The sequence below is a fragment of the Mytilus trossulus genome, chromosome 2 (assembly GCF_036588685.1).
Source record: "Mytilus trossulus isolate FHL-02 chromosome 2, PNRI_Mtr1.1.1.hap1, whole genome shotgun sequence".
NCBI classification, from domain to species: Eukaryota; Metazoa; Mollusca; class Bivalvia; order Mytilida; family Mytilidae; genus Mytilus; species Mytilus trossulus.
This window is the reverse complement of record NC_086374.1, coordinates 27,539,363-27,799,778: the sequence shown is the minus strand read 5'-3', so window position 1 is coordinate 27,799,778 and position 260,416 is coordinate 27,539,363. Positions and strand designations below refer to the sequence as shown.

Here is a 260,416-nt window from a genome sequence, read left to right as displayed (position 1 = left end):
GTGGAGCACTTGGAAGACCCAGCAATATACCGTTGTTTGTAAGGACACTTATGTAGTTTAGGTATCCAATACAGTGATGGAAGATCCAGTTCTTCATCTTTGGTTGAAATACCAAAGGAACAAAGAACAGACCTATGGTTATCCAGGATTTCCTCTTTAGTAAGTGTCGTGAGGGTATATGTTGGGTTTCCAAGTGAATTGTCTATACCTAATTCGATTATCAAGCAATTAATGTAATGACTTTTACAGATAAAAACGATGTTATTTGGGGCTTTGTCTGCGGGGACAACAACATATTCATCATGGAGGTCAGATAGGTGTTTAGCAACATTTGGATCTTTGAAGATTGACGTAGCATGGGCATTGATGGACCCATTCAGTTTCTTAATTCTGATTTGTATTAACGACCTCACTTACAAAAGATGAAATCTCAAAAATACTGAACTCCGAGGAAAATTCATAACGGTAAGTCCCAAACGAAATCGCAAAATCAAATGTTAAAACACTTCAAAAAGGAATGTATCTCCCTCATGCAAAGCTCTGATTCCTTTCACGGATTTGGCTATACTTTTTGGACCTTTTTGGATTATAGCTCTTCATCTTTTATATAAGCTTTGGATTTCAAACATTTTGGCCACGAGCATCACTGAAGAGACATGTATTGTCGAAATGCGCATCTGGTGCAAGAAAATTGGTACCGTTAATTTTATTATCATATTCCTGACTTGTTACAGGCATTTTTAAAGTGTAAAAAAATTATGGAGTAAATCTGGTTAAAAGAGCTGAACCTCTCACTTGTATGACAGTCTTATCAAATTCAAAAATATTGATAAGGATGCGTGAACATTGACAACAATAGTTATCAAAGGTACCAGGATAAGAATTAGTATGCCAGACGCGCGTTTCTTCTACATAAGACTCATCAGTGACGCTCATATCAAAATATGTATCACTTTGAGCCAAACAAGTACCAAGTTGGAAAGCATTGAGGATCCGAAATTCCCAAAAGTTGTGCCAAATACGGCTAAGGTAACTTAAGAAAATCCTTAGTTTTTTCGAAAAATTAAAAGTTTTGTAAACAGGAAATTTCTAAAAAATGACCACATAATTGACATTCATGTCAACACTGAAGTGCTGACAACTGGGCTGGTGGTACCAAAACTGACACAATAGGCAAAAATGTCAGAAGTAGGTGTATAACAGCAACACAAAACCTGATAAAAAGTGGGGATGAATTCAGATTATCCGGAAGGGTAAGCAGATCCTGCTCCATGTGTGGCGCCCACCGTGTTGGTAAATAGTCCAATTTGTTAGGTCACATTCGTCAAAAAAGAATGGGACTGCAAACTTCGCAATAATACACGATAGTATTGGAGTAAAGATTCTAGGTAGTGACGTTGTTTATCGAGTTATAGTATACTTTTATTTGTCTTTATGGATATTTCTTTTACTGTTAAAATCTAGTTTTATGGTTTCCATTTGACGTGGCTCTGTACTTATTCATTCCATCATGGTGATATTTTTCTATAAAAAAAAAGTGTCTTAAACTTTTGCTTATATGCTTTGTCTATTTGCCTTTTTGTGATTCTCTTTCACATATTTCGTGGCTCTGTACTTATACACCCCGTCATTGTGTTATTGTTCTATGATAATATTTGTAATCTTGTCGTTAATTTTATATCTGATTAATTGTTAGCAAAATCGGACAAGTTATTCGACAAAGCTTTCATTGCAAGTGGGTTGTAAGAAGCTTACGATATATCATCGATTGCAGATTAGAGGAAACAACATTTTAAGAGTACAAAAATCGCAGAATGTATATTCCGACCAAAAATGGCATATTAAGTCGATTATGTCGAAATGAATTTAGCAACGTGATGCTAAGCACCATAAACGCATATCTGAGGATGATACTTCACCGTTCAAATACTTTGAAATGATTTTAATGATTATGCTATAATTAACTGTAATTTTACATTTGAATTAAGTTTGTCTACAATTTTTTTTATGAGAAGCAAGTAGTTTCCCACATAAGATCAGATAGCTATTTTAAACATCATCAACTGTTAAAACTAAGGAACTTTTCATATTCATCTCTGTTTTTACTTATGTATAAACAAACAAAGCCTCAGACGGACATCCTCTTTGTAATATACGAAAAATTATATGAAAACCTTGTTCAACCTGTATTGTTGTACGGATCAAGTATCTGCGATCCTACTAAAATGCGCCCGGGAGCGCACGGGTGAAGAAAAGGCGCCCGGAGAAGAAAATATAGCGCCCGGGGAACAGAAAAAGCGCCCGGGAGGAGAAAATGATAATACTTCATAACAATATTTTTTTCCTGAAAAAATAACTTATCATTGCTTGTTTTGTCCTTAATAAAAATGGGGATATGTACGATGCTACATCTAAAGTGTTGTTGTACTTTTACATTTTAGATTTCAAAATTGTATATAAGTAAGTAAATAAATATAAATAAGAGTATGTAGGGATAGAAGAATCATGAAAGTCATTGTCCTCAATCAAAATGTATATTTTGCCGGTTACAAAAAACAATCGGTGCCTGAGGTCTTATATTTTCGAAACTGCATGGTGAAACATGTCTTTTGATGTCCTACATGTAATAAATCTTCCGCATAAACTGTGATCCATTAATATTATTATCAGTCTTTCTAAATAGTATTCATATATTATTGTTAAAATTGAAGTTTTCATACTTGTTTTTGTGCTTTGTTACAAATGTCTACTATCTGAATTTGCAAATTACTTGTCTAAATTTTTTTTAAAATCAATGTCCATAACGTAACAAAGTTGTCTCATGCCAAAAAAATAACTAAATATTTTCCCCAGGCGCTTTTTCTGTTCCCCGGGCGCTATATATTCTTCTCCGGGCGCTTTTTATTTTCCCCGGGCGCTTTTTCTTCACCCGGGCGCTCCCGAGCGCAATTTAGTAGGACCCAGTATCTGGGGTATATCGGAACATAAACAACTAGAAACTGTGCAAAATAGGGCATGTAGATACTTTTTAGGGGCCTTTAAAAACTCCACCAATCTAGCCGTTCGTGGAGATATGGGATGGACCACAGTTAAAACAAAACAGAACATTGAAGTTATGAGATTGTTTTTCAAACTTTCTAATTTAGAAGATGATAGAATAGTTCGGACTATCCATGAAACTAGTAAGACTAAACAACGATCTTGGCATTCACGTGTATTAGCTTTACTGAGAAAATCAGAATTGAACTTTTTAATCAATTTCAGCATAACGACCAAACAAAAGCTACGAATGGCTCAAGACAAATTAACTGCTATAGATCAAGAAAAATGGTTAGCTGATGTTTTTGACGATACAAATTCTATAAATGGAAACAAGCTTAGAACATTCAGAAGGTTCAAAAACAATTGTAAAACTAGTTTATTTGTTAAAACAGTCAAATTTCGTGACCATCGACGCATTTTATCAAACTTTCGATGTGGATCGCTGCCACTTGCGGTTGAGACCGGACGTTACACCAAGCCGACCACTCCATTATGTGATAGACTTTGTCTTTTCTGTAATGACAATTTTATAGAGACAGAACAACATTTTTTAATAGACTGTAATTTTTATTCAGATATAAGAGAAGAACTTTTTAATTTTATTAATGTTTTGAATAACACTTTTAATGCTTTTAACTCTGATGAGAAATTTGATTTTATTATGAACTGTGATCATGCTCAGGTTTTATTAGCCAAGACATTACATCTTATGTTTAAACGTAGGAAGATTAATTTGTAAATTTTTAATCACTATTGATTGTATAAATGGACTTAAAAGAGTTTTTTTAAGAATTTTTAGTATCATGAAAAGTTTTAGTATTTAAATATTTCTTTTATATTATAGTACATATTTTTTAATTTTGAAAAGAATGAAAGTGTCTCATATGTCTTAAAGGCAGGGATCTAATATTGTTTTAAAGATTTTTTTATATTGTATATGATGATGTATATTGAATCGTGACACTATAATAAACTATTTACTTACTTACTTACTGTAATTCTTTCAAATACATTTCAAGTTGTCTTATCTCAAGTGAATGTTACCCGAAATCTTACAAACTGAAACAGGGGAACTATTGTACACTTGCGATATCTCAATATGAGAGCATATTTCAAATATATTTTAGGAGCATAGTGTATGTTATTGTTCAGAAAGTGGAAGTTAACAACTGCAAAGTTGACATCATCACGTTTGTCAAAGGTTTTTATAGGTTGAATTCGTCGGTCTGAGTCCACATGGAGGAAACTGTCAATATATAAAGATGACTTCTACTGTTGGTGGTATCCATAATCTCAAGCTCGCTTGGATATACCAGATGTAAGCATTCATTAAAATGCTGTTTTTGGTCTTTGATAAGGTTATGTGTGAATTCTGCTGTATGATAACAAAAATCAGGTAGGCAATAGTGGTGCATAATTTGCACCAATTGGAATAGACTTTCTACTGAAATATCAATCCACTAAACTCACTATACATGTTGTCTATCAAAATATCTAGCATTTTAATGATAATGATAACTGAGGGACAGTCAATCTCATAGATAAAAAATAAATTGACGAAAAAGACAAACAGACAAATATTAGTACAGAAGACACAGCATATAAATCTCAAGACTAAGCAACATGAACCCTACCAAAAACTGAGAGTAATCTCAGGTGCTCCAGAAGGGTAAGTAGATCTTCAATAGTTGCAAAACCACATCAACTTTGGTTATTTAACACATGATACAAATAGAGCAAAATTTCAAAATGTGCAAAATTTGATTAGAATTAAAAAGTGTTAGGGCTAAAGTTTATTTTACATACCTGCCCAAAGACATGAATTTCATCAGAGGATTTTTTCAATTATATTCTAATGCTTTTGTATTTAAGTTATTTGATATTGATGGCTTTAATTAGTAAGCCTTGTTAAATTAATTCACAATTATTATTTACCTAGGCAATTTAGAGTTTGACACATTGTATAAGCCCTGAACTTTTGTTGAGGCTGAATATTGACTCATGTATCATATGTCTCCTTTACTCATATAATAAGTATCAATAATATATTCCATTAATACTAAAAGGATATTAAACTCAATGTTATTATCTTGAAAACTATGATTAGTTAGTTAAAAGCTTTAGCAATGGAACACATTTCAAATCAAAATGTTAAAATCTATACTGCAAACACAACCAGTATAAATCTCCCCTAACAACCTTTCAAACTTCTTATGATATGATAAAAGGTAGATCAACTTACTTAGTATTGAATTAAAAGGTAAAACAAATGTCATGCAATTTGTAATTCATTTATTTATTTTCTTAAATTTTGCAATAAAAAATCCTATAGTGTCATTATCAACAGATAGCTGTGAGGAAAAGGCACCGGGATCATAAAACTGAAGCTTTTGTCTTTGGTCATCAGTCAGACCTTCACATACTTGTCCTATCTGTCCTAAATGTGGTACCTGTAGATAAAATGTTAAATGTTAAATATTTATCTTCTGATGTCTTTCAGAACAATAATAACTTGAGAAAGCTCCAATACACCAAAGATTTTTCAAAATTATAACCTCAATCATAAAAAAGATTTATTAATCTTAAAGGATGTGATTCAAATTAAGTCAAACTTATGGAAAATGTACCTTAAAAAAATAGTTAAAACAAAACTAACAATTTGATTAAGAAACAGCTAAATTTCAAAGAATGTGATACTTATTGAAGTACATTTCCTAAAAGACTACATAAATTCTTTCCTTGTTTGGGAGTTTCTCAGTATAATATACATGTAGATACATGTATGTAAAAGTATGAATTTTGAACAATTTTATGGTATAAATGTTGAAATGGCGCAATCAAACTTCAACAGGATTGGTTTCAAATAGTATCTATTGCCAATAAAATTTGTTAAATGTTCCTAGACTCTCAAAGTTTAATTACAGTTTTTAATTATTTCAACTATCAGTGAATGAAGACAACAGTTATTCACCAATGTTCAAGTCTTGGTAATCCATAAGGCAGAGACAAATCAAGGTATAGATAAACAGAAATGAATAACATTTACACCAAAAGGAGAGGAACAGGCCTGAGGGTAAGAAATCTCCTGTTATGCATAATACTGAGTAAAACTGTCAACATCAGCTCCCTTTGCCCCTCCAAATACCACATTCAGAGATAAATACTAGAACCTTATTATTCAAATTTTTAAAAGGACTTTTTTTTTTACATAACAACATAGATAAAGGATATTACCAATTGATTTATATAACAAATATTCAGTAAAAAATTATTTTCTAGGGATTGAAGAGGTGAGATCATCTAAAAACAAGACACTTTATGCAGAAGCGCTGTATTTTCGATAGCCACTTACAAACAACAACATATATAAAGATTCGAAGTATACAGGAATGTGCACCACGATTGAGAAAAGATCAAGAGAAATAGCAGTCCCTAATGCAATTCTATGAACAGTATATTGTACAGGGGGTATATCTTGACCCATTATGTACATTCTCTAGGTTACAATTCCAGGCTTGAACAGACTTTTAACATGAGTGCTGAATTTTAATGGACATGTTTTTTATATTGTTTTATATTGTGCTGTCTTGAGTCTATTAAACATTTTTTAATTTATTGTATATTATTTATTTACTAAAAAGGGTTAATATTACTCCGCTAAAATGGGCTTTGACAAATTTAATTTCGCTAAAATGGGTTAAAATTGTGGCGCTTAAATTTGTTCTACTTTGGCCCTCAAATGTCCTATCAATGCCCTCAAAAAATTTTTTCTGCCGGAAAAAACTGGTAATGTCAAAATTTTTGCTATATGAACACAAACCAATTGTAACGATGAATGATTATTACATCTGATAGTTCAGTGTAGAAGTCCCATTGGTTTGAAGAAGAATTTTTAGATACTTTTGAGAAAAAAACAGTTCTAAAATGTATACTGTGGATTCATTATTATTCATTGGATACCAATTTTCGTGGCTTTCGTGGGTATAGTCTAACCACGAAATTAAATGTTCAACGAATAACAATTTTTCTATAGGCTTGTATGTAGACTTCACCAAAACCACAAAAATAAATATTCATGAACATGTAAGTTTCCTTTAATCCACGAAAATTGGTACCCACGAAAATAAATGAATCCACCTCATCCCCAAAAAGTCATATATCATAATTTGATTTCTAATGCAAATCTTCAGAAAAATTAATCATGGACACAAGCAGCATGTTTGTCCATTTTCACATTCAAAAAGTGTAGAATTTCACTTATTGGAAACCCATAATAAATCTTATATAGCTGAAAAGTGTTATATTCAATTTGCAAAATAGAAACAGAACCACTTAAAGTTTGTGTCAAAAATTCAATATTCTTATAAAATATACTAACTTTATAACAGTTTCAATAATTCCATTTCCAATTAAGTCAAAACATTTGATAGAAGAACTATTATTTCTATAATATGTGACAACATACCTGTGGTTCTAGAGATAACTCAGGAAATGTCTTCAATGCCCAAACAACTTGTTTTTCATTTTCTTCTTGGTTAAATGTACATGTACTGTACACCAATGTTCCACCAGGTTTTAAAAGCTGATCTGCCTAAAATTGATAAATCTTATAAAAAAAAAATTCAACCTTTTTACTGTATTTTAACTTTCAATCACAACACTGTTATTTACAAAAAAGGCATTTGAAAGTAAAATATATTTTTAGATATTTAACTGCATCTAATTCATTAGTTCTATTATCTGTTTTTTTTTTTATTTTGTTATTATAGTTGTGCATGCTTTTGTTCTTTTGTTGCTTGTAAATTTTCATAAAGGGATATCAGTCATTTACATACATGTAACCTAAGGAGAATTACAGTGAATACAACTGATATAATATCTGAATATCAAATTCTTAAAAGGCAAAAGCTTTTTTTAACAGCATAAAAATATATCGATTAAAGGTTTTAGTATAAACAGATTGTCTTTTTTAGTCATTAGACCAATCAATGGAATCACACAAGGCTGACAAATTATTTCTCAAAACAAGGAAAATCATCTAACATAAATATTCTTATTTCATACTATAAACACTTAGTCTGTTCTCCTTTAGTTAGATGAAATATTTTTTTACATGATTTTAAATATTTACTTACAGCTTTTAGTAATTTTCTCTGATAGGTAGAATAAGATTTTAAGCTATTTAATGACATTTTATTTCTTATAGATGGTCTCTGTCCTAATGCACTACATGGTCCATCTAATAAAATCCTATCAAAAGTTTCTTTTGGAAAAGGAGGTCCACCAAAAGTATCTGAAATGGAATTACAATATATACTCATTCTTCGTGATATTCAATTGCAACAAACCCACTGTTAACAAAATAAAACATGGTTAAACTGTATCATATGACTACAGAATACTGTATGGTTATTCCATATCCTAGTAACAGTATACAAACTACATATTGCTTATCATCTTTATAGCTTAAATGCATATTTTTGCAACAGTAATCAAAGGCTTCTGAAAAATATATATAAAAAAATGCAAACTGATTAATATCAATAGGAGTCATTATATTTCTATTTGTTACCTGCCCCATTAATAAGAGTGACTGTAATTTTGTTTGTTACCTGCCTCCTTGTCCACCATCTTTGTGGAATCATATGGATATATCTCAATCATATCTATATCCCATTCTTTAGCATGTGTCTGTATCTTTTCAATTTTCTGTACAGTTTTATCTATTGCCACTAGTCTCCCCTTAAATAAATAAGTGTGGTATTTTTTAAGGAAAATAGAATCTTTTTTGTCATATGTTTTCATTCCATTTTCCATTGAAGTCAGTATTAAGAATAATTCATTCACCTTCCCATTATAGAGAAAGAACCTCTGTTGTAATGAATAATGTTGTTGACGATTTTTAAGTTCAAACTATTTAGTATAAACTTGAATAATTTTGAAGGTAAAAAACATGTAATAGTTATATATCTCAAATTTTCATTTCAGTAAGAAATTTTAAAAAATCTATATCAGACATATTTTCTAATTAAACCTGCAAATGTTTAGACTTCCCTTCCAACTACATCTTAGAAACAGAAATTAAAATATCAGTGTTAGATACCTTATTTTTCATTAACACAGCTAAATGAGTTGTTTTTCCACCTGAAAATATAAATGATGTACTCATTTGAATAAACAACAGAATTTTGGGATAGTTTTTTTGTTGTTTTTTTTTATTCAAATAACCTGCTGTGTAAATGTCACTTAAATCCATTACACCTTGTGAACTTTTTACATCTTCTATAATACTTTGATATTATAGCTTAGCTTTACTTAAATAATAGACGATTATTTTTCCATTTCTGATAAAGGGCTTAATGAGAAATTATTTTCAGAAATAATGTTTATGACTTATGAGTTTTGCTGCCATGAGTTTATATTAGAATAAGGCATGTGCACACTTTCTGTGGTTGTATTTTCATTGAGTTGCTGAATGGCAAAACTAATATATAAAATGTTCATCCATGAATTGTGTCTTAAGTGTTTAGAGTTTTCAAATTATATTTAACTCTCATGGGTTTCTTCTTTAAAATTCAAAGTAATCATTTATTTATAATGCCTCCAATAACATATTAACAATGATATTTGGATTACCTTCGTGCACGTCAAGAGAGAATTATTGCCATATAAGTTTTTATGTTTAATGCCTACAATAACCTTTTTACAATCAAGTTTGGTGTAACCTTATCAATGCCCTCTTAAACATGTACATAAATTTCAAGTGCCACAAATAACCTATTTACAAGGGTGTTTGGAGTAGCCTTATGAAGAGAAATTATACCCATTCAAACATTTATGTCTTGTGCCTCAAATAACCCATTTACCACCACATTATTCAATCAAGTTTGATGTAGCCATTATCAAGAAAGATTTGCATACTTGCATACTAAACATTTACAATATCATATGCTTGATATAGAAAGTCCCAAATAAAAAGGAATCTTCTAAATGTTTTTTTTCACCATACATTTACCTGGAGCAGCACACATGTCAAGAATTGTCTCCCCTGGTTGTGGATCAAGTATATGACTGCATACAATTGAAGGTAAATTTTGAGGAAATATCATATTGACACATGTTCCACTTAAACTAGGGGCTTCATACAGTGGTTCTGTCATTAACACACCTATACCACTGAAATAAAGAAAATATACATGTACAAAATATCTATTGAAACATATTATAAATATGTTCTTCTACTGAGAAATATTTAGTCTCTAACTTCATATCATCATTTTAAAGAATAGCTTATCACTGGAGTACATTATATTTGTGTACATATAATGATAAAAACAGAATAAAGAATATACCTAAGTGGTTGTTCATTGCAGTAAACTTCTTCTCTTGAATATTTCACAATTCCATTACCAACAAATAATTTCTGTCCTTCATATGGTTTAGTTAGTCCTCGTAAACATTTACCATCTAAATCAGCAAACACTGATACTCTGTCTTCTGCTCTGGTACCTGGAAAATATCATCAACATGATTCTTCATATCCTGAGGAAAAAACATAAACATAAACTTAACATTGACCACTGAACCATGAAAATGAAGTCAAGGTATAATTTACCCTGCCAGACTAAGATGAACACCTTCCTATTATTTCACCGACCATAGAAAGCTTACCACTTGTTTATTGTATGTGAGGGAATGACCTAACCATAAAAACTAAACACTAACCTATAAACCTGCCAGACCTACATGAACACCTTCTTAGCATTTCACCAACCATAGAAAGCTTACCTTTTGTTTAGTGTATGTGAGGAAATGACCTAACCATAAAAACTAAACACTAACCTTTAAACCATGAAAATAAGGTTAAGGTTGAATGAAGCCTAAAAGATGAATATGGTCACTGTGAATAATTCCATATAACTAATCTGAGAAAAAGACACCCACTAAAACTTAATATTTACCAATAAAATATGAAAATATAAGCTCAATGTCATATAAAAACTGCCAGACAGATATGTACACTGTACAACCATGCCATTTATCAAATATAGGTGAACTTTGCTTATATCATCAGTGCATGACATGCAGTAACAATGAGTACTTTTGATAAGTACTTGGGGTCTTTTGTTTGTTGTATTTGTGCCTCATGAATATTTGATGAGTAAAGCCATTTCCAACTGATTTTTTCAGTTTGCACGTATGTTTTGTTGTTACATCACTGTCACTTCTATTAGCAATCACTGTCAATGATTAAACTATCTCCATTGCAAATTGTTTCTACAAATCAACAATACTTTTGTGAAGGGTACACCAGTGGTTCCTTATATAAAGTTGTCCCTGCCATTTAAGTTTAAACCATGAAATCATAAAAATGTGTTGCCCTCTAGTGATTTTGTTATTTGTGCTGTTGGGTAACTGTCTCTTGACAAATACCCCATATCTTTTTTCATTTATTTGATAAAAGAGTGTAAATAAACTATTGTTCCCCTGTCTATTGTCCCAATATCTTAGAGATTTTTCCTAATTGGTATGACATGTAAACAGCATATGTGATACATACAATAGTTTATATATATATTTGATCTTTCACGCTTGCTAGGAGGCAGAAATTTTACCAACACATATAAACCTTATACCTGAGGGGCATCCTAATATACCCTGTACAAACACATCAGCTCCTCTCAGCACAGCCATACCACATAGTAAATCTACAATCACTTCTTTCTTAACCTATAAATAGAATGGCACTTATAATAAAACATGTACTGTAGCAAAGTTAATTCTTCTTTTAAAAATTAAATCTGATACAGTCAAGGTATTGTACATGTCTAGTCTTCAATTAGATAGTTAGAGGCTTATCTTTTCTTAGGATTCAGTGATTTTACCAACATGTAGTTGGTATTTTGACAATTGTAGTAAAAATTCAAATCTTTCAGGTCAAATTATGTGAGACTATTTACTCTTTCAGATGACAAGGAATACATTATAATGATCTTTTGACTGTTTTGGGCTGTCTTTCCAGGTCAAATATGTTATATAAAGTTAGATCTTTGACTACTTGTATGTAACCATCTAGATTTACATTTATATATATCATAAGTAAAATGTTTTTGCAGAAAAGTCAAAGTATAGACAGACAAGCTATGTCAAGTCATTGTACTTCTTCTATTTGTTAGAATCAAGTTGAGAAATTGAATTAGTGTATGATGCCTGATATAGGCTTTTCCAAAAAACTTGTATAAATATAGATTCTTACATTGATACCAGTGGATTATCGGATTTATCCAATCGAGATAGTTAAATTATCAATTTTAAAGTCCGAGCCGCCTCGGCGAGGACTTTATAATTTATAATTTAACTATCAAGATTGGATAAATCCGATAATCCACGAGTAACTATGTAAGAATCTGTTTCTCTAATGATTAAAAAGACATTTTCTTTTTTTGTTAACCGAAAATCCCCTTCGAGTGCCTTTCACATTGCACGAAGTTGTCAATTTCATTAACACCTGTTATCAAATTTTGATTCATCCAGTTAACTAAAAAATCATCCAATGATCTTTTGAGATCACCAGCAACCACACGTTGATTAAATTTTTTTATACAATGGGTTCGGAAAGGGATAAATTTCCATAGAATTAGAGAAACATAAATACATAATTTAGATTACTTCAGTCAGCTTCCTTTTGTTATCAAATATCTTTTTATGCACATGTTGAACAAAAATTGCCTGTGTTTATATCTCTCAAATAAGGTTAAACACAATTATAACATGTTGCTTAATAACATCCTAGGGGGGTATCTTTTTCCCCTCTTTTACACATTTATACCTTACCTTTTCTCTGTGCACTGGTCCATTGTTTTTTATAACTATTATATCATGAAGAACAGGATGGAGGGATATATCTGGCATGTCTAATCCTCGTAATCTGTAATTCTGAAATTCAAATTCAAAAACTGAAATTGATCTCTCTTTTATTCATGATAAACAATAACAATATTGGATAATGACTAAACAATAACAATATTGGACAATGACTAAACAATAAATTTTGGATTAAGTTTGAAATAAAAAAAAAACACAGAAATTTTAAATCCACTATAAGTCAATGACACTATTGGATTCATATTGATTGAAGTCAGCAATGTATGAAATTCTTTATCCATTTATTGATCAGAAATAGGATGAAGACAGTTGTCTTTCTTTGATCTAGTAAGAAAATGAAAACTCAATCTGGTGAACCAATGTCTTTGTGTTTACTCTTGATAGAATCTCCCTAAATGGATACCTTGGTATATAGGGTTGTCAATAATTTTATCAAATAAAGTACCCACAAACACTTCATGAGACTGCAATTTTATTTAAAAGCAGGTCCACATGTTTCACCTGCCAGTCAACATCAGGACATTAGATACTGAAATAAGGCCCTGAAGTACGAAGCTTGGTTAGTTAATTATGATGTCACAATGTGTGTTGCTCTAGGTGAGAAGAAGAGCAAAAGTTTCCAAAGATATAAATAGGGCAAATATATTTGTAATATACAGTTTGCTTAAAGTTAACTTGAGAACGCTTTTTGTTTTATTTGATGCAAGACATTGTTCTGAAGGCTTCGTATCTAATGGATGAATATCACATGGTCTTTACCAGATCGCAAGGTTCACTTTTAAATTCCTGGGCATCAGTAACATTGGGAAAATTTTGATCATCACTAATTAAGAAAATTTATTCCATATCACTGGTAAAAAGGCAATGCATAAAAAACAGTTATTACAAAAGTTCCTGGTTTTAGCATGTTGAGTGTTTTGAGCTACATCTACATTTTTTATTATGTACCCATACTCCTGAAAAAAACAAAACAAAAGTTCAAACAGAAATTGAAAAAAAATTTACGTGCCTAACATATCACAAGAATATGACACTTCTTTATATATAAAAATGACAAAAGGAGCTTTTTATGCTGTTCTGATATTTTGCATAAAATGGATACCATGGATACAAAGAAATAAAAAAAAAATGAGTATTTTCAGGAAAAAATGCAAAATAAACATGGGTAAAAATCACCCTTTACGGACAATAACTTCTTTAAAGAGTGGACCATGATTTCTGTCAAGTTGACTTTTCAGCTGATCATTCTTGCTGTTATTAACTCTAAGGCTCTTTATTCTAAAATGTCTATAGTTTGACACAAAACACAAAAAAAACATACATTTAAGTCATAAGGAGTTGAGTGATATTTTCGGCTGATCCTGCTGGTCAGTTATTTTTCTTTAGCATGTTTAGATCTACTAAAGCTAAAAAATCACATAGCCTTCTGACCAGATGAGTTCAGAATGCATATAATGCCATAATTAGCATATACTATCATGACTATAAACCAGATCTTTAGCCAACTTTAGTTGAATAATCCAGAATGATGTTCGTGTATTTGATTACCTTTTCTATTTCCTTTCTAAGGGAAGTAATGACTGTGCTTGTCTCATGAATAAGTGTATTGATACGTAATGTTGTAAACAGAGGTGGACAGCCTAGTCTTAATAATAAATGTTCAAATCTGTCATCACCACGATCACCCTCAGCAGAAATCTAAAAGAAAAAGATCATACATATATGTATATGTAAGATATCACAATACTTAAAAGTGAACAGAAACCAATAATGATCAAAATAAGAAGACAGTAGGTAGTATTTACCTTCATGCATTTGTTTTTCGGTTTTATATAACTGATTCACAACTTTACACAAAATAATTTTCTTTCTCGCCACCCCTTCAGCAAAAACAATATTTTTAGGCTACATGTACTTTCAATTATTTTTTTCGCCACCACTAATATAAATTGCAGTTTGTAGGGGTTTTTTTCTAATCTTTTATAATTCTACATACATGTATGGTTAAAGAAAACAAGGACAAACAACAATAAAAAATGCATTTTTTACACAAATTGTCCAAAGACCAAAGTGAAAACTCAATTATTACTTGCAACATACATGTTCATGTTCATGTACATGTAAAATAATCATTTCAATTAGAATGTTGATCAATTTTTTAACTTATAATAATTTGACCCAAACTTGGGTACAACTGCAAAAAATCAAATTAGGAGATTTTTTATAACGCAACAGTAACAGTACAATTTTTTTTGTTATAAATGATATTATTTTAGACATCAATAAAAAACATATGGTGTCTAAATTTTTTCTAATGGTGGAGAAGGCTGGATTGCACAGAGAAAGCAATTACCTTTCACATTTAGTAAACTAACAATCAATTAATTGCTTTCTCTGTGCAATCCAGCCTCCTCCTCTGATAAAAAAAATTAGTGGCATAAAAAATCAAACAGTCAGTGAACTTAAATTCATGAGTATTTTTTGTAAAACTTTATTTTGATAACATGTACAGTTGGATATTTACAAAGTATGGGTTGAAAGGTCTGAAGTATTTTTGTTTATTTGGTCATATTTTTTTCTTCAGCTATTTTTGTTTTCTACTGATACAAATAGGTGTTATTTTACTGATTAAAAAAACATACTAGATTTATGATGCTTATATGAAATAAATAGAAACAAATTGTAGGTGACAAATCCTTATGGCCATGTACTGTATATTTCACATCTTCTTTCAATCATGGAAACAATATGTTTTCCTCACATTTTTCTTTGCTTAACAGGTATACCCCTGTCTTCTTTAATTCAAAGTAAATAAAAATGTGTTTATAGAGTAAGACTATACTGAAAGACAATATTACAACACTTCCCTAGAACATGACTTTGACATTTACATACAATGTTCCCAAAAGTGACACCATAACTGTGTGTAACATCAAACATTTTTTCCATATGGTACAATATGGTAAAGGTATTTAGGTATGAAATGGCAATGGTACAAAATGGTTATAGATGCTAGGTAAGAAGGTAGGTAGGCCTGATCTGGATAACAGAGATGTGTGTCATTGTGTGTGAGTGATGTACTTCAAGCACCCTGAGTGAGAATCAAACTAGGTTCCTTCAGCACTGTAGTCATGGTAGTCATTGGTAGTAACCACTAGACCAAGATCCACTCATGACATGTCAAGGTACGAAAAAGTCGAAATGACTTAATACCTCTGCAACGGGAGTGGATTTTTTTTGTATATCGAAGACCCCTGTAAATATAGTCCTGTTTATATATATTGTGAACTTTTAAACTGATTCTGAAAAGAAGTGCTCCTTTGAATTTCTTATACATGTTATACAGATACAGAGAAACATGGCCTGTCTCGATAGAATGAGTACTACAAGTAATACTAAAATTAACTGATTTCCCCATATAAATAGAATATACAAGCATGGAAGTATTATATTGACAGGAACTACAACCATTAATTAGCATTTATTTATAACCCGGTAGCCCTGTAGAAAAGATATGGAAACTGTCTAATTAGTACGCTGTCGTTAATTTCTTTTGTGACTATCTGCGATGCCGCAGTCATAATTGACCAGTGATACTTCTTATCAATCACATGGTTTTAATCGAGACTGCCTAACAATATTACCTGTCCTAAAACGCCTTTACTTATTTCAATTGTGTCGGTAGACCTTTATTCGTGAACAACTTATTTAAACAAATCAACTGATGCATAAAAAATGAAAATCGGCCCAGAATTAATTATTCCACAACGATTTGAAATAGTGAGTGACATTATTTTATTAGTTTGTGGGTGAAGTTTAAATCGCGATTAAGGTGTGTTCCGGTTAGCGCCGGTTAACAATAAATATATTTGATAAATGTTAAAACTGTGAAGTTTAGAATAATATATACGGTTAAGTTACTGGATAATCCTGGAAAGTAGAAATTTCAATTTTACAATACAAAAATTAATCGAGCAAGTACCAATCAACAAAATATAGCAGTAGAAAACAGAGATCTAACTAAGTTATAAAGCTAATTATGTAATACATTTCTGTCCCTTAAAATATATGTTATCACTATCTGACCAAATGATACTGGCAAATAGTATTGAACAGTAGCACAATAATTTGAATAATGTCACTATACAAATCCTTGAGTCGCAGTACTTAAAAAATTTCAACACATCGGGGTTCAGCTGAACATTCGTATATGACCAACCAATGATCATACCCTGGATTTAGAGCGAAGCTTAATAATTCCTACATTTATCTAAAATCTCTTTGATCTTTTGATTTTATCAGAACGATCATTTACAATCGTCTTAAATATGCAGGAAATATGTGCCACTCAGTGGAGTAAACAGTAGTTATTATATAATCACAACTTGCAATATATATATTACATATAGTACAATTTCTACCGAAAAAAATAAATCAATAAAAATGGGACATTTCCATGTATTCAATAAATTTGGAACAAATTTCCATCCTCAATGTGTTTTTCTATAGAATTAATGATGACTTGAATTAATCACTCAATCGGCACACATATGCTGCTGTAAGGAAACGGAATCTGCCGAGGTTTGCCGATTGCTGTTTCCTAAAAACAATTATCACAACTTTCGATTTCTTCATTTATTTCCGTAATCCCGAAAGCAACCGAGAATGACAATATTGTAGGGCACCACACGCTGGTATGTAAATAACGTGCCATATTTAAAGCTAATTAACATGTCATTAAATTGTGCGCGGCATCGCAGATGAAACGTTTGAAGTCGGGTCGTAGTAGTTCCTGTCAATATAATACTTCCATGATACAAGTAAACAAAGTGCCCATCGTAATTACACCGTTCTGGTATCCTATTATAGGTCTACAAGCAGTCAAATGTATTTATGACGTGGACGTCTTTCAAGGCTATTTTTTCTGGGACTAGTCTACAAGTAGAACAAAATAACGTTGATAGTTATAAGATATGAGAAACATTGAGAGTAGTTTACCATATTTGAAGTTAAATAATTGTCTCTTAAATAGGAATTAACATCTTCGTTTAACAATACAAGCAACTGAGGTTGCATATTTTCTTTTTCCATGATCGTGATTTTCAAATTTTACAGGGGAGCGAAACGCGTTTGTACGTATCTGTATCTGTATCTGTAATATATATTCTGCCAATGTAGGCACACCTCTTCCGAGTATTGGTTTTTCACATCATGAATAAAAATATCTTCCACCAATATCACTATACACTATTTACATTGTTCATCATATTCTTGACGATAAAATTGGACTTAATGTCAATATCATCAAATCATTAAATATTTTAAAATCTAAAAATATTTATCTAAAGATATCACTGTTTAAGAGTAGACAACCAATTGACACTTAGGATTCATAAAATGTTACTTTCTTTTCTTTTTCTTTATATCATCTAATTGCAACAGTCTATATCTTTCACAATGGAGATTGTAACATAATCGCCTACATTTTGGATCTATAATGTTCTGTATCACTTTAAAAACTTTTTCATTTCTTAACATTGTCATGTAATTAAAGGGATCTATGATCAGTTGTAAAATGTCAAAATGTTCACCTTTCATATTAAAAGCAGCTAGTTCTTCACTACAGGAATTAATTAAATCTTCCAAAATTGGTTTTCTGATATCTTCTAAACTTTTACACGTTAATAAGAAATGTGGTAAAGTTTCTTCTGTTTCATTACACAGTTTGCATATAGACAGTTCTGTATTACTTTTAAACTTGGCTCTAACTGTTTGCAGAATGTAACTCCCAGTAGCTATTTTCAATTTTGTAGGAATTCTAATAATTTCCCTTGAATTCATAGTATTTGTATTTGCAATAGGATGACATTGTCCTGGTTTATATATCAACGATAAGTATCTTAAACTGGTATAAAGTTTTGCTTGATTCAGTATCTTCTCAATCCAGAATTTTTGAACTTTGGAAGTTATTTCCCTTTTCCATTGGTATTTACTAATTGGATTAACTAAGTATTGTGCAGGATCATTAAGTTCATATTTCAAAAATATTTTCCTCAGTAAACTAAACCAACTATTACTATTAATAGATTTAACATTTAATTGCCTTTCCGCTAGTTGCCATTCAATAGAATTTTTTCCTTGTCTAGTAATATTTCCATAAAAAGTTAAAATTTTTACATCTATTTGAGCTTCTACAGGTAACATCCCAGAAATCATATATATAGCAGGATCTGCTACTGTTTTTGGTAAAGATAACAATTGTTTCAAGAACTTCTTAAATTGGATATTTAAAGTTTCTAAACATCTTCCTCTAGGGATTACTATTTCCAATCCATAAAACATTATCGGTATAATATAAGTATTCATTATTGACATTGAAGTTTGTGGATCTAGTCCATTTTCGCCATAAAGTCCAACCCCCATTAAACTATATAGTGTCCTTCTTGCTTTCTTTAAATTCTCATCTATTGTTGCTTTACATGAATCATCGTCTGTACGACATATTCCTATATGTGTTGCTTTATTAGAAGTTGGAAGAACAGAATTGCCTAAATTCCAAAAATTTTCATTTACTTTCTCATGGTGACGTGATTTAGACTGTATAACACAACTTTTTGCTGGTTGTAGTAAGTATGCCTCACGTTTACTAAAATCAAAGGCCATATCAATTAAAATTTGCGTTTCATACGGACAGTTACTAAGAATGGCTAAATCATCTGCGCAAGTAGGAGCACAACAAGAAATAGATCCAATTTTGCCTCCATATCCTGAATCAGCTAAAATGTCTAAAAGTGTATTTATATAGATTTTGTACAAGTCTGCACTAAGAGTCCCTCCTTGTCTTACGCCTTGTTCTATTCTAAAAGTGTCCGATATTTGATTATTCCATTTAACACAAGAAACAGCATTTTTATATAGATTATCAATAATTAAAATTGATTGTTCCGGAATTTTCATTTGATATAATCTTCTGATAAGCCCAGCATGTTTAACAGCATCGAATGCAGATTTTGCATCAAGCATAGTTATTATTATTTGATCATTTAACTCGATACATTCCTTGTGATATTCTTCTATAATAAAAGAGCAGTTTAATGGTGCTGTTCTTTTAGTAAAGCCACGTTGTAATGGATTTTGATATTTTATAATGTCAGGATTAATTCTGATCTTTAAAACAGCCTCAATGAGTTTGGATAATGTTGGAGTAATTGTTATTCCACGATAATTTTTACTGTCTTTACAACTTCCTTTATTCTTAAAGAGCGGAATTACTATCCCTAATTTCTGTTCGTCTGGTATATAACAAAGTCTAAAAGTACTATCCAAGAGTTCTTTAAGGTGATAAATAAGAGATTGTCCTCCATATAATAAGTTTTCAGTTGAAACTCCAAATATATCTGGTGATTTATTTAAATTTAATAACTTCAAAGCTTCTACTATTTCATTTTCAGTAATACTTTGGTGCTGAAACATAGCTCTACAAATGTCAATTATATCAATATATTCTTGTTCGATCTTTTGTTGATATTTGTTATCAAAATGTTCATGAATAGAATTTTTTGTTAAATTTTCAAAATGATGTTTCCATCCACTTAAAATGTTGTTTTCTGTACTATACACTGTGTCTCCTACAGATAGTTCATCTATATGATTACTTAATCTTCCCCTCTGTTTTTTAATAAGTCTATAAAATGAATTTTTGTTTTTGATATTTGCTTCCATTATTTTTTCTCTTTCATCGATTCTATTCATCGCAACTGCCTTGCGACAGTGTTTACGTAAATTATAAGTTGTCTCTTTTTTCTGAATATAAAGTTCATTCCTTGGATCTTCCGACCGCCCATTAATCTTCCATTGATAAAAAGCCTTTTTTTTCATTGCAATTGCGCCAGAAATATCTTCATTCATTACTTTTAATTTTGGTTTTCTATATCTTTTTCGAGGAGTTGGACAACAACTTTTTGCTGAATTGAAGAGTAAACTGTTCATATTTTGAAAAGCAATATCCACTTCATATTTATTTTCTAAAGATGATGAAAAATTATCTAATCCATTTTCAACTAAAGTTTTATATGCGTCTTTATCTATTTTTTTCCATGGAGTTTTTCCAGAGGGTAGAATATTTGAATTTGAACATTTCAGTTTTTCTTTAGCATTGATGATATATTTCAATTTTGCTTTAACAGGAAAATGATCAGACACGTTAGTAGCTACATTGTCCATTGTTTCCATACTGATCACATTCTCTTTAAAATCTTGTTTAAAAAGTAAAAAGTCAATAGTTGAAGTTCCTTTACCACTACAATTTACAAAAGTAATACCATTTTCTTCAGTATATAAACTATTTTCATTCAAAAAGTCTACTAAATATTTGTTTCTTCTCGTATCTATTTTACTTAAAATATTTTCGTTAAAATCGCCACCAATTATAATAGAGTGAGAGTCGCTATAACTTTGAACGATTTCATGTAGTTGGTCTATACAGTTATAAAATTCTAATGAGTCAGATGGTGTTCCTTTACATGGTAAATAAACAGATACTAGGAGTAGCTTTGAAGATCCTAAAAGTTCAACACAGCAAATTCTATCGTTTCCAATATCTAACGGATTAATAAAATTGTCAAGGTCTTTTCTCCATAAAATTCCTGTTCCCCCATAACCACGAGGTAAATTGGTTGGATTTATTGGATCTTTATCATCGACCGCTTTTCCAATTCCACAAATATTTTGATGAAGTTCATTAAGTAAATTCAGTTGAAAATTAAACAGCCAATGTTCTTGAATTAAAAATATATCTGTTGATTTAAAAAGTTTATCAAAAAACATACCGCATGTTTGTATATTTTTACAATTAAAAGTTAAAATATTAAGTTCTTTCTTTTTATCATCCTCTCTACTTTCATGATTTAATTGTTCCATTATGTCGGTTGGACACTGAGGCTTGTTTTCCATAAAAAATTATTTCCATGTAAAGTTTTGGCAATGTTATTACTTTGGAAATATAAATTTTGTCCCAAATAGTCCCTAGGTTGATTACTTTGTGAATCACAATTTGTCCTTACTTGGTTGTCTGACGCTAATACATCAATAAGATTCGAATGAGTAACAGTTTGAGTATTGTCCGGAGACGTATCTTGAAACCATTGATTTTCATAATCACATCTACTTTCTGAATCACTATGACTCTCATTTACAGTTCCATAATTATTTATATAATATGAGTTGTGATGATCATAATAATATGGATATTGATGATAATAATTTTGGTAATCCCAATTATGTTGAGAATATTGATTTTCTGAGTTATCTTTCACATGTATAAATCCTTTTGCTGAAAACTTTTCCTCCCAGTGTGGGAGAACCTCATAATATGACATTGAGATCCGTACACATGTAACATAAAGGAACCCATAGGCCGGATTACGTTTCAATAACTTGTGTGTGTCATCCTTATGTATTAGGCTACAGTGGTAATATAGTCTATTAAGTTCTCAAGCCGTACTCATTTGTATCTAGTCTATAAGAACTATTTTCAATATGTGCAAATTTCATTTTAGTCTGTCAGATGGTTGTCTGAAACTAAAAGCAAATATTAATTTGATGAGAGAACTTTTTAAAAATTTGCAAACATTCCGTTTTTGTTAACAAATAATATTACTTTACCTTACTTACTTATTCCAGGTTACCTTAGAAGGGGGTGGTAAAGGGTTATTTTCGTGCAACGTTTTCGGCCTTTTTAGTTCACGTGTTTTCGTGTTTTGAAGTTTTATTTCTCGTTTTCTCGTGTTTGGTTCGACGTGCGTGCCTCGTGTTCTCCTTTATTTATTTTCCGTGTTTCGTGTCGGAACTGTTAATTTCTCGTGTTTGTCCCGCATTTGATTAAAAAGTAAACCGGAACTAATTCAAAGTCAGTCCGGAGATTGTTTTAAGTTATGGTTCCAAGAATATTTAATTGATATCAAATTACATTTATGAATAATATTTTTCTTTCAAATCAGTTGCAAGTAGCGTACGCTAAAAGGTGACTGTAGGGTCATCATGTCCATTTTATATTGACAAGATGGTATCAAAGAACGGCTGCATCATTACTAAATTATTTTAATTTTTTCCGTTAATATGTACGATTTTATTTCTCGTGCTTCGTTTTTTCCGATTTTTATTTTCCGTGCAACGTTTTTACGATTTTTATTTCACGTGTTTCCGTGTTCAGGGCCCCCCTTTACCACCCTCTTAGAAATGTGGTGTCTGGACGAAAACATTACAGATTTGTCAGCATGTGGACGGCTAGTAGTTCTTATCATTAGCCGCTGCTTTCATATTTGTATAAAGTTAAAGGTTAAAAAGATATACAGTTTATACACCTATAAGTTACGGCTAAGCAGTAGCAGAGACATATAATACAATGTATTATATGCATGTCTCTGGCAGTAGTATCGAGTGGTAGTATCTCAAAAAATCCTTATACTTCAATTATACATCTAAATTATAGAATGATGCATGATTATGGAAACTGTTAACACCCTTACGTCTAACCGATGATGTCACGGTCTTCTTTTGTATTATATGTCTCTGTCTATAAGTATTATCAGAGACACATAAGTATATGTCTCTGGTATTATCAGAGACATTATATACTATTAAAACTGGCCCATATTATCAAGATATCATGACAATTTTTAGAATTCTATTTTTTCAATTATAATTTTTAGTAATCGTGTTAATCATTTCAGTGCCTTTAAACTATCATCATGTCTAGAGCTCTATCTGTTTGTCATTTTAATTCATAGTATCAGTCAAATTCATGCCTTTTAGCTTGGATATTAGATATATATGATATACAAACGCCTAAAAAGTGTGCAAAACAATTATGAACTAAGGATTTCTTATACCAGGTATAGATAACATTAGCCGTATTTAGCAAAACTTTTTGAATTTTTGGATCCTCAATGCTCTTCAACTTTGTACTTGTTTGGCTTTATAAATATTTTGATTTGAGCGTCACTGATGGTTCTTATATAGAAACGCGCATCTGACGTACTTAATGCTAATCGAGGTACCTTTGATAACTATTTGAAAAGGAAACATTAAATGTTAATAACAGATATCCTTCATCAGCATAATTATGCTGTAAAAGAATCACATCAATCTATTCTGATTTAAGTATAACAATCTAGAACTTTATACATTTAAAAAAGCCGTACACAAACAATTCTACAATTCTTATATTTCAAAATGACGTAGGTTATAAAAAAATGCTGAAAACGCCTGGCTCATGCGTTAACGATATCTAGCTCAGTACGGGTTAAGTTGATGGTTACATCTGAGACTACTATATGTGTTATAGTAGTCTCAGGTTACATGAATACAGATTCATTGAGGTTACGTTATTCACTTGTTAGTCAATAATAAACATCAGCGATGTTTATAGATATAAGGAGATGTGATATGAGTGTCAATAAGACAACTCTTCAATCAAGTCACCATTTGGAATAGTAAATCTTTATAGATCAAAGCACGGTCTTCAACATGGAGCCTTGACTCGTACCGAACAGCAAGCTATAAAGGGTCCCAAACATGACAAGTGTGAACTCATTCAAACAGGAAAACCAAAGGTCAAATCTATTTATAAAAAATGAGAAATATTAATGTAACATCACAAAGCAAAAAGACCAGCTTACTTTTTGAAAAATTTTGGCCAAAGTTATGGACTGCCTATAACGAATTATTATTTTATAATTCCCTTTTTATCAATACTTGAAACAAAAAGAATCGTATGTCAATTCTTTATATAAATCTTAGCTGGTGTCCCTTAAATGCCAAGAAAAGGACATTTTTTAACAACCTTATTCAGATCATATATCGTTGAATATGCTATCATTAAATCGTTGCTAATACAAAAATCATTCAAAAATGTTTCTGATGTTTTTTCTCAGGGTTGACAACATTTTTTTAACGCAATCGTATTTGGACGAATCCTTATGGTATTTAGGTCTGAGGTCAAATCATTTTGTTCCAGAAATAAAGATGAAGACAAACATAACTCTTTATCTCAAAATGTTGTAAACTCTTTTAGAGTTTACCCATTTAAAAAAAAAAAGGTTATAAATTAGTAGCATTTCCTGCTAAAACTATTTGAATATACGTTAAATATCAGAACATTACAAAGGTGACCATTTACAGTTCGTTTTATTTTTGTTCTCTTATCTTTAAGGTCATTTACGTGCACATGTGCCTACTACTACATGTACCACTAACAATAATATCCCTCAACCAATGAACATTCTATCTATAAAGGAAGAAACACTGACAAGAAGATCTTATGGAAATATAAAATGTGTGTAATTAGGATTAGAGATACGTCACATTGCTGATGTGCTGGAAAGTATCCACAATACAGATAGCAGTTAAACATTAAAAATAAAGTTTTGTCATAGTAACACAATTATTTATCATCTTTCACGAATAAATAAATGTGGGTGTGTTAAGTCGGTGAAAAGGGAATCAAATGACAAAACAGACAAACCGTCATATGTCCGTAAAACACTTTAAATTTTCCAACTTAAACTTAAACTTACCCTAGGATCCTCCGGAGTCTCCATGTTTGCACATGATGAAATTTGTCAGTTCATATTATTTTTAATTCTCTAAGTAGCTCATCGAACTATGGTCTTCAGTGTTTGACATATTTCAGACTAAATTAGGATGTCATTGATTATAATCCGGACTAATACCAAATCGGTATATCATAATAAAGTTTACACATATCTAAACAAAAAATCTTGAATAAGTAAAGTTTGCTGTAACAAGTAAACAGCAGACTTAACTAGTTTAATAACTAGTTGAAAGAAAATGTATCATGATCTGAGCCATTATTTGGCCCATATTGAAAACAATTGTAAATTTTTAAGGTCAGGAATTTACTTGAAAGTTCATCCCTTTTGTTTGGCTTTATAAATATTTTTTGGATATGAGCGTGACTGATGAGTCTTATATGTATCTACGAAACGCGCGTCTGGCGTACTAAATTATAATCCTGGTACCTTTGATAACTATTTACACCACTGGATCGATGCAACTGCTGATGGACGATTCGTCCCCGAGGGTATCACCAGCCCAGTAGTCAATACTTTGGTGTTGACATGAATATCAATAATGTGGTAATTTTTATAAATTTCCGGTTTTCTAAACTTTAAATTTATTGAAAAACTAACAATTTTCTTATCCCAGGCATAGATTACCGTAGCCATATTTGACACAATTTGGGGGAATTTTGAATCCTCAAAGCTCTCTATTTTTGTACTTGTTTGGCTTTATAAATATTTTGATATGAGCATCACTGATGAGTCTTATGTAGACGAAACGTGCGTCTGGCGTACTAAATTATAATCCTGGTACCTTTGATAACTACCAATCAAAATGATTCACGAAATGCAGAATACAGTGGTAAAATTAAAGGTCACATCTGAGATTACGTATAGTAGTCTCAGGTCACATGAATACAAGTTCAATGAGGTAGAATTGTTTACTGACAAAATGAATAATTCATCAACGATGTTCTTATCCTATTTTGACGAATTTGAACCAAACTTGCTGCTAAAAGCGAATTATTGTACAAGTAATTAAGTGTCATTAATATTACAATGTGACCCAATCTAAACATCGCCCCGAGTCGTGACAAATTGCCACTAATATAACATTCCCATTTCTCAAAAACAGTGATAAATGATTGACACTAATTTTGCTGTATGAATAATTATAGGAACATTCATTGCGATCTATCCAGCATAATAAGTGTCAAACAATTTATCCCTTCCCAGCTCCTATATGGCCATCTATTCAGTGCAGTACCACACTAAGTCTTCTTCCTCTTTATTGTCACAATGGCTGTTTTTGTGTGGTGTTGTGGTCTGCATAGTCTAAAACATTTGAGGTTTAGCGCTATAAAACCAGGTTCAATTCCCATTTTCTATATTTGAGAATGCCTGTATTTAGTCAGGAATATGACAGTTGTTGTCCATTCGTTTGATGTGTTTTATCCTTTGATTTTGCCATTTGATTCGGGACTTTCCATTTTGAATTTTCCTCGAGTTTTAATATTTTGTTATTTTACTAACCTAGTCAGGAACATGACAGTTGTTGTCCATTCGTTTTTTTTAATTTTCCTCGAATTTTTGTAAGGCTTATAGATATCACCTACAATAACTGACAAAAAGGATTCGCATTGATAACTAGTATATTGGATGGGATGAATAATTGAGACAGGGGAATTGAGAACTAGTATATTGGATGAGATGAATAATAATTGGGGGCTGGATATTGACTATTTTGGTTGGGATGAATTATTTAGGCAGAGGCATTGACTATATTGGATGGGATGAATAATAGGGGTTGGAGGAGGCCAATCAGTGAAAATACTGGATATATCTCACTGCGGGAAACCAAAGCCAAAGTATTGGCACTTGATTGTATTAGATGATAATTCTGGGTGGTGACCAGTGCAATTAATCATACTGAATGGATTGTCGCGGGAACAATCAGAGCATTAGTCTAACTACTAACTTTACTGAATGGTATACTGACCAATAAGTTCAAATCAGTTTCATACAAAGCACTAATTTGACTGGTTAGATGAGTATTGGATATTAGTCGGGCAAAGAACCTTATGATAGAACAATGCAGGTACGCCACAATGTTAGTATGCACTCGAACAATTAGTCTAAAGTTGTGGTTTTCTACAATAAAGATTAACTTAAATTTTGTAACTGTTGAATATGGTATAGTTAAGGTAGACTCTGTTAGGAATTGTTGATTTCATAATTTAACATTGACGAATCCTTCAAAGTTTACTTCAGAACCTAATGCCCCCACATTATCTTTTAGTTACGAGACAGACAATCCCTGAACTTTGCAAGGAACTGTCTGCACAGGTAGTAATCTATTACATAATACGTGTCAATATTGAGACATTTGCACTTACTTTCCACGAGAAGAATGAGTCTATTGTTACCAATATTGTTTGTTTCTTGTCACGGATTGCTGTTAGATCCACCAGCATCAGCAGGTTTTTAATCTTATTTTCATGTTTACGAAATATGTGTTGATGTCATGTTGATATGATTCCTTTATAAAACCGGTTTTATTTCAGTGTGAGATGCTTTACGCAAATATGTATGTTTTTTGAAAGAATACATTTTCCACTGTTTGATTATCATTTCTTTTAACTTGAATGCATATTATCTTTGAAAAAATTAACGAAAAAAATGTTGAAAATTAATTCAAATGCCATAATCCATAAACTTAGGTATTTTACATAAAACGTTTTAAAATATTTTCTCATAAACTGAATATATTAGCAAGTTTACGACAAACAGCAGAATACAAAATAGAAAACTAATGACGGAACAACAACTCAGCCAAAAAGTATTAGGTACGCTGGAAGGGTAGGAAGACAGTGCTCCATATCTGGCACATAACTGACGTGTTACTTATGTACACAGGCAAACTTTGTTCACGTAAATATCACGTGAAATTCACGTGAATTTCACGTTAAATTTTTCACGTGAGATTCACCTCAAACGAGCTTATACATGAAACTCACGTGACAAATTTCACGTGAATTTCACGTGAATCTGATGTGAAATTCACGTGAGCAAAATTTGCCTGTTTAAGTACAAACCCGGTGATAATGCTCATTTGAAAGGTCACATTCAAGATTCTTTTACATACAATTTGTTACTTTCCTATAGAACAGAAATGATAAGTATTTAACATAAGATAATGCATGTTTTGTAATTTCAACTTTTTCGTTTTCGTTTTTAGGCAGTGGGTTTTGTTCTTATCCCTGCAAACTACAAGATAACCTCTTTTATAATGAAGCTGCAAACGACACGGTTATTACTCCAAACCCGTATACACTGGAATTATCAACACAGCAAAATAATAAGATAATTTGCTTTGAGAGATCTGGATCTTTCATTGTAAACAGGTAAAATAATGTACTTGAGGGAAATTAGAAACGATTGTTCTGTTTTGTTGAACTGTTAATTCGATCCCTTAACATGAACATTGTATCCCTTTAATAGTCAATTCAGAACACGATTTCGTAAGGCTACAAAGAGGCGTGCAAGTTTTTCCCTCATCGCAACTTGTCATGACTTTTGTTATATTAAGCAGTGGTTTTGCTAATCTACAAAATTTGTTGTTTTACATGTATATAAGGTTATATCAGTCCCTCTGACAAGGTTGAACTCAAATGGGTTTTGTTTTTTATTTCCTGTTCATTTGGTCATTAACTTTAGCTCTATAACTGTTTCGTGTTTTTTTTCTCTTACAAAATTTCCTTTCAAATATTCGGTCTTGAGCTTTCCAGATACTGGTAAACCCAGAAAAGTGCTTCAGACGAATGAAATTCATAAAGTGTTGTTTTCATTATTTTTATTTAAATCTATATTCTGAACTAAATCCCCCTATCACAATGAACTAATTAGATTTCTTATTACCACGAAAGCATCCGCTTTTGGGTTACGGTTATTTTTAAGTACTTCATGTCAATTTTGTATCGTATGGGATTCCCCCTTATCCTTCTTCCCTAATCCTATACTTATTTTGGGACACTTTCAAAAATTATAAACCTCAGGGTTTACTGAGGTGTGGAAATATTGCAATCCCTATAATTATTCTGTCCGGCAGTAATACCCTTTATAAAGCAGATCGACCGCCTGGCTGTGCGGGATGTGTAAATCGCAGTCACGTCTGGTCGGTACGAAGATATACATTTACCTCGTGTAGGTTTATGGTTTGTAGATTAGCAAAACCACTGCTTAATATAACAAAAGTCATGACAAGGGACTTTCCGTTTTCAAATTTCCCGTAGTTCAGCATTTTGGAGATTTTTAGACTAAAAATGTATGCTTTTTCTATCTTTTAATAATGTGACGTTTATTTCTCGTTTCAGACGAGGGGCCAATAATGACACATATAGATGTATAAAGATCATTGATGTATGCGACGATGCAATAGTAGTGATACAGACAAAACTTTGTAAGATGAATTAATTTTTGTACAACATAGACTAAAACAAACGTTGTCTCATTTTCTATATTACCTACTGTTTATAGAGATCTTTTCTAAAAAACAAACTATCATAATTAATTAATTATGCAAACCATTTGCTTTGGTTGATCCGCATTCTATGAAACCCCAATGATAATTTTCTATTTTGACACCAGTAAAAATCTCTTAGTTTGTCGATACGCTAAACTACTATAAGAAGTAAATGTTAATCCTACATATTCCTTGTTAATAATTTACATGGAATAATTGATTTGCATATAAACTAAAAAAAAATTATTTAAATATTTATTTCTTTATAAGTTACAATGACGACTCCGCCAAAACTTTGTGAGATCTGTACACCCGACAAGCTGACATCACAACCTGAACTATGGGTTTGTAAGTAAACTATTTCAAATACCTTATAGTCTGCATTTTTTTTTAATTAGTTTGACATTTTATAGAATATTTTATTTTGAAAAAAATATGTTTGTTCATATCAACGGAATTATGTATGCAACTACGTGTAAAATTCTAGTTAAAAAGATACACTTGATATACGAATTTTTCATTAAAGTTGAAAACGCGAAAACGAGAAGTGAAATTATTTCGCATTATCGACTTAGCTTTTTCGTCTTTTTTGCTATTTCGAATCCGCGTTTTACGTTTTTGGCTTTGCGTTTTCACCTTAATTAGGTAAGGCGAAAACTCGAAAACTCGAATTGGCAATAACAGTTCACTATACGTTTGTTATATACCTAACTTAAAAATCTGAAACCCACTTAACATACTTATACATGAAGTCAGGAGTTTATGTTTTTTTTCTTGTGATTTTAATGTTGCTATAATTAAATGCAGTTGCCTCCAATAAAAATTTGGAAAAAAACACATTTCAAAGGTTTTCATTGAATCTAGTCAAATGATTTTAAATTGTTCCCTTCAGCTGCTGATTTTGCTGCCAATTTTAAATGAAAAATGTTTTCCATCGCTGATATATCTAAGATTGCCCCATTTAAAAAAAATGTAAAACCTCCGTATTTTAAAGTGATGAACTAATTTTCATTGGTTATGAAATAATATTCTTTCTCAAATTTGTGAGTGTTCTGATCGACATCTTACATTTGAGTGTACGTTGAATCCATTCAGGTTTTAAATATTTTCGATCTCGTCCGATCTTCTTGAAGACTGCAAAAAAGTGCTTTTAAAAGTTGTAAGAACATGCATATTTTCAACTTCTTGTGCAAATTGTCAGCATAATTTTTTACCATTTCAGCGATGAGTAAAACATGTAAGTGTTACATATATTATTATTATTAACAAACCTTTGACAAATCACCTAGTCACCATTCAAAACACTCTTTCGCGCTCGTACTAACGTTACAAGTTCTGTCGAATATTAGGGTCTTTACTTAATCGCCATTCCATATACAGTTGATACAGGGATCTTTACAACCTAAATAAATTCAAAAGCGTTTGGCCATATAACTTGCTTTCGAACTGAAGTTCGTATAACAGTTTTACTTGCTAAAATATTCACTTCGACGTTGCTATCGATTCTATTGGAAACACGTAACAAAAAACCTCTGTCGCCAAGAACAGAAATATGAGAAAAATTGGGAAAGTAACATTTATAGATTTTCAGTACTCATATATATATATATATATATATGAGTTCATTGGCTAGACTTTGATCAACATATAAGCACATTTTGAAATGAGGTCACTGGCTAACTGCATTTGCATGATAATGATGATAAATAAAGTGAGAGTACTCATTTCAAGAATTCGGGTATTAGGTAATCATATCTTCTTATACGGTATAAGTGTTTCTAAATAGGTATTGTCCCTCCAAAAGTTATAATGAATTTTTAGAAACAAGCAATCTGGGTTGTGTTTCTGTGGCCAATGTTGTAAATCAAGGTAAATGCACTAAATTATTTTTGAATAACTAAGACTTTTCTACCTCAGACATAGATTACCTTAGCTGTATTTGGCAAAACTTTTATGAATATTGGTCCTCAATGCTCATTAACTTCGTTCTTCATTTGGCCTTTTTAACATTTAGTGGATTCGAGCGTCACTGATAAGTCTTTTGTAGACGAAACTCGCCTCTGGTGTATATCCAAAATTACGTCCGGGTTTCTATGATGAGTTTATTATTATATATATGTAAAATGCTTATTTTTCTATATGTACATGCTGCATGATCAAACCAGTAATATCTTATCTGGTTCTAGTACTAAAATGCAACGTGCCATCTACATGTTCTAAAACTAGTGGCACTGACTGGAGATGCACTGGGTCAGAGAGTAATACTCCAGATAACGGTCAAAGTTGTAAAACACATGGCTAGCAATGACACAGAAATGGTATACTCACGAAGGATGGTCGACAGAGTATGGAATGACACTATAGTGACAAAATAGAGTTTGATATTATGAAAACAATTACATTAAAATTAGTTCATAATACTGTCGTCTGCATTTAAATACGGATGAATATCTTGACAACACGACTACTTTATAGTAGTAGGCTGAAGTAAGATTATCTCATCAGCAATCCCTTTATTTTCTTGACCCCACACATATTTTTTTAATTGATCACCTGTCCGTCCGTCTGTTCATCCCCCATAAGAGATCTTCTCTTACGTCTTGTGTTTTGGTCAGATTGATTTTCTGCTTTATATAATGATATATAGCAAGTTATGGTTCTTTTTATAACTGTATTTAAAATTGGCAATCAAATCTTACAATTTTACGTTGGAATAAACCAAACTTGACGGAATTACTTCATACAACATCTCCATGGTATGTGTACATTCATATTGGTATGCTCTACCATTTAATATAAATTGTTTCTTATCTAGCTTTTTCATAGAAAAAAATGACTTAACAATTTCTTAATGGGATGAGCTTTTCCACACTATGAGTCATAATAATCACAAATTGGCCTCATTCGATTTTCTATGTACATATATCGTTTTGAGATATAGATATATTTTAAAAGACAGTCCGAATCTTGAGCTTCAGACAGAGGAATAAAGTTTCTGTAACAGTTGTAGACATGTTTCATTAAATTAAGGACAAATGTTACCCTTTAAAAATAATCCAATCCCCCTCCTACGGTTTACGTTGGAAACAAACTAATACCAAAAGGATTAAATGAAGTCGCTTTGCAACAATGATGATTCTTTTCTTGAAAAATTGTTTCTTTTTTTACATCAGCCAAACTTCATACAGGGATTTCTCAAGATAAAGGATGAAAATGATGTAATGTAACCATCATACTTTGAACATTATTTAGTTCCACTACAGCAAACATCAGAGCGCAATCAAATCTTTACGGTCATTATCACAAAATACGGACCCAGATTATGGGTCAATAAAACACTGGGTTTTTTTTCAATAATGATACATTGTTGGATCTACCAGTGAGCAACTCTATACAAGCACGAGACACAAATGACGCAAACAAAAAAACCGAACATATAATATACAATTAAACATTGTTAAACATGGACCTGTTAAAACTGATACGGATGCAACAAAAACTGATAAATGACCCCAATTGAAAGGAATACATTGTTTACCTGATTCTCTTAATTCTATAAGATTTACATGTCACAATACGAAAGAATTGTTCATTAAGCTTTTTAAATATACAGACATGTAAGAGTACAGTCATTTTCTGTAACATTTATACAGCCTTTCTAATAACTATTGTTGATTGTTGGATAACACAAACTATTTATGGATTAAGATTGTCATGTCATCCTCTGTGCATTGAGTAGATAAGAACCGATTCACACCCTTCTCATATCTAAAAGGAAGTATATGAAGCTCTTCATTGGTCTTCCGGGATCTCTGATACACATATATATACATGTTGAAAAGAAAGCAGTACTCAATATAAAGGTATCCGGTAGAAAATCATGTTTGGAAGTATAACTGTGACAGTTTTTGCAACACTGGTTGCGTGTAATGGGTTTTTGGTTGATGATTCGACTTCAACAAGAAATGGACTGACAGTAGGTGGTCAAACAAATGTGTCTGTAACACCATTTAACAAACCGATTTATCTTCCGACGACATCGATCACGACTGAGAAAATAGATTCAACGTATGTATCAACAATTGAGAACAACACGCATTTCGAAAATCTTACGAAATTCATACATGAAGAGTTCGAAAAATTATTCTCACAAAAAATGCTAGCTTTCGAACAAATTTTGAACAATACATACCGTTCATTTGAATCAGATTTGAAAAAACTTAGTAACAAATTTGATAACGAAACAATGATATTAAAAGATCAATTTACTAATATGACAGAGACTTGCAAAGCGGCTAAGGCAGAATTAGCAGATGTTAAAAAAGACATAGAAAATCAAAATAAGGAATATTTGGTATACAGTCTTGCATTTAAGAATGAAGTTGACGAGCTGAGAAAAGACGTAAACGCTTCCTTTGATTTAATATCGGCAGAAAATAAGACAACTGTGAATATTTATAGCAAACAAGAACTGATGACAACTGAGCTAGATGTTCTAAGACAACAATTCGATGTGTTGAATAACTCTAGCCTATATTTGATTCAAGAAAAAATTAATAAATTAGCAAACAATTCCATAGCTTTAAACGAGAGTCATATAATCTTACATAAAGATCTTAGTGACCTGAAACAGAAGTACAAGAACTACAGTGAAGAAATTGCAGAGAACAATAGATTAGTTGAAAACAAGTTTAATGTTCTTAGGCCACACCAATTTGATTCCTTGTTCGACGGACCCGCCCGCACCTATTTTTTTCAAAACAGAATTTTTTTATTTTTTTTATTTTCCCGCTTTCCGCATCCGGAAATGTCATCATGTCCATTTCCCGCACCGTTGTTTTTGTAAATATTATAAAAGATATCAACATTTGTTTTACAATCACAGTCTAACCTGTATATAACGACTTTAAACATAAAATCACCCCATCACAAGGTGTAAATATCTGTGAGAATATTTTTTTCAGCATGAAACCTATTTATCCAAAGAGGGAGTGCTCCGAAATAAATTTATAACAGAGTGGAAATACCTGCAAAGTACAAACAATTGGTTTCTTTCCCCTTACTTATATTCCCTATCAAAACATGTTCGCTGTAAGAATAAAGTACGAAGAAGTTCAAGAACTTCTGAAGGATTTGCCTTCAACTGCAATTATATTGTATGCTGGCGAAACAAAACTATCTACAGCCACTGCATGTTTATGCACCTGTCCTGAATGATTCAGGGGCCTGTCGTTCAGCAGTTATCGTTTGTTGATGTTGTTCATAATTTGGTGTTTTCCTGTTTGGATATATGATATATAAATTAGACCGTTGGTTTTCCTGTTCGAATGGTGTACGCTAATAATTTTGGGGTCCTTTATAGGTTGCTGTTTTGTCTGTATCAAAGCCGTGTGTAAAAGACCGTACTTTGACCTGTGTTTGTCATAATCAGGTTCAGAACAACCCTCCCTCAGATAAGGGGTAATTTTATTGATGTAGAAAAGAAAATAGAAATCCAAGGATTTGTATAGTTCTTCTATACAAAACCTTTGAAAACTTAAAATTTTGTACTCAAAAAGAGAAGAGTTGCATCCTATTTTAAACAACTTTTTCTAAAAGAGGGGTCCACTTATTTTGAATAATATTAAACTGTTAAAGTAAATGTGTTAACATGGTTAAAGTCCAGGAATATTACAAAATTATTGGACATGTTTTGACCATTTAATACAAGATAGATATATAGTTCTCTGAGAAAATATGAGCTCTTTTATACAAACAAATATATTATAACTTATATTGATCCCTCACAAAACATGTAAAAGGGATTTAAGGGATATTTATAACAATAAGGGCTTGCCCCAAAACTGATTATGACTTGAACGGAGAATTGTCTCATTGTCAGTCACACACACATAGACCAGATTTAACTATTTCTTGGTGAACAGGGCAAAAAATACATCAGAAATTAAAGAAATGTCAACGCACAAGTGATAAATCAAGTTTTAAATTGTCAAAATTTACTTTTTGATGTTTACAAAAAAAAATTATAATCGCTCGCCTTTACTTTTCAGGCTTCGCCTCAAAAATTTGCAAATTAAATATTTTTTTATTAAAATTTTCAAATCGCTCGCTCGCCCCATATTTTGGAGTCCAAAAATCCGTAGAACAAGAAATTAAATTGGTGTGGCCTTAACACTAACATTCATAGTTTAAATATGAGTTTTGAATCATTTCAAACTGAGTTGTATGAACACGTCGAAATATTAAAAAACGAATCAACAAAACAAAAACATGATGCTGGAATTCTTCTCAGCGAAATATGGAAGCTTAAAAGTGAACTTGTTAATCTAAGTAATAATACCACCTCATTGAACAAGTATATGATTGCGGCAGAACAAAACAAAGCAGTAATAGATGCTAAACGAAGTCAAATGGAAAAAGATATAGTGGTCTTACAGAAATGGCTGAACAGTGTACCAAAACTATCAAATGACACCAAACATTTGGAGAAAGTAATACAGGACAATAATTACATGCTTGCTTCTATGAAGAACGAAATAAACGCAAGGAGTCAAGATTTTCTGGCACTTTTGGACATGATTCAGAAAACAGGTAAAAGCACAAGATTATTTCAAAAATTATTATTTAAGATCATTTAAATGCACAGACACAAATGTTTGCTATACACCTTTACCTTCAGAGAGTTATGTAATCAGTCATGAAAAAATAGTATAGTCACTGATAAAAAATTCTTTTATAAACAGAGAAAAAAAAAACAATTGTACCCGTTTATTCTTAAGTCTTATAAAGACTTTTTCTAATCGTATTGTCTAGTATTGCCTCATGTGACCGAAAAGGAAATTTTAGCTTTTGCATTTTTGAAACTACTGAGATACATATACCAAACTTTACCTAAGTATTTTACCTCATGCGACCAAATAGGAAATATTAGCTATTGCATTTTTGAAACTACTGAGATACATATACCAAACTTTACCTAAATATTCCTTACGGAATATATTTAAAAATAAAATGTATCCAGGGATTTGAAACAAAGTCACACACATAACCATTGTTGCTCAAATTGAGTATATTGATACTCAGCAGTTTTTGAAATGTTTATCAACCCAAAAGCAATTTGTTTGAGCAAAATTGACAATTATTAGCAGGTCAAGTTCTATTATTATATTACCTAAAATAAAATATAAAAAAACAAGACAACCAAGTTTGTTGTAGTTGTCCTTGAAATTATTATTTTGTAATAAATTTTCAAAGTTTTTAATTAATCTCTTGACAACTATGTTAGTTCAAGTTTTTTGTGAGGAAAACATACATGTCGGCTCTGTGATATTATATACGATTGGAATTGATTGAAGTGTTTCTATTTGACCAATGCTTGGGGTTAAGAAGATTATGGCAGTTTTAAAACTGATTTCTATCTATTGCTGGTTTAAAAATTTCTTTGACATACCACCTTCTTATTTCAGACAGAAAACTGAAAAACACAACGTTACGTCTCACAGAGCAACAGAATTTAACATATTCTAATCTAGAACAAAATATCAGCCAATGTTTTGAACAAGGTATACATAATGTTTAACATGCAAGGCATATTGCTATATCTTTTTTTGTATAAAAATCCGAACTAAAACAAGATTTTGACTATTATTTTTTTTTTTCATTTCAAATTCAATATTACATATTCATTCAAACTTCACATCTATACATTATGAACTTTAAACTGTCTGAACAATGTCCACGCAATAAACGAACATCGGGCATTAAAAAGAATAAATTTAAATATATACGTAAATGCTTAAATTCTTCTACGGATTGTCTTACTTTTTCAAATAGTAATGCATTATTAAATATATGTGCGGTTCTTCTTTAACGATCACTGTTGGTATAACTGATGAAAAGATTTCAATGTTTCAAGTTATTTTTTTATTATTTATTCTTATTTCCTACGTCGACAACAAAAATAGTAACGTTAGTATCAAAAATGAATAAAGACCAGTGATATAGTTCATATAAAGGTACACATTTCAATAATGTCCTTTCAGTCAATAAAATGGATCAACATATAGAATACAAAATAAAGACTATAGAAAAAGCTCAGAATGTTGCTGCTTACAACGCATTACTGGAAGAAGTCCACAATATATCAGAGAAAGGTAAAATTTATTAGATATAGGTTTTCAAAATGACATTGATTAATGAAAAAATACCGAAAAGAGAACAGTAAAATTATTAGTCATAGATAAAAAAAAAAAAAGGGAAGACGTGATATCAGGCAGGTGCGTTAAAATGATAGACAGTTCAAGTACATTATAGTGTACTGTGTCCTATAGTGACACCCTTTTATAATGATCAAGCAAATGGCTGATGATATATCATATTCAGTAACTGTGGTGGACAAAACTGCTTGCTACAATATAAGGGTCACATTCGAGATCATCTGTGACACAAGTTTCATGGGTGAATAATAATCACGCATTCTTGACCTTTGTGGCATACATGCTTGTAAAAATAATTCGTCAAAACCGCTAAATCAAATAGTTAAGAATTTCACGATTTACAAAAGGTGGTACCCACGATAGAAACATATACAATTTTGTTCATAATTGTGCTTAAATACAATGTATGCATATTACCGGTGTATTGATGATACAGTAACTTTGTATTATTTAATGAGCAATAAGATTTATATGATGTTAAATTTGGTTTATAAGAGGTCCAATTTGGGTCCAAAATCTAAACTGATTTCATAAAGCTTTTGCAGTGCAGGGAAAATGCAATTGTTTAAAAGAACAGATATTTCAAGTTTGATTTTATAAATGTAATACTTCTTGTTCTAAAAAGTAAAAAAGCAAAATTACTGATATCCGAGGAAAATTCAAAACCGAGTCAATAATCAAATGGCAATATAAAAAAAACCAAGCACATCATACGAATGGATAACAACTGTCATCTTCCTGACTTGGTACATTCATTTTCTTACGTAGGTAATGGTGGATTAAACCTGGTTGTATAGCCCTAAACCTCTCACTTTTACGACAGTCGTTTTCAAATTCCCTTATTTTGACAATGATGCGTGAACAAAACAAACATACGCTATATATATAGGGGTACTGCACTGAAATATTCGCCTTTAGTAAAATTGAAACTGAGCACAATTACCAATGTTCGTATGCCATTTCTTTTTAGTAAAGGAAACAGACAGCGATGTTGATAAAAGAATACTCAGTTTACAGTCGAACCAAAGTAACATAACACGTAAATTGGAACAAGCAGCACAAAAAGGTATCGAAATTATGTAAATGTAGAAATATTGAAGAAAAAAAACATTATTTTGTCCCTGACATTACCAAAAAAATATAGAAATTCTTCTTTTCATTAAAAAGCATGTACATTTTATTGATGAATTGTCACTTTTAATATAACAGAAATGTCACATGTAATGTCATTTACTTGTCATATGAGGTATATGATTTAAAATAGCCGATTGTTCCACATATGAACAGTGTCGAGTAGAATTCGACGACATGCAAATAAATATCAATACATATGTCATCTAATTTCCGGCTGATTTGTTTTTTATGCAAAGCCTGTAACTGTCTTAGCTGATATAAAAACCCTACAAAACCGTGTAATATTTAAATTTTATTTCGTATTTGAATGTTCCAAAATCAATCAAAGTCTTATATATGCACGTGCATAAGGTAGATTTCTATCTGACGCAGCTCTATACTAAAGTTTTGAAAAATGAAAAAAAGTATATTTAGTGAATATGCAAGGCGGTTTATGAATGAACGTATTCCTAAGCCAGTGAATGCTTACTGATCTTTGGTCAAAACAACAAAATATGGAGTTAATATTCTCTGATAATTGTTACTATAGTTTATCTTCGTCCGAGACAGTTAAAATCTCGTAATATGGCAAAGTTTTAGGACTCTATGTTGAACTTGGATGTCTTTTCTGGTTAAATGTGTCGTCCGCTTTTCATCCGTCATTGACGTTATACCTCCACATCATCTTTTTCACACATACCATATATTTTAAATTTAAAACCATGTCAATAAGTCATTATTTTCTTTTTATTTCAGCCGTTGTTACTGCATGTTCAATAAACGCAAATGTGTCTCATGGACAAGCAATACCGTTCAAAAAAATTAGAACTGCACATGGTATTAACAACACAAAATCACTGGAAAAGAGTGGAATATTTACCGCAGAAAAAGCTGGTTTGTATCTGATCACTGTATTCGTTCAAACCAACACCACCAGATATTCTTTCGATATCCTAAAGAACAACTACACAATAGCGGATGCGTTCTCATCTATGTCGGGCTATTACCAAACCACTTCGACGTCAATTATTGAACGATTGGAGGTGAATGACACAATATCATTATCACCAAGACACTTTCACATGTATGTATTTGGTGGTGAAGAATCTTGTCTCTCTATTCTTCAAGTTTAGTAGCATATGTTCTTAATCCCAGAGAACAGAACAAATGCGAGATTCAAAGATCAATGTATTAGATAGCAGCAGCGGACCTTGAAAAATATTTCCATTCTCATTTTTATTCAATATTTGTAATTTTAATTATTGATAATAAAAATTATATAAATAAAACTTCGGTTTCTTCCGTTCTGAATAGAATGTAACATTAAACGTCAAGCTTTGAACATTGACGACAGTTATTTGACATCTACCAACGATGTGGAGTGGTAGGGATGATTAGCTGGCATAGGGCACCTTTTTCAGAATCAGAATAAATAATCAGGTTTGAAAATTTAAATGCAGATTGTGATAAGATTGTTGATTACTGTTAGTTGATCATCTGATTATAAGTATCTACGATACCAAAATATTTACAGTTAGAAATGAAATAAATAGAGGAAGATGTAGTATGAGTGTCAATGAGACAACTCCCCATCTAAGTAACATTTTTTTTTTTAAAGTAAACCATTATAGGTCAAGGTACGGTCTTCAACACGGAGCCTTGGCTCACACCGAACAGCAAGCTATAAAGGGCCCCAAAAATTACTAGTGTAAAACCATTTAAACGGGAAAACCAATCTAATTTATATAAAAACGAGAAACACGTATGAACTTCATAAACAAGCTACTGTACATAAGATTCCTGACTTAGGACAGGTGCAAACATTAGACAATTTTATTGTTTTACATTCTATAAGTCAGGAGCCAATAATTCGGGAAGTCGTTGACTGCTTTTTGTTATATAACCTTTTCGTTTATTGATTTATCAGTATATATGTTAGGTCGTTGGCACTCAACAATCATCGGCAGGATCCGATATTCTCCTTCTATAACGGTACGGAATCGGCCCAGTTGTGACGGATGAGGTCGTTGGTTTACTTGTTGGTTGAATACCCAAATTTTGTTATTAAAACGGAAATATAAATAACTGTAAAAAAAAGTGTGAGGTTAAGCTAAGTAGAACCATCATTTTCCGAGAAATGCGTGTAACAAGTCATGAATATGACAATGATTTTCGATTCATTACGTTTGTTTTGATACAGTCCAGTGATAAGACACTGATTTCAATGTGTACGACATATGTATCTGGATCATTAGTAATGTGATACACTCCAAAAAAAAACCAAAGCCATTTTAAAAAACATTTTTTTAGTATTTAAATTCAAATTTTATTGTAAACAGTAAAATTGATAATGAAAATTTCGGAAACCCCACCGTCGTTAGATTAGATCAAACACCCGTCGTTAAAGTATGTATAGGCATTTATTGCTTTAAGTTATACATGTTATATGAAAGGTGTTACCTTTTTTCATCTTAGTCTCTTTTACTCATTATTGTACAACTAAAATAATGGGATTCGATTTCTACCTCATAGTGACATGTAATCGACCATTACACGGCATTGTGGAGGAGATAAGGTGACATAGGTTACACACATCATCATCCAGGTTTGTAGCTTTTGTATTTTACAAAAATACCAGACAGCCTAAAACAAAAGTAAAACCACAACAAACTTTTAGCTGAACATTAGTACCACGAGAACACCCTACAAATGGTGGGCCTGTCTGATTTTGGACTGTCAGTTTTCATGAACACTTATGTAGTTACTTCGAACATATATAGTCTTCAAAATAATTATGAATATTCAAGAGACATAACATTGATTGAAAAAGATGTCAGACAATTTCATAAGTTAGCGCCCTATTGGTGCATTATTACCAAAGGAAAAAAACGTCAAACATCATTTAACTCGCGCAAAAATTGACGAATCAAAATGCGATGAATTCCAGTCAACTACATGAACACATAAAAATATTTTCACTATGGATAAAAACTTTTGAAATATAGACACAGGAGTATCTGACGTCATTATAAGACTTGCTTAACAAATACTTTGTTTAGGGCACAACAGGTTAACATCCCATAACTGAAACCAACCATCAAATCAAAATCGCAGTACAAATGGTCATTAGCACAATTCAATGCAATCTTTATCTACCAGAAAAAAGTAAAATCACAAAAATACTGAACTCAGAGGAAAATCAATTTGGAAAGTCCATAATCACATGGCAAAATCAAAAAACAAAACGCATCAAAAACGAATGGACAAGAACTGTCATATTCCTGACTTGGTACAGGCATTTTCAAATGTAGAAAATGGTGGATTAAACCTGGTTCTATAGCGCTAACCCTCTCACTTTAATAACAGTCTCATCAAATTCCGCTACATTTACATGATGCGTTAAATAAACAGTCACAATTAATAAAATAGTCAAAATATGGGTACATCATGTTGATAACATGCGTGTACATGAATACTTACTACATGTATTACATAAATAAAAGGTATAAACAATCAAAAGTAGTAAATACAAATGAAGTTAAACATATCAATACGATTCCAACCAAATAGCAAAGATATTTTTAAAACAAATAAAATGCATCTGATGGAACACAAATCAACTCAAAGTAAGGTCAGTTATAAATAAACAATACCAATACTGGGTGTACACGCAATATTTTAAGGATAAATATGTACATTAGCATAACGGATTAAGATGATGCCCTAAACGTTGAATTGGGCATTAATACGGTACTTCCATTCAGGCATTGGTGTAATGTTAAGGGATTACACATGAATGTTTCCTTGTACAATGAGTGTAATAACATTTGGACAAAAAAAAGAATTTGCAGCTGCAAATTTATAATTGATTAAACGCTAAACAAAATATAAACACATTATCTGTTATAGAAGCCAAGCAAACTGTGAAGAAAGTTTTCTACCCGAAATCTTTGGCACGGATGGACGGTTTTCGAGCGGTTACTAGACCTGCTTTCATCGTTGTTAAGAATTAACCCTCATTACTACATAGACTTTTTTGTAAATTTTGTAAATTGGTTTATATAAATATGCACAGTATAAACAAAGATTTGTACAATAAACATGTAATACAAAATTCTTTCTTAACACTTTTATACCGTATCTGCTGCTTGACATACTCACACACAATCCTATCATGAACGAAAAGGTTGGAGTAAAAAAATTGCTCATAGAGGATAAATATTGTCCTTATTCTTTGATCACTTAAATGGCTTAATTTCAAGGTTGTATAAAGTTAACAACATATAATGGTAAAATAGTATGATTAAATACATAAGGGAGAAACCTTGAGTATGTTCATATGGTCTCAGAGTAATAGCTTTCATAAGGTGTTATAATGTTAAAATAGCATATAGCTTTAAACTTTATTCACGAATATACCATTACTACAATTATGATAAACAAAAAACAAAATGTGAAGTCAAAAAGCTAATAAAAAGTAAAATCACAAAAATACCGAACTTTGAGGAAAATTCAAATTGGAAAGTCCCTAATCAAATAGCAAAATGAAAATCTCAAACACATCAAACGAATGGACAACAACTGTAATTTTTGATTTGGCACAAGCATTCTCCTATGTAGAAAATGGTGGATCAAACCTGGTTTTGCAGCTAGCCAAACCTCTAACTGAGATTTTTTTTTACGAATTATCAAAATATTTTCAGTTTTGCACACAATTATATCCTGCATTTTTTATTACAGACTATTCATTTTCATACTGTCATACTTCCAGTTCTTACAAGGCCAGCCTTCTTTTTTTTTAAATCCATTCATATAATTCCTTCCGAAATATCTAAAAGTCTAACCCTTTATACTAATTCTAGTTATCTGTAGTTTTTATCATTACTTAGCATGTTGTTCAAGCTCAACGTTCTCAATTGCAAAAAAAAGTAAATTTTGGCAATCGTCGTTACAATTTGATGAAATTGTAATGAGCATTCGCCTTTATAATACAAAATTTTTAATTATAAGTGGGCACCATCTTGATATGGCGTTTGAACATTTCCAACATAATTATCTTTAACAAAACTGCACTGTGGAAACCATTTGGCATGTTCACTCATGGGATCGTCCCCTGACTTCCAATCTTTTAAAGCACCACCACAGTGGAAACAACGAACAAAATTGTCTCTTCCTGTAAGAAAAAAAGCTCACTTTTCTTTGACAATAATACACATATATATATGTTTGAGATTAATCAGGAAAATCTTAAAATGTTCAATTTATTTTTTAGGAAAAAAACATGAATTTGCAAAGTTCTATGACTACCATGATGGTTGTCTTTCTCTAATCCTAGTACTACAACTTTTATACATCTCTATGATAATAAAACCAATTATTTGTATTGGTTGGAAAATTTAAGAAATAATTTTCATAGAATTTGATGAGATATACTCAACTGCATTGAAGCGAAGTGGCAACAAATCCAGAATCTTTGAAAACGGTCTTGTTATTTGTCTTACTTTTAAAGATGGTCAACCTTTTCATTTTTGATTGAAGAGGAGACGTACAAAAAAGATACTACAAAGGTATCCGTAGGACTTTTATGGATTAAACTTGATCCCAAAAATTTGAAAGCCACGGGGTAGTAACACATGACAGGTAATCGACTGCAAAAATTGTCACTAAAGGGCAATCAGTCCAATCAGTAGTCGACTGACGATTTATCCCACATTGACTGAATTTTAAATCTTGTTTTGATTATAATGGTCGCTTCCTTAAGTTTTCAGCTATTTACTATCTTATTCGTGATAATAGGTGAAAATTCAAAAAAAACAAAAAAAAAACTAGTCACTAAAGCGCAATAAATCCAATAAGGAGTCTATTGCTCGAGTTAAAGCCATTTAAATTGATATTTTATAGTTTGTCGTTCTATGTTGTGATGTTACACTATTGTTTCAGATTAGGGTGAAGGTTTTCGTTGTTGATGTGGATCATGATTAAGTAAGTGTTTCTCGTTTCTCGTTTCTTATCTCGATTAGACCGTTGTTTTTCCCGTTTCAATGGTATAACATTAGTCATTACTGTGGCCTTTATATCTTGTTGTTCCATGTGAGCCAAGGCTCCGTGTTGAAGACTAATAGAGAGTTGTCTCATTGGCTCTCATACCAACTATGCTTATATCTATCGACTGACGACTTCATCTATGTTGACTTGTTTTGTTTTGACGATTTTCTTTTTTATCTTTTCAAAGGTTTACTGGCTACGATTTGTAAAAACAATATGATTTTATTTTTTCAATCAATAATGAAAGTAAAATAGTTAAATAACAATTTAAAAGCCAGTTTGTTTTGATTTGGTTAAAATAAGCTATGAAACAACGGTAAGGATTTATTCTCTGGCAATTCATGTGAAATTTTCAGTTAAATCCCTTAGCAGGAAATGGTAACGCATGAATTATGTATGTTCAGTTAATAAATAGAAAAAAGTGTCAACATCGAAATGGAATCAAGTGTAAACCATTTTATTGACTGATTCAATCCACAAAAACTCCTTCCTTTAAATGTAAAAACGATGATTAACAAATACATTTTACCTATTATATGAAATCAAATAGACCTAAAAAAATCCAATTCCACGAGTTCATTATCTATTTAAATATGTATTAGTATATAAAAAAAAAGAAGATGTGGTATGATTGCCAATGAGACAAAAATCCACAAAAGACCAAAATGACACAAACAATAACAATTATTTATTTCGGGTTATATGATCGTCGGCAGTCTTCGTCGGACACTACAATGGTTAATTAGATGGCGTCAAGACTAAAAAATACACACAAAAGGTTGATACATAGTATCGGGCCTATGTATTATAACTTATTTATTTTAGACTTTCTATAATCTGGATATATATACGTTCAAGTTTTATATGCATCAAATATGAGAATTTGAGTCAAATAAGTAAATATAAATTTGAAGCGCTCTTTTAATGCTTTTATCTATCTATTATAATATGTTTCTTTGTACTTGACAAGTAAAGTTACGGAAAAACATTTAGTTTATAATTAATAACCCATCATCTTGGTATTCGCTGTTAGAGAAATAGAAGAGAAGCGGTAAAATATATGTGAAACTACGAAGAAGCAGGTGCATTTTTATCACCCTTATGTTTATTTTCTATACTGCTTTAATACAATTGCAAAAACAAAGGTAATATTTACCATAAGAAAAGAATCCAGCTTTCGCCAATATTGTGGGCGATAATTCATGGCTAATACCGGTGAAACTCTTTCTTCTTAATTCTTCAGAACTAAAGGTGGGATATTTAGGCTTTGGTTTTCTGGGAGCATCAGTTTGTTCAGCGAGGACTTCTGTATAATCTTCATTCTTTGAATCTCTCATTATTTCATTTAACTCACTGTCATTTTTTAAATCGCCTTCAGTTAAATCATTTATCCTTCCTTTAATAATATCATTAGCCTCAATGCATGAAAATGGAAATATAACAAGACAAGACAGACATGCAATAACATTCGTTTAAACTTTACCTCATCAGTCCTCTGTTCATTATACAAAAAAATTATGTTTTCGAAAATATAGAAATTTCAAAAGAATAAATACAGTTTAAGATAACGTTTAACAAAAACAAAAATGAGTGTGGTGCAATATAAATTTCTTGATAACACGACACTTTTAAAGGATGAGATATCACAAATTATTTCATATTTTCATCGATTAGAGGAATTACTCAAATATGTATTTTTGAATCCCATATGTGTAATATTTTGTCAAAAATTGTTGCAAGCATTAGTTATCTTCATTATATTTTTTTCAAAATTTCACTCAGACAAATAATATTACTTAAGAACTACAAAATGTAATCATTTTTGCAGTGTTTAATATTTTTCTATCAGATTCTTTTTCTAGGGACAGTTCTCAATATTTCCTTTTTTCTCATTTAAGCGCTTTTCGATGTTGTTCGTCTTGTCTTTCTTTTTTCTACAGTGTCGTATATGTCTTTAAGAGTACTATGGTTTTTTTTCGCGAATACGGTCAATTTAATTTAATCACACTACATCTTCCTATAACTACATGTATTTACACTTTTTACTGATCGTGTCTTAATAGACGCTCAGTATATTAAACTTGTATCTGTACATTTCAATGAAACTTATAGTTTAAAAGGAAAAACTAAGTTAATTAGAACTTGAAGTACACAATGTATATGCCTAAAATTGAACACCTCGCATTGCTTTCGTCGTATAATAGATTGAAATTGGTAGTCTGGTATATTAACATATTGTGTATACACTCACCTTTTTCCTGTAAATTGTTTTCACTTGATTGTTTGGCCTTTTGCTTATCTTCTGAGGTCAAATTTTCGAGTTCTAGCGCGTTCTCAACATCTGCAAATAATCGAGAAATTTATACTGGATAGTGATTGACAAAACCTTCTTTGTTCTTTTTTTAAAATAATTATCCTGGAGAAATTAAAGCTTGAATTCAAAGCAATTGCAATACAACCCTCGACTAAAAACTAATATTTACAAGAGGCATAACTCTGGCAAGAATTGAGTTAAGAATTGTACACATGAGATCAGCACATATCTCAGACAAACTTGAAAATGCTTCCATAGCTGTATATATTATGTTTAACCTGTATATATTATGTTTAACCTGTATATATTGTGTTTAACCTGTATATATGTTTATTGTTTATTTCAATTTTGTTCTGTTATTATACCACTTCTGTTATTAATCCCAAACACAGTATATACGATGAAATAACAAATTTTATTTATCCATGAAACCAATTTGACGAGAAAAAAACCATTTCCAAAATGTTAACGGATTCTCTCAGCAATACTTTCGACGTTCTTTCTCATCGGAATGAAAAACAAATTTATAGGAAATATCAGGACGGGTTAAGGGAACGACAATTTAACTTTCCAGGGGGGATATCTTTTTTTTCTTTTTTTTCTTTTAATATTCTGATCCCCAATATGATGAAAAAAAATATTCTGGTCAAGCAGATGACAAAAAAATCATATTCTGAATGCTAATTCACCCAATACCTCACAGTGGTAGATTTTGAAAGGGAAAAAATCTGACTAATCGTGTCGAAAAACTAAATAAATATGTTCGCTTTGCGCGAAAAATATATTCAGTAAACCATGAAATTGAGGTCAAACTGTAATTTGGCAATAAAATTAAAAAGATCATAGGGAAAATGTGTACTTCATCAAAAACTGCTTCCAATGAACTCTCTACAATGTTTACACTAAAGTAAACTTTCAAAAGGTGCAATAATGATATCACAAAAATGTTGTAAAGTCTGTAGACCCATTTAGCAAAAGATATAATACCATTATCCGCTTGTCTCTTCTTTCTTCTCTGTTTACATAAAAACAGTAATGTATTCAACTTGGCATGTTTCCAGGCTACGATTATACTTATGCAAACAGCTAGAATTAAGACGACAACACATGGCCTGAAAGCATAGTTAAATAATTTGAACATTTGAAAATAATATTAAAATTAGAATATGTGGTATATTTGCAAATTAGACACATATGATAAAGACAACATATGCCAAAGAAGTTTTATCAACTATGGTTCATCGTACGGCCTTCAATGAGCAAAACCAATACCCATACATGTCTGCTTTTGAAGGTATCAATTGGTGCCCATAGGAATACATACAACCTATCAATAAACTTAATTGCCGAAACAAACATGAAAAGAATCAAGGAGAAAAGTAACAGCTTTGGTTATCTTAGCACACCTCCAGTAAGTATATCTAGCATATTTAGCTTTTTCATAAGAAAAGAAGGCTTTAAATGAGTTGCAACAAATATATTTGCTATTAAGATTTACCAAACGACAGTTTAATTGGAAAAAGTTTTGATAAGATTATGTGGAAGTGTAGTGTAAAGTGTTGAAAAATCAAAACTGTCAACATAATTAAAAAGACCATCAAAACCACATAATTTATCTAAAACATTCAAAGTATCTCCAAAAATACATAATTCCACTATTTGCATGTGTTTTATTATAAATGTTAATGACGAGTTATTTGATAAAAGTTAAGGAACTTCATTTTTGTAATTAAAAGCACTAAAATATCAGTTGGTTATTAACACTTACTAGAGGCCCGGGATGAAAGGATACTTTGCTGGGTTCTTTGAGTAGTTAATGAAACCAATACTAAGTAGGGATCTTCAAACGGTCAAAACATATTGATGTATATAGGTTTTTGCACTCTTCGAAATGTTTAGAGTATAAACGTTTGACTTGGTATTGTCCTCCTTCCTTTAATTGTCTGTCACGAATTTAAAAGCATTTCAAGGGATAGGGTTTTTTTTGTCGTGTAAGGAGAAAATGCAATCAATGTGCGTGCCGGAACGTACAACAAAACTTATTCGTTATCATGAAGATATTTTGATATCCTTTCAATGACTGAATATTCTGCAATGCAGTAAGAATTGTCACATTTATATTTTCTTCAGCATATAAAAGACAAATCTTTTAAATTTATACATACACAATAACATGGATATAGCTAGAACTTTTTTCTACGGGATTTTGTCCATTAGTATTTTTCTCGCTATCCTCCTGTTCATCTACAAGCCAAAAATAAAATGTTCAAACTTGCATATCTGACAAAAATATCATTTTTTCATGAAATACATTTACAATAATGATTCCTAAAATTCGACTGCCTAAATATTTTTAAATAGGTTCGACATGAAATCGACATAAATGATTCCAATTTATAAAAATCGTTTTGTGCTGGTCATTGAAACGGAAATCTCTTTTGATATAAAATAGAAAGAGACCCAATGGCATAGAAGTTAATAACCGTAAGCCATCGTACAGCCTTCTTCAATGAGCAAAATATATACCACATAGTAAGCTATGAGAGGTCCTGACATAATATTTGTTTGTGTGTTTGTCGTTTTTTACCACTAGTTTAGTTTCATTGGCTATATCATGTCATACAGATTTTTGTGCGGAGAAAATCGGACGACCCGGTGTGTAAGGAAAGTATATAAATGCTTCGTTCGTTCTAATATTTGTATAAATGATGACTTGCTACAATTCCCTTTCTTTTATTTCTTTCTTACTAATTTATATGTTTACTGAAAACTGCCAGTCTACTGATTGTCCTTGGAGAATGTCAGTATAATGGTATTCCCATAGTTATACCAGTAAAATTGTTAAAGGGGCAAAATTGAAAAGAAAAAAAACAAGGTAGCCTATATAAACAAATTTATTCGTCAGTATAGTATTGAATACATACCACTGAAAGCGTCTGAAGAATATAACATTTCACTATCCTCATCAAAACTGTAGGAACATTTGTAAGTGACATTCATATCTTCAACAGTTACATTTTTAATAACAAGTCCAAAGCCATTCTTCTCTATTGTGAAAATATATTTCGGGTTTTCAGAATTCTCGGCGGAATCTTTGTTTGACGATAACCATAAAGGCTTCTGTTCAGGCCCCCCAAACCATCGCTTTGTCATATTTGCAACACAACAATTGTCAACTTTACAGAATAGTTTAAGATTTTGGCCATAACTGTTAACCTTCTGTTGAACACTCCATTTTACTGTAAAAATAAAATAAAAGCAATATATTTCTGATTTATTCATGAAGAACTCATTTAATCTTCAAAATATTATACGGTCAGCATACCAAAAACGAGACCAAATTCAACGTTTTGTGTGTGTAGAATGCCGTATCCTTTTACTTGTTACAATCATAAAAGGTATAAAGTATTTGAACATGAAGAGTAATTGTGATGTTCAAAATCAGCTGCCTATTTATCAGACTAAATTACATATTTAATTCTAAAAACACTTAGAAACAATCGGGGCAGAACTATAATGTATATAAAAATCATAATTTTTATTTATTTACTTTAGAAATTCATATAAACCATAATATTAAGTTCTTGTCACTAAAGAAAAACTAGGTTGAAGATTATAATTTGGTTTCTTTGATACATATGACGGAGTTCTGTACTTATACATCCCATCATTGTGTTATTGTTCTATGATAATTTTCGTATTCTTGTCTTTCATTTTGCTAATGTACTTTGTCTATATGCTTTTCTGTGTTTCTTTGATACGTAATTGTGCTATTGTAAATTTTGTAATCTTGTCTTTCATTTTTGCTAGTGTGCATGCATTGTCTATGTGCCTTCTTGTGCTTCTCTGTTACATATTTGTTTGTTTTTATATTGATTAAGGTTGTGTGGCACAATATTGGCTGCTGTGCCTCTATTTTTTACTTGTTTGCCCGTTGTGTCTGTTTCTTGGTTCTCGTGTCGTTGCCAACTGTCATACAATTGAGAGGATCAGCTAGCTATATAAAACCAGGTTTAATCCACTGTTTTCTACGAAAATGCCAGTACCACGTCAGGAATATGACAGTTGATATTTATTCATTTGATGTGTTTGAGCTTTTGATTTTTCTATCTAATTACTAGGTACTTTTCGTTTTGAATTTTCCTCGGAGTTCAGCTTTTTTGTGTTTGACTTTTTGCATTAAATCTCTTAGTTATGTCCTAGACTTTGTTATATTGATTTTCATATGAAAACGGGTGTATATCGTCAACCATCCCAAATAAATTCAATCTTATTGAAATACAAATCCTCTGTCCAAGCTTTGCTTTCAAGATTTGAACACAAAGCATAGACACATGTAGGATCTATAATGTAATCAGATTGAAGTAAATTGTACACGTCTGTCTTTCTTCTTACTGCATATGTTGTTGAAGAGGACAACCTGTTAAAAACGTGTGTTTCTTTGTGAAAAGTGACTTGTGATGGAGTGTTGTCTCCGTCATTGGCACCCATACCACATCTTCTTATTTGTATCTGCAAGATACATAAAGGCAACTGTAGTATACCGTTGTTTAGCAGTCATAAATCAAAACCAGTTGAATATTTTAAGAATAATCTAATAAGATGTTCAGGCTGAAAAGAGATATATAAGTTAAAAAATCTTAATGTGTATGCCAAAGCATAGTCCGAGAAAGCTTGGAATACATTTAACGCAAGTAGTATTAGCATCTCAGTCATTGTCCGTAACTTACCTTCTGCTAGACAAAAGAAAACATTTCCCAGGAATAGAATAATAACAAGCTGTTGCATATGTGTCATGTTTTAAGGAAAACTTTACCTACAAAATATATATTCAAAATGTATTATTCAAAATAAAAACTTGCACAGCCACAGCATAACCATCTTCGCTAGCCAAGGGTTACGATCCACTCCCGCTCTCTTGAAGAGCGGGAATGGATCGTAACCCCTCTCTTGAAGAGCGGGAGTGGATCGTAACCCTTGGCTAGCGAAGATGCAGCATAACAGGACAGCAAAAGGACATTGTATATTTGGTTTTAATATGATTGTATGTGTAATGACATCGGCGCGGATATCTACGTTTTCATTGTATTCATCTAACATTGTTTGTGTGAAAAATATAGAGGGTTTTTATTTTTGCTTTAAAGAAAAGTCTGTATCGTGTATCTCTACCCATTTTCAACATTTGACAATTGACTCTAAATGAGGATCATAAATATACTTTCATACCATCATGATTTGGTTTCCATAATGGAATGATGGTGTCACTGTTGACAATAAATATCCATAGCGAATGTAACACTAACCGAAGTTTGCATACGAAATTTCAAACTAGAGGCTCCAATGAACCTGTGTCGCTCATCTGATATTTTATAACCGTTGTACTTTTGCTTTTGTTTTAGAGATTCAGTCAAAAACTGCATTTTTCTTTCATGTTCTATTTTTAGCCATGGATGTCATGTTGGTTAGCAGGCAGGGTCAGCAGACATATTTTTTAACTACATACCATAATGCTGATTGTGGCCAAGTTTGGATAAATTTGTCTCAGTTGTTTCGCAAGAAGACTTTTGTAAAAGATAACAAACATTTATAAAAAATTGTTAAAATCTGACTTAAAGGGCAATAACTCCTTATGAGGTAAATTTACCATTTTTATCATGATGACTTATTTGTAGATCTTACTTTGCTGGAAATTAATGCTGTTTACAGTTTATCTCTTTCTATAATAATATTCAAGATTATATACAAAAACTGCAATATTTCTATAAAACTACTAGTTTAGGAGAAGCAACCCAACAACAGTTTGGTAGAACAATCTGAATTTTTCAGAACAGATAGATCAACTTTGCTGTCAATGTTTTAGTTTCAGAGATATGACAAAAACTGCATTTAACCCCTATGTTCTATTTTTAGTCTCGTCGGCCATTTTGGTTGGCAGACGGGTTCATTGGACACATTTTTTTAAAACTGGATACCCTTATAATGATTGTGACCAAGTTTGCTTAATAAATTTGTCTCAGTAGTTTCAGAGGAAAGACGGGGTATTCTGACTCTTATTCCAAAGAAAGATAAAGATAGAACACTCTTGTCGAACTGGCGACCTCTTTCTCTCTTAAATTTTGATTACAAATTATTAGCCAAGGTTATTGCGGAAAGAATGAAATTATTTCTTCCGAAACTTATAGATCTGGATCAGACAGGATATGTGGCTGGTAGATATATTGATGAAAATCTACGACTAATTGCTGATATTATATTGTTTACTACTTTAAAAAATTATCCAGGGCTTATATTACTAGTCGATTTCGAAAAGGCGTTTGATACGCTAGAATGGAAATTTATTCAAAAAGCATTGGCTTGTTTTAATTTTGGTAGCAAGTTCTTAATAATGGGAGATTATAATTATCCAGAAATAAACTGGGATAGTTGGAATTCACCAGGTGATAGTACAGAAAGTAATGAATACAGATTTTTAGAAAATCTACAAGAAAATTTCTTATTTCAACATGTTACAAGACCAACAAGATGGAGAGGCACCAATACACCACATACCCTGGACCTGATTTTAACCAATGAGGAGAATATGGTCTCAAATTTAGAATACCAAAGTCCACTAGGAAAAAGTGATCACTGTACCATGAAATTTGACTTCAATTGCTACACAAATATTAATAGCAAACCTAAATTAATTAAATTATTCAGTAAAGGAAACTACATAAAAATAAAAGAAGAATTAAATAAAATTAAATGGCCAGAATTACTACAGAAAGAAAATGATATAAATGAAAACTGGAAATCAGTTTTAAGTATAATTCAAGATATGGACAAAAAGTATATACCAACAAAAGAAAGGAAACAAATCGGTAGAGGGAAAAATAATTTCCCAATGGACAAGAGCACCATAGATAAAATTAAAAGGAAAAACATCCTGTCAAAAAAGATTACCCATAATAACGACCCAGAAGTGAGGAAGGAATACAATAAGATAAGGAATCAAGTAAAAAGTAGGGTAAATAAGTTGAAGAGGGAATATGAGAAAAATCTATCACAAAAAGCTAAAGAAAACCCTAAAGCTATCTGGAGCTATATCAAGTCAAAAACAAAAACCAAAGAAGGAATAGGGGACTTACATTTGGATACAGAAGACACAAAATCAGATAAAACGGAAGATAACAGCAAAAAGGCCAAATTACTAGTAGAATACTTTTCCAGTGTCTTCACAAAGGAACCTGACGGCGAGGTACCATCACCAACGCCTGTATTAGTAATTAATGATATGCCATATCAAAAAATTAAGGAAGAAGTAGTGCTGAAGCATTTAAATGCATTAAAAATAGACAAATCTCCAGGGATGGATAAACTACACCCCAGACTGTTAAAAGAGATCGCTGAATCATTGGCAAAACCTCTATGTATCATTTATAATCAATCACTTGAAAGTAAGACCGTACCTAACGATTGGAAAAATGCTATGATAAGTGCAATATTTAAAAAGGGTAATAAGTCACTAGCCAAAAACTATAGACCAGTCAGTTTGACATCAGTAGTATGTAAAATAATGGAGAAAATATTACGTGAATTTATAATAGAGCATATGAAAAAGAACAACCTATTCTCTAAAAAGCAATATGGATTTATTGCAGGAAGGTCAACTGGTCTCCAATTATTAGAAGTGATTGATAAATGGACAGAGGCACTAGATCAAGGATTAGACATAGACTGCATTTATACAGACTTTATGAAGGCCTTTGATAAGGTACCACATAAAAGATTAATAGCCAAAATCAAAAATCTAGGTGTCCATGAAGATATAGTAGGGTGGATAACGAGCTTTTTAGAAGATAGGAAACAAAAGGTCGTAGTGAATGGTGAAGAGTCAGACTGGGCTAACGTTACATCTGGGATACCCCAAGGATCAGTATTAGGACCACTCCTATTTGTTTTATATATAAATGATCTCCCAGACCAAGTAGATTCTGATGCATACCTATTTGCAGATGACACTAAGATCTTCAGAATAATTAAAACACAAAATGACAGACAAATTTTACAAGAAGATCTTAATAAGATGGAATCCTGGAGTGACAAATGGCTACTAAAATTTCACCCAGAAAAATGCAAATATATGAAAATAAGTAAGAAATCTAATAGCACTGACCATCCACCAATCTATAGCCTACTAAATCATCCTATAGCACAAGTTAAAGAGGAAAAAGATATTGGAGTTCTCATTGATGCAGAACTCACATTCGAAAACCACATTAGTGAAAAAGTGAACAAAGCAAACTCCATATTCGCAGTTCTTAGAAGAACATTTAAATACCTGGTATAGAGACATTCATGCCACTATACAAAACCATGGTTAGAACACACCTAGACTCTGCCAGCTCAGTATGGTCCCCATACAAAAAGAAAGATATAGACAAAATAGAAGGTGTCCAAAGAAGGGTAACAAAACAACTACCAGGGCTAAAAGACATCAGCTACCCAGAGAGACTAAAAAACTAGGCTTACCTACATTATCCTATAGGAGAATAAGAGGAGACATGATCGAAACCTTTAAAACAATGAACGGATACTACGACAAAGAAGTTAGCTCATTTTTAAGAAAGGCAGACGATTCTCAACAAAGATGTAGTAGTAGGACCAACAGTAATAAAGTAGTTCATCAAAGATTCCAATCTAATATCCGTAAACACTCTTTCTCTGTTAGAATTGCTAAAACCTGGAACAAACTACCAGATAAAATAACAAAGTCACCATCGATAAATGCATTCAAAAATCGACTAGACAAATATTGGTCAGACGAAGAATTATATGCCAGCTATGCTGGCACTTATGGTAGAAGCATCGTTTTAGGACAAAGAACGATAACTCTTGCTAGACGACCCATCTGAAAAGTTTCGTCACTCTCGTTAAATCTCGTACGATTATTTTTTATTAATGGCTGCCAAAATTCTCGTTCAATCGCGATCTTGTGAAAACAGGCAGAACGGAACAAATTCGATGTTAAATACGACATGAATTTTTATTTGTTTGCAAAAACAAGAATTCAGAAATGTTGGCTACTTGCGTAGCTTATTTAAATTTTATTGTACCACGGAAATTACCGAAGTTATGACAACAACATCCGACGCCATGTTTCGTCTGCTTCAACATTCCATTATCAGTGAGGTCAAAGCAAATGTCCTAAATAATCACAGGTACTTCATTCAAAAGTCACAAAATCATAGTTAACGATAACATATTTCGCGTAAAAGTTCCGTCCAGCCATGGGAACACAGAAAAAAACCTCTGCAAGCAATATATTTCGCATTTCTTTTTACAAATTGACCATGTCGGACATGCGGGGTAAACTCCGGTGCACTGCTTGACCATGACTCCTTATGTTCATCTGCCACATATCATTATTCCCCACACCAAGGAACAGTCATAATTATACAGTTGAATGTGATCACGGTTATTCATGTAGTCAATGGCGAATCCAGCATTTTTCATAAAAAGGGGGGGGCTGACGGGGCGCTCCAGTCATGATTCAGTTATTCCTTATATAATCATCATTTTTCCCCCCAAGAAAAGGGTCTCCCTCTGGATCCTTTGGTAGTCCACAGACTAATTCAAAACTTAACAAAAGTTAAAACATTCAAATAATTCACAATCTTCTTATTCTGTACTTTCTATTAAAATGGCAAACTCTCAAGACATCTTTTCATTGATTATATCACACCTTATACAGTCCCAGGAAATGGAAACTGTTTTGTTTTCTCTCTCTAAGTTGAATCATAAAAGGAGACTTGAGTCTAAGTAGTACATTTAGAACTGACTACTGTATAGATTGTATGCTTCAATATTGTCCAAAATTGGATTTTATGGGAAGATGGAGTTATTATGATAACACATGAGAATAAACCATGATGTGTATATAGGGCATGTTACTTGGAAGCATGTGGGCTACATACTTTAAAATTCAAGCTGCAGCAGTCGCCTGCATATTTTATGCATCAGTTTATCCCTGATCAAAACATTTTCACTCTACCAAGTACTTTATCACTATATCACTATCAGGTTCACATTTCAACCTATTTAGCAATACACACTTATGATATAACATCACAGTACAAAAATTGTACTCAGTAACCAAATTGCACCTATTCAACAAAAAATACCTGCAAAAAACTTACAAGTTTTGTTTCACCATGTGAAATTATCTTATTATCATCTTTTTACTCTGGTACATTAATTAATAAGTGATAGATTTCTCATAGAAGAAATTTAAAGGTCTGAGTGACTATAAACTATACAGAGAACAATACCTGTTGTATTTGTTCAATGGGACAATAGAACTGCAAAAAGTTTAAATGGACAGGTAACTATCAGGTGAATCTATGGAAAGGTTCAATTGGGTTCCAATAAAATGAGCAAATTAAATGTGTTACCATGAACATCCTTTTCTTTCAAAAATAATAGTTACAGCATGAAATAAAACAAAATCTCTTTTTATATCCCAGTTTAAAGGATTTGAAATTAACCATACATGTAAGGCCATAATAAAAAATAGGTTTGTTTGCCCAAATGCTACCTACCCAGAAAAAAGCTGCCTACTCAAATTATTTTATTGTCCTGATTTGAAGAAGTTTTTTTTTAATCAAATAGGCATGAAGACTAATAAATATCTGATACTTTAATTTCATTTTTTGAATAAAAAAAAGAAAATGCCTACCCACCTACCCACTGTCTCAACTTTGGGTAGGGTTTGGGCAAGCCAAAATATTTTTAAGTGTGGCCCAAAGATGTATGGAATTTGGGTACTGGTCTCATTACAGGATCATGGATTGTTTGGATGTTATTTCAAACTAATTTTTCAATGACTCTACATGGACTCAAAATTAAATTGGTATTACTCTATTGTAAACAAGGGAAGTCTACAAAATAAGCACAGAATAAACTTTTGTCTGGTACATAAAAAAAAGTTTGGTAAAAAAACCTGACAATTTAGGTAAAATTAGGGTAATACTATTCTCATGTTAGCAAATTTATTTTCATGACCCCCAAAAAAAAAGTACAGACCTAAAGGCAATAAAATGCTTTGCCATGCACAGCCTGATACGACCGCAGATGTATATTGAGCATATAAATAACACCAAATTTTTTTATGTCAGTTGAAATCAAACATATTTTTAATTTTGGATCCTTTAAACTTCAATATGGACTAATTTGAAAACAGGCACAAGTAGACCCACATATTTCTATTCAGCAGAAGTCTCAAACTACATGTACATATCTCCTTAATTCCATTTGATAGTAAGTCCTACTAACTATTGAAAATGTGTACATTTAATTTTTTTCTAGCTCCTCTCGTGTGAAAGCAGAACCTTTTTGGTCACCATTTATGTGTTGCATCTAAATAAGAATTGTAACACTTTATAGTGACTGAACAGGTTAAACAAATACTTCTTAGGAAACAGAAAAAGAAGACAACTTGAAACAGCACAGCCATGCCAGTATATGTATGTATAAAACTCAGATCAGAATAGCATGGACAATGTGTTAGTTCTATGTCCTTGTGAATTTATTGTGAGGAAAGTTATCAATGATTCTGCAGATAATGCAATTTATTCAAGTGTTTTGTACATTGCTGTTCAAATTTTCACACAATCAGTGAAACATTCAAACAAGCTAAACTGAATTTTTATTACTGAAAGTTTCAAACATTGACAAATGTTTTATTTACCAAATAACTCATGTGTTTCTGTGAAAGAAAAAAATCATGTGCAATTTTTGGAATTAAAGGGAAAGAAGATCCTTTTCTCGCTCTGGTGCATGTCAATTGTGAATATATACTTACGGTTACCAAATATATTTTCTTTATCATGATACTCACATCAACATTATCAAGAAGTACATGTACATCATAGGAAAAATGCACAGACTACAGATAAAATGTTTAAAACACCATATTTTGAGTGCATCTCCTGCCAAATCTGTACTAGATGAGTATAATTGATGTAAATAAGGTAATTTTTGGAAGAAAAACCCAAAATAAAAAAATAAAAATACCCCCAATAATGTACTATAACCCCAAAATCAATTCTTATCTTCCTTTTGAGTTTTGTGTAGGAACCTCCTGGTAAAATTTCATGGAAATCCATTTACTTAACTCAAGTTATTGTCTGAAACCAAATGTGTTTTTTTTAACATGCTTGTATTTCCCATTTCCATTCTCAATTTTTTTTTGCTATCATATAAGAACTTGAAAAGTAAGCTACATTATGTACATGTAACAAAAAAAATATATGCAAGAAATGACATAAAACTGACTCTGAATTTAATAGTACATGTCAGATATTGATGTAGAACTCACAAACTGAAGATGATCAGAAATACAAATGTTTTTATTCGAGTCAGATTTTTTTTTACCGAAGCCATTCAGCACTATCATTTAAATTTTTTTAGTCAAAATTTAACACTAGTATTAAGGTTTATCATAACAAATTGGCAAATACAGTCTTATTATCACCTAAAAAATACTTTGTACAGACTGACATGTGTGGTTTGGGAAGTTTTTATGTTTTTAGATATATAAAAGTTAAATTTAAATTGCATATCTGAAAGATAAAATCATTTTTGGCAAAGATCTGGATTCAAAATATTTTTTTGTCCTATGCTTTTTTATTCATCAATTTGGGAATCAGAATATTTTTTTTCAAGAAAAATAGCATTTTCCATCTGAACTTATAATTTTATTTTAGACATAAACAAAACGTTACTGTAGCCTTGGACATTCGTTCTGAACATGCGTGAAATATTTGCCACTGAACGTTAAACAACCAACAACCAATCAATATCTAGGACATTATAAAGCTGGCATTTAAGGTAGCGCCTTCCTCATATTACTATAATGACTATAGAGCAGAAATATCCGGAAGTCACGGTCAAAATAGTATAAGAAACACATTAAACTACGAGTCTGGTGAAGAGGAACCTTGAGGGATCCTGTACTGGAAATCAACTATAAGTAACTATAAGTAAGTAAGTTCCGGAAATGGGTCTTAACTTTATACTCAAATATATCTAGTCTTGTCGTTAATAATGGATTTAGTTCTAGTCCGTTCAAAATTGAGAGAGGTGTTCGACAAGGGTGGTGTCCTTTGTCTCCTTTTTATTTATTTTGGCCGTTGAACTGCTGGCAATAAATATTCGTAAGAACAACCATATATCAGGTATAAAAATTGGGGATACTGAAATAAAAATTTCACAGTTGGCTGATGATACCACTTGTTTTTTGAAAGATGTATTTTCTGCGCAAATTTTATTAGATTCCTTTAATGATTTTGAGAAGTGTTCAGGGTTAAAAGTCAATTTTTCGAAAACCGAAGCAACATGGATTGGAAGAAATAAATTTAACAAAGAAGGTTCCCTTCCTATTAAATGGACAGATGGTTTTAAAACCTTAGGTTTAAAATTTAACGCTTTTGATGAAATGGTTTGTTCTAACTTAGATACATGCATAGAAAAAATGGAATCAATTATTAAAATGTGGAGGATCAGAAACCTTTCATTGATCGGTAAAATCGTAATTCTTAAATCACTTGCAATATCGAAGCTTATTTATGTCATTTCATCTACACATGTACCAAGATCTTATGTAATTAAAATACAAAGGGACATTAATAACTTTTTATGGAATGATAGTACTCCGAAAGTTAAATCGGAAGTTATTCAAAAGTATCCTAGCGAGGGGGGACTGAAAGCACCAAATTTTGAAGTACAGCTGCTATCCTTTCGTATCATGTGGGTAAAACGATTTTTGTCAGAACATGACTCTAAATGGAAACATGTTTCCAAAACATTCTTTTCCCTTTTTGATTTAGAGGATTTATTTATGAGCAGATGTGAATTTGAGTTTTTAAATTTAAAAGCACCTCTTTTTTACATAGAAGTGCTATCTGCTTGGAAACGTTTCAAGGGTATTTTCATCCCGTTAAATGCATTTCATGTTAGAAAAGAATTTATTTGGTTCAATCCGTTTATCAAGGTTAACAGAGCGAGTATTTTTTACAGATCTTGGTACACGAAAGGCATAAGGTTCATTAATGATATTGTAGATGATAAAGGCGAATTTTTGTCTCATGACGCTATTAACAAAAAATATAATTTGAATGTTACTTTTGTAGACATTCTTTCTATTAAACTTGCTATACCACGTGACTGGAAAGATTTGTTATTACAACAACACATGTCACCTAAGAGCAACTCTTTTGGATTCGTTTTTGAGCATGAGAATAAAAAAATGCCTATTAGCAAATTATATACTAAAGATGTATATTCACTTTTTATCGATCGGGTAAGTGTTTCTCCTATTTCACAACAAAGGTGGGAAGAAAGTTTTAATATAGAAATTAGTGACGAAAAGTGGAACAATATTTATTCACTAGCTTTGAAATGTACTATTGAAAGCAAACTACAAGCTTTTCAATATAAAGTGTTACACAGAATAGTCTCACATAATTATCTCCTTGAAAAATATAAACTTTCTTTAACTAAAGAGTGTGCCAGTTGTAAAGAAATAGAAACTATAGAGCATAAATTTTTTGAATGTATAGAAATAAAACGATTTTGGAGAGAATTTTCTAATTGGTGGCATTTAGTTTTTGGAGTAAAAATATTTTTAAATAAAGACAGTGTCATTTTTGGTATATTGAATTCTGATAACTTAGTGTTAAAATATTGTATTTTACAGGCAAAATATTACATTAATCATGTAAAGTACACACAATTAGACAGATTGTTTATATCTGTGCAAGCTTTTCTCAAATTTTTGAAAAAACGTCTGGAGATATTAGAATATTTATATCTTTCTAAAGACAAGCACGAGTCATTTGTCGACAGATGGAGGGAATTTATGGAAGTTATTAATTAAATTTTATTCTCGATATGATCGTGTATATTTAATGTATTCCAAAGTATCTTTTACTTGTATCATATACCGATTATTCACATCATTTACTTGTATTTGTTTTAACTATGTCTTATTCGTAAAATGTCAATAGTATGACTATGCCATATGTCAATCACTTATATATTGTTAAAATGTATGTATGTATGTATGCACTGTAGTTTGAACACCAAAAAGATCAATAAAAAATTAAAAAAAAGTTTCAGAGGAAAAGATTTTGGTAAGATTACAAAACATTCCAAAAAATTGTTAAAAAATTACTTTAAAGGACACACAAAAAAACAATATTTAAATCCATATCGGAATTAACAACTCAATCTAATTAAAATATTGATCTCTGATTTTGTTATACTTCATATGAGTCTCATAATGTAATATAACGAAATCATAGATCAATACTTTAATTATATTGATTAACAAGTTACCTGACATTGTCATGTCGATCTCAAAGACATGTTGGCTATCTGACAGTTGTCAGTTGTTAATTCCAATATAGATTTTAATATCGGTTTTTTTCTTTCTGTTTCACGATTTAATTATTTTCAGATGTAGATATAAAAATATCTTGTAAATCCCTATATCTTTGATCAGCAATAATTTGTTTCCTATGAAACAAAATTGGTGCAGTCAGTGAAATTATAAACCCAAATGTTCTGTTAATTTTGTGTTTCGTCTCGTTTGACCACGACCTCGTTTTATAGTGCATTGGCCACTGCCAGATTTCATGGTTTTTGTCAGGTTTATCAGATAATATTATGACCATAAGCAATATGTCATATTTGAGTGTATGTAATGATTGTAAGGTTTACATGTCAGTCTGACAGGATTCATATGACCTTGACCTCATTTCCACGGTTCATTGGTCAACGATAATTTTTCGCGTTTTTATAAGTTTATTCAATACTTTCAGAAATAGGTCAACTGTATTAATTTTGGTGTACTGATTGAAAAAAAAATACATCTGTCTGTGATGGTTTAACTGACCTTGACCTCATTTTCACGGTTCATTGGTCAATAGTATATTTGGTTTTCATGTACTATAGCTATATAAGCAATATGGCCACTATATTCGGTATAGAGAATGAGTGTAATGTTTACATGTCTGTGTGGCATGATTCATCTGATTTGACCTCATTTTCCTGGAGATCATTGATAATGTTAAGTTAAAATGATATTTGTAGTTAGACCTTTATATTCAATATGAATTCAATCATATATATATGTAAAGCAGGCGAATCGTTTCAGCATTTGTGCTCTTGATGTTGTGAATATACCTAGGTCCTTATTAAAACATGAAACTACTTTTGAGTCTATTTGGGATTTTTATTTCCTAAACAGACCCGATGTTTTCAAGCTTGTTGGTGAGCTCTCAAATGATTTCAATGACATCGGCATCTAGTTGGTTATGCAGAGGATCTTGATACGTTTGTGAAGTATAGATCTATAGGTGCTTCAGTAATGCAGGCATTTTATTATAGATATAAAATGCATCTAGAATGAACCATCGGCTCGCCATGAACAATCACTTATAGATCATTATAGCACTATATGGACGCAGTTCCACATACTGTACATTTATCATACGCTTGTATTACTCTAAACTTAAACCCGGTTTTTGTGTTCAGATTAATGTTGAATCGATTGTTTTATTATGATTAGTATTTGCAGTTTGGGGAGAAAAGTGGAACTTACCATTAATCTCACAATACGAAAGTTAATGTCTCGTAAATTCCATTGTCTATTCATAGTTGTTTTTGGGGTTTTTGATTTTACTATAAATAGACTTAAAACAGTATACATGTCATGTTTTATTTAAATCACGGTACATAATTTACACACGACTTTTTTTTTTAAATCTATACTACTGTGTTTTAATAAATCGGCATCTAAAGTGATACAGCATATAGAGTATTATAAAGCGAATTTTGAGATGTATAAAACTCTGAGGGCATAAAATGTAATGAAAAATGATATTTAAATCAATAGATGTATATAAAATCACTACGCATTCATAAAAATTCTATAAAACTACATACAAGTCACAAATACAATTGAATAATATGATTGATTGTAATTGGTCTGTATTTTCAATCGAATGTACAATACGACATATGTTATGGAATCAGTAAAACTTCAAATCATTTTGTTTTACTACTAGTGCTTGGAGTTCATTCGAAGTCTAGTGGATACAGCTGTAATAACTAGCTCACTTAAGGTTCCACTAAAGTCAAAATATAGGACACTTCATAAACATCTAAACTTTGCCTGTATTTTTCAACCTATAATGAATAAAGTCATAAACTATGAAAACATATGTTCATTTTAACATACTTTACATATACACACTGTGTAAATTGTAAATAAACTTGAAATTGTTATGTTGTGGCCAAACCGGTTCTTAGGGTGAACACTAAATTTTCAAAAAAATCTGCAGGCCTGCAAGACGACTTAATTTCCTTAAAATTGGTATGGATGAATACTGTAACATGTAATGCAGGGCAAGCCATTGTTGATTTTTCACATACATATGTTTTAAAGGCATATTTGTCCAATTTCTGTATTGTACCTTCCATATTAGTTCACTTAGTTACATGAAATTAACTGAAACTCGAAAATCAATACCTTTTATAAAAAATCAACAATGGCTTGCCCTGCATTACATGTAATATTATTCGTCCATACCAATTTTAAGCAAATTAAGTCGTCTTGCAGGCCTGCAGATTTTTTTGAAAATTTAGTGTTCACCCAAAGAACCGGTTTGGCCACAACATAACAATTTCAAGTTTATTTACAATTTACACAGTGTGTATATGTAAAGTATGTTTTAATGAACATATGTTTTCATAGTTTATGACTTTATTCATTATAGGTTGAAAAATACAGGCAAAGTTTAGATGTTTATGAAGTGTCCTATATTTTGACTTTAGTGGAACCTTAAGGTCCGTGTAACACTTGTCAATTCAAAGTTTTAAAAAGTTTTGAAATTTTAGATTTTTGGAATTTTGATCAAAGTTTTAAAATATCAAAATTTCAAATTGTGTTAAAGTTTTGAAATTTTGAAATTTTAACCAAATTATTAAAATATCAAAATTCTAAATATCGTTTATAAATTTGATAGTTTATAAATTTGACCAAACTTTTAAAATACTAAACCTAACGCGCAATTTTGATTATTTCACTTTTTGAAAGTTTGATTTTTTAAATGTTTGCTTAAAATATCAAAATAGAAAAGGGGCAATAAGAGGGATACCTGTAAAAAGCGAAACGAAATAAAAGCGGAACGAAACGAAACAATATGAATTAAAAACATACTAATACTTAAAAGTTTATGTATGAAATAAAACGGACAGTTGAAAGCGGTGAAAAATTGGATGACAAAATTAATATTTCTTAAAAAAGATAATTCATTTAAAAACCAGGGGCCGGTTTCACGAAGCTATCCTAAGACATGTCATAAGACATATCCTAGGACATGTCTTATGATCCTCTTATGACTATCCTATGACATATCTCAGACCTCGTCTCGAAGCTGTCTTAGGATGATCTTAGCTAAGACATCCTAAACCTGTCTCAAGTTCTTCAAATTTTCAAATATAAATATGATTTACGGAAAAAAATCATGTAAATGTTGTATGTCTTACTATAAATCATTCTAAACGTATTGATCAATATAAATGACATAATTTGCAAAATATATATAAAAAAAAGTAAAGGTCATTTATTTATAAATTATCTTCAAACAGTACATCAATATAAATATGAAATTTTTAATGAAAAATTAAGAAAATAAGAATATAAAATGATAATTTTGTTGGTACAAGTGAGTTGAATTCAATTTCGACTTTATTGGTTATAAAGGGTTAAGGGATAAAATCGTGCAATCTTGATATCAATTATACATTGAATTTACATTGTTGACAAATCATGATAATCCGTCAATCTAGAAAAATTACGTTAAAAGCAGGAACAGGAGAATAGATAATTAGATGATAATAAGATATTTTTTTTTCAAAATTAATATAAAAAATAAGTGTAATTTATATAAATAAACGTATAACTATCCTAAGACCATCATAAGACACCTCTCGCGTTGTCCTAACTTTATGACCAACTTTAAGAGATGTCCTAATTTAGGACCACTTTGTGAAACCCACTTAGGACTAAGATATGTCGTAAGACCATCATAAGACATGTCTTAGTCCTAAGACAGCTTCGTGAAACTGGGCCCAGACGTATGGCTCTGATATTGACCATTTTACCTGCTGGTTTTTCTAGCACCCATATTTTAGGAAAAACAGGAGTAACAGTAAAAACTGAACAACTCGCAGTAGGTCAAATAGTATGGTTATGTTGAGCATGTAAATACATTTTCTACTAAACTCTAAGCCATAAAAAGGCCCAATACACGATGTATTATCTCTTTTGATTTCATTTTTTTCTGTTTTGCTTTACGACTTCTTACTTTCTGCAATCATGTTGGCTAAAGAATATATCATTTCATGTACAGATTGAAAGATAATCTTAAATGTTTTTATCTGTTCTGACTTTGTCAGTTGTTTGCCCTAAATATTCAGCTTTAAGCGTTCCGTAAGGAGGTCGATCAAGAAAAAGCGCTTCATTATATACTGAATGCATGGTTTAAGGTTGTGCTAGTCCACAGTGTGGGAGGTTTTTAATATAATCTTTTTTACGCTGAAATTAAGACGGTAATAGGATCCAATATCAGCAAATTGGAGCCAAGATACTGTTACAAGGTATCTACAAAAACTCATCATAGATGGATACCGGAATATAAATTTTGCCGGTTTTTGCGCCAGGCGCGCGTTTCGTTTACAAAGGACTTATCATTGACACTCGAACCAAATTAAGTTAAAAAGGCAAATAAAGTCAAATAAAATTGAAAAGGCCAAATAAAGTAAACTTTTAAATTCAACGTATAGCTCTGGTTTTGTAAAAGTTGAAACCTTTCATATCATATATAAACATATACCATAAACATTATTTTCACGAGCATTCATATTTATATAATATTTACCGCTGTACTACATTAAGCACCCAACTTGCATTCATGTTTGTGTAATAGTTGCCGCTGTACTACATTAAGCACCCATCTATCAAGTTGTAGGTGTCGGCATTTTGAAAGTTGAAAATTGTGTTCAAAAGTTTTTATTACCGATAAATGGTAATCTTCTGGGGAACCAATATTTAGATTGTCCCTGTTTTTTACTTGATACTACCACTAGGGGCTTCGATAATGGTACATTAAAATATTCTGATCCCTAATTTGATGATATAATATTCTGTGCCAGAAGAGGACAAAAGAAAAATTATCCATGCCTTTTAGTGTTAAATTTTGAACCAGACAAGTTGATTAATGGCGATGCAAAACTTAATAAAATTGTTAGCGCTTCGACAAAACAACCACAACCCACTTTTAAAGTTACATGGTTGCTACCTTAAAGACAACGTTTGGACTGCATGGTTATCATACACGTAGCTCCGTGAAAGGTTCTAAATCAACCACTGTTTTATTATAGTAAACAAAAGGAATAGATATTTTTGTATTAAAGGATATTACTGTCCCGTATTTGCATTTTGTTATTTGGATATTTTGAAATTATCGTACGTGACAATCGACTTTTAGCAAACTAAAAGCTCACATGTACACCCAGTCAGAATGGGGCGTGCAAAGAGAAGCCACACTGTCAGCTGTATGATGGATTTTTTTTCCATTTTTGGCCGTACACCAATGTCGCTCTCGAAAAACCAGTACAATGTTAAACGCTGAATTTGAAGTAAAGAATTTACATACGGAACGCTGAAACTGAAATTTGAAATTCAAGCAAAATAAGAACGAAACAATTAACGAGGTGTTTGACCAAAGTGAAGTTAAAACATATTTAAATCCATCTATAAGGGCAACTTTGTCCTCGGAGGTTGAATCTTACGTTTCTTCGTAATTTGTATGTAAACAACCTATTTTAAATTATCGATTTTTTGTTGTTGCCAGTGACAAATATTTCATGAATGTTCCGGAACAAATTAGCAATAAAGGCAACAGGGAGAGAGTGTGCATAATGAGGACATATAAAACCTTTCAATTAGTTTAATTGAGGTCTGGAGCTAGCCTTATGTATAGTAGTCCTTTGTTATTTTATTATCATTGTCATGCATGTTAATTAGTTTCTTAGTTTGTTTCCTATTCTGACATAGGACTTGTATTTCCTATTGAAGTGCGTTTTACTGTTCGTATTACTGTGTGTTTTTCATTCTTTATTGGCTAGAGGTATAGGGGAGGGTTGTGATCTCACGAAACATGTTAAACCCCGCCGCATGTGTGCGCCTGTCCCAACCCAGGAGCCTCTGTCCTTCTAAGTCTTGTATGATTTTGATTTTAGTTCATTGTTATGTTTCGGAGTTTAGTATTACGTCTATAATCGCTGAACCAGTACACTTTTTTGTCAAGGGGCCAGCTTAAATACGCCTAACACAACTTTTATTGCGACTCTATATTTTAGTATTCCTTCTGTATCATTTCTTGGAACTGAAATACATCATAAAAGGCAATATATCATCATCATGCAATCGATAAACAAGAAAGGAAAACGTTTTAAGTTGTATGCCAGCCCACTGAAGCGCTTTTTCTGGATCTACCAGCATCAGGAACGTCAAAAAGGCGAATAATACTATATGGTTTACTGCGAGTTGGTCATTTTTCACTGATACTTCTAAATGTTGGGCACTGGGAACACAAAATAGCTTTGAATTATTTATCTCAAACGCTAACCTTATATAAGAGATTTAAATCAACGTAGTTGATTCCGGTTTAAATAGGTTTAATTATATTTTTTTTTTGATAGATGCACAACCTTAGAATTTCAGGATACTGTTATCCCATGTGATGTCTGATATATTTCATAAAAAAAAAAACGACTTCTTCTTTTCATTATTTATTTTGTTATTAAGAATGATTTGATATTTCTCATGCTATTTATTTATAACTAAGAATAGTTCTTATCAGAGCCGTGTTTACATCAGTGATTACAGGTACCCCTCTTGTCGCCCCTTTATATTTTTGATATTTTAAGCAAACATTTAAAAAATTAAACTTTCAAAAAGTGAAATAATCAAAATTGCACATTAGGTTTAGTATTTTAAAAGTTTGATTAAGTTTCTAAAATATCAAATTTATAAACGATATTTAAAATTTTGATATTTTAATAATTTGGTTAAAATTTTAAAATTTCAAAACTTTAACACAATTTGAAATTTTGATATTTTAAAACTTTGATCAAAATTCCAAAAATCTAAAATTTCAAAACTTTTTAAAACTTTGAATTGATAAGTGTTACACGGACCACTTAAGAATGTTCTTCGTTGCATTCGTATTCAGGCTCTGAGATCTTTTATAGGATTATGACTGAAGGAGTCTCTACTCAGCAAGCACCTGATGGATATCCAAATTGGTAGATGTTCGGAGAATCCCATGTTTCGGCAAATCAATTTACTTTTACAATAAAAAAGATAGTCTGCTTCCGTCTTAAGAAACTTGAAATGCTTGAGGAAAATTACAATTTGTCAAACATCTTTCGGAAAATGGTTTTTTTATGATGAGAATTTGATTATAGTCAAGATCAGTAAAGTAAAGTATGACTATAAACTGTTTCTAAAAACTATGCAAAAAATAAGATTGTGTGACAGCCTCGCTACAGCACGCTTGATCTGATTTTTTGTATTTTAAACTAATAAATAGCTTATCTTCTCTAAATGAATCTGTATGCTCTTCATATTGCATTATAAGTCGGTTTTTTCCAATCAACAAGAAACTCCTGTTTCACGGGGATTTCGTTTGAAAATCTTTGAATGGAGTAAAGCCGTGATCTTATAAATGAAAATCAAAACAAATAATGTGGTGACCAAATTCGGAAACCTATTTTGGAGATATGAACATAAGTTTCTCTACAATTTCATAAAATTTGCTGCCCGGTGAGCGTGAATACATACAAGTGCATTCATTAATTTTAACATACTTAAAGCACCTTATATAAACAGAAGCTTCAATATTAGCCTGCTGGCATAGTTTGTTCTGTCACCAAGTTTCTTTCAGATATGTTTAATTTCATTTCGGTTAGGATTTCAGACAATGGTATTGTAACCCAAAACCTTTTTAAATAACTATGACCAATGTTGTGATAATAACAATTAAGGGTCTTCCTCTCACTGTTAGCAGATATGTCTCTGTTGGTAGTATATTTATATGTAACCATATATTTAAGTTAAGTATGTATAGCATTTGATTGAGTATACAGAAATAAAATTCTGCACAAATTCAGTATAAAAGAGATTGCCAATAAGACAAATCTCCACAAGAGTCCAAATGAAACAGAAATTAACAGTTATAGGTCACTGTACAGCCTTCAACAATGAGCATAGCTCATACCACCGTCTGCTATAAAAAGGCCCCGAGAAAACTAACGATAGTAGCTTTGATGTTGTGGCCTTTACCGATTTAACCATTAAACTCAAAGATTTTCCTTTAATTATGTGTAATCATATAAGGAAGTAGTGTTGCAACCCCATTTGTAGCAATCGATTTAGCATGAGGAAAACATCTTTCTACACAAATGTTAGTATATACTTAGTAGCACGACCTTAATGAATAAATGGGCCTCAAAATCAAAAGGAATCCTCACCGCTCATTCTTTAAATTGGTAATCATTATTTTAAGGTGAGACGGCGTGAGTTTTAGATTTACAATTGAGGCATGTGGAAACCATTATGCTGCACAAATTTCGATTTATTTAAGAAGCTTTGATTTTGACCAGTGATGTGGTGACCTCAAAACTTTAAGGCAGCAACCATTTGATTTTTTTTGGGGGGAGGGGGGGGGGGGCAGTTTGTTTCCAGTTTTTGGAGAAAATTTTTATTGACCCGAGAAAATAATGTTTGTTTCACCCTCAGCTGCCACTATATGTAATGCTAAAATTGAAAGGAAAAAAATGTAAAAAAAAATTAGATAAGTCTTTCACTGAAGTAAAAAAAAAAGTTTGTCCAGATAAAAAAATCCATAGCCCCCCTACCCCCCCCCCCCCCCCCCCCCCCACCCCACCAGAAAATCAAATGGTTGCTGCCTAAGGACGTTCTGTTCATTGCATCATGTAACCGTATATCCAGATATTCAGGTATAGTAGCAGTTACTTATGAAGAATTCGATTAAGCATCAACAAAAACATTTTTCTGCTTAAATTTAGTCTGGTTTAAGTAGCAGTGGCTTTTAACTGTCAAATGTGCCCATACATATATATCCCAATATGGTTGCAATTAGATATTTAAGTTTTAGAGAATTCTAACTCAGTGCTTTGAGTCTATTGTTTTTTTTGTTTCATACTGATCTTTGGAAATAAACCAATTTCAACTGATTTTAAATGTTATTTCTTATTTTGTGCTATTACAGTACACCATTTTCTCAGGTTATGGGAGGCTGGAGTGCTAACAAACATGTTTAGCCACATTATGGAACGCCACGACTGCCTTATGTTGATAATCAGCATTATACGCAGTGTTCACAGCATTATATGAAGTGATCACAGCATTATATGTAGTGCTCACAGCATTATATGAAGTGATCACAGCATTATATGCAGTGCTCACAGCATTATATGCAGTGTTCACAACATTATATGAAGTGTTCACAACATTATATTAAGTGCTCACAACATTATATTAAGTGCTCACAACATTATATTTAGTGTTCACAACATTATACGTTTTTTGTTGTATGATGAGATTGATGTATGATGAGATTTATGAATGATGAGATCATTCGGTAAACTTCGTTTTTTAGCGAAGATGACCGAATCCATAAATAACGGTAATGCCCAGCAAACAAATTTAAAAAGTTATTAAAATCATGTTATCATAAGGTAGCATACAATATTTAAAACTGATTGAAATAAGTAAGGAAAAGATGAAACTGAGAGGTGGATGATTGAAGAAGTTCTGTTCGTCGTAAGAAATACGAATGGCAAAATGTAAGTTAAATAATAAAAAGTTTATTTAATGAAATATCGAAGGAAAAATTTTGTATGATATATTCTCGAGTTCATTTCCTACTGAAGAAATTTAGCAAGGTGCCACTTTATAGTCCGTACTCAGTTTTAAAAAGCTTAATTACCTTTTAAATAAAACAGTCAGCTTTCTATAACACATAGGTGCCATATTACGCTAGCTTATATATGTCATGATAGAGTCATTTTGGCATCGATTTTCAGAATTTGGCATTTTTACATGAATAAGTATCTAACAGATATGGAAAATGCAGTTTAAAGCATTTCACTGTTGGTGTTAAACATAACTTTACATCAATTATTCCATTTTTTTACAAGCTTTTTAGCACGGCAAGTACTTAGATTGTCTTCTAAATATAATCAGCAGTCTTATATAGAAATTTAAACTTTCATAGAAAAATTTACCCTTTCAAGACCCTGTTTAACATTTTCATTTAAAGTTATCATCTCTTATGAAAATTGAGTTTGTGGGGATGAATAAAACGTTTTCTACGTTTGTTCGTCAGTTTGCACGGTACATATATATATAAATGTGGTATGCTTGCCAATGAAACAACTTTCCACAAGAGACAAAATGACATCACAGAAATTTTAAACAGCTAAACGGTCACAGTACGACCTTCAACAATGAGGAAAGCCCATACCGGATAGTCAGCTATAGAAGGCCCCGAAATGATAAACGAAAAATATTCCTAATTTATGTACAAACAAACGATTGAAAAACTAACATGTATATAACACATTAATTAACAAACGACAACCACTGAAATAAAGGCTCCTCCTGACTTGGGACGGCCACATATATGCAAAATGTGGCGGGTTTTAACATGTTAGCGGGATGTTGGTATCCCCTCTCTAACCTGGGACAGTGGCGTAACAGAACAACATAAGAACGAACTATGAAAATCAGTTCTAAAAGGCTTGTTAGTTTTCTCGTTTGAATTGTTTTACATGGTCGTATCGGGGCCTTTTATAGCTGACTATGCGGTATGGGCTTTGCTCATTGTTGAAGGCCATACGGTGACCTATAGTTGTTAATGTTTGTGTCATTGTGACGGTATTTTGTGGATAGTTGTCTCATTGGCAATCATACCACATCTTCTTTTTTATATTAACTCATTAGATGGGTACAAATATAAATACATATGACCTAACAAGAAAATAGAGTGAACGTGCATGTGGGCGGGTACTTGTATATCCCAACAATAAAAAGACACTATTAGTACTGATCTGAGAGTATATATAACTAATATAGTACCATGCTGTTGATTAAAAATAACATCACTCCAGACCCTTTTGTTTTCCACATAATTAATATTGCCAATAATTAAGAAGTTCCGGGTCGAATCGATACCAATAATATATTCACCTGTTAACTTTTACATTATCTCTGAGACTACTATAGTAGTCTCAGATTATCTGTACGTTCCGCATCTGACAGGAGTACCACGAAACGCTGTATTTAAGATTTTGCTATATACACGGGTCGTAATCACAGGGTTGAAACTACTTAATTCAATCATTGTCACATTGTTCCCGATTGTAGTACTTTTATCAGTATGACTTTCTAAGATGACAATACGAATAATAAAAATCTGGACTTAAAATAAGGCGTATAGGTACAGCATGTACAGTTTTCAATTTGTTAGACGTAAAACAGCGAATCAAAGATTTAATTTTATTCATAACTCATAAAGGACAAAACTGTTGATTAAAAATACTCCTTTCCAGAGACTTTTGTTTTCCAAACAAAATCAATAATACCAATATTAAATTGACAAGTTCCAGGTCGACGGGTTCAAACAGAAAGATGTTAAAAGCAGAGAAAACTTCATCTTATAATCGGCATGACTTTATCAGATGACAATACCAATACTAAAATAAGGCTTACGCATAGTTATATTCTTTAATTCAGTCACAGACCTGCGATATCACGGATGTGTTCTAGTCAATATATAGTAACATATTAAGTTGTGAATATGGTGAAACTAATCCTCAAAATAAGTTTAAAATGCCCTGGTGTGGAATAAACTTGGGTTAAATTGATCATACTTCTTAATTTACTTATTTCAATCCGTTTTAAATATTGTATACTGCCTTAATGATCACATATATAATAATAACTGTTTAAATTTGTTTGCTGGGCATTAATTTACTAATTATGGATTCGGTAATTTCCGCAAAAAAACGAAGTTTACCGAATGATCTCATCATTCATAAATCTCATCATACAACAAAAATCGTATAATGTTGTGAACACTTAATATAATGTTGTGAACACTTAATATAATGTTGTGAGCACTTCATATAATGTTGTGAACACTGCATATAATGCTGTGAGCACTGCATATAACGCTGTGATCACTTCATATAATGTTGTGAGCACTACATATAATGCTGTGATCACTTCATATAATGCTGTGAACACTGCGTATAATGCTGATTATTAACATAAGGCAGTCGTGGCGTTCCATATTATGGTAACATTACCTGTACATTTTTATGAGCACGTCCCAAGTCAGGAGTCTAGTGCATGTGGTTGTTATTGCTTCATCTCATTTAGGTTTTTCATAAAATTTAAATTGTTTTGTTATAAATTATTTTTAGATTGTTAGTTGTTTCATATTTCATGGCAGTGCCCTATTTAGTATATGGCACAGGCACTTGTCTCAGAAAAAAAATTCCTATATACCTTATTATAACAGTTATAATAAGGTATATAGGAATTTTTTTTTCTGAGACAAGTGCCTGTGGTGTATGGCCAAAAACAAAATATATGTCTGTTTACAGTTACCGGACTTTTGAGCGCCAACCCTAAGTCATTTTATTTCTGTCATGGAGTGAAAAATAGACTGAACTTGTTTCAAAAGTGAAGATACATGTAGTGTTGCCAATAATAGAAATCAATTGCCTGATACATCCCAATGTTCTCAATCATGAATATGATAGCTGTTTTGTGCAAATCCACTATTTTTTTCCAACCTATAACAAAGGGGAAATAATCCAAATAGACCACTTTCGAGTTCATCCGTCACCGGCAAAAACTCGTCAATTATACACGCCTTTATGACGTCATTTACCAGATAGAGGGGCTCGCCTGTATCCCTGCACTATTTACGTTCATCAAGCGTCTTAGTGATCGTCTTTGTGCAGGATAAACTAGAAATAATGGTTGCTCTGTAGGTACTTACTGACATTTCCCTAATGACAGCAGTGTTGATTGTCAATTTTGAGAATTCAATTTGCCGAATAATTCGTACAATATAGAATTATAGTTTTTCAACCACTCGCTCAACATAGGAAGGAAGTGACGACGCCCCTAAACGCACAAATGACGATGATAAAGGCGCGTATAATTGACGAGTTTTTTCCGGTGACGGATGAACTCGAAAGTGGTCTGAACTACTTACCCTATTTTTTTTAAAGTATGTTACAATGTACCTTAAACAGACATGATTTTTGTTTGCCTAGTATATATTGTGTTTTTCTCATTGTTTAAGGTCCTATGCATACATGTACATGTATGGTTGTCCATCATTGATAACATTTACTTCATCAGGTCGTTGTTAATTTTTGTCTCATTGGCAAACATACAACAAAATTCCTTACTTTTGAAGAAATGAAATTATTAGCTTTAAATAAGAACTTGTGGACGACATCAAAAGTTCAATGTATTTTTTTCACTGCACTGACCCCCCCCCCCCCCCCCCTTACCTTAATTTGAGAAAAATTGATTGACCAATAAGGATAAATATAAAATCAATGTCAATTAAATGAAACTTGCAGCAAAACTTTTGACACCCCACCCCCAATCTATTTGAATTAAAATTTTTATCCATCATTGATTTTTTTTATGTCGTCCCTTAACTACCTCAAACTTTTTGTTCAACTCGTATGAGAAACAAAAGTTGTATACAAAATAACATGTATTATTTTTTAGTCTCTGACAAATTCTGTTTGGGCAGAAGAGTCCCCCTTTTTGGGAAAAAAATGATTGCTTAAATAGAGAATCACTCCCCTCTTAGGCAGTCATTGGGGTCCCACTTATGAGGATTTCTGGTTCCACCACTATTATCACCAATCTAATTTCTATACTTCTAACTTCTCTAAACCAGTTGATTATAGGATTGTGTAGCAAAGAAAAACAAATGCGCTCAAGTCAACAATGTCCCCCAGGGGGGTTACTGACTATCCTTTCGGGTAAAACTGTGCCAACAGCACTTGCCAAATCCTACCCTGTTCTAACCAGAAAACATTGAAAAACGTACTCTGTTCCAAACAGATATATCAAAAAACATACCCTGTTCTAGACACGCTCAGAAAATGTATACCCTGTTCTAGTCCGTATAAAATAGATGTTATTCTAGACCCAGGTAGACTGTATCTTAAAAAGTAACGTTAAATATGCGAACCTGTTCTAGACAAATACTTTGTTTAAAAGAAAACCCTGTTCTCACCAATAGGGCATGAAAAAGTGACCCTGTTCTAACCAGCAGACATCAATAGGCGACCCTGTTCCAACCAGCAGGGAATGAAAAATCAACTGTTTTGGGGCACACTTGTACATTTGTACCACACAAAATATAGGAAGTACCCCCTCAGGCAATGTCCCCAGCCTTGTAGAAGTGCTGTTATTTCATTAAAAGATTAACATCAAAAACCATTCAATTGTCATATTTTCAATATTGTAACAACTAAATGTATTTCAATATAATGTTTTATTTGTACAATATATTCTTTTACTTTCTATTTTTCAGTCTTTTCTTTTTTATTTCTGAAGAAATCCCTGTTTCTAAAATGTCTCCTTTCCTTTTTGTTTTAATAACTTCCATTTGGTTCCATATTTCCTCATCATCATTGTTTTCTTTACCGTTGTTACTTTGGACTTCATGTATTTTTTCTTCTATGTTTTTAGAGAAAATTTCATCACTGCAGCTTTCATTCAAATATAAACAATTCAATCGTGACTTCAAATAAAATTTGTGTTTAAGCTCTTTGGTTTTATAATCATGTATTCTGACATACCGATCAAGTCCACATGATGCAACATATGGTTCTGTTTTATAACACTTCAAGTCTCTTATGCTACCAGCAAGCCCTTTAAAAATGTTAACAACACTTCCTTTTCTAAAATCTATTGTTGCCATCTTTCCTCTTGAATTGCCTATGACTGCCTGATTATTGGCCAATGGGCACACTGATAGAGCAGTTATTGGAAATTCATCAAATGTCATATCTAAAACTGGACGTCTCTGAACTTTAGGATCATATATTCGGACTTGTTTATAGCCTGTTGATGTTACAATTTTGTCTGTTGAAGGAATAAATTCAGCATCAAGGACCCATATTGGCACTCGTAAATTGAGCCAATCATTTTTTACATTCTTTGCTTCAAATACAGCCTTCTCTGAGTCATTTATATTCCATATTTTAAGGTCTGTTTCTTTACCACCAGTTGCAATTATTTCTGGTGTGTCCGGACTCTGAATCATACAACACAAATTACTGTTCAATGTAACCCCTGATGAAAACTCTTTAACAAGTTCATGATTATTATTCCATACTTTCACTATTCCGTCCTCTCCAGCGGTAATAATATTTTCTCCGCACGTCTTTAACGCCTTGCAATTGGGTTTTTTGTTTTCTAACTGAAAAACACGTTTTATACAATCTTCCCTAATATCATAACTGAAGACTTTGTAAGATCTTGTCCCAAAATAAAGTTCGTTGGTGAAATTTGAACTGGAACAAATGTCACGAATTTCATTCTCTTTATCTGCATTAGCTATCTGATTTATGTTGTCCCATTTATTTGTCAATGTATTCACACCCTTGAGCAGACCAGTCTCCGATCCAGCAAACACGTTGAATTTCCTAGGCGCAGCCATTTGGTTTCCTTTCGATTCTCTTTACACATGATAAATCTACATGTTTTTAAACAGTTTATACGACAACATACAATAACGTACCAAATTAACCAGCGTTGATAATACAACCAGAGACATATAATACAATTATATGTCTCTGATACAACTTTGTTCTCTATAATATTCTATATATTTTTCTTATAGGTCTAAATGGTTTGATACAATAGAACGCATATATTAATTTTTTTACAGTTAAATTTCATTTAAAGTAGAATACATCAGGAACACATGATTTGCAAAAAAATGTATAACATATCCGGATTTCGACAATTACTGCCTCTTCAGTGTTGTTAGAGATTGAAACCGTGTTTGGAAGGCCACATAATTTACCTCAATTAAGGGTCTACGGGCGCGTTTTAGTATGATCGCCAATTTAAGATAGACTCTTGAATTTTAAAGAGTCAAAATAGGATGAACGGATCATATAAACTCGAAGGAAAATATAATACAAGCCCTGGGAACAGTATTCCTGACAAGCCCAAACGAAAAAAAATAACAAGTCTAAATTGAAAACAACATTCAAACCTATGATTGCGTTGGATAAAAACACAACTTTTATACGTGTGCATGTATAACAAATTTCTTGTTAGAGGGTCTCAATACAGCACAAACAACATTTTCCAAAATACCAAAAAAAAGTGAAAAGCATATTTAATGAAAACGCATTTGACTGTCAGGTCGAACAACAGATGTTCTTAAACCCTACAGACTACCATTAACGATTGCCAGATAAATTGAGATGTAACATGGATTTTCATTCTTAATTTAATACCAAACAGAAAACAATTAACTTGCGGAGAAGGTGGTCTCCGCAAACATGAGGTGCAAACAATTGTAAACCATATCCGGATTTCGACATTTTATGTCTCTTGAACAGTGACGTTAGGGATCGAAACGGTATTTGGAAGGCCATATATAATTTACCTCAATTAAGGATAGACTCGTAAAGTTTTAAAGAGTCAACATATTACGTATCATACAATGTTTATAAATGTGGTGGGATATATGTTTGTAAGTTTGAGTATAAACAGTGTTTATTGCCTTGGTATCAATCCTTTAACTTTGATTTCAAACCAATAAAATATCTAATCTTATCCCCACACCAAATCGACACATATTTTCGCCAAGTCGATCCACTCTTATCAACCAACTCTCCCCATTAAAGAAAAAGGATAAAATCCATTGAAAATAGGTCCCACTTAAGAAAAGAGTTAAAATCAAGCTGAATGAAGGTCTTACAACTCACCCAACCAGAGACATATATGTATATATGTCTCTGACACATGTGTATATATGTCTCTGACCAAACTAATGAAAAAAAAATAAACCCCGATGAATTTAGTGATGCCAATTGGACCCACTTGTGAAAAATTTGCAATCCCGTTGATGATATAGGTCTACCAACTCGAACCACTATTAATAACTGTACTGAATTTATTAAGTCTACCAACTCGTCCCACTTATGAATTAATTCAGTGATGAATACTTATGAAAACCTTAGAAAAGAGGGTAGAAAAATACCAGAGGAACATTCGAACTAATAGTTCGAAAATAAACTGACAACGCCATGGCTAAAAAGAAAAACAGACAAATAATCAAGACAAAACATAGAAAAATTAAAGACTAAACAACACTAATCCCACCAACCACATTCGTTAAAAGGGAACGGGATTGTAGTTAATAATAAACATAAGGAACATATCCGATATCATCTGTGAAACGGATATTTCGGCATAACCGTTAACCAACTTATGATGGCGTCCGTAAAATTTACGGAGGGATGATTTCAATTTCACAATTTGGTACTCTTGGTTTAATAGCTTTCGTGTGGGCAGCAACTCTTTATCAAGGAAGTCATGAAAATTGATAGGAAATACAAGCACGGGAATATCGTATCAATTGAGAGATATATACTCCATATGCAGGCAACTTGAAAGTTGCTACAAAGAAATTGAAAGTTCACAATTGGGAAGCTGTAATCATCTGTTTTGTCGTAAAGTTTTGTTTTCAATCGACTCTCAGTGTCAATCTCTAAATGTAAGCTTAGGTATGAGGCATACTTAACTCATTTTACTGTACTAGTATCTGTTCAAATGTATTATTTATCTCTCTAGGTAGATGGGATAGATGTGTTCAACATAGTCACCAAATCTTGAATTATTTAGTGAGAGAAAATTATCTATAAAGCGGAAAGTAAAGTTAAAAAATGTTGCTAACTTCTTTTCTTTCTTCCCTATACCCTCTTGAAATAAAGCAAAAAGAAGTAAGTATCAGCATTTCTGTGAGGTACGATGTTATTGACTAAAGTTACTGTTTATGACGTTTGCTTTCAGTTCTGTAAAACATAATCACCATTTTACATGCAAGAAAGAATCATATTTTCATTTTTAGATGCTAGGTTTGCACAATAAGTCAGTTATGACAAGCACTGGCATGTTACGCAAAACGAAGTACAAGATGAAATGTCAATACTAGAAACATGAAAATAAATAAACAAATATTGCATACCATAATTAGTTTTAATACTGCAACTAGTTGTGTTTATTTCCTTAATATAGACTTAGTAACATAGCTATATTTTGTGCAATTTTAATTTCATCATGGAACACGTTTTCCCGATGATAGTCAGGGGTTCATTAGGGGATGAAAATAAGTTTGAAATTTGTATTACAATTCAAATAGGAATGACTTTATTAATTTAAGCTGCAGTATAAAAACAATATTAGGTCATTGTCGGAAAAATATCAACTTTTTGTACTCGGTGCAAAACTGGGAAAGGACTCGGTAAAACCTCGCCCTTCCCCAGTTTTTCAGCCTCATACAAAAAAGTTGATATTTTTCTGACATTGACCTAATATTGTATATTTATAAATGGGACGAGTTGGTATACATTTATTATAAATTCATCGTTGTTTATTCATTTCATAAGTGGCGCGAGTTGGCAGTAGAAAACTAAGTTAACGGGATTGATCCTTTTTCATAAGCGGGGTGAATTTGCTTAAACAGTGTGCGGCTATTTTTTTTTAAGTGGGGCAGTTGGGTCAAAAGTGGACGATTTGGTGTGGGTGAGTTGTCTTGCTACCTTTTTTGCTTACCTATAACTTGAAGTGCTAAAAAGCTTATTCTGGAAAATCAGGCACCTAGTCAAATCAGCACCTTATCAATATACGGCACCTTGTTAATTCGGCACCCGATGTAGTTATATATATATTTCGTCACCAAAATTTTAACATTATGTTTTGTATGTATTCTAAAACTAAATTCTGAAAATTCTATGTTACCGTACTATACTAGTTTCAGTTATAATAATTTACATTATGAAGGAACCCCTATCTCATGACAACTGCGCGTTGCTATAGTAGTTAACATTTGCCAAATAGTTGGTACCAACGTCATTCGTTTATACACGTGGAAAGGAAATGCAGAATAAAAAAAACAATTCAAATTACATGATATTTCATGAACAGTATTTAATAGGAAAATATTGTCACAGACATATTTCCACAGTGAAATATTGTCCAGAAGGAGATGACAAAATTTCATGGACAAGGTTAGGTAGTGTTATTTCATAATAAAAGGGAGAGACAATACCTTTTTATGTTAACCTGTTTAGGATTTTTCAAGGTGTTGTTAACTGTTATCCGTGATCAATTTAAACTGTTAATTTTTTTAACCCACTTCTTTTAACTGTTATCAACACTTTTGCATCTGTTGTTAACTGTTTTAGCCAAAATCGAGGTATTATTAACATGTTACTAACATGGTTAATTGGGGTTCGTCATTGCTTATTCCATAGTTTTCTATGTTGTGTCATTTGTACTATTGTTTGTCTGTTTGTCTTTTCATTTTTAGCCATTGCGTTGTCAGTTTATTTTCGATTTACGAGTTTGACTGTCCCTTTGATATCGTTCGTCCCTCTTTTTTTAACGGACCCCCTATTGTGCCCCCTCGTAAAATGTTATCATGACCTGCGGACAATATATTTCATGGCGGACAATATTTTATGGATGACATTATTTTATGTTACACGTTAAAAGATCTGTACTGGATAAGATTGGTTCGACACGCGTTTGTATCGAAAGACTAACTATACACAAATTTCCGGGTTCGAGTACTTGGTCATAAGTGTTCTTTGTTGTTTATGAAATATGTACTTTCTTTTCGGTTTTAGCCTTAATCAATGAAAATGGAATTCCGAAAAGAAGGTCAAGGACTAATTGTTATTAACCAATACGGTGACAGAAAATATTTACTACGGGACACTGTTTGGCGGCAACCTCAAAGATACACAATAACATCAAATAATTGACTAAACCCTTCTACTCTCAAAATTTCACTTATAGTAACTGCATTTATCAAAAATATGAATCCATCTAATCTAAAATCACTCTGAAAACAAAATTATGAACTGCTTAGTGCAAGTGTTTTGGATTTTCAAAACAAATGATCTCCGAGTATGATGTCAGACGGCAAGGCGAGGGTATTTTAAAGTATAGATATGACGAAAAACCAGCGACATGACAAGAAAAGTAAGCCACTTGAAGAATGCTTGTAGATTTAAAACTTAAAAGCTCTTGTTAATTTATAAGACGATAAGTACATGACCATGGAAATTTTCCGGGTCCGTTCGCCCTGATTCTGGTTTGCCCTAGTTTCTGTTCGCCCTAATACCTGTTCGCCCAGAGTCCGTTCGCCCTGATTTTATTTTTTTAGTATAGTGTTGCATTGAGTGTTGAAGTCTGTCTACAATTTCGCCGAATATTTACGATGTATCATGTTACCTTGTCTAAAGCTAGCTGCTACTAGGTTTTAAGTTTCTGTGAATTTCAGCACTACACAATCTCATTAAAATCCAATGTTCTGATACGCTACCCTCCACATCGGATTTTAATGAGATTGAGCACTACATTGTTTTTTCAAATGTAAAACAACTAAAGACGTTGTCTTGCTGCTACGACAGTCAAATCAACAGTAATTAAAAGTAACTATAAAATAAAGTGTAACAATATACATGTAGCCAGAATTTTATCTAATTACTTAATATAAATTTGGCAAATATTCTGTATTTAACTTTAAGTTTTAATAGATATACAAGCATTTTAATATTATATTTATATATATTTTTTTCATTGATGTAACATATACCTATCATAAATGAATATAGGGCGAACGAACCCAGGGCGAACAAACTCAGTGCGAACGAACCTAGGGCGAACGATCCCGATACCATGACCATGCATACTGCCTAGTCTTTCAGCAACTTTCTCCTGTGGTTAGGGGCACATCAATTTCTTGATTATTCACGATATCGGGACTGTTCGCCGAAAGAGTCTTTCACCCTACCAAAAAAAAATGTCCATCAAAAACCAAGAAAGATTTTATCTTAACACAAAATGCATTTAACTTTTATATATATGCTAGGCATAATTTAAAACTTTCCAAACAGCACAGGTAAATTTGTACACAGAGTAGTTTTTGAGGTGAAATTACGGCCATATTTGTCCATTTGTTATGATGAACCTTAATTGTTCAGTGACAAAATAATTCGGATCACTGATTATTGTGATACTTTTGATGGATTATTTTTAAAAATCAAACGTTTTGTTTTGATAAAATATTCAGCTTGAAATTAATAAAAACAATTATGTACGAACTGTAAATCATGAAATTTACAAATTCATTTATTATTATACTCTGAGAATAGTCATCAATAAAGAGAAATACGTCATTGTATTCCAGTATTCTTCTCTGTGAATCAAAGGGAAAATGATAAATTGATTGCGACAATATAAATATTCTGTCAATTTTGTATTTCATCATAATACATGTGGCTGTTAGTGTTATTATGCAAACAAAGATAAAGTACATAAACCTCTCATTCAATGCAGATGATATTTACCAAATTTGTCTCTTTCAATTATTAGTGAAATGTCACTGTGTGAGTTAATTATCTTTAATTGGTAGTACTGTCAATCACACATCTCTGTTATTATGTATTATATCGTTGATTGATTGTGTTAGATAAACATCACTTATACTTTAGTTAAAAATGAGCTGTGGAAATGTATGTTGTGAAGATTTGAATCATTTGGACATGTATTGATCTACATCTCTATATAGAGGGATAATTTTATCCCTGTATAAAAGTAAAAACACCATATAGAGGGTTTGTTCCCAACCTGTTTATTGATCATTCTAAGTCATACTATGTATAAACAAAGTTTCTTTTCTTAATGCATTAGTTTTGTGTGATGCGTTTCAAATTCACCATGGACTCCACCATGCATCCAACATTCATCTGGTAAAGACTGATTATCTGTGTCTTTCACATTTAACTGGGGTATATAATAATAATAATAATAATAATAATAATAATAATAATAATTAAAAACCAATTGTTCAGAGAACAATTGAAAGTCTTTCCAAACCAAAGAAATTTTGATAAGAAGATATTTTCTTCATACTAATGTGATAAATAATGGTTTAATTAAATTTTTGAGTGATATAAGGGAGATAATATTCTTCCGGTCTTATATGATAGCTTTTTTCACACTGATTCCAAAAATATATAGTTTCTATATTCTTTTGTATATAGAAGGGGAAATAATTGGCCACTTCCGGTCTGATGGAAGTCATATTTAGGCTTCAGTAATCAGTTTATGTATCTATATGACAAAATATATGGATTCTGAGTACTTTTAGATGAAAAAATTGCAAAAAAGGCTACTTCCGGTTTTCTCAAGGTCACTTCCGGTAGCAATTTTTCAAGGTCATTTATCACTCTACCTTTTGTATCAAGTCAAATGTCTTTATAATGAACTTTATTGAAGTTATTATCAAATAACCTCATATCAAGACATTTCAGGGGCAACAACTCCTATAAGATACCATTTAATTGTATAAGACTAAATGTAGCATATCTTCATTACAATAAAGCAGACATTTTGCACTTGTTCTTTTATATGTATCTCTTACAGTGTCAGAGAAAATGCAAAAACAAGCAAAAGTCACAATTGAGAACTTGACCTTGACCTTTGACCTTGACCTAATTTTCTAAGTTAGGACCCAGGGAACTCAAAAAAAACATTCCAGGGTTATACGGTTATCGGTTTATGAAATAAAAAAACATACGAACAAATTTATTCCGTAAAGGTAGATAACTCCTTTAAAATTTCATCGAATCGCTTCGATCCAAATACGTCAAAAATTACTGAGGATGTAACGAACAATTTGTAAAAAGAATTTTGTCGCTATCTTTTTTTGTTACGAAGGAGATACGCTCTGATGATAAACAGTGAATAGGGAGATAACTCTTACAAAGAAAATGGTTCGGCTTACCAGGGTGAAATTTAAAAGCGCATAAACTATACGATACAATATGAGAAATATCTAAGCGACATATTGCGAAACAAACATTTATCGCAAGAACAAAAGTTGGCGGAAAAAAAAAAAAAATAATAATAATAAATATAAATCAATTGCTTTACAAAAGCAATTGTAGGGGGTCTTTCCCCCTTTAAAATTAATTGAATTGGGGGGGGGGGGGGGTGTTTGTTTGTTTGTTTGTTTGTTTGTTTGTTTCTGTATGGGGTTTATATTATTGTTACCGGAAAAGGTTCATGTTTAGTTTGGAAAGTTTTTCTTTTATTTTAGGTACAGCGCGCGCGCCACATCACGTGACACGGGTTTATAATAACGAAAAGATAGTCTTTTTATTTCTCTTTAGGTCGGGACGTTGGACAGACAACATCTATAGAGATGGAATGTACACAATGTAATTTCTTTTGTCATTGTAGGAAATTGACATCTTGTTGACAGTTCACGGGCAGTGCATGATTTGGATTTAATTGATCCGGTGTAACTTAAAAACACATTTATTGATTATTTTCTGATAATGTACATTTTTCAGCACTTGTTTGTAACACAGATTAGTATTTCAATCTCGGAGCGGACATTTTATTGTAGGTTTTTACTGAGATTTACGGACCTAGCCAGCGATTTTTACAGCATTGCCATTTATTTTCTCTAGGAAAATTCTTGAGAGGTAGCTGCACCAAGTTTTTTTATAAACTTTTAGTACATGTATGCACTGCTGACTGCAAATTTTGAGGTCGATTGTACTTGTAGTTTCAGAGTACATGTGGATTTTTTTTTCAGAAGTGACGCAAGAACAATATTAAATTTCAATTTTTCATGAAACATGATTGATTGATCATCATCATGATTGATTGAGTACTTGACTGATTGATTGATTGATCATGATCATGATTGATTGATTACTTGATTGATTGATTGATTGATTAGTTGGTTGGTTGGTTGGTTGGTTAAACACGTTGGATAGGGTCAATTGAAACAGCGAAAAAGAAACAAAGAAGATCTTGGACCGTATATTAAACACATGAGACGGATACATGATTGATTGATCATGATCATGATTGATTGATTGATTGATTGATTGATTACTTGATTAGCTGGTTGGTTGGTTGGTTGGTTGGTTAAACACGTTGGATAGGGTCAATTGAAACAGCGAAAAAGAAACAAAGATCTTGGACCCTATATTAAACACATGAGACAGAAACATGATTAATTGATCATGATCATGATTGATTGATTGATTGATTGATTGATTGATTGATTGATTAGTTGGTTGGTTGGTTGGTTGGTTGGTTGGTTGGTTAAACACGTTGGATAGGGTCAGTTGAAACAGCGTAAAAGAAACAAAGAAGATCTTGAATCCTCTGATTGATTGATTGATCTCGATCATTATTGATTGATTGATTGATTGATTGATTGATTGATTGATTGATTGATTGATTGGCAGGCAAACACACATAAAACTCTTCAAGTAGTGCCCCAAATCACATATGGACATGACCTTGACCTTTGACCTTGTGACCTTTGTCAAGGTCATTGCTTCACAATGTCATTGCAAAAGACCCTATGGGTCAAGGACCTTTTGTTTAAGAGTTTTGCTTAATAATGGCTTTTTATAAACCATCAATGGGGGTTATGTCCCTTACATAATGGTAAAACCAATACAATCATAAAGTAACAAAGTTGCCCCTTGAAGTACTCAACATTTTTTACTGCTTAAATTTTCTGTATCTATAACCATTCAAGAATTATAGGGAAATCAAAGACATATGAAAATCTAAAATATGACCTTGACCTTTGACCTTGACCTAATTTTCTTAGTTAGGAATCAGGGGACTCAAATAAAAACATTCCAGGGTTATACGGTTAACGGTTTATGAGTTAAAAAAATATAGCGACAAATTTATTCCGTAAAGGTAGATAACTCCTATAAAATTTCATAGAATCACTTCGATCCAAATACGCCAAAAATTACTGAGGATGTAACGAACAATTTGTGAAAAGAATTTTGTCGCTATCTTTTTTTGTTATGAAGGAGATGCACACACATGATAAACAGTGAATAGGGAGATAACTCTCACAAAGAAAATGGTTCGGCTTAGCAGGGTGAAATTTAAAAGCGCATAAACTATACGATACCATATGAGAAATATCTAAGCGACATATTGCGAAACAAACATTTATCGCAAGAAAAAAATTTGGCGGAAGAAAAAAAAAAATAATAATAATAATAATAATAATAATCAGAACAAATACAATAGGACTTTCCACAGAAAAGTGGAAAGACCTAATAATATGGAAAAAACTGGAGTTGTCGTTCGTTTTACGTTGAAAGGATCGATAGCACACAACCTACATTCAGTTGTAAGTGAAGGGTTAAAAAAAAAGGGGGGGGGGGGGCAAAACGGGGTCTCGGGATTTTTTTTTTTTTTTTTTTTTATTAACGGAACAGAATGGTTAAAAAGGTTCTTTACAATATAAATCAATTGCTTTACAAAAGCAATTGTAGGGGGTCTTTCCCCCTTTAAAATTAATTGAATTGGGGGGGGGGGGGGGGGGTGTTTGTTTGTTTCTGTATGGGGTTTATATTATTGTTACCGGAAAAGGTTCATGTTTAGTTTGGAAAGTTTTTCTTTTATTTTAGGTACAGCGCGCGCGCCACATCACGTGACACGGGTTTATAATAACGAAAAGATAGTCTTTTTATTTCTCTTTAGGTCGGGACGTTGGACAGACAACATCTATAGAGATGGAATGTACACAATGTAATTTCTTTTGTCATTGTAGGAAATTGACATCTTGTTGACAGTTCACGGGCAGTGCATGATTTGGATTTAATTGATCCGGTGTAACTTAAAAACACATTTATTGATTATTTTCTGATAATGTACATTTTTCAGCACTTGTTTGTAACACAGATTAGTATTTCAATCTCGGAGCGGACATTTTATTGTAGGTTTTTACTGAGATTTACGGACCTAGCCAGCGATTTTTACGGCATTGCCATTTATTTTCTCTAGGAAAATTCTTGAGAGGTAGCTGCACCAAGTTTTTTTATAAACTTTTAGTACATGTATGCACTGCTGACTGCAAATTTTGAGGTCGATTGTACTTGTAGTTTCAGAGTACATGTGGATTTTTTTTTCAGAAGTGACGCAAGAACAATATTAAATTTCAATTTTTCATGAAACATGATTGATTGATCATCATCATGATTGATTGAGTACTTGACTGATTGATTGATTGATCATGATCATGATTGATTGATTACTTGATTGATTGATTGATTGATTAGTTGGTTGGTTGGTTGGTTGGTTAAACACGTTGGATAGGGTCAATTGAAACAGCGAAAAAGAAACAAAGAAGATCTTGGACCGTATATTAAACACATGAGACGGATACATGATTGATTGATCATGATCATGATTGATTGATTGATTGATTGATTGATTACTTGATTAGCTGGTTGGTTGGTTGGTTGGTTGGTTAAACACGTTGGATAGGGTCAATTGAAACAGCGAAAAAGAAACAAAGATCTTGGACCCTATATTAAACACATGAGACAGAAACATGATTAATTGATCATGATCATGATTGATTGATTGATTGATTGATTGATTGATTGATTGATTGATTAGTTGGTTGGTTGGTTGGTTGGTTGGTTGGTTGGTTAAACACGTTGGATAGGGTCAGTTGAAACAGCGTAAAAGAAACAAAGAAGATCTTGAATCCTCTGATTGATTGATTGATCTCGATCATTATTGATTGATTGATTGATTGATTGATTGATTGATTGATTGATTGATTGATTGATTGGCAGGCAAACACACATAAAACTCTTCAAGTAGTGCCCCAAATCACATATGGACATGACCTTGACCTTTGACCTTGTGACCTTTGTCAAGGTCATTGCTTCACAATGTCATTGCAAAAGACCCTATGGGTCAAGGACCTTTTGTTTAAGAGTTTTGCTTAATAATGGCTTTTTATAAACCATCAATGGGGGTTATGTCCCTTACATAATGGTAAAACCAATACAATCATAAAGTAACAAAGTTGCCCCTTGAAGTACTCAACATTTTTTACTGCTTAAATTTTCTGTATCTATAACCATTCAAGAATTATAGGGAAATCAAAGACATATGAAAATCTAAAATATGACCTTGACCTTTGACCTTGACCTAATTTTCTTAGTTAGGAATCAGGGGACTCAAATAAAAACATTCCAGGGTTATACGGTTAACGGTTTATGAGTTAAAAAAATATAGCGACAAATTTATTCCGTAAAGGTAGATAACTCCTATAAAATTTCATAGAATCACTTCGATCCAAATACGCCAAAAATTACTGAGGATGTAACGAACAATTTGTGAAAAGAATTTTGTCGCTATCTTTTTTTGTTATGAAGGAGATGCACACACATGATAAACAGTGAATAGGGAGATAACTCTCACAAAGAAAATGGTTCGGCTTAGCAGGGTGAAATTTAAAAGCGCATAAACTATACGATACCATATGAGAAATATCTAAGCGACATATTGCGAAACAAACATTTATCGCAAGAAAAAAATTTGGCGGAAGAAAAAAAAAAATAATAATAATAATAATAATAATAATCAGAACAAATACAATAGGACTTTCCACAGAAAAGTGGAAAGACCTAATAATCAGAACAAATACAATAAGTCTTTCCACAGAAAAGTGGAAAGACTTAATAAATTCTTTATTTAAAGAGGGTAAACACAGTTAGTTACAATCACTAATCTTCCCTGAGGCCCTCATATACATTTATGTAATACAAGTAAAAACAAAATGATAATAATAAGAGAAAAAAAGCAAACATACAACATATAAACACAATTGTATAGACATAATAGTTCAATGTACATGTACCATGATTAAATGATATGAAACAGTTACATATCGCATGTAGTAAATAGACCTAGTATATATATACAAATCATTAAAATCATACATTCTAAGAGTAATAGTTGCAATCATTTCAGACTGAATATTGGGACTGTCTCAAGTATTGTTTTATAATTTGTTTAAAAGAATAAGTGTTTTGCACTTTACGCATTTCATAAGGTAGTCCGTTCCATAAAACTGATCCAGAATAAGCAAAAGATTTTTTAAACAGTTCAGTTTTTGGCTTTGGAACTATCAAATTACCTTGAGTAACACCCCTTAAAGCATAAGGATTATTTACAGATATAAGTTGAAACTTTTGAATTAGGTACTGTGGTGCTTCTTTCCGCATACATTTAAATAGCAATAAATATTTGTGGTATTTGATTCTGTTTTCTACTGTCATCCAACCAAGTTTTTTAAATAAGGGGGCTGAAGGGGATAATGGGTCTGCATCAAGAATTAATCTTGCTGCTCTTTTTTGAAGTTTTAATATTCTTACTATCCCTTCATTTTTACATTCTCCCCAAATAATACAGCAGTAATCGATGAGAGGCAGAATATGTCCGTTATAATATGCTTTCCTGGCATTTATATCTAAAAATTTCTTTAATTTAGAAAGAAGGTATATTCTTGATGAAATGCTAGCACAAATTTGATCAATTTGGTTTTTCCTGCTAAGAGTGCTGTCAATTTTAACACCTAATAATTTCTCACATGACGAATTTTGTAGTGTTTCTGAATTTATTACTAAATTTGGTTGAAAAGATTGGGTTGATAACTTCTGACTTGTTCCAGTAACCAAACATTTAGTTTTTTTGGTATTGATGAACATATTATTCATTTTGCACCATTCTTCAACTTTGCATAAATCTTCTTGAACATCATCATGTAAATTTTCTATACTTTTCCCGGATTTATGAAGAGTAGTATCATCAGCATACAAGTCTGTTTTACAATTTTTAATGCACAGGGGTAGGTCATTTATAAATAAGACAAATAATAGAGGACCTAGTATAGATCCTTGGGGGACACCAAATTTCACATCTTTTTTATCAGAATTAACATTGCAAATGTTTACTTGCTGTGTTCTATTACTTAGGTATGACCTGAAAAAACCTACTGCAGACTCACTGAATCCATAAATAGCAAGCTTTAAGCAAAGAATAGACCGTATAGAAATATGGTCACTTGGTCTTCTCCTGACCGGCAGTAAAACGCTTGCCGAAGTGGGGCGTCCGTTTGGCTGTGCGGGATGCATCAAGTTCGCAGTCACGTCCTGTCAGAAGGGGGACGTTAAATCCGATGCCTCCTGTAAAGAGAGTGCCACTCTCTTTGCACGTTAAGAACCCTTGCAACAACTCTTTGAGGGGTCAGTAGGTGGCCTGTTGCAAGGCAAAATTTCTGACCCTATCCAATATACCCTCTTTTTCCAGTGGCAGTCCAAATTTCCCCAACCATCATCCTAGATGGCCTCCATTATAACAACCTACCTATTGTATTTATTGTTAACTTGTTCTTGTCCTGAATATGCATGAAATATTTGCCACTGGACGTTAAGCAACCAACAATCAATCAATCAATCACATTTGACAGGTCTGCTTTTGTGGATTGTTAAATGATGTTTTCAAGCAACTTGTCTTTTTTTATGTCTTTCTTCAATGTATCTAATTAATCATTGTTACATGAAAATTGTTATTAACCTCAGTATAACTATTTTTCATGTTTTATTCATCAAGACAGGACCAATTATTCCATTTGTTAAAAATTGTATATGTTCATAACCCTCTTTTTTTTTATTAAATTTTACATGTATGATGAAGACATGATTGCAAGTTTTGCACTTAAATTTTAGGAATGATGACTAAAAAGGAAAAGACATGTATATACGAATAAAGCTGTACATCATGTTGTACTGTCATTCTATATACATATTTGTATCTTGTACTGGGTAAAATATTAGTATTAAAAAAATGTTTATTCTCACCTGACCATTATGATTCTTTAACATTAATAATTCTATAAAACCAACAAAAAAAAAATCTTAGTCTATTAATGAATATGATGATGTTGATAACTGTTTTTTTTTATTTATAGAATCAAGCCCAAAAGGTAAAAGAAAGCTTGATTTCATTGAAAAGAAAAAAACAAAGACACCTTTAACAGGGAAAACTATCTTTCTGGATATCAAAGAAACTAAAGTAAAGAAACGGTTAGAAGAAGATATCATCAAACTTGGAGCTGTGAGTAGAATAATGTAATCAGTAACGTTTATTTTATTTATTTATGATAATGTTTTTAATACCACAGAATTGGACATGAGTAGAAATCCATTTTTAAACCAACTATCAAAAATGAAGTTGAAAGCAATTTTGGTAATTATGCCTTCCTGTCTGGTTTCTGATAAGTTTCTGAAAAAAAGACACAGGAGCCTGTAATTCAGTGATTGTCGTTTGTTTATGTTGTCTACAGATTTCGCATTCATTTTTTGTACATAAATTCAGGGACAATGGCTCCTCGGTTTTAAACTTTCAGGTAGATTTCAGTTGAACATATAGAAACTAATTATGAAATATCAGGTCTGGGCTCCCAGCTTGAAATTCACAAGTTCTAAGTCCCTGAAATTAGGCCTTTCGTTTTCTAAGTCCCTGAAATTAGGCCTTTCGTTTTCTCCATTGGATTGTTTACCTTTGTCATTTCTGGGCCTTCTATAGCTGACTATGCTGTATGGGCTTTGCTCACTGTTGAAGGCCGTAGAATTACCTATAGTTGTTAATTTCTGTGTCATTTGGTCTCTTGGTGAGAGTTGTCTCATTGGCAATCATACCACATCTTCTTTATCATATACACAATGGAGCAAGTGATCAGTAAGCTGGAGTCTCTTATTGAAAAAATATAAGTATGCCATTGGATATTTAGTATTAGTACAAAATGCCCACAACAACAGCTTAATTGATATTTCATAATAATGACCATTGATTTGATTTGATTTTTTGCAGAAAGTAGAAACGTTTTTGAGTAAAGACATCAATTATTTAATAACTGCCAACCCACCAGCCAAACCAACAGGAAATGAAGATAAATATGGATCTCCTGAGAGTCCGTCCATTTCTACTCCAAGTCCATTTAACATGGGTGCATCTCCTTCACCAAGTAATCCAGAGAGTGTCAAAAATACAATCCAAACAGTTAGTTAATTTAACATACAGTTTACTTATGTAGATAGCCTAAATACAGCAAAAAAAGACTTGTCGACTCAAAGATGAAGATATTGAATTCATCAGTTATCATGCATTCTGTTTTCTCAATTTTCAAATAGATGATTTTTTTTCAATATCTATGAAACACGAAAATTCCAAATTGTTTGTGAATATCTATTACTCTTACAGTACATTTTTCGCGAAAGCCATCCCAAACTCCATACACCGAGTTTTTTCCTGGTGTAACACCAGGAAACTCCGACATCACTCCCTAAATTCTCGGAGAAATTTGGGAGTATTCCCTCCGACTTTCGCATAAATCCGTTACCTTTTGTTTATTGTATTAGCGACATCTCTCCCAGTCTGGAGTGACGCGGTGTCACACCAGGTAATTAATTGCCCTAATCCTTCTGATCTATGCCGGCAGGCGACAGTCAAGGTATTCTAGATTTCTTATGTAATTAAACAATTGTATTTCCTGTCTATTGATTATCAGTTTATATCTGATTGCTTGAAACAATTGAAAGATTAAAATAAAAATAAAAACGTTGTTGTTAATTCTTTTAATTACACTGTACATTTAAATCAAATTTTAAAAACAACTATGTTTTTGATTTTGACTTCGGATTTTATAAGTAAATAAATATTTAATTTACTAAAAGAGATATAATTGTGTAACAATAAACGGAGACTAACGCTGAATAAATTAGGGCAGTTTAAAGAAAAATTACACGTGTCAAAGTTGTTTATACAAGTGAAACGGAAAGTATTATTCACTATCTGTTATGCTTATAAGTCTACGCAATTTCCATTTTACGATTACAAATAAAAGTTTTAAAAAGCAAAAGGTTGTTGTTAATGCTTTCAATTGCATTACAGTTTTATAAAAAAAATCTATACTTGATTATGACCGAGGGTTTTTATATCGGTAATTTATATAACTTAAGTTACGAAAAGAGACATACTTGCGTGAAAATAAACGGAAATTAACGCTGATAGTATAAAATGTGAGAAAGAAATAACGTGTCTTAAAACTTGTATATGCAATATGCAAGAAAAAAAGAAAATACTATTCAGCATTCCTTATGCTAATAAGTCTACGGCATTTTCTCTTCATGGTTTGTTACAATGTAGCATTACTTTAGAATAAATAATACAGGAAGACTTCTATAGCTGCATCAACTCGTCGTTGCATAATATTCATTTACGCACAATGAATGTAAACTTTTGTGTTGTATTTAGAACAGTGAGCTTTAAATATTTTTAAAGCAATTAATTGCCGTGGGAAGACGACACGCATCTCAGTGATCAACAGTGCGTAGTTGAACTTGAACTTGACTTCGCTCACAATATTGAATGCTAAAAATAGTGACATCAATTTTGTCCACGAGATTTTTATTTGGCGGGAAATAGTATCATGTAACAGTAAACTCGGGTGACCTTTCTGGATAACCGTGGGAAAGTTCATTCAAGGTTTAAACTTGCTTTGTAATGATTGACATAAATGTGTGTGCTTTAAGATTGAGGCTCTAGAAGGTCCTTTTACAATTGATTAACCGGATTCTAAATTATATTCCTTTTCTGAATAAACCAACATCAGTCTTTTATATATTTTTACATTTCTCGGTCAACAGAGGACATAAAACCGGACATTATTTATACGTCCATAGTCAACACTATATATTACTGGTAGATGAAAACAGAATGCATCTCGTTCAGTTCCTGATGGGCGTTGGTAGAGATCCTCCGTGAAAATTTGTCGATCGTAAAAATCTGATCCACATTTTTTTTTACAAATTTCTTTCTTGTAGAACACGATATAATTCTATTTTATAAATTGTTGAAATACTTCTTTTTATAAAATCGCCGAGGACTTTTAACAAGCAGTAAAATACAGACGGATTGCGCTATTCCAATTTTATTTTGAATAATTAAAGATCAATTTTAACAGATCATAACGGATAAAAAACACATTATTTTTTTCTCCATATAAATAAGGTTGTGATTATTGTGTTGTGTCTGGGCGGCGAATGTATCTCAGTATTTATGAATATAGGGCTGCCACATTGCATACAAAACTATTTGTCACTTTACAGTTTCTTTTTTAAATTCAAATATTTTAAGTCGGTAATCTACCGAGGTAGTGAAACATAATATTTTACATTTCAAAATAAATTGAAAGTAACAGAGTTCACTTGTTGATCCGATAAATTAACTCTTGGGTTAATTTAGATTGAACATATAACCGTAAAAAACATCATTTTGTTTTAAGCCAGTTGATATCAATTATATAATATTGAACTATTAATGAACCGAATATTGCTCACTGAGTAGGTCATAAAAGGTTTGAATTGTGGTAAAATCATCTTTGTTAAAAAAAAAAAAAAATTATGACGGGATCGGACTATAATGAAAATACAAAATAAGTGTTTTATTCATATTTTTATATGTTGTACGTTGTATGTCATATCTGGGAACAGTATATCTAACATGTTCCTGGTCATATGTCAATGACATGGGCATATACATACAGAAATAATTATCATATTTTAAATAAAAATGTCACACATTTATCTAACAATGAAAGGACATTTAAATACCGTATTTTAAAGCACACAGGTGCAATCAAGATCGATTAAATGTACAAAGGTAATAAATCTGGCTAATCCGATGATGTTGTCACGAGTCATTAATTTTCAGTACATACGATGGGCAATAAACCAATTAACAGCCACGCGGTGTTGGGAGAGAATCTTTGGAGGAAATTGGGAGTATAATCCATGATTCGCGGTGTCAATCCTCTACACACGGAAATCGGTGATTAGAGTTCGCGATTACATACTCTCTGGGCGTACTGTACTTGACGTCTTTTGCGTTTTGGACACATCCATTTTATCCATGAGATGATAAACCTTACAGAATTGCGACAAAAAAGAAAAAGCAATCTTATTGTAATGGGTTTTAAACATAGGTTTTGCTCTGTAAAATTATTTTTATCAAACAACATTTCAAGGTCAGTTATGATTGATTTTCTTTGCCAGCTAATCCAGATGCTATGTCTAGCTCAATGTCAATGTTGAAAAAATCTTATGACTAAGTTAGATTTCATGTTTATGTAATATTTACTTTGTGTTAATAAATTAAGCTCTGGATTTTTATTTTCAGGTTTCAAGGGGGAAAGCCATATACAACAAAGCCAAGATTGCCACTAAGGTAAATAATTAGTCTTTTATGCATATTAAATTTTCAAAAACTTTATACATTTGTTCAGCTGATCTTTTTGAAATGTCAGTGCTCGGTTTGTTAAAGGGCTGTCATCTTTCTGTTACAATTTGAACAATCATTTGAAATGCAAAAAATACAATAAGTATACAAAAGTTGAGATCTCATAAACATGTTTAACCCCGCCACATTTTTGCGCCTGTCCGAAGTCAGGAGCCTCTGGCCTTTTTTAGTCTTGTATTATTTTAATTTTAGTTTCTTGTGTACAACTTGGAAATTAGTATGGCGTTCATTATCACTGAACTAGTATATATTTGTTAGGGGCCAGCTGAAGGACTCCTCCGGGTGTGGGAATTTCTCGTTACATTGAAGACCTTCTGCTGTTGTTTTTGCTATGGTCGGGTTGTTGTCTCTTTGACACATTCCCCATTTCCATATGATTCTCAATTTTAAATGTATATACAAAAACTCTATCTGTAAAATTTGTTAAAGATTATTGCATTTTAATATGACCTTATTTCCTCACTTTTTTGCAGAACAATGTTATTGTGGAAAATGCACAGAAATGGGGTGTAAAGATAGTTGGATTGGAAGGTATGGATATTTTTTATAAACATTTTATAAGTCAAAGTTTGTTTTGCACATAACATTAAAAATAGGCTGGAGCATAAATTTTGGTCTGTTTATGAATGGCAGTGATTTGATACATGTTGATCAGAATGTATGTTTTATTAACCTTTATGTTTAGTGATGATTATATTTTGCAGTTGCCCAGAAATGGATACAGAAGGAAGTTCTGAAGTTACCTCTTGACATCAAGAAGGTAAGATACATTTATTTCCACATTTGGCAGTTAAAATATGATATACTAAGTATTAACATGTATTACAGTTTGATATCTCATTAGAAATGAAAAAAAAAATCTCCTAATCCTACAAGTTATCTGAGGTGTTTTAAGTGGGAGGCATACCAAGTCCTTTAAAAGATTGAATGGAAAAATGGCTTAAGTAAATGCCATTTGAAAACTGGCTTTTTGCAGAAGTTGAGATTAAGATCATATAGTATAGCACATTTTTAAGATGTGATCATGATGTATTATTATTGCAATATCATTATACATCAGCATGATCAGGTAAACATTCAAATACTCTGTATAGTTCCATTCAAATTTTGAAATTAATTCATGAGAACAAATTACATTAGACTCATAAAACTTGATTTTATATTTGATATACAGGTTTGTTGTTTCAACATAATTAACTCTTAAACAAGTAAGTAGCACACTATAATCGTTCCTTTCACTAAGTAAAGCTATTTCAATGATTAGTCACAGAAAATTATGAGTCTATATTAATATTAAAGTTTGACATTTATTTTAGGATTTGAAAGGGAAGAAAACCTGTTCTACATCAAAAGGAGATGAATTTAAAGGTAACCTTCCATCATTCAAAAGAGTGTCTTTGTATACTCTTTAAAATGTTTTGGGGACATATTCCCATGTGACAGTACTGTTATAAAACTTTGTGTTTAACGTTTTTTAGTGTGTCTCATAGGCTTATGTAAAAAAAGATGTGTCAAATTATAGCTCTCAAATAACATGCTTCAGAACCAGATGTTAGTTAAATGGAGGGGTGACTGTATTTAGCTGAGTTTCATTTGCATTTATACAATTTTTCACCTATTTTGAAAGAATATAGTCAGTAATACTTCAGTTATGAATGCATTATTTTTCAATTTCAGTAACAGTTCAATGAGCCAAAAATGTATGCAAAAAAATATATCAAAATTTGTGTTAAAGCTCATTTACTGTTCCTTCACCATAACATACTGTATAGACACATGTTTTTATATTGAAGACTGTATGTTGCTCTCTTCTTGTCTTATAGCTACTTTTGTTGTTAGATTGCTTTCTAATTGACATAAACTTCATATCACCTGTTAATATTATAGTCACAGTTTGAAAAAGTTTACTACCAACAAGTAGAATATTGAATATTGACAAACCCTAGAATGTTGAAAAAAATAGTCTTGAAAGCTTGTAAACCCAGAGTGCAAACAGATAAACTTAATGTTGATAATGCTAATATAGCATTACAGATTTGTAAGGGAATAAATTTAACATGATCACTTTACTTGACTAATCTTTATTTTAATTTTTAGTTAAAAAACTAAAGAGGCCCTTTTTAAAGTTTGAAGATGTTAGTCATCAGTATAAGATTGTATACAAACATCTGGAAACATGGCCTCATGTGAATGTAGATACACCCAGAGGAAGCTGTCCGTTTGATGGTACCAGAGTTGGGAAGGATGATGAGTCCCTGGGGGACAGGAGAGACAAGATTGGGCTACCCAACATAGAAGTACATTCGGAGGATGAATGCAGGGATAACACATGTGATAGCAATACACCCGTAGATGGGTTAGTGTGTATTTAGATTAAATAATGAATGAAATGATATAAAATTTAAAACGTTTTGTTTAGCAGCTATTTGAATTCCTCTATTTCTTACCAATTGACTACTTTTTTCACTTAACATCATGCATGAAACGTTCATTTGTTTCATTTGATAGAAAAAGTCTGATAGAAAAAAAAAGCACTGAAAAATAGGGATTACAAAAGTACAATGATTGAAAGTTAATGAATTAGATTCATTCCAAATGAAATTGCTTCATATGATTTGCCTATAAAATGGTGTTTCAAACAAATGTTTACACTTTTCCCTACTAACTTATGAAAAAATGTGCATGTAAATAGAAACTAAAGATAACTTAAATGTTATGCATGACCATATTCATGATATTTTATGGTGCTTAAATCACAATTTTTACCCATTTTATATTTTAGCATTTTTGACACTATCATATATAATAAGATGTAGGAAGATGTGGTGTGAGTGCCAATGAGACAACACTCCATCCAAATAACAATTTAAAAAAGTAAACCATTATAGGTCAATGTATGGCCTTCAACATGGAGCCTTGGCTCACACCGAACAACAAGCTATAAAGGGCCCCAAAATTACTAGTGTAAAACCATTCAAACACGAAAACCAACGGTCTAATCTATATAAAAAAAAATGAGAAACGAGAAACACAAATAAATTACATAAACAAATGACAACTACTGTACATCAGATTAGTCTAGATACTGTAAATTGTAATATCTATCCATATTATAAATACAATCTCAACAAATAATATAGTTTATTTCTCTTTTGAAATTTCAATTGGTTTAAATTAAGCTTGATAAAAACTGATGTGATACGCCAATTTGATGAAATTTCCACGAAGACATTCAAAGACTGACAGCAAAGCTAATATCAATGTAGTCTTTCTGTCAAACTCATTAAATTTTTCTCACCAAATTATTTACAACTTTTACACATTGCTGTAATGTATGCATGTTTTTTTTACCTTAAAAAAACCTTCATGCTCTGAAAATACATCTAAAGCTGGTCTATACCAAATTTGAAATTAAAATAAAGTTATTTTTTTCCATATAATATCTAGTATTTGTGGTATGCATTTTAGATGTCCAGATTACAAAATTACAAGTTGTCCATCATTTTAGGTTTCTGTGTTACAGTGAAAGATTTACAATATTTTACTTTGTAGGAAAATAAAAAAATCTGACAGTATTATTGGTCCAGTAAAGATTATGACAGCAGGAGATATTAGACGCAAAGCAGAGCGGAAGAGATTATTAGAGAAGAAACGTGGATATTGTGAATGTTGTCTTATCAGATATGAACACATTGATCAGGTTTGTTCAAATGAAAATATTTAAACCTACATAGACTTGACTAGATCAATGCCACAACTAAGTGGGAGCATAAAATTACAGGCTTGTTTAGAAAAAAGACTCTGTGGTCTTGTGGTAGCAGACTCACCTTGATGCAGTAGGTCATAGTATAGCTCCTTTGTGAGTTTAAAGAAAAGACTTTCTATGTGTCCCTAAGTAAGCTCAATTTGCCATAGTAAAACCTACTTTTATGTAGGCCAAGCTTTGAATACAATACATTTATCTCCTGAATGATATGATGAACTCATATAAAATGCCAGTTATACATCATATAATATTATATCCTTAATTCTACACCAAATACCTTTAAAGTTTTAAAGGAAATTCTATTGATAAACTGTACATAAATTCTTACACAGCAAAATGTGGCAAACAATTTTGATTTACAAACTGTTCTTTGCTGGAAATGTATTTAAAAAGTTTTATGATATTAAGTTAGTATTGTTTATTACATTGCAGCATATCAAGAATGAGCAACATAAGCAGTTTGTAAGGGATAAAAAGAATTATGAATCATTAGATATTCTTATAAAGAATGGTTCAAACTGTAACACAGCTAAATTTTTACAGAGAACTCTCACTACACATCTGAGGAAAGGCAAGGCGATCAGGTATATAACAAAGAAATAATATAATGTTTTGAAGGTGAAAGAATACTTTGCATTACAAAAAGATCTATATTGTTCCTCTTTATACAATTGTATGATATTAATGTAAATGTTATGATGGATTGGTACTTATCCATGATAAAATTTAAGTTCTCATATTTGAATTATAACATACTAAAACGATTATCTAAATTAAAAAAAATCCCTAAGAAACAGTAAACAAAACATGAACTTGTTATAATGTATCAGCATTTCATGGGTATTTTAGACTTGTAGTAGCCATCGTATTACCATATCAAGATGATCTCCATAGAACAAACCAACTAGAATTAGTCATAGCTTTAATTTTTGATAAATTTCCTAAAAGCTTATATTTTTTGTTTCATATCCTATATTTAACCTAGTAAGACTTTTTTTAATCCAGATGCATGATTAAAAAAATCTTTGATACAAAGAAGGCCCTTTGAAATTGGAGTTACCATCTTTAGAGGCAATGTGTGAACTTCTCTTACATTTTCACTCTATTTAACACATACCCATAGCAGCAATTGTAAAGTACCTTCTCTGGGTCCCATGTATTATTTATGGAGCAACCTTTATTAAATTGATATTTGAGAAGCATTTTAAATAAACTTGAATGCAAGAATAGGGCTCACAAAGAGAATAATGATTAATTTAAATTTTGTCTTCTCACAAGCTCCAAAATAAGAAACAATTTTCTATATTTGTTAATATTTCATTTGCATTATTTCAGTGAAGATATAGACACATCAATACCTGAGGCCAAACAATGGACTCCAAGAAAATCTGCTGCAGCAAAAAATGCAATGAAAAAACAAAGAAAAGAAAGAAAGGATGACATTACTGTAAAGCCAAAAAATCCTATTACTGGAACTGTAGAAACTAAAAATGTCAAAGGAAAGATCAATAGTCTTAAAAGAACTGAGGAAAATGTCGATAGTAGTAAAACTCAGCAGGAAGAAAGTTTAATGAGTGAAAAGGAAAGTTCAATTACATGTATAAATGGCAATGAATCAAATACAAGTACTAAGGATAGCAAATGTCAAAAGTCAGAAGTGAAAAGAATGGAAGGAGATACTAGTAGAACTGAATGTGAAAGGGATATAGTTATTGACAAACTAGATGAATTGACTGTCAATAGTGAGGTCCAGATTAGTTTATCAGCTTTAAATGTAAACTCTTCAGGAATAAATACCAGTTTAAATGAAGACGGCTTACTCAACATGACATCTAAAGAAATAAAAGATAATCAGTTGGCAATGAGTAAATATGATAGGAAATATAATAATGGTTCTGTTGATATAATTGTTCAGGAGGCTGAAACTTGTATACAAAATGGACCAACTACTAAGGGAGATATAATGCAAAACAATAAAAAAGGCAAAGATAAGATAAAACAAAGTTGTGCTAAGAATGACAAGTTACCACATAATCTTAATGTTGACGCAGCAAGAAATAAAAGAAATGAACAAAGAAGTAAAGTAATCAGTTGTGAATGTGATGAAGTGAAGAAAGATGGTGAAGAATCATCCGAAACAAAGGTCAATATTGAGAACCATTATGTTCCTAAAGCAAAATCATTCTTTATGCAGCAAAATATGTCGCCATGCCGCGTAGACTGGGGAGATTTAAAAAACATAAAAACACAAGATGCAAAGGTTGTGGTAAAAAGATGGTCTCAAAAACTTGAAACGTCAAATCAACCAGTTAAGAAAGATATCACAGACAAAACAGACGAGGCTGATTTGACTGAAATATCCAATGTGTCAAACAATGATAAGGAAATGGTTGAAAAGAAAACAAACCATAAAGTATCAAGTGATAAGAAATATTGCCAGGAAAAAACTATTTGTACTAATAAACTTTCAAAGCAGAGTCCTACCAGAAAGGTTAAAGGTTATAACAAAACACCAATGTTGTCACCAATTCAAAATGAGATACAACAATCTAAAAACAATAACATGGATGTTTATGATTTCCAAGATACCCCACAGAAGTGTAAGGATGTATATGCTATGAGTAGTGAAATCAGTCTGATTGGCACAGAATCCCCAAAATTAAATAGAAAACATAAAACACCTACATCAGCAAATAGAATGAAACTTCAAAGTAGAAAATTTAATTCAATTAGCCCAAGAAGTGGAACAAGTATAACCCCTGGATCAGCAAGAAAAAAAATGTGGCGCAAACCTAATTCCACACCAAAATCTGCAAAGTTTATTTCTAAAAAACTTAATAGGTTTAAATTGCCTGTTGATTCTCTAAGATCATCTCACTCAGATTCTGGGTTAAAATCAAACAAAAAATTGACAGAAACTCGTCAGGAATTGAAAACAATCACAAAGATTAAATCAACTGATACAGTTATCAAATCGTCGAACAAGAAAAACATTAAAGTTTTAAATGTAGCTAAAGATGTGAGTGGAAATGAGAAAAACAATGTCTCGTGTGGTGGAATATTACGAAAAAGACATAAGAACAAAAAATCACATGAAACGGAAACAAACATTTACAAAACCAAAGATATTTCATCAGGAAAGAAGAAATCCTGTTTGCCATCAGGCACTAAAGAAGTAAGCCATAGAGCCAGTCCTTTACATTCTAGCGTGAAACATACATATTCTGATAATAAAAGATATCAAACAGAATGTGCTCCTAGTACTACAAATAAGATACCTGCTATAAAACGGTTGAGTCCATCAAAACCATTTAATCCTGATAAAACAGTGGAGACTATTGATCAAGCAATGAACACTAAAGAGAAAACACCCCAAAAATCTCAGAAAAGTTTGCTTCGTAATTCTGTCATAAGTCCCAATAGTAGAAAATCACCAATGAAGATATTGGTTTGGAAGGCAGCAAATCTGGATATAACAAAATCAAAGAAAGTAAAATTAAATACAAGTTGGTCATTACTTAGTGATAGAAGTGTTGGGAAACTACTTGCCAGTGATGATGGTAATAATGAACAGTTTGACGGCTTCTCTAAGGAAGATATTACAGCAGAAAGTAGTCTTGATAGTGATGCTTCATTTGTGGAAACAACAGAAATAGATATGGATGAAAATTCCCATCAGGAATGGGTAATTAATGCTGAATTAGTCAATGAAGACAGTAATGATATACAGGATCTGGTGCCTGTGTTTACCTCTCCGGGGAAACGTTCTGACTCCTCATGGGGAGATGCTTGTGAGGAATATATACAGTCACAAGTCTCATTTAATAACTCAAACACAAAAAGTATGTTAGAAACTTTCTCTAGTCCAAAAAAGTTTTCTCCAAGAAAAAGAAAGAGACTTTGTAGCGAAGAGGACAATACTTTCTACAAAAGTGCTTTACACTGTTCGTTGTTAAGGTCACCGAATCCCAAAAGAAAGAGGAGGAAAGTAATTCAGGATGGAATTGAAAAAGTTGACAATGAAATAGAATTTAATCATTTGAGTCCACAAAAGCTGAGAGGATTTGTTAGTCCAGTCAAAAACTGTGATGAAGAAACAATGTTTCCATCTAGTCCATTGAAAGGTGTTTGTAGTACATCCACTCCATCTAGATTGGTTTCTGGTATTGAGGAGAGCAAATTAAGCAGAAGTGCCCCTTTAAATTTCACATGTAAACAAAGAAAGTCTTGTGAGAAGTTGAAATTTCAGCAAGAAACAAATAAACTTAATCATCATAATAAAAACATGGGGAGTGAAAAATCCAAAGATAAAATTAAGGCATCAAAATTTACTGTGAAAGCTGAACATGGAAGAAGTAGGTCACGCAGTAGAAAATGATAAATAGTATTTGTAATGCTAATTAATGAATCAAAAGATATCAATAATATATAGGGCAAAACAAGTTTGATAAAAATGATTTCACAACCAGGTGCTAAGATAGCTTATCAATATAGTGGAATTCAAATCACTAGTCCACAAAAGCATTTCCTATCTCTTCAGTGTAAAACAAAATTTTAATTGCAAAGGTTAGAGTAGAAGTGTTGGTTTACTTGTTGGCCAACCAAATTTTGCAATTTTCAAAAGAAGAAAAAAAAGAATTGTATAATTATTATGTTTTTTATAACATATTTTACTTGAAATATAATTATAAATAATTAGTGGAGTGCAGTGGATAAGCTCTCTCCCCCCCCCCCCCCCCCCCCCCACTAACAGATAGACCAAAACATTTCCAGAGTAAATATAAGTAAAGCTAACAAATTAAAACCATGGTTTTAATAACATAGATACATTTTTAGACTACGTAAAAAAAACAATTATTTTTCCCTGTTTGAAATGGATAATTTTATCTGTCACATAGACTAAGCAGTTCAGAGGCATCTATTGTCATGACTGAATTTTTAAGGGGGTTAATTTTTTTAATCTATTTTTAGACTAGTAATGGTTTTAAGATATAGAAATGTTTAATACTCTTGCATACCTCTGTCATGTCTGTGTTTTAGTCTTATCATGCTGTGATCATTGTATTTGACTACCATCTTTCTTTTGTAACTTTTTTTAACACAATATGTATGAAGAGTTAAAATATTCTATGCATCACTTTAGTTATTTATTTGTGTTGAAAGAAATATTTTGATACTGTAAATTCAGAATTTATTGTGAGGTTTTTATTAATGCGAATAATACAACTGGGTGAGTATCACTAAATAGGAACTCACATTCTTATATCTGATTCCTATATCTGTATGCAGATTTTCATGACATTGCAATAATTAAACGTGCATTTTTGTCCATTTTACAAAAATCACAATAACAAATGCACACAATAATTTCTGAATTTACAGTAATTAGTTTAGTTAACTCAAGAGTCTGATGTGATATATTGGCAACATGGATAGACTTTCAATTTATCATCTCAAAATCTTTCACCTACCTCATCTCAAGCTTTAACGCTTTGTTAAAAAATCCTGTTATTACTTTTTAAACATGTCAAAAAATAAATGTAGCATCTATGTGCATGAACAAACCACTGATTTGCTGTTTCTAAAAACACGTTAGTAAGAAAATTTATTTAAGAAAAAAAATGTAGCTTTTATTGATAGCCTTTCAAGGCAGTGTTAGATGCTCATCCAGCGACAATGCATGTGTAAACTACTTATATGAAGAAATAAGACCTGGTTGCTTCATACCTTGTAGTTAGAAGCCTCATATTACAAAGTTTCCGTCCATCAAATGTCCATTGTCATACGCAGACTGTGTTCATCGTCATGGTTCATCGACTGCTTTTGTCATTTGGATCTTTGAAAGGTTTTAGTCATTTCTTAGATACTTTATATTTTGGTGTTCATTCTACTTACGATTACTGACAGTTACTTTTGCATTTATTTGGGTTCAGTTAACTGACACAGATACTTTTGAGTGCTATACAGTTAACTGTTTATAACTGATAATGCAATAACATTCTGACGAAAGTTTACTGGCACATGTATTTCTAATACTGGATGCTGACTTGTCAATGTGGTTGAATTTAATCAAAATATTGATTTTGAAAAAGCCAATCATTTTTAGCTAAAATCTATTAGTTGCAAACTTGTCATACAAGAAAAAACACCTAAACAGACTGATGATGTTAGATACCTATCAACCTGTCAAGTAAACTGTAGTCAGTTTGGTGCAAAGTCTGTGGTTTATTCTGACTTGGTCAATGTAAAGTTTTCCTGGTTTAGTTTGTCTCTTAGATACAAAGTAATAGGTTAACCATATTGGGTGAAAGAAATGAATTAAAGGTGTACCTGTCTGTCTGGCATGTAACACATGACTTTGACCTTATTGTCATGGTTCAATGGTCAATGTCTTGTATGGTATGGTATTTTGGATGATATAAGCAGTCTGTCAACTATATTTGGTGTATGGAATGATTGTAAAGTGAGCACGTCTTGTCTGGTAAGTTTTTTCTTACCTTTTCCTGGTCGTCTTGACCATTGCTAATGTAAAATGTATGTAATACTTGTGCTGAGTAAATAAAAAATCTTGGTTTCTACCTTAAAATAATCATGGTCAGTAAAGCAGGCAAGACATTTCATTGTGTGCACTCTTTACTTATTTAGTTATGTTTACTCTTCAAAATACCTCAGGAACTATAAATATATCATGTATGAAGTATGCAGGTATGGTGTATGTGGATTTTTATTTTTTTCTGAAACAGTTGATGGCCTTGACCTCATTTTGATGTTCCTGTGGTTGGGTATTAGATTTGGTTTTAATAATAACTGATAAATTGGAAATATCTTGTATGTGAATCAATCTGTGCTTCAGACAGGCTTCATAACACCTCCAGGGAGTTTTTTTGGCTTTCAAATAAATCAACTATTGTGGCAGAAGAGACGTTTAAACATATCGTAATATGTCAACTCGTGTTTAATAATACAGAAATCAAGAAATTCTAATGAATTATGTTTTGACATAAAAAAATTCTTAAAGGATTTGACATATTCTTATTTTTCAAATGGCACAATACATGTTCTAATCTATACCTATATCTTTTTCTTTTCTGTCTTATCTATGTTACACTTAGTATTTTTATTTCTGTTTTATATGCAATAATAATAATAGTTGTATAGTGTTACTGAATATCATTATATTTTGATATCTTATTTGAATTACATTATATAAGACGCAGTGTTTCTGTAAATGTAATGCTGGATGTCTCTACTGTGAGTCATTTTATGTTATTTTCATTAGCTGAAGATTTCTAATTAAAATGATATATATAACATTTGGGTTTTGATACGTTTATTCTGCAAAATATTGATCAATTACCAAGAAGGGATGGTTAAAATTTTCTCTTTCACTAAGGTAAAGATGACTGCAAATATGTGAACCCTATAACTTAACCATTGAAAGTCCTTCCCTTCAACTGGGAACTTTTCTCTTCATTTGTCGTTTGCCGTTCTTTGTTATCTGTTAATTTTACAAAATCCCCTCTGAAACAGCTAGTACCTGATATTAAAACAATAGTCTACACACTGAAATGTCTACCATCTTTACTTTTGAATGAATGTAAGTTGAAACCTGTTATATGAAGGTATTTCTTACTGTATCGCTTAAAATAAAAATTATTAATGATCCATTAAAATGAGGTCAAAATAAGGATAACCATACCAGACAGACATATGGACCTCACACTCATTCCATACACCAAATATAGTGATCCTGTTGCTTATCATACAAAGAAAACACAAAATATTTTAAACTTAACATTGACCAATGAAACATGAAAATGAGGTATAATCTTATAAACCATGCAAGACAGACATTTCTACCTTACACATATAATTGAACTTTTGCTTATAGTAACTAATAAACACACAAAACCATGAAAAAGTAACATAAACCATAAAAATAAGGTCAAGAAACCTGTCTGTCAGACATATTCACCATACAATCATTCCATACACCAATTATAGTTCATCTTCCTAATAGTACCAGTATCTGAGATATGGACAGAACCACAAAAACTCAACAATGAACCATTAAAAGGTCAAGGTCAGATGAAATCTGCTAATCAGACATGAATATATTACAATCATTCCATTCATCCAAAAATAGTTGACCTATTGCTTATAGTATACAAGATTTGACCATGTAATGGTAACCTTGCTCACTGATCCATAAAATGAGGTTGAGGTCAGGTAAACACTCTCTGAAGGACATTACCCTGGCAAGGAAGCCATATACCAAACATTGTTATCCTATTACTCATAATTGTTCCACATAGCAAAAAAAAATAATTTCCAAGCAGTCACTGAACCATGGAAATGAGATCAAGGACAAACAAATCAATATTAACAACGTTTTTTGCAGACTAGGCATGAAGCATCAAGGTCTTAACTCCTAAACCTTATGCATAAAGTTAACATTGTTGCTGGAATGTAATTCCTGCTTCTGACATCCTGTGGTATGACAAAAATGTATTTTTGGTCAAAGTCTTATAAACTCTGGAATGACTTATCTGAACATTTTCATGTTTAAAATCCCTCAATTCCAACAATGGTGTAACTAAAGTACATCAGTCAAAACAAAATCACAATATGGTACAATGTGAAAAGTGTATATTCAATTCCCATAGCTCTTTTGGAACAAACAGGAAAAGTATGCAAGAGTGCACATACTAAATGTTTCTGAAAGTCTCTAATATGAAGGTTCTACTACAAGTATCACATAAACTAAACATTAAAAATACTGACAGACAAACATGTACACCTTACAAGCATTCCATATATCAAATAAGTGGTCCTTTTGCTATTAGTACCCAAGAAACAGATCAAACTGCAAAGTTTCAACATATACCAATGAACCATGAAAATAGCATCAGGGTCATATGAACCCTGCCAGACAGACATGTACACCTTGCAATTATATCATACACAAAACAGCTTTTGCTCATGGTATATGATAGAACTGAAATAATAAAATTATGAAAAATTAACCTTGACCAATGGAACATGAAAATGAGGTAGACATTGCAAGGAACCCATATACCAACTAGTTATCCTTTTACTCGTAATAAGTTGAGTAATTCACTTGACAATTTTTTTAGAAGCAGTCACTGAACCAGGAAAATGAGGTCAAGGACATAAAAAATATGACAAATCGAAACTTTGCTCCATAAGGTATCTGCACTACAGGTATAAGGAACCATCTGTCACCTATAGTTTTCCACGTGGCTGCCAGATTGTATTCTCCAATTCATTTTGTCACAGGCGAGAAAAAATTGGAAACAAAAGTTCTTTCCTTCAATGAAATAATTAATATAAAGATTGGAGGATCAATCCAGGAATCTAAAGTTTAAGAGCGCTTTCTTCCGTCAATTCTTAAATTGTGTTAAATTTATATTAGAATTGATATACTGTGGATTCTTTAATTATTCATTGGATACCAATTTTCGTGGATTTGTGACTACAGGTTAAGCACAGATTTAAATGTTCAATGAATTGTAAATTTTCCATTGCCTTGTATGAAGACTGAAAAAAAAAACATAGAATTAAATATTTACGAAAGTGTTAGTTTTCCTCAATCCACGAAAATTAGTACCCATGAAAATAAATGAATCCACAGTAAGAGAATTGGAATTATCGTACAATAGTGTTTTCTGAATGTGCAATCCCCTGACAGCTCATATTCGAATTGAACCCTAGCAGTGACAACTTTGAAGACTGCTTGACAAGTTGACTGCTCAGGCCCCTTAGTATTTGTAACAGAAATAAATCAGATTGTTTGATATTTTATTATTTTTGACATGAGATAGTTGAGTGACATGGAATTTTCAAATTCCACTCTAAATTACAATTGAGGATATCATACACTTACTTTTTGTTTGTACACATAAGATAATATATTACATGTTTGTTTATGTACATATAATAATAAAACATCTCGTTTTAATTGTACATCCATGGCTATCTACATAATTTAAAATAAACAAATTGCCATTCATTTTATACACATAAATATAAATTTATAAATCTATATGACATGAAATAGGTTATAATTTTTCTTCAGTCTATCACAAAATACAGATACATCTTGAAAAAGTCGAAAAATTAATAAAACTACATAAGAGTTTGGTGAAAATCATTTCATCTATTTGTTGAAATCAATTATTTTACCTTTGTCAAAAAGGAATATGCTTCACACATTTCATCAAAAGACAGTTAATTCAGTTTATTACTCTATTTTCCAATGAGAAAGTTTCTAATTTTTCACATTCAGACTGACTATCTAAAAAAAGTATTCAGCTATTAATCAGTGGTGGATCCAGCAGGGGGGGGGGAGGGGAGGGGGGGGGGGGGCATATGACATTGAATGGGGACATATAGTTTGAATTCCCCCCTTTATCTTCAGTTAGGAAACCCCCTTTTAAAAATGGGTGGATCCACTCCTAATTAATTCTGTTGATTAAATCCAATCCAATATTGTCTTCATGTGATTTGTGTTTAACTTCCATATTAGTAGAAATGAAAGTCTAGGTTTTACTGTTAAATATTGTAAAAATCAATCAGTTCAAGGTCCTTTTTCAATTACAGACTATTCTATTTAGATTTTAAAGAACAGTACATATTATTTAGGACAAACTTTCTCAAGCAATACAAACTGAGAAGAATGAACTTGGTGTATTGTGAAGGAAGTTCCAGGAACGCCATAATTTATTCTTTGCAAGTGCATTACACATTTTTGATAAACAGGATAGCAAAATAACTGATTATGCATCGAAAATTCATAAAAGTTAACATACATAATATTAAAACCATCAAAACATGTTCTTTCTTTCATTCAAGTATTTTTTAGACAAGGATACAGTCTGTTCTACCTAGTTGTCTTTCCTTTGCAAAATAGTGATAACAGCAGGTAATTGGGAAATGATACTATTACATAAATTAAAAAAAGCACAACTACACATGTATAAAAATTCTGTCAAGTGGTTTTATCATTCCTGTTTTAAGTTTGAGATTATACATGGACAAAACAGATGAACAAGACAAAAAACAAAAGGTAAATCTATAAAACTCTAACAGATGATGTCTTTATACTGCAAATCTCTCAACAACAATTACTACTTTCATTCACAAATTATAGATGTGAAGAAAAATGACTTATGATATCCAATAAACATGAAAACACTACATATAACATTCTTATAAAATGCAAAACCCTTACATATGGTAAAGTTGTTTAATGAAGTTTAAGTGACCTTGGTCAGACATGTACATGTAAACCTAACAACAATTCTTCAGGCCAAATATACCCAATTTTCCAACAAGTGATGTTCCATTTTTAATTTGAATGTAGGAGATTTTTTGTCTTTCTGTATTGTTTAAATAGTTGTTTGTAACACAGTGATAAAGAAGACTAAACATTTTTTCCCCAACCCCTAAATAATTGGTAAGACAAACATTGTGTAATTGAGTTAAAACGGGAGTTGCAGCTCCACTCCTGCTACCTCAAGCAAAGTTGACATAAAGATTTTTTGTTGTTCAGTTTATGCCCTTGCAGAAGATATTCCAGAACACACTAAAATCATATCATACAAATGCAACATGACAATTTCTTTTGTTTTGTTTTGTTTTTATGATCTAACCAGCAGATATTGTTTATAAGATTTAGGCCAAAATTACACTAAACCAAAATTTGTGAGGTCTGTCAGATTTATGAAATACAGATTAAATCTTATTGACAATAGTTAAAATAAAACTTGTGATCACAAACCAGTTATTTACATGCAAGATGTTGGCCAGGTTTCATTTCTCTTTTTTTTTCAAGCTACACTGTGATCAACTGCAAGGGATGGCAGGCAACTATGCAAATTATGACTTACAAATATATGAGACATTTAAAACAAACCTTCTTAAACCTTAACCATTCTTAAAGTACAAAAGCAAATGGATATATGTACCCTCATTTAAAAAAATATCACATTTAATATACCCTATCATTTTTCACAAATGTGTTTGCTAAAATACATTATAGTTTAAATCATAAAAATATCAGATGTAATACAATTAACATTGTCAAATTTAATCATCAAAATCAAAATCTTTCCAGTTATCCCACACTCAATTTAATAAAATAGTTTTCTTTGGTTTCTTGAAATTACTCTTCTTATTTAGATTTTGTTTAAATTATTTTGAGCACCTTAAAAATAGTCTTCACCTAACATATATAAACCCCTATAATATCTATAAAGTGCTATACAATTAATAACCAAGCCTTTAACAGATAAACACTAACAATACATCTTTGAACAGTCTAACTAGATTCAGTCTTACTGGTAGTGTAGAAATCAGGGGAAAAAATACATTAAACACAAATGTGAAAGGATATATGTATATCTGATCTTAAGAATCATCCTCTATCCACAGTCTTCAATTTCATACATTTTACTTTTTTATTTATTTATCCATACATGTCTAAAATTCCTAACAATTTTGTGAAAATTAAGAAAAATTAAATCTTTACCTTCCCAATTTTTAGGAAAGAGCACAACAATAAGGACACAGAGTTCATTTTTATAAATCATTCTTTTATAAATCATTCTTTTATAAGTAATTTAAGAGTGTACCACTTTGCAGGTAGATTACAGTTTAGCTTAATCATGTTAATGATTTATCAAGACTACAATACCCCTAGTCTTTTTAAAAGTCAATGAGAGAGTCAGACTCACTTATAACTTCTAGTAACCCAATGGGCATGAAAGCTAAAAATCTTATGGGCAATTCCTAAGACTATAAAATTTAATGCAATAACTTTGTCAATCTTATTTACAAAATACAATACAAATGTTATTGCTTTTTATTCATATGACTGTAGAATAAAACCTAGATATAAAATATAATTTCATGTATTTATTTATCAAGCCTGGTGTCTTAGATGACATTTACAACAGTTTTCTTATAAAAATTTCTCCATTTAGTAGAATTTTTACTTTTAATAAAATTAACATTCCCTTCATTATAGCACTGAGACTTTAGAAGTGTCATTTAATACATGTTCATGGGATTTATACATTTCAGTGAAATAGTGTGATTACATAAAATAAGATTGTCAAGTTATTATTAAAAAGCCTCTAACCATCAACACCTGAGGTTGACGTCAGGTAACATCCCTTTATGGCAAGTATATTTAACAAATCTGTATCAAAGCAGTTGTGCTATTATTGGTAATTATAAAAAAAAAACACTTTAGATATTGGCATTTGTTTTCTTCCAAAATAATCTATTGATAATAATTTAACATAAACTTTCAAGCCATAGAAACAAAAAAAATATGTCAAGAACAACAGACATAACAGTATGCCCGACAAAATATACACAAGAAAATCTATAAACAAATATGCATTATCTTCCTTATAAATTATATATATATATAAAGCATTTATAAAACTAAGTTACCAGTTGCTGAAATAGCAAATGGTTGTCTTGCCTTTCCTTGGCATTGTGATGAGACAATAAGTATCTTCAACTTTTAATTCAAATGTTTTTCAAACTTTTGAAGAAGGTTTCTTTGAATCGATTCATTTTCACATGAAATATTGTAATAAAAATAAAAATTTAAAGGTATCTTTCATTTCATTTGATGAATAAATAGAATACATTACCCAACAATATAAAATGTTTAGGACATTTTTAACAACTTCCAATTGCGCATAAAAAAATAATTTCATTTTTTAAAGGGAAACACACACTGAATTCATTTGATGACAGTATGATGGAAAAGTTAACATTCATTGTCTAGATTGAACAGATTTTTTTTTACAAACTTACTTTACAATGTTTACTGCCGATTCATTTATTTTCTAGGGTACCAAATATCAATGATTAAGGGGAAAAAGTTTTTTTAGGGTACTTGATTTCAAATTCTACCTTAAATGTGTGTTTTGTTGTTAAATTCAAGATTCATTATAGTTCATAATAATTTAATTTTGGATGTAACACGTATTCTGATTGGCTGACGTCATTTTGTTTATCAGCCCATAGACATAATTTTGTCATGTGACTGTGACGTTAGCAACGTTTTTTCATGGTTTACTCTGGTTTAAAATGGAATTTAGAATTAAGTTATAAGAAATAACTGTAATATTTTTTTTTTTCTATTCAAAATAATATAAAAAATTTGGTGCACACTTAAAAATAACCCGCTACGGGGTTATTCAGTGTGCACCACATTTTTGATGTTATTTCTTCATAGACAAAAAAGTTATTACAGTCATTCTTTAAATAATAATGAAATATATCTCAACTTGTTATTTCTGAAGAGCTGGTTTTGTAGAATTTTTTTAAAGTTTGAAACTTAAATGAAATGTCAATCATGTCAATAGAAAATCTAAACTTTTTTGTTCAGTATATATTTTTTATCTGTTAATCCTAGACTTGACTTTACATAAATTTTATTTGAAAACATATGGTCATTGTGACATTCCCTGTGCATTTTAGAAATTGGTTATAAAATGCTTAACTATGAAATAAAAGAACTTGAAAAGTAGATTACTTTTTTTTTTTTTTATGAAATGTAACTTTCACCCTTTGAAAAAAAAGACTGGTTTCCACAGTGTAATCTCTATTTTTTAAGTATTTAAAATAAAATTTCTTGCAAAATGAATTCTTTAATATCAATATATCTTTCTATTATTTACATCAGTTTCTAAATCAAACAAATTTCTACGTCAAAAGCAAGCCACAATGATCATGAATTTTGCATCAACAAAATTGAGCAAAACAAAATTCCTGAGAGCAGTTAAATTGTCGCTGTGTTTTGTTCAGTATTCATAATGAAGCTATAAATACAATGAAAACAAATAAGCAAAAATTGTGATATTCCTTACTGAATTTGTTCACATATACATAACACAATATACATCACACACTTTTCTGAATTAATAAACAATTTATAAAATGCAAATAATTAATGTTCACAAATTCATAAAAAAAAAGTAATTCCTTAATTCATATATTGCCATAAAAAATAACTTCAAGACATTCACATTGTTCAAAGTACAATAACATTTTATACTGTTACTTCATAAAATATTATTAGATAGGGAGTATAATTATTGTTGGAACAATCCAAACATAATGAAATTAGAAAAACAAGCATATATATTCAAATAAATAAAACAGCAGATTTCAAAGTATCTCTGTGCCAAGTTTTTTTTTTCTTCTTTTAAACAGTACAAACCATTCATGTGTCAACCAATATACTAGCAAAGGTTTCATTCAATATCTATTTAATTGAGTGTAATGGTCCTAATGTCCAACTGATAGTTTTTGAAGACTTTTTTCTTCTTTATGTTTTCTGGTATTAAGTGAACCTGCCTAAGAAGGGGCCCCCGTCAACTCCATTCATGCTTCAGTGATTCCTTAAGTATATTCAACAAAAAAAGAATCCATCTCTGTTTAGGAACTTACATGTATGTCAGATGTTTTAACTCCCTTTGGTTTGCCCAGGGTGAAATCTTTTTGCCCCATAACACCCATTTTTCTTTTCATGCCACACTTCAAAAGCTCATAAAAGGTAATTTGCCCAAATTTACGCAGATGGTAGATTTGTTTTGAGACCCAAAAAATCCAAATGGAAATATAAGGTAAAAGTCTAACCCGCCTTTTCCCCCACCATTCAATAGAAAACAAATATCTCAACCAGATGCTCCGCAGGGCGTAGCTTTATACGACCGCAGAGGTTGAACCCTGAACGGTTGGGGCAAGTATGGACACAACATTCAAGCTGGATTCCGCTCTAAATTTGGATTGTGATTAAATAGTTGACACAGCATAGGTTTCTGACACAGAATGAATGTATTCAAATGAACTTAATTTTTTTGTTTTCTCTTAGAGCAATTCACTATGCTGTTGAATATTAATCCTCTCAAAAAAATGTTTGAAGAAATTTTCTTTTTATTTATGAAATTTCAAATGAGAAAAATTTAACCCAATTTTTTATTCACATCCCCCTTTCCCTTATTCCAAAACTAATTTCAATTAAAATATTCTAATGGAGTTTGCAACAATTACTACTCATTTAAATACATGATGTAAAAAAACTGCTTGTTATCACTGAATGGTAAAGATTATTTAAATTTATCAGTTGGTAGTAAAAAGTGAATATACATTGTATATTGTATATAACAAAGATTTAAGTTGATTCTGGACAAAGAAAGATAACTCCAATTAAAAAAATTCTTGCAGATATTTCTTGCTTACTATACTGGACAAAGAAAGATATCTCTTAATTAAAAAAAAATTGCTTTTTCACAATATTGTGAAATTAGATATTTCTTGCCATTGCACAATACTGTGCAATTGAAAAGACTTGCTCTTGCACAATACTTAATATAATAATTTTAGATCCTGATTTGGACCAACTTGAAAACTGGGCCCATAATCAAAAATCTAAGTACATGTTTAGATTCAGCATATCAAAGAGGCCCAAGAATTTAATTTTTGTTAAAATCAAACTTAGTTTAATTTTGGACCCTTTGCACTTTAATTTAGACCAATTTTAAAACTGGACCAAAAATTAAGAATCTACATACACAGTTAGATTTGGCATATCAAAGAACCCCAATTATTCAATTTTTGATGAAATCAAACAATGTTTAATTTTGGACCCCGATTTGGGCCAACTTGAAAACTGGGCCAATAATCAAAAATCTAAGTACATTTTTAGATTCAGCATATCAAAGAACCCCAAGGTTTCAATTTTTGTTAAAATCAAACTAAGTTTAATTTTGGACCCTTTGGACCTTAATGTAGACCAATTTGAAAACGGGACCAAAAATTAAGAATCTACATACACAGTTATATTCGGCATATTAAAGAACCCCAATTATTCAATTTTGATGAAATCAAACAAAGTTTAATTTTGGACCCTTTGGGCCCCTTTTTCCTTAACTGTTGGGACCAAAACTTCCAAAATCAATACCAACCTTCCTTTTATAGTCATAAACCTTCTGTTTAAATTTCATAGATTTCTATTTACTTATACTAACGCTATGGTGCGAAAACCAAGAAAAATGCTTTTTTGGGTCCCTTTTTGACCCCTAATTCCTAAACTGTTGGGACCGAAACTCCCAAAATCAATACCAACCTTCCTTTTGTGGTCATAAACATTGTGTTTAAATTTCATTGATTTCTATTTACTTTAACTAAAGTTATTGTGCGAAAACCAAGAATAATGCTTATTTGGGCCCTTTTTTGGCCCCTAATTCCTAAACTGTTGAAAATAAAACTCCCAAAATCAATCCCAACCTTTATTTTGTGGTTATAAACCTTGTGTCAAAATTTCATAGATTTCTATTCACTTAAACTAAAGTTATAGTGTGAAAACCAAGAGAATGCTTATTTGGGCCCTTTTTGGCCCCTAATTCCTAAAATGTTGGGACCAAAACTCCCAAAATCAATACCAGCCTTCCTTTTATGGTCATAAACCTTGTGTTAAAATTTCATAGATTTCTATTCACTTTTACTAAAGTTAGAGTGCGAAAACTAAAAGTATTCGGACGACGACGACGACGACGACGACGACGACGACGACGCCAACGTGATAGCAATATACGACGAAATTTTTTTCAAAATTTGCGGTCGTATAAAAAGGAGAGCCATAACCAATCAATATTTTTAGATTATTTTGATCCTTCAATATTAATGCTTTTCTGACTTAAGAGAACCAAATATATATCATATTTTTTTTATTTTAAGTACATCCCTAAATCTATTACATGAATGGTTTATCATGTTTTAACTGTCAGAAAAAAATGTAAAATTTCAGTCAAGATTGAAATGAAAAATCAATTTTGATTTGAAGATATGACAATTAAAACAGGGAAAAAAGGAACATTATATTTAATCTAAAATGACAGGAATAAAGCATTTTGTTATCAAAAAAAGTTGACATCAACTTCCTATTATACCTCTTTTTTTTCTTTCTTTTTTCTTTTTTTTTTTTTTAAATAAAGAGTGAGAAAAATAAATGCCTTAATGATGTGATTAAATATTCATACACATGGTAATTCCATTCACTTATTATCTTTGTGTTCCTTACTTTAATACAGAAACTTATGAGATAGATAAATTATCAAACAGCAGCTAAGTTATTCTTTAAGTTCTTTGAATCAGATTTGATAGTATAGAGAAAAAAATGCAGAATTTCTAATGACAAAGTATAAAGATATCAGCAAACATGCCTAGGCTCTTTTTCATCTTTCATTTATAAATTTGTAATTTCTGCATACATTTCAGTCTTGAAATTATTTTTTCTGACTTAAATTAGCTACCAAAACCAATAAGTGCTTCATTCATTAAATCATCGTCTATTTCGGAGGGTGAAGCAGTGTGATGTTCCATTTTTATGAGTACAGGTGATTGTAATTGTGATTGTTTTACTTTATGAATGGGTGAAGCATTTTTTGTCTTCAGTATTGTATTATTGCCAACTTTATCAGAAGACACTTCAATGTTTGGTGAATTTGTCTTGTTCTGTAAAGTTCTTGGTGACAATGTTTGACAGTCGATAACTAATTCAGGGCTGCTCACAGGACTAGAAGGAGATAAAACAGGTTTTGATGTACTTATTCTTTGTTTTTTTCTAATCACATAATTTTCTGTATCTTCTATGTCATCTGAATTGTGAGCCTTTGGTGAAGGCACTTTAAATACATCAGAATCTTTTGATTTATGGTCACTTCCTCCTTCTCTTGTTACCGTTTCTCCATTGAATTTCTTTGGATTTTGTTTTGGTGATGGCGTCCTTGAATGTTTATTTGTGTTAGAAAATTTCTCACATTGACTGGATTCCATTTCACAGTTAGTGTTACTATTTCTTACTTCAGATGAACTACTACATTCTTCACTTTTTGATAAATCTACAACTCCTTTTCCATCATTCGATTTTGACCCCTTGTCTTTTGGGGAATATGAATTTTCTGAAGCACTTTTAAGTATTGATGTAAACAAATTTCTTGAATCATCATTCTTAATATTTTCTTTTCCAGAATTTGTTTTAGAAGGTGAATCACTACGTTTTTTCACATTTTCACAACTTTTTGTCTTTGGGCTAGAATTGTTATTCTTAGCCTCTTTATCATCCTTTCGAATTTTGCCTTGAACATTTGAATCCTTTGAAATTTTATCCTGTGCACTTTTAGAATTATGAGTAGTAGCATCAGTCTTTTCTGTTCTACAATTGACCACATTTTTATCACTTTCATTTAGACTAGATAACGATGATTCCTGGTTAACACTTTCCACCGACTGTTTATTTACATCCTCAGAACCACATTCATATGAAGTCTGTTTGGTAAGTTTATCAATAACAGCTGTTAATGACCCTTTTCTTGGTCTTGATTTGTGACTTATAGGGTTAGAAGACAACTGATTTGTGTTTTGAGCAGATCCAGTTGCTATTGTTCCAGAAGAAGGTGTAGTAGAATTTTGTGTAGTTTTTTTAACGGAATCACTGCCACTGCTGCTACTACTACTACTCACAGATTTAGAAACAGATGTTGAAGGATTAGATGAAGAACTACTCCTGCTCACAGAGCTAGTAACAGTAGGTGATACAGAGGTAGCCATTTTACTTGATGTTGTACTAGATGTTGAAGTGACAAGTTTCGATGAAGAACTCGTTGTACAAGTCACAGTTGTCACTGAACGACTAAATCCTCCGCTACAACTTGGAATCACATTGTTTGACTTTGATATAAATGGGGTTTGTTTCACTGATGTTGGTGTAGTAACAGTCTTCGTATGAGCTGGACTTGATGATGTTGAAATGCTTGGTTTTGTATTTTGTACACTATTTGTCCTCGAGTTTGATACACTGGTTGACACAGCACTCTTAGAACTATTTATACTTGAATTAGTCAAATTTGTTTTAGCACAAACAGTTGATGTTGAGTTCACTTTACTATTTACAGAAACAGAAGATGTCACTGCTTTAGAAATAGATTCTGTAGTTTGAGATTTATTTGTTCCAGAAGACACTGCTGTATTTGTTTTTGCCATTTTTGGAATTTTCGGGAGATTTGCAATGACACTAGAGTCTCGGTTGAGAAAAGACAAAACATCTGGCGATTGATTTTTGTTTGAGAAGGGAGATGAGGTAGATGATGATAGGTTTTTATTTGATGAGTGTGAAGATTTAGACAAGTTCATTGGATTTCTTGAACCTGCCATTGGAGAACTGCTTTTTCTAACACTAGAATTTTTACTACTATTTGAAGATCCATTTCTTTCTTTCTTACTTTCTTTATTATCTGATGAGCCTCTGTTTGAGGATGAACTGTTTGATCTTTGTGAAGGTATTTTAGCAGCAGAAGGCAGTGAAGAAGTACTTTTACTTGAAGATTTCATATTTGGGAATGATTTTGATAGCGATGTTGGTGTACTTGCTTTTACACTTGCTGGTGGAGTAAGAGATCCACTTTTTGTTAAGGACACTGCTCCCATACGGCCAATCGTTGTTGTAGTAGGAGTAGTAGATCCTTTCGTTGAGCTTGCTGTGGAGTATGCTGGTGGGTTTTTTGCTGAGCCTACACTGACTGATGAACTAGTAGGCATTGCAATTGGTTTGAGTTTGATGGTTGGAGTTTTTGTAATAAGTTTGGAATCTGCTTTGCTAACTGTGATACTATTTGATGGTGATGATTGTTGGTGTACTTTATAGGCTTTCTGTGATGATGATTTCTTACTTGATGACAAGTGTTTATCATACTTTTCTTTTGATTTTTTCACAGTTTCATTTTTACTAGTCAATACTTCTCTGCTTGGACTTTTGCCAACAGATATGCCAAGACTACTTTTATTGATCTTTAGTTTAGGAATTGGCTTTAGATTACTACTACTATTACTGTCTTCTGATACAACTGTAACAGATTTATAAATAGCAGATTCATCAAGAGAGGTACTTTTATAATTTTCCATCATTTTCTGTTTTTTCTTCCTTTCTTTCTTCGATTCATTTTTATCTTTTTTTCGTTTCTCACCCGACACAATATTATTCTTAGAATCTTTTTTCTTGTCCTTTTCTTTACTCAGTTTGTGATTGTAAAGTTTTTGTTTGTGAATATGCAGGCGTGTAGGCGATGAGGATACAACTTTCATTTTGTCTCTAAAATCAAATGGATCATCGTCATCGTCATCACTATGAAAATCAAACGGAGCTTTGGACTTTTTATTAATTCCAGTGTTTAATAACTCATTCGGTAATGAACTTTGCCTCAACCCTTGTACAGTTGAAACTTTAAGTCTTATATTTTTTGTTCCTTCCTCCTTTTTGAATTTATCTTTATCTATCACATTATTCTCTGCTTTTTCTTTCCCTATTGTAAGTAACGTTCTTAAGTCATGCACATTCTCCTCCTTAACTTCTTGTTTTATCTTTAATGAAATGCTGGAGTCTGAATTAGCTGCCAATGCTGGGTTTTTATTTGAAGTTTTTGCATTAAATGCTGTGCTATCACATGACTTTTCTTTGTACGGAAACGTGTCACTATCACTTAAATCCGACATAGAATTAGATCGCACATGACTTCCATGACTTAACTTTCTATTACTCGGCTCATTTGAGGTCAATGAAATCATTGAAATATTAGAATTCTGCCTCTGAAAATTATAAGAAGATTCCGGCTCTTCTTGTTTGATGCTAAGTAGGTCCATTAAGCTCTGATGTGCGTAGTTGGGTGACGTCGGGTCTGTGGTCTTTAACACCTCCCTCGACCCGCTGAGGATTTTATCCTCTCGAGAGGTAGACACTTTATCGTTTTTTGGCACCGAGTTATGATAATAATGGTGTGGAGACTGTGTCTCCTTTGCTGGGCTTGTATCTCCATAATCTGACAATAACTGAGACAATTCACTATCTTGTCTATGTGGCTGCCTTGGCAACTTATTTCCTACCATACTTTCAAGCTTCTGCATTTCAGATTCTCCTGAAAATCCTGCAGGAGTATCAGCCTGTGAATCGGTTAAATCAATGATACTCAACTGTCTGGTCAGTGTTGGATGTCCATGACTATGTATAGAATGAGGAGGTCCTGGATTTTGGACATCACCAAAGTCAAACGATCCTCCGCTAGAATCAAAATCTAAATGTGGGATTGATCCATTGCTTTCTTGATCTGACATACGAAGTTGTTTAGGACTACGTCCTACAACTTGCGCCTCTCCTTTAGAGATTCTCTTTCGACGCACTTGTTTTGCTTTAGTTGGTGGCTGAGGAATACTTGAGGCCATAGCTGAAGCATTGCTGTCCTCTAACAGTTTAGACATAATTGGTGCTTCACTTTGTGGCAGATTTTGAATGGGATCAGGAGTAGGACTTGGTGAATTACGATCTAACAAGTCAGCTAACAATGGATTATGAGGTTTTTCTGGAGCAGGTGGTTCAATTAAAATTCCCTCTTGAGGCAGAGAAGGTTGTATAGAAGAACCAATTCCACTCATTAAATTTCCCAAATTATATGAAATTTGTGGGGAATGTTGCAATCCATAATTCCTAAATGCCATATTATTCGGAGAAATATTTTTTAAATCCATAGGAATTCTTCCAGGACTAAAATGACTAGAATAGTATTCTGGTGGCCACGGAGGAGGCCGATCTGCCGGAATAGTCACTGACACAGGTTCTGGGGGTGGTTCTTTACGAATTTCATCTGAGACTTTGTTAATTACTGACCGCAATGTAACAGGCACAGAAAGACACCTATTAAATGTAAAATACAATAATGTAAATGCATGATATAATATAAAATAATATGACATCGGATAAAAGAAATAATAAGTGCATTAATTTATAGATTTACTTATCATATGATTTTATAAACCTAAGGAAGAGTAGTTGATTGATCTGTTGCTTTGTTGTCAGTTTTAGCATTTATAAATGAATCATTATATCAGTCTATGCTATAAATGTGTTTGATAAGTGGTAGAGTAAATTGTTTTTTCATAGCAAATTTCTCTTTGCACCCAAATCTCTAATGCATTGATAATACATTTCAATGTGAAGATAGAAAAAAATCTCCCTATGAGCAAAAGTTAACATTTCTGGATTACTGTAATGATACTTTCATCTGTTGCTTGAATACAAAGTATAAACATGACATACAACAAAATCTGTACATACATCTGAAACTATAACTTTACCATTTTATTTCTGTTCAAATAAAACCACAATTAAGTTATGTAAGATTTCAATCAAGAATATTGCTTGTTTCTTGAAAACGAATTTCACATGTGTTGCTTTAAGTGCATATCAATTTGTGTGTGTAACTTGTTTCAAATCTATTTCATGATAGTCATGTTTAAGAGTATATAAATATTCAATGATTTATCAAGTTTGCTTCAAACCATAATCATATAGATTCATTAACAAATGTTAAAAAAAAAAAATCAAACTAAAACACTAATGCAAAAATAAAAAATAACTTGTCCTTTCCTTACATTAACTGTCGTAAGCTTAATGAGTAAACAATATCTTTTTTTCACAGATTTCATTTGTTCAGGGCAATTTTTCATTTTATGAATTAAACATAGTGTACTCATTCTTTACTATATCAAATTTTTATTTTGAAATAATTAACAAGCCCATTTATTACCAGCATATTACAGTTTCAGATTATTTTTATCATTGAATATCATACATGCCATTAACCGCTGACATATTACAGTTTTATGTACTTTATATCATACCTTTGAAATATTTTACCAGCTAAATCTTCTGAACAAAGTGACTGTTCTTCTTCACTATAAATAACCTTGAACTTGGGATATGTAATATCACTCAAATCTATTTCAGCTGAAAAAAAAAATGCTATATATTAGTAGTTGTTCATTAAATAAATAAAATCATTCAAGAGAGTACTGCTGTTCCCTACAATTTCCATATTCACTTCAGTCAAATCAAAGGTAAAAATTTAGTTGCCTATACGAAACAAGTGAAATGATCCTGTTTTTTTGTATTGACTCTGACAACAATTTTTACTTTGTGCATAAAAAATGGGATTCAAAATATTTGTGTTCATTCTCAACCTGTATATATACTTTGTATTGACATCAAATACATCTAAGTACATTTAAATATTAGGTATGAACACAAATGCCTCAACTTTCATTTCAGATGGAAACTGTCTAAAATTAACCAAAATGCTAATATTTTAAAGATTTCAGTAACTTAGCACGACTTTATGATGCTAGCACTTGATACATGTGCATTGTATGTAAAAAAAAACCAGACCATTTTTATGTAACAGAAGTTTTTCTTCTTTCCAATAAACAGCTTAAACTTTACATTTTAAAAATTTTGTAAAACTGCTATATTTTGGGACCAAAAAGTGGTCTTACTGGACCTACTCCTTTAAAAAAATAATCCTATTATAAGTAAAGACAAAACATATGTCTTACCTGTGACCATTGTATTGTGTAGAGGATGTTCAAATGAGAGGGTCATTTGTTGTAAGGATAAGGCATTCAACTCAAATACCACAGAACATTCTGGAAAATAGGTATAAAAAGATAAAAATTATATCACAACTGCAGCTATTTAGGATATTTTTCAGACAAACAATTATAATTTCAGGATCCCTATAATATAAATGCTTGAAGGATAAGAATTATATGTGTGCATGTCTTATTGTGTATGTACCAGCATGTATGTATTGTAGGATGAGCTTTTGTTCTGTTGGTTCAAAAACTCTTGAGAACTTGTGTTATTGACTGGCATATAACAACTTTTAGTCTTATGTCTTATGCACTATCAGAACAGCATGTATTGCCTTCAGGGAAGACAAAATGTTCACAACATCATATAAATAATGCATGAATGATATAATAATTACTTAATTGGAATATCAAGAGTTGAACAAATAAGTAAGTCCATTGACCCAACGTCTGATTAGCATAACTATGTCTTTAAATTAACTGTTCTTTATAATTAAATATGATTTCTCAGACTTTAGTGGAAAGTTGTCTCACTGGCATTCAAGCCACATCTCCTTATTTTCATATTGAATGCTGGAAAAAAATCTTAACTGATATATGTATTATCAATATCATATTTCTCCAATATATTTATTTTGTCAAAATTCATTTTCATATCACAGCTTTACAAGTTCAATGAACTACTAATGAATTGTAAATTAAAACATTCAAGTTACAATCCTTAAATAAGCTTTATAGAGTAGTCACGAATTCTGTGTTCTAAAAAAATGTTACCTTGACTAGCATTTGGTCTAATACTACTACCAATAACTGTATTAAAGATGAGTTGTTGTCGTAAACAGTTGAGGACTTGAGCAACATTGGTTGGATGAGTAAAGGGAATCTTACTGACCATCACTGCAGGCTGTTCCAGTGAACAACCATTGATATCATTCATATAAAATACATGCTGTTGATCTGGCAAAGTCTGAAATAAGGACAAAGTTAAAATCACATTGGTTAAACTGAGCAAATATTATTACCTAAAAAGATCTGTTTTAGATATAGGCAGGCAGTTTTGAGGATTATGGAATTATTGCTAAAAGAGTCGAATTAAATGAGTTGTGAATCTTATGAATTCAGTCACAATATTAGTGAACTAGTTAATCTTTTTTGTCTATTAATCCAGTTTCAATATCTTATAAGTAACATACCCCAGTCGTACAGTGATGCTGATAAATCAGTTAATAAATTCATTCATATTTGAAACATACATGTATGTTTACTTATTGAAATTTGAGAAGCAAATTTATATTTCAACTGATTTCACTAAAAACTAATAGTGCTCATGTACTTACAACAAAGAATTCATCCTCAGCTTTACATTTAAAAACATCTTTTAATAACAAAGTAATCAAACTGTTCTCTTCACCAACTGTTATCACATCTAAATCTATAACAAAATAATAGTCAAGATTTAAAACATTCAATATTCAGCATTGCATTTGTTTGTTTGTCAAGAAAACCTACCTGGTACTTAGCCCACATAGACAGTTGAATACTGTTCAGGGAAACATGCAACAATGGCGTTCATTATCACTGAACTAGTATATATTTGTTTAGGGGCCAGCTGAAGGACGCCTCCGGGTGCAGGAATTTCTCGCTACATTGAGGACCTGTTGGTGACCTTCTGCTGTTGTTTTTTTATTTGGTCGGGTTGTTGTGAATGTTGTCTCTTTGACACATTCCCCATTTCCATTCTCAATTTTAACAACACCAAAATAATTTTTCACTCTGTTTTATCTTGAAGTCTCATAAGTTTAGGTAATAACAGCATTTGGACAAAAAGAGAGATTGGAATATCTTTCTTTTTTTTATGTTGAATACCAAATTGAGCCTTAATCTATCACTTCTTGTGGTATAGAGCTGTAATGTATCACTACTTGTATCTAGCTAAGGCATCAATGCCCAGTTGCCAGTTAAGCACAAAATCATGATGTTGAACAAGGGTTAATTTGGAATGGGATATGAAATCCTATAGTATGTTCTCTTTTTTATCCTCTTTATAGCATTTTTTCCCCAGCTGTTACTCCTATAGACATCAGCATACTAATATGGAGCATGAGATTTACTAGACTTACTTGTAACATTTTTAATCAACCTGACAACAGACAAGGCCACAGGGATGGGCTGTGGTAACACCAATACAAAACAAGCAGATAACATACAACTGTTGACATTGGATAATGCTTGGAACGATGGTAAACTGAAAAGATAAAAGAAGTGATCTAAAAACTAGTGATCTAAAATTGAGTGTTTGTTTAAAAATATGTTTTAGCTTTAAGGTTTCAGTAAAATAAACAATCAGTACGACTTGGATGGAGAGTTGTCTCATTGGCACTCATACCACATCTTCCTATATCTACTAACTAATTAAGAAAAGTAACTTTGATAATGATACATGCAATGAGGTCAAGGATATATGAACCCTGTTAGACAAACAATTACATCTTTATATTATTTTGAAAAACCAAAAAAAGGTATGTCTTGCATTTTGAATTTATCACAGCAAGTGAGACAAAAACTTTTAATACATGAATACACAGAAGATACTTAACACAAGGTAGAACCAACAACATAGTTATAAAATACCATAATACATATTTCCAATTTTATGATACAGCTTTACTTCTTTAGTTATTTTTTTTCGTTGATAAACAAAATGATTTTAATCACAGTAGCTTAACTTTATGTTGACTACTATATTTTTCAGCTACCCCAAGTTGTAACAAAATCTAAGGTTTAAATTTTCTGTCAGTATGATTTGCCTACCTTTTACCATCTTGTGTAACCACACTCATCAATGGCATTGTCTGTAGTCTGCTTGACACTGAACACTGCTGTATGCATACTGTTACACTCTGTCCACACTCATATTCTGTTATAGCTATTAAGAAAAAATCATTTTACATACATTTATCATCCAAATTGTATGCCCTCTCTAAATAACATAAGTTTATACATCATTCCTTCAACATAAAATTTATGAATTATTCTGAAAACATGAATTTGTATATTTAACTCACCTGAAATGTTGCCTTCAATTGAAAATGATCCTAAATATGCTTTAGCTCTCAAAATATTTAGTGAATATTAATACAATGGCAATAATTAATGTCTCATGCACTCAAAATCACATTATAGTGTTTGTGCCTAGAATAAAAAAAAAAATTTGCAAAACATAATGGGCATTCAATTTGGATAAGACTGGCTTTACTGTAAATAAGTTACCTTCAACTGTCAATGGATGTGGTGAGTTACTTCTCTTGTCCAATAGGTCATAGGGTGAAACAAAGTAAATTAGCTTCATAGGATAACCTAAAAGAACAATAATCACATAATTAAAGTAAAAAAAGTTCAAAGAATGTATATCTTGTCATCCTTGATACTATGGTTCACAGGAAAATTCATAATCAATATTTATCCTCTTTAGAATCAAACTCAAGAGGTTTATTATGGTCTTTAAGATTGTCTTTAAGGGGGGTGGATGGCACGGTTTTGTGCCATTGTACATACAATTGCATTTTACTTAGGATACATAACATCACAAATTAACTTGATGTCCTGCCAAGTGCCCAAACCTATTTTTTTAGTTTTCTTTTTATCACTCAAAATTAGGTTTTACGTGTATATTTTTTTTAAATCTGACAATTTTTCACATTTAGTAGCATTGAATTATTTTCGAAAAAAAAATCATATAAACTACATTTTGGAAACTTTAAGGCATCTACATTAAATCAAGATATTATTTAGAATAACATTTAAGGGGCATAACTTTGAACTGCATTTTATGGTTCTTAATGACATAGCTTTAAAATCTAAACCAAAATTGTGACTGATTAACATACATGAACATCACTTTATACGTCTTTGCAAGACAGGGTTATAAAATTATCAAAGCTAATTTAACATATTGAATGAGTTGACACAAGTTTACTCATAATTACCAGAAATAACTTATATATCTATTTTTTATTCTGTAGAAGACTAATCTTGCTGTTTATCCATGTTTAACAAATTAAACATGCTCAATTAGAACCAATCTGTCACTAAAGCCCACTCACTTAAATATCATAACATATTTTTTACACATCATTAATGTAATGTGTGCAATAAAACATTTCTTTCTTTTATCTCATAATCCAATAGCTTTTCATAAATTCAATGCATTAATATGTGATAGATCATGTTATTTTTTCTTGGTTTTTTTACTCAGGGCTGTTCCTAAAATTAATACAGGGGGGGGGGGGGGGGGGTGTTCTAGCTATTTTATTTGACCCAACCATGCATAAATTTTTTAATTGAATATTTCCTTTAAATGTTTAAGTAAGCTTTCTTGACCACATACCATCAAATTTAAATAAAAGTGCCATCTTGACAGTCAGTTGCATATACATGTATATATCAGAATTAGAGAATTGGTTGTACATTCATATTTAACCACAGATTGGTTTTATGATCATTTTTTTTAGCATCTATATATAAATTATTTTTTTAATCCTGGTGAGGAAAATAATTTTTTTTCTCCTTTAGCAATGATATTTCTTGGCAGTAATGAAATGTCACCAGAATTTCAAATAGAAGTTACCTAACACCCAATGAATAGAATTTTGTTGAAAATTCAGTAATTAACACTGTAACAATGCTTTGTTAAAACTTAAACAATATAAATATTGAGTTGTACTTACCACCTTTCCTTGGCAGCAGTATACCCAGTGGAGACTTGTGGATACAGTTAGAAACACCTTTGATAGAGCTGAAATAAAATATTCTACTTTTAGAACTTAGTATTTTTTGCTCCTTTTCATGCTGTTTAGTAGAAATGTTTTGAAGTGCTGAATTCAGTCCATGTGTAATGCTGAATATAAGATGGTATGGCCAATATGTGAAGGAATATATACGTATAAGTAATTGGTAAACAGGGAGTTGATAACCAATTTTTGTGAAAACACATCTCAAGTAACTTGAAAATTAATTTTAGGAAGCTGTTGTTCATGAGAAAATAGGTACACAAATTTCACTGGACATTTAAACAAGAACAAGATTGATGGTTAGATGTAAACCAGTTCAGGAGCCTGTTATTCAGTGGTTGCTGTTTGTTTATGTGTTAGACATATACACATTTGTTTTTTGTACATAAATTAAGCTGTCAGTTTTCTCGTTTGAATTGTTTTACATTGTCATTTCAGGGCCTTATATAGCTTACTATGGGCTTTGCTCATTGTTGAAGGCCATACAGTGACCTAGTTAGTTGTTAATTTCAGTGTCATTTGGTCTCTTGTGGAGAGTTGTGTCATTGGCAATAATACAACGTCTTTTTTATATTATGTCCATCAATAATTGATATAAAAAAATGGTTAAACTCTTATCAGAAAATTTCAGTTACAAATGACTGTGGAGTATTGCAAAAAATGGAAGCTAATCCTAAGGAGTTGGAAAGCTTTCTGTTGAAATATTAATTTTAAGGAAAAGACAGAAATAGCTGTTAATTTTCACCTTTGTAACTGAGCAAGGTCATTGAGATCTGTTTCTAGAGACTGTAAAGCCAAGTATGCTTTGGACTTCTGCTTCCTGGAAAAGAAATTGTTTATTTTTTGTTAATTTCCGAAGATGACAAAGCAAAAACATGGCAAATATTTATTTTAATTTTTTTACACACAATTTCCTGTTTATGGCAAAAAAATTATGGGAAACCTGCTATTACAACTAACAAGTTATAGTCATTTATAGTCAGAAAAGAGTTCTATCCTGATGAACATGAGAGATAGCAGTGTAATTAAAATTAAAATATTATTCATAATGGAAAACTGAATCTACAAAATATGATTTTCGAAAGAGATTGAAACTTTTTCAATACAATATTTTGCCTCAAGATATTTTTTATGAGGGAGAGGTTGAGGTGTCCTTGTTTTGATTTTATCAATAAGAAAATCTACTAAAAACTTGTGAAAGAATAAGCTTAGAAAGTGGACAAAGGAGTAGGTCCAGTAAGACCCCTTTATGGCCCCAAAATATAGCAGTTTTACAAAATTGTTAAAATGTAAACTTTTAGTTATTTATTGGATAGTAAAATGCTATTGCTACATAAATATAAGTTGTTGTTGACAATACACTGGACATATATCGGGTACTAGCACCATTAAGTCATGCTAAATTACTGAAATCTTCAAAATTCTAGCATTTTAGGTTTCCGTGTAAAACGAAAGTGTTCATCCTTAATATTGAAATGTAAGTTGTAATTGATGATAATACATAACATATATAAAGGTTGAGGATGAACATGAATGCGGCCACATTCATTTTTTACAAAACCATCTAAAAAGTGACCTTTTTTGGCATATTTGGATGAATTTTCATATTTGAGCTTGAATCAGACCGTTTTTAATGACTAAATTAGTTAAAATATTTCACATAGACTAACTGAATCAAATGAAATAGACACTTAAGTGTTTAAAAAGTGATCAAAATCTTTCATCAGATGAACCTGAAATTTGAGGCCAAAATCAGTCCTTACAGAACCTACTCCTTTTTGAAGTCATTTACTTATTGATACAATGTACTACATGTCCAGAAATAAAATAATTACAGTAGTCATTAAAAAGGCTCCTTAAAATATGTCATCCTCATCATCTTCCAATAACGGCAAGGAGTTGTAGATGACTGTAAATATTGACCAGACGTGAAGGTGTAATACTGGAAAATGTATCACAAAAAAAAGCATCAATAGAAATCACACTTCTCACCAAAATCTCCCTGTTACATATTTATTTCTCCCTATATGGATGTCAGAAGTGTTCCTTCTCTATATTACATGTATTATGAAGCCCATGGAATGTAGAAAGTCTACTTATTTAAGCATTTGCATCAGTTATTTATCTATCTGAGGCATGTGTATGTACTACATGTAAGTATCCCTTGATCATGTTGATGTCTTCTTACTGACCACAGAAACAAACTTACTTGTCTCCAGGTATCTTGTAGATAGACAAAAACCCTTGCAAATGTCCAGAAAATTCATCATACTGCTCTCTACTGAGGACTTCTGTCAGCTCTTCATTACTCTGAAATCAAAAATTTATTATACAGAAAAAAAGCTGAGTTATTCTTTTCAAAATATCAATTTTCTTAATTATTACTATTGTTTAATAATTCTTTAGATAAAAAATTCTTTTTTTTTTATGTATAACTATCATAACTATTGTCTAATAATTCTTTAGATTTTTATTGTCCTTGCAGGGAGTTGAGTTACTCATGCATGCATATAGTAACATTAAAGTGATATATAGACTATAGACTGTAGTTGTTTCATGCATGCATGCATGGTCTCTCGTTGAGAGTTGTCTCATTGGCGATCATACGACATCTTCTTATTTTTTTATATTATATGAATATATTATATTATATTATATAAAAGTGTGTACAAGCATACTTTACTGAAACCAACCAATTCATTTCACTACCATGTTTTAAAAGATATATTATTCAGATTCTGATTGTTACAGTTTTAAAACCCCATCTTTATCTGCTTTTATTAAATGGATAGATGGATGGTTGTTTAACGTCCAGTGATAAAATTAAATGCATCTGCAGGATTTGAACATGATCCTCTGCTTTGTACTAGACAGATATACTTGGCAGACTTTTAAATTTGCTGGCTTGCAAGGTACATTACAGTCTTCAAATGTCATTTTACCTTGTACCCTTATTTACAATAAGGGTACAAGGTAAACATTCCACATTACTGAACTTACTCTTAATTTCTGTTTTATTTTGGTCTCTAGTGGAGAGTTGTCTCATTGGCAATCATACCACATCTTTTTTTTTTATATAAACATATATTTCAAGACATTCAAAAACTCTGAGTCGGATGTGACTTTGTATATTTTATACAGAGATGTAAAGTTGCACTATATTTGACCTTGAAGTTTCATTCACTTATTCAATTAATGAAGAAGTATGTGAATTTTGTGAATAGTTTCACATAACTAACCATTGCTTCACCCTGATGACAAACTCTGACATCTTTTACAACTCCCTTTGTATCCATGGAGATTTCAACAGTAAACATTTCACAGCTGATGGAGGCTGGTTTATCTGGAAGTGCTGGTGGATTAAACATCAAGCTTTGCTGTCGGGCAATGGATTCCAGTTTTTCCAGCAGGGTTTGCTGATTTTCAACTGAAAAATATTTTTTTCATTACAATTTTAATACCTTTTTCATTTTTTGGTTATACATGTAGATTATCCCCTCCTAACATGCCTAATAAGTAATGATTTTCCTCAATAAATGGAAAACATTTTTATTTCTTCTAATACCATTTTACATAATCTGAAGCTGACCATAAACCTAAGTTGTTATCTGTATTTTGATAAACCTTCATTAAAACAAGTTCCTGGATTTATATCAATAGCCATTAATATGTATAAAGTTAATGTAGTGTGAAACATGTTGTAATAGAAATTATTTTTTACAACAAAAGTTTTAAATATCAAACAGATGGCACATATGTTCAACTGTAATGTAATGAAGTTTCTGTCTCTACAAAGACAGCTCTTAGTTGAAATTAAAACAACTCAGTCTCCTGTATCGCTAACTTGGATATAGCCACATTTAAAAAATGGTATCTCTCTGACCCAATTAGACTTTATGCAGTATTTTTTTCCTATCCTTATATTGTCCTGAATCTGCCACTCTTAATTAGCGAAATGTCAACCACTATGAAATATTTCTTTGCAGTAACCAGGATGCTGTTGTCTTTTTATAGTTTGAATTTATGAGGATATAAGGCAACTGTAGTATACTTCTTCTCCAACCGTTTGTGCTGCAAGAAGGTGTTGCATTGATTCACTTGACATCTTTTTGATCTCTATTATGTAGAAATATTCAGGAACAGTCTTCAGTCTTAACCCAACTTTTAATCTAAAGCTCAATTGTCAAAATAATGAATATGAGGATGAGGACATGTTTTTGTAAACATCTATAACCAAGCTTAACCTCCAAATATGATACAAAACTACAAATAAAACAAGATTCCAATAGGTCCTAAATTGATGATTGTCTATTGCAACCAACAAAAAAGTCTTCACAGCACTGTCAATATATTACCTTTAATTGCCTTTTGTAGCTTGTCCACACATGACAGTATGCTGGACCTCTCCAATGCATCTGACTGGCAACGCTTGTCCTGTAAATTTATAATACATGTAAATATTAACATGTGAATTGGAATACTTTCATACTATACACCCAAGGCCTAAAGGATGCTTGCACTTGTAACACAAAATGACATTTGCCCTAAAAATACACGGGACATTTGCACTTTATTCCTTTGAGCCTATTTCAATATTAGTGAAAATGTATTAAAATTTGATTGTTATACCAATGGCTGTTCATGTCGACTTTGAAGAAAGAGTCATTGTTGTTTAATATTACGATATTATTTGCACCTGCCATTTAGAGGTGTTTTCGTCCCTTACACAAGCCTGTTGGCAAAGGATTCAGTTATTGGTTAGTACACATGCTTATTTTTGTGTGAGGTACAGAAAAAATAACTTATTCTGATACAAACAAACAAATCTATTTTAATCATGATTATAAGAGATTTAAATATTCATAAATTCTGACAACAGGAACATATATGTTCTATGTTATTATCAAGTTTCATTAAAATCGAAGCTGATGAATTTCTTTATGTGTTATAGCAGCCTGTCAAAAATGCTGGTTATTGGATAAATTTTGACAATGAACATGTATTGCACCTATTATGAAAAGCAACTGTGCAAAATTTCATTGATACATACAATATTTTAGAATTTTTGTGTTCATAAAAACTGTTTCTCAAAATATGTGATTTAAAAAAATATATATATAGATATTATAACAAAAAGATAATATGGATATCTACATATATTGCACAAACAACTGTGCAAAACTTCATAAGCATCCTATCCATTGTTCCAGTTGTCCATACGAAGAGACAATTTAAAAACTACCTTCATGCAGCCAATGCTTATATCTTCAAACACTTTAAATGTATACACATAACTATTACCAAGTTCAATCATTTTCTATTGAATAACTGTCTTCACACTTCCAAATAAATCCATCTAAATATTAGTCTTAATCAATCAAGAGACATGGAGACAATGATATTAACTTTAACAATTCCTCTGGGATTTTCACTCAAGCAACAGGAAATCAACATTTTCACACTTATAATTAGAGACAATCACTTACACAAAACCAATCAAGACACATGAAATAATGAATTAATCCATTTACAGGCCTGGAAGTGTGATAACAGACATTATTCGGCCTCCAAATTAACTAAAACAGTTAAATTTTTTAATGCCTTTGAAATATTTTTGTATTTATTTAGAAATGAATATTGGTTTTGATAAGTGAAAACCTTCAAACACATTTTCAGAGGATCTGAAAATTAAGGGGCTTTCAGGGAATTATACATGTAATATCTAAAATTTCATAAGAAGTCCCTCAAAATAAATGGTTCCCCATTACACGTTTTTTTCTTCAAAATAGAATACATTTAGATTAAATTGAGTGAAAACTTTACTCTAAAAGAAATTATATTCAGTGAAAAGCTCTGTGTTGTACAGTTTCATAAATGTTCAATCAAAATAAATTGTCTCATTGCATCTTATAAAATCACTAAATAACCCCTGTATTCATGATTTATAACTTTAAATAGATGGGATTTTTTAGCTGGGTTGCTGTTTCATTAATGCACAACCCGCATCTCCCTGTATTCATATATAGAGTTAAAGAATGGAAACCAACTTGGGACATAAGTATGTACATTTCTGCAGAAGGACTAGGGTAAAACTTAATGCTCCCTTTACTCTGGCGGGGGCATAAAAATAGTACATGTACTTGAATTTTGAGAATGGCTAACATTCTAACTTACATTAGTTATTGCAACTATGACTGCCTTGATAATTTCTGTCCAGTTTCGATTCTGGGAACTACGCGACTGTAACTTCTCCATTAACATGCGTAGTTCATCAAAGTCTTCTGGAGTCATTACTGAAATAACATAAATAATCAGTATGTAGCAACAGGCAACATGTATCATCTCATTGTCATTGCAGTAATTTGATTTACTATTCAAATTGAAATTCTAATATAAATGCTTTTTATAGGACAGTAGGTCCGAGTACACAGTTATCGTCCTTTGATTTTCGTTGTCCACAAATATAGTCCTTAATGTGGACAGTGTGTTACTTGCCAATTTTTGTTATACCCCTTCCAAATTTAATTCTCCATGTTTTATGCCTCATATAGCAAGTTGGGGGGTGAAATGACACTGTAAAAAAATTTGGGTCATAAATATTTAGGTAAAGTAGTGATTAGGTCCAGCTGAAAAAGGTCAAAAATTAGCACTTCAGAAGCTGTCAAAAGATTTCAAGACCCCCTTAACACAAAAGTGTCCATATTTTGAGTTAGAGCTGATGAAGTTTTCTATAAATTTGATATAATTTGTCCCAAAAGTAGTACAACATACTGTAAAAATGTTATTGAGAAAGCGCAGGTGGGATTTTTTTTATTTACATTTATTGTCTAAAAGAAATGCACTACGAAATAACTGTGTACTCGGACCTAAGAGGTGAAATCAGGAAATATAGAATCTGTACTTTGGCAACTTCCCTGAATGATTTGATGGTGTCAATTTGTTAAATAGCATAAAACTAAGGGATTTAAACTTTTATTTGACAGAATTTCTGCAAAAATGACCAATTTTGGCATTATATGGTCAAAATAAGCATTTCATAGCTTTTTCAATTTTGATGCATAAGTGGCATTTTGACTTTCTATCTGACATGTTTTCATGTGTCAATTTTTGTGTTTCTATGCTTTAATCCAGTTGTTTTACTCATTTCTGAACTCTGAATCTACAGAAAAGAAGATTATCTCAGACAATATGAGTAAAGTGTGTTGTATAAATGACCCTCATTTGACACCCTGTTTGGATCAAGTTAAATGTGAGGAGCATGGCACATAAAAGTTGAAGTCCATAATAAAGACCTCACTAAATTTGTATAAAAAGCATTTAACAATGTCTTTTGTACCTGTTTCATTTCACATAATATCTTTCTTTACCCCTGTAGGATACCATGTGGTTCAACTATAAGCCTGTTGAGACTAAAATTGCATGCAAGTTTTTCACTAAAAAGTGAAAAATCTTTGTATCAGACCATACTGTCTGCTCAAAAAGTTGAATGTAAGAGGCTTTTTTTGTGCCCTGATTTATTGTATCATGTCACCTGAGTATAGAAATGATAGAAAAGACATTTTTTTTTAATTTCTTATAGCTTCAATATGCATTTTTAAATGTAAATATGTGCTACGGCCTAAATTGACCCTAAATTATTTTTAGTCATACTTGGCCTAAGACCCTTTTAAACTAATATGATATGTTATTTGTAAGTTTTCTTTCCATTTAAAGTACAATAAGTACATATGTAAGGATTATTTATAATCAAAAAGCTTCACAAATTTAAAATTGCTGGAAAATATTACATCTTCATGTAAGGCTCCCCTTCATTGGAAAACCTCCATTTTTAGGCACAGGCTCATATAAATTTGACTTTTGAAAAATTATGCTAAGTCTGATATATCAAATGAGTACTCTATTGCTTTAAATACATGATGTATTATATATTAAGGCATTTTAAAAGTATTTTTTTGCAACATTTTAATTTTAAAAGCCCCAAATGTTGATAGTTGAAATTTCTCAATTTTAACGTCCAAATTTAACACGTAAAGTTGAATATAGAATTAATCATAGTGTCTATAATATATATCCTATTGTTATGAAACTTTGTAAGCAGTCTTATAATATATTAAGCTTATGTCATACCAAGTTTTATAAAGATTGGTCAACTTTTTCTATCCTATTAGGTCCGAGTACACAGTTATCGTCCTTTGATTTTCGTTGTCCACAAATATAGTCCTTAATGTGGACAGTGTGTTACTTGCCAATTTTTGTTATACCCCTTCCAAATTTAATTCTCCATGTTTTATGCCTCATATAGCAAGTTGGGGGGTGAAATGACACTGTAAAAAAATTTGGGTCATAAATATTTAGGTAAAGTAGTGATTAGGTCCAGCTGAAAAAGGTCAAAAATTAGCACTTCGGAAGCTGTCAAAAGATTTCAAGACCCCCTTAACACAAAAGTGTCCATATTTTGAGTTAGAGCTGATGAAGTTTTCTATAAATTTGATATAATTTGTCCCAAAAGTAGTACAACATACTGTAAAAATGTTATTGAGAAAGCGCAGGTGGGATTTTTTTTATTTACATTTATTGTCTAAAAGAAATGCACTACGAAATAACTGTGTACTCGGACCAGTATTAAATTTTCCTAGCCAAATTTATGATTTTTTTTTCAATGTTTTTTTTAACATTCATCCCAAATATATACTTTCTGAAAGAAAAAAGTTTAAAGTCTTTAAATTCTGCTAAATTTAAATTAAAACATTAATTTCTTCCCACACAATGCTATGGAAAATCTGGTCAATATTTTTTTCCTGCAATAATATTTCATTTTTTTCAATTGCTTTATCTAAATAAAAACAACAACATACAAGACATACATGCATATATAATTTCACATTCCCTAGATCTATTGAACAAGATATTCTCCATTTTGAAGCCCTAAATGTAACTTTTAGGTAACCATTGTTTAACTTATAAGGTTAGCTACATGTAGGACACATTAAATTAATGTCTTGGAATGTATGGGAATTTCAGGCTTTTTTGTCCTGCCATGCTTTGTGCCTTTTTCCAATCTATCTGACATGAATCAAGTCTTGAACAGCAAAAGTGAATCGTCAATGTCAAACTTGAACGCCATGTTGTCATCTGTAACATCATATGAAAATTTAAATAACATCATGAACATTTCATACATTATTGCACAAAATCACCATAAGTGCCATTTTCAAATCTATAATCAATCTACCAAGGACCATAACTCCTGAACAGTAGAAATATATTAAAGTTATGGGACAAGTGATGTTGTATTGGTCAAATGTTTATAAATATAGGTGTTTGTCTTTATACCTGCAATACTAAGTACAAGTTTTGTTTATGTTAACTACGACTGGATGACATATACCAGCAATGGGGCTTTTACAGGTACATTGTATATGTTTCTATATGCAGTTAATGAAAATTATGATAAGCATGACAGAGTAAAACTTATGGAGTTTGTTGAAGCATTTAATGTAAATGGAAGTTTACTAATTAGTCTGTGTAGCAGCAGTTTATGATTAAATTTACCCTTTTTGAGCTGATTATTGTTAAGGGATCTCCATGCATTTTGTTACAAGTTGCAACATTATAAACTTTGAAACACGTTGGTTAAACAGATTAACCATTGATATCTATTTAACTCATAACCATTGAAACACTAGTTTATGTATAACATCATACAATTATTGTTTTTTAACAAAGTTTATTACTAATTTATTTTCAAAGACCAGCAGTATTTTCAAAAAGCACTTTTATTTTAAACAGATGAATGGAAGAATTTTTACTCAAAAATATGTCAGATTTTAGTATAAAACAGGTGTTTACATGCACAAAAAGGATGAAATTTATATTTTAAAGGACATTTTATTATAGCTGCTTTAACAACCATTTCATTAATAATTTACACAAAATCAATATAATATTTTCAATCTAATATGATCAGAGATAGGAAATGACCATAATAGTCTGTTATTAGAAATATTATTTTTGTTTTCATTAGTTTTTAAACATTCCGATATCTAAAGCCTTCTTTCTACATGTATAGCTAGTAATAGACCAGATGTTCCGCAGGGCACAGCTTTATTCGACCGCAGAGGTTGAACTCTGAACGGTTATGGACACAAAATTCAAGCTGGATTCAGCTCTGAATTTGGATTGTGTTTAAATAGTTGACACAGCATAGGTTTCTGACACAGAATGAATGTGGTCTAATGATCTTTTAAAAAAATTGTTTGCCTTTGAGCAATTCACTATGCTGTTGAATATTAATCCTTTCAAAAAAATGTTTGAAGAAATTTTATTTTTATTTCTGAAATCTGAAATGAAAAAAAAAATGACCCCCCCACCTAAATTTTTTTTCACATTCCCCTTTCCTTTATTCAAAAACTTTGCAACAATAACTGCTCATTTATTGTTTAAATTTTATAGATTTCTATTAACTTTTACTAAAGTTATAGTGCCAGAACAGCGGCAAAAGATAGAAAAGGGTGGAAAAGCAGCGTGGAGGCCTTATGCGACTTCTGGCGCGGAGAGAATTAAGGTTAAGGTAAGGAAAGTTATAGAGCGAAAACCAAATGTCTTCAGACGACAATGACGCCAACGTCATACCAATATATGACCAAAAAATTCAATTTTTGCGGTTGTAGAAAAAGTACTTATAACACAAATGTGAAAAGCACAGGGGTATACCAGTATTATAAAGTTAAGTACTTTTTCTGATCTTATTTTTTTTTATATCTATTATACACACAATGCTTACTAATCATGATAATGACACATAGCTATATTTTTTTTGGTTTAAAAATGAAAGTTGAAGAACAATGGATGTGAAAACACATCACATTCAATGATTCAATAGTACATGTATGCTCAAATGAATACCAATATCAAATGTTAAGGTGTCCTGATCATGATTTGAAATTCCTGATAAAAATGAGTTTAAGAACAAGAAAGTTATTCTGAAATCAGGAAGTTGATAAGTGAGGAATGAGAAATTGCATCACAGGATGTAGCATGAAAATATGAATCCATATATATATCAAATTTCAAGAAGCTCTTATTTGCAATTTCCAAGAAAACTTTCAAGCATGGATTTTTTGTAAAAATAAGTAATAATAAGTATCATGTGTATTTGATCTCCCAGGAAGCTGATTAAAAAAAACTGAAATGAAAGCTAGAGTTTCACATGGTAAAGCATGCTCAAATGTAGCCTGGTACCAAATCTAACAAAGCTCAGGGGCTCCTTTCACAATAAATCTTACAACTAAAATTGATCTTAACTTATACTGAAATTTACAAGACTTTTAAGTATTTTTACTACATGTAGTAATTTTTTGGTGTGAAATGAGTCGCTGATGTGTAGTTCCTAAGAAAAATCAAAATGCTTAAAATGGTTACATGTACAATAGGACAATTATATTTTATATTTTAATGGCAATTTTTTTTACCAAAAAGAATAAAATCTTGACCTGCTCCGATTGGATTGGAATTATTTTTAAAATTTCATATGTTCTGCATTTTAAGTCAATTTTTGCTGCATGACCACAACAATTTTTTGGGCTGTTAAACTGACATCTCTAGTAACAGGAACTGCAACCCATTCTTTCTTGTTTGAGAACATTTGTGTAGTTGTCAACAACCAATGAAATAGATGCAGGTCGGTCAAATTATATAGCAATTCCTGTCCGAATGTCTAGTGTTTTCACAGTCTCAGTACTGTGACTATAACTATAAATTATTGATGAGTTTGAGATCCCGTTGCATTGATTGGTCTATATATCAAGTCACTTTTGCAAGAGTTTGCTATGCAGGATTTTCATTTTTGTCAAGTTATTAAGTCAGTGTCACGTTTTGAGAGTTCTCATTGAATGTTGATCGATCCAAATATTAAGTCACATTGACGACAACATTTCGGACGATTATCAAAAATGTCAGCCTTGTTTTTCACCATGAATATTATCCATGTCATCAGGAAACAACACATTTCATTTTAAAACATAACAATGTCAGTCAGAAACCAAACTGGTATGAGACACCACTGGTACCCTATGGCAAATGCATCAAAAAATTTGTAAGGGTTCCGCGGAACCCAGTGTCTCGCCTACTTTTGCTGAAATTCACAGGCTCAACAAAATGAGGAAAAAAATCAATAAAAATATTCCTCTTGATACTATCTTTTGATTTTAAGTAGCTTCTGTCCAAGTTTTGTAAAAATCCAGGATAGTTTATGAATCTAATAAATGTTTAAAAACTTTAACTGCAGACTGTATGTAATGTTAACTGGAAGAAAACTAAGTCCATTTATCTTGTTTATAAGTAAAATACAGATACACAGGTACAAAATATTATCAAAATTTCCTTGTAAATACTAGCTTATGATCTTAAACAAGCTTCTGTCTAAGTTTGGTACAAATTAAAAGTAGCAAAAGAAAGTTTTTTTTTTTTTTAAATTTAACCACAGAGTGAACATGTTATTTCCTGGCAGAAAATCTAAGTCCATTTAAAAGTAAAATACGGAAAAAATGGATTTATTTTTTTACAAAATTTTCTTATGCATATTATTTTTTTATCATAAACTAGCTTCTGTCTAAGATTGGTACAAACCCAGGATAGTTTAAGAAAGTTATTAAAATTTTTAAAACTTGAACCACAGAGTGAATGTTATGTTTCCCCGCAGAAAAACTAAGTCCATTTATAGGTAAAATACGGAAAAAATGGAATTTTATTTTTACAAAATTAACATTTGGATACTATCTTATGATCATAAACAAGCTTCTGTCCATGTTTGGAAGTAATCCAGTATAGTTTAAGAAAGTTATTAAAATTTCAAAAACTTTAACCACAGAGTGAATATAATGTTTCCCTGCAGAAAAACTAAGTCCATCTATAAGTAAAATACGAAAAAAATGGAATTTTATTTTTACAAAATTTACTTCTGGATACTGTCTTATGATCATAAACAAGCTTCTGTCCACGTTTGGAAGTAATCCAGTATAGTTTAAGAAAGTTATTAAAATTTCAAAAACTTTAACCACAGAGTGAATATTTGTGGACACCGCCGACGACAACGGAATGTAGGATCGCTTAGTCTCGTTTTTTCGACAAAAGTCGAAGGCTCGACAAAAATGATTGTGCTCTTGTAATTTATTGCATATTTTAAAGATATCTATATATTAATTAATTATTTTAAAAATCAGGATTTTCTTATTGTGTAAAATTGAAAATTTTCACAAGTTAATAAAACAAAAGGTGACTAAATTAGCTGTTTTTACTTATCATCTGACTGACTAAACTGTTACATATGTGAGGTGTGAAAGTTCAATTATTAACTTAAACATCAGCTCTTTAATTATGTAACGACGGCAGAAAAAACAGTTGGTCACAAAACAAAACAGAACAAAGACTGGTTAACATCTGACACCTGGCAAAAAATTGAAGAAAGAAAAACCATAAAACAGAAATCAGTAAATGCAAAATCAAAAAGGTTACAAGATCAACTACAAGTAACATACAGAGCAAAAGACAAAGAGGTTAAAAGAAGTGCTAGAAAAGACAAAAGACAATATCTGGAGGACCTAGCAAAAGAAGCAGAAAAGGCAGCCATTCTGGGAGAGTTGAGTACAGTTTACAAAATCACCAAACAACTCTGTGGAACATCAAATGCACAGACAGCACATGTAAACGACAAAAATGGAAAAGCATTGAAAACTGAAAGGGAACAAGCAGAAAGGTGGGTCCAGCATTTCAAAGAGGTATTAAACTGCCCTGAGCCTGATATCTTAGCTACCCCTGAACCATCAGAAGATGACTTAAACATCAACACAGAACCACCAACTATAGAAGAAGTAAGAAATGCCATTAAATCATTGAAGACAGGGAAGGTACCAGGCATAGATTCCATCCATGCAGAGATGTTAAAGGCAGACATAGATACATCATCTAAGGTACTCCACAATCTTTTCCTTGTCATCTGGAAAGAAGGGGACATTCCATCAGACTGGAGCAAAGGCCTGATTGTGAAATTACCAAAGAAAGGCAATCTACGCAACTGTGACAACTGGAGAGGGATTACATTACTATCTGTCCCTAGTAAGGTATTTTGCAAAATTCTGCTAAAAAGAATTGATAAAATTGTGGATGAAAAGCTTAGAGAAGAACAAGCAGACTTTAGAAGAGGTAGAGGGTGCATTGACCAAATTTTCACTCTGAGGAACATGAGGAACATCATCGAGCAATGCATTGAATGGAACACATCACTTTTCATCAATTTCATTGACTTCAAAAAGGCCTTTGACAGTATACATAGAGAAACTCTTTGGAAAATTGTGAAATCGTATGGAATTCCACCAAAAATTTTGATGCTAATAAAAGCCTTCTACAACAGCTTTGAATGCAGTGTCATCCTTGATAGCTCTATCGCAGACTCATTTGAAGTTAAATCTGGTGTAAGACAGGGGTGTATAATGTCACCAATCCTATTTTTACTGGCCATTGACTGGATACAAAGACATACAACATCAGACAAAAAAAGGGGTATCCAGTGGACCATGTTTAACCAGCTAGAAGACCTTGATTTTGCTGATGACATAGCCATATTATCAACAACAAGTGAACACCTACAAGAGAAGACCAACATACTTAACAACTATGCAAAGCAAACTGGTCTGAATGTCAATCCCAAGAAGACCAAGGTAATGTCAATTAACACCAGAAATAAAATACCAATAACAATCAATGATCTGCCAGTGGACAGTGTTGAAGATTTCACTTACCTTGGAAGCATCATAAGTAAAGATAATGGAACAGGAAAGGATATAAAGGCAAGACTATCTAAGGCACGTGCAACATTTGCAAGACTTCATACTATCTGGAAGTCCAACCAGTACAGTTTAAGGACCAAACTGCGAATTTACAACAGCAATGTAAAATCTGTCCTGCTGTATGGTTCAGAAACTTGGCGTGTTTTAGTTAGTGACCTTCAAAAATTAGATGCATTCCATACCAGCTGCCTAAGAAAGATCAACAGAATATTCTGGCCAAATAAGATCAGCTACAAGAGCCTTTTGGAGAAATGTAATGCTAAGAGCATAACAGCAGAAATTAAACAACGAAGGTGTAGATGGTTAGGCCATGTACTGAGAATGCCACAACACCGCACACCAAAAACAGCTCTATATTGGACACCACCAGGAAAAAGGAAACCAGGGAGACCTAGAATCACCTGGCGAAGAACTGTTACTGCAGAATTAGAAGCAATGGGTTACACCTGGGGCCAAGCCCAGTACATGGCTAAGGACAGAGATAAGTGGAGGCAGTTTGTTGTGGCCTTATGTCCCACTGGGGATGAAGAGGATAAGTAAGTAAGTCTTTAATTATAGGTTAGACAATACTTGGCCAGCATTAATTTGCGCCAATTAGTTTTGAAAAGGTATCAATTTAACACTCTTTATTTTTTCTGATGGTTTTAATTGGGCCAATAAATGGTATCAAATCTCAGTTTAGATTTAACAGAACATAAACAAACAAATTGTTCAGTAATGGAATAGTTTTTTCACATGTAAAGATATCTGTTCAAGAAAATAATGTCAGAGGAAAAGCTATAATTATAGTAGGAGATCACAAAGACATTTATAAAAAAAACATGGAGAAATTAGTTGGAACTGAGGTGAAGTCTCTTCACGTCCACAGCCGTCAATGTTTGTGTTTTAGATACATTATTTTGTTCTCTCACAAAGGTTCAGGACATGACATATCTAATTCCGTGTACAATTGTTGCAATGGTTTAATCTTTATTGTTTTATTGCCACAAATATTAATGAAACCCATATGCATTCGTTTTCAAAATGAAGTGGCACAGAAGTAGCTTTGGCACAAATAAGTTGTGGCACAAAAAGATAACAGCCATATTTACATACAGGAAAAAGTAATATTAGTGACTTATGCAAGGTCTGCTAAAAAAAAAGAAGATTAAAGTAATTAAACTGAGACAAAATGAATGAAATGGAAATTTTAAAGGAACTTTACTATTAATGTATTGTTTTAAATTGTCTAATTAATGAAAGTAGTGTCTATGTAAAATTTCAATTCATATATAAATGTAGGACTCTTAAGCATGTTAAGTGTGATGGTACTCTTAAAGGCAATGGTCTATGCTGAAGTATAATGGTGTATCACCCTAAAGTGTAATGGTTGTTTGTTTGTTAAAGTATGATGGAATATCACGCTAAAGTGGGATGGACCAAAAAGGTGTTAATAAAAAGTCTTTTTGCAAAACCTAGTATTCTTAGGTTATGTAACATATGTTATAGGCTTTATAATTACCAGAAGGATTAACTGATGTTTCTAAATCAAGAAGCTAAGAAGGACCATGTTATAATTGCTAAAATGGTAATTTAGCTGTGACAAAAATCTAAATATCCTGAATATATTTTTTTTTAAATTCAGGCCGGTATCAAATATTTGGATAATTGGCGAAACTTGCCGTTCACATAGTCTATCACTAATGTGAACATCTCCCCTGAAAGTCGTCGTTGCAAATAACAAATACAAAATTTGCAATGTATTGTTCTCTGAGCTTTCTCTTTTTTCGCAGCGAGTACACATACAAGTTGCATTTTCTACAAGTACAAACTAATGTTTAGGCGAACAATTTATGATTTATGCATGAAACATGAACCTTTATTTTATCGACTTTACTTTTCAATAAAATCAACAATTCTTTAACAGGGACAGCAAAGTAAACTGCAACATATACAATGATTTCAATATATCAGTTAGCTTCTAATAGAAACAAGATAAAGGATTCTTATGCGTATACTTTTGTTCTGTATCTGTATAGTAAAATGGTCGACTGCAGGACACAAGTCGTACTTCCATCACCCGAAAAAAAAACATTTGCCTCAGCCAACAATGCACGGTTAGGTTTTAATTAAGTAAGTCATGGACATTTGGTTGAAAGTTATTATATTCTACATTTATCTTTCGGCATGCATATTCATTTTTTTGTTTGTATAAAAGACTATTCATGTCATTATCCATAGTATAAAAAAGATGTGGTATGATTGCCAATGAGACAACTATCCACAAAAGAATATGTTTATTACGTCTATACTTTTGCAAACCATCGCACTTTAGCATGTGAAGGGATAGCACTTTAGCGAAGACCATCACACTTTAGCGTGACCATAGGCATAGTTCTTTAACATACCCATTAAAAGTGTCCTATCCCCTAAATGTGTTAATATGACACTATCTCTGTACACCCATACTTGTCTAGCCGTACATTTCGGTAGGACAAAGAAAGTGTATACTTTACACACACAACAAATTAAAAATTCATATTCTAAAAGTGTTCAAATATATCCACCTTTATGACAAATGATTCTTTACCACTGTGGCACAACTTTAGTTTGAAATCAAAATAAAAAGGTGATCTTATAACAGGGACCTTGGACCTGATCTTTGAATCAAGAGCACAAAAAGAAAGTATTCGATACAAATTCTTGACAATAACATTTGGACTACAATTAATTTAAATTCTTTTGTCAAGCATTTTCAGGTACTGACACAGGGATCTCCATGGATGAAAATTGAACGATGGAGGAACTTTCACCATTACAAACCGTGTCTACGCAATACAGAGTAGCGCGATCGGAAGTATTTTATCCCTCCATACAAGGAATGGTGAACATGCTAATTCATTGCTTATTTAAATTATATTTATTTGAAAGTCTATTATAGAATTAGAACTATCAATATCTTCATTTATTGCTGTTTTTAACCATTCAAATGCCAAGTCTTCATGGTCCCCCCTTAGTCGAGAATGACCAAAAGCTGTCATGAAGGTCCCCATGTAGATTTCTCGTATTTTTGGTAATTGTTGTGGGGGTTAAAAATCATATGATGTGGAGCTTATTTTTCATGGACACTGTCAAATTCAGAACCCATTACTGGTATGGCTGATTTGCACCACCAACAAAACGATTCATATGGGTTATGTAAAAGGTTAAAGAGATTTGTAAAGCAAACGTTGACAAATGAAAAGGTTTTTAATGACTTTATCTGGCAAATTGATGCTGTGCAACATGCATCTTTCGAGTCTGAATAGAAACCGGAAACGCGGATGTATCAATTTGATTGTAATATACGAAATGAATTTGGAATTACGATACGATATTTCGTTACAGGAAATATTTTTAAAGTTTTTACTTTTAAACTTTTAAAAGTAATTCTAAATTATCGTTACAGCAGTACTCGAGTTATTTGCGATGAAATAATATTTACTGTTATGCGTCTTATTTTGTACTTCTTAAAAAAGGGGGATACTGATTGCGTAAGTCAAAATAAAGCACGTGTTCGACTGGTTTAACTGTTTTCTTTGTAACTGGATCATTAATTTATTTATTTAATCTAAATTATCATAATCATTTGCTGAAACTTAGTTGATTAATTCGACAAATGGATCATCTATCCTCAGATAGTATTCTCCTGTCTGGTTTGTTGATCTACCTGTACAAGCTAAGGTACAAGTGATTACCGATCTTAATCCAGATATCCCTCAGGCGTTAGAACTGTATTGGATTATAACATAAAATGCCTAAGGGTTATGCATTTACATGCATTTGATTATAATGGATAAAAAAATGGCGTCGGGCTTCAAAAAACGATGAAGTTTTGAACGATGGCGGAAGACAATTTAACGATGGCGCAATTCAATTTAACGATGGCGCGAGTCATTTGACGATGGCGCGGCGCCATCGTTAAACAGGTCATGGAGATCCCTGCTGACATTAAGATATTCACTGTATCCACATGTACATTCCTTCTTTTTATTCTTTCTGTGATTATTTACAATCTCTGCAACTTATGAGATTTCCACTTTAGATTTCATCCTTGCATTGTAACACAGGAATTTAGCATTGATGACAATTTGATGTCCTGGTGTAATGGTTTTGAATTTCAGCAAAAAACTGGTGTTTTAAATTGAGTCCCTTTAGCTTGTGACTTTTACAGACCAGAGGACATATTAGCACTAAAAGATTCAAAACGTTTTGGTAATTAGAAATAATTAGGACATGTTCATGTTTGGGGGGATAAACATATTACAATTTTGAGCAGCTACAATTGGTTGTTTAAGGGATAGGATTTAGTGAAATGGCCACATTTTCGTTGGGTTGTGCCAGTGTTGCATATATATATACATAACCAAGACATTTTGCAGATATGCATATGTATGCCTATTATTGATTTGGGCACTTTCATATTTTTAAGACAATACAAAATTGACCAGGTAGGGACATCTTTTTATAGATATATCCACTTAAAAATATCAAATGACAAGTACATGTACAAATGTATTTGCATGCATTTACTATTGACTTGGTAGATTTTGTATTATTTCTCTGTGCCACCATTAAGGAGGGATAAATGGAATAGGCTGAAGTATATTAGACCTCAAACATGACATCAAAAGGGAAATAACTCTTGCTCAGTTTTTCTTAATCGAAACCTACCTATTCCAGTATTGACTAGTTTTTGGTTGACCTAGATTTAGATGCACCAAATCTGTAAAGGGTTATTTTCATTTCTATGCTTATTGAACATTGCAATAACCAAAACAATATGATTCTCATTCAGATTTCATATCCTTTAATGACAGAAACTTTAAACATGGTTAAAAGATGACTAATTATTTTGTTGCCAAAAATGCATATTTTTCAAAACTTTAGGATTATAGATTAAGACGATTTGAGCATTAAGTTATTAAAAGTATCAGAGTATTGTCATAAAGGTAAACTAATTAATAGATACATGTACCTTCAGGTGTTCTTTTTTCAATGGTCCTTAAATGATTTTAATTTTTCATATTTTTCTCTATTTTGTTTATCAAAAATTGGAACATATTTTTATTAGGTATCTGGACATTTTTTTCATTATAAACTGCTTGTTTAGTTTTGTAGTTTTCAACTAAATATTTGAATTGGGATCCCGAAGACATGCAGAAGATCATACCAATCATAAATTATTCAAACAACAAACAGATAGACAAAAATAAAAAAAAACAGTCCTAACAGAATAACTAAAGACTTAAAAATCAGAACAATGGAGTGAGTGTGATGCATCGACAAATAAATGTTTCAATTTATGCAAAAAGTAAGGTCAGATAAAATGTACAGCCTTTTATTTTATGCTGGCCTTCTGTTTTAATAGGAGAAATTCTAGCCTGGGACCCCCAAAAATATTTAACCTGCAAAATTTTTAAATAAGTCTGCACTTCCGTCAGTATAAAACTTAAGTAACCTAAAAGTAAAATCAGCAGTGTGTCAATTTATATATATGTACATCATATACATGATATACTGATGGTACTACTGTACAATTTACAGCAAAGAGGAAGACATTTACAAAATATGAAGATAACCATTTCCCAATCTGTATTTTCTTCCCTATTGAAATGAACAGATAAATTTACACTCAAATAACTATCAAATGAAGACATTTATCTTGACCTGTAGCATAATACACAGGCATGTATAAAATCAAAATACACCAACAGTTGAAGCCACAATGGGGATGCAGATTTTTGCGATCAATACAAACTGCGATCTTCAGTGAATATGAACAAAATGACAACTGGACTCATACCCATATTAATAATGAATACAACACAGGTAGTGGTTCGTTAAATTTCACACGCATACCTTTAAAATCGCACTGATTTTCCCAGCGAGCGGGGTATACCCCGTCCTCGGCTGCCATATTTGATTTATCTGCATTCGGAGTTCAGCGGCCTCTGGTAGCGATGTTTTGCACTAACCAGGCTTATTACATCCCAGTTATGTGTAAATATTTATCATAATGTAAATTATTTCCTAAATTAAAGAATGTATATAGCTGTATTCGATTAAGGGAAGACAGTTTCCATGGTTTATCGAGGTGGAAATTCTCGCACCTCCATAATAAAATTGGGTCTTGTCGGGGTCATCAAAATGTTTCGAGGTTGGTCAGTTTCACAGTGACGTCACTTGTAAATTTTCGTCTGAATTTATAAAAATGACGTCTGTGAAAATAACGAAACGAATTTCGATTTCCCCCCCTAAGATCTCTAAAGAAACATGTCCGCATTTAGCTTTAGCTGAAACTCACTACAGCACACGAGAATTACAACTCCATTAAATTTTCATACAATCCTTTGGCGTGCATGATATTTCTGATACAAACAAAAATGAACTTGATTATATGTCTGGTGTTAAAGGGGCACCGATATGACTCAACTTCTCATATTTGATTTTTAACCATTAAAAACATTTCTCCAAATTAAAAAAAAATGTCTTAAATAATTTTTTTTACATGAATGGGCTTTATTTCGTGTGTATTTTAGTGTAATTAACCATTGAGTTGACCTCTGAAGACCTCAAGTAAATTGAGAATGGTAACTGGGGAATGTGTCAGGGAGGAAAGAACTCAACCATAGAGCAGACAACAGTCGAAGGCCACCAATAGGTCTTCAATGCAACTTGAAACTCCCGCACCCGGGGGCGTCATATAAGCGATATAAACATTGATATACATAGAAATCGAACTTGCGCAAGGACTGTCAAGTTTATTTTATATCATAGGTTAGAAATATATTTTAATCATCGTTTTTACTTGTATAAGAATGATTTTTTGTGGAAGAGTGATGAACCATAACTTCAAAGAAAGATTGCACAATTTGAAATTGAAATGTGTTGACATTGAAATATCGACGCATGATATATCAGACGGGCTGTATTGAACTGAAACCTTAAAAAAACGATAAAAAATAACTGCAAATATATTTTACTGTGTTACACACATTAGGAGATAGACTGAGGGATTTCTTAACAATAAGTAAAATCAGAGGCGGATTCAGGTGGATATGAGTTTCGGACCCTCAGTTAAGGTGATATACATTATGGTTCATGTGTAGACTTTTTTTATAATACTCTCCTCCGTTGCTTAGTTCGTCACTTTCAAAAACGACATTATAAAAACGCCAAACGAAAGGTAAGATAAATCTGTGATTATTTTGTCACAGGGAAAATATGAATACCTTTAAATCAAAATGTATTTTAAGGTTTTACTGGAGAATCTAAACATTAATAAATGCCTGAGTGTTTTTACTATTGAAATCTAAATTGCATTTTTTCCTCTGATGTTTTAAAGAAATAATTTCATTGGCTTGAACAGTGTGTTGAGGGAAAACCATGGTATATTATCTACAAGTTAATGTTGTGCTAATACTATACTTTATTAATTAGATATCTACGCAGCTACTTTTTCATAGGTACTATTTCTGTACTAAAAATATGTAGTACTGGAAATTTACTTTTAATATTTAGTACTATTTCTTTACTTTAAAATTATTGTAATATTTGGGTACTTGTATTTTGCAGTACTTGATTTGTACTAAATATTTTGGTACAGAAATAATACTAAAAGTGATATCAATATTCCATGAAAATCATCAATTTTAAGAGATTTGAAATAGAAAAACATTCAAAATGCTGAAAATGTAACAGTAGTAACCAAAAATCTGTAGTGCCTAAATTTCAAGTACAAATAAAGTACTGTAAAATACGGGTACCTAAATATTACAATAATTTTAAAGTAACAAAATAGTACTGAATATTAAAAGTAGACTTCAGTACTGCAGATTTTGAGTACAGAAATAATACAGAAATAGTACCTAGATGTAAAGGTAGCTGTGAAGCTCAACTATAATCCAAAGAAAAGAAGGCGGAGCTTAGCTATATATGGTACAACGTATTCATTTTTATGTTATTCCTTGACGCGGACACTCCACTCCACCCCATTTTTGAAAAGATGTCCGCCTCTAAAATATTAAGGAAATTGAAAAATGAAAATGGTCATGAACATGTGTTAGTTTTCATTTTATGACAACCTTGAAGCAATACATCGTTTGTACTACATCCCAAGAAACTTGTTTTTAAAGGTAAATAGGGATATTAAGGAAAAAATGCTTAAATTTTCTTCTTTCAGTTCTGAATAAAATTTTTAAAAAATCAGAAAAAAGAAAAAATGTAGAAACATATATATGGTGCGCGCTTTCTCCTTTCACTTTGCTTACGCGAAATCGAGAAATAAAAAAATCGGGAAGGCGAGAGAGAGAGAAAGTGAGAAAGCGAAAAAAAAAAAAGATAAACGCGAAAAAGCGAAGGCGAAACACGAAAACGGGAAATGAAATAGATTTCACAATTTCACATTTTCCCTTTTTTGTTTTCTCGCTTTCTCGCTTTCTCGATTTCGTGTGAAAAGAGGGGTGACAGTTATCAGAGGGACAGTGAAACTCATAGATAGAAAATAAACTGACAACGCCATGGCTAAAAAAGACAAAGACAAACAAAAAATAATAGTACATAGGACACAACAAGGAAAACTAAAGACCTAGTAACACGAACTCCCCAAAAACTGGGGGTGATCTTAGGTGCACCGGAAGGGTAAGCCGGCAGATTCTGCTCCATACACACGTGGCACCCGTCGTGTTGCTCATGTTATTACAAACCCGGTAAATATTCTAATTCGGCAGGTCATATGCATTCGTGAAAAGAGACATAAGGAACATATCTGATATCATCTGTGAAACGGATATTCCACAACGGTTAACCAACTTGTGATGGAGTCCGTAAAATTTACGAAGGGATGAATTCACAATTGGGTGTTGGTTAAATAGATTCCTTGTGAGCAGCAACTCTCTAATAAGGAAAACATGAAATTTGATAGGAAATACAAGCCCGGGAATATCGTATCAATTGGGAGATGTACACTCCGTATGCATGCGCTGCTTGAGTGTTGCTACAAAGAAATGGAAAGTTCACAATTGGGAAGCTGTAATCATCTCTTTTGTCGTAAAATTTTGTTTTCAACCGACCCTATTGTCAATTTCTTTAGATGTTAGTCAAGATATGAGACAGGCTTAACTGTATCTTTTGTATCCTTTATCTTAGTTTGATGGGATAGATGCGTCCAACATAGTCACAAAATTTTGAGTTATTAAGTGGGAGAACATCATCTATATAGCGGAAAGTAAAGATAAAGGATATTGCTCAGTAACTTAAATTCTTATCTTACTTCATAAGAAAGTCTTGTATAGGGTTCAGACTCATGATAAAAAACAAGTCAGTTAGAAGAGGGACATAATTTGTTTCCATTGGAAGGCGACAGTCTTTTGAAAACACGTCCTCCAAATGTAACAAATATGTTGTCAATCAAGAAATCAAGCATCTTAATAATATAATTGGGAATGGAAATGGGGAATATGTCAAAGCGATAACAACCCGACCATAGTTCAGACAACAACCGAAGCACACCAATGGGTCCTCAATGTAGCGAGAGACTCCCGCACCCGGAGGAATCCTTCAGCTGGCCCCTAAACAAATATGCATACCAGTTCAGTGATAATGAACGTCATACGAAACTCCGAATTATACACAAGAAACTAAAATTAAAAATCACCAGACTAACAAAGGCCAGAGGTACGGGCGCCGAATGAGACTCTTGTGGTTTTGTACAAAATTCAATTCTGTCATAACAAAATCATTTTTGTCTTACAAAACTATGTGCTACAGACTTGTTTTATGAGAACTTCAATTTTGTGATGACAAAATTCATTTGTGTAGACAAAATTCATTTTTGTAGACAAAATTCATTTTTGTAGACAAAATTCATTTTTGTAGACAAAATTCATTTTTGTAGACAAAATTAATTTTTGTCCTGACAAAAGTCAATTTTGTCTAAAAGGTATGCAAATATAAACATATTTTCATACAAAATTGACTTTTGTTACCTGATATGGAAATCAAATCACAAAAGTCAATTGTGTGAGATAAGATTCAATTTTGTGAGACAAAATTAACTTTAGTGAGACAAAATTGACTTTTGTGAGACAAAATTGACTTTTGTGAGACAAAAGTCAATTTTGTTAATTTTGTTGAGACAAAAGTCAATTTTGTCAATTGTGTTGAGACAAAAATCAATTTTGTCAATTGTGTTGAGACAAAAGTCAATTTTGTCAATTTTGTTGAGACAAAAGTCAATTTTGTCAATTTTGTTGAGACAAAAATCAATTTTGTCAATTTTGTTGAGACAAAAGTCAATTTTGTTGAGACAAAAGTCAATTTTGTTGAGACAAAAGTCAATTTTGTCAATTTTGTTGTGACAAAAGTCAATTTTGTGACGACAAAATTCATTTTTGTGACGACAAAATTCAATTTTGTAACAACACAATTGACTTTTATGAGACAAAATTGACTTTTATGAGACAAAATTGACTTTTATGAGACAAAATTGACTTTCGTGAGACAAAATTGAATTTCGTGAGACAAAAATCAATTTTGTTGGGACAAAATTCAATTTTGTCAATTTTGTTGAGACAAAATTCAATTTTGTCAATTTCGTTGAGACAAAATTCAATTTTGTCAATTTTGTTGAGACAAAAGTCATTTTTGTCAATTTCGTTGAGACAAAATTCAATTTTGTCAATTTTGTTGAGACAAAAGTCATTTTTGTCTCACATTGGTCAATTTTGTCTCACAAAAGTCAATTTTGTCAATTTTGTTGATCACATTGGTCAATTTTGTCTCACAAAAGTCAATTTTGTGTAACAAAAGTCGATTTTGTATGCAAATTAGTTCACAGAATCCAAACTAAACTAATTTGAATACAAAATTGACTTTTGTCGCCCAATTTTCAAATTAGGTTACAAAAGTCAAGTCTGTGTAACAAAAATGAATTTTGTCATGACAAAAGTGACTTTTGTCCGCTGATAGTTAATTTTGTATGACAAAATTTCAAATTTGTAGTATGATACAAATTTTGTTAAACTGAACTCATTTTTGTTGAACAAAAGTCACTTTTGTCCGTACAAAATTGAATTTCGAGTACAAAACCACAAGAGTCCCATTCGGCGCCCCGTAAGAGGCTCCTGACTTGGGACAGGCGCAAAATTGCGGCGGGGTTAAACATGTTTTTTGAGATCTCAACCCTCACCCTATACCTCGAGCCAATGTCAGTTTCAGAGAATTCTTTGTTTAAATCAGAGTGATTCTTTACAAAGAATATGATTTCTCCCTCCCGAAGACACGATACTTGTTTCTACGTTGGCCACTGTTTTATTTTATGAAACAAAGCAACAACAACGCTTTCAATTTGTCTTTTAGCTTTGAGTAGGGAATACTTGGGTAAAGTGTAGAAAAGTCAACTGTTTTAATACTATTGTAAGATGAAAGAGTCCTAGATTATATCATATACTCTAAAAGATCTTTGGCTTATTTAATATCCACATCTGATTCACGCCAACTCTAGAATATATAGTTTCACACCTGAAAGTGAAACAAGAAAACGCAAAAAGACGAAAGGGCTGCATCCGGCCACCATGTCTTTCTGAAATTGTTTAATATATCATCACTTCTTTTATTGATTTTGTATTCAAATTGTGTCACAGATCAAATTTATTCATTCAGAGTTTAAAAACTTGTTTTTTATAATATGTCTTTAAATGAATTAAGCCATTTCAATTGATATTTTATAGTGTTGCTTTCTATGATATAATGTTACTCAATCTATATTGTTTCAAATAAGGGTGAAGGTTGATACATTTTTAAACGTTTAAACCCGCTTCATTTGGTTGCACCTGTCATAAGTAAGGAGTCTGATGTTCAGTAGCTAGTATTTGTCGATTTGGTTTATATATAAGTGTTTCTCGTTTTCTCGTTTTGTATTTAGATTATATAAAAAAGAAGCCGATGATGTGGTATGATTGCCAATGAGACAACTATCCACAAAAGACCAAAATGACACAAACATTAACAATTATAGGTCACCGTACGGCCTTCAACAATGAGCAAAGCCCATACCGCATATAGTCAGCTATAAAAGGCCCCGATAAGACAATGTAAAACAATTCAAGCGAGAAAACTAACGGCCTTATCTATGTAAAAAAATGAACGAAAAACAAATATGTAACACATTAACAAACGACAACCACTGAATTACAGGCTCCTGACTTGGGACAGGCACATACATAAATAATGTGACGGGGTTAAACATGTTAGCGGGATCCCAACCCTCCCCCTAACCTGGGACAGTGGTATAAAAGTACAACATAAGAACGAACTATAAAAATCAGTTGAAAAAGGCTTAACTCATCAGACTGTTGGTTTTCCTGTTTGGATGGTTTAACACTAGTCAATTTTGGGACTATTTATAGCTTGCTGTTTGGTGTTAGCCAAGACAACACTTTGACCTATAGTGGTCTATTTTTACATATTGTGACTTGGATGGACAGTTCTCTCATTGGCACGCATACCACACCTTCTTATATCTATATAATCACCTTTAGTTCAAGTTTGAGTGGATAGGATCTGCGGTCAACGAACGTAGTCACCATGTGAAATTTCAAATTATTTTGTGAGAGGACATCATCTACATAGCGGAACGTTGCTTGAATAAAAATGCCTACACTAAGTCTTATACTATATACAATACTTTTGTTAACCCGGTGCATTTTTCAAGAAAATTCTAAAGATTTTTTCAACAACTTTCTCTTTTTATGCTAAAATTTTAAGTAAGAAGAAATTATGAGTTTTTAAAACAACACAATTTTGATTGAGTTAAGCCAAATCAGTTGTTATTTTATAGAAGTGTCTTTCTATTTTGTGATGTTACACTACAGATCACTACAGGTATGGGTTAAACAAGGTTGGTACCTATTACAGCACATTTCAGTCAGTATGTAGCTAATGGCAATATCTTTGGTTAGCTTGCTTGTTAGCTGAACCGTGAAGTCATTGTTAGGTAAGGTAAACTTCCCTCCTTTTAAAGTGACTTAGTCCTTCAGAGAGATAGATTGTTTATCTGTTGGGCTAGTCTACTATTAAAGGAGGGAAGTTTACCTTACCTAACAACGACTTCACGGTTCAGCTAACAAGCAAGCTAACCAAAGATATTATCATTAGCTACATCCTGACTGAAATGTGCTGTAAAACATTTAAACCTGTTGCATTTGCTTGCTCCTGTCCTAAGTCAGGAACCTGATGTTCAATGGTTGTCGTTTGGTGATGTGGTTCATATACGTGTTTTTCGTTTCTCGTTATATAGATTAGATCGTTGGTTTTCCCATATGCATTGTTTTACACTAGTAATTTTGAGGCCCGTTATATCTTGCTATTTGATATGAGCCAAGGCTCCTCGTTGAAGATTGTACTTTTACCTATAATGGTTTACTTTTACAAATGACTTGGATGGAGAGTTGTCTCCGCATTCAGCACTCATACCACATCTTCTTATATATAATTATTCAGAAGGGATATAGTTACGATACTGAGGGTGGATGGGTGAGGGGTGTTATGTTATTATTTCAATATTTAATATTCTATTTGACTTGGCCTGACCTTTTTTTAATGAAGTTTTTAAATCAAGTGAAAATCACTTATTAGTGAACTGTTACAAGTGATCGTCGTGATGTTGTAATGAAACTGATTTTCTTATACCTATATAAAGACAGTTGTAAATAGTCAACTTCAGAATTGGATAAGAATTATGTTTTTTTTTACTAGTATGCCACACAGATTAACTGTGTAGACTTGAGATTATATATTTAATTGAACATGTTATAAGGAGTTGTCACGGATATGCTTGCCAATGAAAGAACAGCATATATATTCAACTAGTGTGGATTACGCAACTATAGATTTCCATACGGCTTTTAACGATCAAAACCGTATATACAATATGGTCATGCCGTAACATGAAATATTGGGAAACAATTGAAATGAGAAAAAAAACCAACGACTTTATTTGTGACAAAACAATAAACGACAAAATAAATATGATAGATGACAACATATACTAGGCACCATCACTTGTAACAGTTCACTAATAAGTGATTTCATTACAACATCATAAAGCACTTGATATAAATCAACAAAATCACAAAACTTATTGTATATTACAATGTATAAAATCAGACGACTTTAATCATTTTAATTGATCATGGTGACAACAATAGCTACACAATTAACACAACCAAAAGACAAAAAGAAGTCCCCATACCGTGTTAGGTAAGAAAAAAGTTAATTCACAAACAATACTGAACTCCGAGGAAAATTTTAAATGGAAAGTCCTTAATCAAATGGCAACTGAAATCAAAAACTCAAACACACTAAACGAATGGGCAACATCTGACATGTTCCTAACTTGTTACAGGCATTTTCTACATAGATTAACATTAAGCTGTGACTACGGCTTATACTGAAGAAATGTAGCCGAAAGGTGGATCAAACCTACATATACCAGTGCATTTATACATTTAATGTCAAGCTCTGAATAGGGGACATCTGCTGATCTTGGACTATTATACTAACTTTATCATTAGTATAACAGTGCAAGGCCTGTTTTCAACTCACTTTAGATTTATGCTGAAGTCAGACAAGCTTTTTGAAAGACTAATTCTTGTCTTGTGTATATGATTTCAACACGAGTTACTTCTCTTCAATTTAATTCGTGTCGTTTATTTACTTCAGTATTCCGTAAAATGTATGTACCGAAATGGGTACCCACAATGCAACAAAACTGAACCATTTCCACTTTGCTGGAGAAATTTAAATGTTTACAAACTTGTGTTTATGGCTTGAATTCGATATTGGTGTCTATTGTATAGGTTAATTGTGCAACTATTAAATAAAGGTAAGGTTTATACGATTTACAAGAAGAATTTGGCTAAAGAAGATATAAAGTATCTGTCAAAAATGACATTTTCATCGGGTTTAAGTTTGTGACCAAAATAATTTGTAAATTATTTTTTCAAGTCTAAGACCCCTGCAAGATTCACCACATGCTGTCATTTACATTATGTTTGGAGTTATTATCACCCAAATTGACTCAAGTTATAAAAACACACGAGATTATGAATGAAGACTCATCATATTCTCATTTATGATTTTTAAGTCATATTTTTTTGACACACCCTTTTCATTTAATCTCTATAGTTTTACTCAAATTACTGAAACATCTAACTCAGTGTACAGTTCCTTTGTATGTGCTTTTGATGTTGTAAAACTAACCCATTGACAACTCTAATTAGCATTACAGCTTACACAGGTTTGGGAACTTCCTGATAAAATGACCAATGTATGCCAATATTATGGGGGGTCTCCCTTTAGAGTCTAGTCAAGAAAGGCTTACCAAGCAACAGCACGGCATATTAATCAAAAAGAAAAAAATCTTAGCATCAAATAATCTTGCAATTATTATTATTTCAAATTAAAATCATAAGAAACGAGTGTCCGGTGAAAAATAATGCTCTTCCAATTCTTGAACCAACGCATTCAAACATCATAAACATAATATTCTGTGCACGAATTTATAATTTTTTCACATAAATTTCGTGGAATCCTCAATTTTTTTTCAATCGGTCAGTATGTCAGTGTTGGTGGGAAAATATGGCAGGTAATTAAAGTTCGTGTTTTGAAGCCGGTTTAACGATTGTCACCTGTTTGCAGTGTTTTCACAAGAAATGTGTTGAAGGATAGTGGGATTGGCTGAATGGATGGTGGGCATGAATTTTGAAGGATGGGGACTTGTATAGAGTAATAAAGAATTTCAAGATTTGAAGGATGGCGGCCTTAATTAATGCATGGGGTACTACCATGCATAAACCCTATAGGGAAAAAACTGGTTTGTCAACAATCAACAAAAAAGCATGGAAATTGAGCATGTGTTTAACATTTAAATTTAGATAATAGTTTATTTTAAGGACAGCCATGCGTATTGCGATCACCGGATTTTTACAAGATGGATCACACTGAGGTCACTTTGAATACGGAAAATATGTCGTGTGAATTGCTATCTGGAAGTAAACTTCTTTTATATATGAATAAATTATAAAGAATTTTCTTCAGAAAAAAGTATATGAACATAAGTTTTATAATGAAAATAAGACCTGTTGGTGACCTTCTGCTGTTGTTTTTTTCTTTGTCGGGTTGTAATGTCTCTTTGACACATTACCCATTTCCATTCTCAATTTTATCCATTGAGTTATATAAAAAACATATGCATTATTTTTTTTAATTTGAGGTTTCTTATGACTTTAATAAATAGAGAAACATGGAAAAAAACTTTGTTGTCCAAATAATTATGACATACATGCATGTAGTTTCGATGTAAGGTGTCAAAGAAAAAAAGTAAAACCCTTTTAACTTTAAGACGTCAAAATTATATGGACTAGTTAAAAAGATGGAAAAATAACCTTTTTCTGTCAGAAGTTTATAACTTCCAATGAATATTAATCGTCATTTAATGTAGAATATTTATTGGTGTACATGTACATGTTTCCTGCAGCTTTTGAAAAGGGCAGGGTATTTTTTTTTTTCGAGAAGGCACCAAAAGCATGATTGGTTACATTTTAAGGGCAGAGGATTTCACTTTTAGAGCACTCTTTACATAGAAATATAGACACTGTTTAAATGAATAGGGATATAATTGAATGTACCAATGTTTCATACAGGAAGAAATAAAGATATGTTTATTACTAATTTTAGTCCTTTTAATTTAGTAATAAAATTATCACTTCTGGACTCAGCTAAATAGAATCTTGATCATGTTCATTGTGCAACTGTCTCATTTCAATCTAACTTCAGTTATAAACTGTAATACTGGATCACAGAGGCTGTCATAAGGTGTGTTTTGAAAGTGGACATGGCCAAGAGCATGCATAATTTGTCTTTAAGATGCACAGAGAAGAAGAGCTAAATACGGTTAATTTGATCTCACATGATTATACCAATCATACATGTATACGTAGCTACATTTGTACCTGGGCTCATAATTGTACAAAATATTTTTTGGATGTATTCAACGATTTGTATAGCCATACTTTTATTATACATATTCTTCTGCTTTTATTCCATTTTCCGTCTGTCATTTTCTGTGTGTTTTTGTATTTTTTTAACAACACATTGTTGATTTTTCTTTTTATTCAAAACTGAATTCTTCAATTTGATATCAACAGTATGGAAGCAGTCATAAATTCACAAACAAATTCAGACGTCTTCACAAATCAAACAGAAAAAAATGAAAATATAAACAAACATCAGATTGTTCATGTAATTATCATAAAAATACATGTACATTGTTTTTTTCATTGTAAAGTTATAAATGATTGCTTGGATCTATATTTTAAAATTATAGAGGTACAAATAGATGCTGTCCCTATTAGTAGAGGTACAAATATATGTTGTCCCTATTATGGAGGTACAATTAGATGTTGTCCCTATTAGTAGAGGTAAAAATAGATGTTGTCCTTATTAGTAGAGATACAAATAGATGTTGTCCCTATTAGTAGAGGTACAAATAGATTGTGTCCCTATTAGTAGAGGTACAAATAGATGTTGTCCCTATTAGTAGAGGTACAAACAGATGTTGTCCCTATTATAGAGGTACAAATAGATGTTCTCCCTATTATAAAGGTACAAATAGATATTGTCCCTATTAGTAGAGGTACAAATAGATGTTGTCCCTATTAGTATAGGTACAAATAGATGTTCTCCCTATTATAAAGGTACAAATAGATATTGTCCCTATTAGTAGAGGTACAAATAGATGTTTGCCCTATTAGTAGTGGTACAAATAGATGTTGTTCTTATTGGTAGAGGTACAAATAGATGTTGTCCCTATTATAGAGGTACAAATAGATATTGTCCCTATTATAGAGGTACATATAGATGTTGTCCCTATTATAGAGGTACAAATAGATGTTGTCCCTATTAGTAGAGGTACAATTAGATGTTGTCCCTATTAGTAGAGGTACAAATAGATGTTGTCCCTATATTAGAAGAGGTACAAATAGATGTTGTCCCTATATTAGTAGAGGTACAAATAGATGTTGTCCCTATTATAGAGGTACAATTATATGTTATCCCTATTATAGAGGTACAAATAGATGTTGTTCCTATTATAGAGGTACAAATAGATGTTGTCCCTATTAGTAGAGGTACAAATAGATGTTATCCCTATTATAGAGGTACAAATAGATGTTGTCCCTATTAGTAGTGGTACAAATAGATTGTGTCCCTATTAGTAGAGGTACAAATAGATGTTGTCCCTATTAGTAGAGGTACAAATAGATGTTGTCCCTATTAGTAGAGGTACAAATAGATGTTGTCCCTATTAGTAGAGGTACAAATAGATGTTGTCCCCATTATAGAGGTACAAATAGATGTTGTCCCTATTAGTAGAGGTACAAATAGATGTTATCCCTATTATAGAGGTACACATAGATGTTGTCCCTATTAGTAGAGGTACAAATAGATGTTGTCCCTATTATAGAGGTACAATTAGATATTGTCCCTATTAGAAGAGGTACAAAAAGATGTTGTCCCTATTAGTAGTGGTACAAATAGATGTTGTCTCTATTAGTAGAGGTACAAATAGATGTTGTCCCTATTAGTAGTGGTACAAATAGATGTTGTCCCTATTAGTAGAGGTACAAATAGATGATCTCCCTATTATGAAAGTACAAATAGATATTGTCCCTATTAGAAGAGGTACAAAAAGATGTTGTCCCTAATAGTAGTGGTACAAATAGATGTTGTCCCTATTAGTAGAGGTACAAATAGATGTTGTCCCTATTAGTAGTGGTACAAAAAGGTGTTGTCCCTTTTACAAATGTATTAGATTCAATCAGGAATCTTGTTGTACTCCTTTGCTTCGAAACTGTTCAAACATAATTATGAAATTCAATTAAATGTTGGCCTTTAGTATTATGATTTAGTATCAAGGGCAATAACTAGAAATGATCTTGCTAAAAGGTGACTTGCAGCACCTAAATGTATATTAAAATTACAGCAGGGCAATTTAAAATACTATGAAAAAGGGACATGTTGCTAAAAAAAATTCCTTAAAGAGCTGTATGTCAAGAAACACGACAGGGCGTCATACCTCACCAATTTTGAAAACATTCTGCTGGAAACACTATGTAATAGTAAACAAAGGTCTAAAGGGTCTAAAATTGAACATTATTTGATTTCATCAAAAATTTAATTCTTGGAGTTCTATGATATATGCTAAATCTAACCATGTGGCATGTATTTAGATTTTGTATATTGGACCATAATAGGTAAATGTCCAATTTAAATTTTTAAGTTTAAGATTTTAGACCACATTCATTCTGTGTCAGAAACCTATGTTGTGTCAACTATTTAATCACAATCATAATTCAGAGCTGTATCAAGCTTAAATGTTGTGTCCATACTTGCCCCAACTGGACAGGGTTTGACCTCTGCCGTTGTATAAATCTGCGCCCTGCAGAGCACCTGTTTTTTAGCTCACCTGGCCCAAAGGGCCAATTGAGCTTTTCCCATCACTTTGCGTCCGTCGTCGTCCTGCATCGTTAACTTTTACAAAAATCTTCTTCTCTGAAACCACTGGGCCAAATTAAACCAAACTTGACCACAATCATCATTAGAGTATCTAGTTTAAAAAATGTGTGGCGTGACCCGCCAAACCAACCAAGATGGCCGCCATGGCTAAAAATAGAACATAGGGGTAAAATGCAGTTTTTGGCTTATAACTCAAAAACCAAAGCATTTAGAGCAAATCTGACATGGGGTAAAATTGTTTATCAGGTGAAGATCTATCTGCCCTGAAATTTTCAGATGAATCGGACAACATGTTTTTGGCTTGCTGCCCCTGAATTGGTAATTATCTTGAATATTATAATTGATAGAGATAAACTGTAAACAGCAATAATGTTCAGCAAGGTCAGATTTACAAATAAGTCAACATGACCAAAATGGTCAGTTGACCCCTCTAGGAGTTATTGCCCTTTAAAGTAAATTTTTAAACATTTTTCGTAAATTTTATATATCTTTTACAAAAATCTTCTCCTCTGAAACTGCTGGGCCAAATAAATCTTAACTTGGCCACAGTCATCTTTGGGGTATTTAGTTTAAAAAATGTGTAGTGTGACCCGCCAAACCAACCAAGATGGCCACCACGGCTTAAAATAGAACATAGGGGTAAAACGCAGTTTTTGGCTTATAACTCAAAAGCCAAAGCATTTAGAGCAAATCTGACAGAGGTAAAAATGTTTATCAGGTCGAGATCTATCTGCCCTGAAATTTTCAGATGAATCAGAGAACCCGTTGTTGGGTTGCTGCCCTTGAATTGGTAATTTTTAAGTAAATTTTGCTGTTTTGGTTATTATCTTGAATATTATTATAGATAGAGATAAACTGTAAACAGCAGTAATGTTCAGCAAAGCAAGATTTTCAAATAAGTCATCATGACCAAAATGGTCAGTTGACAACTTTAGGAGTTATTGCCCTTTAAAGTAAATTTTTAACCATTTTTCGTAAATTTTACATATCTTTTACAAAAATCTTCTCCTCTGAAACTGCTAGGCCAAATTAATCCAAACTTATCCACAATCATATCTGGGGTATCTAGTTTAAAAAATGTGTGGCGTGACCTGCCAAACCAACCAAGATGGCCGCCATGGATAAAAATAGAACATAGGGCTGAAATGCAGATTTTGGCTTATAACTCAAAAACCAAAGCATTTAGAGCAAATCTGACAAGAAGTAAAATTTATTATCAGGTCAAGATCTATCTTCGCTTAAGTTTTCAGATGAATCAGAGAACTCGTTGTTGGGTTGCTGTCCCTGAATTAGTAATTTTAATGAAATTTTGCTGTTTTTGGATATTATCTTGAATATTATTATAAATAGAGGTAAACTGTAAACAACAATAATGTTCAGCAAAGTAAGATTTACAAATAAGTCGATGCGACCAAAATGGTCAATTGACCCCCTAAGGAGTTATTGTCCTTTACAGTCAATTTTAAACAATTTTCATAAAATTTGTAAATTTTTACTACCGGTAACATTTTCCACAGAAACTACTTGGCCAATCATTATAGATAGTGATAATTGTAAGCAGCAATAATGCTCAGTAAAGTAAGATGTACAAACATATCACCATCACCAAAACACAATTTTGTCATGAATCCATCTGCTTCCTTTGTTTAATATTCACATAGACCAAGGTGAGCGACACAGGCTCTTTAGAGCCTCTAGTTTTTAAATTAAATTCAATCAGATTGGTCCACTTCATCATGTTCATTGTTATTGAAAGTTTGAAAAAAAGTTTTAATTGTGGAACTGTGTTTTCACAACAATAGTAAAAAAATAGATAGAAATTTATGAAAATTTGGAAAATCATGAAAACTAGGTACTTTCAAAGGGCTGTATACGTAGCATAAAAAGAAGTGCACCACCATATGATTTTTCTTCACCTATTATTGTATACATCCTTAATTGGCTATTTCAGAATAGAAAGTAAAACGAAGAGTTGAAGCAAGTTTAAACATACATGTATGATCTGTTTTTTAAATCTGATGATTGTTTTGAATGGCTCTATTCAGTATAAACCTTATCACTATTTGTACGCCATTACTGGACATCACAAAGCTTCGAGTAAAACTTTGATGTCATAGTACAGAATATCTGACACCACAAATTGAAAAGTGTTTTTTTTGGTATGACATCAATAGTTCAGGCAGGACAAATTCTCAAGAGTCAAGTCACCAAATAGCGTTATGGTGTATTCTTTGTTACTTAACAGCTGATGAGGGAGATATTTCTCTACTGCATTGCAATATTGTTTAAGCTATTGTATGTTTTTTTACTGTAAACATGATAAATATATTAATTGAATGACAAAGTCTGCTTAAATTAACCTTTTGCACATAACCAAATGAAATGTGTATTTCATTACATTGAAACATCCTATTTATTCCTAAAAATATTCAATATCTGCCCAATAACATTATCATGGCTTGCCACTATGACAAATACAAATGTAACTGATTAAATTAATATGTTAAATAATGACACATGAATGAAAAGTTGTAAAACCAACAGTTCACAATCTTAGATATCAGAATGAGAATAATGAATTTGATGTTTTTAAAATATGCCTGTTATTAAAATCTCTGTTTTTCAAAATCATGAACATACTAGATTTCAATTGATGAATATTAACTTAAAAATCATATTTCTAAGTTCACTTCTTCAATGTTTGTTAATACTTGTATTGATTTTGATGTCTAAAAATAGAAGATATGTCATTATATGAGTAATCAAGTAATTTTTGATTCCTTTACATGCCTATTTATAGGACCTAAACTGATAATAATTGTTTTCACTTTATTTACCATGTGTAGCTGTATATTCTTGGGAAATCAGAAAAAAGACATCATGTCAAAGGCAAAGGCTCAGCAGCCAGCAGTTATACACAAGGTGATAATGGTTGGCAGTGGAGGTGTAGGAAAATCAGCATTAACATTACAGTTTATGTATGATGAGGTAAGTCAATACTGTTGTCTGGTCAACATGTTGGGATTAATTTGATAATTCCAGAAATTGTTCATGACCAAAGTTTTAAAATAGTAACGGTACAAAATTAATGTACATGCATACAAAAAGTTTTATTGGAATATTTATACATATATATATGGAAAGATAACCATAAGCAATTTTACAGTCATGACAGTAGAGACTTAGGTATAATCAATATTTTTGAAAGAAATCTTTAAATGTTTGTCAATCCTCTAGGCTCTAGCTACATATAACTACCTTTTGGTTATTTTTGTTCAGTAATGCTGTCAGTGGCTGTACTGGCATAATTCAACTAACACTACTTTGATTGATTGAATGATTGCCACTTTTAACACTTGTACTATATATTTTTGTGGTGGTCAGTTATTTATTGTGGAGGAAGCTAGAGTGCTCAGAGAGAACCAACATCTTTCTACCGTACTATTTTGTGGTGTTCAGTTATTTATTGTGGAGGAAGCTGGAGTGCTCAGAGAGAACCAACGTCTTTTGGTAGAAAACAACATTCCTTATCAATTAAGATTGGACAGTGTTATCCCCTGATATTTCATTTAGCATCCTGGGTAACAGGGAAATTGAAATACCATCATGTAACTAAAAATTATAGCCTTTCATCCATAACACAACCTATATATAGGAGAAACACTTCAGATAGCATCACATAACCATGATGCTAAAAGGCCCTGGGGAGAACACTGAGTGATACAGTAGTTTGACTACTTAGACCACTCAGCCACTAAGGTCTCTAGATCTCCTTTATACCAAAGAACAAAACAACAGTTAAGGAAGTCCTGGAGCTAAGTCTAAATTTCCCCAAAAGATATAAAATATAGTTGTCAACACAAAAAAAACTGTTTTGGATTTTGTATTCATGATGAATTTTCAATTGGTCAATTTTTTTTCTCCATTTAGTTTGTAGAGGATTATGAACCAACAAAAGCTGATTCTTACAGGAAAAAAGTTGTTTTAGACGGTGAGGAAGTTCAGATAGACATTTTAGATACAGCAGGACAAGAGGATTATGCTGCAATCAGAGACAATTATTTTCGTAGTGGTGAAGGATTTTTATGTGTATTCTCAATAACAGAACAAGAATCATTTCAAGCCACAGCTGAATTTAGGTTGGTTTCATACATCATTTCCTTTGAACTAATTCAATCTCTCACGATCTGAAGTTTTGGCATGGTTGAAGAATATTTCAAAGATCTTGTAAAATACTTGCACCAATCCTTTACCTATACTACATGTGTATATAATATATGGATTAATTAATTTTCACTGCTGTTAAATGTTTAAATTTTTTTCTATACATTAAAAAAAGTATATGGGAAATTGGACATTACCAAGATTCAATCAGTCAATATTTTAGCATCTTTAGGGAAACTTATTTAATATTTGAGAACTTATTTTGGATATTTAAAATCTAATTTCTTCTAGCAGTATGTAGGTTTATAGGCTGTGTTGCAAAGTTCTTCATAATATATAGAACCATGTCAACAAATTTGGATCCAGTGAGAAAAAAACGTACAAGATAGTACACATATTTTGAATAAATATATATGAAGAATCACTGCCACTGCATTTGAACTTAAGACAAAGTACATGTAGATATTAATGCTTGAAATAGCAGAATTTGACATTGAAAGAAATGAGTCAATAAATTTTGGGTTTTATTTCATAAAGGTGCAAATTTTGTATTAATGTCTGCTATGAGAGCTTCAAAATTGAGCATTTGACATGTATTGACTAAATTTTTGTCTCGCCTTGAAGCGAGACATAGGTATGCTGTTTCCAGCGAATGTATTAGTTTGTGATTAGGTCTAGTTTATGGTAAACGGCAAGTGGTAGGTCAATCAAATTTGGTATGCAGTTGTATAAGCATTGGCACATCTCATTTCCAAGGATATTATTTGGCCCTGCCCCCTCAGTCACAATGGCGTCAACAATGTATTAGTTTGTGATTAGGTCTTCTTTATACAAATGTATTACAAACCCTATTGTTGTGTTGCTGCTTAATATATATATGTTAACCATACGAAAACATTTGTACATCTCCCTTTAGTAATGAAATAAACTACATTGTACATTCAAAGAAGCATAATTATTTAACATGTTTAACATAATTATAAACCTGAATTTAAAGAAAAATGTAACTTAGAAAAATATAATCATGACAGTTGTACTTCTTTATCATTTAAAGAATTTGTTTTTTTCACATACTGGTACAATGTATTTTTCTCTTTTTGATATTTTTGGATTTCCAGAAATTAAATGCAGTAATTAAGCTTATTCAGTATCTGAACATATGGACTTTGGCCAAGTCTGTTTAACAAGTAAGATGATCAGATTGTACTTTTAAATTAGCTACAGTAAACAGTGATAGAAAGCCTATGTTTTGATGATAAAATGTTACTATTTTTGTTGTTATGCTCTATGTGATTTGTTATCAATACTCATTTCCTTCAAGCATGTAATGAGGAAATAAGCGTTTTATATAGGAAATCAAATTTATATAATACAAGATAATTGTATATTAACAACATGTAATACAGGCCTAAAACAAAACAACACACTAGTTTGAAATACCCTTTTTTAACACTCAACAGGTTCATTTGGAAAGAAAATATGCAGCCCTATGAAATATCAGGCTTCTTGGTTTTGTTGAGCAGTACAAAATATCTGCCTTGTTTTTAATCCAAGTGACGTGTGTTGATTGTTTGTCCAGTCAAAATAAAAAATTGCTTTTTGCTCATATACATTTATCATTATCAAGTAGACTAGCATTTAGGAGTAAGAGCAAAAATTGGCTAACTTGAGGGTATGAGAAAGACAAGTAATGCATTTCCTATTGAGTAAGAAAGTTGATGTGTAAATATTCCTGCATCATCACCAAAATCCATGATACATTACTTGTTCTTATCTTGAAATTCTGATGTTTACCCACCTGTTATATAGATGTTAGATATTGTGTTAATTTTCTACATGTGTTCTCATCTAAAAGTTTCCAATTATTTGTATAGATAGGAGTTGGTACATCTATTTTTAGAACAGGTAGTCACAAGTTCACAAATTTTTTTCAGTCTAATATTATCAATATATTATCATTATATTTTATATATGCCTTTATTCTTGTGAGAAATATACATTTTGTAGTACAACTCAAATAATTTAAGCTAACATTCTGGAGAAGAGTCTGGTAATACATTGTAGAGTTCTGAACATTGTTTGTCTTGCTTGCGTACAAGAAGTTAAGTTTTGATTATTTATTATATATATGTCAAAGATTTTGTGAGGCTGTTGCCTAATAGACATAATAGAAGTTATGCAACTGGTAATGATTCATCATAGTTTACAGGTTTTAGATCATTTAAAGTAGTTACTTTTAGCTAGAAATAAGGTTAATGTAGTTTTGAAAAACAAACGTGAAACACAAATTGATGGAATGATTAAATAGCATTTTAGTGAAAATTAAAGCCAACAGTTGCAGATTCCCTATAAAAAGCACTATTCTAATTTTTAAAAAAAGGGAGTTGTTATTATATACACAAATAATTTTAAAAAATGTCCACCGTGACAATTTGATGCAACTTCCAAACGAACTCATTGTCATAGGCCTGTGAAGAAATTCTCAGGCTGAAAGTTGAGGAATACCAATCCTGCAGCAGCCTTGTTAACTATTAGTATTAAGCTCTACATTTAAAAATGTAGACGACCTGGTCATCTGGATACAGTTCTCATGGTCTTAAATGTCCAACTTTCTTATGTCTTGTCCTTGCCCACATATTCATGGTTAAAGGACTTTTAAAATAGTGTAGTGATTTTTTCATAAATTGATATGAGTAAAAGATTTATCATATTATTATTAATTAAATATTTAGAATCATTTAAAAAAAGGTCTCCTTGTCTGTTGGACAAGTAGACAGGTACTACTTTATCATGACATTTTCTTATAGATTATTGATCAACATTAAATTTTGTTTGCATTTTTTGTTACTCAGATACTTTAAACAATAGGTCACATATAGTAGTCTTAAGTAGTTCTTCTACTGTAATCACTAGCCAGTCAACACTGAGGTTGTGAGTTCTAACTTCGCTCATGCAGACACACTCGACTCCAAGTCTTAATTGACTAGTGTTGTATTTTTTCCTATTGAATGTCATGGTTGTCTCCACCCACTCTTGCTTCCTCAACCAATAACAACTGATAAAAAAGCCTGAAAGTGGCTCTTAAAAGTGGTGTTAAAACACCAACAATCAATCATAAATCATTGATTTTTTGTCGAGCCTGCAACTTTTGTTGCAGAAAGCTCGACATAGGGATAGTGATCCGACGGCGGCTTTAGCTAACTTCTTAAAAGCTTTATATTTAAGAGGTAGAAGACCTGGATGCTTCATACTTTGTATATAGATGCCTCATGTTACGAACTTTCCTTCAATCACATGTCTAATGTCCTTGACCTCATTTTCATGGTTCAGTGACTACTTAAAAAAAAGTTAAGATTTTTTGTAATGTTAAATTCTCTCTTATTATAAGTAATTGGCTAACTATATTTGGTATGTGCGTACATGTACCTTGCAAGGTCCTCATGCCCGACAGACAGTTTTCACTTGACCTCAACCTCATTTCATGGATCAGTGAACAAGGTTATGTTTGGTGGTCAAGTCCATATCTCAGATACTATAAGCAATAGGTCTAGTATATTTGGTGTATGGAAGGACTGTAAGGTGTACATGTCCAACTGGCATGTGTCATCTGACCTTGACCTCATTTTCATGGTTCAGTGGTTATAGTTAAGTTTTTGTGTTTTGGTCTGTTTTTCTTATACTATATGCAATAGGTCTACTATATTTGGTGTATGGAATGATTGTAATGTGTACACGTCTAACTGACAGGTATCATCTGACCTTGACCTCATTTTCATGGTTCAGTGGTTAAAGTTAAGTTTTTGAGTTTTGGTCTATTTTTCTAATACTTTATGCATTATGTCAACTATATTTGGTGTATGGAAATATTTTATGATCTATATGTCTGTTACACAGGTTTTATTTGACCTTGACCTCATTTCCATGGTCCATTGCTAAGTGTTTGTGTTTTGGTCTGTTTTTCTCAATTTATAAGCAATAAGCCAACTATATTTGTTGTATTGAAGAATTGTAAGTTGTACATGTCTGCTTGGCATGGTTCATCTGACCTTGACCTCATTTTCATGGTTCATTGATCAATGTTTCGTTTTCTTGGTTGAGTTGAGTTTATGTGAAAGATGTAATAAAGCTTTATATTTAGGTCTATCAACATAATATCAATGATTAGTAAAGAAGGCGAGACATTTCAGTGTGTGCACTCTTGTGTTTAGTTTATGTGATATGTTCTAAATTGTAGTTAACCTTGAAGTCTTTCAACATAAATTCACATTCAATCATAATCAGTAAAGCAGGCAAGACATGTCAGGTGTGTTTATACATTCTAATAGTATTCATAATGTTTAGAGTTGCCCTTTCACAAGTAGAACACACCTTTTATACCTGTTTATTTATAATGTATGAATCTGGCCAATTGAATAAAAAGTTTTCTAATTTTAGGGAGCAAATTTTACGTGTCAAAAATGTTAATAGTGATAAAAGTGACGACAGCATTCCTTTTCTGTTGGTTGGGAACAAAGCTGATCTAGAAGACAAACGACAAGTCCCTGTAGAGGAAGCCCAACAACGATGTCAACAATGGAAAGTTCCATATGTAGAAACTTCAGCTAAAACCAGGGCTAATGTTGATAAGGTAATAATTTCAGATCAAAACATTAACGATAAACCCACTAAAACCAGGTCTTAAGATACTATATATTGTGATTAGGGTAAGCTACTGTCATCATTGACATATAGTATGGGAAATTATGAATGGTATTGAAAGTTTTAGAACTGTTTTTATGTAACTTAGTGTCATGATTTTATAACTGTTTGTACTTTTGAATTTGTTACCCAAACAGTGGTGCATCATTGGCAATTGACTAAATAGTTCTGAATCTGTTTTTGTGAAAATATGAGAATTTTGCCTGATTTTTTTTCCATTTCAAGGATATTTAATACAAAAAATAAGATTTTTAAACCAAATGTGCAATTCCTTATTAATGATAAATATTTTTGATTTTGATTCTGTAAATAGGAGCGATTTTGAAATACATTTGACTATAGGTCCATTATTTCACAAAGAAGTGCCTTCACAACTTGTGTAGACTCTGTGTAATAAGCCTTATCAGGAGGTTATATTGACGTCTGTACCAATAAATTATTGCAAACAGTTGTTGCACTCTTTTCATTTGGCATGTTTTTTGTGTTGCTGCCTCATTGATGTACACCCCTCATTTTGCCTTTTGCATACTAAAGACATTTAAAGTGAAATTTATGGTTCTTGATATGTTTTAAAAAAGTAATTGGGTTTCCTGTTAATATGGTGAAATTTGAAATTTGTAATTAACAGCAGTTCTAGTACCTCTGAATTGATAGTTTAGATTAATTTTGTGTTTAAAGTAGAATGTATATAATAAAGATAGAGAGGATGAATTTCAGCAAATATTTAGGTATTTGATACAATTTTTTGTTATTATTAATGTTTGTTTAAACATCTGTTTCCAATGATGTTCCTAGATAAACTCTGTACAGGGTGTTTCTATCTTCCTCAGTTAACTGATATCAGCACTCTATGATTACTGATGTTATAGGTTGTATGATCACTAATCAAACAGGGTGTATATATATATACATATACAACATTGATTTCAAGTCAAAATTTTATTCATGCAGCTGTAGGTTTTATCTATTGAGAAAAGTAAAAATTTACAACTGCAAAGTATAATTCTAATTGGATTGTAAAAAAGTTAATAGAATCTGTATTTAGATTAATGGCTATGAAACTGCAATCCAACAACATATAAAAGAGAAAAGAATTCCTATATTTATTAACTTAAGGCAACAACTAACTGTCTTTCTAACAGGGTTTTCAACATGAGACAAGCACATTAAAACTTTCTGAACACTCAATCTTCCTCCTTTTAAACACTTGTGAATAATAATGTATCAAAGCTGGATTTTATCTTGCTCAAAGTATTTTAAAACAGATACAAAAATCAACAAAATTCAGGTCGTCTTACACTGTAATATTGAGTGATGTACTTTCAAGAAGATCTCCTTCAGATAATTAATAAACATCACAGCAGTTGTTATCTTTTTCAATGCTTCAAGTAAAATTTTAAATCTAAATCCTTATTATTTCTGAGCATAAAAGAAATTAATTGAAACATTTTAGTCCTGATTCAAATTGTATGAATGTGATGATTTAGAATTTTCAAAAAAAAAGAACATAATGCATTCACACAACAGAATTTAATATTTATTATCTTTATTAAGAAGTCATTTGAACCAAAAGAAAAATTGCTCTGTAAATCATATATTCCTTTTACAATTCATGTCTGAATTATCATTGCTGCCTATGATAAAAGTCCAAGAAGGCGAGTCAAAAGTGTTGTTTTTCTGGCGATATCTTGTGTATCAGAAATTAGTTGGTCCTGTTCCTGTAATCCTGGATATTTTTCTTTGAGTATTTCCCATAATTTAATTTACTTTTTTTTTTTTTAAGTATAGCTCATTTGCATTTTACTATCAAAATCATGTACAGGGAGGCAAATTTCTGTGTCAACAGTTTAATTTTATTTAATGTAATACTAGTATTTATATTTACTATTTCATAAATTGATTGAAATTACAGTAGATAAAAAAACTTTTTAATACAGATACAGGAAGTTTGATTCTAGTGCAATTTATCAATTCATGTATATGTGAATACAAAATTTCAAACCAATTTCCCAGTGTCTTATTCCATGACAAGAGATTAAAAACCCATTCACTGTTTGTTTTTTTAATGACATGAAATAAAGTATCTCAATGCTCATTTCTTTATTGATTTGTTTGTTTGCAGGCTTTTTATGATTTATTGCGCATCATGAACAAAGCTAAGTTGAACCCACGAGCTGGTGGAAAGTCAAATACATTACCTTACAAGAAATCTGCTACTCTGAAATCTTCAAATGTTCCCAAACTAAAAGCTGATGCAGATGAGCAAAAAGAAATTAAAAATCAGCAGAAATGTTGCATTCTTCAATAAAAAGGCTAAAAAAACATTAACACTTTGCTGAGCTTGAAAAATATTACAATTTCACATACATGTATAGCAATCAAAATAAAGGTTTTATTTATATTATATATTTTTGTTTGGTCTTTTTCAATTGTAAACACAAAATGTTAATGTACTAACCACCAGTTATCAAAATTAAGGTTTGTTAAATTTTTAATTTCCATTTATCCTACCATTCCATTTATTTAGCTGCCAGCATTTTATTTTTACCCCCAGCAACATCCGTTTGCTTGAAAACACTCCACTGCACATGTTTTATCATACACATTTGCATGTAGAGTAAACAGAGATATGTTTCAATTCAGTTAACCAGAAACTTTGGTCAAAACTTTACAGTATCTCTTATCATAAATGAGCTACAATGAATGTGTAAACTTTGCTGTTACTGATAAAATTACATGTCTAACTGTTACATCGCCAATATCTCATAGAAATTTGAGATTCACACACACCTACTTTATATTTATAAGGATAACTTATGAAGAGTACGTCACATCCATGCAATCGCTTATTACTAATTACAATGTGTAATTTTATTTCAATACTATGTATGTTAAACCTATGACACAGACCTTATAATGCAAAGTAATTATATCAATAGCGGTATCCTTTGTTTTCCTGTTTACATGTCATCCATACACCTTTTCGTCATCTTCATCACACAAAAGAAATATATGCATGTCTTATTCTGTTTTAGGTTGCCCTCTCAATGACAAGACTAATGACAATAATGATCTTTTGTTTATATCTATTTATACATTATCATGATAATCATGTGTCCATGCCCAATTTTGCTCTATAACCATTATGACAGTGGTTTGTATGCTATAGAATCAGTCTGTTTATCCTTTTAATATGCCATATAAGTACACTATTACTAACAACAAAAGGCAAGTTCAGGATATTCATGAGTTATATGGCCCTAATTTCAACAAGCTAAAATGAACAAAATGTTAAACATCTTCACCATTTAACAGCGCTATGATTATTTTTCCATAGTCCTTATGAAAATGCCTATTTACAATGTAGTTTATATACGAGCTTAAAAACAATTGCAGTCGTATATTGGTATCACTTCGTCATCATTGTCTGCATCGTCCGAAGTCATTTGGTTTTCACACAATAACTTTTAAAGTATAAGTAAATAGAAATATTTGAAATTTTAGCACATGGTTTATGACCACAAAAGGAAGGTATGGTCCCTACAGTTTAGGATACGAAGCAATTTATTAAATTTTTAGATGAATGAGGGATTTAGAGTGCTTGTCATTAAACAGTAGTACTTGAATTGAATAGAAAAAAAAGTCAGGATGACAATTTATGTAAAAAAAGTCGGGATAAACTAAAAAAAAAAAAAGCAGGACCGGATAGAGTGAAAAATAAAAAGGTAGGATAGAGATTACAACTAAAAAAAAATGCAGGACAAAATTTTGCATCCTAGCCCCCCATAAAAATCAAATGGTAGCTCCCTTAATTAAAACTTAAATTTGATATGGGATGTACACATAAACCAAGAAACATAATGCACTCTACTAACATAAGTGGAGCAGAATTACATTCACAGTCTGTTCCAAACTAATTAAAGGAAGATAACTCCAATTCAATTATGTTCCAACTAGCTTTTAAATACAATTCAAAATGAAAGCATTCTTTTCTGTCAATACTTACAAGCACTTTGATAAGCAATTGTCAACAATTATAATAGTTCAGTGATGGATACTCGTCTATGATTCACAGTGATTCAAAAATTTAATATTCAGCTTAATTTGGACCAAACAATTTCCATGGACTTTTTATTAGACAGTTGGTCTAGCTTTTTGACAGAATGTGGTTGATGTATATGAGACAACTGCTTCATGGGACACAGAAAAATAAATAGCTGGGGTTTTTATGTGTTTTTCATCAGAGTAATAACTACTGGTGATGTTATTTAAAAAATTAAACTGGATAGTATTTATACAATTTTGAATATTGGGAATAATTTTGAAGTACCAAAATTTGTTATGCTGCTTCTAATGTCATTTGCAAAACACTCATTTATGATCTATGACCTCAATAGTTATCTGTAATGACGAATTTAAAAACATTTCTACTTAGTGGATGACAAAACGTTTAAAAAAGGATTTTTCTGATTGACTTAACACTTACTTGTTAAAAAAAAAAAATCTGACTGAAACATGAATTTCACATTTAAAAAAAATCTCATCAAGTTTACATCTTTATTGTTCAATTGTTAACCTTGCATTTTCTTATCATTTCAGGTATTTTATGATCTAATGAGGGAAATAAGGTCAAGGAAGATGGAAGCTAGTAAACAAAACAATGGAAAGATCAGAAAAAAAGAAAAATCCAAGAGAAAATGTACAATTTTATGAACAAATATTTGAACATAGAATGCCTTTTAAACATGACATTGTATTATTTTAGTCAGGCTTGATCTAAATGTTACTGCTACCAGTGTTAAACATTGTATGAACAGCTTCAGATAAGTCTTCTGAATATAGCTGATGGTGTCATACCAGTTCTGAAAGTGAAATGTCATAAATAAATAAATATTGATTGCAAAAAATACATATTTAAAGTTTATATGTCTTTATGCTGATTACTAGTATTTCTTTTAAAGTAAAATCTATAATCCGATCTTTTTCAGCTGTATTTATTTCAAAGTGTACATTCCATCACAGTTCGAACACTGTTTTTAGAAAAAACTTTCATGGAAAAATGAAATAACAAAATAACAAAATAAAGTTAATTTGTGTGCTTTCCTTGTCTTTATATTTTGACCATAGCATAGCTGCTTTAAAAATCTAAGTTTCTGTTGTATTTCTGTTGTAAATCTTTATATTGATATGAATATTGTGCATCGATGATCATTGTGCATTTATTTGTAATTGTTTTTCTATTTTCTATTATACAACACTGGTCATGTAGGTTTTTGTTTAGGTAAAACATAGCAAATCATTTTGGGTCTGGTGTCTTTAATTGTCATTATTAAAAATTGAAAATTCAACAAAAACATTATTAATTCTAGAATAATAATTAAGTTTGAATATCAATAAACATTATCAGTTATTAAGCCTATAGGCATCATAAATTTTGAAAAAGGCCAAAATAAATAAGTAGCATTAGGACCTTTAAAAGAACCTCATATTTGTATTGTGTTTTTATCTGTTAATTTTCTTGTTTATAGTAAGAAGCCATGTTTGATTGTACTTGGGTATAAAAAACAGAAAATACAATAAAAAAATAAAATAAAATAAAATAAAATAAAATGTTTCAGTAATGTTTCCCATATTCCATTTGAAAACTATGGTGTTCCAATGAATAATTTTGTGAACAAAATGTTTACTTACTGAAATTTGAGTTTCCAAGAAAAAACAGATAACAGTACATGTAGTTATATTGTGACATTTTGTTAAAAAAACTTCAAACAAACACACAAACTGTACTATTGTTTTACTTTTACTTTTATATATCTTGAATAGAATCTCATTTAATATTGTCTTCCTTTTCCCTACATATTCAACATTAAATACTGAGAATGACTGGTGATTTGGATATGCCTTTATAAAAATAGTACTGTAAAGCCCTTCATTGAGAACTGGATGCGGTAGTTGAGGTAGCTTTGTTGTACAACTGATGGATAATAGAACATTTAAATCAAGCCTTGGTTTTACAATCATTTAGTATTATGACACATAATGTATCTTCTCAGCAGATTCATCTGCTTTTATCTCAAATTTATATGTATTTAAAAATTTAAAAATCAGTAACTTAATAAAAAAATGTAACAGTTCAAGCAAGCTATGATGAAAAGAAATGTTCAAAGCAATCCATGCCTGGAAAAGTATTATTCACTCAATCTATCTTGAATACATTAAGAGTGTTTTAGCAATACTTATGGTCTAAACTATTTATTGAAATAACACAAATAATTTTGTTAATTTATAAATTTCAATTTTAATCAGAACAATATTTATATCACAATGTTATCATTACTTTTTAATATCACAAATATGTTATCATTGTCTGTTTTTATTCCCACCAAATTGTTTATGGGAACAATCAAGACATTTTATGTGTTACCATTTGGTTATTTTAATCTTTCATTTCTGTATGCCAAACCAACATTTTACCTTTTTCTGATGAAATATATATTAATAGATTATGATTTCATCATTAATCAACAGTATAACAGAAATTAAACAAACAGCAATTTTAAGCTGTTATTAATTTGAATAAAAGTTTTAAAACTTTTTAAATATTGCTTTGTGCAATTTGTTATACTAGTCTGTGTTATGTATTGTCTTGTTTCCAGTGTAATGATATTTTATGTAATGGTAGAAACATATTTCTTCATTTGTCTTTATGTTATCTTGTAATCAATGTCATATGTGAATAGGTGGAACAAAAGTTTAATCCTGCGCAATGTAACTTAAAGTGCTTGTCTTGTATTTATTATATTAATATTCTTATAAATTTGAGGACAGATTGTGATGTATCTGATTGGTAAAAAGGGAACACATAACAAACCTTTCACAATAGACGATATATGTGGCTCATCTTTGTGTTTAAAGACATTGTTAGGTGAAATGATCAGACGAAATGAAAGTATTTTTATTGATGAAGAACATAAATTTTTCAAAAGTTTCAAGAACATTTTAATGTTTGAAAGCTGTAGCAGTCTGCTAATGTTTTTGCTTGAAAGACTCATATTTGAGTTATGTAAAGATTAATCAAAACAAAATTTATTTGGATATTATTTTTATACGATCAGGTTAAGAGTGCAATTTTTTTGTAGGTGTATTACTAAAGGTTAATCAGAATTAAGCACAGAGCTTTCCATACTAATTATGTTTGTCTATGTGAAATATTACTGGTAATTCTATACAAAACCAAATTATATATAAACCTTTGTACTGTGGATTTATAATTATTCCTGTGTCACCAATTTGAGGAGATTGGTTGGTATAGGTGAACTATGAATATGTCAAACTAAATACACATTTACATTTACTATAGCTTGTATGCAGGTTTTTGGAAAATCCTCAAAATCAAATATCTATGAAAATGGAATTTTCCCTAAAACCACCAACGAAAATATATGAATTCACAGAATATATGAATAGTAATGCTATGTTATTACTGTACATAAATAACATAATGCACATTATATTTTCACAAAATCATCTTTTTTAGTTAGAGACTTTATAAACATGACAGAGGAAATAGATGAAAGATCAATTATGCAATCTCTCTTTTTGATATATGTAATGTTCCTTGTACAAATCATTATATGTTTACATAACTAGTAATTATTATTCTAGATAGAGTAAATGTATACCTAGTTAGGTTACACAAGTGTAAAATCAGCTTTTACAACATACTTATAGAAGTTCTTTAGTGTATTGTATATAAAATACTCTTGCATGACTTTATGTCATTGTTTGAAATAATAGGTAATGACTATTGCTAATGTGTTAATCATACAATTCATTACTTGTAATTGGTTATAGTTTTTGATGACAAACATTTTCAGCAGTACGTATTTCAACAACAATTAAGTAAACTAAGGTATTCAAAGAATGTGTGCCTATGTTATATTTATACATAAGGAAGAAAGAGAGGGATACCATGAAAATAAACCTAAAAAAATCAAACCCATGTTTATTTGTGCAATACTTATTAATTGAATTTGTAATAAGATGTTTTTGAAAACAGTATAGTAATATAGTGTAATCAAATCTTGATCTGTATACATATGATCTGTAAATGTAGAAGTTAGAAGTTTCATCAAATTAGCAGTAAAAGGGATAAGGACATGAATACAGGGTCCCTAATGGGTACTGCTAAATGTAAACATAATATAGTTCATGCTTGGCATTATTATGATATTTATATTGTCTGGTGAATTCTGCTTCTGTCTTTCTGTTTAATACTTATGTTATGTATTTAATTGCATCTTTATTTAATAAATTGAAACTCTTGTAACCTTGTTGTTGATTTTAAAACCCCTCAAATCATAATTATAGCTTGGGACAAAGTAAAAGTTCTGTATGACCTCAAAATATTAACATCACGCTGTCGTCGTCGTCATCCAGTTTCAGGACAATAACTTAAGTATAAGCAAATAGAAATTAATGAAATTTAAACATAAGGTCTATAACCACAAAAGGAAGGTTGGGATTGCTTTTGGGGGTTTGGGTCCTGACAGTTTAGGAATAAGGGGCCACAATTAGGCCCAAAAAGGCCTTTTCTAGTTTCCATACAATTACTTGTGTTTAAGTGTATGGATCTCTCTGAAATTATACCACAAGTTTCAATACCATAAAGGGATGGTTAGGATTGGCTTTAGGAGTTATGGTTCAAACCGTTTAGGAATTAGGGGCAAAAAAGGGGTGAAAACAAGAGTTTCTTGGTTAATGGACAATTAAGACAATTTTAAAGCTACAGCATAGTGTATTGCACAAAAGCAAAAAATTGAGTATAAATTCAAATCATTTAATTAATTCTAAGTTCTTTGACTATACTACAGTAGCAATTTATCAAAGGCTAGATTTGAGTTATCATTGTCAGGAGAGGTTTACATGCATGACATGTATTGTCTAAATTATTGAGTCCTAAATACAAATGTCTAGGTTCTGAAAGAGGGACGAAAGATTCCAGAAGGACAATCAAACTCATAAATCAAAAATAAACTGACGACGCCTATCTAAAACTAAAAGAAAACAAACCGACAAACAATAAAACACATGACACAACACAGAAAACCAAAGAATAAGCAACACTTCTTCACTTGACCAAGATGATGCAGACTTTTCAGTTTCCTTTCCTTTAATCTTACTATCAACCTAAACAATTCAAAATTGAATTTTCTGGGTGATACACATGTATAAAGATATGAAGATGTAAGGAAGCAGAAGGTACCCAGTAGACCAACACTCATATCTGGAGGAGAAATTAAATACCCCGGTAACTTCATGGCTAAAAACAACAAAAACAAAATGAACTCAACAATACTCTACATTGAAGACTGAGGACTGAACAACAATGGGTAATCTCTGGTGCTCTGGAAAGTTGAGCAGAAAATAATCTCAGAAGATTATGCTCCACGTGCTATGTGTTCAATGACTTCTTTAATTTCTATATGCACAATTACTGTGAAGAGAGGAAGATCCGTACTAATTTCCAAGGTCAGATGTCAAAGTTCAAGCTCATATGGGGCCAAATAATCTAAAAACATGATTCAGATATAAAATTTGGTCATGCAGTTGAGCCTCATATTCATGAGGTGTTGATATTCAGAGAGAAAATTCAAGCTGAAATTAAGGGTAATGTGCAACACAGTACTAATTTACAGACTTATTCTGCCTTTAAATAAATCTAAGAATGTATAATCATTATGAAGAAAGTTAAATCTGATTCTATTCGTAGGAATAAAAAAAAAATGATATGTAATACCAGAAAAGTTTTCAATATATTTGCATGCCTTTTGATTTTAATTTATACATTAGTTATTATATGAAACGGTGTGAAAAGCCAATATGATAGTCCGTTAGGGAACACTAGGGAGCTATTATTTGATTTTTAGGGGGGGGGGTGTCTAGGATGAAAAATATGCTCCTGTTTTTTTTCCAAATTTCATCCAAGTCCTCCCATAAAAATAAAATCATATGCCGATTTAAAAAGTATTTTATTACTTTCCAAAAATTTTATTTTCCGGAAAAAGCACATGTGGTGACCAATATTGTTTTAAAAAATAATAAATAAATTTGATCTGTATCATTAATGCGTTTATTAATACGAAATCTTATAGGTCAAATCAATGTTATTGTTTAACATCGAGAGAAAAAAATTGCCAAACGTTCGAAATCAAAAAGACAATACCGATAATGAATGGAAGTGATGAATCTGACGGGGACAGGTTACAAGGAGCGGCCCTTATTGTCGACGATGGCGGGTTGGATGATTTCGATTTGGATATCCCACCCACTACTGGAAATGAATACCTACGCCGAGTTCGGTTTGTGAATTGACTGTGACATAATTTTTAATAAGTCTATGATCATGTGGACCTTTTTGCATATCTTAATATAGCTGCGGAACCGTATCTCTAAGGTCCTTATGTTATTTTTTTACTATTTGCGGACCATAGAGCTACAGATTCCGCAGCTACTCATAATTCACCTTGAGTACAGACAAAATATTTTGAAATCATAGCATTTCAGGATAAATAAAATTCATTTACATATATATAATACGTCTGAGCCAGTGACAACTCTACAACAGATTTATCCATCGGATCACCAGCAGTGATGGTGATACATGGCTGTGTACATTATGCCTATACAACTCTACTAAACATCAACCCAACAATGTTACATCTGTAAATTTGCTTTAGGCTTAGCAAATATTTTGTTCTTCCATTGCCAGGATTTGAACCCATGCTACTGAAATACCGTGACGCCAAATCACCTGCACTGTAGCTGTCCCGCTAGACCACACAACCACCTAGGCTTCAAAATGAAGCTTTTGGTGGTCCGGTGTTACCTTTCCAAGTCAGTTTTAATCTAGCGTCGTACTTCAGTACATGATATATAAGGCATGAAGATCTTATTCTTACAGAACAGCTAAATTATCTATAGTAAAGGATCCTACAAACTAATGTAAGATACAGACACAGAAAATAATTATATTTATAATAAAGTCAGAGCCAGTGACAACTCTACAACAGATTTATCCATCGGATCACCAGCAGTGATGGTGATACATGGCTGTGTACATTATGTATATACAACTCGTCTAAACATCAACCCAACAATGTTAGATCTGTAAATTTGCTTTCACAAATATTTTGTTCTTCCCTCAAATACATATACATACTTGCCAGATGTTATAATAGTTTGGACTAGACTTAAAGATAATAACTTAAAAAAAATGCAGGACGAAATTTTCGCATCCTATTTTCTAGCCCTCTCACAAAAATCAAATGGTAGCTCTCTAAACACTTGTATTCACTTGACATGGTAGACTCAGTGACACAATTCAAAATAACCTTAAAAAAAACCCACGAAAATGTTGATTAGGATCTTGGTGGATATTTAAATACATGGTTTTGGCATGCATGCAGTCCTTAAGAAAAATTGTATTTCGTTTAACATTTTAATTTGTGGTTTCACTGTTCCCACGATATCCATGAAAATTAGTATCCAACTAATAAAAATGAATCCACAGTATACATTTATGGTGACCTTAGAGTTTATAAATGTATTAACATTAACCATTCAATACAAAATTTTACATCATCTTTTATTTGGTTTGTTAGTGGTTGAGTGAAAGTCATGTTTACACAGTAATAAACTTCCAATTATTAATCTTTCATTTTAAATGAAGATTTGGCTTCAGACAGATGTACTATTATTAATACAGCTTTCATTTTATATTTAGGAGAGAAGCCAATGATTGTCCAAAAGTTGTAGTAGCTGATATAGATACTAGTATTTTTACAAAGAAACAGACGGTCAATGTCAGACATGTAAGTAGGTGTTCAATACTGGCTAATACACTTTTATTTGATCAAGGTTGTAAAAAGATATGTGGAAATAGCCTAGCAATTTTTTTCTTAAATGGAACATAAATTTTAAAGCTGTTATAAACACTTAAAAAGTTGTGTTTCTTGTATATTTATGGCCTAGCTACCTTTTCTTTTATATTGTTGAAAGATTGGCATTTTTTGCATGTTGTTATAAGATAATAATTTATTTTAAGATTTAATAATATCATAATATTGAAAATTTTCTCTATAGATCTTTAAAGAAATATTAAACAGCATTTAATTTGGATGTTGAAAAAAGGTGGTACTTTGATATTTATTCTACCAGCTATAGTTTGAATTTCTTTTTAACTTGAAGTATATAAGCATCAGGAGATGTGGTATGATTGCCAATGAGATAACTATCCACCAAAGTTCAAATGAAGTAGATGTGAACAAGTATATACATGTAGCCTTCAACAATGAGTAAAACCTATACTGTCTATGTAGATACTAGATTTTTATGTAATAAATATGTATAGATGCATGAATGCGTAATAATTTATGTGAAAGAAGCTTTTGCCATTCTCAATTTTATTTGATATCTTATACAAAATGTACATGTAAAAGTGAAAATTTCTTCAAGGCCAAACTAAATATTTACATACTACATTTTTGTACAATGAGTATTCTATTAATGAAAAATACTTTTCAGGAACTATAATTATGATAAAAGAAAATTTTCTGATTTAACAGTGGTTGTAATTATTTTCTATTTCTTAAATCAAATATTTTCTCAGATTGAAAAAAAACAAAAACTGGAAAAATTATGTCAAGCTTGATAAAATATTGTAGTAATTTTTTAACAATGAAATCAAAAACTTTACGATTCTGTTTGTCCATAATAATAAAATGCCTGTTTCACAAACAATTTACAGAACATATATATTTACAGAACATATATATTTTATATAGAACATATATATTTACAGAACATATGTAACCTACTAACAGATTATGTTGGAAAATGTTAATACTAGTAAGAGAGTTTTATGTCTGCTGTATTTTCAAGCATTTATGAATTAAAAATTGTATTTCAGGATACAAGAGGCTGTCACCCTGCTCCTAAAGGTTTTGCACCAGACTTAGAGTGGCAAAGAACACAAATAGCTGATTTTGCAGAGTTCAGACAAGTATTTGTTTATAATTTATCCATTTAAATAATAGTTAAATATATAGTTAAAGTATTAAGTAATTTATTATATAACATTTTGTAAAATTATCAAATCAATGATGTGGCAAACCATTGAGGGTAATGAGTGCCATCCCATCGTAAATCTACTATGTAATATGCAAGTATTTTTTAAAACTTTTTCCATAAAGAAACTAAAATACCATGAAAGTAGTTATAAAATATTTTGATACATATCAAGAAAGAGCACTGCAATTGAAATAATTAGATATCACAACTTTTCACAAGTTTTATGTTTCGTTTATAAATGTAGAATTATTTGGATTTCATTTTTCTAACACTTGAAATCAGGGGACTCACCCCTTTGCCTCTTTAAATGTGTGCATTATTATCAATGTATCAATTTCAAATGTATAATCTTTCTTAGAGTCTTTCTACATGAACACTTTTAAAAACCCTTATAGATTTTACTAAAAGATAATAAAAATAAATTGAAAGAATGTCAATGTTATTCCGAACTGGCCAAAAGCAGTTTTTTTTTCATGTTTATAAAGCACAAAGAACAGAAATGAACTTCAGAAAGCATTTTAGTTTACATAGAATGTTTACTAATAATTGGTCTTTATGACTTAAAACAAATTACTTAATTTATTAAAGTTTGTAATTGCCCATTCATTTAATTATTTTACTATTATTTTAACAAAAGCAGCATGGTCATGGTCCTATGTAAAGTGACTGTATTTCAACCAGTAGAAATTTCAAATAAAGTTATTATAATATCTGATCATATGATATTTATATTTTTCATAAAAAGATGATTATGTTGTTCAGTTTGACAAAAGTTGACAGTTCTACTTCTACCTTGAAAAAAGTAATTGTTATTATACATTAACATATTTTTCTTCTTCAGAGTTATGCTAGGCAGAAAGCATTACGAAAAAAGAATAAATCTTTGAAAATTGAAAATGTGGTAAGTAGTACATTTTTATGAACATTTTGTGGAGACTGCCTTATGGAATATCAGATCAGATCATTTAGTTTTAACATCCAGTCATTCAATAATCTTTCTTTTCTTTTCTCTCCATGTACTAGCGTTCCATTTGATATTATGTACCAATATAAATTTATTTTACATTCTTTTTTTTTTTACCACTTATTGCCTAATTCTAAACAAAGCTATTTACAAAAAACAAATATGACAGACTTGATTCAAGAACAACCACTGAAAAACAGGCTCCTGACTTGAGGACAGGCACATATAGAATATGACCTGGTTAAATATGTTTGAAGGGGCTATCATCTTACCTGGGACAGTGTTGTAACAGTACTAGTGCAACATAAAAATCAGTTGAAAATTGCTTAATATCAGCTGAGACTACTATAACACAGAGATTGGTCACTCTCGATTTCCCTATTAAACCGGCTACACTCAAAAAAGCTAGCTGCGTTAATTTAACGTAGTTTCGTATTTTACCGTTAGCAGACGACATGTAATTGTTCAATTAAAATGGAATACTAGTAATACAAAGCAAAATATTATTTTCAATGCTGTCATTATTATGCCTATTATTATATGAATATTATTATGATTATCCTACTTTAGTGATTATTATATTATAATAGTTTATAATAATAAACGTATTTTAATAGTTTTTCATAATAAACATGTTTTAAAAGTTTTTTAAAATAAGCTATGCGACTATGATTGAGAATGGATTGTTAATTCTCATAAATCCGACAAACGAAGTTGTTGAAACATCCCGTTTATTGTATCCAATCAAGGAATCATATAAACAATCCCCCGATCAAATATACAAATGTTTTACCTGTTTTACCTACCTGTAAAAACAGGTGTATTTGTGAATTGGCTGGGATATAGTTTTGATACACGTATACACATGCTAACTAAAAATGGAATTAAGATATATAAATCTCATTATCGATACTATTTAATATTTTTTTTAAATTTTCATGAATGATTGGGAAAAAAAATGGAAAAAGGCTTCTGTTTTTGTTCAAATAAAGGTTAATTACGGCTGAAAATTACGGCCACTGCGGCCAAAAAGTATAAAAGGAAGGTTAGGATGGTTATTCATTAGAGAATAATGGATGCAAAAAAAACAAGATTATAGAATAGGAATAGTTGAAAAGTAATAGATTGAAATTTAGAACCGAAAAAAATATGCCCCAAAAACGATTTATTACCAAATAATCGTTTTTATTTGCAAGCAATATTCTTTACCCTTTAAATCAGTCTAGTATGCTTTGTAAAAAAATGGGTTTTTACCCCAATCAAATTATTTTCCAAATATGAATTTAATGAGAATGTATTTCCTTAATTAAAAGGGTCAATCATTTCAATCAATTTTGATCAGGTTTTTACAAACAATGTAATTAGCGGCAATCATTTAAGAAGAAAATGTCGTTAAAAGTAATTGAGTAATTCCTTGGAACAAAGCGGCTGAAGGAGTTAAAACTTCAGAGGGTGCATTAAACAAACATAAGCCCTACAAATAATATATATATGTTCTAAAAAAATCGTCACCCTTTTCACTTCACAATGTCCTCTAAAAGTGACTTCTTATCTTGGGATGACAGTGATTTCAATCTTGATCTTTTACTTGGGGATTTTACCGCATCAGATATTGAATCTGAAGATGACTACGTCCCGCCTGCAAAAACCGCAAAACCCCAAAAAGAAGCAACAACTGCTAGTGCAAATAACTCTGAACGTCAAGCTTTATATCAGTGCTCCGATTGTGACAAAACCTATTCTTCAGTTTCTGGATTCCGTGGCCACTTAAGAACAAAGCACAGCCTAAGCAGCATTAAAGGTATGTATTCTAAACATTTTTTTCATACCCTTCTCAACGTATTTAGCCTAAGAAAGTTAAGTGCAGAGTATACTATGAAATATAAATATTCTAAACTGTTTTCCTCAAATTTTGTGTTCAATACCACATCTCCAACGAATTGTGTTAAAACAACCTATTGTCTCAAACCAACGAAGCTTTGTGATATGATATGAAAATAAGAAAATGGATATGCCTCATTGTAGTTTAATTATAGGTTACCGTCTCAGTTTCAATGCGGAGCTATGGCTCACATCGAAAATTAAAAATTACCATGGTAAAAAAAATCCATCGGGAAAATCGTCCTGACTTGTATATACATAACGAAAAATTAAAATACTCCTGAACTAGAATTAAATTAAGATAGAAAATAATTATTTTTATAGTTGAGTACTGCCCAATAATCAATAGCTGACTGTCAGTGGCAAATATTTCTAGCACTTTTTTTGTATATTTCAAAAGTGTATACCTTATTCATATATTGTGTAGGTTAAAATGTTATCTTGTCCCATATTGTTTGCGTTTTGATTTGTGTTTAATGCAACAGTGCAATACCTAAAGAGAGTTTTTCCCGACCTTTTCACATATTTTTAAGGGGTCTCATTGGGGATTCCATTCCCGGATCCCGCTTACTGTTTTTTTTTTCAGATGCCCGTATCCCGCTTACTGTTTTTTTTCAGATGCCGGTATCCCGCTTACACTATGTACGTAAGCAATTCTTATTTTTTGTCATTTCCCGGGTCCCGCAAGACCTCATTTCCCGTTTTCACGACTCAATAATTTGACTTTCACGTTTCTCGCTTACGAAAAATCGGCAATCCCGCGTCACGCTTAGACCCCAATTAGACCAACTTTAAAGGTTCCTATATACAAGTTGATAGGACGTTCCGTTGGAATAGGTAACCTTTTCACGCTATGCCTTAAAACTTTGCCTGTACTCAGAGTACATTTTGAGGTGAAAATATGGCCATTTTAGCCATAGGGTCCACACGAACCTTTTTTTTGGATGGAGAGTTGTCTCATTGGCATTCACACCACATCTTCCTATATCTACATATATATGTTTAAGTCTAGAGAATTATTTCTTTTCTCCATTTGACAGGTCCTTATTTATTCGTTTGTGTACCAAAATGAACTTATATTATTTAAAAAAAAGAACAGCTCCAGGTTTCTGGACGAATAAGAGATATTCCAAATGCAGAAAATTTGACTATGATGAAATAAAACAAATAATCACTTTTAAAAAAAACAAAAGCATCTAAATATGCTTTGATCATTGTTGAAGGCCGTAGGGTGACCTAAATGTTAATTTCTGTGTCGTTAGGTCTCTTGTGAAGAGTTGTCTCATTGGGAATTACACCACATTTTCTGACAAATATTCAATAACTGACCGTCAGTGGCAAATATTTCTGGCATTTCAGTGAGCGAAAATTAGCTACACCATGTGGATTAGGTTGCGGTTTTACACAAATTTTGTAACATACCATTCTAAATATACTCATAGTTGAAAAGTGCATTGTCTCATGAAACTTACTTTCCATTTACATGTGTATTTTAATCTAAGAGAATTATTCTTTTTTTCATTTGGCCGGTCTTTACTTTTCTTTTGTGACTTGTAGTTTTTGTGTACCAAATGTAGTAATTTCCTTAAAAAAAATGCAGCTCCAGGTTTCCTGACGAATCAGAAGAGATTCCATAAAACAATTAATTACTGTGCAAACTGAAACATCTAAATATTGAACCATACCAACTATACTTTGCTCAATGTTGAAGGCCGTAAGGGGGCCTATAGTTGTTAATGTCTGTGTCATTTGGTCTCATGTGACGAGTTGACTCATTGGCAAATACACCACATCTAATGTTTTATATGATGTTAATTCTAAGATACTAATTTCTGGGTAAACAGCAAAACTATGGGCCTTCTTATAGAAACCGCATAGACAAGAAACATTTGTGTTTCATTACAAAATCCTTCTGGTTATGAAATTAACAGTATTAAATACAGATTATTGTTTTAAGTATAGTATGTAATTATATCGCTCATGGTGCTCCAGCCATTGCCACTTTTGTAAGCAAAACCATTGAATACAGTTGTATAAAAAACGGCCAAAACAAAAAAACTTTTACTACAGAACATTGAAAATGAGGTCAATGAGGTCAAGGTTAGATCACACCTGCCCCTAGTTTATGAAACTTATAAGGACCAGTCAGACTGAGAATCAGAACTTGTACATGTATTAATGTATACAATATATCTAAAATATCACTACACATTATTCCATCCTTTTTCAATAACTAAACCAAAATGAGAGAGAACAAAAACAATTCCAGGTATAAATAATATTTTTATTATCAAACATTTATTCATAATGTTCAATGATAACTGAGAGTTTTATGATAATTTCCCTGCAACTGATCTGGGTTATGCAAATTTCGGTATCTGTACAGCTAAGGATATATACATGTATCAGCGATGATAACTTGTAATAAATTATATACAGTGAAAGGGAGATGGCAAGATTCTTAATCTTTATTGTGTGTCTCATTCACTGCAAATATCTCAATTTCTTGTGCAATCAGTTGCTCTGCGCCTTTCACTAGTGCTAGAAAAAGAAACAGCATGACAATCAAATTTAAGCGTTCATATTTTTTTATTCTCTTTCCATCTTCAGTGTGGATTGAAACTGGAACAGATGTCTCCTCCATACTGGTACCAACAGCTGTGCATTGTCGAGGATTACTCTCTTTTTAACTCCATTTGTTAATTTCTACATCTTTTCCTCTTTGGCATTCTAAATTAAAAAAAAAAAGATAGAGTTGAATAGACTATTTGTCTTACTTGTAAACTTTACTTCCTACATGTATGCCATCTGAGACTACTATAACACATTTGTCAGAAAACACCACAGACAGCAGCTGCAGGCATTAAATTTTGGAACCACAAGTGCTTCAGACATAACCACCTTAGAGATGGGGTTCACCTAAATGACAAAGGGAATGAAGCATTTTTCTTCAGCATTAGACATGCAATGAACTCAGTGACCTATGTATAAAGTAATGGATATTACATTAAACCTTATTCATTGGTATTCAAAGTCAGCAAATATTTAAATGTTATCATGTTGAAAAATAAACTTACCAATTTTATGCTTTGGTTCTTTTTTCTGATGGCTGTTCTTTTTCGGTCGTCCCATACGGGATTTCTTTCGGAGAGGCATTTCTACAATAAATAAAATTATAATCAGTAACATTGAAAACTTACTTTTGCTTCTAGACTATAAACATGATAAATGAATACTCAGAATTTAGGGTCTGCAACTTTACTTAAACAAACTAATAGCCATGGTAAATTGATGGATTTGTTTAAAATGTGGACAAACTAACCTTTTTCAAATTTTTCATTTGGGAGTCTTCATCATGATATGGGACCCCCCCCCCCCCCCCCACACACACACACACAAAAAGGGGTAAATAGCAGTATGCTGGTATATCAAATTATGACAAAGTAAACATTAGTAGAAAGAAGAAATACAAGGGAATGTTTTAATGCCATTTGGGAAAACAAATTATTCAACTGAATTATACCCTAGCACAACAAAAATTGACTCAAAATTTACATCGGCCATTTTGAAAACCTTCATGTGGTAAATCTCCCCACAAAAAAGGATCAATAGCTTTTTGCTGGTATATCAAATTATGACAGGGTAAACATTAGTAGAAAGAAGAAATATAAGGGAATGTTTTTATGCCATTTGGGAAAACAAATTATTCAACTGAATTATATCCTAGCACAACAGAAATTGACTCAAAATTTACATCGGCCATTTTGAAAACCTTCATGTGGTAAATCTCCCCACAAAAAGGGATCAATAGCTTTTTGCTGGTATATCAAATTATGACAAAGTATACATCAGTGTAAAGAAAAAATATGAAAGAAAGTTTTAATACTATCTAGAAAACCAACTGTTTCTCTGAATTTAAGCTATTTACAAAATAACTCGAGTCGGTCTAACGAACTGAAAAGTCAAACGCGGTAAATTTTCAAGGTTTCATTTGTAAATTTACGCTTATAAATTCACTAAACAAGGCTAATGTGAACATAATCAAACAATAATTAACATTTTTAATCTTAATATTATACTTACTGATATAAAAAACGCCTTAATAAGCCACATATGTTATTATTTTGCACCACGCTTGTAAACAATGGCTGATCGTCCTTCTTGTCTAATCAGTCAGAATGCGCGCGCATCCGTGGACATCGTGAAAATACGATTTGACTGGCCAGTACAGAGAGTGACCAATCTCTGTGTTATAGTAGTCTCAGATATCAGATAAGAACAAACCAGAAAAAAAAATCTAATAAAACACAGACCTTAGGATGCAGGAAAATTAAACAATCCTCAACAAAAATCTAAAATGAGTCGCACTTACCGACAGCAATTTCAAAGCCAATAACAACTAGGTATATAAAAAAATCATGTATCTAAGACTAAATTATCTATCAGTTCACCAAAAGTTTACTAAAACAGGTTTATTTATATAGAAAAACAGACTATTGCATATTTAATTTTGATATTTTTTTTTACAGCCATTAGCAAATGATGTTGAAGGTTGGTGTCGTCTTTGTTTTGGACGTTTACAACCACCAGGATCTGTTCCACATGAGATCAAAGAAAATGAAAGTGAGAATGGCACAGATAGACAAGGCACTTTACCTTTACTCAGTATAATGATGGCCATGGACCAGGTAAATATAATTGTTAGATAGTTGTATAGATGAAAAAGGGGTCATAACTCAGTATGATGGCCATGCAATGCTTAAAAATTTAACCATTGTCATATGATGGTAATGAATCAAAATTTAATATTTGTTTATCAACTAATTTATAATGATATACACTTTTGATTTTGGTGTTTGAACTTTGTACAGAAATGAAAGTTAAAAAATTTGTATGACACTACATAAATGTTTATACAATAGTTTAGTCTACCATACCTTGAGAATTGAAATGTAGGTTATTGCCATGTGTATATATATATAAAGTCTCTGAATGATTGTATAGTAAAACTATAACACAAATTCCCATACGTTTTGGCCATTACACAAAGGGTGATACACTATATCAACGGATGCTATTAACTTTTCAAAAATACGAATAAAGAAAACAGAAGATCCAGTAGCCAACCATTTCATTTAGCACAGTCATTCAATGAAAAATTTAAAAGTTACTGCCATAGAAAGAGTATTTGGAACAAAAATTTACAGAAAAACTAAAGAAGCCTTTTGGATAAAGTTACCGCCATAGAAAGAGTATTTGGAACAGAAATTTACAGAAAAACTAAAGAAGCCTTTTGGATAAAGTTACCGCCATAGAAAGAGTATTTGGAACAGAAATTTACAGAAAAACTAAAGAAGCCTTTTGGATAAAGAAATTAAAAACTTTAGAACCTGAAGGACTCAACACAATGTATGAACGATAATAAAAATATTTATATTAAAAAAGGGAAAAACAGGGCAAATGAACGTCATAGAAGTTATTATAAAGTAATGTATCTAAGCATAATTGTTGTTTCAATGTTGTAATTTATTCCAATGAAGAAGGCTGTAATGGCCGAAATGTATGGGAATTTGTGTTATAGTTTTAATTATACATTGTATATAGGGGTTACTCTTTTAAGCTGCCTGCCTTTTACTGAGTATCAATTTGAGATTCAGTATTGTCAATCCATGACCTCACTGAGCAATGGACAAAAAACTCTTGGTCGGTTATTAGATTTTCTTGACAATTACCTACTTGTTCAATTTGTGGTTATCCTGAAACTTTATCCAATTTTACATATGTATTTCTTCATGAAAATAAAGTTGAGGGCAATAGAACAGAACATTCAAAGCATGAGATATCTATAGTTATATACAAAATATTGTTAATCTGGTTCTGCTACTTTTTTACAACGCTGCAGATGCTTGGATAGTATTAGGTATTTATCTCACTTTTAACTACATGACAAAACCAGTAAGTTCATACATGTATAGCAGATTTTCTAGTGGTATTTGTAATGTTTTTGTTTTTCTTTTCTAGCCTGCTGTTATTAAAGTATTAGAATATCACATTAACTGGTTTGAGGCTACAGGATTTTCAGACAAACAGGTAATTGATATTCATTTTATGAAGATAACATGAAGACATCTATTTAAAAAAAAACAGTTTTCCTTACCCAGAGGATTGACTGGGTTTAAGAATTAAAATCACCAGAGCTTCTCCACTCCTGCAGTAAAACAGATGCTTAGGGGTTGAGATTGACATATTTGATGTATGATAACATAGCAATGTCTAGTGCAGATGGGAAATTAAATCTGATTACATGTTTAGGGAAAGTGACAGTCTCATTGCAAGTTAAAGACACATGCACATATTTTTTGTCAGGTCCATTTGGTCATTTCAAAAGCCAAGATTTGCCCATGTCCAACTTTAATATCTTATATTTTTTTAGTCAATCCTTTTTGCAGAAACTATGCATTGAATTTTTTGTTAATTGGGTTTTGCCTGATATGCAAGATAATTATGCTACTGGACTATAAATTAAATGAATGCAAGAACCTTTATCTTTTTCTACAATATGTTCTTCTGCCCTACACACACCCTAAAAAATAAAAATAATAATGTTGACCTCTGATTGTTTTTTTTAGTATCATTTGGTTGTTCAGTCTCTTTTTATTCATATATGAGTTGCTCCCGACTTTAACCTGAAGATCAATCTGCTGATATCTCTTTGGTTTGTCTTTTCCCCCCGAGCAGTCCAGTGGTTCTATCCCAGTACTTCGGCTTCCTCCACCATAATAACAGATTATGCCCGGTGTCCTAACACTCCCTGGTGCTGGATAGGGATTTTCCTTGTAAATATGTTAATGACACATCTCTATTAATTCCCAATAGGGAGTGTACACGGATTCCACTGTACCCTCACAGCTCTCAAGGGGTGCGCCATAAACAGAGGAATCTACGTACATAAATACATGCATATGAATGTGTAAGTGTTTGATTTAAAGAGCAATATAAAATAATTATTGCCATTTGAAATGCAAATAATTTTCTTTGTTATTTCAGGGAAGTTGGTTTTATTCTTTGTTGGTTTGTTTGGAGAAACCACTTTCCCCAGAAGCTTGTTCAACTCTAAGAACTTTAGCCAGATCTTGTTCCAATCTGAGAGCTTCACTTGTAAGTAGTAAATTTGCATCACCGAAACACAATACAACTTTGAATAAAATCTGGATACCAAAGAAAGTACTGATCTAAGAGTACTCTCATTTACTTAAAGCCAATAACAATGTATGTAATAAATCATGTTCTCCCAGAATGAAGTATCACACAGATCAAGTTCTCTGTTTGCCTTTTTTGTTGGATTTTGTACAAGGATTTTGCTTATGTTCCCCCTGAAGAACCCCTTGCAATTCCTTGGTTTTATTCTTTACAGTATTAATGACTTCTTGGGAGAAGTCTCATTTTGATAGCACAGTAACTATAATTTTCACAAAATTTGACGAAAATATTATTCAAACTTTTAAAATATTCATAGCCTCTAACTTCAAAAAAAAATGTTCAGAAAATTTACAAACTAATTATTATCACGATATTTTATTAACTTTTCACTGAAATCTCTGTGAAAAGATATAACATTTTGACAAATAAGGTTTTGATGGCATAGTTTTAATTGTCTCAGTTTAATATATTTACAACTTTTATATTCTTTGGGCTGTTTATATCTTGACATACTGTATTAACACCTGTCTCAGGTTTCAGACTCTTTGTTCTCATCGATATATTTGTCAAGTTTTGTTGCTGTTGGGTGCATATTTCATTGAAGTATACACCACAGCTTCTTTTATTCATACTACATATATTTCTGTAAAAAAAACACCATTAACATGTTATGGTCATAACTGAAGTTATGTGCCAATAATGGTTCTTATATTTTCAAAATGTTCTTTGACAATATTGATGGATGTAAAGATGGTGTTTAAATTGATACGACTAGGTGGTTGCCACAGTTATAGATAACAACATAAAAGAAATAGAAAATTTGATACAAAAAACAAAGTTAATATGTATTGTATGAGTATAGCTGTTTTTTCATATAAAGAAAAATAAAATCATGTAACTAGTTGTTCAGTTTTAATCATAAACATATTTGTTTATTCACAGGAAAATTCAGATGATCCAAGACTATCACCATTGAACCTATTTATATGCATTGTGGCTAGATATTTTGACCAAATTGATTTAGCTGATTCAGGAACCTGAAGAATTCTATAAATTTTGATCAGAAATTTGATAGATCCATGGTCAAGCTGTACAAGGGAAAAGAATACAGAAAGTTGATCATCATATAAACTGTGGTATTTCTTCATCAAAGGCGAATAAATAAATGATTTTTCTAATAAAGTACATAATGAACTAGATGTTAATATTTCCTCAACACCAGCATTCATAATTAATAAAACAGTAAAACACAAAATTTGAGTTTTACTGGTTAGGTTCACATCACAAAATCAAATCTTTTTGTTTAGTCCCAACAAATCATGATCACATAAGAAATAATGGTGTAATGAGAAGGAGGAAACACTCATAATACGATTGTAAGGCCTTCACCATTGTAGGAGAGACCACAAAGTGTTACCCTTGTCTGTCCATCTGTCCATACATCCATCAAGAAAATGGTTTCTGTTCTCTATTTTTTGGCATCAACCAAATTTTATGAAACTTTCTACACAAAGCTTATTACCACAAAACACAGATCAAGTTTGAATTTGGGTGGTGGCAATTATTCTCTTTTTCTTTTATGCTCCTTTATAATGTGAAATGCTTGCACTGGGATCATCGGTGTCCCATTTGCACAATCTCCAATCATTTATATCATATTTTACCACAATAGAGATGGATGATGTATATGATCAGTTTTTGCTTTTTATTTGTTGTTTTTTTTGTTTTTTTGAGAAAAAAAAAAGTTATTAATTTGGGGAAGGACAACGTTCTGCAAATTGTTTCTGTGCAATACTTTTGAACTGTTCAACCACTGCTTTTCTAGTTTTAATATGTTATTAGGATTTACGCAAATTGGAGGTTAAGTTTATTATTCAAGATTATAATTTTTCAATTCAGAAGTTACAGTCATATAATTACAAATGGAGGTACTTTCAAGAAAATAAAACACACCCCGAAATAAGGCGCACAGCTGTTTTGGGGAAAGAAGGTTTTTTTATACATAAAATGCACCTGAATATAAAGCGCACCCTGATGAAAATGTACATGCCTTCTACTTTATTCATAGAATATCAGAACCAAGAACAAGTAATCCATTACAGGTAAAAGTACGGCCTTTAACACAGAGCCTTGGCTTTCAAAAAGATGACTTACTATTGCCATCAATAGTTATGGTCTTTGATAGATTTGAATAAAAGACACAAAATGTGGCAGAGCATTACAAGCCTGAGTCAAGAGCCAGTTATTCAATGATTGTTGATGTGGTTCATAAGTGTTTCTTGTTATATAGATTAGACTGATGGTTTTCCTGTTTGAATGGTCTTACTCATGTCATTTTATATATAGCTTGCTGTTCATTGAGAGCCAAGGCTCTGTGTTAAAGACACACTTTGACCTATAATGGTTTAATTTTTACAAATTGTGACTTTGATGGAGATTTGTCTCATTGGCACTCATACCTCATCTTCTTATATATATCTACTGACATGGAAGATTCAAAATAAAGAAACCCTAGATTGACGTCAATGTGATAACCCTTTTGGATTCTGAATTTTACTCCCAAACTTCCGACTTATAAGCGAGTACCTACAGTAACTTTTTCTTTTCTTTTCAAATCCAATTCTGGTTATTATGCTTTGACTGAAACTTAAGATCAATCATATGATGGTATAGTTTCCAGAGGTGACTTTCTTTAAATAAATACAGGTGTATGTCATAGTTATAAAGTAAATTATGCTTCACATAGAAACAAACAGGAAATATTTTAAACCAGAAGAAAAGATCAGTTAAAAAATATTGGGTTCAAAAGTCAGCTTGTCAGCAACACCACAAGAAAGACAAGAGTGCACACGCTGAAATGTCTCGCCTTCTTTACTTATCATTGATATTATGTTGATAGTCCTTAATATAAAGCTTTATTACAACTGTCACATAAATTTAACATTAACCAAGACAACTAAACATTGACCATTGACCAATGTACCATAGGAAAATGAGGTCAAGGTCAGATGGACAATGCCAGGCAGACATGTACAGCTAACAATTCTTCCATACAACAAATATAGTTGACCTATTGCTAATAGATTGAGAAAAACAGACCAAAACACAGCAAGAGTGCACACACTAAAATGTCACGCCTTCTTTAATAATCATTGATATTATGTTGATAGTCTTAAGTATAAACATGTACACCTTACAATCATTCAATACAACAAATATAGTAGATCTATTGCATAAAGTATGAGAAACACAGACCAAAACACAAAAACTTAACTATAACCACTGAACCATGAAAATGAGGTCCAGGTCAGATGACATCTGCCTGCTAGTTATGTACACCTTACAATCATTCCATACTACAAATATAGTAGATCTATTGCATAAAGTATGAGAAACACAGACCAAAACACAAAAACTTAACTATAACCACTGAACCATGAAAATGAGGTCAGGGTCAGATGACACCTGCCAGTTGGACATGTACACCTTACAGTCCTTCCATGCACCGAATATACTAGCCCTATTGCTTATAGTATCTGAGTTATGGACTTGACCACCAAATGGTAACCTTGTTCACTGATCCATGAAATGAGGTTGAGGTCAAGTGAAAACTGTCTGACGGGCATGAAGACCTTGCAAGGTACGCACATACCAAATATAGGTATCCTACTACTTATAATAAGAGAGAATTCATCATTACAAAAAATCTTAACTTTTTTTTCAAGTAGTCACTGAACCATGAAAATGGGGTCAAGGACATTGGACATGTGACGGACGGAAACTTTGTAACATGAGGCATCCATATATAAAGTATGAAGTATCCAGGTCTTCCACCTTCTAAAATATACAGCTTTTAAGAAGTGAGCTAACACCGCCGCCATAGCCGCCGCCAGATCACTATCCCTAATGTTGCAGGCTAGACAAAAACTGGACTGACATATAGGTATCTACATAGTCTTCAACAATAGACAAGTGGTTATACATGTACCACACATCAAGCTCTCAAAAGACCAGACTACTAGAGGTCTGGTCAGGCAAGTGAGCTCATAAAAATAGGATATAAGGCTATTTAAACAATGTTGTAAACTCATTTTGATTTGTATGCAAAAAGAAAATCTTAAAACAAACTACGGTAGACACAGTGTTGACAAACTTTTAGTACCCCAGAGGAAACCCTGGTATGGCAATAGCTCACCATGATCCTAGTTAGTTGAGGTATAATAACTGACATGCAATGCATAACAATAACTTAAATTTCTCAGTTGATATACAGAGTTTATTGCAATGCATAACAATAACTAAAGTCTCTCAGTTGATATACAGTTTATCAAATTTAATAAAACTTAAACAAAACAAAGCTGCTGTTACTTTCATATCAATTGATGAAGTGACAAAAAAACAACTACAGTACAGAACTTTTTTAAAGCACCAATGACAATCTGTTCAACAACCGTCTTCCAAATTAATGAAAATAAATAATATATTAACATATACTAGAAACTGAAATCATTTTCATTGAAATCTTAATTCTTAAAGCCATGACACAGACATCAATGCAGTTGCTTTTGTAATTTTTAACTATACATTCCATTAATGAATTCACCATTTAATAAACACGGAACAGGGTGCATCTCTTCAAGATAAGTAGTTACTATCTAGTATGTGTTCTGTAATAATGAATTGTTTCATGAATGGAAAAATATAACAGTATTCACACACAATTATTTCAGTTATATTCTTAACTATCCTTTGAAGGTCCAATAAAAATCAAGGAAACCTAAAAACAATATCAACATGGTTCTAAGCAAATGCACATGTGAGAGGTGGAAAAATAGTTTTGTTACTATAAAAAGATCTTTAGAAATCAGGTAATTTGTTTTATTTTTCCACATAACCCTTCTTAAAATAACAATCAAAACCTGAGCATTCCATGAAGGATGTCATTATAATAGTTCTAATCCTTGGTTACAATGGTTATTGTTTATGTTAAATACTTTTAAAGTAGAAATGCAATATATCTTATTCTAAAACCTGTCAAATAAACCTCTTTAATGATGTGTTCATTAATAAAAATGTTTGTTTTTTTCTGCATTATTGTTATTAAAAAAATATTTGTTTCTATAAAATATTAATTGGATACTTTACTTATTGATTTACAATGTATATCATATTCAATATATCAAAAACAAATGTTACACCTACATTTAATGGTCAACATATATATATTTAGAAAGAAAGACAGGATTAACATCACATGAACACCAAAGATTGATTCTAGGGCAGATTGCTTATAGCATGTATAGGAAGATCAAACAATGATAAATACCTGCATACTACAATAAAGATAATTTAAGAAGTAATTTTCTCTAAAATTAGATAAGGGCTGATCTCATGTTCCTTTTAAAAACAAGTGGCATATTCCTTTGTAAAAAGACACCACCCTATGAATTATACCAAAAATAAAACAATGCTTTTAACATGTATATTCCTAGAAATAAAAAAAAAAATCATCTCTGTGACAATACATCTCTTTACAAGAATATGTTAAAAAGCAGGGTCAATCTATTTTCAAAATTATAAAATTTCAATAAATATCTATATAATGTTATATCACTAAATATCTTAATCAAGTTTTAATTCAATATTAAAATATTGTAGTACAAATAACAACAAATACAAGTATCACAATTTCTTGGCATTCACTGGTACATTATTATTGATCATATCATTCCAAGTTATCTAAGTTCAGCCTTCATTAACTATTGTAGATTAGGACTTTGGGTTTTTGAGCTCGTATAGATGGAGCTCCAAATTTTTGCTTAGCTCGTTTAAGAAAAGAGTTCACCATCTCTTTCACAACTGTATCAAAGAAAACTGCAGATAACTGAGAGTGTAGAGCATGTCTAAACTCAAATGACACCTGAAAAAAGAGTAAATTTATTATAAGGATGAGAAACAGAGAAATGTGCACAAACATGTCTAAGAATTAAAGAAATCCTTACAACAAACACCTAAATATTTACAGTATGTAAACCAATATGAATTTATTATTATTCCTAAATTCAGAATTGTTTTTCTGGGTTTTTTTTCAGGCCTTTAAATTTCAGCATCTTGTATGTCAAAAACTTAGTTAATTTATATATCAAAAGATTTCTTTTTTAAATAAGGTGCTGTTCAGCTAATGGTTGCGTAAATGTGTATCACAAAGTTATTCAAAGAATTATGAAAAATAAAAGTAAATAAATAAATTTGGTGTATTATGATTGGTTAAAAGTATTAATTTTATTTCAACGTTGTCAATTTTTATGGCAACACACCCACTCAGACGTGTATTTGTATGCCAACATGTGTAGTGTACGTTGTTATTGTTAATATAAATACCAGTAATATAAAAAGTTCTTTGAGCCTTATTTTTTATAGAAATTTATTCATAATGAAAGGCAATAATTTATTTTGAATTTATTGAACCATAAAATAAGTTTTTGACTCTACACATTTTACATTTGCGGATTATTCAATGTGAAGAGTCAAAAATTAATTTTATATTTCAAAAAAATCAAAATAAATAATAGCCATTCATTAAATATTACAAAAACATCTGGACCTATGTCTGGTATGGATATGAAAATAGCATCATGGCCAAGATGTGAAACCCCAAAGTTTTGACACAAAGAAGTGAAATATTGTTCCACCAATTCAGTGTTGAAAACATTCCAAATTTTACAACAACAAATAAAACAAAAATCCATCTATTTCTTGTGATTCTGTTTTTCTACGCTACGTCTTTTCAATAATTCAGTACACCCCTGAAGAACGCTGATGTATTCCGTTAATTTTGGTTATAATTGTTTTCATCTAGATCATTATAGTAAATTGCTGAACACTCCAGAAACAGAACTACCAAAAAATCAATAAAACAATAGATTCAGCTATGTTATAATAAATTTTTACTTACAGAGAAATCTAGTACACAGGTATTGGGAATATCAGGTACGCCAGGACTAAACTGCCATATTGTTAGTAAATGATTAAACAATCTACCATCAGTACACTCAGACTGAAACAAAAACGTTTCTGCATTAATATGAAAGTTTAAAATGATGGTTAGGCCACACCAATTTAATTTCTTGTTCTACAAATTTTTGGACCACAAAATATGGGGCGAGCAAGCGATTCGAAAATTTTAATAAAAAAATATCTAATATGCAAATTTTTGAGGCGAAGCCTGAAAAGTAAAGGCGAGCGATTATATATTTTTTTTTTGTAAACATTAAAAAGTAAATTTTGACAATATTAAAACTTGATTTATCACTTGTACCATGACATTTCTTAAATTTCTGATGTATTTTTTCCCTGTTCACCAAGAAATAGTTAAATCTGGTCTATGTGTGTGTGACTGACAATGAGAGAATTATCAATTCAAGTCATAATCAGTTTGGGGGCAACCCCTCAATGTTAAAAATATCCCTTTTACATGTTTTATGAGGGATCAATATCAGTTATAATATATTTGTTTGTACAAATGTTGTATAAAAGATCTCATATTTTCTCAAAGAACTATATATCTATCTGGTATTAAATGGTCAAAGTATGTCCAAGAATTTTGTAATATTCCTGGACTTAAACCATATTAACACATTTACTTCAACAGTTTAATATTATTCAAAACAAGTGGACCCCTCTTTTAGAAAAAGTTGTTTAAAATATGATGTAACTCTCCTCTTTTTTAGTACAAAAGTTTTCAAAGGTTTTGTATAGAAGAACTATACAAATCCTTGGTATTTCTATTTTCTTTTCTACATCAATAAAAAAACAATAGACAAGTGGTTATACATGTACCACACATCAAGCTCTCAAAAGACCAGACTACTAGAGGTCTGGTCAGGCAAGTGAGCTCATAAAAATAGGATATAAGGCTATTTAAACAATGTTGTAAACTCATTTTGATTTGTATGCAAAAAGAAAATCTTAAAACAAACTACGGTAGACACAGTGTTGACAAACTTTTAGTACCCCAGAGGAAACCCTGGTATGGCAATAGCTCACCATGATCCTAGTTAGTTGAGGTATAATAACTGACATGCAATGCATAACAATAACTTAAATTTCTCAGTTGATATACAGAGTTTATTGCAATGCATAACAATAACTAAAGTCTCTCAGTTGATATACAGTTTATCAAATTTAATAAAACTTAAACAAAACAAAGCTGCTGTTACTTTCATATCAATTGATGAAGTGACAAAAAAACAACTACAGTACAGAACTTTTTTAAAGCACCAATGACAATCTGTTCAACAACCGTCTTCCAAATTAATGAAAATAAATAATATATTAACATATACTAGAAACTGAAATCATTTTCATTGAAATCTTAATTCTTAAAGCCATGACACAGACATCAATGCAGTTGCTTTTGTAATTTTTAACTATACATTCCATTAATGAATTCACCATTTAATAAACACGGAACAGGGTGCATCTCTTCAAGATAAGTAGTTACTATCTAGTATGTGTTCTGTAATAATGAATTGTTTCATGAATGGAAAAATATAACAGTATTCACACACAATTATTTCAGTTATATTCTTAACTATCCTTTGAAGGTCCAATAAAAATCAAGGAAACCTAAAAACAATATCAACATGGTTCTAAGCAAATGCACATGTGAGAGGTGGAAAAATAGTTTTGTTACTATAAAAAGATCTTTAGAAATCAGGTAATTTGTTTTATTTTTCCACATAACCCTTCTTAAAATAACAATCAAAACCTGAGCATTCCATGAAGGATGTCATTATAATAGTTCTAATCCTTGGTTACAATGGTTATTGTTTATGTTAAATACTTTTAAAGTAGAAATGCAATATATCTTATTCTAAAACCTGTCAAATAAACCTCTTTAATGATGTGTTCATTAATAAAAATGTTTGTTTTTTTCTGCATTATTGTTATTAAAAAAATATTTGTTTCTATAAAATATTAATTGGATACTTTACTTATTGATTTACAATGTATATCATATTCAATATATCAAAAACAAATGTTACACCTACATTTAATGGTCAACATATATATATTTAGAAAGAAAGACAGGATTAACATCACATGAACACCAAAGATTGATTCTAGGGCAGATTGCTTATAGCATGTATAGGAAGATCAAACAATGATAAATACCTGCATACTACAATAAAGATAATTTAAGAAGTAATTTTCTCTAAAATTAGATAAGGGCTGATCTCATGTTCCTTTTAAAAACAAGTGGCATATTCCTTTGTAAAAAGACACCACCCTATGAATTATACCAAAAATAAAACAATGCTTTTAACATGTATATTCCTAGAAATAAAAAAAAAAATCATCTCTGTGACAATACATCTCTTTACAAGAATATGTTAAAAAGCAGGGTCAATCTATTTTCAAAATTATAAAATTTCAATAAATATCTATATAATGTTATATCACTAAATATCTTAATCAAGTTTTAATTCAATATTAAAATATTGTAGTACAAATAACAACAAATACAAGTATCACAATTTCTTGGCATTCACTGGTACATTATTATTGATCATATCATTCCAAGTTATCTAAGTTCAGCCTTCATTAACTATTGTAGATTAGGACTTTGGGTTTTTGAGCTCGTATAGATGGAGCTCCAAATTTTTGCTTAGCTCGTTTAAGAAAAGAGTTCACCATCTCTTTCACAACTGTATCAAAGAAAACTGCAGATAACTGAGAGTGTAGAGCATGTCTAAACTCAAATGACACCTGAAAAAAGAGTAAATTTATTATAAGGATGAGAAACAGAGAAATGTGCACAAACATGTCTAAGAATTAAAGAAATCCTTACAACAAACACCTAAATATTTACAGTATGTAAACCAATATGAATTTATTATTATTCCTAAATTCAGAATTGTTTTTCTGGGTTTTTTTTCAGGCCTTTAAATTTCAGCATCTTGTATGTCAAAAACTTAGTTAATTTATATATCAAAAGATTTCTTTTTTAAATAAGGTGCTGTTCAGCTAATGGTTGCGTAAATGTGTATCACAAAGTTATTCAAAGAATTATGAAAAATAAAAGTAAATAAATAAATTTGGTGTATTATGATTGGTTAAAAGTATTAATTTTATTTCAACGTTGTCAATTTTTATGGCAACACACCCACTCAGACGTGTATTTGTATGCCAACATGTGTAGTGTACGTTGTTATTGTTAATATAAATACCAGTAATATAAAAAGTTCTTTGAGCCTTATTTTTTATAGAAATTTATTCATAATGAAAGGCAATAATTTATTTTGAATTTATTGAACCATAAAATAAGTTTTTGACTCTACACATTTTACATTTGCGGATTATTCAATGTGAAGAGTCAAAAATTAATTTTATATTTCAAAAAAATCAAAATAAATAATAGCCATTCATTAAATATTACAAAAACATCTGGACCTATGTCTGGTATGGATATGAAAATAGCATCATGGCCAAGATGTGAAACCCCAAAGTTTTGACACAAAGAAGTGAAATATTGTTCCACCAATTCAGTGTTGAAAACATTCCAAATTTTACAACAACAAATAAAACAAAAATCCATCTATTTCTTGTGATTCTGTTTTTCTACGCTACGTCTTTTCAATAATTCAGTACACCCCTGAAGAACGCTGATGTATTCCGTTAATTTTGGTTATAATTGTTTTCATCTAGATCATTATAGTAAATTGCTGAACACTCCAGAAACAGAACTACCAAAAAATCAATAAAACAATAGATTCAGCTATGTTATAATAAATTTTTACTTACAGAGAAATCTAGTACACAGGTATTGGGAATATCAGGTACGCCAGGACTAAACTGCCATATTGTTAGTAAATGATTAAACAATCTACCATCAGTACACTCAGACTGAAACAAAAACGTTTCTGCATTAATATGAAAGTTTAAAATGATGGTTAGGCCACACCAATTTAATTTCTTGTTCTACAAATTTTTGGACCACAAAATATGGGGCGAGCAAGCGATTCGAAAATTTTAATAAAAAAATATCTAATATGCAAATTTTTGAGGCGAAGCCTGAAAAGTAAAGGCGAGCGATTATATATTTTTTTTTTGTAAACATTAAAAAGTAAATTTTGACAATATTAAAACTTGATTTATCACTTGTACCATGACATTTCTTAAATTTCTGATGTATTTTTTCCCTGTTCACCAAGAAATAGTTAAATCTGGTCTATGTGTGTGTGACTGACAATGAGAGAATTATCAATTCAAGTCATAATCAGTTTGGGGGCAACCCCTCAATGTTAAAAATATCCCTTTTACATGTTTTATGAGGGATCAATATCAGTTATAATATATTTGTTTGTACAAATGTTGTATAAAAGATCTCATATTTTCTCAAAGAACTATATATCTATCTGGTATTAAATGGTCAAAGTATGTCCAAGAATTTTGTAATATTCCTGGACTTAAACCATATTAACACATTTACTTCAACAGTTTAATATTATTCAAAACAAGTGGACCCCTCTTTTAGAAAAAGTTGTTTAAAATATGATGTAACTCTCCTCTTTTTTAGTACAAAAGTTTTCAAAGGTTTTGTATAGAAGAACTATACAAATCCTTGGTATTTCTATTTTCTTTTCTACATCAATAAAAAAACCCTTATCTGATGGAGGGTTGTTCTCAACCTGATTATAACAAACACAGGTCAAAGTACGGCCTTTTACACAGGGCTTTGATACAGACCAAACAGCAAGCTATAAAGGACCCCAAAATTATAAGCATACACAATTCGAACAGGAAAACCAACGGTCTAATTTATATATATCCAAACAGGAAAATACCAATTATGAACAACATCAACAAACGATAACTGCTGAACGACAGGCCCCTGAATCAATCAGGACAGGTGCATAAACATGCAGTGGCTATAGATAGTTTTGTTTCGCCAGCATACAATATAATTGCAGTTGAAGGCAAATCCTTCAGAAGTTCTTTGTACTTTATTCTAACAACGAACATGTTTTGATAGGGAATATAAGTAAGGGGGAAAGAAACCAGTTGTTTGTTCTTAACAGGTATTTCCGCGATTCGAAAATTTTAATAAAAAAATATCTAATATGCAAATTTTTGAGGCGAAGCCTGAAAAGTAAAGGCGAGCGATTATATATTTTTTTTTTGTAAACATTAAAAAGTAAATTTTGACAATATTAAAACTTGATTTATCACTTGTACCATGACATTTCTTAAATTTCTGATGTATTTTTTCCCTGTTCACCAAGAAATAGTTAAATCTGGTCTATGTGTGTGTGACTGACAATGAGAGAATTATCAATTCAAGTCATAATCAGTTTGGGGGCAACCCCTCAATGTTAAAAATATCCCTTTTACATGTTTTATGAGGGATCAATATCAGTTATAATATATTTGTTTGTACAAATGTTGTATAAAAGATCTCATATTTTCTCAAAGAACTATATATCTATCTGGTATTAAATGGTCAAAGTATGTCCAAGAATTTTGTAATATTCCTGGACTTAAACCATATTAACACATTTACTTCAACAGTTTAATATTATTCAAAACAAGTGGACCCCTCTTTTAGAAAAAGTTGTTTAAAATATGATGTAACTCTCCTCTTTTTTAGTACAAAAGTTTTCAAAGGTTTTGTATAGAAGAACTATACAAATCCTTGGTATTTCTATTTTCTTTTCTACATCAATAAAAAAAACCTTATCTGATGGAGGGTTGTTCTCAACCTGATTATAACAAACACAGGTCAAAGTACGGCCTTTTACACAGGGCTTTGATACAGACCAAACAGCAAGCTATAAAGGACCCCAAAATTATAAGCATACACAATTCGAACAGGAAAACCAACGGTCTAATTTATATATATCCAAACAGGAAAATACCAATTATGAACAACATCAACAAACGATAACTGCTGAACGACAGGCCCCTGAATCAATCAGGACAGGTGCATAAACATGCAGTGGCTATAGATAGTTTTGTTTCGCCAGCATACAATATAATTGCAGTTGAAGGCAAATCCTTCAGAAGTTCTTTGTACTTTATTCTAACAACGAACATGTTTTGATAGGGAATATAAGTAAGGGGGAAAGAAACCAGTTGTTTGTTCTTAACAGGTATTTCCGCGCTGTTATAAATTTATATCGGAGCACTCCCTCTTTGGATAAATAGGTTTCATGCTGAAACAAATATTCTCACAGATATTTACACCTTGCGGTGGGGTGGTTTTATGTTTAAAGTCGTTATATACAGGTTAGACTGTGATTTTAAAACAAATGTTGATATCTTTTTATAATATTTACTTAAACAATGGTGCTGGAAATGGACATGATTACATTTTCGGATGCAGGAAGTGGGAATTACAAAAAAAATAAAAAAATTCTGTTTTGAAAAAAATAGGTGCGGGCAGGTCCGTCGAACAAGGAATCAAATTAGCTGGCCTTACAGGTTAGTAGCAGTCTACCATCTATACATGTCAGACAGAAAATAAATGGTTTCACAAATGTGGAAATAAATAACAATTTGTTAAAGTAAACCATTATAGGTCTAGGTACGGCCTTCAACACAGAGCATTGACTCACACCGAACCGCAAGCTATAAAGGACCCAAAAAATTAGTAACTTAAAACCGTTCAAATTTATAGTATTATTTTGTTTTATTTTTATGTCAAGTATCACAATACTAACCTTTACAAGGTTTGGTTTAGCAACTGTAACACAGGAAGTGTATTTTTCACTCAAGGGAGGAAACCCTACTTCCATCTTGCATTTAAAACTTCCTGGTTTACTGTTGAATACTGTTGACTGGGTACACCAAGGAACAAATTCTGTATACTTTTCAACATCAGCAACAATCTCATACATCTGTTCCATGGAATACCTTTAAAATATAATGAAAATTATAATGCTGTACTTTCAGATTTTTTTCTGATGTTTTTATTATTGTAAAAAGTTAATCAGATTTGGTTTAACTGCTTATAGATTTTGGAAGCATTACTTGTTAAAAGTATTCAAAGAAATCATGATAACTAATTTTGCATTTTTTACTATGTTTCAACAATCCCAATAATTTTCAAAATAAAATGTATTTATTTCAATATTCTTTCCAGTCTTCTACAAAATTCTTCAATATGTTTTTCTGTCCTGATTTATAGTATATTTCATGTATTTGTCCCATTTTGATTTTGACATCACTGTAAATTTTAACTAAATATAATAGACTTGCTGTTCTCAGGGTTACAGAAACAGACAAATAGCCAGATATGTCCTAAACTGAAATGTCAGAAATAGTCAGACTGCGATTAAGTCCAAAATTCATTTTGTTTCGAAAAAATGTTGGTCATTCCATTGTGTTTAGGTTGCCAATTGGCTTTTATTTTTGTTAAGAAATGCTTTTACGCTAATATGACTGCCATTTGAGTAAAATATAATCATCCTAAGGGCCCTCTTATTAATCCTATTATTAATGCCTCTGCAGGATATTGGCTAATGGTTTTCATTTCTTTATTTTCCTATCACACTGCACAGAATGTGATACCAAAAAAAAACCTGTTTATTTGATTGGGTTATCCATATAAAGATGATATTACAGCATTTCCTTTAGCTATTCTTTAGGTCATAGATATAGGAAGATGTGGTGTGAGTGCCAATGAGACAACTCTCCATCCAAATAACAATTTAAAAATTAAACCATTATAGGTTAAAGTACGGCCTTCAACACGGAGCCTTGGCTCACACCGAACAACAAGCTATAAAGGGCCCCAAAATTACTAGTGTGTAAAACCATTCAAACAGGAAAACATGTACATTTCATTCATTGCAAGGGACATATATGTGATTTCTTCAATAAAATACAAAACACTCATACTTTTCATCTGACAATCTTCTTTATGACAAATTTTATTACATTCTGAGGGGTACACAAAGCCTTAAAATGTCTGATGTTAAAGAATGACACATGTAAAGGACAAATGACAGCATACAGAATGTATTAGTAATCATGGTAATAGAAATAACAAACTTGACGAAGGCTCATTTATTATTATATATTGAAATTAAATAACTCAAATTGATATCAAGCAATATCCAATTTTCACTTGTTATGAATAAAATTGAGATTGGAAATGGGGAATGTATCAAAGAGACAACAACCCGACCATAGAAAAAACAACAGCAGAAGGTCACCAACAGGTCTTCAAAGTAACGAGATATTCCTGCACCCAGAGGCATCCTTCAGCTGGCCCTATTAACATGTGTTCCTCACACCTGACAGATGTGATAAAGCTCAGAACTAATCATGTTAATGTTATACAGAAACCATATTCCATGAGAATACAGGTATACTATCCCTTTTTTATTTAAAACTAATCAGCAAATACAATTGCCAATTATTAATAAAAGGTATTAATATGTATGTATTATTAAACTATTTCAGCTTTAAAGGTAACCAGTTTATAAAATTATGATGTGTTGCAAAACTCACCATTATTATCATATCTAATTACTCTTTAGCTGTTTTCTAACGTGTCAAAACTTGTGCGAGTGTTGTTTTTTTTATAACATTTTTACTGGTTATAATGATTTACCCTAGCAGTCTCCTCTCTGAATAGTCTTTCCTCTTGTTAGTGGAGGTGCCTGGTAACTTTGGTAGTTGAAACAAACATCTTTGTTGTGTGAGGCATATATCATCATGGCTGAAACATGGTATTGTTGGGTAGCAGGCTAAAACTGCAGTTCTACAAAAAAATATACTCATTGAGGGGAGGGGAAACAAACATGTATTTTTTTGTTTGCCCAAGTTAAAAACACATAAGTGAAATAAATATAATGAAACAGGCTATTTAAAAATGTTTATCATCTTGATTATCATTGGAACAAAAATAAATGACATGGGAAATTGTTGGCATTATTGTCATCTGTCAGCAGCCACATTTTGATGAACCTGAGCACTTGAGATCACCCCAAGTTTTTGGTGGGATTCATGTTGCTTAGTCTTAAGTTTTCTATGTTGTGTCTAGGACTGTACTATCATTTGTCTGTTTGTCTTTTTATTTAAGCCATGGCGTTTATTTTCTATCAATTCTTTTTATTTTTCGCCATGGCATTTATTTCTATCTATGAGTTTGACTCTCCTTCTGGTACATGTATCTTTCGTCCCTCTTTTAGAAAATCAAAATTTGCAATATAGGAGAAGCCCAGCACAGTCACTGATTCATGTGCAGTTTAAGAGTTTGGGAGAAATTGGGTTAAAATAATTATAAAAGGGTTTATGTATTTTACATAAAGATTCTGAGAACAGCTAAAGAATACACCTTATCGCTATTTGACCGTCATTACTAGATATCACACAAGTTCCCGTAAAATGTTGATGTCATAAAACAAAATATCTGATGCCACAATGGATAAGTGATTGTTGTATGGGTCAAAAGTTCAAGCAGCCGGGTCAGCCGGGATTAACCATAAGGTGTATGGAGTTACATGTTTAGTTATACAAATAACTCAGAATTTTACTATCTCAGTATCTGACAGTTTACAATTGTATTCTAGTTCCATGAGACTTTTCAGATTATACTTTTATTGAAATTTGCTGCTTTTAAAATGCTTAAAGATTTTATTTTTAGTTTTGAACTTAGTTTATTATGTAAATCTTTAACAAATTATTGAGAAAAAAATAAAAATGAAATGAATACAGGATTTATAATAACTTTTCTGAAACAATTCTGATTATTCATTTTAATTCATTACTTATCAAAAGATGTCTATTATAAATACTATTTTTTTACATACTTATCTAAATTACTTTCTCTCTTAATTTGCCTAAATACTCGGCAAAATATTGTCCCTGGTCGAGTCAGGTTTCGTAAAGTTGCCATTCATAATTAATGACCTTGACCTCTTGCAATAACTTCCGGTTTTTGTTCGTCGGCTAACGTTTTGTTGAATAAAGGATAGATTCCTCGAGCGCAAGCAGTACTTGAGCTAACAGATAAGCAATTTTAAATATAAATTAAAAATGATAGAGTGTGGTCATTCTTAACCAAAACGTAGTGCCTACGGTGGTTTGTTAAAAATATAATGAAATAAAAAGCCTCAAGGTACACATTTTGATCAGGAAAAAACATCATTATGTCATATTAAGAAGCTAAACTAAACTATAGAAATGTAAAATAAAATACGAGAAGATAGCTCTAAGAACATTCTTTGAGAATATTAAAGGAAACAAAAGGGTCACCATACGTTTTTCTGGATAATATATATTATAATAGCAATATTTCATGTAGTTTCCTTCACAAAATGCACTATTTTAGAGTTGCCCACCCTTAATATGCCCAATTAAGAAAACATTTTAAAAAAATCAAGCAAAACCAATCTATGTTTGCAAAAGATCAATATTTATAAGATGAAATATAATTAATTTGTTTAAAAAAAAAATGTATAATAGTTATCTGCATTTTTGCATCAAAGTTTGCTAACTTGATTTAAAATTTGGGCCTAAGATTCCCTCTAATTTACAATCCAAGATGGTGAAAGACACCCATACAGTTACTACCTTTTGTAGCAGTGCTACTTATTTAATTTTATATTCATATATTTTTTTTTAATTTCGCCGTGGGATTTTAAGTTTTCATCTTTGCTCTTTAATATTTCATATGTGCTTTATGTCATAATTTTGCTTGAAATTATTTAATTAAATAAATTATTTATTTTCACCATAAAACTCTGTGGAGCTATTTTTTTTAATTGTTTCTAGTCAGTGTAAATCGATTCAAAATACAATTTTCGTTTATGCCTTCGAATACTACGTTCGTCGGTTTTTACTTGGACTTCAGTATGTACAAAAAGAGATTTATCCTGCCAAATTGACTTTAATCTTCGGAGACTGCAGCTGTTAACAGGAACCACCTGTTTTTAATCCAATTTAATTGCACTTGGGGGGCAATGGGTTTAACTGTTATGCTGTTATGGGGCAATTTAATTCTTTGTTATTTGTTATTTTGAAAATATATTTGCTTTAAGCTTTTATTGTCTTATTCTTTGTTAGCTGTTATTGGGCTTTTAGTTTTTTTTATATCTGTTATTGTGATAATGTAGTTGCTGCTAACTGTTATTTAAAATTGGAATGTTAGCATTTTTTTACAGTCAATATTCGTTAATTTATAAATTGAAGATCATTGGACATTGGGGTCTACCACTACTAATATGTTTGTCCCGTATTCAGAGAAGGATTCCATTAACATGTACCCATCACAGAAGTGAGGTCCAGGACAATTCAAGTATATATCATGATTATTCTTTGTAATAAATTCCATATTTTTTATGAATGTGTATTTAGAATTATCTTAATTTTTTGTATGAGAATAATGTTCCTTGTTTCCCGTACGAACATATTAAATTAAAACTATTCTTAATATGACAAAAAGGAAAACATATGGCCAGGAATATCTGACAAGGATCTCAATTAAGAACTAGGTCCTAACAACCACTTAACCTTTTACATAATATGATACATAGACTCAGCTCTGTGATTCTTTTCAAAGCAGAACCAAATGCATTGTACAATGAAAGTTCCAACCATGTACTTGGGTCCAAAGCTGCACATAACTCATTCCAAACAAAGACTTATTTCAAGCCGTTGTTTCCCTACTAAACTATGTATTCTACTTACTAGTGCACTAGGTAAAATCAAAAACGTCGGCTGAAAAAAATTGTTCAAATAAGGCCTTTGAAAATAGTGGAATAAATTGCTTTTGGAGTTTCAAAATTCGTTCGAAGTACTTAATAAATTGCATGCTTATAATTGGTGCTTTTGATTTTTCTACCCTATATACCACTTTGCCTCATAGTCATATTAAGAAAAATTCACACACCTCATTAGATGGTCATTTAGAAAAAGTCAGAATATTCAAACTCTTTTAGGTCATTTTGTGTATTAGCAACTAAGGGAGCAGTCAATATATATAAGCAATACTCCAACGTTTCATGACAACTGCTGAGTTATTTTTGAAAACTAGAAAATACGACCTTTTTCTAATGCATAAAATCCCTTAACTTAATAACATAAAATCTGAGCGATTGTACAGTCAATAAAAATATCCGACATGGAGAAAATGAATATATTTGGATTTCTACTGGGACAATGGCTTTGAAACTTTCAAACAGGTAAGACTATATATCAGAAAAGGTACATGTGAAAATCCAGGTAGCAAACATTGATTTTTTGAATGTTTATATTTGAAATTTTTTATCGCTGTTGTGTGACAATTTTGATCGTTTTACACGGAGCTCCACCATTCTTAGGAAAACGTTTTGATGCATATATCTTTCTTATTATTTTATTGGTTCATATTTACATAAAGAATGTTTTAGCTATCAAAACTTGAAGCAGAAACGTTATATAGGAACATAAGAGTTCGTCAAAGTTTCCATCAAGCAACTTGTTATTTTTCGAATGTCGGAGCACCGCTTGACAGTCTCCCGAATGACAAAATTAATAGAAAACCGTACAGTTCCGTTACCACACTGTGAAGACCGAAATCATTTTAATATTTCATTTACTGTTATCTGTTTTTGTCCATTTTAATTCCTTATCTGTTATGAGCCAAATCAATTTGCTGTTTTGCTGTTATTGGGACCCCCTTGTCCCCTTTGTAAATACTGAGCACACAAGTTGACGTTTGTACATACAGCAGTATCTGCGTCACGTATGGATTTCTACTGCAGATCAATAGTATAGATGTAGATGTTGAAAAAAGTCAATACTAACAATGAACACTTCCCTATCCTGGATCTTGATATCTATATCTTTAACCGGAAGCTTAATACCAAAATTTTTGATAAAAGATACGATTTTCCATTTTCTATTCACATTATTTGTCAATTTTTAGATGGTGATGTCTCCTTGTCGCCATCGTATGGTGTTTACATGTCTATATCTCAACTTGTTTTATTCACTCGTGTACGTAACAACGTATATTTGATTTCAACGAAAGAAATCTCTTTATTTATAATTAAAATTTATTACACCACAGTTTTTGATATCACAAACTTGTCAAAATATTTACTACATTTTATCATCAGCACATGCAAGGACATCATTCGTAAATATTAATCAACATGCAGACATCTTATACGTTCAGGTATTTAACATCCCGCAATTTTTCATGGTAATATTCTTTACAAAGCACAAAAATGTCAGCCTTCACCTAAAAAGCTATCCAAACCCGTAAACAGACTTATTTGGAAAGGATATCGTAACGATACTGTTGTCAGGTCATTAAGGATTGCATATTTTGGTATTAATATTGATTCACTCATAGATCTTTGCATCGGAATCAAACATAATAATCAATAATGATAATCAATCAAATGATTATAAAACGGAAGATGTGGTATGATTGCCAATGAGACAACTCTCCATAAGATTTTTAAGAAAGTATCATTGTTCTTGGCCTAATGATCGGAAACTATTAAATATAAAACAAGCTTCTAGTAAGTCTCTTTAATACGATCAAATTATGTAATTATGTAAAAGCTGCATGGATTATTCGATCTCATATAGTCTCATAACTTTATATGTCATGTCATTGTGTTATAACTTTTGTTCTGTGCTGTTTATTCATGTTCTATATTATGTAATACATGTTGTTAATTTTGCCATAGCATGTCTATGCTTTTGCGATAAAGATGCATTAATTAATTAATTCATTCATTCGTTCATTCAAGAGACCAAATGGCACAAAAATTAACAACTATATGCCACCGTTCGACCATCAACAACGAGCAAATCCCAAACCGCAAAGTCAGCTATAAAAGGCCCCGAAATGACAATATAAAACAAGTCAAACGAGAAAACTGATGGCCTGATTTATGTACAAAAAAACCACCATAAGAACGAACTATAAAAATCAGTTGATAAAGGCTTAACCCATCAGATGGATAAAAAAAACAAGTCATGGGAAGTGGCCGGGTACTTGTACATCCTAACGGTGTCTTCCTTAAATGTCAACATTTTATATGTGAACTATTCCTTGAATGCCAACAAAAATATTTCAATAGATGTTTATATATTAATAACGATAGGTGTTTTAGAACTATAAGTATATATATAAAAGTATAAAAAATAAGTGAACCAGATAGAATTGCAACATTTTATTACTTTTTGATAAGAAAAAAGTTAAAAATTATTATGAATTTTCAAGAAATAAAGAAAATTAAAACATTTTTATTACTTTTTATTAAAAAAAAAGATATTTTGGGAATAGAAGTGTTTATTTACAAAGACATATTAGAAATGTTATTTTTTTTTTAGTAAAATACAGATATTTCTAAAAAAAAAAAAAAGAATATTAATTCAATTCCATTTCATTTTGAATATTAAATTAGTTAATATAAAATATATGAAGATTTCAATTGGACAATTTGTTAAACTTCATCAGAAATTGATTGAGTAAATTTGATATAAACTTCAAAGCTGGAAAAATAAACAGGTTTCGATTTTTTTTTTTTAAATAGCGTTACAAGAATTCTGATGAAAAAATTCTTAAGGTTCTATTTGTCTCATTGTCTGGCTTATTTTGTTGTTGTCTATGCTTCCAATGTGAATGTATAGGATCGCTATGTCTCCATTTTGCCACATATTCCACAGGCTCAACAAAAACAGCAAGGGGGGAATGTTAAAATTTTTGTTTAACTGCAGACTGTATGAAATATTAACTGGAAGAAAAATTATGTCAATTAACAAGTAAAAGATGGAATATAAAACAACAGAAAATAAATATTTATACCAAATGTTAGTCTAGATACTAATTTTGATCATAAACAACCGTTCTGTCCAAGTTTGGCACAAATCAATGACAGTTTGAGAAGGTTAATGAAAATCTTAAAACTTAAAACACAGAACGAATATGTGCGGAGGTCGCCGCCGCCCATGCACTACGACGGAATGTAAGATGCCTATGTTCGACAAATGTCAAACGTGCTCGTCAAAAAGGGTGCAATATTAAAAACAAGAAAAATATCCGTACAAACTGAACAAAATTAAAATAGTTTATTTAGATATTTACTTGTTTTTAATATTGCACCCTTTTAGTAATCCAACACGAGATACAAAGTTTTAAGAAAATCAATCAAGTAATGTGGGAGACTATTACAGCACACACAACCATATAAATCATGATTGAAAAGAAGTCCATTTGTGCAAACTGGATGTCACGACAATTTGCACATGTTGACTTTTTGATTTAAATCTTTTAAAGTTTTATATTAAGATAATCCATATTTATTCAAGTACAATGTAGTAACAGCAACACATGATTTTCGAAAACTTGTTAAACATGAACTTTTTATAGCTACATGTATTTACCTTTCTCAGTTTCTGTTTAATAAGTATGATTGTTTAGATAGATAGGCATGCATTTTTGTTGTGATAACTACTTGCACCTATTCCTTGAACGCAAACATAATTTTACAGTTAAATTGTCAGTACAGTACTTTGACCTATACATAATGGTTTTTCACTTACAAATTGTGACTACGATGGAGACTTGTTTCATTGGCACTCATACCACATCTTCTTATATCCATTTTGTAGTTCTTTTCTTTTTGTCACAGTGAACAAAAGCATATAAAGAAGTGAGGATTTTCTGTGACGTGAATGTCAACGTATCCCACAAGTGAAATATAGATAAATCCTGATGAATTGAGCCATGCCAACTCGACCAACTTATTTAAAATAGAAAAAAATGTCAACTGAATAATAATTTGATTAATTTTCGTTTTCTTGTATTCTGTGTATAAGATTAATATTCAGTTAAGTGGGACGAGTTGGTAGACCTGAAATTATATTTTCTTCTAGGTTTTTACATTTTTTCATTAAGTGGGGCGAGTTGGCAGCAGAAAAAAAATTAACGGGATTTACCCCTTTTCACAAGTGGGTGCTTTTTTAAGAAGTGGGGCGAGTTGTTAAATCAGTTTGGGGCGAGTTGTTAAATCAGTTTGGGGCGATTTGTTTAGTGAGGTGGGGAGATTAAAAAAAAAATGGGTCGAGTTGGTGAAAAAGGGGCGATTTTGTGTTGACAATTCGCCAAAAGGGGCGAATTGCCTGCTTCCGTTTGTTAATTGAAATCTACAATTTATTCATATATAGACCTGCAAAATGGCTGCAACAACAAGAGAAGGTTTTTATGCAATTTTCCACTATTTCCCTAGAAATCTTATATGAAACAACCCCAAATGTAGCAATTTGACATTTTAGTTTGATATAGATATAAATAAACATTAACAATACCTGGCTTAGTGTTGCAACTTAAAACAACACATGTGTTTTTTAAGGTTTAAGATTTCATTTTCGAATTCTCAAATCTTGTCATACTACATTGTTGTTATTCTTAGCAGTGCCCTTTCAAAGTGGCTATCTTCCAATCCATATCAAATTCTATTTTAACTCTCTGTGATTCAGAGAGAATCTTCACCATCAGAAGATGTGCGGATAAACAGAATACACCTTATGGCTTATTGCTATTTGTCCCCCATTACTGGATATCACACAGGTTTCCGTAAAATTTTGACTTCATAGGACAAAATAGGTGACGTCACAATGGAAAAGTGATTGTTGTTGACGTCAAAAGTTCAAGCGGCAGGGTCATCTGATTAGTAAAAAGGTGTATTTGTCAGCCATTACTGGATACCACACAGGTTCCCCTACAATTTTGATGTCCTAAAACAAAATATCTGACGCCACAATAAAAAAATGTGAATGTTGTTTGCGTCAAAAGTTCAAGCAGTCGGGTCAGTCAGGATTTAGCGATAAGCAGTGTTCTCCCCAGGATTTTTGGATAGCACCAGGGTAACGCGTGACGAAATGAGTTTTACAGTATTTTGTGTCGCGTTGCGTCGCTTATTTTTTTCTTGTTACTTTTTGTCATTACCTGTTTGCCTTTGTTTTGTTTACTGTGGTACTGTTTTGTTGGACTTTGGGTCAGAAAAAGTAAATCAATAAACAGTTTGTATACTTTAATATCTTTGAAGAATAAATAAAAGAAAGCACAATTAGTCTTTAAGCTAAAGTCACTTCTTATATTTTGATCAAGCCATTTTGTCCCGATACTTGTAGTTACACTACACATTCCCCATGTTAGATTTCACCATAACAATGAACTTTGAACAAGATTTGGATACAGAACCTTCAGTAAATTAAAAACTATTTTCCATAGTTTTAGACCTGATTCTTTTAGACAACAACAAATTTTTTTAATGGTTAATACTTTGTTACTGACATGGAGAATACTTTATAAGAGTTATCTATTCACAAAGCTATAGTCCTGCATGGAAAGGTATTAGAGTTAACTATAGCCACACTTTTAAAATACCTATTTATTATAATATGTCTGTGCATCAATATTGGTATGATTCTCAAAAATAATTTGCAAAACATTTTTGTTGGTATGTTCTAAGAATGTTTTAATCCTTAATGTAACATTCTAATATAATTTTACATTCAATTTGTACTTTATTTTTACTTGCAATGAGAAATTATATGTGAGGAGCATTTATTTGTAAATAATTACATTAGATGTATGTTTCATTATAATACGATATTCTGATTGGCTAACTGTACATCACATGTTATTCCGTAAGCAATTGCATGAGACAATAACATTTATCATTCATGGCGACACGAGGTCCCACAATAAAGTGCACAGGTGAATTAAATAAAACTTGATAAAAATCGTGTTTTCATGATCCTAGCTAAAAAAATGTTATTATAAGTATTGAATGCTTTTTTTTGTAATTTTATAGGGTTGTAAAAGCGTTGACCGTTCGTACATTTTTAGAATGAAGCGCTTCCGCGCTTCATACAAAATGTACTTCGGTCAACGCTTTTACACCCCAATAAATTTACAAAAAGAAGCATTCAATTCTTAATTAGCAAAATCAGGGGAAGTAACTCCACAATTAATTCCTAAAAGGCAAATTATTTTGACTTGAGACTGGCGTAATAGGGTTCATTAACAAATGTCTGCTTGTCCCTCACAAGTCTGTTATTACACTTATGATCTCTTAATTTATTAAAACACAAAAGAATCATGTACATCAATTAAATCCAATCATCAAGGTTAACCTAAACAGGTAAATCGATCACGTGGTGTAAACAATCTACTTGTCAATACTGGATTAAACTGGTTAGAACTGGTCAATTTTGATGTAAAGTTGAAGTCATCTGAAACTTTACCGATTTTAATACGATTTTTTTAACAAAAACTTTAGCACCACGGAGAAAAATTATACATCGTGGCAAGAACGATACCACCGCGGTAGAAAATTATACATCGCGGGCCCGTGGTCCTTTAAGGGCCTGGGGAGAACACTGCGATAAGGTGTATGGACAGGGCTGTTGAGACCGCATAAGTTATAACCAGTTCAGCCATCGGTCATTTGGCTGTAGTACTAGCTACATGTATTGCAATTCAGCAACACTATTATTTTCCATCAAGTCATGCATCATGTTTTTAGACAGAAGAATGTTCTTGAAGGGACATTATTTAGCATAGTCATTTTATTAGAATTGTAGACAGTTCGGCACCCAGACAAATCGGTACCCGGACAAATCGGCACCCGTGAAAGACAAATCGGCATCCAGAAAAATCGGCACCTAGACAAATCGTCACCTTACATAGATAAATCGGCACCCTATAAATTATATATCTTTGATCTATATATAGTGAACCAAAAATTAAAATTTCCTGGCACTGTTTATGTATGAGGGCATTTTGCGTGTTCAGCAATTATGTTTGAGTGTTGTTTATTTGTCTCCTGCACTATTTATAACATTATTGTTTCGTTTCTAGGTATTTACTCATTATGGCTTGCACACGCTGTTATGTTTAAGGCTTTTAATATTAAAACAATAAAATATTGTTTTCAAGTATTGTGTTATCTCAACAGATGTAAGGATCAAACGAGAACACAAGCTGCAAACACAAGCTATACACTTTTGATCTCTATTGAGGAATTGTTAGATTTAAACATAAAATACTGATTGATGCATAACTACAATTAATTATGATTTAATTTAATAATGTTTATTCAAACAATAACTATCAACAACATATCTAACAATCAATTATGATTTAATTAAATTATGTTTATTCGTACATAATCTTTAAGAGCTGAATTAAATGATGATTATTCTTTTTGTAATGCATATTTTATATACAAATTATAATATCTATGCAACAATTCTTTAATTTTTGATAATACATTTATTTTTAAAAACGAGGTGCCGATTTGTACGGATACCGAAATTTCCAAAATGGATGCCGAAATGTCTTCGGACTTGGGTGCCGATTTGTCTGGGTGCCGATTTGTCTTGTTACCATTTTATTACAAGGATACACATGGATCTGCCTACTGGAGAGCATGAATTTCATTACAAAATTGTGGTACCATGATTTCCAGAGGATTACAAGAACTAATTAATATCCCCAGGACAAATTGATTTTTCTCTAAAATATGATGTTAAACGACTTAAAAATAATATTTAAGGTGGTATGGGAGTCTAAAATAAAAATGATAGAATTTGTTCATACTTTGCCAAAATGTAGTATCTATTGATACATGTTGAAAAATATTATAAAAATGATAGGTCACCGTGCATTTTTTCAAGCTACGGGTCGTGACAAAATGACACATTTTGTATGGATTATACAGGAAAAAACACCATTTTGTGAATAGAAACTAAACGAAATGATAGAATTGTAAGATAAATTAGGAAAATATAGCTTTCAAACAATGCTTTGATAATATCAAAAGAAAAGATAGGGTCACCGAGCGTTTTTTCCGGCTAAAATACAAAGTAGGAAAATTCCATGAACAATCCAACAGAAAAAGCACTATTTTAGAGTTACCTCCCCTTAAAATTACAATTTCAAAATATTTAAAAACAACCAAAAGTAATATACACTTGTACATATATTTATATTTATAAGTTATATTCTTATAAATTGGATCTTTTAAATGTAAAAACACATGAAAAATCTGCAAACTTGCATCAAATTTTGCTAATTTGATAGAAAATATGGACCTTAGATTCTCTGTTTTTTACAATCCAAGATGGCGAAAGACACCCATACCACCTTAAGTATTTAATTTAAAGATATTAGTTGTGATTACTGAAGTGCAATATAAATTCAGGAAATTGACAAGCATGATAATGCCATGTCTTGTAAGTTAACTGCAAATTAATTGTTGAAAACAATATGGCAGACGTAATTATTCAAAAGGCAGACAACTTGTGTATATATACCAATCCATTTCTTGAAATTAATATTGAGTATTTACAATTAATACATCTGAGACCTTATAATTAAACAAGTTTAAGCATTATAACACAATGTAAAATCATGACGTACATGTATGACTGCCAATGAGACTACTCTGCACCAGAAACCAAATGACATACAAAGTGAACTACTTCATGTACTTAGTGAAAAAATATAAAAACTTAACTGTTTGTTAAATTGCATCAAATAAAAAGGGGTAAGTCCAAGTAATTTTTCTGACAACATGGACTATCCATTTGAAAACCCTACTCAAATTTTAACATACAAATGTTTCAAAAATTAAAATGAAGATATTTATTTCAGAAATTGAAGAACAAGTTCGAAATCTTCAACAAAAGAAAAAGAAGCTCCAAGATGGAGGGGCAGATGAAGAAGACGAGGCAAACAAAGTTGGTTTGGGAGCAGAAGGCCATTATGATACAGATATTTACAGTGCACATGGGAAGTTTGAAGGATACGTCACATCTATTGCTCCAAATGAAGAATTAGATGTAAGCAATATTTTTGTGATTTAAACTTTACGCAGTTTTATTTAAAGTTGGTTATGTGTGTTTTTTTATAATATAGGTCAGCTTTATATAGCTTTTAACCTAACAAATACTTTTTAGTTTTATTAATGAATTTACAGCTTTCAAAGTATGAATGCTCATGTACACAATTTAAAAAGGATGATGGTAGAATATACTAAAGCAGATATCATATCCATTTTATTGTGACAAGGAACTCAAATTGTGTAACTTTCTAATAGCTGATGGATTTTTCTCTACCTTAAAGTTGTTTCATTGTACTTTTTATATTTGCAGGATGACGATGATATTGGTGCAGGATATCCAAAGCGAGGCTCTTCATATACAGCGCCATTAAATTTCCTAAATGACACAATTAATGATAAGGTAAGAATTAATTTAAAAATTACTAATGCTACAAAAGAAGCACAGAGCAAACAAAAAAGACTCCTTAGTTTATAGTACAGTCCATTGACACAACTTCTTTTATGAATAGAAAATCATTTTGCATTTTTGAAATAAACAACAGTGTAATGTATTTGAATAATGTAGCATATTAATCTATTGCAATAAAAAATCATAATATCTAATAAATTTGTAGATTTAGCTAACTAAGTCCTTATATTTGTATAAAGTAACATTCATATATAGTGGAAAATAGAATGTTGATTCAGCTACAATTAAAAATTGCTTGCCGGTCCCTCTCTGTGATTACCATTAGATAACGCTGGTTCATTTCCCAATCAATCTATCATCAAGAGAAGATAATTAATTCGATTTACATTCATAGTCTTTTTCAAAAATGATGAACAGTTCTTTATATTAGTATGTAATCATTTTAAACGTTTCAAATTTATGAAATTATATTCGAACATCAATGTTTTTGATACACCAATTACAAAAACTGAAATATATTGAATTGATACACTTTGTAATTATTCAAAATTATATTAGAAACGTAAACTTAATTATAAAATAATGATCCTGTTAAGGGGAGAGAAAACTTTTTCGAATTGACACATAATACAATGAAATGTCACTCTTGCATACACATGGCACATCAATAGAATATTTTAACTGCGCAATCGTTCGCCACCTTCAATGATGATTCTAAATTATAAATATAACCAAAAGTTGTTAATCTATAGATAGTGAAGACTAATGAAAGCTAACCCACTGTAAAAATATTTTTTTGCAATTTTTTTAAACTTCCTCAGAAAAATGCTCGAGCCACTTGACTTTCAAAGCTCAAAATTAACGATTTTACACAATATTTGAATAAAGTAGTTAAAGATTATTCGCTTCTCAAAGTCATGTGAAAGTGTAAGACGCAATAAAAATCGTATGCTTGCACCTTCCTACCGAAATAAGGATTTAATTAAGTCCTGAACATTTCGACATTTCTTTGTATATTTATTACAAAACCGGTTTTAACCAAATCACAAGTACGTGTTACGATCCGACTAAATACCTATTTCCCGATATGGTCAGGTAAAATTGCTAAATAATGGACGAATTTTATTCAAATGTTTATTATTATGTTATCCCCACATTCAATAAAGTCAAAGAGGTAAAATAGCATTTCTACAAAGTATTCATTAATATTGAAGAAACCTGAAAGCAATAGGATTATTAATGGTGTCTTATCACATTCACTGCTTAAAAAGATACACAACAAAAAAAATAATGAAATTATTTATTTTCGTAGTATGTACATTTGAGTACTGTGATTATTTTTGGAAGATACATTAAAAACAACATTGAAAACAAGTTTATTTTTACTTTCAGGACTTTGATCCAATGGCAGAACACCGTGCCCCTAAGATTGCAGATAGAGAAGGAGAATATCGAGCTAGGATGCGGCAAAGAATTATCTCTCCTCCACGTTATGATCCTTTTGCTGACGGTGGGTGCATTTCTATATCACTCCTATATTGATAATGTTAGGGTTATCAAGCATTTACATAAAATAACACATGAACTTCATCATGTTCATTATGAAAATTTTGGCTGTATGAATTAAAAACAATGGCTTCATGTAAAATTTATACCAAAGATACAAATTTTATAGAAAAAAAAGTTTCAAAATGAACTAGTTCATAGGTGATTTGTTGTAAATGCTTTTTGGAAAAATTACTGGACATATTTGCTATGATAATTTGAATTGAATGAACCAACTATCCTAAAATTGCTGTTATTCTTACAAATGAATTTTTAAGAAAAATATTTATTTCATACCTCAATTTTTATTTTTTATGAACCTTTTTAAAATTAGGAAAGCAAAGCATTATTTTGAAAATTAAAAAAAATATATAAAACAATGCACCTTTTTAGTAGCAGCACCTGCAATTGGAATGTTGGTTTCCATTCTTTTTTTATAAAATCAATATCAGTTGTTAATACTTGTGTGCATGCTTAAATTAGAATTGTCATCACTTTGTGAAAGGTATTATCTTGTTAACTGAAGCAAAGATCTTCTTGCACATTATCTTAATTATTTGTTTAATGTGGTATTAAGATGTACAAGACTTTTAAATTTTTTTGTAAAAAATAGTACCTAGATGTCAGAAGTTTGCTTTAATTAAAAAAAATATTAAGTTTCAGGTGGTGGGTGTATATGTCCATTAGACCTGTCCATATACTTCAGTTTCATTGGAAGTATATTGATAATTTTCAGTTAAAGAGTTTGATAACCATTTCAACAGTCTTAAAATTTGCCTTTTAACAAAATCATCATATAATATGTGCTATGATGATAAAAAAGTAGTGAGAAATTAAGAAACTGAATTAACTGTTAAATCCATAAAAAAATGTATCTACTCTGGGTATATCTTATTCCCTCAAATGTATCTTATATGAAAAATAGAATTTATTGTTTGGAATTATCCTCTCAAAATGATCCTTTTGGCTTTTATATGTCGAGGGTAGTGATAATAACAACCAAGAAATAGGGCCTTCATTGGGTGTTTTCTTTACCTGGGTCTTCTGTTTCCAAAAGAATAGTTAATTGGTCTTTTGAAGATTTTGTTTTAATAATTCTTGATAACACTGACAGTACACAAGGAGGTGATAGATGACTCCTTTAGCTTTTTTTCCAAGTTCAATTTCTACTTCTATTCCCCTGAACTCAAACCCTCCCTTGCTGTTATATGACATTGACATGATTATATTATTGTTTGTTGATACATGACATATTTCTGTAGCACACAATAATTATCTGTAAGTTACAAGAGTCGAAAAGATTCTAATCTAAGTTATCTTTCCTTTCTAGCGCCAGAGAATCAGTGTGGAGCTGCCTGTTCACGGACATCCATGTTAAAATGAGGTTGTTACACCTCAAGTTATACAATCAAACATAATCTTGATGATTAAGCATTCAAAATTTTATTTTGTTTTTTAAAGATCATTAATAAAATTCAATAAGTAATGAGATAACGGAGTCATTCTAATTTGAATAATCTGAATAGTTTTCTACTTATTTTTTTTAATACTAAATTCTGAAGAAAAAATCATGTGAATCTTATGGTTTTAAACTAAATGAATTAATTTAGTAAACTTTGGGATTGATAAGGAAAACAAACTGCATGTCCTTCTCTTTTTTGATTTTTTTTCAAGAGAAAGCCCCAAATTTTGTGTATATGTTGTGTGTTAGAAAGTCATACTATATTAATATGAGACTAATTTTAGGCTTATTGGAAGCAGGTTTCCATGGTGATAGATATAAGAAGATGTAAAGCGTACGTATGAGTAAAAAAAAGCTTAAATGTGTTCTGAATCTGCACCTGACAAAATTGCTGTAATGATAACATGAAGAAAAAAAATCCAAGAGGAATTGCAAACCAAAAAGAAGAAAGCTTTTAGTTAATAATTGAAATATTACTATATATATAAAAAGTATTTTTCAAAATATATTTTTAAGTCGTTTGTCAATAAATTTTCATAAAATTTTGTCATTTTAATATCAAAATTTTTATTCTGTGTTAATTTTTTTTTTATACAATTTGTAATGTCAAAAATAAAACTTTATATTACAAATACCTAAAAATTTCATTTCCAAGATAAGACAATTTCTAATTTTAACAAGAGGCTTTTTAGTTTCACTTTTAGGAAGTTAGTTTCAAATTGTCATCAAACAATTTACTTTCATCATTTTATGTTTCTGTTTATTTCAATTTATGTAATTTCATATAGTAATATGTTAATTTTGCTGAAATTTATATCCAAAAGAATCTGTTATCATTGCAGTACCTGAACAGCCTACAACTTGGAAAAAAGGGGGTATGATTATAATAGTAGGTGAAAATCATATTAATCAAAAAGTTATGTGAATGTTTTTTTGGGGCATCATAAGGCTTTTAGGGCATCTTTAATGTAAACAAAATATTTTTATTTCTTTTGTTTGAAAAAATATAATTCCTGGTTTGAAACAAGTTATAGGTTGTTCACCTTGTCACGGTGTTTAAGACATTTTTGTGAATCTCTAAGTGAAAAAGTAAGTTTAAAATACTTTAATTTGAATAACTTATTTATTTTACTAATTTCTTGTATGTCACGGCTCATGTCGTGACATTTCTTTTTATATATTACAGGTGGGAAAACTCCAGACATGAACGCTCGAACATTCTCTAAAGTCATGGTCAGTCAACAGTTGGATAGAGAAAAGGTAAAGATAATTGAGGGATTATGTATTGAAACAGTTACTTTTTTTAAGGCCAGTAGTAGTCCTGATAGACATATTTCTTTTTAGCACATACATCTAGAACCATGACAGCTTTTTTTATCACTTTGCATACGTGCTACTGTAGTCTGCCTTACTTATATTTTCAACTTAATGGCAGCACAATTAATTGTAATGCATTTTCCATAGAGCTCCATTGGTGTTTCAAATTTTATTTCTTGATGAATACACAATTTAGAAATAATAGGTTGCAGTTCCAGATTCTTGAAATGGCAATGTTGTATTACAGCCAAAACAATTGTACATGGTCAAGTGGCAAAAGTTGTCATAACTTTTGAATAATTTGATAACTACACTTCAGATCTAAAGGGGTAACTTGCAAACAAAATTTGTAGATTTCATTATGATGAGACTCACAATACCATCTATAAATACCAATAAACATAGAGTCATACAGAAAGATGTCTTGTTTGATAAGTATTGACTTTTAATTGATTAAGCTTGCTACGTACACATCAAGAGATTTACCTTGTAGTTAGAGAAACTATTTAGGTAAACAAAACAATTATGTTTTAAAATTTTTCCTTCTAATTTTAAATTGAATATCACAAAACATTTCCTTTTTATAATAAAAAATCCATTAGTATTCTCTAAGTTTGTATTTGTAATTTGTAGAAACTTCTGGAGAAACAAATGCAAGAAAAAGCCAAAGATGGAGGATTGAAAGTTGTTAATGGATCAGCAGGTGATGCATCATCACAGAAAGTGCAACAAGCAGCAGCACAGGCAGAGAAAAAGAAGAGAAGATGGGATCAGTCAGCTGATGATACTCCTGCCAAGAAAAGTAAGAGTGGTTGGGAAGAGGCTGCCACACCATCTAACACAAGATGGGATGAAACTCCTGGAAGGCCTAAAGGTTCTGATACCCCAGGGGCAACACCTGGACAAAGTACCAGAGTCTGGGACACTACACCTGGTCATGCCACACCTGGTGCCACCACCCCAGGTCGTGGAGACAGTACCCCAGGACATAACACCACACCTAGTGCTAGGAGAAACAGATGGGATGAAACACCAAGAACTGAAAGAGGTAAGTTGACATACAGTTTAAACATACAATTCTGTATTATAAGGCCATTTTGGATTTAAATTTAGATGGGTTTTAAAAAAAATATGATAAATATTCAGAACTTCAACTGTTAAAACAGTGAAAATGTGAGTAAAAGTGTAGTAGACTATACTTTAAAAAAACCCACTGTAAGATTATTACAGAACAAAGATATAGAAATAAAAGAGTGATGCTTGTTTTATATATTCATTTTGCAAAAATGTAATAGAAATTATACTATTTTTCCTAAATCTGACATATATTATCTTTAAGCTGTCACAAAAATAATGTTGTTGCCAAATTGATTTTTCAAATGACAATAATTTTGTTAGTTTCTCCTAGTTCAGACTATAAAATTTTCGGAACTCATGGGTTAAAATGTGAGTTTTTGTCTTGCGTGCAACAAAGTTACAGAAGTGAGACTTGAGAAATGTACTGAACTTTTCTAAATTCAATCATTATTTCTTCTCGTAGAAACCCCAGGACATGGAAGTGGGTGGGCAGAAACTCCTAAAACAGATAGAGGTGGAGATTTAATACAGGACACACCCACTCCAGGGGCAAGCAAAAGACGATCACGTTGGGATGAAACACCTGGTGCCACACCAAGTGGTGGTGGTGGAGGTGGTGCTACTCCAAGTGGTGGACACACACCAGGTGGATTAACTCCTAGTATGACACCAGGGGGAACAACACCAGGTGGATCAACTCCTAGTGGATTTACTCCTGGAGGACAGACACCAGCAGGTTTTACTCCCAGTGGTGCCACTCCTATAGGAGCTAAAGCTATGGCCATGGCCACTCCTTCTCCTGGACAGCTGATGTCCATGACACCTGAACAATTACAAGCCTTCACTTGGCAGAGAGAAATAGATGAGAGGAACAGACCACTTGGAGATGATGAATTAGATTCTATTTTGCCACCAGGATATAAGGTAAAACAAAAGTTTTGTATTAAATTAAAATAGGGTTCTCAGGAAATAGTAGGTGTCTAAATTATAAAAAGAAAGCAACACATATTTTGTAATAAGGAGATATTATTGGTGATTCTTTATAATATATATATAGTGCAGGCGATTTGGTGTCACGATATCACAGTAGCATGGGATTTGAATCCCGGCGAGGGAAGAACCGAAAATTTGCGAAAGCAAATTTACAGATCTAACATTGTTAGGTTGATGTTTAGACGAGTTGTATATATATATTTCTCTAATTCTATGGAAATTTATCCCTTTTCGAACCCATTGTATAACAAAATTTAATCAACGTGTGGTTGCTGGTGATCTCAGAAGATCATTGGATGATTTTAAGGGTCATGACCTTTTTGACTGACTGGATGAACCAAAATATGATAACAGGTGTTAATGAAATTGACAACTTCGTGCAATGTAAAAGGCACTCGAAGGGGATTTTCGGTAAACAAAAAAAGAAAATGTCTTTTTAATCATTAGAGAAACAGATTCTTACATAGTTACTCGTGGATTATCGGATTTATCCAATCTATATAGTTAAATTATAAATTTTAAAGTACTCGCCGAGGCGGCTCGAACTTTAAAATTGATAATTTAACTATCTCGATTGGATAAATCCGATAATCCACTGGTATCAATGTAAGAATCTATATATATATATATATATTAATATGAACTTTCATAGGTATTATCAAAATACATGTACGTGACAGTGTTTTGAAAATAACTTTTATTGAATACTTATTTTCAATTGTGAATATTATTTTATTTGAGTATATTTATACACTGTAGGTTTTAAATCCTCCAGCAGGATATGTACCTATCAGAACTCCAGCCAGAAGGTTATTGGCCACACCTACACCAATAGCAGGTACCCCAACAGGTTTCCGTATCCAAACTCCAGACAACAAGGTTCAAATTGTAGATATGCAGCCTAAGGGTAACCTGCCTATGATGAAACCTGATGATATGCAGTACTTCGATAAACTTCTGGTAAGTGTAATAGCTTTAGTATTAGTATTAAAATCTTATTAGGTCTCCAATTAAAGAATGGAGGCAGTATATTTTATTTGTTTAATCTATCAAACATTGAAGTGAATATGATAGGCCAGTTAATGTGAATTCATAATTTTTAGTTGGATTCAAATATTCAAATATTTCATGGGTATGGCAGAACCACAAATTTAAATGTTCAATAAATTACAAATTTTCTATAGCATGAATTCAGACTTTAGGGAAACCAAGAATAAATATCCACCAAAAGTGTAACTTTTCCTCACACCGCAAAATTTGATTCCCCTAGAAAAATAAAGGAATACACAGTATAGGTTGTCCTAAATAAAAGATTCCTAGTTATTGGTATATGACATCATTAATAAGTCTTTAATTCAAGTAACAAACATGTGTCTTGATACAAAGTTTCTGTCTCAATCAATAACATCACAATGTATTTATGGATGTGTTTAATTGATTCTGTTTAGATATCAATACTTGATCATTACAGGTTGATATTGATGAAGAAACACTGAGTCCAGAGGAACAAAAAGAAAGAAAGATCATGAAACTGTTACTGAAAATAAAAAATGGAACACCTCCCATGAGAAAGGTTTGTATACAAAGATTATACAAAACTTGGTTTGTTTAAACATGGTTATAGGGTTAGATAATTTCAGGAATTAGTATGGTAATAGTTACACAAATTTTAATAAAAGAAAACTGAATAATAGACATTTTAAAGGTATGTTTCCAAAATGTAAAGCTTTATACATGGATGTTACAAGAAGATCCCTTCTGACAAGTTATTCAGAAATATATTTTTTTATGATTTTTACACGAATTTTTTTATTGTAGGCGGCTTTAAGACAGATAACAGATAAAGCCAGAGAATTTGGAGCTGGTCCCCTGTTCAATCAGATATTACCTTTACTTATGTCTCCTACATTGGAGGACCAGGAGAGACATTTGTTGGTCAAGGTCATTGATCGTATCCTGTACAAACTTGATGATTTGGTGAGGCCATACGTTCACAAGATTCTGGTCGTAATTGAACCCTTGTTGATTGATGAAGACTATTATGCCAGAGTTGAGGGCAGAGAAATCATATCTAATTTAGCAAAGGTATGTTTAAAAAAGACGAAAGTCAATACATTGCCACCTAGTTTTTCAGCCAAACTGGTGTTAATATTTATGTGAAAATTTAATTATATTTAGTGACCAAAAATCTGCATCTAAAAAACTATGATGGTAAATCAATTGCATATATTCACCACTACTGTCTTCCAATACTGTACAGAATTGATACACAATAATGCTGGTTAGGTACCAATATTATGTGTCTGTGCAACTGCTTTTTGGTTCAGGTTCATTATCAGGTTTCTATTGTGATATTTCAATGTAACTGTATTTATCTGAAGCTCCTTAAAAATAGCTTGAAACCAATATAATTAAAGATTACAGAAAGGAACATAAAATTGTGCTCATCAATGTATGGTAATATTTAACTTTTAATAAATTTACCTTGTTTTACAGGCTGCTGGTTTGGCTACTATGATTTCTACAATGAGACCTGATATTGACAATATGGATGAATATGTCCGTAACACTACAGCTAGAGCCTTTGCTGTTGTTGCTTCAGCTTTAGGAATACCTTCACTTCTACCTTTCTTGAAGGCTGTGTGTAAGAGTAAGAAGAGTTGGCAAGCTAGACATACAGGAATTAAAATTGTACAACAGATTGCCATTTTGATGGGTTGTGCTATATTGCCACATTTGAAGAATTTAGTAGAAATTATTGAACATGGTGAGGATAATCTATAAATTGATTGAAATAACTCTTTAGTCCTGAAATTTTTTGATTTCACATAGTGAAAAATGTGAACATGCAGTACATGTGTATTTTAGCGGCTAGACAAGTAAACATTAAATTTTCTGGATTTGGTAGTTTGTCCAATTTGAATAGTAGAACTCTGATATAATGCATTTGCCATGTGCCTTTGATTAATAGGGCAAGTTCATATAGACCTACATGTATTTCTCGAATTTCTTGATTAACCCCTGCTCTAAAAGACCAAGATGGTTGGCTTTCTTGAATTTAGTGAAATAAAATCTTTTAAGATGAGTATTTTATAAATGTATGCTATTGTCACCAACAATTTGTTATTTAATTATTATACCCCCGCTTTCAAAAAAATGGGTATACTGTTTTACCTCTTTCTGTCAGTCCGTCCGTCCGTCAGTCAGTCCGGCTCAGGAAACTTTTGTCAGATTTTTCTCAGGAATTACACATCCACCCTTTCTGTAATTTGGTATCAACATTTATATATTTCAGCCATACCGTGTGATGCGTTTTCAGATTCATCATTCATCGACTTCCTGTTTACCGAACACTTGTATGATTTTACACATGACAGCCAAGTTGAAAATTTTTGTCACATTTTTCTCAGGAACTACAATACAAGGATTTCTGAAATTTGGTTTCAGGATTTATATAAGTCAGCTATACCGTGTGATACGTTTTCAGATTCATCACTCGACAACTTCCTGTTTACCGAACACTTGCATATTTTTACACTATTAATATTATCCACTTGCGGCGGGGGTATCATCAGTGAGCAGTAACTCGCAGTTTCACTTGTTTATATTATTAATTTTAAAATATTTGTAGGTCTTGTGGATGAACAGCAGAAAGTAAGAACCATTACAGCTTTGGCTTTAGCTGCTCTAGCAGAGGCAGCCACTCCTTATGGTATTGAATCCTTTGATAGTGTACTGAAACCACTGTGGAAGGGTATCAGGCAGCACAGAGGAAAGGTAAGTACAAGGATATAAAGTCAAATTGTTTAACAAAGATGGAAAAAAAGAAATATCTTCTATTTCTGAATTGTTTGTAAATACTATTGACACATGAAAGGTTCATTTACTAGCACACTGTTTATTTGATAATATATGTAACTGAATATTGTGATAAGTAAGAAATTGATGAACAGATTTATTTGCCCAAAATTACCTTTTTTAAAGCTATGTGCAAGAGCCTCATTGGTCTTAAGTAGGCGATTTTATATTAACATTTTGTAAACCAACAATTTAAAAATCCCTGGTTGACCTCAGAAGACCAGACCTAGAATAAAGGAACATCATTATGTCAGGTCCCTTGGGACTGTATGTACCTGTTCTGTTAGCAGTTTATTATATTATTTCACATATTTGTAGGGTTTGGCTGCTTTCCTGAAGGCTATTGGTTATTTAATCCCCTTGATGGATGCTGAGTATGCTAACTACTATACCAGAGAAGTGATGTTGATCTTGATTAGAGAGTTCCAGTCTCCTGATGAAGAAATGAAGAAGATTGTGTTAAAGGTAAGTTATCAATAAAAAAAATGGTAAACACAAGCAAATATCAAGAATAAAGACAACTGTTTTTTTTATTATTAATAGAAATTTACATCTGTAACATTTTAAAGTATATTCACAGTAAGAGAAACTTATAATTGACATTAAAAAAAAATTTAGGTGAATATTTCCTTCATACAAACATATTGCACAGTATAAAGATGAGATAAAAAATAAATACTCACAGTATTATTGAATGAACATGTTTTTTATCTCTAAACCTGGAAAACATCACAATAAAACTGTTGATGCCTGCATTTTTGTTTTGTCTTTCTAGGACATAGAAATTGATGTTTAAGTACACATTTTGATACCTTTTATTAGGCCAAAAATATGGTGAACAATGTTGTATTGTTCATTCGTTCTATTATTTCATTGTCATAAGTCATAATTTTTTTCAATTTGTAGGTAGTGAAACAGTGCTGTGCAACTGATGGTGTAGAACCTCAATATATTAAAGAAGAAATTCTGCCACCATTCTTCAAACATTTCTGGAATCAGAGAATGGCTTTGGACAGAAGGAATTACAGACAGCTTGTAGATACTACAGTAGAAATAGCTAACAAGGTTGGAGCAGCAGAAATCGTGGGTCGTGTTGTAGATGACCTTAAAGATGAAGCTGAACAATACAGAAAGATGGTAATGGAAACAATTGAAAAGATCATGGCTAACCTGGGAGCCGCTGATATTGATTCACGTCTTGAAGAACAGCTGATTGATGGTATATTGTATGCCTTCCAGGAACAGACAACTGAGGTATGTTATTATTTGTTGGTAGCAAACCGGAATAATAATTATATTGAGATAGACACAATGCATGTCTACATTTCAATACAACTTTGCGTACTGTTGATTGTTTCCTCACACCTTTCCAACATTTACTATATGTTTACATTTTTGAATATCTCTGAAATTCATTTTAGAGTAACTTATCACAAAAAATATGGTTCAGCACTTTAACCTTCAGCAACTCACCAGAAAAAGGAAACAATTTAGAGAAAATATATAGCTGTCTTAGTATAATTGTGATTGGGTAACCAGGTTTAAAGGTACTTCAACACCCTAAGCTATCTTCAAATTCAAAGGAAAGTTGACAAAATTAAAGTTGCATTAAAAGAATAAAAGATGGATTATGCCAAAATGCTAAAAAAAATCAATTAACCATACACAATGCGTAAACAATTCTATACACAGTTACCCTTTACTGATACAGATGTAGTTTTAGGAAAAGACCAACGTGTATGAATTTGTTACACTTTCACAACTTTGTAAACATTGTCTACTAATAAATTAAAAGTAATGCATGCTTTTTCTTTTGATTACAGGTAAATTTTCACCTGATCATTTTCGGTGTCATTAATAAATTTATCCAAAAGACAATACAAAGTGACATTTTAAATGTGAAATATATGTGGACTAGTAAACGTAATATATATTTCAAGCTTAAGACTGGAGAAATTCACAACGTTGTGAAATCAAGATCATACTATAGAACTGAGAACGGGTGTAGAGTGATTTTTGTCGAGCCTGCAACTTTTGTTGCAGAAAGCTCGACTTAGGGATAGTGATCCGGCGGCGGCGGCGTTAGTTAACTTCTTTAAAGCTTTATATTTTATAAGGTAGAAGACCTGAATACTTCATACTTTGTATATAGAGGCCCCATGTTACGAAGTTTCCGTCAGTCACATGTCCAATGTCCTTGACCTCATTTTCATGGTTCAGTGATTGATTGAAAAAAAAGTTCAACTTTTTTGTAATGTTAAATTCTCTCTTATTATAAGTAATAGGATAACTATATTTGGTATGTGCGTACCTTGCAAGGTCCTCATGCCCGTCAGACAGTTTTCACTTGACCTCGACCTCATTTCATGGATCAGTGAACAAGGTTAAGTTTTGGTGGTCAAGTCCATATCTGAGATACTATAAGCAGTAGGTCTAGTATATTCGGTGTATGGAAGGGCTGTAAGCTGTACATGTCCAACTGGCAGGTGTCATCTGACCTTGACCTCATTTTCATGGTTCAGTGGTTACAGTTAGATTTTTGTGTTTTGGTCTGTTTTTCTCATACTTTATGCAATAGGTCTGCTATAATTGTTGTATGGAATGATTGAAAGGTGTACATGTCTAGTGGGCAGATGCCATCTGACCTTGACCTCATTTTCATGGTTCAGTGGTCAAAGTAAAGTTTTTCAGATTTGGTGTTTTTCTCTGATACTATATGCCATTAATCAACTATATTTGGTGTATGGAAATATTTTATGATCTATATGTCAGTAGCGCAGTCTTTATTTGACCTTGACCTAATTTTCACGATCCATTGCTCAGTGTTGACTTTTTATGTTTTGGTTTGTTTTTCTTAAACTATAAGCAATAGGTCAACTGTATTTGATGTATGGAAGAATTGTTAGCTGTTCATGTCTGCCTGGCATGGTTCATCTGACCTTGACCTCATTTTCATGGTTCATTGGTATATGTTTAGTTATCTTGGTTCATGTTAAGTTTATGTGACAGTTTTAATAAAGCTTAATATTTAGGACTATCAACATAATATCAATGATTAATAAAGAAGGCGAGACATTTCAGTGTGTGCACTCTTGTTGTCAGATAAAAATAATTAGTTTTGTTATATTGATTGGAATTTGTAATTTAATTTATAGTTCTTTCGAAAAAAGGTATTTTATGAGATTTTATAGCCATTTTGTGCAACCCAGCTAATGAGTCTTTGATCCATCTGTTTGTGTTAACTATTTGAGATTTTGTATTGTTAAAAATTGTATTTATTTGTGTATTTGATATATAATTGTATTTTGATATTGTATTTGAATAAAGTTAATAACCATGTTTTTTTCTTTCTTTTTTGTTGACAAACAGGATGTAGTGATGTTGAATGGGTTTGGTACAGTGGTGAATGCCCTTGGGAAGCGTGTAAAGCCTTATCTCCCTCAGATCTGTGGTACAATCCTGTGGCGTCTCAACAACAAGTCAGCCAAAGTAAGACAACAGGCAGCAGATCTCATCTCTAGAATTGCTATAGTCATGAAAACTTGTCAGGAGGTGAGTGGTACATTAATTTATTTAATGAATATAACTAAAACACAGTTGTTCTATTCATTATTTGTAGATAATGACTTAAAAATTAAAAGTTAAGTGAAATAGGATACTGTTAAATAAAAAAAATGTAATAGAAAATTTACTCCTATATAAACTTAATATTCTTTTCATTAAAACATGCATTTCATTATTTGAAAACATTTTGATGTATTTCTATCCTGTTAAGATTTTAGTACGTATTCCTTTCCATAAATATGATTAAAGAAAGGAGGACGTAATATGAAGGTCATTATCTTCCTCTTCAGTCCAACCAAGCTGATTTTGTGCTTAATGAATAAGATGACATGGCCTTGTTATTGTAGTGGAGAAATGTAAATTTACTAACATAAACATGTATACTTGCATGAACTGTTTTTGCAAAATATTTTTTTTGTTTGTGTTTATATGAAGCTTTTGTTTGTACCTAAATATTAATGGAAATATCTTTAATATCTAAAAATGTATATAGTCTTTAATAAATGTTTAAGGCAACATTTAAGATTTTCTGAGAGACATATCCCTGTATACTTTATATTTTTAAAGAGGCCAACTTTTTGTCACTTTTGTATTCTCTTTTGCAAAATGTCAAACATCAATCTAGTATATTCTTTGTCAAGCAACTATAATCTGTATAAATACTGTTATTACTGATATACAATTTATTTACAGGAAAGATTGATGGGACATTTAGGTGTTGTACTGTATGAGTACTTGGGAGAAGAGTACCCAGAGGTATTAGGAAGTATCCTGGGGGCATTGAAAGGCATTGTCAATGTCATTGGTATGACAAAGATGACTCCACCCATCAAAGATCTCTTACCAAGACTTACACCTATTCTCAAAAATAGGTAAACTTAAAAATAGAATGGTTTATTTTAAGTTTAAATTTTAAAATATTGTGTAAGACCTACTGATAGAGATTTCAACTTGAAAATTATATTATTATATTTCTTTCATACTTTTATTCTGACACAGTGAAATGGATTCATCATAACTTACCCAATTCTTTTGGCATCATCCAAATTCGTTATATAAAGTCGATTAATTGGGCCAAATAAGACTCAGAAAGTATAGTTGGATCATATATTTTCGTACGTCATATGAATTTGTACTATGCATGCTTTTTCTATGGAAGATGCGATGTCACAATGCATTCTTAATAGTATGAAAACCCACAAGACGAGGATACATGATATGATTTGAGATTTATATATTAAACTGGATTGCAACTTTGTTAAAAGCCTTTCTAAAATAATAACATTTTTATTTCAGACATGAAAAGGTACAGGAGAATTGTATAGACTTAGTAGGTAGGATAGCTGATAGAGGGGCAGAATATGTATCAGCCAGGGAATGGATGAGGATTTGTTTTGAGTTACTGGAATTACTGAAAGCACACAAGAAAGCTATTAGGAGAGCAACAGTCAATACATTTGGTTACATAGCTAAAGCCATTGGGTAGGTTATTTTAGAATAATACAAAACAACAAAACTTTAACTTAACCTAGGCAGTATGCAATAGATCAGGTAATATTAGATGCATATATAATAGATAAATGAAACAAATGCTTGAGAAAATGTTTGTGCACTAAGTTAAATATCAGGTTTAATTTTAACATTGAAGTGATTAATACAGACCACATTTAAGGAGGAAATACAATGCAAAAATTACATAATTTATATTATAAAATGGGGCTGGGTAGAGAATTTACATTAATGTTGAAGAAGGGTTGTTTATAAAAATACATTATATAATGATTACATAATCAGGAAAACACTGCAGGTCAATAATTTATGATACAAAGTCATGAGAAGAAAACTGAAGAATTGCTAAGAAAACCAATTTAATTCATTTTAATGTTCAAATTTCTTTTATTTTTCAGTCCTCATGATGTATTAGCCACATTACTCAACAATCTCAAAGTACAGGAAAGACAGAATCGTGTGTGTACCACAGTGGCTATAGCTATTGTAGCAGAAACATGTTCTCCTTTCACTGTTATACCAGCCCTAATGAACGAATATCGTGTACCTGAACTCAATGTACAAAATGGTGTATTAAAATCATTATCATTTATGTTTGAATATATTGGTGAGATGGGAAAAGATTATATTTATGCTATTGCTCCCCTGTTAGAGGATGCTTTAATGGACAGGTAAGGGTTACATTGCTTTATTTACTTGATGAAGGGTATTGGGGTTAGCATATTCTTGATAAATACTAAAAGTTCTGATATGATATCTTAGTTTCTGGTAATTTGCATATCTTTATTTATTAAAAATTGGCAGTCAAGACTATTTTGCCTTTAACTTCATGCACCATATACAAATAAGGAGATGTGGTATGATTTCAACTAAGACAACTATCGATTAAAGGTCAAATGAAGTACATGTAGATGTTAATATTGTCACTGTGTATCATCGCCACCGGAAATTGGGTACTAACAAAGCAGAGAAATAAAAAAAAAAGTAAACAAGTTAAGAATTCATATAAATTCATAAAAAAAGAAGATGTGTTATGATTGCCAATGAGACAACTACCCACAAAAGATCAAAATGACACAAACATTAACAACTATAGGTCAACGTGCGGCCTTCAAGAATGAGCAAAGCCCATACCGCATAGTCAGCTATAAAAGGCCCCGATAAGACAGTGTTAACAATTCAAAAGAGAAAACTAACGGCAACAAATGGCAACAATCAGCATTTATTTGATACCAAATAATGTAAAATAGGAGGTTGAACATGTCACAAAGACCTCAAAAACTTGGTCCAAAGGAAAATTTCAATCAATAAGAGTGATACCTTTCCTGAAATCATAGACATATATCTATCAAGAGGTAAAAAAATCATATGCATTTCTGCTGTTTTTTTCCATAAAATTGAATTGAAAAGATCGAGCATCAAACCTTTGTTGAAAAACAATACAAAATGACTTATAAAACATGTTAAAAACAATCTAAATGTTCATATAAACCCACTATGAAGACTTTTATTTTATTATTCAACTATCAACTATCTAAAAATCAATTCAATTGTACAAAAACTTTCATATTTAGAAAATTTACCATGGCTATAATGCAAAAATAAACTTGTAACTGTGTATTGGTATACCTGAAGCTGTCTCATAAGTGAGCAATCATTTAACTACAAAAAAGAGGATAGAAGTTCAATGTTTGTTTCTTGAAACATATAAATGAACCAAAATTTAAAAATGAAATAAATACAAAGACTATATAGCAAAGGTTACGGACTCAAGTTGGGTCACGCAGGTGCAACAAATGCGGCAGTGTTAAACACGTACGGATATATCATGCCTCTCTTTATATGTCTAACCAATGTAGTTATTTCTGACTTCTATTTGCAATGTATCCAAAACGTTAAAAGGAAAAGCCACTTCTTATCCAGCTAAAACCATGGTCAGTCCTATGATGTAAATAATTTAGATGTATATGGAATGTTTGATAAGTTATATTGACCCAGAGTACCTGGACGGAATTGTGAAAAATAAAGTACCTTTTCAATTTGCAATTCGTAAAATAACTGAACAGTTTGGCCTAGTAGAAGAAGCTGAAAATGAGGACTTGGTTCTCAAATTGATGTCAAATTTTCTAGTCTTAGACTTCAGAAATGTAAAGATGGGCCTAGGCTTTTTATATATCAACTCAGAGTTGTTAAAAAGGACTTGGAGATGAAAGAGTGCTTCAACTTGTGACACCTTACATGTTACTTTCTGATTTATACACTGGTTTTGATGAGTTAAAATAAAAATCAGTAAACCTTTGCAATTTCTTTTAATAAAATTATTTAAGCAATGAGTCGTATGAATACCCTGACTGAGATGTAACCATGATCTATAAGAGCCCCCGCCCTAAACAAAAATAATGTTTGCGCCCTATAGTATTCACTCATTCTATCTGTTTGTTACACTTTCCTACGTCTTGACGATAACCAAAGTTTGCTACGACTGATTGACATAAAACATTTACTCAACAATATACATAACCAAAAGAAGAATCCCTTTTGCTGTTTGGAGCATTTTCGATTATTTATAAAATACATGTAGTGTCCTTTTTCTTGCTTTTCCGTCCGTTCAATTGTCTGTTCATGTGTCAATAAAAAAAAACCATGGTACTTGCGTGTGTATTCTGAAAATTAGTCAGCTTTATAAAAGATTCCTTATGGAGGTTGGCATTTCTGCGACTTTGTACAGTGGTTTTCAAACTTTTGAATAGATTGAAGAGATGCACTTCCCCTTTTATTGCTTTTGTATTCGTTTGGAAAAAGGTAAATTAGTTGCTGTTAACTCTTATCAGTATTTAAAATTTGTTGTTAACTGTTTTTGTCAAAATCGAGGTGTTGTTAATATATTCACAGACCCTCTATCCCCCCCCCCCCCCCCCCCCCCCCCAAACCAGCACCACCACCATCTAATTATGCATTAAATCGAACTACCATTTGCTTGACAGCATTTAAGATGTATAACAATTATATATTTTCAAAAAGAAACTGACAAGAAAATTAATTGTAAATGCAATTCAATATTTTTTTCTCTTTACTTTCGATGGAAACAAAGTATTTTCCTAATTTTTCTTTTTACAAATGAATCATTTCAGAAATTAGATAATAACAATTTTTATGTGTCTGTTCGAATTCTCGATCCTGTGGTTCGGTGGTTGTCGTTGCTTCATCTATGATCTTATTTGTTGTTTTCATAAATTGTTTTGTTATAAATTAGGCCCTTAGTTTTCTTGTTGAGTCCTTCCACATTTTTCGGTCGGTGCTTTTTATAGCCAACTATAACATGTATAAGGTACGAGTTTTCATTGTTGAAAATCGAAAAGCGGTACACAACGAGGACTTCTGAACTTAATTAACGGCATATATTTATTAATATTTGATAAGTACGACATTTTGTATATTTGTAAGCCTGTAAAGCTTTGATATCAACAAAATATCGTCACTTGATATTATTTAAACAGTGATTAATTTCCTCTTAACATTATTATAAATTGCAAGACGCCGTATAGACAGAAGTTGTTATTTTGCAATTCGCCGTACAACGTCCTACAATTCGCCGTACAACAAACAAACAATGTTTTTGTTCAAATTCTTTTAAAAACATGTTTTTGACAACAAATTTCAGTAAATATGATGCCACACTATTATTATCTAAAAACGTGTCTGAAAAAATAATGAAAAACAGTTCAATATCTTGAAAATGGGGCGACAGAGGACGATAGACCTCAAAATTTTCCGGTACATAGTGGCAAGTTTTGGAGTATTACACAAATTCTTGTATTAATTTTGTACTTATCGGCCTAATACTTTAAAGAATTATATATCAGAAAATCATTTCTTAAGCGGCACCCTCATCAAATGAATGGAAATGCTTTAAATTGAATGAATTCTTAACTTGTTTACTTTTTTTTCTATTTCTCTCCGCTTCGTTAGTACCCAATTTCCGGTGGCGATGATACACAGTGATTGTAGGCAAAATATATATATTTTGTTATTACAACCTATTTTTGTCTTTAAAAACATTTCTATCATCAAAGTGTTATGGGTTAAGTTGATTTGCTTAAGTAAAATGATATTTAACCCAATTATTTTCAAGGAATTTATTTGTTAAAGTGAATATATGTTTCCTATTTGCAGAGATCTGGTACACAGACAGACCACAATGTCTACCATACAACACATGGCTTTAGGTGTATATGGCTTTGGTTGTGAGGATGCTTTGGTACATTTATTGAACTATGTATGGCCAAATATATTTGAAACATCACCTCATGTGGTCCAGGCCTTTATGGGAGCCATTGAAGGATTTAGAGTAGGAATGGGGGCTGCAAAAATACTGCAATATGCTCTTCAGGTATTTATTGTTTATATCTAGAGTTAATGACATTTATTGAATGGAAGTTCATGCTTACTTTTGATTTATTGATAATTGCTTCCTCAACATCCAGCGACAATTATTTCATGCATATTCAGGACATCAACCTTTTGAGTTTTAGCATTGATATAAGGATTATTTAAGAGATAAATGGTGCTTGATAAGTTTAATCTATGTACAGATGCCTTGTAGTCTGCCGTTTCCTTCTAGCAGTAATCCATGAACTCTTTTTCTGGTTCAATAAATGTTTGAATAATTTTTATACGACTGCAAAATTTGAAAAAAAATTCTTCGTATATTGCTATCACGTTGGCGTCGTCGTCGTCCGAATACTTTTAGTTTTCGCACTCTAACTTTAGTAAAAGTGAATAGAAATCTATGAAATTTTAACACAAGGTTTATGACCACAAAAGGAAGGTTGGTATTGATTTTGAGAGTTTTGGTCCCAACATTTTAGGAATTAGGGGCCAAAAAGGGCCCAAATAAGCATTTTCTTGGTTTTCGCACTATAACTTTAGTTTAAGTTAATAGAAATCTATGAAATTTTGACACAAGGTTTATGACCACAAAAGAAAGGTTGGGATTGATTTTGGGAGTTTTGGTTTCAACAGTTTAGGAATTAGGGGCCAAAAAGGGCCCAAATAAGCATTATTCTTGGTTTTCGCACAATAACGTTAGTTTACGTAAATAGAAATCAATGAAATTTAAACACAATGTTTATGACCACAAAAGGAAGGTTGGTATTGATTTTGGGAGTTTAGGTCCCAACAGTTTAGGAATTAGGGGCCAAATAGGGACCCAAATAAGCATTTTTCTTGGTTTTCGCACCATAACGTTAGTATAAGTAAAAAGAAATCTATGAAATTTAAACACAAGGTTTATAACCATAAAAGGGAGGTTGGTATTGATTTTGGGAATTTTGGTCCCAACAGTTTAGGAATAAGGGGCCCAAAGGGTCCAAAATTAAACTTTGTTTGATTTCATCAAAATTGAATAATTGGGGTTCTTTGATACGCCGAATCTAACTGTGTATGTAGATTCTTAACTTTTGGTCCCGTTTTCAAATTGGTCTACATTAAGGTCCAAAGGGTCCAAAATTAAACTTAGTTTGATTTTGACAAAAAATGAATCGGTTGGGTTCTTTGATATGCTGAATCTAAAAATGTACTTAGATTCTTGATTATTGGCCCAGTTTTCAAGTTGGTCCAAATCCGGGTCCAAAATTAAACTTTGTTTGATACATCAAAAATTGAATAAATGGGGTTCTTTGATATGCCAAATCTAACTGTGTATGTAGATTCTTCATTTTTGGTCCTGTTTTCATATTGGTCTACATTAAAGTCCAAAGGGTCAAAAATTAAACTTAGTTTGATTTAAAAAAAAATTGAAATCTTGGGGTTCTTTGATATGCTGAATCCAAACATGTACTTAGATTTTTGATTATGGGCCCAGTTTTCAAGTTGGTCCAAATCAGGATCTAAATTATTATATTAAGTATTGTGCAATAGCAAGTCTTTTCAATTGCACAGTATTGCGCAATGGCAAGAAATATCTAATTGCATAATATTGTGAAATAGCAATTTTTTTTTTAATTAGAGTTATCTTTCTTTGTCCAGAATAGTAAGCAAGAAATATCTAATTGCACAATATAGTGCAATAGCAAGAATTTTTTTTAATGGAGTTATCTTTCTTTGTCCAGAATCAACTTAAATCTTTGTTTTATATAATATACAATGTATATTCACTTTTTACTACCAACTGATAAATTAAAATAATCTTTACCATTCAGTGATAACAAGCAGTTTTTTTATACGACCGCAAATTTTGAAAAAATTTTCGTCGTATATTGCTATCACGTTGGCGTCGTCATCTGCGTCGTCGTCGTCGTCGTCCAAATACTTTTAGTTTTCGCACTCTAACTTTAGTAAAAATGAATAGAAATCTATGAAATTTAAACACAAGGTTTATGAACATAAGAGGAAGGTTGGTATTGATTTTGGGAGTTTTGGTCCCAACATTTTAGGAATTAGGGGCCAAAAAGGGCCCAAATAAGCATTTTCTTGGTTTTCGCACTATAACTTTAGTTTAAGTTAATAGAAATGTATGAAATTTTGACACAAGGTTTATGACCACAAAAGAAAGGTTGGGATTGATTTTGGGAGTTATGGTTTCAACAGTTTAGGAATTAGGGGCCAAAAAAGGGCCCAAATAAGCATTATTCTTGGTTTTTGCACAATAACTTTAGGTTAAGTAAATAGAAATCAATGAAATTTAAACACAATGTTTATGACCACAAAAGGAAGATTGGTATTGATTTTGGGAGTTTAGGTCCCAACAGTTTAGGAATTAGGGGCCAAAAAGGGACCCAAATAAGCATTTTTATACGACCGCAAATTTTGAAAAAATTTTCGTCGTATATTGCTATCACGTCGTCGTCGTCGTCGTCGTCGTCGTCGTCGTCGTCGTCGTCGTCGTCCGAATACTTTTAGTTTTCGCACTCTAACTTTAGTAAAAATGAATAGAAATCTATGAAATTTTAACACAAGGTTTATGACCATAAAAGGAAGGCTGGTATTGATTTTGGGAGTTTTGGTCCCAACATTTCAGGAATTAGGGGCCAAAAAGGGCCCAAATAAGCATTTTCTTGGTTTTCGCACTATAACTTTAGTTTAAGTTAATAGAAATCTATGAAATTTTGACACAAGGTTTATGACCACAAAAGAAAGGTTGGGATTGATTTTGGGAGTTTTGGTTTCAACAGTTTAGGAATTAGGGGCCAAAAAAGGGCCCAAATAAGCATTATTCTTGGTTTTCGCACAATAACTTTAGTTAAAGTAAATAGAAATCAATGAAATTTAAACACAATGTTTATGACCACAAAAGGAAGGTTGGTATTGATTTTGGGAGTTTCGGTCCCAACAGTTTAGGAATTAGGGGCCAAAAAGGGACCCAAATAAGCATTTTTCTTGGTTTTCGCACCATAGCGTTAGTATAAGTAAATAGAAATCTATGAAATTTAAACACAAGGTTTATGACTATAAAAGGAAGGTTGGTATTAATTTTGGGAGTTTTGGTCCCAACAGTTAAGGAAAAAGGGGCCCAAAGGGTCCAAAATTAAACTTTGTTTGATTTCATCAAAATTGAATAATTGGGGTTCTTTAATATGCCGAAACTAACTGTGTGTGTAGATTCTTAATTTTTGGTCCCGTTTTCAAATTGGTCTACATTAAGGTCCAAAGGGTCCAAAATTAAACTTAGTTTGATTTTAACAAAAATTGAAACCTTGGGGTTCTTTGATATGCTGAATCTAAAAATGTACTTAGATTTTTGATTATTGGCCCAGTTTTCAAGTTGGCCCAAATCGGGGTTCAAAATTAAACATTGTTTGATTTCATCAAAAATTGAATAATTGGGGTTCCTTGATATGCCAAATCTAACTGTGTATGTAGATTCTTAATTTTTGGTCCAGTTTTAAAATTGGTCTAAATTAAAGTGCAAAGGGTCCAAAATTAAACTAAGTTTGATTTTAACAAAAATTATATTCTTGGGCCTCTTTGATATGCTGAATCTAAACATGTACTTAGATTTTTGATTATGGGCCCAGTTTTCAAGTTGGTCCAAATCAGGATCTAAAATTATTATATTAAGTATTGTGCAATAGCAAGTCTTTTCAATTGCACAGTATTGTGCAATGGCAAGAAATATCTAATTTCACAATATTGTGAAATAGCAAATTTTTTTTTAATTAAGAGTTATCTTTCTTTGTCCAGTATAGTAAGCAAGAAATATCTGCAAGAATTTTTTTTAATTGGAGTTATCTTTCTTTGTCCAGAATCAACTTAAATCTTTGTTATATACAATATACAATGTATATTCACTTTTTACTACCAACTGATAAATTTAAATAATCTTTACCATTCAGTGATAACAAGCAGTTTTTTTACATCTTAATATTTTATGATGTATTTAAATGAGTAGTAATTGTTGCAAACTCCATTAGAATATTTTAATTGAAATTAGTTTTGGAATAAGGGAAAGGGGGATGTGAATAAAAAATTGGGTTAAATTTTTCTCATTTGAAATTTCATAAATAAAAAGAAAATTTCTTCAAACATTTTTTTGAGAGGATTAATATTCAACAGCATAGTGAATTGCTCTAAGAGGAAACAGAAATTTTAAGTTCATTTGAATACATTCATTCTGTGTCAGAAACCTATGCTGTGTCAACTATTTAATCACAATCCAAATTTAGAGCGGAATCCAGCTTGAATGTTGTGTCCATACTTGCCCCAACCGTTCAGGGTTCAACCTCTGCGGTCGTATAAAGCTACGCCCTGCGGAGCATCTGGTTCTTTGTTTTTCGCACCATAACGTGAGTATTAGTAAATAGAAATCTATGAAATTTAAACACAAGGTTTATGACCATAAAAGGAAGGTTGGTATTGATTTTGGGAGTTTCGGTCCCAACAGTTTAGGAAAAAGGGGCCCAAAGGGTCCAAAATTAAACTTTGTTTGATTTCATCAAAATTGAATAATTGGGGTTCTTTGATATGCCGAATCTATCTGTGTATGTAGATTCTTAACTTTTGGTCATGTTTTCAAATTGGTCTACATTAAGGTCCAAAGGGTCCAAAATTAAACTTAGTTTGATTTTGACAAAAAATGAATCGGTTGGGTTCTTTGATATGTTGAATCTAAAAATGTACTTAGATTCTTGATTATTGGCCCAGTTTTCAAGTTGGTCCAAATCTGGGTCCAAAATTAAACTTTATTTGATTTCATCAAAAATTGAATAAATGGGGTTCTTTGATATGCCAAATCTAACTGTGTATGTAGATTCTTCATATTTGGTCCCGTTTTCAAATTGGCCTACATTAAGGTCCAAAGGGTCCAAAATTAAACTAAGTTTGATTTTAACAAAAATTCAATTCTTGGGCCTCTTTGATATGCTAAATCTAAACATGTATTTAGATTTTTGATTATGGGCCCAGTTTTCAAGTTGGTCCAAATCAGGATCTAAAATTATTATATTAAGTATTGTGCAATAGCAAGTCTTTTCAATTGCACAGTATTGTGCAATGGCAAGAAATATCTAATTTCATAATATTGTGAAATAGCAAATTTTTTTTTAATTAGAGTTATCTTTCTTTGTCCAGAATAGTAAGCAAGAAATATCTTATTGCAAGATTTTTTTTTAATTGGAGTTATCTTTCTTTGTCCAGAATCAACTTAAATCTTTGTTATATACAATATACAATGTATATTCACTTTTTACTACCAACTGATAAATTTAAATAATCTTTACCATTCAGTGATAACAAGCAGTTTTTTTACATCTTAATATTTTATGATGTATTTAAATGAGTAGTAATTGTTGCAAACTCCATTAGAATATTTTAATTGAAATTAGTTTTGGAATAAGGGAAAGGGGGATGTGAATAAAAAATTGGGTTAAATTTTTCTCATTTGAAATTTCATAAATAAAAAGAAAATTTCTTCAAACATTTTTTTGAGAGGATTAATATTCAACAGCATAGTGAATTGCTCTAAGAGGAAACAGAAATTTTAAGTTCATTTGAATACATTCATTCTGTGTCAGAAACCTATGCTGTGTCAACTATTTAATCACAATCCAAATTTAGAGCGGAATCCAGCTTGAATGTTGTGTCCATACTTGCCCCAACCGTTCAGGGTTCAACCTCTGCGGTCGTATAAAGCTACGCCCTGCGGAGCATCTGGTTCTTTGTTTTTCGCACCATAACGTGAGTATTAGTAAATAGAAATCTATGAAATTTAAACACAAGGTTTATGACCATAAAAGGAAGGTTGGTATTGATTTTGGGAGTTTCGGTCCCAACAGTTTAGGAAAAAGGGGCCCAAAGGGTCCAAAATTAAACTTTGTTTGATTTCATCAAAATTGAATAATTGGGGTTCTTTGATATGCCGAATCTATCTGTGTATGTAGATTCTTAACTTTTGGTCATGTTTTCAAATTGGTCTACATTAAGGTCCAAAGGGTCCAAAATTAAACTTAGTTTGATTTTGACAAAAAATGAATCGGTTGGGTTCTTTGATATGTTGAATCTAAAAATGTACTTAGATTCTTGATTATTGGCCCAGTTTTCAAGTTGGTCCAAATCTGGGTCCAAAATTAAACTTTATTTGATTTCATCAAAAATTGAATAAATGGGGTTCTTTTATATGCCAAATCTAACTGTGTATGTAGATTCTTCATATTTGGTCCCGTTTTCAAATTGGCCTACATTAAGGTCCAAAGGGTCCAAAATTAAACTAAGTTTGATTTTAACAAAAATTCAATTCTTGGGCCTCTTTGATATGCTAAATCTAAACATGTATTTAGATTTTTGATTATGGGCCCAGTTTTCAAGTTGGTCCAAATCAGGATCTAAAATTATTATATTAAGTATTGTGCAATAGCAAGTCTTTTCAATTGCACAGTATTGTGCAATGGCAAGAAATATCTAATTTCATAATATTGTGAAATAGCAAATTTTTTTTTAATTAGAGTTATCTTTCTTTGTCCAGAATAGTAAGCAAGAAATATCTTATTGCAAGATTTTTTTTTAATTGGAGTTATCTTTCTTTGTCCAGAATCAACTTAAATCTTTGTTATATACAATATACAATGTATATTCACTTTTTACTACCAACTGATAAATTTAAATAATCTTTACCATTCAGTGATAACAAGCAGTTTTTTTACATCTTAATATTTGATGATGTATTTAAATGAGTAGTTATTGTTGCAAACTCCATTAGAATATTTTAATTGAGATTAGTTTTGGAATAAGGGAAAGGGGGATGTGATTAAAAAAATGGGTTCAATTTTTCTCATTTGAAATTTCATAAATAAAAAGAAAATTTCTTCAAACATTTTTTTGAGAGGATTAATATTCAACAGCATAGTGAATTGCTCTAAGAGAAAACAAAAAAAATTAAGTTCATTAGAACACATTCATTCTGTGTCAGAAACCTATGCTGTGTCAACTATTAAATCACAATCCAAATTTAGAGTGGAATCCAGCTTGAATGTTGTGTCCATACTTGCCCCAACCGTTCAGGGTTCAACCTCTGCGGTCGTATAAAGCTACGCCCTGCGGAGCATCTGGTTACATCTTAATATTTTATGATGTATTTAAATGAGTAGTTATTGTTGCAAACTCCATTAGAAATTTTAATTGAGATTAGTTTTGGAATAAGGGAAAGGGGGATGTGATAAACCCAATTTTTCTCATTTGAAATTTCATTAATAAAAAGAAAATTTCTTCAAACATATTTTTGAGAGGATTAATATTCAACAGCATAGTGAATTGCTCTAAGAGAATTTTTTTTTTAAAGTTCATTAGAACACATTCATTCTGTGTCAGAAACCTATGCTGTGTCAACTATTTAATCACAATCCAAATTTAGAGCTGAATCCAGCTTGAATGTTGTGTCCATACTTGCCCCAACCGTTCAGGGTTCAACCTCTGCGGTCGTATAAAGCTAAGCCCTGCGGAGCATCTGTTTTTTTTTCTTTCTCAGTTATTTTGAGTAAAAGGAGATCTATATTTGGTAAATAGAATGTTTGCAAGGTATACATGTCCCTCTCACAGTGTCCATCTCAGCTTATCTCACCTAAGGTTATTTTTAGTGATAAGGTCAAATGCTATCTTTAAAATGTTCGATGTTGTGTTTATAATTGGATTAAAGTTTTCAAACTAAATTTGCAAAACATGGTAACAAATTATATCGAGAAAATTCTTTAATAGTGGAAAATGTGAAATAATAGTGGGACATAGCAACAATGTAAAGTTGTTTTTGATCTATACATAGTGTAGGATGTAAATTGTTCACTTAAGATATTTGTTTTTCTCTTGGTAGAACATTATCCTTTGTATATATGAATCAAACATCAGAATTGGAACTAAATAATCAACATGTTTTCTCTTGTTTATTATCAGGGCTTATTTCATCCTGCCAGAAAAGTTCGAGATGTTTATTGGAAAGTTTACAATACAGTTTATATTGGTGCACAGGACAGTATGATTCCTTCCTATCCACGAGTACCTAATGATGTCAAAAACAGTTATGTCAGATACGAGCTGGATTATGTGTTATAGTCTTACAACATTTTTATCATTTCCTCTCTTGTAATTTGTGTTTGTTTTCATATTGTAATGCTCATGCATTTAAAAATCATCATTTGAACAGTTAGATATCGCCTAATATTTAGTGCTGAGAGATCATTGTTTTCTGTGTGACCTTGATAAATATTTCATCATGCCTCAATTCCATTTAATTCTGAGTAAGCATATTATTCTGTATAACTACAATATTTTTTTCATCACATATCATTTAAAAAAAAAAAAAAATTGGTTTCTCTGTAGGATGATGAGAACTTTGTGTCAATTTATTCTATTTCTTTACCAAATGATGAAGTTTTACATAATTCTTTCATAAAAAAACCAATTAAAATCATAAGCTTTGCTGATACATGTACTCACATTTCACATTTTCATTTACAATATGACAATAAATCAGATCAGGTATTGATATTTTTTTTACCACTTTTGTCAAGTTACATGTATATATTTTTGCCAAAGATTATTGATGTTTTCTTGAGAAACATTTATAGTTTGATTAATTTAACTGGGAATTGTGAACCATTTCTTTTTGTCATCTTTTAGATAAAATAAATGTCTTTTAAACATAGTGCATATAGTTTGAACTTCATTTTGATTTGGAAATTTTGTCTTTTTCCTTAAATTCTGTAAATGACTAAAGTAATCAATATTTGTGGCAACCATTTAAACATATATGGTAGTAATCCATGTGTATATATTTGGTAAATGTGTGGTTACACTGTGTATACATTTAATAACATTGTCATTGTATAGTGAACACATTTGGTACAATGTCCATACTTTGTAATAATAATTTACAACACTGTCATTGTACTGCATATGTATATGGTAACATTGTTATTGTACTGTGTATGTAGTAACAGTAGCATTGTACATTGTATTGATTTAGTGACAGTGTCGTCCATTATACCTTTATCCTGTTTGATATAAATTTCATCAAATTGTTGGTTTAATGGCACTATTAGGTATGGTCTGTTACAAGAACCATGTTGTTTCCTTCGATGATTATTGGTGCCATCTATGTATCCTATTACAATATCATATATCACCATCATGTCAGTGTCATGTTTCAAGGTTAAAGAACAGAAACAAGCTGTAATAGTTCAATGTTATAAAACGATTACAGAAAAATATCATTGTAATCTGTTTATTATCTTCCTTTTGAAATGTGATAAAGAATATGTAGTCCATGTTTTGTAACATGAAATAAAAAGTAAAACATGCACATAGTTGTATCTCTCACTTCTTTAACAGACATCCTTCGCTGGTGAAAATGTTAGAGTAGATTGGTTGATTGTTGGTCTTCTACAGCTAGTGTTAAAATAGAAAGAGTGTTATCTTAAAATGACTTTTTTTTTTGTCGAGCCTGTGACTTGTGTTACAGAAAGCTCGACATAGGGATAGTGATCAGACTGTGGCAGTAGTTGCGTAAACTAACTTCTAAAATACTTTAAAATATTTCAGAAGGAAAACCTGGCGGCTTCCTAATTTGTCATAGATGCTTTATGTAGCATATTTACCTGACAATATCAAGAATTTGGTATTTTGTCAAATCTTAACCGGAAATTGTGATTCTAATATTTATTGAATGTAAACAACATGTTGAAATATTTAGGCTTGAAATAAATATATTTTTGGATTAGTTAATGCAAGCACACGAGGTGTATAGTGTCTTATACGATTACAGGTTTGTAATGTTTAACAACCATATTATATCAGTGTGTAAACACGTTAATTATGAGCTTTGAAAGTCAAGTAGTTCGAGCATTTTTCTGAGTAAGTGTTAAAAAATTTCAAACAAATATTCTTTACTGTGGTTAGCATTCATTTGTCGTCAGTATCTATAGATTAACAACTTGTGGTTATATTGATAATTTAGAATCTTTTGAAATGTTTAAAATTAATATATACCAATATAAAGAATTATTTTGTTATGAAATCTGTAAGTATTTATACCGTGTTAAAAATAAGCAAGTTCAAATCTGCCTTCATCATCACTAACTTTCTTAGAGCGATGAGACAAACTGCTCTGAATCACAGATCACATGCACTCGTTACAGAATAAAACTTTCCTCTGTTATATAGGGGGAAATATTCTGAAACAAGTGACTATTTCACAGAAAAAGCATCTTCCCAGTATTCCTGAGATTGCTCTCTATTAAAGCCATATCCTGGAAATTATTAAAAAAAAAACCCACTTTTTTCCTACTTTTAATTTGAGGTACAATATGCCGGTGAAAAACATTAATTGTGCTGTCAAGAAAACACTGTTTCAAGTTGTGGTATGCATCAAAAACTGTCCAACAGCATTCGTCATTCTACTCGTAAAGGCATTTGTTTCCAAGATCGATATGGTGTATACCATTATGCCAGAACTCAAATGAAGCAGAAAGCTGATGTAACTTATCTGCTTTACTCGATCCCTTAAGACATACATTAAAGAAGTGTAATAACGCCTAACACAAACACAAAACAGTACACCATAGCCACCATTTTATTCCAGAAGCTTCTAACTGATGCCGAATGCTAGAGTGTAAAATTGTAATTGGGACCTACCCAAAACAGTTAGAACTTTTCTGAAAAAGACTATAAATGAAAACAGAACTATATCATCTTCCTATAATGATTGAATGTTAGGAAAATTGACCAGAGTTATCTTACTTTAATCACAGAGAGGGGAAAGCAAACAATTTTTATACGACCGCAAATTTTGAAAAAAATTTCGTCGTATATTGCTATCACGTTGGCGTCGTCGTCGTCGTCGTCGTCGTCGTCGTCGTCGTCCGAATACTTTTAGTTTTCGCACTCTAACTTTAGTAAAAGTGAATAGAAATCTATGAAATTTTAACACAAGGTTTATGACCATAAAAGGAAGGCTGGTATTGATTTTGGGAGTTTTGGTCCCAACATTTTAGGAATTAGGGGCCAAAAAGGGCCCAAATAAGCATTTTCTTGGTTTTCGCACTATAACTTTAGTTTAAGTTAATAGAAATCTATGAAATTTTGACACAAGGTTTATGACCACAAAAGAAAGGTTGGGATTGATTTTGGGAGTTTTGGTTTCAACAGTTTAGGAATTAGGGGCCAAAAAAGGGCCCAAATAAGCATTATTCTTGGTTTTCGCACAATAACTTTAGTTTAAGTGAATAGAAATCAATGAAATTTAAACACAATGTTTGTGACCACAAAAGGAAGGTTGGTATTGATTTTGGGAGTTTCCGTCCCAACAGTTTAGGAATTAGGGGCCAAAAAGGGACTCAAATAAGCATTTTTCTTGGTTTTCGCACCATAGCGTTAGTATAAGTAAATAGAAATCTATGAAATTTAAACATAAGGTTTATGACTATAAAAGGAAGGTTGGTAATGATTTTGGGAGTTTTGGTCCCAACAGTTAAGGAAAAAGGGGCCCAAAGGGTCCAAAATTAAACTTTGTTTGATTTCATCAAAATTGAATAATTGGGGTTCTTTAATATGCCGAATCTAACTGTGTATGTAGATTCTTAATTTTTGGTCCCGTTTTCAAATTGGTCTACATTAAGGTCCAAAGGGTCCATTAAACATTGTTTGATTTCATCAAAAATTGAATAATTGGGGTTCTTTGATATGCCAAATCTAACTGTGTATGTAGATTCTTAATTTTTTGCCCAGTTTTCAAATTGGTCTAAATTAAAGTGCAAAGGGTCCAAAATTAAACTAAGTTTGATTTTAACAAAAATTAAATTCTTGGGCCTCTTTGATATGCTGAATCTAAACATGTACTTAGATTTTTGATTATGGGCCCAGTTTTCAAGTTGGTCCAAATCAGGATCTAAAATTATTATATTAAGTATTGTGCAATAGCAAGTCTTTTCAATTGCACAGTATTGTGCAATGGCAAGAAATATCTAATTTCACAATATTGTGAAATAGCAAATTTTTTTTTAATTAAGAGTTATCTTTCTTTGTCCAGTATAGTAAGCAAGAAATATCTGCAAGAATTTTTTTTAATTGGAGTTATCTTTCTTTGTCCAGAATCAACTTAAATCTTTGTTATATACAATATACAATGTATATTCACTTTTTACTACCAACTGGTAAATTTAAATAATCTTTACCATTCAGTGATAACAAGCAGTTTTTTTACATCTTAATATTTTATGATGTATTTAAATGAGTAGTAATTGTTGCAAACTCCATTAGAATATTTTAATTGAAATTAGTTTTGGAATAAGGGAAAGGGGGATGTGAATAAAAAATTGGGTTCAATTTTTCTCATTTGAAATTCCATAAATAAAAAGAAAATTTCTTCAAACATTTTTTTGAGAGGATTAATATTCAACAGCATAGTGAATTGCTCTAAGATAAAACAAAAATTTTAAGTTCATTTGAATACATTTATTCTGTGTCAGAAACCTATGCTGTGTCAACTATTTAATCACAATCCAAATTTAGAGTGGAATCCAGCTTGAATGTTGTGTCCATACTTGCCCCAACCGTTCAGGGTTCAACCTCTGCGGTCGTATAAAGCTACGCCCTGCGGAGCATCTGGTTAATTTAAGCCTAATTAACATTAAAACAATTTTCCATTAACAAATAAAGTTACCTTATTGAAATATAAGGACTTTGTTAGCTAAATCTATTAATTTTATTAGATATTATGAATTTTTATGACAATAGAGAAACATGCTACTTTATGATATGAAGTTTACATCTGTCATAAGTCCTTTGTCCTTGACCTTATTTTCATGGTTGAATGACTACTTGAAAAAACTGTTTGGTAATGTTAATGTCTTTTATTATAAGCAATAGGATAAGTATATTTTGTATGTGTGTACCTTGCAAAGGCCTAGTAGACAGTTTTCACTTTACCGTCATGGATCAGTTTTTGTGGTCAGTAGATAAGATATAGGAAGATGCAAATAACAATTTATTAAAGTAAACCATTATAGGTCAATGTACGGCCTTCAACACAGAGCCTTAAGCAATAGGTCTGCTATATTTGGTGTATGTAATGATTGTATGGTGTACATGATCAACTGGCAGGTGTCATTTGACTTTGATATCATCTCCACATATGGAAATATTTTATGATGTACACGTCAGACTGGCAAATTTTATTTGACCTTGACCTCATTTCCATATTTCATTGCTCAATGTTGATTTTTTAGGGGGTTTTGGTCTGTATTTCAGATACTGTATGCAATAGGTCAGCTTATTGTTGATGGGGAATATTTTATGATGTACATGTCTGTCAAGTTTTGTGTTATGGTCTGTTTTTCTTAAACATTTAGCAATAGGTAAACTATATTTGGCGAATGGAATGATTGTAAGGTGTATTTGTCTATGACCTGCACCTAATTTTCATGGTTAATTTGTCATTGTACAGCTTTCCTGAATAACTTTGATGCTTAGATACTATAAGCAAAAAGTCAAAAATATTTGATACATGAAATGATTGTAAGGTGAACATTTCTGTCTGTCAGGGTTCATCTGACCTTGAACTAATTTTCATGTTTCATTTTGTGTCATTTTGTGTCATTTTAATTTTTCACATTAGGTACGTTTCTCAGATAATGTAAGCATTTGGTGAATGGATTGATTGGATGTTTTTCATGTTGTCTCGCAAGGTTCATCTGACCTTGACCTCAGTTTCATAGTTCAATGGTCAATGTTCTTTTTGTTTTTAAGTCAAGGTTGTTTCCTAGATATAATAAGCAATACTGTAAATATATGTAGCGTAAGGTATGACAGTTTGGGAGTACATGTTTTTTTCTTGCCGGGTTCATCTGATCTTGACCCAATTATCATTGGTCATTGTTAAAGTTTATTCAATAAAGTAAAACCTTAATGTTACAGACTTCCAACATAAAATAAATCAAAAGTAAAGCTGGCGAAACATTTCAGTGTGCATGCTTGCTTCATATGAATAGAATATATATTGTCGTGTTGTACTTTATGTACTGGAAATTCAGAAATTATTGCATGCATTTATTATTGTGTAATTTTAGAATAAAACTAGAACACACCCGTGCTTTCAAATCTTTCTGTTTGAACCCGTCGAACTGGAACTTATCAATTATTGGTAATATTAATTATTTGGAAACCAAAAAGTCCAGGAATGGAGTATTTTTTAATCAACAGCATTGTCCTATATTAGTTATAAATAAAGTTGAATTCTTTGATTCGCTGTTTTACGTCATGCCCACTTACAAATTGAAAACTGTACCCATGCGCCTTATTTTTAGTCCAGATTTTTAGTATTCGTATTGTTATCTTAGAAAGTCTTACTGATTAAAATACTACAATAGGTAAAAATTTTACAATTAAGTAGTGTCAACCCTGTGATTATGACCCGTGAATATAGCATATTAATCCTGAATACACCGTTTGGTGGTGCGCCCGTCAGATGCGGAACGTACAGATAAGGTAATAGGTAACAGGTTAATATACTATTGGTATCGGTATCGGAATCGACCCGGAACTTCTTAATTATTGGCAATATTAATTACGTGGAAAACAAAAGGGCCTGGAGTGGTGTAATTTTTAATCTACACCTTTGTACAATATTAGTTATATATAAAGTTCAATTCTGTGATTTGTCGTTTTTACGTGATGACGGCTGACAAATTGGACGACGTAATTTTAGTATTATAGATGCGTTAATAAGTTTTGCAAATTTGAGAAGAATCCTATTAAATTTATATACAAAATTTAAAAATGTGAGTTTAAATTATTGTGTTTATAACCCCGTCTCATTTTTCACAATAATAACCAGATGCTCTGCAGGGCGCAGCTTTATACGACCGCAGAGGCTGAACCCTGATCAGTTGGGGCAAGTATGGACACAACATTCAAGCTGAATCCAGCTCTAAATTTGGATTGTGATTAAATAGTTGACACAGCATAGGTTTCTGACACAGAATGAATGTGCTCTAATGAACTTAAAATTTTTGTTTTCTCTTTGAGCAATTCACTATGCTGTTGAATATAATATTAATCCTCTCAAAAAAATGTTTGAAGAAATTTTCTTTTCATTTATGAAATTTCAAATGAGAAATATTGAACCCCCCCTGAATGGTAAAGATTGTTTTAATTTATCAGTTGGTAGTAATAAGTGAATATACATTGTATATTGTATATAACAAAGATCTAAGTTGATTCTGGACAAAGAAAGATAAATCCAATTAAACAATGTCTTGCTATTGCACAATATTGTGCAATTAAACTTCTTGCTTACTATTCTGGACAAAGAAAGATAACTCTAATTAAAAAAAAATTTGCAATTGCAC

At 31.5% G+C, this 260,416-nt stretch overlaps 11 protein-coding genes and 3 long non-coding RNA genes across 18 annotated transcripts; 7 read left to right on the top strand and 7 right to left on the bottom strand.

Moving 5' to 3' along the window:
- Window positions 1-5,319: 5,319 nt before the first annotated feature.
- On the bottom strand, window positions 5,320-18,034 carry LOC134705007 (tRNA (cytosine(72)-C(5))-methyltransferase NSUN6-like). The gene is made up of 11 exons (XM_063563779.1): window positions 17,926-18,034; window positions 14,476-14,625; window positions 12,877-12,978; window positions 11,679-11,772; window positions 10,395-10,551; window positions 10,058-10,218; window positions 9,146-9,186; window positions 8,655-8,784; window positions 8,178-8,335; window positions 7,508-7,633; window positions 5,320-5,492 (listed from the first exon to the last, which is right to left on the bottom strand). Exons 1-11 carry the CDS (start codon window positions 18,016-18,018, stop codon window positions 5,331-5,333), a joined length of 1,374 nt encoding a protein of 457 aa, XP_063419849.1. The 5' UTR covers window positions 18,019-18,034; the 3' UTR covers window positions 5,320-5,330.
- A 9,829-nt stretch (window positions 18,035-27,863) lies between these two features.
- Window positions 27,864-32,448, top strand: LOC134705006 (uncharacterized). The gene is made up of 6 exons (XM_063563778.1): window positions 27,864-27,988; window positions 28,747-28,912; window positions 29,882-29,967; window positions 30,301-30,378; window positions 31,253-31,267; window positions 32,217-32,448. Exons 1-6 carry the CDS (start codon window positions 27,919-27,921, stop codon window positions 32,330-32,332), a joined length of 531 nt encoding a protein of 176 aa, XP_063419848.1. The 5' UTR covers window positions 27,864-27,918; the 3' UTR covers window positions 32,333-32,448.
- Window positions 32,449-37,555: 5,107 nt separating this feature from the next.
- Window positions 37,556-39,279, top strand: LOC134705005 (uncharacterized). The gene is made up of 3 exons (XR_010105459.1): window positions 37,556-37,592; window positions 38,073-38,183; window positions 39,217-39,279. It is a non-coding gene; the product is annotated as an uncharacterized LOC134705005 (long non-coding RNA).
- A 2,374-nt stretch (window positions 39,280-41,653) lies between these two features.
- Window positions 41,654-64,426, bottom strand: LOC134706902 (uncharacterized). Its single transcript, XM_063566254.1, has 8 exons — window positions 64,364-64,426; window positions 52,449-52,534; window positions 50,643-50,957; window positions 49,884-49,962; window positions 48,706-48,830; window positions 47,656-47,745; window positions 46,561-46,800; window positions 41,654-44,532 (listed from the first exon to the last, which is right to left on the bottom strand). Exons 2-8 carry the CDS (start codon window positions 52,513-52,515, stop codon window positions 44,363-44,365), a joined length of 1,086 nt encoding a protein of 361 aa, XP_063422324.1. The 5' UTR covers window positions 52,516-52,534; window positions 64,364-64,426; the 3' UTR covers window positions 41,654-44,362.
- LOC134705692 (uncharacterized) lies at window positions 56,109-62,472 on the top strand. Its single transcript, XM_063564413.1, has 2 exons — window positions 56,109-56,556; window positions 62,456-62,472. Exons 1-2 carry the CDS (start codon window positions 56,109-56,111, stop codon window positions 62,470-62,472), a joined length of 465 nt encoding a protein of 154 aa, XP_063420483.1.
- Window positions 64,427-77,391: 12,965 nt separating the features above from the next.
- Window positions 77,392-78,666, bottom strand: LOC134706901 (WD repeat-containing protein 74-like). The gene has a single exon (XM_063566253.1). It carries the CDS (start codon window positions 78,624-78,626, stop codon window positions 77,478-77,480), a length of 1,149 nt encoding a protein of 382 aa, XP_063422323.1. The 5' UTR covers window positions 78,627-78,666; the 3' UTR covers window positions 77,392-77,477.
- A 4,241-nt stretch (window positions 78,667-82,907) lies between these two features.
- Window positions 82,908-108,511, top strand: LOC134706900 (uncharacterized). The gene is made up of 11 exons (XM_063566252.1): window positions 82,908-83,194; window positions 93,045-93,190; window positions 93,947-94,135; window positions 97,313-97,360; window positions 97,906-97,963; window positions 98,137-98,192; window positions 98,749-98,800; window positions 99,530-99,788; window positions 100,985-101,132; window positions 101,631-101,782; window positions 102,534-108,511. The coding sequence occupies exons 1-11, from the start codon at window positions 83,164-83,166 to the stop codon at window positions 105,574-105,576; spliced, it is 4,182 nt and encodes a 1,393-aa protein (XP_063422322.1). The 5' UTR covers window positions 82,908-83,163; the 3' UTR covers window positions 105,577-108,511.
- A 2,492-nt stretch (window positions 108,512-111,003) lies between these two features.
- Window positions 111,004-151,530, bottom strand: LOC134706898 (mediator of RNA polymerase II transcription subunit 1-like). 2 transcript variants are annotated; one of them, XR_010105670.1, is made up of 16 exons: window positions 151,234-151,530; window positions 136,685-136,803; window positions 134,866-134,944; window positions 133,750-133,937; window positions 132,720-132,820; window positions 131,256-131,330; window positions 130,448-130,515; window positions 128,991-129,077; window positions 128,532-128,646; window positions 127,841-127,965; window positions 127,058-127,152; window positions 126,495-126,687; window positions 125,685-125,774; window positions 124,974-125,079; window positions 118,375-123,987; window positions 111,004-118,213 (listed from the first exon to the last, which is right to left on the bottom strand). XR_010105670.1 is itself a non-coding variant. In XM_063566251.1 (15 exons), exons 1-15 carry the CDS (start codon window positions 151,289-151,291, stop codon window positions 119,553-119,555), a joined length of 5,934 nt encoding a protein of 1,977 aa, XP_063422321.1. In that variant the 5' UTR covers window positions 151,292-151,530; the 3' UTR covers window positions 111,004-119,552. The 2 variants fall into 2 exon arrangements, 1 of the variants encoding a protein (XP_063422321.1); XM_063566251.1 differs by having other exon boundaries at window positions 111,004-123,987.
- Window positions 151,531-160,106: 8,576 nt separating this feature from the next.
- On the top strand, window positions 160,107-182,140 carry LOC134706897 (ras-related protein Ral-A-like). Of its 2 annotated transcripts, none has more exons than XM_063566250.1 (5): window positions 160,107-160,258; window positions 167,796-167,937; window positions 168,880-169,088; window positions 173,548-173,740; window positions 178,411-182,140. In XM_063566250.1, the coding sequence occupies exons 2-5, from the start codon at window positions 167,830-167,832 to the stop codon at window positions 178,522-178,524; spliced, it is 624 nt and encodes a 207-aa protein (XP_063422320.1). In that variant the 5' UTR covers window positions 160,107-160,258; window positions 167,796-167,829; the 3' UTR covers window positions 178,525-182,140. The 2 variants fall into 2 exon arrangements, with proteins under 2 accessions (XP_063422320.1, XP_063422319.1); XM_063566249.1 differs by lacking the exon at window positions 178,411-182,140 and adding an exon at window positions 175,934-177,536.
- A 1,823-nt stretch (window positions 182,141-183,963) lies between these two features.
- On the top strand, window positions 183,964-198,186 carry LOC134706895 (gem-associated protein 2-like). The gene is made up of 8 exons (XM_063566248.1): window positions 183,964-184,172; window positions 185,597-185,684; window positions 186,782-186,874; window positions 187,784-187,843; window positions 194,317-194,475; window positions 195,809-195,877; window positions 196,835-196,945; window positions 197,930-198,186. The coding sequence occupies exons 1-8, from the start codon at window positions 184,042-184,044 to the stop codon at window positions 198,026-198,028; spliced, it is 810 nt and encodes a 269-aa protein (XP_063422318.1). The 5' UTR covers window positions 183,964-184,041; the 3' UTR covers window positions 198,029-198,186.
- Window positions 192,051-194,058, bottom strand: LOC134706896 (uncharacterized). The gene is made up of 3 exons (XR_010105669.1): window positions 193,871-194,058; window positions 192,865-192,945; window positions 192,051-192,517 (listed from the first exon to the last, which is right to left on the bottom strand). It is a non-coding gene; the product is annotated as an uncharacterized LOC134706896 (long non-coding RNA).
- Window positions 198,187-201,293: 3,107 nt separating the features above from the next.
- LOC134706894 (uncharacterized) lies at window positions 201,294-204,055 on the bottom strand. Its single transcript, XR_010105667.1, has 2 exons — window positions 203,943-204,055; window positions 201,294-202,907 (listed from the first exon to the last, which is right to left on the bottom strand). It is a non-coding gene; the product is annotated as an uncharacterized LOC134706894 (long non-coding RNA).
- Window positions 204,056-205,144: 1,089 nt separating this feature from the next.
- Window positions 205,145-213,950, bottom strand: LOC134706893 (coenzyme Q-binding protein COQ10 homolog A, mitochondrial-like). The gene is made up of 5 exons (XM_063566247.1): window positions 213,811-213,950; window positions 212,610-212,759; window positions 210,712-210,904; window positions 207,794-207,895; window positions 205,145-206,758 (listed from the first exon to the last, which is right to left on the bottom strand). Exons 1-5 carry the CDS (start codon window positions 213,894-213,896, stop codon window positions 206,594-206,596), a joined length of 696 nt encoding a protein of 231 aa, XP_063422317.1. The 5' UTR covers window positions 213,897-213,950; the 3' UTR covers window positions 205,145-206,593.
- Window positions 213,951-220,140: 6,190 nt separating this feature from the next.
- LOC134706891 (splicing factor 3B subunit 1-like) lies at window positions 220,141-254,373 on the top strand. Of its 3 annotated transcripts, XM_063566244.1 has the most exons (20): window positions 220,141-220,199; window positions 224,667-224,854; window positions 225,167-225,256; window positions 226,658-226,775; window positions 229,459-229,532; window positions 230,223-230,637; window positions 231,130-231,590; window positions 232,419-232,619; window positions 233,131-233,232; window positions 233,478-233,744; window positions 234,156-234,426; window positions 235,291-235,436; window positions 235,836-235,982; window positions 236,424-236,771; window positions 238,887-239,069; window positions 239,775-239,953; window positions 240,378-240,563; window positions 240,989-241,261; window positions 244,764-244,980; window positions 252,966-254,373. In XM_063566244.1, exons 1-20 carry the CDS (start codon window positions 220,178-220,180, stop codon window positions 253,122-253,124), a joined length of 4,047 nt encoding a protein of 1,348 aa, XP_063422314.1. In that variant the 5' UTR covers window positions 220,141-220,177; the 3' UTR covers window positions 253,125-254,373. The 3 variants fall into 3 exon arrangements, with proteins under 3 accessions (XP_063422314.1, XP_063422316.1, XP_063422315.1); XM_063566246.1 differs by lacking the exons at window positions 220,141-220,199; window positions 224,667-224,854; window positions 225,167-225,256; window positions 226,658-226,775 and adding exons at window positions 227,462-228,194; window positions 228,557-228,606; XM_063566245.1 differs by lacking the exons at window positions 220,141-220,199; window positions 224,667-224,854; window positions 225,167-225,256; window positions 226,658-226,775 and adding an exon at window positions 228,347-228,606.
- The last annotated feature ends 6,043 nt before the right edge of the window (window positions 254,374-260,416 follow it).

What these genes read in the sequence shown, in the direction of transcription:
- LOC134706900 (XM_063566252.1), top strand. Translation starts at nt 83,164, where the DNA reads ATGACGAAAAACCAGCGACATGACAAGAAAA. An exon ending in AAAGATAGTTGGATTGGAAG is followed by an intron (nt 97,964 to 98,136) that starts GTATGGATATTT and finishes TATATTTTGCAG; the next exon opens with TTGCCCAGAAATGGATACAG. An exon ending in TACCTCTTGACATCAAGAAG is followed by an intron (nt 98,193 to 98,748) that starts GTAAGATACATT and finishes CATTTATTTTAG; the next exon opens with GATTTGAAAGGGAAGAAAAC.
- LOC134705007 (XM_063563779.1), bottom strand. Translation starts at nt 18,018, where the DNA reads ATGGAAAAAGAAAATATGCAACCTCAGTTGCTTGTATTGTTAAACGAA. An exon ending in GACCAGTGCACAGAGAAAAG is followed by an intron (nt 11,773 to 12,876) that starts GTAAGGTATAAA and finishes TTCTATTTATAG; the next exon opens with GTTAAGAAAGAAGTGATTGT. An exon ending in TGACATGTGTGCTGCTCCAG is followed by an intron (nt 9,187 to 10,057) that starts GTAAATGTATGG and finishes TTATATTTTCAG; the next exon opens with GTGGAAAAACAACTCATTTA.
- LOC134706893 (XM_063566247.1), bottom strand. Translation starts at nt 213,896, where the DNA reads ATGGCAACTTTACGAAACCTGACTCGACCAGGGACAATATTTTGCCGA. An exon ending in TCAGAGAGGAGACTGCTAGG is followed by an intron (nt 210,905 to 212,609) that starts GTAAATCATTAT and finishes TATATTTTAAAG; the next exon opens with GTATTCCATGGAACAGATGT. An exon ending in CCTGTGTACTAGATTTCTCT is followed by an intron (nt 206,759 to 207,793) that starts GTAAGTAAAAAT and finishes CTCTTTTTTCAG; the next exon opens with GTGTCATTTGAGTTTAGACA.
- LOC134705692 (XM_063564413.1), top strand. Translation starts at nt 56,109, where the DNA reads ATGGTCCCCATACAAAAAGAAAGATATAGACAAAATAGAAGGTGTCCA.
- LOC134706891 (XM_063566244.1), top strand. Translation starts at nt 220,178, where the DNA reads ATGGCTGCAACAACAAGAGAAG. An exon ending in AACAGTTGGATAGAGAAAAG is followed by an intron (nt 229,533 to 230,222) that starts GTAAAGATAATT and finishes TGTAATTTGTAG; the next exon opens with AAACTTCTGGAGAAACAAAT. An exon ending in TCAGGCAGCACAGAGGAAAG is followed by an intron (nt 235,437 to 235,835) that starts GTAAGTACAAGG and finishes ACATATTTGTAG; the next exon opens with GGTTTGGCTGCTTTCCTGAA.
- LOC134706897 (XM_063566249.1), top strand. Translation starts at nt 167,830, where the DNA reads ATGTCAAAGGCAAAGGCTCAGCAGCCAGCAGTTATACACAAGGTGATA. An exon ending in TACAGTTTATGTATGATGAG is followed by an intron (nt 167,938 to 168,879) that starts GTAAGTCAATAC and finishes TTCTCCATTTAG; the next exon opens with TTTGTAGAGGATTATGAACC. An exon ending in CCAGGGCTAATGTTGATAAG is followed by an intron (nt 173,741 to 175,933) that starts GTAATAATTTCA and finishes GTTTGTTTGCAG; the next exon opens with GCTTTTTATGATTTATTGCG.
- LOC134705006 (XM_063563778.1), top strand. Translation starts at nt 27,919, where the DNA reads ATGAGTCTATTGTTACCAATATTGTTTGTTTCTTGTCACGGATTGCTG. An exon ending in GGATCTTTCATTGTAAACAG is followed by an intron (nt 28,913 to 29,881) that starts GTAAAATAATGT and finishes TTCTCGTTTCAG; the next exon opens with ACGAGGGGCCAATAATGACA. An exon ending in AGTGATACAGACAAAACTTT is followed by an intron (nt 29,968 to 30,300) that starts GTAAGATGAATT and finishes TTTCTTTATAAG; the next exon opens with TTACAATGACGACTCCGCCA.
- LOC134706898 (XM_063566251.1), bottom strand. Translation starts at nt 151,291, where the DNA reads ATGGCAGCCGAGGACGGGGTATACCCCGCTCGCTGGGAAAATCAGTGC. An exon ending in TCATAGTTGCAATAACTAAT is followed by an intron (nt 134,945 to 136,684) that starts GTAAGTTAGAAT and finishes ATAAATTTACAG; the next exon opens with GACAAGCGTTGCCAGTCAGA. An exon ending in GACCTTGCTCAGTTACAAAG is followed by an intron (nt 130,516 to 131,255) that starts GTGAAAATTAAC and finishes ATTTTATTTCAG; the next exon opens with CTCTATCAAAGGTGTTTCTA.
- LOC134706895 (XM_063566248.1), top strand. Translation starts at nt 184,042, where the DNA reads ATGAATGGAAGTGATGAATCTGACGGGGACAGGTTACAAGGAGCGGCC. An exon ending in TAATGATGGCCATGGACCAG is followed by an intron (nt 194,476 to 195,808) that starts GTAAATATAATT and finishes TTTCTTTTCTAG; the next exon opens with CCTGCTGTTATTAAAGTATT. An exon ending in CCAATCTGAGAGCTTCACTT is followed by an intron (nt 196,946 to 197,929) that starts GTAAGTAGTAAA and finishes GTTTATTCACAG; the next exon opens with GAAAATTCAGATGATCCAAG.
- LOC134706901 (XM_063566253.1), bottom strand. Translation starts at nt 78,626, where the DNA reads ATGGCTGCGCCTAGGAAATTCAACGTGTTTGCTGGATCGGAGACTGGT.
- LOC134706902 (XM_063566254.1), bottom strand. Translation starts at nt 52,515, where the DNA reads ATGACACATATGCAACAGCTTGTTATTATTCTATTCCTGGGAAATGTT. An exon ending in TTTCTTTTGTCTAGCAGAAG is followed by an intron (nt 50,958 to 52,448) that starts GTAAGTTACGGA and finishes TTATTTTTACAG; the next exon opens with TAAAATGGAGTGTTCAACAG. An exon ending in GAAGAGACAAGCGGATAATG is followed by an intron (nt 47,746 to 48,705) that starts GTATTATATCTT and finishes GATTATTTGCAG; the next exon opens with ATGTTGAGAACGCGCTAGAA.